Source organism: Tachypleus tridentatus, chromosome 13, assembly GCF_004210375.1.
Source record: "Tachypleus tridentatus isolate NWPU-2018 chromosome 13, ASM421037v1, whole genome shotgun sequence".
NCBI classification, from domain to species: domain Eukaryota; kingdom Metazoa; phylum Arthropoda; class Merostomata; order Xiphosura; family Limulidae; genus Tachypleus; species Tachypleus tridentatus.
In genome coordinates, this window is record NC_134837.1 from 226303245 (window position 1) to 226544455 (window position 241211).

Sequence of the window (241211 nt, forward strand, 5' to 3'; positions counted from 1 at the left end):
TGAACGATGACGAAATGTTTACTTAAGATTTAAGGTTTTTAAAATCTATGTAAATCATGAGAATAAAAAAATACAATGAAAGAACATAGCTATCTTGGACACGGGGAAATAGCGGTTATTTATATGATTTCATAAAATATTTCAGATTTTCAAGATACAAGTACACAAGCTTGGAAGTTTCCAAATTTAACTCATGCAAAAGTAAACTTTACAAACAACTTGGATTTTCGTGACATATTTCACAAAGTCTTTCTTTGAAATGGCTTGATATGTGTCTACAAATATTGGTAAGAAAATTTTGTGACTAAAAAGTGTATGGTTAAGTACAGTGGCAAATATTGACTCATCAATACCCATCGCCAACGCTTGGGCTACTCTTTTACCAACGAATAGTGGGATTGACCGCACATTATAACACCTACACGGCGGAAAAAGCGAGCATGTTTGATGCGACGGGAATTCGAACCCGCAACTCTCAGATTACAATCTGTGATTGTAATTTATACCGTTTACCAAATATTTTTCGTATTCTAATACATGAATACCATCCAATATAGAAAATATTCTAATACATAAACCAAAGATAAAGCTAATTTGCAATAGATACACTCTTTAACGCTGAACTTAACTGGTTAGCACGTGCAGAACAACTTTAGTTTTATAGATTTGCATACTTTTATACGTTGAAGAATATATGCAAAATAACAGTTTAATGAAAATATATACCTCTATATGGTTAATTTGTATGAAGACTAGTTTTCCAGTATTAGTTTTATAGATTTGCATACTTTTATACGTTGAAGAATATATGCAAAATAACAGTTTAATGAAAATATATACCTCTATATGGTTAATTTGTATGAAGACTAGTTTTCCAGTATTAGGCTATTAGAGAGCGCTCAAATTAGGAGGTTTCCACAAGCAGAATATTTCTCATCACAATCAGCTTCTCATCAACCTTGGTCACACCTGAGTTGCATTGGAGCTCTGAGCGTGTTTCTGTTTGTTTGTTTTGGAATTTCGCACAAAGTTACTCGAGGGCTATCTGTGCTAGCCGTCCCTAATTTAGCAGTGTAAGACTAGAGGGAAGGCAGCTAGTCATCACCACCCACCGCCAACTCTTGGGCTACTCTTTTACCAACAAATAGTGGGATTGACCGTCACATTATACACCCCCACGGCTGGGAGGGCGAGCATGTTTAGCGCGACGCGGGCGCGAACCCGCGACACTCGGATTACGAGTCGCACGCCTTACGCGCTAGGCCATGCCAGGCCTAAGCGTGTTTCTGGGGTTGCTCCTTCAAGTTACTAAGTTTACTTAAAAGGTAGTTAGTCTTTCATTGTGAGAGACAAGAAGGATAAGGAGAAACGAACAGCCTGTGGTATCTGACACAAATAAATGATATCCATTAGTATGTGCTATATAAATATTACTCAAGGCAAGCATTCGTAGTCCATAGTAATGTGTTAAAAAGGCAGCTTGTGAAAAATAAAAAATCCTAACAATCTTCAATAAAACTACTTCTCTGTAAAATAGTTAATTTCTGATTAACACATGAAGTAAATCTAACGAAAACATTGGGTACACTATGCTTTCCCTCAATATATTTCATATTAGTTATGCTGCAACACTATATAAAAATTGATGTCAGTAGACCACAAATAGTTTGTTGTCCCAGATATCAGAATGGTTTGATTTGTTTTGATATTTTGCGCAAAACTAAACCAGGGCTACTTGGGTAATCTGTTCCTAATTTAGCAGTGTAAGACTACAGAGAAGGCAGCCTGTCAACACCACCCATCGCCAACTCTTGGGATACTCTTTACGGACAAATAGTGGAATTGACTTTACATTATAATGCCTTCAAGACTGAAAATGCAAGCATATCTGTTGGGAGAGGAACTCAAATCCGCGACCCGCAGCTTGCGAGTCGAGTGCCCTAACCACCTGGCCACGTCACACCAATATCAAAGTATCCCGGACTCGAGGTTGTTTCAAAAAGATACAGGTTTTCCAATTATTCCAACTGCTCGGGTTTTTCAGCTAAATTTCCGAGATATAGAAGAACACAGAATAGCAGCTTATATATATATGTGCAAGCATTACATTGACTCCATGTAAATTTTAATTGCTGGTTTCCCTTAAATGATAATTTTGCCAAGAAAAACCACCACGTGTTATGAAAAAGTCGTTAAAGTTAACTAAGTAACGTAGATAAGGTATTAAGGTTTGAAACGTTATGGAACTGAAAAATGTTACTGAAAGTATAAACCTTTATGTTTGTTTGTGTGTATTTTTTTATAACAAAGCCACATTGTGCTATCTGCTAAGCCCACCGAGAGGAATCGAACCCCTGATTGTAGTGTTGTAAATCCAGAGACTTACCGCTGTACTAGCGGGGGGCGAAACCTTTATGTTAATCATTGTTGACGAAAGTATAATATTTCATATTTTTCTGAATGTTAACGCAGTATAAAACTTCATGTTTATAAATGTTAATAAAGTGTATAGCCTCTTGTGTCATTTATTCGTTACTTACTTGTGAATCTTCTCGAGTTGATTGACTTCGATACCCACTTGCGACTGCACACGCGAGGTTTTTAAATAAATCTAGTATAATTAATGTGTTGTTGTTCCGAACGATATTCCTTCATCCCCACGATAGAGCAAACTGTTACATGGAAGGCAACAATAAGGCTAAGAATAAACTTTTAGCCTGTGGCATCTAACACAAATAAGATTTATTATCAAAAACAATGTTATATTGATGTTGTTCAAATGCCTCAAAACAAACATTCAAAGTTTATGCTGATGTGTTAAAATTGCAGCTTGTAAAAAAATAAAAATCCTAACAATTTTTCATAAAACTATATTTGATGTATACAAATTATATAAATAGCGTAATTCAACATGTATACGTATATTACAAATACGAAATAATATAGTACAAATATATCCTCAGAAAATATTACATATATGAATATATCATATCTCAATAACCAAGCGAATCTGAGCCACTGCTTTCACTCGTTTTATGCCATTTTGTTACTGTCAATGACAGTATTATCTATGAACAAATAAACTCAGCTCTCTCTTTTTTAAAGTAAAGGAATACTTAACTATAGGAAGAAAATTTCATTCATCTGAGATTCAGGAAATAAATAATCACAAGTATTGTTCAACAGAAAAATGACTGTTCACCTGTAATTCGCATGACCTGACGACGACCGAAGAAGGTCGAAACGTTGTTCACTCCTCCACATAGAGCTTTCTCTATCCATACCAGCCGTTTATACATTATATTCCAACAGAGTAAACGGAATGCAACGGTTGGAAATTTATTTCAGCTTAAATGTCCAAAGAGTGTCAAAGAAAGTATTACTGACTAAAGAAGACATGACTTACAGACTTTTGATATCAGTATGTACAAGTGTACTTCTAAATACTGGTCAACAAAGTCAGGTGTAAAAGTCCAGAACACAGTTATCCTGACCATTTATTAGACAATATGCACTTATAACAATCACCTTTGTTGAAATTACAATTTGATACTGAAAAAAATTAAAAACAACTAATTCAAATTATGAAATGGATTTTATTCAGCTGTAATATTAGTTACTCAAAGTATTTTAAGTGTGAGATATGTTTAATAGGTACATATTACTTTTCACGATTTATAAATTATCCTTCCGTCTGTAACGGATTTACTACTATACATTTTTATTTTAATATCTATATTTCTTTCCGTTTAAGTCATGTAACGTATATCTTTAAATATGTTTACAAAAATCTCGTCTCTTTCTAAATTTTTTGAAGATTCTCGAGCCCAAGAATGAACGATGTGTGTATGTACAATAATAATGATTGCCAGTATTATTGTCAGTAGGCCAGGCATGGTCACGAGGGTTAAGGCGTTTGACTCGTAATCTGACGGTCACGGGTTCAAATCCCGGTCGCAACAAACATGCTCGCCTTTTCAGCCGTGGGGACGTTATAATATGATTGTCAATCCCACTATTCGTTGGTAAAAGAGTACCCCACGAATTGGGGGTGGGTGATGATGACTACCTGTCTTTTCTCTAGTCTTACACTGCTAAATTAGGGACGGCTAGCGCAGATAGCCCATGTGTAGCTTTGCGCGAAATTCAAACAAAAAACAAACATTACTGTCAGCTAAATTTTCGAGAATATCGCCTAATGCGTTTAAAAGTAGCGTAGCATAGATTAAGTTTCTATGGATATGGAGCTCAAACTATGTGGGACTTTTCAAAGGAGGTTTGGAGATTCAATAGAGGAGTGCGCAACTATGACTATCAGTGCATATTAGTTATATCTGAAATTACAAATTTAAAAATAGAATTTTTTAAACTCTCTGTGCTAGCCGTCCCTAATTTAGCAGTGTAAGACTAGAGGGAAGGCAGCTAGTCATCACCACCCACCGCCAACTCTTGGGCTGCTCTTTTACCAACGAATAATGGTATTCATTATTGGCGACGGGGATTCGAACCCGCAACCCTCGGATAATGAGTCGAACGCCTTAACCCACCTAGCCATGTCGGGCCTTCTACAAAACGATTCTACTATAACGGCAAATACTATAAATAAATTCAAACACTATGTTTTGAATGGAAATGTTTTTTACTGCACAACAATGGTTGTAGTAATGGTAAATTCGAATAAGTCATTCCCAAAACAATGTTAATCGAATTGTATGATCATTTTGTGGCTGCTCATTTGGGTGTATGAAAAACAATAGACAGAATATTCAAACATGGTTATTGACCTGGTATGAGAAAGGCTATTAAAATTATGTGTTGTAATGCCATGAACTTTTGTCAATAAATTACTTTTTGTTGTTGAACTCTGATTGTAGCGACATGTTCATTTTAGACCGTTACCATACAACTTGATGAAACCACAGATGTTGCAAATGTATCTTAGTTGCCGGTATTAGTACGATATTGTTAGGATATAAGTGTGAAAATTGTTTTTATTTTCCCAAGGTATGGAAGGAAGGGGAAGAGAGCAAGTCATATTCTCTTATACTAATGAGTTTAATTTCTTACAAACAATAGTTGTCGAGTAATTATGTTGGGATAAACACTGGTTTAACAGCTACATATACTGTAAACAAGAAAAAGTTCAAACCAAAGTAAATGTTCTTGATCCAAGAGAAGTATTTGCACATTGCATCATACACAGAGAAGCAAAAACCTCAAATAAATTACAAACAAATCGAGATAAATCAAATGTTACAAAACTCTGTGGCCTGGCATGGCCAAGCGCGTAAGGCGTGCGACTCGTAATCCGAGGGTCGCGGGTTCGCGCCCCCGTCGCGCTTAACATGATCGCCCTCCTAGCCGTAGGGGCTTATACTGTGACGGTCAATCCCACTATTCGTTGGTAAAAGAGTAGCCCAAGAGTTGGCAGTGGGTGGTGATGACTAGCTGCCTTCCCTCTAGTCTTACACTGCTAAATTAGGAATGGCTAGCGCAAATAACCCTCGTGTAGGTTTGCGCGAAATTTAAAAAATCAAATCAAACCTCTAAGCTAAATAAAATGATCTGGTGTTTGGCAGAATAAAATATTAAAAGATCCAATACGCAATAAACATGTAAAATTAAAGATATTTTTTATTTTTTGTACAGTGTATTGTGATTCAATTTTATAGTTTTAGGAAAAAATATTAAGATTCTAAAATTTCGTCGTGGAGAGCCCCAGATAACTATGGCGGAGCCCAAGGGCTTCACGGAGCACAGTTTGAAAAACCATAAGCTAGAGAATGAAACTTGTGTTGAAGTGTTCTGTCGTAGCACTGGTCACGTGGTGTTTTAAAATATCTTGAAAACCTGTCTTTATTTTTGATTATGGGATTATCAGTTGACAAGGATGAAAAATACGTTCTGAGTCTTGTTCTTATTTTAATACGTATATAGATGCTGATTTTCTCAATCAAGTTACATTTTATTTGTAGTTCAAATTTTCGTCTTTCAACGCTTAGAAAAAAGAGGAATCATCTCTTGCCTTAATAAATATATTTGTTTGAGTTGTAGTGGTTTGTCTTGTGTTTTAATATTATAATAGATGAATAAGTGTTATTTTTATTTTCTCTAAAACTTGTATGCAGTCAAATTTATTCAGATCAGAATTAATTGAAACTCTGCAGTGCATTTTCTGCTGAAAATTTATTAGAGTAGTTAATATTCTAAGGTGTACATTTAAAGCGTAACTAAGAATATTACACTTCGACCTTACTTTAACTGGCATGTTTCTGTTTCTATATTTAGTTGGTATAAATTGAATGGCTACTGTATGAGATCGGATAATTCAATCTCACCAAACGAAGACAGCAAAGGGAATAATGGTATATTACATTTTTTGGTCAAAGGGAAGTGTCTTGACAGAGCAGCGACACTCATACACACAAACAAGAAGTTAATATCTATAAACCTTTATAGGGTGATCATTTTTATATATTAGGTTTGCCTTAGATAGAGGAACACAAATTTATTTTCATGAGGGCACCAAACTATGAAATACAAAAAAAAAAATATTCACAAAAAATTAAAAAGTTCTTGAGTCTAGCTGTAAAATACAGCAGTTTTACGACTATAGCACTCTACTTTTAATACTATATTAAGTTTCATTATTTGCAAATATACTAAATAAAGATACAAATGTAAATATAAATAAATGTATAGAAATGGCCCAAAAGAGAGAATAATTTCAGTTTAAAACACTTGAATAACAAATAAAATATTATTGGTCAACAATGATGTGAAAATTTTCTTTTTATATCTAGAAAATAATAAAATAGCTTTATTTAGATATTTTGGAGAACATATATGGTGTATGTATTTTCATTCAGGTGTTTTGCATATAGTTAGTTTTTGTTCTTGTAAAACGATTGTAGAAAAACATAGACTTAATTAAATTGGGTTAATCCTCAAGTGAGAAAAGAGCTACATTTTATAATGTTTGTTTAGTTTCTAGACGTGTGCACGCTTTAAGAGTGAGAGAAAAATCTTATTATTTGGTCAGATAAGAGAAGCTCCAAAGTCGGCAGTTCTGAGTGTCGCGGATTCGAATTCCCGTCATAACCAAATATGCTCGCTCTTTCAGCCGTGGGGGCGTTATAATGTGACGGTCAATCCCACTATTCATTGGTAAAAGAGTAGCCCAAGAGTTGGCGGTGTGTGGTGATGACTAGTTGTTTTCTCTCTAGTCTTACACTGCTAAATTAGGGACGACTATCTCAGATAGCCCTCGTGTAGCTTCGTGCGAAATTCAAACCAAACCATTCTTTCCCTTTAGCATGCAGTTAATTCAAAATTAGGTAGAGCTGTGAGCGGAAATCCTGAAACAAATAATTTTCATTGATATCTGCTGTTACTAGCGTGCAACATTTTTAATATAGAAAAGCAGAATAAAATGTCTTCGATTTTTAAGTTTCTTAAACTTCTTTCCAGTTCAAATTGAAGTTTAACAATAATTTCGTAAATTGAGGTTTTATTCATTCTCTTTCTTGTCCTTTGTTCCATTTACTAAACAAATCTGCTGAACTGTGTAAAAAATAAAAATTTTCCGTAGTAGAATGTCCATCTTGTATTGCAACAATTTTATTTAAAAAATCCAAATTTGTACTACCTTACTTTGAACCGTTTTATTGCGATTCACTAATAATACATCTTGTCCAGAATTGGCTTCCTGGAAATTAGGCTATAAATGTCCTTATTATTTCAACATAAAGCCTTTGTTTGTTTGATATTAGAGTACAGCCAAATTGATCTATCCAACACTGGATTTTAGCGTTTTAATACTGTAAACGTGCTGCTGTTCCAGTGGGAGACAAAAACATGCAGCAAAACCTAATTATGCGAAGATCATTCTTCCCAAAATGTTTCCACACTTATCGCATGAATGTTTAAAACTTCCAAGCAGTTCTTAAATGGGTGCCAAGTATTTTATTAAATCCTTCGAGTTTCGATTTGTTTCTTAAAATAAACGAGCTAAAAAAGAAGTTTGTATTTCTAATGCTAATTTTATTAACCATGAATGTCGTTTTGCGTTTAACTCAATCAAAAATGTGTAGTTATAATAATATATATATATTTATATATCATTATTACACTTATTTTAACAGTTCACATTTCTTAGGCAGAAGGAACATATTTTAGCGGGAACGTGAAAATAAAATACTGTCATAAGATGCATAACTATTTACAAAGCAATGTTGTAAATGGAAAGTGTATTGGGAGCTGGAATTGTTGATAATTGTGAGAGACGTTAATTTAACTTATAACCTAAACTTAAAAGTGTAATTTAGATTGTTCGATAACTAACTGAATCTGATTTATCACAGAGTACAAGCTGATAAAAGTAGAGCTTTAATTTGAAAAGCTAATGAAAGTACGCTACTCAAACTTGACTAGTGTAGTAATAAATATTAATAATTTTACATATTTGCTGATACTATACTATACAACTCTGATGTGTTGTATACGTCGTGTGTAGTGAATATGACGTTTTTATAAGCTCAGGGTGTGTAAGAATTTGTTGAAAAGTAAATTGTAACCGTTTTATTATAACCGTATCTCGACGTGAGGTAAGTATAGCATAAAGACTACACGCATGCTTTCTTTTAGTTATTACTGCAACTAGTACTGAGTAGTGTTCGACTAAGGATTGTGTTAATTTTTAGAAGTTTGGTACTTAACTGCGCTTCTTTGATAGTTTAGTGAAAGATGCACATGGTTTAATTTTAATGCAAATGCATTTGAATAAACATATAATTTAAGGACAATGTAGAAACTTTTTTTTTATCAATCTAGGCCATTACATCCTTTAAATTAAACAAAAAAGAAAAAATCTCCAAAACAGCCATTATCCTCCAAATATTTGTCAAGCCTTCCATTAAATTAACTATATTCAAGGTAACCAAATCCAAGGGCCAAACAACCTGTATCACTATTAGAAAAATAAAGATTGTTATATGAAGATGACTCTTACCCTGTCAAAATTTGTTTTTGTATCCCCTATTCCTATCATTCTCTCCATTTATTAAGAAAAAAATATGATACATCAGCATCATTTCCTTTACAGTTTTAATCATTCTATTAGATCCTGTCTAACATTGATTTCAAAGAGAAAATTTCTGTTGTGAACCTGTCCTCTTGAAAATTTTCCTATCATTTGTATCATCATAGTGGCCCTCCTTTAAATCTTTTCCATTTCAGTGTCCTTTCTGAGGTGTTGAGCTGAGGTGAAGGAACAAAATAAATCAAGCTATAGTTTTCTACAGAAGCAAATTTTTCACTGGGATTTACATTAATTACTGTAATAAAACATATGTAAAACATGGGATGAGGGGATGATTTGGACCTTTATGGCTGCCCTTTTTACTGACTTTTGGAAAAAAGTAATTACTTAAACTCATCTTTTATCTTTTTGGTGTTCTCCAGTTACTGCCCCTCTTGAACTCCTTTTAAATGTTCTTCACTTCTGCAGATGGCAACTTGTTCCATAAGCTCGTCACCCTCTAAGAAAAATAAAATTGCTTATCCTAAGTCTAGCCTGTTTTGTTTTTTTTTCCAAATAGTAAATTGTATCCTTGTCTTATTATCATCAGATGCAGAACAGAAAGTCGGTTTTCTGTTATTGAAAAATCTTGCAATCAGAGCCAAGAACTTAACCTGATTAATCATTGTAATAACCTACAAGTATCAATGACGTTAGTGTAACAGCAAATAATCAACTAATAAAATGTTTTACTAATGACCGTTGAATTATCCATTTTGTGCACAGGTGTCAAAATTACTTGAAATGGGTATTTAAAAGCACAATAAAGTTACATTTAAGAACATTTTTTAAAAAATTTAAATTTTTGTAACATTTTAATTTTTATCTGAACCTTTGACTTTCTAAACAATAATTACACAATCTAAATTAAGATTTCGTGATATAACACATTGGCTGTTATTTTTTCTGACAATACAAACATGTTTTGATGAGATGCAACCTTTAAACATGTTCAGAACTGACCATGTGAAGAGCAAGGATGCTTTTGGAACAATATAGTAACCTTTAAACTTTGACCTTATGCCTATTCCAAAAAAAACAAAAAATATTTTACTGTTATAGATAACTTTTTAGTTTTTATTTAAACCTTTAAATTCAGGTGATTTACAGCATCATGTGTGACTGGAATTTCAACAATTGAGCTATAGGTGATTCCTGTGCAAGAACCTTTTGTAATAATTGTTCATTTATGTCATGAACAGTATCATTTTGAGATGCAAGAATTGCTCTTTTACACAATCATTAATAATTTTGAAAAGAATATTAGGGAACACCTTTTTCTTAACTTTTTTACATTTGTAATTAAGTTACCACATTTGGCAGGAATAGTGATGTAGTTTGATTTATTGGAAACTTTGTACACTAACTTAAGAAATTTCTGGATTGAATCATTTGTTTTATATCATCAGAGTTATTATGAACAGAGGAAATAGAAATAAACTTCATATTAATATGTAAATTATGCATTCAACATGAACATTGTTGGGCTAACAGCAGTATTGTGATATTTTGTTACTAAATGATGATGTATAGCATTGAGTATTACCAAAAGGAGCATGATACAAAGATAGAATTAAAAGTCAAAAATGAGATGTTATGGGAAACCTGGTAGGACAACTGCCCTTTCATGTTTCTTCTGGGGACTGTAAGAGCCACCATGCCAAGTTTGGTGATTGGCCAAATAGTATGCAAAGTGTTAGTGGACAGATAAAAGAGACAATTGAACTTTGATATGCAGAGATTATTACTATTTTTGGTTATTCCAACTGTTAAAGTAATTAATATTATGATTTATTATTATTATTTTTGGTTAATTCTAGGTTGTTCAGTTAATTGTTTGGTGTCATGACCAACCAAAATAATTTTATGATTATTTTTTATTATTCCACTGTTAAGTCTCAAGTTCGAATAATTGATTAATGAGCTTGATGATTAATTTGTAAACAAACTGCCCTAATTATCTAGCTGTACTTGTAAACTTCAATAAAATAATTTTTTTAAGATAAATAAATCTTAATCTATATCTATAAAAAGAGCCTTTCCATATCTGTAATCATTATATCAGCCTTCTGTAATAAGTCAGTATCCTCTTTGATAAAGAGATCAAAACTGTTTATCATACTCTAAGTGTTTTTTGTTGTTTTTTGTCAAATTAGGAAAAAATGAGATGTGTAAATGCTTATCCATTTAAAACTTTGTCATCAGCTTATCTTCATTTTAACATTCAGCTTGCCTTCAACTAAAAAAAATGAGTGAGATACTTTACGTAAACATGGAAGTTCTGATGATTTCCTTTTATTCATTGATGTAGAAAAATTTTACCATTTTGAAAATACTTGTGTTTTTTAATTTTATCTTTAAATTTTTGAATAGACTCATTTTTTAACACACTGGATTAAGCTTACAATATTGATAGAATTTATACAAATAATAATGCAATTTGTATTAAACATAATTAACATTGTACTGTACCATCATTTATGAATGAGTACTTATGACTACTGTAGTAAGTTTGTTACATATGAAATTAACTCCAGTTTTATATTTTTCTTTCAGTCTTACATGATGCTATAAATTAATCACAATTAAATAGCACTCAAGGTTCTTCATACTTTTTTAAATCTTCATTTTAATATTAACTGAGAAACTTTTCATTTTCATTAATTATTACGTAAACTAAATGTGCTATAAATCTTATAACCATGGCACTACTGAAATATTTATCAGTGACAAGTGACTTTGCATGGTGTGTGTGTGTTTGCTTGCCTGAAAGTAATTGAAATTCTTTACCCTTGAAGTGAGAAAAAGTCGCATGAAGCAGAATTATGTTTAATGGAAGGGAATATCTTTTTTCTGTATAAATATTAAAATTAAATAAGAGCAATATGTAAGAGATAACTGTAGCCAAACACAGTTTGACAGTTTTATTATTTTTTCAAGTGCAATCATAATCACTATTTTTATATTTTGAATTCATTTCCTGTTGAAAATATATGAAAAAATTTTTAAAATTACTACATTAATAGGATGCAAGTAGATTTGGTTTTATACATTCTTATGTGTTTTATACAGAAATATACTTGAAGAGAAACTCTGCTGGGTGTTATATTTTAAACCAACAGTTTCTTTTAACATGCTGAGATATTCTTGTGTTCATGGTTGTAGAAACATACATGTGAGTTACTATGTTCACCATTATAAAACCAGTGAAGAGCCTGGGTATGCCCTTCCTGACAATCACTCATGGAGGCAACCAGATATGATTTGAAGGATATATGGTCCTGCCCTTCTACATCCCATGCACTTCAGTACTGGCTACATGCTCAGTACTCCAGAAAAGTTTGCTTGGTGGTTTTTTATTCAGATGTGCCTCATCTGTATCTGTAATGTGCTAAAAATATGTAGGTCCAAGAAGTCTTGATAAAACTGAAATAGAAGCCCTTATAACCCAAGCACATTTGAAATTTGATTCTTTCTTCTTCAGGAGCAATCTGAGAATCCCTGAAGAAGAAAGGTCCACCTTTTGAAAGCACTTGGGTTATAAGAATAACTCTTTCAGTTTCATCTGTATCTGTGACATGTTCAACCAAACTAGCCATCAGGTCCCATAAATACATTGGCATATTTTGCTAATAAGTCATTTAATTGCTACCACTGTGGTAAATTTAGATTGTCTGTAAAGTTCTCACTTAACAATTTCAGATGTGCTAGTAACATTGTTTTCACATTTGTGCTTGGTGTAGTGAATGCACTCCTAAGAATATTGCCAGCATCAGTCTCTTCCTCTTTTTTTAACATGCTGATGGTCATTCCTAGCATGCAGTTGCATAACTGATTGTTCGTAATTTTTGTTTATAATTACATGTTTATAAAAACATTATAATCATGTTTATAATTACAGAATCAACTGAATTTCATCCACTCTTGGACAGATAGTTGCACAAGCTAATGCTACTTGGTTTCTGGACAGGAAATGACTTATTTCATGTGTGGATTCTATAATGTTCTGCATGTCACTGATGCACTAGATTTTGTCTGTAGTAAAGCAGTGAACAATGTTTATGTCATTTTAATAGGGGGGTACTGTAACCATCTCTTCCACATATACTTGTGCAGTCCGCTGTTCCTGGGCCAGATCTGGCTGACATCTGAGAACTCTCGCATGGAATATCATTTCATTGGTTTCATAGGAGAAACTGCATAAGAAGCTCCACAGTATGTCCCTTTCCAAGGATGCTAATGCTAGAATTCAGATTAGCAACAACTACCTTCATTCTGTAAACAAAGCGTCTTAGACATAGTTGTAGTTAAAACTCTCACATTCAATTTATCTACATATACCACAAAAAAATGTGCATTGGCTGGTCTGTAGAGCAACCGATATTCCACAGGCATATTAGTGTTCTGGCTGCTCCTTTATTAACTAGGAAATGTATATTTCCCACACTGTATTCTATCAGGCAAATACCAAAGCCCACCCAGCACAGAGAGCAAGGCTTATCACCATAGTTTTCTGGTGTAAATTGTTTATTGAACTTTCCCAAGGTAGAGGCCACACAAGATGTAGGGTCTTCTAATTTCCAAGAGCTATAGCAGTAGTATTCACTTCCTGCTGTAGGCTTTCTAGCACCTCTTGTGTTGTTGGTAAAAATTTATAATATTGTTTATCCTACTTCTTGGCAAGACATAGGTGATTCATTAAAAAAAAAAAAGCTGAATGTTCCATTAGCCAAACTGCCATTTCACTCATCCAGAATGATGTTCTAATGGAAGTGTCAGTGGCACAGGTTGTAACATACAAACCATGGGATGATAAGGATTCCAATGCTTATTCACTAGATACTGTAGTGGTTACAGTGCAATTCCTAGATGCATGGATGGTTGGTTGACCTTTATCTGTGTTGAACCTAGCACAGTGTGTGATTTTGGGAAAGATAATATATCCAAGGTGAAGTCATTGTAGCTACTGCTACAGGCTTTTTCCTCTCTTGAGACCAGTTTGAAATAACTGCTTTGTAGCACATCAGAACAGATATTGTTTTTTTAATGCAAAAGGTATATCTCACCCATGTGATGCTACATTGTTTCACTGGATAGCCCTTCCGCAACTCTGTCAGTAAGGATATTCTTGAGATCCACTATAGATATTGCATATGAGCTTTACTATGGAAAATCTGCCTGTCAAGTTTTTTGACACATTCATCTTATGGACTTGGAGATCATTGTGAAGGATTATTTGATTTTCCATCAGTTATATCATCTGGTGCAACATGGTAATGACTTGCTTGTAATCTCACAGTTAATCTCAACAAGTGTAAGAGCTGAACTATCTAAACTTGGAACCATATGTTACATATTCTGTTCCAGAGTCCAGTCACTCCAAGCACTCACCTTTGTGAACGTCTTCAGAAAACAGTTGAAATCCTTCTTTGCTGTACTTTTGAACCTAGGTAAAGTCATTTGCTTGTCCTCACTTTAAGGTAACTGTAATCATGGGCAGAATCTCTCTTTCACAACTTCCTGACATCACTTGACCTAGATGTTCTCAATATCACAGACATAGTTTTAAAGTTGTTCTCAGGGTGTATGACAAGTCTCCATCAGTAAGTGTGACACATCCTCCCCATGCAGCTGACTCCCTCTATACTGAATGTAAAATCATCACATCTCAATTTGGCACCTGAATGTAATGTATCTGTTTTTTCACTCATGACCTTTTCAGATACAAGTGTTATTTTTAGTGAAAATGCCTACAAAGATAGTACCTGTTGTAGAAATATTTATTGTTTGGTTTTTGTTCTCCAACAATTTCTGTAGATTTTGTTGCCTTGTATTTCTACAATATTATTTTACATGTACCAGTAATTTCCACTGTGTTTGTTGTGGAACAAGACATTGTTCATGCCAGACTAACTACTGGAATGACATCAGGTTTGTCAAAAGTGATTGAGGATATACCAGTTGAGGTTGCACCTTATGTTACTTTGAATTCATCACAAGAAGTTATTGTTCAGAGGGATTTGAAGAACATCCCTGAATCAGAGATTCTCGCGTGTTTCTGCACCCAGGGAGTTTCTGCAGGGAGCATATCTTCACTCGCAAAGATGGAATTATGGTGCCGACCAATGTCCTTATTCTGATGTTTACGTCACCATGTCTACCTGTCACCATCAAGGCAGGTTATCCAAATTGCAGAGTACAGCCATACATTCCAAACCCTCTCTGATTTTCCAGTGTCAACGGTTTGGTCACTCGAAGATGTCATGCCAGGGTTCCTTGAGGAATGCTCGTTGCAGTGCAAGGACAATTATGCTACAAAAAGTCCTTCACGACTTGTATTACTGTAGTTTTTCTTTTACCACTGTAGCCGAGATGTAAGCATTGGTTTTAATGCTATTTATGTTTTTTTTTAAACATTGTTTTGTTTTACCTTAATTTCTTGTGATAAATTTTACTAAATTTAATTGTAACTTTTTAACGGATGTTTGGAGCAGATAGCCTAGCTACTTTGTGCCATATAACACCAAACCAACCAACCAACCAACCTACAGCTGTACTCTTCTCCTCCTTCAGGATATGGTGTGTCTGGATGGGTTGGTCAAACAGGAGAAGTCACATCAAACACTGACTCAGTATCTCATTCATTTTGGTGTTTTTCCAATTGCATCTCCATATGTACCAGCCTTCTTCTCTTCATTTGAGGTACCTAGAGCTTTTACTTTCCCATGTCCTATTTTTTCCTTTATAACTGTATGAGAGGTCCTCTTTCTTTTGGAGATTTGAGCTTCCATGAAATCCCTTATCCTCTTTTGTTTTGCTCATGTATGATACCTACAATGGACTCTGCATGATTGCTGAACCCTCCCTTTGGATGTCTTGTTTTTCTTATGCAAAGTCTTCACTCAACAAAACCAGTATCACAGAGGGGTCATTCCATGCTAACTCATCCAGAAAAAAGAAAATTTCCCAGTTCATGCCATAAGTTCTCTTGAAAAAAATTTGAGCAAAAACTTAATTTTTGATTTATTCAGACATGCAAAATCCAAAAGTTGTACTGCATGGCTGAAAAAATCAAAATGAAGTTTTTGCTTTCATTTTTTCAAAGAAATCTATGGCATGAACTGGAAAGTCCCAGGTGAGTTAGGTATAGAGTGACTTAAAGGTTGTTCCTCACTTTCATACAGGTCTCCATTTATTTCCAGTTGCATCCTTGACAGAATTGTGGGTGTCTTAATTGATGAGTGATTTCAGGTTAGTAATCTTGTGACTACTTGGCCCATCATATTAATTGTTTTGACCCTTTGGTGGTACATTGAGCAGTGGGTTATTTTTTTATGATGAAGAATGTCATGTGGATGACCCTGTGTACTTTCTTTGCACATTTTCTTCATTATCTGGCCATTTTTTCTTCAGAATACAGATTTCCTCCTGTTATGCCATTTTATATAAACCTAATCATCTACGAATGTACAAGTTTTCTTTTCGAAATCCTACTGCGTAACAACATGTAGTACTTGCCAGGTATTCTTATATATAACTGTACCATGTGGATGTTTGGGTCAAATAGCTGTCACTGCATAAATGTGGTGCTCTGTATAGCTGGCAGAGGTTTTTCTTTGTGGTATATTATTTACCAAAAAAGGCTTATTCAGATCATACCTACACGTGGAATATCATGAGTAAAGCAGTATAAGGATACTTGCCCACTCTTGTGGTTCTAGTTAAAGAAAGTAGGGCTGGTCTATTTTTAAAAATGAGGTTTTGTGGTCATCCAGTGCATTGTCTTAACCTGATGTTGATGAGCTACTTAAAGTGTAAAGAGGTATGTAACTCGCATGGAAGTTCTTTACAAGAATGAAACAGGTACCATACAGTTCTGAATAATAGTACAGGGTTAACAAATGACAAATTTATTATAATAGTACAGGGTGGAAAAGGAGGGTTTTTTTTCATCCAGGCAGTTGACTATCAAAAAGCAAGGGAGAAAAAATGTGCAGACACTTTTTAAATTGAATTATCAATGATAATAAAATAAATGCATTATAATGTTAATTTTATAAACCATCTGAACCATCATAAGCTTATTATAGACTGGTAACTTGCCATTTTCCATCACATTCAATGGAAACACTTCTGCTTTAAGTTTCAAATAGGACAATTCTTGACAGGCTACAGAGTGCTATAATTAGATGAGCTATGACCAATGTGAGCAATACTTGCTGCTATTGGATTTGCCAGCTTATTGAGATGACCAAGATTTCTCTTGAGTAAGCGATACCGGTAGGTTTCCTTTCCTTGTCAGCCAAAATTTAATAATTGTACAGGGTGGAAAAGTACCTGAAAATAAATAATCATCCATGTATGATTATTTGAAACTCTGTAGTAGATGAAATTGTTTTAAATGTGAAATGAAATGGCTTAAAAGTAGTTTCTGAAAAATAAAGTATTTAATTTTAATTTTTCTACTAATTATCATAAAAAGTGCATTATTTAATGCAGTTATTTGCACTTGGACTCTGAAAAACACCGATAGCTTTACATAAAACACCAGCATTGAAAAGAACAAAATGGTCGGCGAGCAATGAAGCGTGTTTGGCAACTATTATGTTATAGTTGTAAAACGTCACGGAAACAGCCAAACGACCGAGAGGAACTTGAGTTCCAGGACCCGCTTATGTTGTTTCATTTTTTACTCAAAAACTAAAGAGTTTAAAAATATGGCAACCACACAGGAATTATACCTAACCAAAGTACAGTTTCTAAGGCAATTATTAAATTTGTTGAAAATTCACCTTTAACCCCTCCCCCATTTCTTCAGTTAGATTATGGGAGTTCTTGGAAGTGAGGGTGGTGGACCATGGAAGCTTTCTCATGAGTGTGACTAGTTCCACTTAATGGAGATTAGAACATTAGGGTAGATAAATAGTGTTGACTCCACCTCCTCTTATCGAATGGGCAAAAATTACCCTTCCAGTTGGTATTTCCACAATCCTACTGCTGCCTGGATGTCACTTCCTGGGTGGTTTGGTGTTAGATAGGTGCATGACCAGCCAACATAAGCCCTCATTCATATGGTTGGTAGGGATTTACTGCAGACCAGGTGAAAAATACCTGAAACTTGGTTTTGGACTAGAATTAACCCAATGCATATGCTATTTCCATTTTATCATTGCCTAGATGTTGGTCTGGTGCTGGTTGTTTGCAAGTGCAGTACACATGAGCATTGTGTAGGCCAGCTATCTGGGATTAAGATAAAGATGGTTGGAATCCTCCACCTATTATGTCCATGTTTCATACTTGCATTCTGGACTGTGCTCATTTTCTGTCAGACTTAGCTGTGGACATATTTATTGATTATGGGCAAAGAGTTTACCCTGGTACAGAAGGAATGTGGCCTCTCACAGGTGTGATCCTATGCTTTTCCGTGGTATAGGGTATCACACTCCTTGGGTCCCTCTTTGGGCACTTTCCAAAAGGTGCTTAGCTAGGTAACTTTTGCACCAGCTCTCCCACCATTTGATTGTGTGATTCTTGCTTATATATGAATGGATATAAAGTATTATATTGGGAATTAATATTTTCCAACAATGAAAATGTATTTCTGATAGATACTTACTTCCTTTCACAAGTTCTTTCTATTTGTGGTGCATCTTTTCTTACATAATTTCAAAGTGATGATTGAACAGTCAGTGTAGAGGGAGATAGCTGTATCAGGAGGATGTGTTGCACTCTTATTGGTGGAGGTTTATTGCCAACTCATTTGTATGCTGCAGTTCAGCAGTAGTATGTGGAAATGTGTGAGTTTAAGTCGGAGCCACAATGTTTGTATCAAGGGAAAAGTTGCACGTGTGAAGAGTAGCAAAAAATTGAGAAAAGAATATATCAGGCATATATTTTTAGTGTTGGAAAAATGTTAACATTCACAATCAGATGGTCTGGCTGAGAAAGCATTTCAAACTGACAAGTTTGTATGCTTTGAATGGACTGATTGGGACAATGACTTTTTTTTGACAGTAAATCCCATTTTGCAACAAACCAAGAGTCAAAAAGTAGTTCTCTAAACATTTATTGTTCTCACAAGACATTTTACTACTTAATCTAATATATTGTCCTTTAGTGTTGGAAAATATTTCAGTGCTCACAAGATGTAGAGTTCTAGTCGAGAGTCACTGTTTTTGATGCCTATGAATATAAAATGCAAGAAAGTGGAGAGAACAACATAAGGACACAAAACAGGTTACAACAATAGCTCAGTTGTGCTTCTCCTTAGGATTGGGTTGGACATGATAGTGCCTTGTGATAAATTAATTGTGTAGGAGTTTTAGCAGTTATGGAATGCATACATGCATGGAGAATGTTAGAAAAATGAAAATATATAAATACTTATTGTGAACTGAATAAACCATACGAAATCTGAAGTTACATAAAAAATGGTGATGAGGTAAAAGGATTTGGTATTTTCAACCCAGTTGATTCTGAGGGAGATGTTAGTCTCGTATCTGCCTGTGTATTAAGAATCACATGACAAAACATCACCCATTGCAGAGAGTTTGGTGTAAGGTCAAATGTTACAAATAGTTTTAGCATTTAATGGCTAAGAGTAAGTGAGAGGAAAGTTGTGCTAAACAATAATAAAAGCATCAAAACAAATCAGTAGGACAATTTACTAAGGGCAAAAACCACTAGCAAGTTTTGTTTTTCAAAGTAAAAGGTGAAACATTGAGAAAATTTTGTAAAAACATATTCTGTAAAATCCATTCAACAAACTGCTTTTGTGGCTTGATGTGAAACGAAAGGCATTGCATTGTGAACCTTATATTGCAAAGAAAGAATTGAAAAACAACTGATATTTTTGAAAAGGAACATATTTTCACAAATCTGCTCAAAAGATAATGTCAGTTGATTTTTAGTAAATTTTGTCATTTCCATACTGCATTTGACCAGCTACTTTCTGCATGGTGAGGCTGTAAGGGCTGCTGCATTGATCAGAGGTTACCATAGTTCACTGACATGCTGTAAACTTATTTGAGTTAAGCCAGTGAAATTCTTTTATTGATTGTAAAACAGAACATTTCAGTCAGTCCAAATTAACTTTTACTCTCCATTTTTGTAAACGAGAAATGAAGATAACTATTTGGTGAGTGATGTTTATAATCCTTATGTGTTTTTCAAATAGGGAGGACTATATTTCTGATTATTACTGTCATCAGTTTATTACAGCTATCCAAGGAACTAAAATATTTCCATTAGGATTTCTTAGCATTATTTTTGATTAATTCAGGATTGTTCAGCTCAATACATTAGTGTCATGACTGAAAGAACTAAACAACTATTTGAAGTTAGAGCTTTTGATTATTGTTACTATTCAAGTCTTGTGAGAGTAATTGAGTAGTTGAATAAAATCAATAAATGAATTAGAAAATTCCACTAACACCTGGCTCTAGTGAGTGGCCAGCACTTCACAGTTTATACGAGTGGATAGGAATGTTATTAATTTCAGTGGAAATACTGTTGATCAGATCATGGTTATTGTAAAGAATTCTGGAAAGCTTGTAAATCTTGATATTGGATTATATTCTTAGTGCATTATGATCTCTGTTATTCAAGTGTCAGATAATTTCAAAGAACCAGAACTTTGTGTGGAAATGTACAATTGTAGCTGATAATATTTATAGTTACAAAATTATAGTTTGCCAGTCAGCTCCTTCTGCAGTTCTTGGTACTTATTGGACATTACTGAACCTTGATATCATTCTCATCTGTAACATTTGGTTCATAGTTGCACCTTTTAGGTTAATATTGTTGTTTATATTATCAATATTGATGAAACTGTTGACATACAGCATGACTCTTTAAATTTAGCATTGTTTGGTAAGCTGTTTTTACAGGTTTAATCTTGGGTTTAATTTTGACACTAACAATTGCTATAGTTTTTACTAAATCATTAACCTTGAAGGCTGTGTTATTTTATTGGAAAAAATAGTGAAATGTTTTCTTGGATTGGCTTTCACAACAACTGCTTATGGAGATGCTTTAAAAATTAAGTTTTTAAAATATTTGTGTTGTTTTAAATCCCTGTGATTTAATTGACAAATACTCAATGCATATATTTTGAGATATCACAATCAGTTGTTAAAGCATTAATGTTTTTTTACTACTATTATTTTAAACAACTTTTGTATCATGACCATACAAATATCTTGTGTGAAAATTTGGTATTTTTTTATATACATATAATTTGATGATTCTAGTAGAGATTTTTTACACATTCTCACTCATTAATACTTCAGGATGTTGTCTTTGTATTTTAATTATAAAATGAATGATATCACTCAGTTTTTTTACAGTTCTATAAGACAACATATGTTGATCCATCTTGGGTGTTTCACACTCTTAAACTAAATTAACTTAAACAAAACAACTTAAAGTCAGTTTTATCTTTCATATAATTATCAAGTTTTTTCTTAAGCTCATTTAAATTTACTATCTCTACAACATCTGAAGGAAACCATTCCAAAAACCAACCACCATAGTAGAAAAATGAAACCATCTTTTCTGCAGATGACTCCTACTCTCCCAAGATTTATACTTGTGTTGTTTCCTAATCCTACATTCTCATTGTTAAATAAGAAAATCAGTGATCCATCAACACTATCAATTCCCTTTAGAATTGTAAACACCTCAAATCAGATTCCCCCAACTCCTCTTTTTTTAGGATGAGAACAGTACAAGAGTTTTCTACCTCTCCATCCCACCTACCATTTTACTAACCCTTCTCTGAATTTTTTCCAACAATTTGATGTATTTTTGTAGGTAGGAAGCTCAAGACTGAACACAATATTTCAAAATATGGCTTAACTTGTGACCTGTACAATGAAATTGTAATCTGTTTATACTAGATGTTTAAAAAAAAACCCAATGAAAGTGTAAAATTATGTAGTATTATACAACATGGACTTCACTGGTAGTAAGTGGTATAAAAATTTAGTTGTTTGAAGGTTAAGACTGTGAGGATTGCTACATAATGGTCTGAGTGTTATAGTTTGAATTAATTTGTTGTATTTCTATTGGTTAAAGATTTATTTTAATTGCATGAGCCTTTTAAAATGTTGAATTATTTTTACATTAAGTATCTACAATATTTAAGTATAATTGAGATAGTATTATGTTATTTTTACTTATCAGTACTACTGACATAAAGTGGTTTAATGCTTTCTGTAGGTTTCTTTAAACTGTATATTAATATTTCTGTTTCAGTCTCCAGTATTCATCAAAATTTATTGCTTTCAAAACCTTGCTTGAATATGAAATATAACAAATGTTATGAAAGAAAAAAAATCTGGTAGCATATCAATAATGAAAGAAAGTTTATATTGACCTTAGCTGTTTTTTGTCAAATTTCATTAAAAATAAATTCATAGAATTAAAACTCATAAAAGCTTTTACAAAAATCAAGATGTAAGCTTTGAAATGAGAGTGACTATGGATGTATGTTTGACAGTCTAGAAGAAATTATTAACAACATTTACGAGTTGTATTAACTGTCTAATCAAAATAAAGTAACTCCATTTACCATGTTTTTAGTATCTATGTATTCAACAATAACGAGTTATTATTTATAAGGGTGATCCTGTGATATATATGCTAATTATCTACAATTTAGGAGGTAATTTGTGTGGAAAGAAATGGCTGGTAAATCATTTATACCATCTCCTTCTATGAATATTAATAATGAAGATGAATTAAACCTATTTGTGCAAGATGTTTCATCTGAAGAAGATGGTAAGACTTATTTATGTGTTCATTGACTTATTACTTTGTTCATGAAAGTGTATGAAGGCTTAACAAAAGAAATATTTGCTCAAATATGAGAATTTATCTCTACCATGACTTTTTTGCAATTATTATGAGTAGGGCCAGATTAATAATTATTAACCTTAACTTAAATAATTTGATTATTTTGGGAGAATCAATATAATAACAAATTCAGTTGATCAGTTGTTAGAATAATCAAAAATGGTAATAATCTGGAACACTTTTTTGATTAGTGAAATATTTTCATGAGAGTTTAAATAACCATTTCATGACAGGCTAAGCATAGTATACACAAGTTCGTCTACATGTTTGCACACATTAAGTATTTGCTTTATAACCTTTGATACAGCATGTGCATCTTCACAACGTTTGATAGATTTTTAGTAAACATTGACTAAAATTTACTTGAATGAAGTAAATTGTCCAACTCTTAATTAAATACAGTATTAAAATCAGATTTTAATAAAATATTTTTACTAAAGATTTGTTTGTGAAAATAGACTGAGTGCAAAGTGATTTTATATAGTTTATTACTATTTTGAAATAAAAAAATTATTTAACTTATTTTTCTTGAAATGTAGAACAATAAATCTAGAAGTAAAACAAACAATTATCTCTTTTTTCCATGACCTTTGAACTTGGTTGCTGCTGGACATAAGTTGCTAAGCCTGTTAAAATTTTACATGTTGAGGATATCAAACAAAATTTTTTTAGGTTTTATATCTACACTTGAATAACCACAAAATCATAAATAACTACACTGATACCATAGAATTCCACTATAAATTATTAAGCTCAGTAATTAAGCCATATTTAGATTTTTTTTAAAAATATGAAACTTCAAGCTGATTAAAGACATAACCTTCCTTCTTGAAATCTTTGCCTAGAAGTAACCTTTTCACAAATTAAAATGGCTGAGAAAACCACTAGGGGGACATTCTAAGTTGTTGATTTGTTATTCACGTGCATATTGAAGTAAGTTTATATAAGGGACAGTTTCCAAAAATGGAAAGAGCTGAATGGGGCCACTGTGATTCAGTACATAGGCTGTATCTGAGCAAAATAAAAAGATACAAGGTTCTCATTCTATAATATGTCATGTTAATATTAGCAATTTCAGTTCCTACTTTATATAAAAGTATAAACTCAGTATTTTGACATTATAAGCATCTAATTTTAAACAATGCTGCATTAAATATAACGTTACACACTAAAATATATACTTAGATGTGTTATTTTAATATTTACTTTTAAATTAAGAAATTAACTTGTATGTAATATTAAAATGTGAATTATAATGTGCAGTTTCATTCCAAACTTATTGACATATTGATATTTTGAGTGAAAGTCAACAAAGCTGATGACTTTTCCTTTGACCCGTGAACTATCATGAAAGGGTTAGTCATAATTAGTTTTATTTTTGGAGTAATTAAAAACAGTAATAATTACAATCATTGATTTTGGTTATTCATTTTAATCATAATGTTGACTAATTGGTAAGTCATTGACATTAATCAGTATAATTTCTGCTTATAAGTAATAAATAAATTGTCCAACTCTTAATTAAATACAGTAATGCTGTTGCATCAGTGCTATTTGTTCCCTTAATCAGATGCTTTTCTCGCTCTTTGCAAGGAAAGATAATTTCAAACATCTTAACCTGCCCTTGAATGACAGTCTTTTATCTCAGGTATCATCATAGTAGCCCATCTCAGAATCTTTTCCTTTCTGATGTAAGGTGCCTAAAATTAAACATCATCTTCCAATAAAGGCCTCACAAGTGACCCATACAGTGAAATGATAGTCACTTTTAGACTGACATTTAACATTTATGTATGGATTACTAAAGAGACTGATTAAACATAAGACCAGTCTGTTCTGTATCTTTGGTATGTCCATGATGGTATTGTTTACCAATTTCAGAAACTTGACCCTTTGGGCTTGTTTCCACCCCTTGTGTTATTTGTCAAATGGTTGGAACTTTTGCTTCCATCTTGATGCTCTGGAGCTGCAATTCCACTATTGTAAGGATGCCTGGCTCATTTTGAAATGAAATTGGCCAACCATACTTGTCAGTTTCTTCAAGTGGCTGCTCAAGAGGGCTGGTTAATCAAATTGAAGAAGTTCTTTTTTTATCCTACTCAATATCTTGTCCATTTAGGTGTCTTTTTCAACATTCATCTGACTTAGGCTCTACTTACTACAACTTCATTTTATGGAATTGTCAGTTCACCATGACCTTTAAGCTTGTGAGGTTCTAATGCTTATGGAAGGGTGTAGTCTTCAGTGTTGTTACTGATTCTGTTGGTTGGGCATTTAGGTGAGCCCTTTAATGTGCTCGTCAAGATCAGTGGAACCTTGGTTGGGATCTCTTGATAGCTCCCATCACTGTTCCTCATACTCAAAGGGGTGATCTGCTTTGGTGTTTGTACAAAGCTCACAGGTCACCTGGCATCCTGCTTCCACCTCCTCATCTGGATTTACATTTGTTCATCTGTAACAATCTTGTTGGTAAATATCATAAATTTGATACATTTTGAAATTCAATAAATTCTAAATTAAAGTTTCTAGCTATATGAAATGGTAATACATAATTTATGTAACAAAATAAAGTGGAAACTCATCTGAGATAAATTATAATACAAACCATGATACATGATGATTTGCTGGATATTGATGTGGGAATAATTTGATCCCAGTGGAGTGGGGGTACAGAAGGCTTGTGGCATAATTAATAAAAACTTTCACATTTGGAAGGCAGCAGTAAACAAGAATAGTTGATCTTATGAGTGGAGGGAAGTATCCATCAGAAAGTACATTTTCAATACAGGGAAATCATAACTTTTGTAGTATGACCTGTCAAAGAACTTGTCTACTGTTTAATGAGGTAGATGCATTTTGTCCTTCATGACCTTATTATATGTTAGAAAAACCTTGTGGCTGTCACATAAAACAGAAGTAAATTATTTCTATGTCTTGAAGCTATTTCTGTTTGATCAGGAGCAAAGAGAATATGCTTTGAGATGTACAGTTGTGATACTTTTTCAGAGATTTAAATTCTGCTTTGAGGAGAACATTTGGTTCTTATAATAAAGTAAAATCTTACTTTGAAAATTTTAGCATTTGTATATTATTCTATTTGCTAATTTGTCCCACAGTGGCACAGCATGCTAGAAACTGGGTTCTGGTAGCCATGGTTGGCAGAGCACAGGTAGCCCATTGTTTGGCTTTCTGCTTATCTTCAGACAAACTTGCCAAGTGTGCAATGTGGCTCATTGTAGCTAATGTATTCACATTTCTTTCCATTATTCATGATAATTCCATTACTTTGGAGCTTATTAATGGCATTCAGTTGATGTTGCTCTAAAAAAAATTAAACTTGATTATTTTTGTTTTCATCATTGTCTTGTCTCTTTCATTCCATTTTTCACAAACAACTGCACTTTTTTTTTGCAGACGAGAAGATGAATCACAATTTTTCACATATCAGGTGACTGTGGGACATTAACTTTGACTATCACAACTAAAGCTACATAACGTTTTTTTTATAATCAAGATATTTTTAGAAACATGTTGCTGATCTTGTAATCTTTCTGAAATAGTCATTGTCCAGATAATTTGATAATTATTTATATATAAAATCTGTTATTTAAAATATTTGTACTTGGAGCTGCCTGTTGAAGGGACCACATTTATGAATATGTTTGTCATTCTACATTTCCTACATCTAAGAATTAATAATTTTCAACCACAGTTTATGAGCTTTCACTCTTAGTCTTTTGTTACATTGAGTATGTGTTTTTCTAAGAATGGAAAGTTTTCATAGATGTAGATGCTCAGTTGATACTGATAAACAATATAAACTAATAAACCATTTTTAATTTTTATGGTAATCTCTTGTAAAAACAGTATGTAAATAATAAACAATTTTTTAAAGAAGAATATGTTTCAACCTCTAATATAAGCAGGATAAGCAGTTTTTTTATATAATTCAACCAAACAAGTTAATAAAAAATTTAGAAGGTATTCAAAACTTGAAGATGTCAGTATTTAGCTCTTTTGCTATGGGTCACTGGTCAAAGGCTTTATCATTGCTTTTGTTGACTTGCATTTGAAATTTTATTGAACTACTATTTTATTAATTTATGTCAGTAAGTTTGGAATCAAATTGTAGATTATAATTCAAACTTTTATATTATACATGAGTTAATTTCTTAATTTAATAGTGAATATTAAAATAACACATCCAAATATAGATTTAAGTGAGTCATGGTATGTTCAATGCAGCACTGTTTAAAATTAGATGTTTGTGATATAAAACTACTAATTCTGTAGTTTTGTACAAATTAGGAGCTCATATTACTAATATTATCAAGCTAGAATATAAAATGAGAACCTCATATCTTTTTATTTTGCTGAGATATGGATTACTTACTGACTTCTAATTTTTGCTAAAACTCTACCAAATTTTGTGAACATACACACACTGTATCAAAAGTTATAGAGCAAATGCTTGAAGTGGGCATATGTGAAGATACACTTGTGTATCATTATTGTTTATCAGTAAATTGACCGATTTTGCATTAGTGCTTAGCATTATCATTTAGACTGAATCTAACTATTAAAAAAGAACCTGGTAACACTTTCATGGCTGAAAATCTTGAGAACAATCTGATGACTAAAATCTGTTTTAGTCAAAGTATTATTTTACAAACTCTTCCACATTCATTTTTATAATGTTCATCTTTATAGTTGAGTTATAGTTGAACAGAGGTTTCATAATTAGTCATAAAAATTAATTTTACACTAACTTTCTAAAGGTCCACTTGCAAGCTACTTACAAACTTAAATTGGAAAAAGTATTTTCTATCTATTCCTATCATTAGTTTTGAGTTTAAAATGAATTTTATCTGTTTGCTGAGTTAAAATTATTTTTTTATTTTACAGGTAGTTTATGTGTAATTAATATTTACTTAAGTATATTAATGTGCTTTTATGTGCATTTTAATATTTTGTATTAAAATTTAGTTTAATTCAAAATAAATTTTAACAGTTCACTTGATTCATGAAACAAGATTGTGAAGTTTTCATGAATAATTTTCTATTTTTTTATAAATATTCATCCCTACAGATTGTTTGGTATAAAATAATTTAAAGTTAATTGTAATGTGATGTGTTTTGATAAAAAATTATTTGTTTTCTCTTTTGCAGAAAGTGCCAAGAAACCTCAATTCTTTTCATGCCTAGGTCAAGTCAACCCTAATGACTTTGATTATTTTTGTCATCAAAGCAGACTTAAAGGAGGGGATCTTGTAAGGTGGGCACATTTCTTTGAATTTTATTATAATGAATATATAGAATTGCACATGAAGGTTGATACAAGGTTTGATTTATTGTCTTTTTCTGTTTTTACATATAAAATCAACCATCATAATATTGTTAAACTGAACAGATGTGCTTTGTTGAAACTTGGATAATCTTACTTTGGATACAAGCCAGTATTAAAGAAAGTTTAGGAAGAAAAGTGAAAGATAAAAGAAAGTGGGATTTTGTCTAACGAAATATTTACAATTAAATTTGAAGTTTTTTGCTGCATTTAAAATCTGAGAAATTTTAATGAAAACTGTAGAACAGACAATTGATGAGTCTGATAACCAGAATTAGGCAGATTGCAGATAATTGAGGAGATAAAAGAAAACTTTTTTTGCTTCTAGTTGTTCTTTCACTGGTTGTTAATCATGCTGCTATCTCCTTGCTGGTCAGATGAATTCTACCTTTTGTAAAAATTCTAGTTATAAGGAATATCATAGACATAATTCAACAAAAATATGTATGTTCTTATTTATCTGTTTACAAGTTTGTATGCTTTATAATTTTCTTTCATTAAATTTTGTGGACACAATGTTTCACTTTTTATGTGTACATAGGAGAACTAATTTCTTACTTGAGGATGAGGAATGTAATTTAACACTCCTACGAAAAGTGGGGCCTAATAGGCTCCAGAGCAACTTGAAAAGTTATTAATATTAGGCTAATAATTTTGTATTTAAATGAAATTGCCATTTAAATCCATTAATGAATGGATTAACGAGATTCCCACTGTCCCTATCTACTATCTAGCGAAACCACAGCCAGGGGAACGGGCTTGGAAAAATTAGGACTAGAAACGTCTTTTCGTAGGAGTGTTAAGATTAATAAAGTTTGAGAGATGACTTGAAAGAGTAATGAAGAAAACTTTATTACACCTTTAACACACTAAAAAATATTGTTTCAACCTGATGGTAATGGTTTTGACTTGCAACTGCAGGGTTGCAGGCTCAAATCCCTTTCAGTCATCGAGGCTAAAAGTGTGATAACCAATCTCACTATTAATAGGTAAAAGAGTAGTTCAATAATTGACAGTGGGTGGTGTTGATTAGTTACTTTTACTCTGGTCTATCACTGCTAAGTTAGGGATAGTGAGGACAGATAGCTCTTGAGTAGCTTTATATGAATTTCAAAACAAACCAAATAAATATTTAACATAGTTTTGTTATCAACAAGTACAAGTAATTTGTCTAGACACAAGAAAATATATAGTATGAAACAAATAAGTTACATAACTGAAGGTGCTTAAAAGTTTAGTATCTTGGCATCTATAGTGGTAGTTTAGAATAGGGTTGTGTTCATTTTTTTAAAATATATTTATTGTTGTCTGTACCCAGTTTGTTCTCTCTCACCTTTCCTTTTTCTTTCTCTCATTTCATAACACACTCTTCTATCTTTAGATCTTGTAGTTGTTTAACTAATTCTCCTAAATCATCATCTCTTAGTCTAAGTTACTCTCCTCTCTGTACCTACTTATCAAAATTAGCTGATATGGTCATGTAGCATGATTGTAATCTCTACAGTATTTTTGCTACCAATACAGTTTTGTAGATATAGGCCTATTTCCACTGTCTTGTCATTATAAGGTTTTATGTATGGTCCAGAGTCTTTACAGTAGGTGTCTGTGATTTGGTAGCAATAAACTTTGACAGTAAATAGAAAGCACACAATCTTCTTGTTTTAATATATTATATTCAAACAATTCCAGTACTTGAAAAAAATAAAATTGGTTACACTGTTGTTTGCCACAGTTGAAATTAGTGTGTAAAATAATTCTCTCTTTTTCTTTTTGTCAAAAATCTGTATGGGATTTTTCAGTTACTTTAAAATCCAATTGTCAAGAAGAATTAATTTTTCTTTCTTCTGTTATTACAATACAGTCAGTAATAAATGCACTTACACATTACCCTGTATGTTACCACTGTTGCATCCAGAGCTCTAAATATTTCTGTTTTACTGCTAAAGCCAACACAAGCTGGTACAATTATTCTTCATCTCTATTACAATATAAGTTATGAAACTTACTTCAAAATTACCATAATAGTTATTGATTACCACAGTTGTTTACAGAGTTTTAAATAATTGTCTCCTTTTCATAGAATCTACACAGGTGGGTTCAATTACTTTAGAACACCCTTTAATGAACACCCTTCTTTATCTCCACTTTTGCAATCAAATTGTGAAATTCTCACTTTATAAATTGCCCTTGAGACCTAAACTAACAATTACACAATCTAACTTCACTTTTACTTTCACCAACTTACATTCCACTTCTGTACCTACCTGCACATATGAATTTAGAAGCTTCAAGTAACATGTAAAAGTGTAGTACAACAATTAAAACTGCTTACACAATATGTGATGTGTATGAAATTCACAACAAAACTAGTCATGGCTGAGGCTTTTATAATAATTAACATTTAGCACTCTTATTATAGAAATTAAACAATCATTAAAAACTAAATAATTATTTTTAAACTGAATAGTCTTGTATATCCAACTGCTAATTTATATTTCTTTATGCATTGCAAAGGCTAGTTCCACCTGAAGTCCAGTCAATGAATAGCAGTGAATGGAATAAAGTGATACAAGCAAATTTAGACATTGATTACATACATGAATCAGCCAGAGCACATGCTTCAGTTACAGCTGTGGTAGGCTATGGAAAGAAATATAATTCTTCAGTTTATTATGGCTAAATAACTGTATGCATTTTGAACATTTTTGTTGATGAACTAATTGCTTTTAATCCTCCTTTAATTTTTTGGTTACCTGAGAATGTTTTCATGAACAAGTGTGAGTGGTTCAATCTTAGTAGCATTTAACTCAGTTGGAGTAATGAAATTGTCACAATAACAGATTAACAAGTCCCTCTTAAAGTAAAGATAAAACTGAAGTAGAAACCCTTATAACCCAAGTGTTTTCAAAAGGTGGACCTGAAGAAGAAAGTTTCACCTTTTGAAAGTGTCAGATTACAATGGTTTCTATTTCAGTTTCATCAAGACTTTTAGGACCTTTGTGTTTTTAGCACATCATGATTAAAGTTGAAGATTTCACCCACTACTTTTCAGTTGTCATTCCTAAGATTTAAATGTGAGTAGTATATCACACTTAGCAATGTTGTTATTCCCATAACATGTAATATTTGCCATTGCTGTGCTAGCAAAACATATTGATTCATGTTTAAGACTGCTTAGACTAGTTGAATATATAAAGATTCCTTGATCTGAAGTGTTTCCTCATTTGAACTATATTTTATGATTTTAGTGTTGTTTGTATACTGGTGTTTCACATGAAGTTGTACAGAAGTTTTTGTTTCTTTTACTGTAGTTATGAGTTATTTAACACATTTCAAAAGTTTTAACTTTTAAAATATTATCCCATTAAGGACAGTTATACATATAGATAATATAAGATAGTTTTAGAATATTGTCCTTAACTCTACAAAAATTTTGACTTATTAGCCCTTTGAAAATATTTTTTATATCTACCTGTGGATAATATTTTCTTTAAGCTACTAACAGGTTTGGCTAAATATAGTAGGACATGGTTCAGATGACTTTTGTTTCTTTTGCTGTAGTTATGTATTTGTTAGTATCTGTTTAAAGATTTTTTATAACTGTTTAGTTTCTATAAATTTTGTTCATATTGAAGACAATTATAGATATAAATAATATATGATCAAAGCAGAATGAGATTACATTGCTAACTAGAAATATCTGAATTCTTGGTTATGGTTGGAAAATAATTTTCCCATCAGCCTGTTGGTAATACTTTCTTGTAATTTACTCTTTTTTACAAGCTGCTAGAGCATCTAGCTAGATACTTTCATTGAAGGTTGGCAGACAATGTAACACATTATAAATGACAGCATTAGTGGTGTTGATTATCTCACTGTAGCTCTTTACTATATTCTGTTTGAATTGTATTTGGAAAGCTGTTCTTCCATAACACTGTTTTGTCTAATAATACATAACATTATTTCACAAATGAAGAGCCTGTAGATTAGAATTAAAACTAAGCTAAAGGTATTTCAGATAAGGCTGAACAAACTGGTAAAATTATTTTTGTAACAATAGATAACTACAAACCATTTACTTTTGTTTCAGGTTTCATTGCATAACCATAGAAGTTCTGAATTAACTTGCTCATTTACTCAAAACTTAATACATTCATGTTTTTGATTGAGATACTTGAAAAATAACATGGGACTACTCTAAAACTGTGAAAGTATCATCAGCATAGATTGTTACTCAGAGATTTGCATTAGTCTGGACAGTTCTGTAACTAAATCTTTTTTGTATAAGATGAAGTTAGTGAAACTGGGGACTATGATTAACCTCATGTCAAGTCCATTACCATAATTTTCTTAATATAATATGCATGATTTTCATTAAAAATTTTTCTAGAAGTTAGAATCCATATAATGTATGGTAAGAAATATAATAAATATTTTTAATTTACAGCTAGTCCGGACCATCTTTTCCAACATGCATTGTAAATGGTAATACAAACTGACTGAAAAGTAGTTAATACCTTTCAAACACAATCACTCTTTTTAAATATAATTACATTTTGCAAAGTTTTATAATAACTGTACTTTTGTATTTTGTAAGTTTGTAAATGCTTCTCTTTCACTTTTAAAAATATTAAAAGGTTTCAGGTTTTTCCATTATACTCTTGGAAAGAATCTATAACATTACCAGATATGATTTTGCAAATATGAGGAAACTATCTTTTATAAAAATTGAGAAGTCTTCAGTTTTTTAAAACTGGAATCCTGTGATATTGATATAGTTATATATGATTTTTGAAAATTTCAAAATGTATATATAAAATCTGAAAAAAAAAAAAATCATTCATGTGCAAAACGTGATAAAGCTTAGCAACCTACAGCAAGCAGCAACCAAGTACAAAGTTCATAATGAGAAGAGATAATTGTTTGGTATCTTTATTTATATTGTGTTCTGTATTTTAAGCAAAATAAGTTTAAGAATTTATTTGTATGTAGTAATAATATATAAACAAATATGTATTATAACTGAAATGTGGCTATATTTTATAAAATACCAGTCCACTAAAACAGGCGTCTTTGTAAAAGCTAGGTTTTTATTATTTGATACTGTAACATGATTGCACATGTACTATGTTACTGCAATATCTTTAATGTCAGCCAGGCATGGCTGAAAAGGTCTGTATAATGAATATGTATATAAATGTATAACATTATGAGATTCAAGCTATTTAGATAAAACATTTGTGTTTTTATGTTATTATTTGTGGTCATTCTAAAATGAAATAAATTTATATTCTTTGTCTGTATGGTGATTACAAGGTTAATCAAATTGATCAAACCCATACGGAGATTCAATAGTAAAAATATAAAGTTTATTCTTGAAAAAAACATTTGATAATTATCTGGAGGTTATAAGGATTTTACATGTGAGATTTAAAAATATTCTGATGCATAAAAGTATTTTTAATTATGAAATCAAAATTACTTTGTATGTTGGAGAGGCAACATTCTAAAAGAAAAAAGGGCATGAGAAAAACGATACTTAAAATATTATAAATAAATTCAAGAATTTGATAATTTGCATACAAAGGTCTTTTTACATTTATTAATAATCTGCAAAATTTCTTGAAGATATGCCAACTTACCAAGTTAAAAGTTATAGCATGAAGACTGTAATAAGCACAAAATGGTTAAGAGGTTGGTTCCTGGGATTAAGTCTGTACTGTCCAATCTGATGGCCCGAGTATAGCCATGTGGTTAAGGTGCTCAACTTGCAATCTGAGGGTCACAGGTTTGAATACCTCTTCCAACAACCATGCTCTCCTTTTCAACTAGGGTGGCATAAAAGTGATTATCAATCCCACTATTCGTTGGTAAAATAGCCCAACAGTTGGCAGTGAGTGGTGATGAGTTGCTGCCTTCCCTCTTGTCTCAACACTGTTAAATGGGATGGCTAGTGCAGATAGCCCTCATGTAGCTTTGTGAGAAATTTTCTAAACAAATCAGAGTAATCTGATTTGTGCAAGACCAGTTTACAGCTAACATTTTAAGAAAATAGGATGTAGCTCAAATAGGGAAATACTTTGGAAGAAGTAGTCTTAATTTTTTAAACTACATCATCCAAAATTGAAACTAAATCAGCATTTTTCACTGTTATTGCTACTTTCAAAAGTGTCCCAGTATCAATTTTTTGTATGTGTATATACTTGATTTTCTTAATTATTTGTGGAAAATGCTTTTTACTCCTTATCCCTGCAATCTCATGGTAATGTCCTTGAGGTTAATTTAGTACATAAGTATAACATCAGTGCAGTATTTCAAGTCATTGTTCTTACATGTATGCTTAAATATATGTATATATATTTTATACCAGATTACTAAAGAAAAACTTTGGGGTCTGCAAGCCTTCAACATTGTGTTGTGAGTTGTTTGGTATGGTTCTTCCAAATGCTGTTGCTTTGACTGTTCATTTGCAGGCTGTGTTTGCTATGGCAAAGTAAGTTAAAGCATAATATTTAGATCTCTCAGATATTCTGTTTTGTCATGATATAACTTCCCAGGTTGAGGAGTTAATGATAGTATATGTCAAATATCTTATGGCTGTGGAATTGTTTTATATGGTATTAAAAGTTTCATTCATGTTAAACTGTTTTTATTAAAAGTACAGGTAGGTGTAAACATGGAGTAGTATTCTCAAGATGGTTGGTTTGGGTATTAGCACTTTAATTAAAGTAAAGTACAGAACAACATTTCGACCTTCTTAGGTCATCTTCAGGTTAACAAAGAGAGAGTTTGCAACTAATTGTTGCCAGCCATGTGTCTTAGGGACAAGAGTGTATATGGGTATGGGAATGTAGGGACATTGCAGTTAGGTGTTAGGTTATTAATTAGTTTTGGAATAAAGCTTTTTTTTATATTCACTTAATTTTGGTTTCAGTTATTGTATTAATAGGGCTCTTTTGATTTTGCCTTTGTTTATGTTTGTTTCCCTACTTAGTATCTGGGTGTTTTTATGGTTGTGTTTATTTGATTTGCAGTGTTTAAAAACATATGAAGTTTTTTCTTTTTCTTTGAATATGGTTTTCATTTCTCTGCTTGTTTCTTTAGTATAGAAGTCATGGCAGTTGTTGCATTGTATTTTGTAAATAGTGTTGTTGTTGTGTTTGTTAGTGTAGTTTTTAGATAATATGGACTTTAGTTTTGTACCTGGTTTTTGAATAAATTTGGTGTTTACTGGAATGTTCTGTTTTGTTGTAAGTTTTTCTAGATGCTGGTTATTTTTGCTGATGTTCAGAATATATGGTATGCAGCAGTGTAAGGTTTTTTAGTTTGTTGTATCTTGGGATTTATTATTGTTTGTTGTTGATCTAGGTGTGTGTGTATAAATTTTTCAGCAGATTTTGGAGGAAATTTGTTGATGTTAATGAAGTGCTGTTTTATTTTATTGATTTGATCGTTAATTTTATCGGGTGAGCATAGTTCTGTGGTTGTGTTTATTTTTTTTTATATGTTGAGTTTTTGTTTTATCTTGTGTGCTGAGTCCCAGGGAATGTATAGTTCAGTATGGGTGATTTTCTGTGGATTTTTGTTTTGAATTGTGTATTAGTTCTTGTGATCTTGAGGTTGAGAAATGCTATTTGGTTAGTTTTTTTACTGTTCACAGGTGAGCTTTTTGTTGGGATGTATTGAGTTAATGTATTTGAAAAAATTAAGTGCGTGTTCTGTAGATATGAATCCAGCAATTGTATCGTCATCATGTTTTATTTTGGTAAAAGTGGTAATACCCATACTAGCCATTCTGAGATACACATCAAGGAACATTGTTGTTCACTCATCTTTAATCTTTTTTCTAATTATAAGGTATACTGTGTTTAAATATGTTTCACCTGAGTTCTCTAGTTGGATAGAAAATTGTTTTGTTGTGATAACAAATTGTGTTAGTATGTAATACTACTTTGTTAAAAGAAAATGAATTTATACTATATTTATTTTTTACCATTTGGGGAGGTTCTAGAATTATGACCTCTTTGTAGACAGGCATTCTGTAATGTGTATAAAAGCTGAGGTTTTTGAATGTGTAAATAGTTTTTCTGTTGACTAAGCAGAATGTAACGACTACTTCAAAGAAAATGTTAAATAAGGTAGAACCAAAGAATACAACAAGTGACTTCCAAGGAAGTGGATAACTCAAACAGCAGGGTACTAATGGCAACAGTTGAGTCTGAAGTTTTATCCTAAGCCAGTGAGGACTAACACCTTGCCCTAAAAAGTAAAAACTATAATTAGGGAAGAGGATCATCCAAACCAAAAAGTTATTGTAGTGAAGTTAAACACATATACCAGTATCTTTGACAAAATAATGAAGAAAGCTTGGAAGATGATGAAAGCTCTCAATTCTAAAAGTCACAGCTGTGTAATCACATCCTGATAAGAACAGCTGTTTTATTAAGAAAAATTACTGAATAAGCTGAAATGACAGCAACCCCTCTATGACTACATACCTGTGAATTTTTAGTAAAGTTTCAGTGAAATTATGTACTTTATTTTTGCACACTATTGAACACAAGGAAAGATATGCATGTTCACTACATATGTGTTTTTAGACACATACACATATATTGGGTAATTGAAATGTCCATTGTGAAGCAGATTATTTGAAATGGTAAGGGATAGAAAAATATATATCAGCAAAATGGAATGAGGTATGGACACTACCTGTGACAATATTACTGAGTGTTCAGGGTCATGTCCTTTGAAACTTTTATTAATCATAAACTACTTCAAAAATGTCAATTGCTGAAGTGTACACAATAACAAATAAAGCATTTTAAATAAAAAATAACCAAAACTGTTCCACAGCGACAGTTGTGGGTGTAGATGCAGATGATATAAAACATCCTAAAAGTATTATAAAATGATGGCTAATAAACAACAGTTGTGTTCAAGGTGCTACTGAAATGTGGATTCAAATATGATATCTGTATTGTTAGTGTTGTTTACTGCTCTTGTCTGTCTCTGCAGTGTCGGTATGGAAATGAGTCTGAAGGATGACACTTGTCTGGAAATTATTGTAATCTGAAGTACAGCCTGGCAGATCATGAGCATTACAATGACTTTTTCCATACAGTAGATGCTTATTAAACTGTTCTTCAGCTGAACACAGTGCCATAATTTAGATGATTTGTGTGCTACCTTGTGTAATGGATCTTAACATTTTATAAACTGTTGGACCCATTATTGACATGGTGACTTTCTCATGCAAAATTCTGGCCTTGCTTTTTTTCCAGTAGTAATTTGTGAAAAATTGTGTAATGGTAGAGGATAAAGCACTAACATGATCTTCTAAAGAAGTGTAGCTGTTCTCATTGTAATATTAATGCAGGGCAAGAAGCAAGGTGAATAAAGTATTACTGGGAAAAAACAGTCTTTATTGCAAGTAAGTCAAGCTTGATCATTGTATGTGATGAACTGAAAATATAAACTTTATCTTTTGTTGTACCAGTTAAAACAAAAAATATATCCATTATTTATTTCTTATAGTCATGCTCCATGCACAATACTGCTTCCTCATCAATGATAAAAAAAAAAGTGAAATTTTTCTTTGCAGCTTCAGTCAGATAAGCATAGTGAAAGAAAGCTATGCAAATCTAATTCGTAATTAGGTTTTTAAGATATGGTGAATTAGGTTTAACATATATAGACTGTTTATAAATGTGTTGATTATAATTTTTAGACGACAGATATTTTTCCTCCGACATTCTACTGAAGAAACAAGTCAGACTATTTACCAAGGTGAGTTTACCTGCTATGTACCAATTACAGCAGTACTACCCTCTGTGGGATGTATCAGGTATAAATTACACTTTCCATTTTAGCTTTTATTTTAATATATTTAATAAAGTTCCTGTGATAACCGGTATTTCACAACCTGTGTCTGACAGGATTTGTGCAGGTCATGCAAATCATAGAAAGCCATGGAATATAGTAAACAAGTTTTTTTAAGAACTGAAAATCCTGGAAAATCTTGTTTCTTTCATTAACAAGTTCTGGAATATATAGTTTGAAAATTTAACCTCATGACTTTCATGTTCCATGTTTTATTAAAAACAAGCCATTCTATTTTGTTTATCTTAGTTTCATAGTAAACAATTTCCAAAAAAATGTGACTTGTTAGATGGGAAATGTGTGTTGGGATTACGGTCAGAATGATCTTATTACCATGAAATAAACTCAAAACTCATTTTGCAGAAAGTTGAAATCATAAACTTGTTGATTGAATAATGAACATGGGCATTTCAAAATTTTCCTTTTTATATCTCTAGTGTAAATATTTCAAAAATAATGAACAATGTTTTTAGCCTAAGTTCTTCATCAGTTATTGTGTAACAGCCATTAATAGAAACAAAGAGAGAAGTCCAGATACAAATGGCAGTAATATAATAGATTGTGTGTCATAAACTTGATTTCCTTACACAAAATTGTTAAATAATTACCATTGAAGACATCCCATTAGTTTATATTTGATTAGGTTATTAGTTATTTATATTATGATCAATGTTGGCAAGGATATATGAGTGTCATTTTGGATCAAATAATTAAATATTATAAAGACGACAAATATAAAGAGACAAGCAGGTCTCTAAATAAACTATTATAATGTATATTCTTAATATTATTTTTCTGTTTGTGTAATTAATGTTCCTCTTTAGATCGAAAATGAATAAAATTCATGAAAAAAGCTTATTATACTTACCATGTTCTATAAGGATTGATAAACCTGAAAACACCATTGGTGACATATAAAATTATTTACGATGGCTGTTATTTCAACTGTAGTTTAACTTTTGGTGTCAGTTATCACACAAGGAATTTTAGAGACTGAATGACATGTTTAAATATAAAAGTTTTATAGATTCACAAGGTTTTCAGATCTTTGAAAAGTTCCGTGTTGGGTGGAACTGTAGCAGGAAACTGAGATGTGTAAAAAATAATGTAAAAATTTTTTGGAAAAAAAACCACAAGATATAGGACGTTGTTAATGCAGGCAATAATATGACAGTGGTCCCAGTTACGCTACAAATGTGAATCTTTTTTTGTTAACATGTTTGGCATTGTAACATGTCATAGTGTACATACAGTTACCAGTCAAGTAAAAGTTGACTTCTTGTTTAATAAATATTATATGGTTTTGATTACATATGAGAGGAATAAAGATGCAAGACTTCATCAGTTGTTATTAAACTAATGTTTAGAAAAGAGGACTGTAAATGATGAAGAGTTTGGTAATGCTTTTCTTAGTAATGTGTGGTGATTTAGAATTTCTTTTATCCTTTGTTAATATTGTTCCTTTGAAGGTGTATATAGTAATATTTACCATAATTCAGAATTTACTACACATATATTCACAAAATATGGCAAGCTTTAGTGCCAATATTTTGGGTCAGTTGTACACGCTAAAGTTCAAATATTTTTGAATTTTCTATGCATTTATTTATAAATTCTTTCCTAACTCTCAGTAGACAGTTTTTAGAGGTTATGCAAATAAAATATGGAAAGAAGGAAGAAGTATGTCAAATGTTTTTGTGGTAGAATTCTATACTTCATCTTTTACTTTGTCTATCCTATCGCTAACTGTAGCAAAATCATAATAATCAGTTCACAGTAAAATTAAAATTTGAAAAATGTGAAATAAAATTAATGGTAGTTTTCTTTTATCATTTATTTTACTTTAATATTGGTATTTGTAGCTTCACAGTCTAAATTGTATTTTTTTTTTCACTTCTGCTTTCTTTTATTATTTTACTGCCATACTTTGTACCCTCTGAGGCAGTCAAGGAAGTTACTTTGTCAGCAGAGGTACTATTGGAAATATATTTTCAGTTTAGGGAAATGCTAACTTCAGTTGTTTAAGAAACTTGTTTCAGATATGCAAGATAAAAAAAAAATTTGGTGATGGAGGATTCTGATGCAGTGCATTACCTGATCTAAATGGTTATTCTTGTTCAATAATGCTCTCTGTATGCAAAAACAAAACTTATGCTTTTCACACGTCTTTCATCTTCCTTTAGTTGAAATTTACTGATTCAAATGCATCGATTGTCAAATCATGATGTGACAGCCCTCCATCAATATGAATGAGACATACTTTCATTACACATGTGACTTTTTTTTCAATTCTACCAAATCATCACTTTTCGTTTGTCAGTCCTTTTTTTTTTCTTTTGATGCTCTGTGTGTGTATCATTGTATTCATGATTTTAATCATTTTAATTCCTGAAGTGGGATTTCTTTATTACTTATTTTCTAGTTATATTGAGAAATCTTTAATCCAATTTCACAATCTTTTTTTTTTTTCACTCTCTCATATTTTACATCAAACACTTGTTTGACTTGTATTTTTCTACAGTGAATGCTGAGGTTCATGTTCCAACTTTTTAGTATCATACCTTCTACTAGCACTATTTCACAGGCTACAGGCAAGGAAGACTCTTTGTTTAGTTTTTCAGAAATTATCTTTTGTGAGATTGTTCATTATATGGGTCTTCTTCACCTGAAGTTGTCCCACTAATCTTTCTGAACAAGCCAAACTGTTCAGGTGAATGAAGATTTTGATATCCTTTTTACTTATCTGAATTTTGCTGTGTCTTCCACTATCCCATCTACAGAATCAGCTAAGCCTGATACAGCATTTTTCAACATGATTTCTCAGGTATGTGATGTTTTATCCACCTGCTTTCCTAAGAGCCCTTATTACAACATTTAAGGATTACTTTTTTTTTCTTTGGTAAATTTCTCAAAGTAAGCAACATAGCATTTGGAATCATGGGGTGTAGTCAGTGCATGAACAAACTATCCTTTCTTGTTTGGTTGCAGATTTGTTGGAGCCATTACAAGATCCTGTTCCTCTTTCCTATCCTGGTCCTTATCTACCCTTACCTGTTTTGCCTGCTGGGGGTTTCTCATTTTACCATTTTATTTAACATAAATGTAAATGTACCAGCTCGTGGGTTCTGATCAGGTTGGAGCTCAAATTTATGCTCTTGTTATCTTTTGTCAATCTTTCACTACAAATTCTTGGGTCCTTTGGGTTCTATCAGAGTCTTGTTCACCAGTTTCTTTCATTCACCTTCTTTGTCTCCATGTCTTAGGATTCTACCACCAGCCAGTATCTATTTTCTGTCTCATCATTCCATTGCACCTATTCATCATCTTTCTCCAACTTTTATAACAAGCTATTTGTTATCCTCATGATAAACTGGAGACTGGTATCCTGAAATAGATTTCTTCTGCCTCAGTTTTTGTATCTGCCCTAGTTTACTTTGGAATCATTTCTCACTCTTAGGTGGGCTTTTCCTCCAGATTTATAGATGACCAAGATGAACATTGTAAATGTTATTTGCATATCCAAATATCTTCTTTCTTCCAACTTTCTTTTTGGTTTGATCTGTATGGGATGTTTCATGCACTGCCCATCAGACTTACTTTAGCTCTGTGTGTCTTATAAGGTGGTCAGAAAGAACATTTGTTTTCTGTGCATGCTCTTGGTTTGCACTTTCCTGGAAAACTGGATACTGTTAGCTCATTTTGAACAGGAGTCTGTTCTTAATACTCATTAGCTGCTTCTGGAGGAGGCTTGAGTGGTTTGGTTAATCAAGTTAGAGAAGTCCTTACTGTGACCTACCCAATATCATTTCAAGTAGGTACACTTCTCCTCTTTGACTTTATTCAATAGGGCTTTCAGTTCTCCATGCAATATTACAGCTCACACAGTTACACCCTTGTGCAAATTAATTGAAACAAATGGTCATTTTACAGTATTTTCAGCATGGAGGCCAATGTAGGCTTGGTGGACCTGCTGATTTTCTTTAATAGTCATTTTATCACAAAGACGGCATCAATAGCTGTGTTTTGCAGTATGGTCGATAAGAAGGACAAGGAGAGAATCAAAAAACAACTTCTTACCAACTAAGTGAAGAAAAAACAGTATCAGTGTAGTCTGAAATACAAGAACTGGATGCAAGAACAATAGAGGAAGGTGTTATTCAGTGACGAGACTCGTTTCTTCGTACAGGGTCAAAGAAGTCTGCATGTGTGCAGATCTTCAGATGAGAAATTTCGAGAATCTCACATCAATCAGTTCATAAAACATCCCTTGAAGGGATGGCATCAGAGGCTTACATATCGTAGAAGGTATGATGCGAGGACCACAGTACATCAAAGTTTTTCAGAGAAGAGTCGTTCCAGAATTGAAAAAGAGATTTCCAGATGGATCTGGCATTTTTCAGTAAGATCTGGCTTTGTGCCACACATCAAAACTTGTGAAGAATTTTATTACTACAATGCGAATAAAGGTGCTGGACTGGCCTGGAAACACTCTGGACTTGAATCCTATTGAAAATCTTGGGGCGATTTGTAAAGAAAGGTTCGGGGAAAAGACTGTACTGTGAAAGATAAGCTAATTGAGGCCATAATTGAGGTGTGATACCACGATCCAAAAATTAGTAAAGATTGCAGTCAACTCATGGACTTGATGCCAAAGCGGATTAATGATCTTCCGAAAAATAAAGGCAGTTATATCATGTATTAATTTTTGGATTTTCAGAAACAAAATGCAAAATATTATAATTTTCTGTCTTGTTTCAATTAATTTGCACAAGGGTGTATATTGCTTTTAGGGATGTGGCTAATAATTCATTTTTCCTTTCTTGTCATTGTGTTAGGCCTAAACTTAGGACATCTATTGGTAGGACCAGTAACTAGTTAACTTACCAAGTTTAGGATGAGGTATTTTGCTCTAAAATTGAGTACATATATAACTTGATTTATATAGTCTAATCTTATCAATGGAATGGTTTGTTTCATAAAATGAAAAAAGTAATTATCTGACTTAATTAAAAGAAAGAATAACTAAGAGAGGATTTTCATGTATTGGCTGCATGCCTAGATTTGTTCTTAGCAAAGAAAAGCTATTTATTTTAGTACATTAATGAGAGCCCTAATTTTCATGCCAAAAGATATATATGGCTACCAATGTGAAATGTGCACAACAGAAAGTGATTTTTGTAGAAAAATTAATTCTGCATTGATTATATGGCAAAATTTGGAATTATACACCCTTTTACCTAAAGTAAAAGCAACATAATGTAACATGTAATATGATTTTAGATCTAATTTATATAGTTTTACCAATAACAGCAATTTAATGCTTATTTTTTAATAACATAACAGCAAGCACACTTTGAATTTTAGGAGTCCTTTTACAGGCCCTAAATTAGGCTGTCTGGTCAATAGGTACCACATGGAAGCAACAAAGAAACAAAGTTATAACTAAGTCAAAAATGATAAATCTGGTAACACCAATCTATCCTTGACTTTATTAAGTTGAGGAGTTCAGACTTTGATCATGCAACAAAACCATAGCACTTTGGTGTGTTAATATAGTTGGTATCAAGTTTGTTCATTTGCATAGGTGCTATTTAACTTAATTTGTTTTTCATCCTGTGTATTATACTTGTACTTTTTTTTTTTAAGTGTCAGAGTAGGATGAACATAAAAACACTGATTGGTGTTGAGGTTGGTATTTTTATTAAAGTTTGCCTCATAATGTTTGCTGTTTGAAATATAAAATTTTTACTTTTGTCAGAAGACTTATTAATTGTTGAACTGTTCCTTTTCAATACCTGTAATGACTATATTGTTTAAGACACATTTATAGCAAGAAGTGACTTAATTTTGAACTTCTTTCATGCTTTTCTTTCTGTATGTGTTTGTCAGTTTGAAACTTCTTTTACCCACACAGTAATCCTATACTTTAATAGGGATTTCAAGAATATGCACCATCAATACTAGTAATTTATTTTTTTAACTATCCACTCTGATAAGATGTTTAAAGTACTAAAATGTAATTCTTGAACATATCTAAACTCATGATATATAACTTACTCTTTACCACTATGTAAAGTCTAGTTTCATTCCTTTGATTTGTCCTTTTCCATGTTTATCTCTAAGGGGAGGGATCCTCCAAAATGGGTACAACTCCATGACATGTGGTGAACTGAATGATAGATTAGGCTTAAAATTATATTTGTTTTTTGTATTATTCTTTTGTTTGTTGCTGAAACTTGTTATTTGACTCGGTTAATAAAAGTGATTTTGTATCTTTGCAAAATTATTTACACAGAAGTATGGAGCAATAATTCTTTTTCTTTATAAAATGTTTTTGAATTACATTTCTTGTCACACCAGTTGTGAAATGATCATGGCTGTAATAAAAATAACAGGAAAAGTCTTAACTATTTTGGAAATTTGGTGACATAAAAATATCCTTATTTATGTCACAATTCTTATTTAGACATTTGTGCACACATCCATACAAGTATATATGCCCAATTTGTAAATTTCAACTGACAGTTAAAATTTCTTCTGTTTGAATAAAATATTCTGTCTCAACTACAGTATTAACTCTTGGTTTCTTTCAGCTCTATTAACCTTACAGGTGTATTCTTTAAGAGAGACTTTTCTTAGTATGATACTGTGTTGCATACTTTAAGTATAAAATCATCTGGGAGGCTGTATGATTATGTAATTATGTAGTATTTGGTATTTTTCTTTTTATATTGCTGCTTATTTTTATTTTCTTGTTTCATTGTTATTCAAGATTTCTTGCTTTATTTTCTTCTTGTTACTAACACTGATTTTTGTTTTAAGTAATTAAATATTGTGCTGTTCCAACTGTTTTCTGTATTAAGTATCAATACTAAGATATTTATTGCAATTTTATTTTGACTTCTGGCATGGAACATTACTATTATGACTCACTAGACTTCATTGACTGTAGTTGACTGAAATGTTTCATAAGCACATGGATTAGAAGGTGTTCCTTCAGAATTTCTGTATTCATTCCTGTGTGTAGTTTACCATGAAAAATGTTTATTAGTATCAAAAATGTTTAGCAATTCATCTTTGTAGTGATTTGGTGTGAAGTTTGATTTTAATAAATTATTTCATTCAGTTCAAGTTGCTTATTTTTTTTTCCTGATTGACTAGAAAAGAATCTAGGTTCACAAGTGTTTTTCTTTAAGATTTTAACTGAATGTGGTCTAGTGAGTAGTGTTCTTGGATTGTTAATTTAAGGGTTAACAGTTCTCTGCTTCTTGCTGACAAAATTTGCTCTGCATTTTAGGGCCATGGATGTACTGTAGGAGTAATTGTTATTTCTGAACAAAGGCTGTTAGTGGGTGTTGTTGACTAATGGCTTTCCTTCTAGCTGTCCCCAATGGCTCAGCAGTAAGTTTGAAAGCTTATAACATTAAGAAAACTGTATTTATATGCCTTTGGTGGTCACAGTCCAAATACCCCATTATGTCATTTTATGCTTAAAACAGAACTAGGAAACAAGTTACCTTCTAATCTGTTGATTCAAAATTATAGATGGCTATGCACAGATTGCATTTTATGTAACTTTGATTTGCGTCTGATCTTGACAGCATCTTCAGCTTCCTGTTTTTGATACCCATTAGGGAATATTTCATGAATTTGAATACATTTTTATAGTTCTGTTTACATTTACATTACTTCCTCTTCAAATTCAGGACTCTGTTTGCTGCTCATAGTTATTCTGTAGACTCAATAAAATCCATAGCTGGTGAATTATTCTTTGTTAAATGCTTTTTTAGCACTTGGGTCTACATATTTTTGTATGGTAATCAAGATATTTCTGTTATGATCACCTTTCTTGTTAAAAATTACTTGTGTTTGGGGTTAAGAAGTAATTTGGTTAATAAACAAAGTTTCTCATACCTTAGAACATTCTGTACTTACACAGTTTGTTATAATCTATTTGTTTTCAGGTTTTTGGTTTCCTCTGTATTTGTTCCTATCATGCATGCATAATTTACACTCCTCTTCTCATTGGATGTTTATTGTGTATTTGTATGGATTCATCCAGGATATCCATTCTCAACAGATGCCTCATAGCTTCAACCAAAATGGGGAGTATCTACATTTACTTGGATTTTGTTTTATTGATGTTCCCATTACATTGTAATCAAGTTGTTGAGCACTATTCTTGGGACAGTTTTGATTTTTTTTAATTCTCCTTGAGTACCTACTTATTTGGTTTGTTTTTTTGACTCACTAAAATTTTTAAATATGGGATAATTTGGGGATAAAGCCTTAAGATTAAGACCACTAAGAAATTTTGACTGGAATGCTTCCCAAAGAGCCTTCCAGTACTGGAATGGTACAAAGTATTCCTCATAACTGCTTATACTACTACAAGTGCTCCTAGATAAACCCGTTACTTCTTAAACAGGTATTTTTTTCATACACACACAAAAGATAAAGGGGTAATTTTGTGCTGAAAATAATGTATTCCTTGTGCTTATCCTTAGTTCCAGTTTTTTATGTCAGGTTAATGAGCTGCATTTTTCTACCTTCAAATCCAGTTATTTGAATATTCCTGGTTTTGCATTCTACTTCAGTTGTGAATGACCTCATTGGTAGTGTGTCTTGGTTATTATCTTCTTTCCTTGTAACATCTTTCTTTTTCTTTGTATAATCATAACTCTCTGCAGCTACTACTATTTTTTCAGTTAGTCTTCTGGCTTTCAGTATTTTAGAATTAAGCATACTTGATATAATTAACTTTATGTGCGTATAGAATTAATGTGAATTTGAAATGGGTCTACATTTATAAAATACTTATATTAAATTACAAAAGGAAGCATTTTCCTTAGCTATTTCATGTGGCAAACAATTTGCATGCTATCATTCTTTACATAGACCTTTAATGCATTTTTAAATTTGGCTTCTAATACATTTACATTGCTGAACACTTTGTTAACTCTATTCATTCCTTTATAAGCTCATAATACTTAGTTTTGTTTATCAAAATTATATTCAGAGTAGTATGTTTAAAAATAAACAGCTTTCTATATGTATGGCCTTAAATGTTTAGTTGAACATATTTGTCATTTAGATTTTTATGATATGATGCTCAGAAAATAAGATATTTTGATAATGTTAACAGATGGAGTAAAATGTTTCATTCTTGTTCTGTTATGATTAAAAATTTACATATGAGTGTTAATATCTTATTTGTCTTAATTTCTTGAAGTAGAAGGTTGCATGTCAATTTTAATACTTGAGATGTTTTGCACTTCCAAGAGTGAAGTATGAACTATAAAGATTAAACCAATCTGTTGCATTACAGATTTATGATTTCTTTCTTACTATGTCAAATCACCTCTCAACTTCACTCAGAGAGAAATAACAACAAAAGAAAAAGAGCATGACAAACATTCCTAAATTTTCTCAACCAGAAAAGATGGAAAGTCAGATCTATCTGCAAACTAAATTTAATCTTTTAAACTAACTTATTCACAGATGTGCAAAATTTTAGAAACTCAAACCTCTAGAAGAGACTTTTCATTTGTATCAAATTTATATTACACAGTCTATTAAAGCTAGCAAACAACAATTATAGAGTGGAGATTAATTTTGAGTGTGTAAAAAAATAGATGTTGATTACCAACTCAGTTTCTTCCAAACTGAAAAACATTTATTTTTGTACTTTAAAAGGAAAATTTTGAGAACAGTAAAAGACAGTTGATTATAACTGTTAAATAGAAAATATTACGTAGTCAGTATGATAACACCAAGTAAATTATCTAATTTTTGTCTAATTGCATAGCATGCTAACGTAACTTGGAGCAGGTCAACTACAAGATAAAAACTGTTATGATACACATGGACCTGCATCTTTAATTTGATTAGCCAACTCGCATATTGTTGCCTCTAGTTGCCCTGAGAAATATCAGAAAGATATTTTGATTATTTAGATATAACAAACCATTTCATTTATATTGAGCGAAGAAGTTTTTTCAACAAAACAATACCATTGGTTGAGAAGCAAGACACAATGGGAAAATAATATAATTTTTTTTATTTATTAAAGGGGTTTTGAGTTCATATTATTTCTCCATAATGTAACCTAAATGAATTAAGAAATATTTTAAACATATACACACACATTTTTATTGTAGAATATAAACTTCTATTTAATATTCAGAATATTATTTGTAACCATAGTTTTGTGTTTACTGTAAGAATATAAAATGTATGTGCCCTGAAATGCTCATTAAATATGTTGCTGTTCACCACTTTTGTGGATGTGTTGTCCACCATTATTAGATTTAGTTTTTGTATTGCCATCATCTCTCCTATTCTGTCATGTTATTTTTTGCTGTGATTGCAAATTATGGCAAAGTTCTTTTCTTCAGTAATTATCACTTTTCTGATATAGGTGTTTATTGGTATTTGAAGAATTACCAACACTAGCCTTCATGCACTCTTTTATACATTCCTTTAAGCTACATGAGGCTGACTTTGCATCAACATCATGAATGAATGTATTTATAAACATTATTGGAACATCGAAGTTTATTAATTCAGTCTCTTATATTGAGAAAAATCTTAGTATTTATATCAAGACCATATACATTGAATTTAAATAATGATATTACCAATAATTATGGTTTTTTGCATAAAAAAGTAGAAAGGACGAAAAGTGTGTTGTTTGGAAATGATTTTCATCTTTTGGTAATTAACATTATTTTGAAATGCTTTTCAAATGGAATTTATACCCTTCATAACGTTAGTTTTGATGTGTCCAAATTGTCATTATATCAGTCTCTCATTTATGAGTAAACACAGTTATGTGGTAAGAAATAAAATCAGTAATAACTTGTAATCACACTATGCACAAACTTTAAAACACTGAAGTGATTGATTATGGAATATTACAAATTACAAAAGTGGAACAAATGACATGGGTCATTGCTTATATTTGTACACTGTATATTCTTACAGTATTTAAGACAACTTTCAAAATTGGACTCAATGTATGATATTTGCACTGTTTTACCTAATACATTTATATTACCAAAGTGAGTTTATTACTTTGTTTGATTTAAATACATTTGAAAATAAACTATTATTTGACCTGGAACTTCAGTTTTCATTCCATGAATATGTGGTTTTATCCTTAATCCATACTGCTATGACATAATAGTCCTTGAATTGAACAATTACATTCAGACTTTGTCATTTAATCTAGGGATACCTCAATGCTCTGTTGTTCAAGATACAAACCTACTATTAAGATGTATGTAATAGTTATTTAGCTTTATTAAAATATTCTTTGTTTATTGGTAATTATATTTCAAATTCCACATTGATCTAGTAGCTCTAAGTAGCGAGCAGTTTAAAGAGGCTTATGGATGTTTTTAGTTTTGTTAAAATACTTTACATTTAATTAAAATACTGTTACATTGCATTTTAAGAATTTATTTCTAGAAAAGTGATACCATTGTTGTGTTGCAGGAGTGAAGCTGTTAGAATTATAAATATAATTATAAAATAATTTGTACTTTATAATATAGGAAACCTGAAGAATTACACATGTTTTCACAACAGTGCCTTGAGGTGGCTAACCATAGATAAATACTTTACATGATTCTCATAAAAACATGAAGAAAAGAAGCCCACTTCTGGTTGGCAAACATTTGATAAAGTGCTTGTTAGTTTTTCAGTTTTAAAATATAGTTCAGTCAAGTATGATAGAAAATTAGACTATTTGTCTCAAGATTATGTAAATTAATAACTTAATAGTATTAACTAAATGTAAAGAGAAGAATAATTAATTTAATTATAAAATCTTTTTGTGATGTTTCATTGACTAAAATATTTTTATTAAGTCTTTTGGGAATACTTCAGTTTACATTATTAAATTTATATTAGGAACATCATCAAGCATGCTGCAGATCAGAAGAGAAATATGTATTTTTTTAGATTTTATTAAGACCGAAATTTGCAGGTAAGTTTCATCTGATTCAGAACTTTTAATTTCAGTCTTTGAAGCTAACTTTATAAGTGATGGAAAAACATATCAGAATGTAAACCCAATTGAAAGTATGTACTCCTAGTTTTTATATAATTTTTGTTCTGTGTATACTAAAACAACTATTGCTTGATTGCATATATTGGCCAATAGTTGTTGGTATATTTTAGTAGTCCAACAGTTAGTGCACTTACCTATAATGCTGAACAATCAGGTTTAAATATCCACAGTAAGAAGAGTACAGATAGCTCTTGTACTTCATAATATAGGAAACATGAAGGATTGTTGAATTTGACAACAAAAAAATGAATACATGTTAGTGCAAGTTACTTTAACACCAAATCATTGCAAATATACTAAAGTGAAGTCATGTTTAATAGAAAAGCAGAGAGTAGTTATAAAACCAGCTTTATAAGAGTTATTTTGTATTTGTTTAATACTTTCCTCTTGTTATTTTAATTGACTTCATTACTTCATATAATGTTTAACAGATGCAATTTTCTAAAATTTTGTATTGTTAGTTTTGCATCTTCAAAATTCTGCTAAAAAAACAAGAGATCTGTTATAACCTTCTGATAATTAATAATGTGTCAGTTATATTCATTCTCTCTCAGATATAGTTGACATACAGTTGTATTTTTTATGCATCCTAAAATAGCTTATGCACAGTGGTCAGTTTAAAAATGTTTATTTCTTTGTACCACTAACAGCCATTACCTCATTTGCAGTTGCCATGTAATTTTCTGCACATGCTGCAAATCTTGGAAGAACTTCAGTTTGTATAAGTGCTTATACATATTGTTCCAACCTGGGATATAATTTTCATAAAGTTGTAGCCCTCGACCAGTAGAATGCTCATGCTACTTTCATCCGAAGTTTCATGAGCACAAACATAATTATAAGCTTATTCTTTTCTTGATATTATCTATGTTTGATGTGGTTTTCTTCTATGCCTTTATAATTTTGCAGTTACTTTTATTGACTGTCTTTCTTTATTTAGTGTCATAATAATTTTGTCTTTATTGCACTTCTGTTCTATCTACCTAACTATAACTTTGTTTTCTCTTACCATCTTGTACCTTCTTTGTGCAAGTTTAAACAACATTTGTTTAAACTGAAGTAAAAAACAAAAAGTCTCGAGGCTTAGTCATTCCCCTGCAGGAAATCTCTATATTAGGGGCAAACAGAGGCACATGATGTGTTTGCAGAGTTGAGGTTCATTCCTTTATTTTTTTAGCTTATTTATTAGGACAAATCCCTGGCATGTGACAGATCTCAGATTTCATTCCATGACAAAATACTATGATTCTCATAAGTATATTATATTACCATGATCTCACAGAGCTCTGTTGAACTATAGTATGATAACGTGCTTACTGCTATCATACATCAGATGTTTTTTCCTCTCTACCTACTTCTTTTGAATTTCAAGTCCATTATCACTCTGTTTCATTGCCTTTTGTTGAGCCTGTTTCACCTGTGGATGATTTTGGCCAACTCTTCTACCTCATCCTTTGCTTATGGCTCTTCTCTCTTTGATGAAGAATGGGTGGCTTCTTCTCTTCTTTTTTCTATGTTTATAACTTAAATATGTGACTTTCTCTCTCCCTCTCGTATAGCATAATGACTCATGAGGTGCTTTACTTTGTGGGTTTTTCTTCTCTCTCATATCCATGTTGGTCATCTTCATCCTTATCTTTGTGACTTCATCACTATGACCTAATTAAATTTTTCTTGTTCGCTTTGGGTACTCTTCTTTCTCTCTGGTTTCTATAATATGCTTGTTTTCACAGTACTTTTATTTCTTTGCTGTTTCTCTGTCCTTCACCTATTCACTGTGGTTCTTCCTTGTGACCTTTATTGTTTTAATGAGCTCTCTCATTCTTATTTTTTTACACCTTTGGCTTCTCTTTTATGCTCTGCTGTCTCTACTATGTTATGGTTTCTTTGTTCTTAGGAACTTCTCAGTTTGGATATTTTCTGTTTTGGATGTCTGTTGCACCTCCTCCTTTCTCTTCTTAACCCAAGTCTTGACCTTTATTTTGTCACACCAATGTTTGAGGATGTTTCCAATTTCTTGACTTCTTTGGCTGTGGCTGCTCATCATCAGTCTCCCTTAGATTCCATTTTTTATCGATTCATTAGATGCTGCTGTTCATTTGATCATAGATGTCTCTTTTGGTTACCCATTCTTTTAGTCCTATGGGCTACTTTGTTTTTTCATCCTTATTTTATTACTCCTGTTTACTGTCCCTTCCATCCTAATGGGGAAAATGCTGCATTTCTCAGAAGTAACTGTTCCACAGGACCAGTTACAGGCTCTGGAACCTTTGGTGTCTGCTCTTTCTTTATAGTCTCCTTTCATTGGTTACCCTTAGGTGATGCATGTTCTTTCTTTATGTTTCTCCCTTCTTTTTGTACTTCAGTTCCTTGTTTCTCCTCATCCTCTCACCCACCCTCTTCCTTAGTTAGTCATCTCCTGTGCATCATCATGTTTTGGAGATATTTGATTTGAAGGCTCTTTACTCACCTTCTCTTCTTATGTGAGCAGTTTTGTGATTGGAAGGGATCTGGAATCTTTATTCATACATGTGCCTTGCCATTCATCTTTCTGTCTCTATATGTTATGGTAGCTTGATCACTCCAACACAACCTGAAATATTCTATTCAAATTTCTTGTTTACAGCAATGCTTTTCTTTTTGGTTGGAGACACCTCAGCTTTCTACCAGATCTGGTGTTTATTGATATTCTGGAGATGTCTGCAGATCTTTCAGCTTGTCATAATCTTCAGTCACATTTGACTCTTCTGTGATTGTTTTTTACATCATCTGCCAGGAATGAACCCACTTTTAAATCCAGTGCTTTATCTGTTTTTGTCATTGTTCAAACCATTTCAGTGATTGCTGGTTACCAAGCAGTATTATCCAAATCTTTAACTTCTTGTTTGACACAATTATATTTCTTTCAACTCTTTTCTCTTGTTGTGATCATCATTTGGACATTAATGCTTTTGACTCTTTCCTTCTTCTATGTCATAAAGATTTGTTGATTTTTTTTTCATTGACCATTCCTTTCTTCTAATTACTTGGACTGCCTGAGAAGGTTATCAACCATTTTGCTTCCATTTCTCTTCATACTATTTCCTCAATATGTAATCATTCCATTCCCAATCATCTTTTATGTCTTGTTAAAACTGTTACTATCCCAAAAACACTACCCCCTTTTGAGGACACTAACACTTTTTTTTTCTTCTTCATTTGGCTAACACCTTCCTCCAGAGATTTATCTTTTTCTGCTTTAATACTTGTGTTTATCAACCTTCGTGTCTAGCATATTTCTTTTCAGGTGTGCACGATAGACTACTATTATTTTTCTTGATGTAAACCTGTGGTAGAAATTTTGAAGGCTGATGTTTTGCCTTCTTACAGATTTATCTCCTATCATACACCACTGGGTGGTTCTGTGTGTGTCTCGTTTTTTCTCCTTTAATTACCATTTTTCAGTTTATCCAGAGGCTACAATTTGGTGAATTTTGCTTGTTGATTATTTTATCCAACTCATTTGTTGATTTAATTTGATCTCCACAATGACACTACTATTTGCATATCATTCTTTCTGTACAGCTTAAAAGAAAATAAGCAAAACATGTGAAAATAAATCAAAAATATCCTACTTGTCATGTGGAACTAGATATAAGGAATACTTGTCAAAAATCCACATTGAATTAGAGAGTACAGAAAATTAAATTCATCTGCTTGTGTTCAGTGTCCACTCTGGATATGAGGTTTTTCTGCAAGACTGCTTCAGTGGTGTATTTATGTGATTAGTATGGTGATTTCAGCACCTATTATAAAAAAAAACTTGCTGTGTTTTGTTATAGTACTTGTTGCAATATATCAGCAGGTGTAGGGACCAGTTTAAGATGACTGTGCCTAATAATACCCTGGTTTTCCCCTTGTATGTGTATTCTTCTATCCTTATTCTTTTAGTGGAGCATGGATGAACCATTATGGCTTCAGTCTCAAGCTACTTGGGATGTTAATTTGAAGATTTTCTTTTCCAAATGGTGTCTTTCCACTTTGTAAGAGACTACTTTGGCCCAGCTCTCGCTTGAGATGTATAACTGTGATTTTTCCATTACACTAACTTCCAAGCAGTTCCTGGTAGATATATATAGCTGAATGAAAATTGGATTTGTTGTAGGACACAGATGAAGGTGCCTTTTCTTTCCACCATAGGTGTAGTATTTACCTCGTGTAAGTATGTGACAAAGATGAAATGCCATAAAGCCTTAACCAACTACACATCTTAACATTTCATCCAACTTGTTGACATATTACCACCAGCAGTTGGTTATTTTCAAAGTCTTTGCTCTACTATATTGGTACAAAGGGAAAACAAATGTTAGGTAAAAAGTATCTCCTGCCTGAAAATGTAGCAGTCTCCCATTGTATACTGAGTCACTGTGCACACTTTATTCTCATGAAAATAAGACATTTTTGGCTTTTCCTTTGTGTCTTTATTTCAGAAAGGAGCTCATCTTTTAAATTAATCATTACTCTACCTTCCACTAAATGTCACTATGGTATGTAACATCTTTCATTACCTGAAAATGTGTATCAGATACTTATCTTTCATGCATCCTACCTGTCATCCTTCCTCCCCATTTCCAGTGAATTTTGTTTGTATCATCACGAATGAGCTTATGACCATTTTTATGTAAAAAAAATGTTATTTTCTATGAATTTTGAGTCTTTTTTGATCCACAGTTGCCTATTTTGTGCATTTTGAGAATCATTAAAGTTACCAGTAAGGTTTACTGGCTTGTTAATAAATTTATATTAATTATGAAAGAAGTTCTTAATATTGTTTCCTTGTATTTATGTATGGATTGTATTATGTACTTCATATTTTACAGTGAGGTACTGTTAAAGTCTGAATTATTAACTAGGTCTAAGGCATCCTGTTCTGTTTAGTTTTATTTTAAAAGCTTAACAAGGACATATTGGTGGTTTTTATTATTATTTTCAACAGTTTCTTGACAATGGAGATTTGTCAGGTTGAACGATTACACAATGTAATGCAAATTTTGTTCCTGGATAGTATGTGTTATTTCTTAATTACTTATGTTGTAAAAGTACAGAAAATGGTCATTATTCCCTTTAAACTTTGTTTTTGTGACCTGGATAATGACATTTAGAAATTAACCTACTTTTCTGTATAAAAATGGGCAAATTTGCACATTTTCATTTACATAAGGTCTCAATAAAACAGCATATGAAACAAGATTTATATGTATTTATACTAAAGTGATACAAAAATGTTTAGAAGTGAGTAGTTTTTCAAGATTTGTGACTGGAATGTAAATCACTTTCATGTATCAACCTTCAAATATGGTCTCCCATTATGTTTTTGTTATACGTTTCTTGATAACGGCGTTCAAAGTCCAGTATATCTTGGTGGAAGCGCTCGCCTCGCTCTTCTGAGTTATCTCCCATGTTCTTGAATTTATCAAGATGAGCGTCAAGGATATGGACTTTCAGGGACATCCTGTAGCCCATTTTCCCATAGTTTTTTATCAGAACCTCAACCAGTTCCACATAATTTTCAGCCTTGTGATTGCCCAAGAAGCCCAGAATCACTGCAACAAAGCTTTCTCAAGCTATTTTTCCTTTTTACTGAGCTTCTTGGGGAATTTTGTGCACTCCAGGATCTTCTTTATTTGTGGTCCAACGAAGACACGAGATTTGACCTTTGCCTCAGACACCTTAGGGAAAAAGTCTCGAAAGTACTTAAAGGCTGCACACTCCTTATCAAGAGCTGTGACAAATTGTTTCATAAAACCCAATTTTATGTGCAATGGTGGGAACAATACCTTCTGGAGGTTCACTAGTGGCTCACACTTGACATTGTGTCTCCTCACAGAGAACTCAGTCAGTTGTGGCCAGTGCTTCCTGTTATAGTGCACTGTGGTGTCCTTGCTGTCCCAAAGGTAAAGATGACAGGGAAACTTGGTAAAGCCTAATGTGTAAGAGGTTCATGCAAAATATATTTTATATGTAAAAGGTATAAAATTTGTATAATATAAAATTTTATTTTTCAAGCAAGCAAAAATTGTCCATCTGACCTTCTAGAGTTTCTTTTGTAGTGCTCGCAGGTAAAATGAGGTGTCCAGGGTTTGTCTTGATCCTCGACAGGCATGATGGAATGTGCCGTGTAGGCTTCACACATTTTAGCAAATGCTGTCACAGAGTACTTTTTGCTTTTCTCTTGATAAATTGGCCACATACATAGAATGCATCTGGAGAATGCTTGCAGCTTCTTGATGTCATTTCTGATAAAATCAGATAGGTTTATGTGTTCACTTAAGCAGCTAGAACCAAACTGAAGTGATGAGTGGTGAGCCCCCTGTATATATATTACTATAGGAAGTTCTAGAAACTTCCAGAAGGTTCTTGAAAATTCTTGCAAGTTTGAGGAAATTCTCTGTTAGCTACTCAGCACTGAATATACCTGGAATGTTCTGGAAAATGGGTAAATTTGAAAATTTCATTACAAGGTCACAAAAGCAAAGTTTGAAGAGAAAAATATATAGGTCTTTTTTATTTACTTTAGGCATAAGCAATTGGGAAATGACACTTTCTGCCTAGGAACAAGAAAAAGTAAAAATTTTGTTACATAGTGTTATCAGTTTTAATAGTTTATGATTAAAAATAAAGATGTATGTCATAATATGTCAACTACTCTATATTTTTCATTTTTAGTGAAAATGATTCCTTTACCTAATTCTAAATTAGAGCTAATCAGGCTGGCTGAGTAATGACAGTTGCAGTAGTGGGAATTATTCTGAAAAAAAGAGAGAGTTGAGAGAAGATATTAGAAATTTTAGGTATCTTAGTTCAAAATGCATTGTTTACATAGTGTTGGATTTCTACTTATAGATTTTTAAAATGTTTGGGAAAATACATCTTTTTATTGATAATTCTTTACATAGTTTAAACAAAAGATTTTGTTTTGTCAGTTGATTCAAATTTTTGACATGACTATTAGTTTTCTATCTTTTTAATGGAGACATCCTTGTGTGTTGAATTCCATAAATCTTTTAATAAAGGCATTGCACACATACACACACATTAATAATATGTTAGTGAAATGCTTCTGAACTGGTGTAAATTTAAAGAGCTGAACCATGTAAAAGACTAAATTGGAACCATATTGGAATTGTAGCTTAGGTTTCTACATAACATGAAGATAATGAACTTGTTGGAAAGTGTGTAATAACCAGTTATTAGAACAGTACTTGTGGTTTAAAACATTGATGAGAGGTTTATAAATTTGTCTTATATGGATGGTAGACATATTCTGGAAGTAAACCAATTCAGGCCCTTCAAATTGTTAGGGGCTTGGACAATCTAATTGTGGGTGTGACTGACTGGTGGAGTAGATAGGTAGAAATATGAATATGGAAATTAAAAGCAATAAATTTGTGCTTTGAAGGCCCATATCTTTCTTTGATAAAATTACTTTCTGTTTAAGGCTTTTTAAATTTTAAAAGATAAGCATATGGATTTTAGGGGTAAGCTTTATTTTATTTTTATTACTTAGATCTAGATTAGTTTAGCACATTTTATGCCACATAAGAAATTAAGTATAAATAAAATTAAACATTCTAGATTTTCGAGGAGCATTCACTTTGTCCAAAATTCATATGCTGCAAGAAGAGTTTGACTTTGAAACATAATTGCATGTAACCCACTGGTTGGGCACATGGCAGTGAAAGTGTTAAGGACCTTTGTATTCTTATACTTTTCTATATTGTTTATTGCTTCAGATGGTTGGAGCTGATATCTTGTGGTCAGTCTGTGCAGATCAGCATGAGAGCAAAGGAAATCAACATTTCTGACTATTTAGTTGCTATCCTGAAAGAATTTCATGGCTTGCTGTTGTTTATGGGACGACTTTCAGATCTTCCAGATTGTATTTTACAGAATGGAGTTTCTCATCATGGGAACATGGTAGGTTAAAAGTTTTAGATCTTCAAGTGACACTTACTTAATTTTAGTGTGTATGTTTTATTTTATTTATTTTTTGCTCAATAAGATACGTAACTACTGGTCTCTAAAAATATAGATAACTAATTTATGTTGTTGTAAGATTTTTACTTCCATGTGAATTCAATCTAACCATTAATGAGGTTTTCTGGTATGGGTTAGATGTTTGGAAACATCTGTATGTCTGAAGAAATTCAATTTTTCTTTTAAGCATTACAAATACAAAATCATATAAAGGGTTAAAAAAAAGGAAAAAAACTAGTAAAATTTTATCATTTACAGTAGTTGTTGCACATGACACCAACTGCAGTATTTATTGTTTAAAGATGTAGAAGATTGGAGATTTTAATTGCTGACTGAATATTTAGTTCAGACCATATGTGTGCATATAAAAATAGCAAAACTCATCAGTTGAGTTGGACTATGAGAGCCAAAAGATTCTGTGGAACATTATTTATGAATGCAGAATAATACCTCAAAGATTGTGGTATAGACAGTGAAAGCTGACAAAGCATTATTATCTAAGACCTAATTGTTATGATGAAAACTGTTTAAACTTCAGATGTTTTTATGTTTTCTGCTCAACAACACACTTTTGTTTACACTGCAGCTGCAGCAGAAATAACGTTTTTTCTCCCCAGCTAAGCTCTGTAATAAATCTTAATGTGGTTGCTTCAGACTTTATACCTTACTGTGATTCTTTCCACCTACATTGATGCATTTTATATTCCAGATCTTCTACTCATTTGTTGGAGAAAAGCCATTTGGATGATTATCTAGTCTTTTCTCCTTTTGCAGTGTGTGCTAGGAAATTTGCTTATCACTCAAGAGAAGGTGTGCTGTTTTGCCTTGTATTTCCTGTTTATCAGATAAGCATGCCATAGCTTTCCATTGTTTGGAGAAGACATGCTTGAATTCTCAGAGGTTAGTTTGTATATTCTTCATATTTGGGGTTCTAGACCTGAAGCCACAGTTCCTTGTAATCAAACTCAGTTTTTCTGAATTTTTCTGTTCTCTTAGAACAGTTATGCATTTTTTGTATTCTTTGTAATTGTTGTCTTGGGCTTGTCACAGATCTACTACTTAATTTTCAGAGGATCTTAGTCATTTATTGACTACTGCTTTGGTAAGGTTATCAGTTTTTGCTCCTTCCTTGGTTGGTTTGCTGCAATCTGTTTAAGAGAAATGCTTTGCTTGAGAGAGTTCGTCATTTTTCTTTGACCCTTAGAGATCTTATAGAGGCTATTTTTTTCAGATATTTGATTTTTCATGTATTCCAGATTCCATGGAATCTAGGGTAGGTGTGGCTTGTCTCCACTCTTCTCTTTTGACATTGCCTTTTTGCCTTTCCCAATCTTCTGCTGGATGGCTTCCTGCAGCTCCTTCTAGGGTTTCCATACTTTTTGTATTGGCTTAATTTTGTATCATTACACAAGAGAGATTCTGCACTTATCCATGAGTATCCTTCATTTGTGTGGAATTCAAACAACATCATTGGTGACTACCCAGCAAGGTCTGGTCCTATGGGGGATTGTCTCAGATAGCTTTTGTCAACATAGAGACATTTGCCACAGATCAATTAGTTGGTCATTCAAGTTCTTATGAGAGAATTGATTCTTCATTTTGTGTTTTTGCCTTCATTGTCTCTCAGACCAGTTGTCTTTCCATTCCCTAAGGATCATCTTTATATGGAATGAATACATCTGAAATTAGCAAATGTTTAAATGGGCTTCAGTTTATTCAAATTGATGTTGAAAAAAAGATTAAATAGTTTTGGATGAATTAATACATAAAAATGTAATTTACATTTTATATAGACAATATGAAGGGGGGGGAATAGTCCTTCTCAGCATCGGGGATCTGTATATCCAATGAAAATAATTTTGCTGTGGAGGGAAACGGGAGTTCCTCGAGCACACCCATTTTCACTGATCTGACAATGGATATTATACCTGATTAGTACATGTATATTTAAGTGTTAACTGGAGATTACGAAGCTTTTTCATACTTTTATTTATTTTCCTAAGCTATAGCCTTATTTTGTGTTTTGTACATCTAGAAAAGTAGCTATAGTTGTATGCTTTGTGTTGAAACTGCAGTAGATGGTTTTGGTAAGTTTAACAAACTTGTCAGTTGTTTGTCTACATTTTCTGCCTCCATTCCATATGGTGTTAATAATATTATTGACTTTTTTTTTTTTTAAGTAAGCATTTATCTGGTTTATGATTAATTTCTCCATCAACTACCAGGGGTGTTTAGCAAATTAATGGGTTTATTAGCTGCCTGGATTAGTTATTATCTTTCATGGGGATAACCTCAGTAACAGCTGATTTCCAAATAGATGGCTAATATCATGACTGTAATGATAAATTAAAATTGTTAGCGAGTAGTTATGATGTTGGATAGGTTTTTCAGAATTAATTTGTTAATTTCATCCTCTCCTAAGGATTTGTCCTTTAATTTTTTATGGTTAATTATGATTTCTGCTAAAGTTATAGGGTGGATACACAAACATTAGAACCATAAATTTGTGATATAAAAACTGTGAAGTTTAGTGAAAGAAAAGTGTTGATTATTAGAAATGATTTGTATCAAATGAGATGAGACTTGAGGTTACAAAGGTACTTTCAAAATACTGGACAAAAAGTTCAGATTGTTTGTTATCAGTAATTGCAGTTTTGTTGTTATATTGAATTTTATTTATGGTGTTTAGTTAGTTGTTTGTGATAGATTTAAATTTCCACCAGAATTTGGAAGGGACAGAGCACAGATAGCTCACTGTGTAGCTTTGTGTGTAATTACAAACAAACTAAAGAAAAACAAAAAAAAAACCTGCTTGTTGGGCTTTTTGTGACCTTTTTTGATACAATATATTTATTTTAGTTTATGTTCTAAGAAACATGTTTTGATTTATAAAAAAATCTAAAGTAATTGAATTTCCTTACATTTTGCTCTGTGTCCCTGTTCAAGATACATTAATTGTTTGTCTGATGAATAGGGCTAGATACACAACTATGATTAGCAAATCATGAGGTAGTATTCTGAAAGCGACTGATGGATTATTAGCAAAGGGTGTATTAAATATTATGGCATCAGAATTTGAATTTGGCCAAAACATATTTGTGCAGAACAGTTATGGGCTATTTATATAAATAGCCTTTAATAACATTTTCAGATAGTTTTCTCTTCACAACATAACTTGCAGAATATTATGCCATTATCTTCATAGTGAAACCAGTTACTATCCCTTTCCTGCTTACTCTTGTAATGAATTTTCCTGTTCTTCATTTTCATACTCACAGTCCCTTAGCCTTTTTGCTGTTACATTATTTTTCAGATCATCAGTATTTGGTTTGTATCATTTAAGACACTTTTTAACTTTTGGTAATTTTTATGTGATTTTGTTGAGTTTTATGCTATGTTCTTAATAGCAACTTTGAATATCTTTTGGCAACACTGGCCTGTCATGAGTAGATTCTTACATGTAAGTACAAAGTCCTTCTGTAAAAACAGTATGATGATATATGCAAAATATAGGAGATCCAAAAAAAGAACTTATTTCATTATTTATTTTGATTAGGAGAAGACACAGAGTTTAACCCATGACCACCTGAGCCATTTTGTAGCTATTTGCATGTTTTCATATGTTGTTAATTTGAGGATTTTGCTTATTAAAAAAATCAATATTCACAAACAACTATTTAACAGCTATTTTAGGATATTAAAGAACTGATTAGAAAAAGTTAGTGGGGCTGTAAATTGCTTGATTTTTCTATTTCTCCTAAAAATGCTAGACATTTTATTGACAAATAAAAAGCTTTGTTTTACATGTGTATTTTTAGTCTCAGCATAGTGGCTTGTAGAATGGCTCTGAGTTTTTTCAAGTACAAACATTCAGCTCATAGGTTTGTCACCTCTTGACTCAGAAGGTCAAACCCTTTCAAGTGCTGTATTTTCCGAAAGTCTCATAGATTAATTTACTTCAGTCCTGCCAAAATAAATTTCAGTTTGAGGGTATGCTGGTAAAAATCTTGATGAGTAATAAGACTGATTTGGGTATAAGAATGTCCCATGCTTGGTATTGCTGGCACACAAGAATATAGCTACTAAAAGGGGGAAAAGGGTTCATAGATTAATTTACTCTAATCCTGCCTAAAAGAATTTCAAGTGTCACATCTATTGAGGATTCTCTTTTCTTTCCTGAAATACAAAATGAAATGAGATATGTTGATATCTTTGGTTTCCTTTCAATTTGCTTAACATCTGCTACTTAATTCAGTGAATTTTTTGATAACCTTTCATGTTCAGATCCAAAAATTTAAGATGCCACTGTCATGATTGCTTCTCAGAATACACAAGTATTTTTCCATTATTTCTATTAAAAATGAAATTAAAACATTAATGTGCAATTTGAACCCTCAGATAAAGCTGAAGATAAGTATCAAAAGTTTGGAATTCTGATGAAGGGACTGACCCCACTATAGAGTACACCTAAAAATGAGCTATTGGGTTGACCCCTAAAAGTGCTTGTGGGCTCTTAAAATTGTGTATTTTGGGATCTTATCTTGCTTCCTGTAAGAAGGTTAAGCATGAGCCCTACTCTATAAATTTGTAATCATGCTTGCACATTGTTCCACATTCTCATTGTCAAGTAACCATATGTAATAAGCCTCCACAACTAAAGAGTGTAGAAGTCATGTGACGAAGTTGACAGTAGACATGGGACAAAATGGCAATATGAAAATTGTCTCATTATGTTTTTAAAAGAGATCATCAAAGGACACAGGCAGATATTATGAATACCTAAATCAAATGTTGAATTTTGAAAAGAGTTATTAGTAATGTTCAAACAATTTGAAAAATCTAGAAATGATGGTTTCAAATGTACAGTGAACAGAAGGAGGAGGATTTACAATTAAAGTTTATTATATTTTTATTTTTCAACTTCCACCAGAGTTTGATATTTTGTAAATTTTAACATTCCATCGTAGTTAGTGCTTAATATTAGTAAATTAACTGTAAGTATTTTAATGCTGGTAGAATGCAATATATGGAACTATAGAATTACAAATATTGTGCTTGGTTACCAAATTACAAATTCTGTGAGGCAGATGTCCCTGTGGATTTTGTTTAACATTGATTATTTCAAGTTACTAAGCATTTTTTCTTTAAAGACATGAATTTCGTAGAAGTTGCTGACAGTCAGCTTGATGACCATGGGATTTATATCTTATTAGATCAAAGTGAAGTTCACACATGTATGTAGTGAACATCAGTTAATGTTTTGCATATAGGGGGGTGAAAGTGTACACATCAATTTTAATTTACAGAATTTAATTATCAATTTATGTGTATAATCTTTGCATCCAAATTTAATAATTCAAATTTTGATATATTTAAAGTTATAATTTCTTAATTTGAAAGGAAATGTTTAAAAATTCTTAGTTTTTACTTCTTTTTATTATGAAGTACAACTGCACTCCAAATTGTTCAATTTAGATTTTCTTTTTACCTTTGTAAATTCTTCTGAGTTTCCCACCACATGACACACTTATACCATAGATATTGGCTAGCCATTATATAACTTTCTAGACTTCAAGTTTCTTGATTTATTAATATATTAAGAAAAAGTCAACCCAGTTATCAAGCTTCTCCTTTCTCATTGTGTCTTTAAACAATTCTCATTTTACCTGATACTTGCTATTAGATATAACTAAAAGGAAGAGCAGATTGTTCATTATAAATTTTTCAAGAGGTTAATTCATTTTGTTTCTATTAATTAGAAATTTTGGCCTTAGTTTCATTTTATATCACAAGTTTTTCTGCTCCATACAGGAAAGTGAATGTTTTAACTTATTTATTGTTTAATTAGAAAGCCAATAAAATTATAGTTGTTTGTAGGATATTTGTTTTTTTATGATCAAGCACCATAAATTAATTCTATCTATTTTTGTGATATTGTATATTAATATTAATCTACTTGAAATAATGCAATCTGTTTTAATTTCATTCATATAACATTCTGTATAGTTTGCAAGTAAAATGTAAGGGAAAATATTAAACTTTTGGAAGTTGGCAAAGATATTTATCTACCTTTAGTTTTATTATATTTCCTGTCTGATTTCTGTTTTTATATGTGATTGCTGCATTACAGGTAAGAATTTCTTCAAACAGAAACAGTAGAACCTCAACATTTAGGACATCCTTTTGACTGCATTCAAATGCACGTTGTAACACAGTGTTTCAATATCAAAAAGGATTCACACAGGGCTGGATTCCATATTTACTGTAATACATTTCTGGATTTTAATTTCCCCACCATTAAGTTTGTTGTATGCTGAACACAACTGTTTGAGAGATGCACATTGCTATAGCATAGACCATTGTCATTAAGAGGTCTCAGGGGGTAGATTAACTGTGCCCTTTTTTTCTCTATTAATGTTCACAAAGTTCAAAATGCATGCACTTTTCTTTAGAGTTTGAACTGCTAAACATTTCGCATTTTATGTGTTTATTTTATTGTCAACAACTGAATTGGAAATCTGCTGAAAATAAAGCAACAGATCACTGCTTGTGTCATTAGACTGTTTACATGACAACATAACATGATACTCTCAGAACCAATGAGCATGCATATAGAAACAAGCCAATTTGACACCAGCTCCAAGAATATGAGCTTATGTATCCTACAGTTTTTACAGTGAGAATTTCTGAGTAATAAGATTGCATTTTGAATCTGTGAAAATATTTATTACAGTATATGTTTTTTAGCCAATCCAATAAACACTACAAGTATTTGAATATTGGTCATTTTTCTCAGATGTTGGAATTTAGCAGTATACCATAGAGGTTTACAAAGATAACTGCCCACTTTATTGAGTGCCCATATAGAGAATGAGACTAAAGACATTGCTTTTAATCTGGAATATTAAGATGTCCTTTATTTTAAAATTTATTTTGGCTACAAATAGTAGAAAAATGAGAGAGACTGAAATAATCTGCCCTCAGTAGTGCAGTACCTGTTATTTTGAGGTTCTACTTGATGCATAAATTTAAAATTTTATGAATTTCTTGTGAAACTTAATATTTTACTTTTGGTTTAAAGTTAGTAATCAGTGAACACACTAACTTTGAGAGAGATAAAAATTATTAATATCTATCTTATCAAGGCAATTTAAGACTAAAAGTAATCTCAACAATATAGGATTTGTTATAAGGTTGAACATGCCTTAACTGCTGCTGTTTCATGCAAATTTAAAAAAAAATTTGTTAGTGATGAGAAATTTTCACTGTAAAGACTATTGTTGATTAAAATATCTATATTTTGCCATAACTTACATACAGATTTATGTTCTTTTTATGATTCACATGAAGTTCATTTTGTTCAAAAAACTTCATTTATTAACACTGATAATCTGCATTTTGGTTTTTTTCATTTTTGACATTCTACATTGTATATATTACTATCAAAATATTCAAGTTGTGTATTTGTTTGACTTCAGATATCATAATTTGCATTTGTAGTGTTCATCTGCTGTGTATCATTATTATCACATATATCTGGATGTGTGGTGGAGCTTTCTTCAGATCCTTCATCTTCTTTCATCATCTTCAGACTTTAAAAGTGAGTAATATTTAAAAATATACTTTGTATATTGCAATTGCTTAACCTGTGTTCCATTTTAAACTTCTGTAAGTAAACATGATTTTTTGGCTGCAGCCTTCTTTCTGAACTCTGACCTACCTATGATTTAATAAAATTAGAATTTTCTCTCCTATAATGAAAGTTTGAAGTTATTATTAGTACTACATCAAAACTATGTTGTTAGCATGAAGCTGTACTAGTGTGATTATAGAGTACTGATACAGAAGTTTGAGAGATAATACAAATTAGTGCATTTGAATTAATAAGTTATTGAAATTATATTCTCACTTAAACAATACAACATAAAATTAACTATTAAAACATGAAATTATGTGTTTGCAATGCTGCTAGTGGTAGGCATAATATTTATGATGTAAGATGCTATTGAAATACTTGTTCCCACAAAGACGATATTAAAGTTAATTTAAAGGAGGAATAGCAAGATTAGGTACCAAAATTTACTGTCAGAACTACTATTCAAGAAGTATCTTATGGAAGAACATAAAAAAAATAAATTTTTTTGACATCAGTTTTAGTTCAGTGGATTTAACAAAAAGGATATGGCAAATATTTATATTTTCTCCACAGAGGTAGCTGTTGTGTGTTAAAAGTATTGTTTATGTGAATAAGATGATTCTAAAATACTAGTTTGGAATGCTTGGTCATTTAACTATAAAGGCATTTTATTCAGATTTAGATTTTTTAAAATTTCTTTTATAATGCTGAATCTTACATATTCTGTAACTCAATTAATGAATAAATTTCATCTGTGATTATTTTTGGGGTCATAAAGATCACTCTGATTACCTAGTTACTGCACTTGCTTTGTTTTGTAACTGTTTGTTTTTGGAAAGTATTTTAATACTTTTTATTTTATCCATAAATATTTTAATCCTATTTATAAGTGCATTTTCCTCTGCTAATTTGAGATTGTTAGGTTTAAGAAGTTTGATGTAGCATTCGTTGTAACAGATCCAAGGAAATAAGTTACAGTTGTGAAATGTAATGATAATGGTCTTAAAGTTTTTCCATAGGTAAAATGAAATTTATTGTATGCATGAAATAACAAGTAACAAGAATAAAACAAAGTTGTATATATATTGAAACTCCTGGTAAATAGGCTAAAAGCACTTAACATCATATACACAGTACTTTAATTTCTTGTTTACCATGTTCACATATTTCTTGTCCTTTTATCCCATGTTTTTAACTCTTCTTTGTTATGTATTGCTTAGATGTTTTACATTTTTTGGAGTACTAAATAAAAAAGTTTCTGCTTACAAATAATTTCAACACTTAAAACTTTGAATTTAGCATTATGATAAGTAATGAGGAAAATCTGACATTTCTTGCTTTCTTCAGTGGTAAATTTCTTTTCAGAAGTAAGTAATAAAAAGTCAGAATATTCAAATAGAATCATAATTTGCTTAAAATTGGTTGTAATTGGTGTTCAAACACACTAAAATGACTGACTGTAATAATAATCTTAATTGAATAAAAATGTTTTTGTACACAGTTGTTACTTGTGGGTAAAAATGTATGTTTGCACATCTACTGTTTTATTTTTGTTGACTCTGTTCACCTCATATTGGTTTTTAGATACATATGATTATTTTTGTTCTGGTTTAGTATGAGATGTATGATTTAGGTAGTTTGTTGAGGATGAATTTTATATATAATTATTTTTAGAAGCAATAGTTTATTGTAGGTTTGTTTATGTAACAATTTATGAATCAACAGTGTAGTTCAGTAATTATGAACTGGTGATTGTTATATTACAACATCAGGGTACTAGAACCTTTAGAATTCTTTTCATTACTTTAATTGAGAATTAATGCATAATAATATCTAGCAGTGTGCAGGATGTGGAATGTTCTAGGCCTGTATTGAGGTATAAATACACATTAGACAGTTAGTTAGAGAGATTAGATTGCATAATTATTAATTTAGCCATAAAGAGCATATAGTAGCAATTTTTAAAGTGAAATTATTACAGAATTGTAATAACAAAATAGAAAATAAATTAATCTTGTCAATTGTATGGTCTTGGGTGAAAAAGTGACAATTTTTAAAGCTTTGGATACAACAATGGTAGTTAACTTGTATATTAGTGATTTTAAAGTGAAATTATTACAGATTGTATTGGAATAACAGAAGAGGTGAAATAATTCAATTTGATAATTTGTATTCTTAAGTACTTGAACCAATCTGTGTGAACTATGATGGAGGAAAAAAAGGACAATTATTTAAAGCTAAAGCTCTGGATCCAGCTGTATTAATCAACGGTATCACAAATATTTGTATACATTTGTTTGACTTGTTATATATTACTTTAAAATAAGTGGAGTATGGGCTGTTTGTTTAGTGATGAGATTTGTTGCCAACAAGTTACAGACACCTACTGTAGAGGATCTGGACCTTGTATAAAAACTGACCTTCACAAGCCAACCAGAATCTAGAGTAGTAAGCAGTAATTAAAGAAGATATGAAAATTAGCAGAATCTGGCTTATGTATACACAGCTGCAGTGGTGGCAAAAATATTCTAGAGGTCACAACCACACTATATAATTTCCACTGACTTTGATAAGTTGACAGAGAAGGGCGAGCAACTTGGGCTCAAAGATGGCAATCTATAAGAGTTTGTCCAAATAAAAACAATAACAAGAGGGAGAGAATGTAGGCAGGGAACAGAGGAAGAGTGACTGAAAGAAGAATGTTGAGTATTGAATACAAGATGAAAATAAGAGAGAAGGAAGGCTGGAAACAGGAAGAATAAGAGCACTAACTGATATTGTGAAGCTCACCCATCAGAAAGATAGAGAATCCAAAAGAGATAGTAGGATCAGGTCTAGCAAACTAAAGCTGTCCAAATTTGACAAATAGAAAAATCATATGGATGTTTTCCTGGTCCAAAGGCAACTGAGTAGTTTGTCTCAGCTCCCTTTTCAGGATGAGACCTATAAGTGTATGCAGGTGTAACATGGACTATTATAAGTTAAAAGTGTCATTGATCAATTGTTATGAACTTAACAAGAGGGTTTTAACCAAAGTTCACCAAAGCTAACACTGGAGAAACTGTTTCTCAGTTTGCGGCATGTTTCTGTTGATATTTCACAAGGTGGATTGAAATGGCTAATTATAAAGATAATTATTGTTTTGAAGGACTGGCAGATCTACACTTTGGTAACAACTCATGATCACATGCTCGAATGACTAGTGGCACTGTTGATCTCTTTGTTAACTTCAGTTTACCATCAATCATGCACTGTTTAATTTTGGCAATAGCACTTTCTTTTTGTGATAAATATAACAAGTTTTCGTAATACTGTTTATATTTGCAGCAGCATTCATGATGACAGTCACTCTTTTTCTTGTTTCTTGCCAACACCACTTTTGTAAGTAGTTTCAGTTGCTTTATCTTGAGATATCAGCTGTTCTTTGTTGGTGACAGAGTTTCACTCACAATATATCCCATTTTCTAACATGCATAGCATCTCTTTTCCCTTTTGTCTATTGACTTTTTATCACCTTTGGTGACATCCTGCATCTAATCAGCCATCCCTGGTTTACTTTTACTAGTTATTCTTGGAATTGCCAGTTGTATTCTTTCCAATAACTTCCATATACTCTTCTGCTAGCCTGATCATCTCACTCACTTCTTTCAGTGCTCTCTCTTTTAGACAGTGATGTTTTAATGGAGCATGTAATCATGAGCTGTTACCAAAGTGTAGATCTGCCAGTCCTTCAGAACCTTTAGGCCAGCACCCAGGAGAAATCCAAGCACAAGACAAAAGGGAAGACACTTGCATAGCAGAGGATCAGAAAGGAGCTCTGTACTAGATCTGTCAAAAGTATTCATAGTACAAACAGAATACCAGACTCAAGTGATAAAGTTGGCTTGTGAGTCAATTGTGGGAGGTCATCTAGGAGCAAATAATATGGAAGACAAAATCACCAGCAACTTCCATTATCCAGGGGTCATTCAAGATGCAATCACATTCTGCATGTCATGTGACATTCCAAAGTACAGTATCTGGAAGAAAGATAACCAAGATGCTACTAGATTAGATACCTCCATTAAGAAGAATAGCTATGGAATTGATCAGACCACCAGCATCTGTACCTGAATAAGGATACTGGAACATGCTTATAATAGGTGATTATGTGACACAATACTCAGAAGCTGTAGCACTGCTAAAGATAAGGATGGAGAGAGTAACAGAAACCCTCTTGGACATGTTCTGCAGAGTAGCCTTTCCAAAAGAAGTCTTCACTGACAGAGAGACCCAGTTTACTTCAGAACTGATACAGTACTAGACAGCCTTGTTCAACCAAAAGTGTAATGGACTTTGAGAGAATCTTAAACAGTACACTGAAAAAGATGTGTCAGGAGAAACCACATGACTAGGACAAGTACCTGCAGGCAGTATTACTTGCTTTATTAGAAGTCCCACAAGCAAATAATGATTTTCACCTTTTGAGTTACTATATGGATGAACAGTATGTAATTGACATTGAAAGAACTGTGCACAGAAGTAGAAGAGTCAGAAATGAGTAACATATGCCAGCATATGTTAGATTTTGGAAACCAAATAGAGGTGATCTTTCAACTTGCTTGAAAAAGTTTATATGCAATTCAAGGCAGTCATAAGCACTTCTATGACAAGAAGGCTAAGGATCAACATTTCAAGGTTGGACAGAAGGTTTTGGTTCTGCCATCTATAGACAACAACAAGCTCCTCATGCAGTGGAAAGAACATTTTTAAGTCCAGGAAAAGATCAACAAATTAAATTATAAGATAAGAGAGTGGGAAGACCAAAATCTACCACATCTCTGTTGGAGAGGTAATTTGAAAGAGAATAAGACCTAATGGGTGCAATTATTTAGTACAGGTGGACATTACAAGTATGGCTGCCATAGATGCAGAACCAGAAGACAGTGACTTTGTCATAGAGATGAAGAACTACTAAAACTAAGATTGCTGGGTGGAGATGAGACTTGCAAATATGTGAACAACAATGAAGAACTCACTATGTTACTGTGTCAGTACATAGATGTCTTCATAGATAGACCAGGCAGGACAGACTTTGTACAATATTGAGACCACAAGAAGGGATCATGTCAAGGTGAAAAAGCCCTACCAGATGCCCTATGTGATGAGAAACCTAATTTAGCAAGTAGTTAAGGTAATGTCAGAAGCCATATTTATTGAGCCTTTGAATTCAGCCTGTTGTTTACCTGTGGTAATCTTGAAGAAGAGTAATGACTGAAACTGCATTTGCATAGATATACAGATGCTAAACCTTGTGACAAGGTTTGACTCTGAACCCAGAGGCAACCATGGCAAAACTGTACAAGATCAAGTTCTTTACCAAAATCAGCCTTCCTAAAGATAATTAGAAGATCTTGATGGAGACAGAATCTAAACAGGAGACAACTTTTGTGACACCATACAGATCCTTCCAGTTAAAAAAGATGCTGCTTGGATTAGTCAACTCAGCAGTGACATTCAAATGCAAGATGAGGAAGTTGTTGCACAACACTATGTAATTGAGCACTGTGTGGATAACATTCTGACCCACACAGCTAGATGGGAATACAATCTGAAGAAACTCTGAGAGCTGTTTGGATGAGTGAGGAAAGTAGATCTGATCATCTAAGTGCTACATCAGTCATTCTATGCTGGACATTGTTGGACTCAAGGTGGGCAGTCAACAGATAGTTATGGAAGAGGAGAAGCTAACCCATATACAAGGTGCACTAAATTCAACAAAGTGAAATGACAGATCCTTCCTGAAATAAGATTACTATAGGAAATTCATCCCCAACCATGTTGGTGTCACTGCACCACTGACTTGCATTTACTAAGAAAGCCCAACTGCCAAGGCAAAGTGGGAACAGTCAGAGCAGATAGTATTTCAAAAGTTGAAGAACATATAAGGAAGTAAAGTAATCCTTAAAAGTACCAGATTTAAACAAATTTTTCTTTGTTCTTGCTAGTGCATCATACATTGGAATTGGAGCTGTACTTGTGCAAGAACAGTTAAACAGATTGTTTCCTGTAATGTAGGTTATTAAAAAACTGTTAATTAGTGAGGAGAACTGTTCTGTGATCTAATGAAAGTATTTTGCCATCTGGAAATTCTAGAATTACCTCTATGGGAAGGAGTTTATCAGTCTCTTGTATACATTTAGTGATGCGAAATTGGCAGTGCAAGGATTATGAGGTGGACATTATATCTCCAGAAGTTACTGTAATGTCCTTTTCTGAATTTTACTAAATTTACTTTTACCTTTTTACCAGATGTTTGGCACAGATAGCCTAGCTGCTTTGTGCCATAAAACACTAAATCAACCAATCTCCAGAAGTTCTGGTTTTGTATTGAGGCCATCAAGGGGGACTGTAAATGTTGTTGCAGAATGTATGATAAGACTGTGTATGAACTGAAAACAATTTTTACAGTACAAAAGAATATCGTAAATATTTTATTTCAAGATGGGTTTCAGTTTCAGTTTTAAAAGTGAGTTATGATTTAGAAAGCTTGTCTAGCACAAATGTTAAATGTAGCTATTTTTGGAAGTGATAGTTTATTGCAGCTTTGTTTATGTAACTGTTTATAAATCATACTTTGTAGTCCAATAGTTATGAGTTGGTAACTGTTATGTTATTGCTTCATCTTAAAAGAACCTTCTGAGTTTATTCATTGATAAATTAAATGTTATTGCATCATGATATCCAGTAGTGTGTGTGGAATGTTATAAAATGTTATAACTACAAATTAGATAGTAAAATAGATAAATAAATCTAGACTGCATGGTTATAAGTTTAGTCATAAAGAGCATGCAGTGGTGATTTTTAAAATGAAATTATCACAGATTGTATTGTAGTAACAGAATAAGAAGAATAATTTGTCATTTATGTTTTGAAGTAATTGAATTATTTAAGGCTCTGATACAACTGTAATAACAAACAGTGTAATGAATATTTGTGTGCGCGCTTGACCTGTAATATATTACTTTAAAACAAGTGGACTGTGTGATGGTTTTTATTGTTGAAATTGATTGCCAGCAAATTGCAGATACCTGCATTGAAGAATCTTGCCCATACATAATACCTGAAATTGATGTCAAATTTGTTTTATGTATTTCAGTAAAATAATACTTAAGCACTTGCAAGTCCTCCCCTTTCCCTTCTACTACAGAAAGAATAATGCTGTCTTCCTTTAGACTGAATTTAATAGAACATAAGAATTAATGATACATATGTTTTGAGTTGTTTGAAATTATTTAGATATCATGATAAACATTTTATTAGCAGAAGACTTAGGAGAAATACTGAACTATTTCATCAAATAGTTATTATAGGTATTATATTTCTATTAAAATAAAATTAAGTGATGCCTAACTAAGGAAAATTTTAGGTTTACAGGAAACAAATTTTTGTCTGACATGTCTACTGCAAGTTTTTATTATTGTTCTTGTAACTTGTTGAAAGTTGTCTGATAATGTTTGTTTTTTACAAGATTCAGTGCTAGATGTGCAGTTTTGTAAAGTACAACAGTTGGAATCTGAGAACATTTTTTCCCAAGGACTACTGCTACTGTTGTGGGACCTGTGCTATATTGGTGCTAGGAAGTTTGCTAAGGTGTGTGGAACTTCTTTTATTTCTAGAATAATATGATAAATGACTAATCATGCTACACATTAGTGACAATTTTAGCATTCAAATTCACAAAGGCATTAAGAAATCAATACTGAATATAAACTTTACATAAGCTAAGTAAAACATGTAAAAATATTCTTACATTATAGCAACAAAGCCAGTGAGATCAATGTAAACATTCACTGTTCAACTGTAAAAGCTTGTTACATTGGTCACTGTACTGTTAAAAATGTTATATATGAACTCAGTTTAACATACACTCCACAAAATATATTGGTAAAACTGGGCATCCTTTATATGACAGAAGGAAAAAACACTTAATAAAAACTAGGTTAGGACACAGAGATAAGGAATATTATCTGACACACCACCAAAATATCACAGGATTACATTTCATATTTTCTGTTGAAGATTAAATCTCATAGTGTTATTGACAAAGCTCTACTCATTGTATCACTTAATACTTTTAATGAGCTTTAGTGGCTCACACTGAACTTGTGACATCAAATTTACCATCGATGTTTCCATAAATTTTGATGTTTTATTTTTCCTTTTCACAAACTCTGATATGATTTATATTAAATAATAAATCTTTTGTCCACAAAATAATAAATGTTTCTTTATGAATATATGAAGTATTGACTGCCCTGAGTACAAAGTGATTTTCATTTTAAGATTAAAAACACTTTACTTTTTTATCTGAAAATTGTTAGAATTCATTTGATTAATCTCTGAAATTTTCCAAATAAATACTAAACTTTTTCTCAGTAAAGCTTTTTATGTAATCAGTTATTTTGTATAGTCATTCAGACAATGTTCTAACCACCATAAAAAAATTAGGAAAAAAATTTTAATTTTCATTTGCTCGATGCTTTGCCATACTAATATATATATATTTTGTAATGAATAATTTACATTGAATCCTGTACTGGTTGGAGGGTGGTAAATATATTAGAGAAGAAGGAGAGATTGAGTTTTATTTATTTTTTAATATTTCCATATAAAATTTTGAATTTTTGTCTCTTTACTAAGTGTTGATACTAAGTTTATTCATGTACATTGATAATAAAGTAGTTTTATTAAATTTTGAATATACGTTTAAAAGTCATGCACACGTTAACATAACTACAGTGAGAGGATTAAATTATAAATAAAAAAAAATTGTGTGGGCCACTTTAAAATGCTTTGTTTTCTGCAATATTTTAATTTGAATCTATTGCTAAAGTAATTTTTTTCTACTTATACGTCTGTAGTGACATCTTGTCTTTGAATTTGACTTATCAAGTTAATGTTTATTGCTTGAGAGTACTGTTATTTTACCAGTTTGATGTTTGAGTATATCTTGTAGAATAATGTAGAAATTTTCACAACTTTTCAGTGATTTAGTTTCTTTTCTTGTAAGGATGGCAACATCTCCTCTGTATGGGTTCCTGTACGTGGTGAGGGGACCTCTTATGGAAGGTTCTTTTCTTTCAAATCACCTCCTCTGAGATCTAAACATCCACCTATGTGTTTGCCATGTGTGACAACCTGTAAAGGGGAGGATAAGATCCTGTCAGTTGAGTGCTCCAACCATAACACACCACTTTGGCCTAGAATTCATATAGGCAGGGAGGCCTTGGGGTGGCCCCCCTAGGGTCAATCAGCTGGTTCACTTGGGTTATGGTCAACCAAGTACCAGTGTTGGATGTTCTCAATGGGTGTTGTGGACAACTATCTGATACTGGTGTTTGGGTATGGTTCTCACGAAATCCTGGCGTTGTTGCAGTGTCCTTGTTTGGTATTTTAGTGTGTGCCCTCTTAGGGCTCCATGGTGGGTGGGTTCAGTGGACACCAAATATTCTTTTTTTATTATGGATCCTCCAAATAAAAACTTAAATAAAATAGTGAAAACAGTCCATAGGTAAACGACCACGTCTTGGAGATTTTGAGCAGCAATCTTCAACATCTGTAACACCTGTACTTCATTTTCTTATGCTACATTCTCTTTTAGACAAACCTTTAGGGCAGATGTCTCCATTTTTCATTCAGAATGGACTAGAAAGACTTACTGGCTCTCCAAAGTCGGTAAAGAAGCTTTGCTTTGGTGACATTGGTGGAAACACCCACATCTCAACACATTGAACTCATCTTGCATTCAAAGACAATTGGGGGATATATCTATTGAAGTTGTGCCTCATGCTAATTTGAATTCGTCACAAGGAGTTATTGTTGAGAGGAATTTGAAGAATATACAAAGTAAATAATGTATGATATAAAAATTTGAATTATAAACTACAGTTTGATACCAAACTCAATGAGATAAATTCATAAAATAGTCTTTTGAATAGTCTGTGTGCAAAGTAATTCCACTAAAATAAACTAAGTACAAAGTTATCATTTAATGCAGAAAGATAATACTCTTGCTGAAATCTAGGCAGGAAAATCTCAGTGATAATGTTTGTATGAAAATTTTACATTTTTGTCTTGTGTTGTTAGACAACAGTGGCACTTGACAACACAGTGTGTCATATATGTTTAAAATTTTGTTGTTGGAATTCTCATAACTTTTTCTTTGTTTTACTAATTATAAATTTCTGAAAATTAAAAAAGGTGCAAGTTTAAAAATCACCAATGAACTGTTTTATTCCAAGGTTTAAATTAGATTTCAACTTACTATGACTTTTTTGCTTTTCTCTGTGTCATATAAAACTTGTATGACATATTATTTTCTCGTTTTTGTAGGTTGTTAAAAGCGTGATCTTGTCTCATTGCTATTTAATGTAGATGTGCATACAGTTTCTTCAGATTAACTAATTTTCAAGATTAATTGGAATTTATATGATTCCTAAGTTTTTTTTTAAAATGTTAGTCCTTATATTTTCAAAATAAGTATTTTTTACACCTCATAAAATAAACCTGTTCAATAATTTTTCTTTCCTTTTTGAAGATTTCTCAGGAAGACTACTTCAAGGTGTCTCCATTTTCTTGCACTTGTTGTCAGGAATTGTGGACCATGATAATACTCTTGTTGGAATCTAGACAGGAAAGTCTTGGTGAAGATGTATGTATGAAAACTTTACATTTCTTTAACATACAGAAAGCATATTTTTAAGGAAGTATTTCTAATAAAATAAAGATTTCATCTATAAATATACTGAGTATTTGTTTTGAATAGTGTGTGTGTGAAAAATATTCATGATTAAAAATACTTTTCCATATCTGAAATGTGTCACTCTTCGCTAATATAGCGGTATGTCTCCAGATTTACAATGCTAAAATCAGGGGTTCGATTCTCTGCATTGGGCTCAGCAGATAGCCTGATGTGGCTTTGCTATAAGAAAACACACTCAAATGTGTCAAACATCCTTTGTGTAATCCTTTGTGATATTTTATGTGTTATTTTCTCTAAACTAGCTCGAAACAGGAAAGGTGAATCTGACAACCTGGTAGCCACCAGAAAAAATAAAATTGAAATAAATATAAATTACCCTTTTTAAAAACTGACATTGAAAAATGCTAATACAGCTTTTAGCTTTTTCCACATGGGCTTATTCACATTAACCAAATTTGTAACCATTTTGTACTTTTTACAATTTCTGTATGATAACTTTTAATACAGTGCATGTATCTTCACAAAATTTGGCAGACTTTCAGTAAACATTGAAGACTTTTGTACACAAAAATATCAGATTTTTAAATGAGGTGTTTTCAATAAAGATTTGTCTCTAAATATAGTTTTTCTTTTTATTAGTCAGACTGCAAAGCAATGCTTGTATTAACATTAAAAATGCTTATCATCTGAAAAATTGCAAATTTCATTAGAATAATATCTAAAACCTCTTAAATAATTACAAAATGTTACTTTTCAGTAAGTTTCATCTGTTATTTTTTTTACCCTAATTCTATATACAAAGTTAGTTTGATTGACCTCATAACCATGAAAAAAAAATTTAAATTACCCCTTTTTTCTTTACAGAATTTCAAATTGTAACACAGTACTACATTTGTTTATACTAAATATCTTTAAATTGGTATCATTATAGATCTGTTTGTACTTAAATTTTAATGTTTTATGGCCTTTTGAACTGTGTTAAATTAATATTTCCACCACAAAATAAGAACACACCTACATATAGATTTTAATAAGTCACATGTATGTTGAATGCAGCTTTGTTTAAAATTTGATATTTGTTATGCCAAAATACTAAGTTTATAGTTTCATACAAGTTAGGAACTCAAATTACTAATATTAGCAAGCAAGAATATAAAATAAGATCGTCGTATCTTTCTGTTTTGCTGAGATATGGCTTGTGTACTATATCAAACACAGTATCCCTGTTTACCTGTTACTGTTTCTGGAAACAGTTCATTATATACACTTATTTCAATATACAGCATATGAATAATCAATCAGTAGCTTAGAATGTACCTCTGGTTGTTTTCTAAGCCATTTTAATTTGTATAAAGCTTATCATGTTCTTTTGAACAAAGATTTCAAGAAGGTAGGTTGTGTCTTTCATCTGCTCGAAGTTTCATATTTTTTAAACCTAAATATATCTTATTTATTAAGCTAAATAAATTATCATCAAATTCTGTGGTATCAGTAGAGTTATATTTTTTTTGGTTATTCAGCTGTATATATAAAACCTAAAAATTGGTGTTTGATATCCTCCACTTGTAAAATTTCAAAAGGCTTAGCAACCTGTGTCCAACAGCAACTAAGATCAAAGGTCATAGCAAGAAGTAATTGTTTGCTTTACTTCTTTATTTATTGTTCTATATTTCAAGAAAAATAAGTTTTTGTTTTTTTTCTAAATAGTAATAATCATTTAACATATAATCATTGAAATGACTGTATATTACAAAATATTAGTCCAGATTTTTTTTATCAAGTCTTAAGGTTTGTTAAGCAATGTTTTTCTCATGCCTTTTTTATTTTGCATTAGAAAATTTTCAGATTTCACATGCAAAATCCATATAATGTCCAAACTCTATATTTTACATTATTTTCACCAGCAAATCTCTGTGCGGGCTTAGTAGATTTGACCAATCTCGTAACCATCATATAAAATTAGGAAAGGAAATGAATATAAATTATGCCATTTTTATCTAGAGTGACTACAGTTTATAAAACAAAAATATAAATATTTAGACTAAATTGCTTAAATCTCTCTAACATTATACATTTACACAGATTTATTATTTTTATTCTATTGATCTTTCAGCTGTGCCTGGCTAATAATACAGAAGTTAACAGTGATGTGACACACATGCACTCATGACACTGTATCTAATAATATAAAACTGACCTTTAGTTTTTAAAAAGGCTGTGTTTTAGTTGACTTGTATTTTGTAAAATGTAGTCACCTTTCAATTATTATAAATTGTACATGTATATAGATTATTACTATTTCCAAACAAGTTCATAGACTTATTTTTTTTAAATCATTGAACAGTAAATAAAGTAATGGAAACAATTGTCTCTTCTAGTTTTGACCTTTGTTGTTGGTTCTGCTTGTTGTAGCTTGCTAAGCCTTATCAAATTTTACACGTGGAATATGTGAAAAGAAATAATTTATATATATATATGTATTTTTAGAGAAAATTAATACTGAGAGAGTTAAGTAAACAAATTCAAATAGAATGACTGTTTAAAAAATAGCAAATCCAAACCTCTGCAGATAGTTTTTGGAAGGTGACTGCTCTCCAAAGTAAAGAAGAAGAAGAAATAATTTTTTTCAATTTATTTTTCATATCATTCACTTTGGAGAGCAGTCACCTTCCAACAACTGTCTGCATGCAAGCAGTGAAGGGTGATGTGGGATGTTGTGGTCTAGCACTGGCATCTTGCTCTCCTAATTTTAAGTTCTCTATCTATTAAGTCTGTTGCTATTGCTTTATCTTATTTCTTTATGTTGGACTGGAAAATGGAGAATAAGACTGATAGACAGTGTATTCCACTGTATTGTGGGTCCTACCTTGCAGTCACCTCCAAAACCTATAGTAAATTATATATCCCACATTACAGTTTGTACCCTGGGATCCTTTCAATTAGTGCAACATTTTTTTATTTATTTTTATTTTGGTTTGTTTTTGGTTATAACAAACTAATATATATATATATATATTTGAATAACCAAAAGTCATAAATTATTTCATTGACAGAATAGAATTCAATTATAATTTATCAAGTGTAATAACTAAGCTGTATTTGTATTTGAAAAACAAAAAACAAAATCTAGTACAGGCTAAATACTCAACTTATCAGCATGAAGATTTGTTTCAAAAGAAAGAGAAGACACATAAGAGATCATTTCCAAAAATGGAAAAAGATGAGAAGGGTTCACTTTGTGCTATTCAGTACATAAACCATATGTCATTAAAATAAAAAAAAGGTTCTTCTTTTTATATTCTAGTTTGTCAGTATCAGTAATTTGCATTTTTAATTCATACAAAACTGTCCAGTCCAAAACTACTATTCATACTGCTAGGACTTATATTCATGTGTTCATACAGTTTTGTTGCTTAAGTATCAAATGTTATTCCAGGCTCATATTTTTTCCTGTGTTTTTCAAGAGTTTCAGCTCTTCTTTTTCCATGTCAAATCTATGTGGTGAGGGGACCTCCCAGGGAAGGTTTTGTTCTTTCAGTTTACCTTCTTTGGGATCTAAACATCTACCCATGTGTTTGCTGTGTGTGGCGACCCATGAAGGCGGAGGAGAAGATCCTGGTGGTTGAGGGGTCGAACTCTTAACACATTACTTTGGCCTTGAATTCCTGAAGATGGGCAGCCTTGAGGTGGCACCCACATGGTCAGTCAGCTGGACCACTTAGGCTAGGGTCAACCAAATACCAGTGTTATATATTCTCAACATGTGTTGTGGACAACTGTATCTGATTCTGATGTGTGGGTATATGGTTCACGAAACCCTGGCATTGTTGCAGTGTCCTTGTTTGGCATTGTAGTGTGTCCTCTCGTAGGGCTCCATGGTAGTTGGGGTTAGTGGGCACCGAAATATTCTTTTTTCTTTTTGTGAATTCCCCAAATAAAACCTTGAATATTATAATGAAAGAAACAGTTCATAGGTAAATGATCATGTCTTGAAGCTTCTGTGCAGCAGTCTTCAACATTTATAACACCTGTACCTCATTTTCTTAGAGTACATTCTTTTTCAGACAAACCTTCAGGGCAGATGTTTTCCTCTTTCTTTCAGAAGGGACTAGATGGACTTGCTGGCTTTTCGAGTCAGTAAAGAAGCTTTGCTTTAGTGACATATTGGTGGAAACATCCACATCTTAACGTAGTGAACTCTTCTTACTTTCAAAGGCAATTGAGGATATACTCATTGAGGTTATGCCCCATGCTACTTTGAATTTGTCACAAGGAGTTATTGTTGAGAGGGATTTGAAGAACATCCCTGAGTCAGAGATTCTTGCTGGTTTCTTCACCCAAGGAGTTTTTCCAGTGAGGTGTATCTCCACTTGCAAAGATGGAATTGTGATGCTGACCGATGTCCTCATTTTAACATTTACATCACTACTTCCACCTGCCACCATCAAGGCAGGTTATCTTATTTGCAAGGTATAGCCATACATTCCAAACCCTCTAGTTTCCAGTGTCAACAGTTCAGTCACTTGAAGACATCATATCGTGGTTCCTTGATGTGTACTCATTGTGGTGCCAAGGACCACGATGCCTATGAGTGTGAAATGGATCCTCATTGCGTTAATTGCAATGGTTCTCACCCATCCTGCTTTCGTTCTTGCCCTAAGTGGTTGGAAGAAAAAGAGGTGCAGCAATTGAAAACATTACTTACCCTGAGGCTTGAAAGTTGTTGTCTGCTACTTCATCTTGAATATATGCTGCTGCACTTCATTCCATTACTGCAGTGGGAGTGCAGACAGATCTTTCTGTACCTCTAAAAGAATGATTCTCAAACCATATGAAAAGTCTTTTGACCTCCATGGTTAAGAAAGTTAATGAAACAACGTCAACACCAATCTCTGTCTCTTCCATTCATTCCAGCAAACCACAAGATCCATTTCCTTTAGTTCCAGGCACAGGCATTTCCTTGGGTACATCTTCTTCTCCCACCCCAAGATGCAAAACAATCATTCGTTCATGTTTTCAGTCACTGGAACCCTCTTCCAACGACAAAGACCTGCCCAATTGACTGAAGGCAGGATCTATGGAGGTCGAAAGACCTCCCTTGAATAAAAAAAAAAGACGTCATAAATAGAAAGGCTCCTATTCACCTACACGTAAATTAAAATGGCCACCTTGATACAATAGAACTGTCAACATTTACATTCTAATCTGAATTACATCAAAGCACTGATTGCTTCCTACTGTCCTTTGTCTTTCCTTAGAGGAAATATTTCTGAAACTTACCAATACAGTCACCTTGTGGCAGTTTTTGTACAGAAATGACAGGCTGTGTGATGGACAAGTGCATGGAGGGGTGGCACTTTGGTTGATCAGCAAGTTTCCACCCTGTCTTTGCCACTCGATACACCCTTGGAGGGTGTAGCCATTCGTGCTTTCTTTGATTGTACCACCACTTTGTTTTCTTTATCTGTCTCCTGAAGAGACCTATGATCAGTCAGATTTTGATGCTCTCCTTGAAGAGTTGCCATCTCCCTTTTAATTGTGGGGGACTTGAATGGGCATAACCCCATCTGAAAAGGTATTGATATTGATTGGAGGTTGCTTTGTAGAGTGTATGCTCTCTGATCACATCCTTTCTCTCCTCAATACTGGTTCTTCTACTTATTTTCATGCACCTAGTACCCCATTTTTCATGGAGAGTTGACAATAACCCATGAGGCATTGATCATTTTCATGTAATTTTGACAGAGACTGGCCGTTATTGATGCCATCCTGCACGAATGCCCTGGTGGAAGCATGATTGGGGTAACTGATCCTCTTTCACTGCTCTCACAGAACTTTATCATGCCATCAGTAGAAGACTGTGTGGTAGCAGTAACTGACTATATTATATGGCAGCTGCTCAATGGATTCCTAACACCTCAACATATTTTTTCACGATATCCTTGTTTTTAGTGGAATCCTGCCTTCCACATAGCACGGAAGGCTCAAAAACGGGCCTGGGATTATTTTCATAGGCATCCCACACTTTTGATGAGCAACACTTTTCAGCAGGTTTGTGCACATGCTCAGTGGGTAAGACATCAAAGCTAGAAGGAATCTTGGATTAAATTCACAACCAGCATCTCTGATGGCCAGGAAGTAACTGATGTCTGGAGCATTGCTGATGCTTTCAATGAAAGCTTTTACCAGGTATCAAACACTTCTGCTTCATCCTTCACCTTCTTAGCCATCAGGACTAGGGTAGAACAGCCACCTATTTCCTTTTGGGCTGATTGTCTCTATGAGTATAATCTCCCCTTTACACTATTGGAATTCAAACTGGCCCTTTATTGATCTGACAGTACATTGGTCGGACCTAATGATATATACTATGAGATGCTACGCCATCTATCTCCTGCTTTTCATTCTGTTCTTCTCATTGTTTTTGACTGGATCTGGCAAGAGAATATTTTCCCTGATGCCTGGCACTAGGCTATTGTTATGCCTATCTTGAAGCCTTTAAAAGAATCCAAAGATTCCTTCAAGCTACCATCCAATTGCTTTGATGAGTTGTTTTTGTAATACCTCAGAAAGGATGGTTAATGCTCATCTTGTTTGGCTCCTTGAATCAAACAACCTCCTCTTGTCCACCCTATGTGGGTTCTGATGACAGCTCTCCACCTGATTCAACTTGAAATGTCAATTAGAGAAGCCTTTCTCAAATGACATCTTGTATCAGGATTCTTTGCCCTTGAGAAGGTTTATGAAACAACATGGAGGTATGGTATTTTGCTCCATTTTTATGGGTTACATGGTCATTTGCCAATTTTTATTAAAAATGTTTTAACGGACAGGCAATTCCAAGTTTGGATGGGTTTGACACTTTTCCCGCTTTTTTCTGCAGGAATTTGGAGTCCGTCAGGGCTGTATTTTGAGTATTCAACTCAGCATATGGTTTTAACTTCACTGAACAACTCTCTTCTACTGTTGCAAACAGGCTCTATGTCAACAACTTTGACCTTCCATGCCAGTTGACAAACGTGAGGTATGTTGAGTGGTAATTACAGACTGCTCTGAATCACTTACCTTAGTGAACCACAGCAAATGGTTTTAACTTCTCTCTCTCTCTCTGAAACTGTTTGTATGCACTTTTGCTGCCAACGGGATATTCACTCTGATCCTGAACTCTGTATTGGTGAAGTTGTGTTGCTTGTGGTCCCTGAGACAAATTTCTTGGGGCTTATATTTGACTGTAAGTTGACCTTTCTACCATACATGAAACAGGTACAGGTCAAGTGTACAAGAACACTGAACATCCTCCATGCCCTCTCTTCCACCACTCTGGGAGCAGATAGATGTTCTATGCTAAAAATATTTTGTGCTCTTATTTGATCAGTTTTGGCTTTGAAGTTACTGGACCCCATTCATCATGAGAGACATTGAGTCTGCACTGGGGCTTTCTGCACTTTTCAAGTCCAGAGCTTATACACAGAGACTCATGAACCTTCTCTACACCTCTGCCATTCAAAAATTCCTTTACAACTTGTTTTACTGTAGTTTCTTTCTTACTGCTGTAAACTGGAAATAAAATATGAATTTAATGCTATTTATGTTTTTAATTAAAAAGTTAAACTTTGTTTTGTTTTACCTTGATTCTTTTTTATAAATTTTAATAATTTTACATCAATTTTAACTTTTTCCAGATGTTTGGCGCAGATAAAGTAGTTGCTTTGCATCATAAAATGTCAAACTAACCAACCAACCATGTCAAATCCAGTCATTCTCATCTCACAGTTCCAAGTTGCAAGTACCATTGCTGTTGTGATTACTACAGCTGTTCTTCCTTCCAATTGAATGGCATCAGGTGAAGTTTATTTAGCTCAAGAAGTAATGGCTTGAGTTCAGAGAGAGCCAACTTTATGCAGTCTTCTGTTGTGCATGATGACTATTCTTGTACCACATGCTGGTGTGTTTAAATGTGATGATGAGAATTTGGACAGCTTGTTTCCTTCTCGTGCCTATGCCTCACAGTTTAATTTGGGTAGAGGTGCTTAGGCCTCCTCCCTTTGTCGACTTAATCTGGTATGTTATATTTTCTCATTGTCTCACATTTCATATGATTCATTACCTGCCCTTCTCATTGGTGAACCAGTGGGACACTATCTGATGTTTTCTCCTACCAGATATTGGGCTCACGTGAGTTGTTTTGATGACTGGTTACTTTTGGGAGTCAGGAAAAAGATGACTCCCACTTACTCTGGATGAACTACATTGGCGTATCTTCATTTTGCATTTCATTACTTAGACTCACAACAGGCAGACTCATTTGTTTCTTTGTGGAATTAGTACCCCAGTTTTTCTGAATTTGTTTTGGAAAATCCTGTTTTTCCATTCTGGCATGTCTCTCTTTGTTGGCCCTTTCCTTGCCAAAGTGGCTTCTCTGTTAAAACCTTTTAAGTCAGTGCTCCCTTTTATGTTTGGTACATTTGGTACAGTTTCTTTTCTGTGAGAATTTTGGGGCATTCCTGACTTTTTGGGATACCGGAGTTGAGTTTCATTTCACATGATACTAGCCGATTACCCATAACACCACTGCTTATTTGGGGTACCAGCAGTTGGTAAGTATGATATTACATGATGGCTATGAGCGATTTGCAACATTGTATGGTAATCTGTGTTCAATTTTTTTTTCTTGCGTGAAGAAAACAAAACATGGGAAGGACAAAAGACACTTCCTAAGTTACTGGTGAGCAAAGTGATAATTAATGATGACACTATTCATCACTTTGTAACTCTGTAATTCATGAAAAACAGTTAGATCCGCATGTGATGTATTCGTGACGTCATATCTGCACCCTGCATATTTGTAAACAAATAACACCACGTAAAACATTTTTTCAGGTTTTTCTCGATTTCTGGCCACAAATGACACTTTTGCTTCAACATTAGGTAGAGTCTTGAAACCCTGATAATACAGAACTGTGTCTGATGCTGTTCATTACCTTATAACTCTGTAAATGTCAAATCTGCATGACATCTTCACCTTTGTTTTGCTCACCTACATGCAACAAATTCAACTGCCTTATTTTTTGTGTTCATTTGATTGGAGAAAAATAAAGTTATCAGTGATGGAGAATAGAGGCAAAACAAAAAATTGTGACTCCTATTGTAAATCTACATGCACAGATGATAAAAAATTTCATGAAGTTGGGGGTTGCACATTGCATGATAAAAAAAGTTTTACCAATATCATATACATAAGCAAAAGTTTTATTTTTCTATTATTCTTGTGTCTTCCATTCACCAGTCCTTTCTGTTTTGTTTTGTTTGCTCAGCCTCACTCATTCTCCGTGTCCTGCCTCTCTTCCTGATTGAAACCTCAATGTCATCTGTTTTAACCTTTACCAACTTATTCCTTCTCTCACCACTCTTTACAGACCCTTTCCCTACATCATTTTTTCTGCAGACATTATCATTTGTATGTGTTTACATTTGATGTTTTACCTTATTTTGCAGTTCTTGTGTGGTCTTTTCGCCTCAAAAAGTTCAGCTACTCGAAAGGGTCATTCCATTTTCACATCCATCTTTATTTTTTCCATATCACATCTTTATAACCATTCTGACCCTGCTTGCCTCTTCAGCATAGTTAGGACTCTCCACTGTTACATAGTGCACACTGCTTCCTTCTGTGGTTCCCATTCCTGTTTCTATATTCCCTTGAATTTCTTCCAGGCTCATGTCCATTTACATGCTCCCCTTGTGAATTGGATTTTATGAATATTATTTGCCGAACATATTCGTCCCTTTCACCAAATGTTTGTTGCCTTTTTCATATCTTGTCACATCGAATCCACCACCTTACCGTGTTCCAGGCTGCTCATTTCCATCACCCATTGGGAGAGCGTTATTCATACTGGTATGTGGACCAATGCTCATTATCTTTACCACCTAGCCATTCCTGTTCTTTGGATTTTTGTCTTTCTCTTGTTGCCATTTTGCTCTTCCACAGTTTCTTTACAAGTGGGTAAGTTCTCCTTCTTTTTACTTTTTTTTGCAGGGGTTCTTTTTCACACAATTTAGCCTTCCACTTTGTGGTGATTGCTGCTTGACCAAGTATACTTATTCTTAACTCCACATTGTAACACTTGTGTGTCAAATCCACCCACCACTGAGATGAGATGTTTTGCTTATCGGTATGTCTTTTGGTATTTCACTTCATAAAGATGTTCGCCCTGGAAATACACTCCATGGAGTAACATGAGGAAAGTGGATGAGGATTGCTGCCCATGTTTGATGAATGCTGGATTAGCCATTTTTCATAATGAAGTGTAACAACTTCTGTCTCTTGTGCAGTATTTCTGCAATCTTTCAAATGTACTGTTTGAGTTAAACCATGTGTACTTACACATGTATATATTTTGAAATTCATTAGGTTTCAACAGTTAGTATAAGTGATTTTGGTATATACAGTTTCTAGAATATTATCATTTTGTATAAATGGAGTTTATTGCTAGGAATTCAAAACATCTGAATGATAAAAGAGACTTGTGACCCTTATTTTTCTAAATATTGTATGGTATTTCACAGTAAAAGTTTTGCCCAGAATTTCACATTATTCAGACAGTATTTTATTAAATAGTGCATAGAGGGTGCTTTAGAGTGTGAGAAGTTAGTGGTTGGCAAACTGACAACATATGAAGGGATAGATTAATTTTCATGATTACTTATATTACACTCATCACATTTTTAAATTATTTTACTGAAATATAGATAACTTAAGCATGTGTTGATGTTATTCCATGAATAACTTTGGCTCTAAACATGTGATGAAATGAGTCTAGATAGTTGTTTTTAGCTGTACTTGTGTTTTGAAAATTGAGGTGAGAGAATGTAAAAAGCCTGCACAAAGGAAATCTGTAACATCTTTGTAGGAAAGTTTAGGGAATGGAATGACAGAGCTGATAGCATGGTGTTTGAAACTGGTTAACCAGCCATTGGTTACTGCTGTGCCCTAAGGATAAGAGATTAGTTGGCAGATTTTGTTGTCCCTAACAAGCCAATGAATAGTGTAAGTTGTATTGTATTCTAAATGTAGTATTTCAAAAAGACTTCTGTTACAGTAATGCAGTTATAAATTTTGTAACAGTTCTGCAGATGTGTTTTATTTCCAGCTGCTTCCACTACTCTTGAGAGTGTCTTCTCAGGTTCTTTTCATACAGTACCTGAGAAACAGGTGATTTACTTGTAGAGGGCTCAACACTCAACTATTACACATCAGAGCATGTGTAGATGGAAAAAAAGTTGTTTTGATGTGATATAGAAGTCTGCCTAAAGTCCTACTGTGGAATGTACTTTGTTTCAGGCAGCATGATAACTGGCAATACAATTTTATGAAAGTTTTGATCTGTATGAAATAGAATAACAATAAACAAGGCGAGCTTCACCTCTCTCTGGGTTAATACAAACTATGCTTATGGATAACATATCAACAGTGTGTGTGTACATGTGCAGCACTCAGGCATTGTGTATGTATTATGATACAGTAGTATGTGTGAGATTTTCAATGCAAATCTATCCTTAATACAGGCTATGTGGTCAGCAAGCCAAGCTGGTTAGGATGAAAACATTGAATGTGATTGGCCAAGATTTCTGTTTAAAAGTTTTAACTTGACTGTTTGTTTATTTAAGATACTATATAACCATTTGTTTGGTTTGGGCTTATTTTTTTCTCTAATGTAATTAAACTTCCTGGGAAATAAGATGTCAAAAATTAGTTGAATAAAGATGCAAAATTGCCAAGTAAACAATAATTGTACTTTTTGTAAAGAAATAGGATGTAAAAACATCAAAATTCGTGTAATTGGGTCTTTGTACATGAGTATTGTTTTAATTGGATCTTTTTTTGTGTCTCCATATTAATTTTCCAAACAATCCTTACAACCTTCTGGACAACCTCTGATAATACAGGTCAAAAGGGTATTGACATGTTGATTTTAATGGTGAAATGTTAGAAGTGTATGACCTAATTGTAGAAAATTTTATTTGCTTAGACACACACACTTATAAATGAAAATATTTAAGAAATCAGTTCTGGCGTGGAAATAGTCACAAACTAAATTCACTTGTTTTTTTATAGTCACAGTTATTCAAAATAATTCTACACGTCCAAGGATAAATTACAAAAAAGTCCTCCCTCCTTCGGGTGAATGTTTTGTAATTGTATTTTGTTTTGTAACTTACCTTACGGGGACAGTTAATGTTCTTGTGTGAAAGAATACACAATTTTATGTCTTAAGTGGTTCTACAGTGAGTTGTAATTATTTAAAATTTTGTATACCTTATTTTTCATTTATAATTAAAGCACAAATTATATTCTGTCTTGTCTGACATTATTTTGTATTTGTACTACATGTGTTCTCATTATAGAGTATCTTGTGTGTAGTGCTGTATACATTTCTATTTGAATTTTGATTTTTCTGATTTTAACTGTTATACATCCATCAATTGTTACTTGAAATATTAATTTGACTTTTTTTTCTACTGCTGTTACTTGGGAATCTTCTGAATATATAATTAAAAATAAGTATATGCTTTCCTTCACATTTATTTAAAGCTGTTAGGAATTTAATTTGAAGGAAGAGAGTACAATATGGCGATCTGCTGACTTTTCTTATCTGGGATGTTCAGGAACAATTTTACACCTTTGTCTTGTACGAAAGTTTAATTTTGAACAAAGAATATCATTTTGATTTCACTGAGAGTTAAATGAATGGGATTACTGAGTAGGTAACCATGAATGAGGTCAGTGAAGGCCTGTTGTTCTTTACAAGATGTCTTCTTGGCTAACAGGGAGGTGATACTGTATTTATGTCAATAGCTCTGTAATACCACAAACCTTCAATTAATATATTTTTTGTGCTTGCTATTTTCAACTTGAACTGCACTTTATGCAACACACAAATGACCAGGTTGATTACTCTATGTTTCCAGCATAACTATCTTTAATTTAGAATTTCTCGCCAAAAGGATAGCAACTAATCAGCACTCTACTTTACATGGTTGTTTTTACAACAGAGTTGACTGATGCAGTTATAATGCACAATGAGTTGAAAGTAGAGAGCGTGTTAAGCAGTGTTTGGATCCTTAAAAGGGAGTGCTGAAATGCAACTTTTCAAACAACTTGTAACAAATATGAATTTCTGAGATGTTTTTTGTCACCCATTTTTAACATTCATTTGAAACAAGTTGACATACGTGACTGAACACAAATGAATAATTTGTCAATGATATTGAGTGTTTATTTAACACAGTAATATTACTATAATATATAGCATTTTTTTCTGGAATATACAATCCTTAAAAATATATTTTGTGCAGTTTAAAGGGGAAGAGTATGTTTGTAATTGTCAGGATTTTTTTCTGCTGTTTCAAAATAGGACGTCAGTGTCTTCTGAGTTGAAAATTTTTGTTTCTGCTGACAATTGAGAAAAAAAAGATGTAAAATAAAGCAAAATAAATCACAAAAATGGAGTTGTGGTTTGTTACTTTCATGTTAATTTATACACATATACCCATTTATTTGGACTCTCCAATATTACTATGAGCAATAGCTACACATACTACAAGCATGTGAAGAACCTTGCATCTGTTCTGATCATCAGTATGTGCTCTGAATCATCATCATCATTGATTAGTATCTGTTTTGAAAGTGATGGACTTCAGTTTATAAGTTTATATTATCTAGAGCTTGTGAATCTTGTATTTGTAGATGTCATATTTTATATTCAAGCCAGCATTGCATAGCTAGGCCCAGTTAGTGAACCAATACTGTCAGTGATAACATTACAGATTTTAATATCACTCATTTAGTCATTTGATGTTTGTTTATACCCAGAATTTGAAAGTGCATAAAACTTCTTCACATCTTTCTTTTGTATAATTTTCTTGTAATATTTGATGCTGTGAGACACATTCATATATTGTATATTGTGTGATACACATTTTATCCATATGTTGCATATTGTGTGACACTCTAAGTTAAAAGAATATCCATGTTTGGTAAGATCTTAAATACTCAATCTAAATACTGCCAAACAAAATCAATATGTAGTTCTGATACATACCATTTTACCACAACTTCATATCAGCTGTGGTTAATAGAGGACTTGCTGATTTACACAATCAAAATCATTTGAATAAACTCTACTCAATCAAACCTCTATATTTTTGAGTTTTAGTAAAAAAAAAGTTTTAAAATTTTATATTGAAACATATCTATGGGGCATGATAATAGGAAGTATATGATTAAAAATCAGGAAATAATATATTTGATTTTAACAAATGATATTATCTTTAAAATTATATTTGTTATATGTTTCTAGTTTTGCTTTTAAAATACAAACGTGAGTAATATCTAACTTAAAGATTTTACCAGAAAGAGGTTGTTTTATGTTATACTCCTCATGTCTGCTCTTTTTAAGATATGCATTTATATCACACTTGGATTTTTTGCAAATACTACTTCCTGGTTATGCTGAAGAGGAAGAAAACTACTGCCATATTTTGGACAGTTAAGTTTTCATTTTAATAAAATAAAACCATATGATATAAATATCAGGCACCATATTTGAAATATATACTTTAAAATAGGTACTATACATTGAGATGTCTTTCACCTTTCTTTCACTGGATATACAACCTACTCTTTGAACTAAGTATTTCAAATTTGTAATTATCTATCCATAAAAAACTTGTCGAGTTATAAACAGTCCAGTTTTTGTATGTTTTAGTGAATTTCAGTCTCTTGATAAATTTTGGAGACTGAAGTAGTTTTTTTTTAACTGCTACATGGACAGACCATTGCATGGAAGAATTAATCTCATAAAATGGAAAGAATGTCAAAATATTTTCTTGTCCTAATATTTTGGCTCAGTACATTAAATTGACCATTTAAAGTGGAAACTCTATTCCTGTTGAATGAAGTCTTCTCAGATCTGATGAGAAGGAACTTTTCATACCTCCTGTCTAGGAAGCTGTTGCATTTTCTTTCTACTTTAATACTAAATGGGAGATTAGACTCTAGGCACTCTGTTTTAATTAACAAAATGTGCTGCACTTGCATTTTAATCAGTCTCACCCATGATTGTAGGATAGAGATGTTTGATGCAATGCTGTTTTACTGGTCTCTCAGTTTTCCATATATATTGGTTTTTTTCACAAGTGCCACAAGAAATACTGTAGACTACATTTTTCCCATGCAATTCTTCAAAGGTTGCATGTGATGCAGTTATTCTTATGACAATGATAGCAAGGTTTAAAATGCTGAGCACATTAAGCATGATTTAAGCAAATGTCTAGGATTTTCTATTATGTTTACAAACAACTCCAAATTCATCATAGTATACTAAATGATATCATTAGCCTTAGGACTAATAAAGCTCCTCATGGAGACTTTGGAATTTGTTGATGGACTTCAGAAAGCACATAAAGAGGAGAAATACAACATTAACTTTGGTGTATTGTACAGAACCAGTAGTCCATATCCAAAACCATCACATCAGTGATGGCAGACATTTTCTGTAAAGTGTAGTCCTTAATCCATTTCTCAGTATCATAGATTTTGAAAAATATGCCCTTCAATAGCTCACCAGGCAGTTGTCCGTTTAAATTATTTTTACATTTAGTTTCCTTTTGTGCTAGATAGTAGTTTGTTTTTTAAACTTTTTTTAAAAATTAGTTTGTTGCTATACTACATAAGGCCATACACACAAGTTGAAGCTAATTTTAAGAAAACTTGATGTTTTCAAGTTTTGGTAAAAGTTGTCTTTCCTTTCTGATATATAATGTTCACATTAGAAAGGTTATTGAATTCTTAAAAATAAGTTTATATTGTAGTGTAAGGAATGCATGATTGCTATAATTCTTGACTCTGCATTTATGATTTTTGAAATGGAATGATTGATAACATTGTGGTGTAATGAATATGATCTATGTGCTTTTTTCATATTTCGTGTTTGGTTGATTTCAGTTCTTCTGGGTGTATTTGCATCGTATTTTTAAAGAACTGATAACTTTGAAATCAGTTGCAGCAGAGCCAAATGTGAAGGAAATGACAAGTGAGTTAACCTTTTTTGTATAGGTTTTCAAAATTTCAAATAAATATGCTGCAATTTAACAGTTTATAGTCCGAATAGAATGTTTAGATAGTGTGTATATTTTAATTATGAACTGATGGCTGGCAAGAACTCTGCAAACTAAACCTACTTGCTAACTCTTGTACCGACTGAGTAACTGTTTTAGTATTTATATGTATAAAATTTTCTTGACATTTTCTGAAGTAATATTAAATAATTTATTTTATAAGTCAGAAGTAATTAATTTAAAACTTTTTTGAAGCTTGTAAAACTGCAAATGAGAAGAAAAATTAACATAAACTAGTGTTGACATCTTTATTTTTTATAATATACACTGCTGGCCAAAATAAAGAAAAAATATGCATTTTGCATTGTTAGACTCAACCACTTATTTGAGTAGAGCTTTGAAAGATGGCAATAAGAAAAGGGAAAATAAAAATAGGGAAAATGTGAATACTGTGAAATTAGCCTAAATACTAGCTGGTCAAAAGTTTAAGACCATGCTGAAATGAAGCGTTAATCAGTAAATACGTAACGAAATTTAGTCATTTGTGTTCAAGCATTAGCGTTGCCAACATCTCCCACTGACATCTCCTGTGTTACATTGGGTAAAAACATGGCAAAGTCTAAAAAGTTGACAGAGTTTGAATGTGGCAGAATTGTTGAGCTGCAAAAACAAGGTCTCTCTCAATGTTTCATCGCTGGTGAGAATGGGCATAGTAAAACTGCTGTTGCAAATTTCTTAAAAGACCCTAAGGGGGATACAGAACAAGAATTTCAAATGGTCGGCTCAAGAAAATTTCACCATTGTTGAGCAGGAAGATTTGATGGGTTGTCGGGCAAGATGCCAGCTGATCATCGAACCAGATTGAGGCCCTAACAGACACAGAATGCAGCTCAAGAACAATAAGATGGCATCTACAAGAGAACATCTTCAAAGGCCATGTCTCCTTCCACGTTACGAAACAGCTCGGTTAAACTTTGCCGGGAAGCACCAAACATGGGATGTAGAAAAGTAGACGAAGGTTTTCTTCTCTGATGAGAAAGTACTCAACCTGGATGGTCCAGATGGCTTCCAACGTTACTGGAATGATAAGGATATCCCACCGGAGACATTTTCTACACGACACAATGGAGGAGGTTCCATCATGATCTGGGGTGCTTTCTCCTTCCATGGAACAATGGAGCTACAGGTTATATAGGGGCATCAAACAGCAGCTGGCTACATTGGCATGTTGGAGAGAGCATCCTTTTTGACTGAAGGCCTTTGCTTGTGTGGAAATGACTGGATCTTTCAGCAGGAGAGTGTTGCAATCCACAATGCTCACAGGACAATGGTCTTTTTCATGGCGAGTAACGCGATTCTTTTGAACCATTCAGCGTGTTCGCCTGAACTTAACCCAATTGAAAATGTTTGAGGGTGGATGGCAAGGGAAATCTATAGAAATGGACATCAATTCCAAACAGTGCGTGATCTTCGTGAAGCCATCTTCACCACTTGAAATAACATTCCAGCCAGCTTTCTGCAAACACTTATGTCGACCATGCCAAAGTAAATGTTTGAAGTTATTTGCAATGATGGCCGTGCAACTCATTACTAAGATGTCTTATTGGACATTTTCTACCCTGTTTAGGACTTCTTTTTGGTATGGTCTTTTGACCAAACTTTTGACCAGCTAGTATTTAGACTAATTTCATAGTGTTCACATTTTCCCAATTAAATGCAAAAAAGTTTTTAATTTTTAATTTCCTTTTTTTATTTTTATCTTTTGAAGATCTACTCAAATAAGTGGTTGAGTCTAACAACGCAAAATGCGTATTTTTTCTTTATGTTCATTGGCCTTAAGATTTTGAACAGCAGTGTATATATGTATGTGTATTTGTACGGTTCTCACCTACCAAAATTTATTCAGGTGCATATTTAATTTACATAGATGTTCTCTTTTAAGAACATTTACATTTATCCAAATTTTGTTATATGGATTAAAGTAAGTTTTTCAGAATTGAAGTACATTTAAATATATAGGGAAACAAATGTAGATGTGGAATCTTAAGACCAAGTTAGTATCTGAATTACAAACAACAATAAATCCCAAGATACAACAAACTACAAAACCTTATACTGCTGCATACAATATGTTCCAGACATCAGCGATAAAATAACCAACATTTGGCAAAAAACTTATAACAAAACACAACATTCCAACAAACACCAAATTTATTCAAAAACCAGGTACAAAACTGAAGTCCATACCATGAAAAATTACACTGACAAACACAACACCAACATAATTTATAAAATACAATGCAACAACTGCCACAACTTCTATATTGGAGAAACAAGCAGAAAAATGGAAACTAGATTCAAAGAACACAAAAAAACACCTTCACACATTTTTGAACACTGCAAGTCAAATAAAAACAACCATAGAAACACTCAGATATTAAGTAGGGAAACAAATGCAAAATCAAAAAAAGCCCCATTTATACAGCAATTAAAACCAATATAAAGGAAAACCTTTATACCTGTACTAATTAATAACTTAACATCCACCTGTAATGCCCCCTACAATCCTATTTCTACTCTTGTCCCTAAGAGATGTGTCCTACAACGGTCACATTCAAACTCTTCTTTCTTAACTTGAATATGACCAAAAAAGGTCAAAACATTGTTTTCTCCTTATCAATAAAAGTTTTGATACCCGTACCAGCTGTTCTGAGATACACAAAATGAAAATGTACATATTTGATAGCTTAGGGTGTTGAAGGCATCATACTGTATTGGGGATAGATCAAAGGTATGAGCTTCTTTGACAAAACTTCAGATAATATAAAGAGGTCAAAAGTCAAGCTGATGCTTATCTCCTCCATTTCATCTTACCCTCACCATAGAAAGGTGAGATGACCTAGAAGTTGGAGATTGGGATGAGTTGAAGTATCAGTTTTCATTAACTTAATTGTTAATGTAGTATTCTCCTGATTTTTTGGCTTAATACACTCACTATGGGCTTTGTCAGATTGGCTGAGTTTACGACCCCAAATTAAGTTTTAGAGTATCCATACTATAACATCTAATATATTTTTTTGCATGTTTTCAGTAAGCATTAAGAGTATCTTGTAAACAAAAAATTGGATATTTTAATTAAGTCTCCCTTAAAATTTCTTCATGAATTTGTGGAGTTAGTGTTGACTGCTTTGAGTACGAAGTGATTTTCATGTTAAGATTTAAAAAAAAAAATTCTTTGCATATGTAATATATAGTCCGTTGCAGACTTAGAAAATTTTTAAACATAGAATTAACAGTGTGTACATTATTAATAATGAATAATAATGTGAATTTAATTACATTAAGCTATTATTACATATTTTTGAATTTTCAGAAAGCTAAAGATATATAAAAGCACACATTGATGTAATCTAATAAATAACAGCATACAAGTTGAATGAAAAAACAGAAGTTGAGCAGTATGTAACAAGAATGAAATCAATAATATTAAAATAGGTATAAATCCAAAGAAGAATTTGTAGTATTTTGATCTAGAAGAAGAAGTTTTTATAGACAGCATATCTCTTTTCTTTTTTTATCAGAAGCTTAGGAAGTATTTCAGAGGATTTTAAAGTTACAAAGATAAATAATGTCTTTTATGCTTATATATAGCAGAGTTAGAAAGGTTTTTAATTTTTTTACCAGTTTTTATTAAAATATCTATGTAGTGAAATGTTAGTACTTTAAGGTGACGTTAGTTTCAATGTTATAATGGGCCTTGTAATCTTTGCACGTATATAGGTAGATGAGATGTGAACAATGGACAGCCATTACACAATCTTTTTAGTGGAAAAAATTTGAATCTGAAATTAGGTTTAAAATAAATTGTTATGAATTTGAGGATATTAACAGATTTTATTGTGTTTTAAACATCCTACACAACTGAATTAAATTTTGTGCTACTAGTATTTATAGTTTATGGTCATTTTATTATGAAAATGATTTATTTTCACCCAAGGTAGAGTTGAGTATTTAATCTGTGATGTAGAGGCCTAATATATTCTTTCATAATATTATAAGAGAAAAAAACCCATTTGAAAAGGCCTTCGCTCGAGCAACGTTTATCTATTTTCCACAATAACAATAAGGTCTTACGCAACCATTCACATATACATGTTAAGAATAAGCTTCTAAAACTATGAACTGATCCTTGCCTGAAGATGGTTTATGTTAAAACTGAAAGCAAGCATATGCATTATCATGAAGAATATTGAGATGTTAAAATGGTGGAAAGGTACAGTTTTGTATTATCACAATGTTCAAACTTTTCAATTACCCATAAAAAATTGGATTATGTGAATTATTTTTCTAGTTCTTAATAGTTATAACAGAAATTAAAAGGTGAAGGTGAAGAAAATGTTTCCTTACATGATGTAGTTACTGTAATTTCAGGTTTAATACTTTCAGGATTCAGTAGTTTTGACTTGAAGAAAGTTCAAAAGAACTTGTATAAAGAGAATTTTTGCTGTAAGACATCTTAGCTCACTAGATATTTTAGTAATTCTTAAACTAGATAAAGATAATGTAATTTTGAATAAAAAAGATTATGTAGAAAAGGTTTTAAGTATTTCAAATTATAACACCAAATTTAAGATATTAGAATAAGATCCAACAGTTACAAAAAAAGATCTGACATCTGTTATCATCTGAAATATAATTAGGCCAGTTGGTTCACATTATGGAATATTTTACGAGTTGCGTAAAATACATAAACTGTCCCATTAGATTGAATGTGATAATTATAGGTACCTTCACTTATAAGTTAGCAGATTTTTTAGTGGTATTTATTTTTAATCTCATGTAACTAACAAACTTAAGATAAAAAATAGTTTTCAATTTTCTAAAAATTTATCTTAACTGGTTTTTGATGAACCTGTTTACATTGCAAGTCTTGCCGCTGAGTTCTTTTATACAAATTTACTATTAAATGAAGTAATAGAAGTAAGTAGTAATTTAATTTTCCAAAATTGTTAGGTGTATAACTGAACCTATTTTTTTATAAAAGTATTAGAAGTTATCACTAAAGAGTCAGTTTTGTTTATTCATGGTTATTATTTTGAACGGTTTAATGGGGATGTCTGTGGGTTCAAATGTTTCACCATGTTTGACTGATTTGTTTTGTAGTTATTACAAAGAAATGTAATTAAAAACGTTTTAGAAAAGTTTAAACCTTTATACTATAGAAGATGTGTTGATGCTACTTTTGTAGTTTTTAAGAACAAACAGCTAATAGATTACCTTTATTATGTACCAATTTTGTTAATTTAGGTAGTTTTAATACTGTTATCATGAGCCAACTTTTATTGGGTAATATCTTCATTTTGATACCTTTTACATTTTCATTTAAAAAAACCTAATTTGATTCATCAGGCTTAAAACATAATTAAGTTTTTTCCTCATTCAATGAAGAAATAATAAACATAAAGGTTGTTTTACACAAAAATAGTTTTCTTGTGCAATTAATTAATAGAGTTATTAGGAATTATTTGCAAGCTTTTAACACTCCAAAAATTTACAAACAGGTTGAGAATAAAAAAAAAAAACGTTTATTGAATTCTACTATTTATTTTTACCCATTGTACAGAATTAAGTTTAGAATTGTTAATAATTGTTAAAATAAAGCTGTATTTTATTTAAGTAATTATTTTAAATTTAAAGACATGATTCATATAATGCACTGCTCCTTATATTGTGTATAATTTTACATGTCCAAGGTATAACTTTGACTGTGTGGGCTCTACAATATGTTGTCTAAGAGCATGTTCCGAAACACTGCATATAATCAATCATCAACCCTTTACTACTGTTTACAAGTGTCACTTCAATATCTTGAAGAGTGCAGATAGTAAAGAAATGCTCCACAAAAAAATGATGTTTATGGATACACAAAATGTGTCCCAAATTCAATTTGAATCATATATATAAAATTAAAATATGACAAATCTTATAGTAAGTTTAATATTCATATGATGTTAACTTTTTAAATTTTCCATTGTTTTCATGCTATAGAGGTCTTCCTACTAAAACTTGTTTACTTTTATAAATTAATCTAAACTTTTAAATTACATGTAATCTTATGCAACTGTAAAATATCAGAGGACATAATGACACAAGTAATGACAGAATAAATACTTAAAACATTATTTATTGTGAAATACTAAAAAATGAAGAACAAAGAATTTATATATCTATATATTCTTATTATGTTATTCATTTGTACAAAATATGTCAATAAAATAATTATTAAAAACACATTTTCCAAAGTACATAATTAAGCATTTACCAAAATATGATGGGCATTCAATTAGTTCTTTATAAATACCAAAAAAGGTTTATTTTTTGCTATTTTTAAATCATGCCATTTGTAGTAACCTAGTATTTTATTTTTAAACCTTTGAATATGTGATGTGAATGTATATTTTACTTTCTAGAAACCCTATCAGTATTTAACAGTCAAATTGTAATGTAAGATTTTTAGATGAGAAAGATGGTTATTTATGAAAGGTTTTAAAATACCCAGTTGAAAAGAAGCACCGTGGTTTTCTAGAATACTTCCAATATCATAGAATAGTACTAATTTCATCATACTCATAAATTTCAGTAATTAAACCATGAGATATCCTGCATTTAAAAGATTGATGCATTGTCTTGTTTCTCACACATTTTTGTGAAACTTATTTGAAGCATATTTTTCTTTTAGGTTTCAACATATTTTACTTAATACCTGATAGATTTCCCTGTGATAATTCAGTGAGCTTCTGTCTATGGTTAATGTCTAATGTTGTACCACTTTATCAGTTTAATGTCACAGGACACCCAAGATATGGAAATTTAGTAAGTGCTAAAACTGTTTTTGACTAGTTATTAAGTAGAAGTGGCAGATTTTAGATGAAAAGTACATTTAGATATTTTTTCTATGAATTTTACATTTCAAGAGGATATAATCAAATTTTGGAAGCATATTGCTTAACAATGTTTATTAGAAAAACAAAAAAATTTAACTTATGCTCTTGGTTAATACTTGTAATTTAGTAATATATCCATGTATTATTATGTCTTGAGGAAGTTTACATCGTGTTGAGTGCATTTATATATATATAAATTGTTTTTAGTTATGTTGTTAGATATTTAAAGCTAAGTAGTTAATCTATTATGTTAGTTTTGTTATTAATAGCCAGTCATGTTTGAAAGAAGCAACAAAAGTGTTGAATGGTAAGTTAGTAAACGACAATGTTAACATTTAATAAAGCAAAAATTTTGTGTTTATATTTTCAGTGGTATTTGCTTATTTAAACTTAGATGTTTCTGGAATATTAATGTCTAGGTTCAGAGCAACTACTATGATGCCAAGGAGCTAGTGAACCAAGCTCTACAAAATCAAGTAAGACAGCTGCCTAATTTAAGTGGAACTGGGAGAAAAGTGATTAATTGATTATAGCTGATTACCTATGAACATTGGTTATATTAGTGTCATGAAAGTAATGAACTAGAATTCTGAAATTATATGAATATCTGTTTGCACACAGTAGGTATTCTTCGTATGACTGCTGCCCCCTGCTAGTACAGCGGATTTACAACGCTAAAATCAAGGGTTTGATTCCCCTCGGTGGGCTGAGCAGATAGCCCTATGTGGCTTTGCTATAAGAGAAACACACACACTCGTATGACTGCTAGCCTTGAACTATTTTACATGTGAGATGTGAACTGCACTAGCATTACAACACTCCTTCATCATTAGAAAGGCAACACATTCTTCATAAGTGATAAATCTCAATGAGCATTTGACCTTGAAATCGATTTAGTTATTATCTTCGGCTATTTCATAAATGTATATATTCACTGAACTTTAACCGTTGTTTGATTTAGTGAGGTTTGTTGACAGCAATGCCTTATTTCGCCTCATTTCTTATGGTGGACATTTTACAATTGTTTAATGCCTTTATTATTGTATCTCTATATTCCTATGTTGGAAGTAAATTCCCCTTTTTCTGAATCTAACTATGAGAACAATGATTTTGTGTGACTTTTTACCTCTCCTGGCTTTGCAATTGGCCTTTTTTATGTGTGTAGAATGGTGTTCCTTCTTCAAATCTGTATGTTGATGTGATCTATCATGTTTGTTCTTTAATTTGTCATACCCTTATATCTTTTGATTCTTTCCATTGTACACTACATATCTAGTGTTAAGGATTATTTGCCTCCCCACCTTCCCTTTAGACATGTGTCCATGTGCATATTTCTGAGTCAGCTTAATTCACAATCTTAAATACCTTGTCCTTTTAGACTCCAGAATTCCTTTGCTGTGATTTATGACCATTATTTCCTATTCTTGTATTTTCAATCCTTAGAGTTCATTTTACTTATTTTAGAGCTAACTCCTTTTTCCAACAGTTCTGGAATGTACAGTTTTCTTATCTTTGCATTTTTCTAATACATTTCCATTGTTACTGATTCTTTATTCATCTACTCAGTGTGGATTCCTATACGTGGTGAGGGGAACTCCCAGAGAGAGTTCTAAACATCCACCCATGTGTTTGCCATGTGTGACGACCACCTGTAAAGGGGAAGAGAAGATCCTAGTGGTTAAATGCTTCACCCATAACACACAACTTTGGCCTAGAATTCACATAAGCAGGCAGCCTTGGGGTGCCCACTTCCCAGTGAATCAGCTAGTTGACTTGGGCTATGGTCAACCAAGTACCAGTGTTGTATGTTCTCAACAGGTGTTGTGGATGTTGTATCTGATGTTTCCATGGTTGGTGGAAACAGTGGGCATCAAAATATTCTTTCTTTATTATGGATCCCAAATAAACATTTAAATAAAATAGTAAAAAAACAGTTTATCGGTAAATGACCATGTTTGAAAATCCTGAGCAGCAATCTTCAACCACTGTAATACCTGTATCTCATTTTTTTATACTACATTCTCTTTCAGAGAAATTTTTTGGGCAAATGTTTCTCTTTTATTCATAAGTGACTTGCTGGCTCCCCTAAGTCAGTCAAAGAGCTTTGGTCTGGTGACATATTGCTGGAAACATCCACTCCTAAACCCAGTAAACTTCTATTGCATTCAAAGGCCATTGGGGATATAACCATTGATGCAGCTCCCCCTGCTACTTTGAATTCATCACAAGAAGTTATTGTTGAGAGGGATTTGAAGAACATTCCCAAGTCAGAGATCCTTGCTGGTTTCTCCACCCAAGGAATTCATGCAGTGAGGTGTATCTCCATCTATCACAAAGATAGCATTATGATGCTGACTAATGCCCTAATTTTGACATTTACATTACTGTATCCACCTCCCACTATCAAGGCAGGTTTTCTTAATTGCAAGGTCTCTGCCATATATTCCGAACCCTCTAAGATGTTTTCAGTGTCAGCAGTTCAATCACTTGAAGATATTATGTCGTGGTTCCTTAATGTGTACTTATTGTGGTGGCAAGGTCACAATGCCTGTGAATGTGAAACAGGCCCTCATTGCATTAATTGTAATGGCTTTCACCCATACTACTTTTGTTCTTGCTCTAAGCAGGTGGAAGAAAGAAAAGTGCAACGTCTTGAAATGTTTCTTACCATGAGGCTTGAAAGTTACTGTCCACCACTTGACCTTGGATGTATGCTGTTGCACTTCATTCCATTGCTACAGTGAGAATGCACACAGATCTCTCTGAAAGAGTTGTCCTCAAAGCATATGAAAAGTCTTTTAACCTCTATAGTTAAGAAAGTTAATGAATCAATGCCAACATCCATCTCTGTCCCTACCATTCATTCCAATAAACCCCCAGATCTGCTTCTTTTGGTTCTGGGTATGGACATTTTCTTGGGTACATTTTTTTTCTCTGGCTCTGAGATGCAAAAAGATCATTCGTTCACGCCTTCAGCTGCTGAAATCTATTTCCAATGACAAAGACCTGCCCAATTGACTTAGGGAAGGATCCATAGTGGTCAATAGACCTCTTCGAATAAGGAAAATAAAGAAAAAAGACATGGTCATAAACAGAAAGGCTCTCTACCCAATTTGCCTACATATAAATAAAAATGGCCATTTTAATACAGTTGAACTATCGAGGTTTACATTATTATCTGGATAACATTAAAACACTGATTTATTCTTACCATCCTGTGTGTCTTTCCTTCCAGTAAACATTTCTGAAACCTGCTGATACAGTCACCTTTCGGCAGTTTTCTTTGTTCAGAAATGACAGGATGTGTGATGGAAGAGTGCATGGAGGGGTGGCACTGTTGGTTGATCAGCATGTGCTCACCCTGTCTTTGCCATTTGATGCACCCTTTGAGGCCATAGCCATCAGTGTTTTTCTTGGGTCACACCATCACTGTTTGTTCTCTCTACCTGTCTCCTGGAAAGACTTATGATCAATCAGATCTTGATGCTCTCATTGAACAGTTGCCATCTTCCTTTTTAATCACGGTTAACTTTAATGGACATAATCCCCCTCTGGGGAGGTGCTGATATTGAATGGAAGAGATGCTCTGTAAAGTGTATGCTGTCTGATCACAACCTTTCTCTCTTCAATACTGGTTCTTATATTTATGCATATAGTCAGTTTTTTACTGCTCTTTGATTTCTCAGTTTTCTCCCCTTCACTATTCTCCCACTGGTTGACAGTAACCCATGAGACAGTGATAATTTTGAGAGAGACTGGTTGTGGTTGATACCACCAGACTTGTGTTACACAAGCAGGATCAAGCCAACTGACCCTCTTTCCCTGCTCTCGTGGAACTTAATCCTGCCATCCTCTGTAAGCCTTCATTAGACAACTGCATGGCTGCATTAACTTACTGTATTATCCAGGCAGCTGCATAATGTATTTCTAAAACCCTGAAACATTTTCCACGATATCCTTGTCCGTGGTGGAACCCTGTCTTTCCACATGGCACTGAAGGCTCAAAAATGGGCCTGGGATACCTTTCATAGGTTATCCCACATTCTCAAACTGCACTGCTTTTCAGTGAGCCCATGTACATGCTTGGCAGGTAAAACATCAAAGCCAGAAGAAATCTTGGATTAAATTCACAACCAGCATCTTTTCTACCACCAGTTCCAAGATTTGAAAGGTCAGTAGGTAGTATAATTCTGTCCCAATTTCGATTTTACTCTCTGATGGCAAGGAAATAACTGAAGCTTTGAGGATCACTAATACTCTCAGAGAAAACTTTTATCAGGTATTTAGTACTTCTGCTTTATCCTCCACCTTCTTAGCTATGAAGACTTGGGCAGAGTGATCACCTCTTTCCTTTTGGGCTGATTGTCTCTACTATTGTTAATAGCCCTTTTACACTAGTGGAACTCAGATTGGCTCTTCTTCAATCTGGCAGCACCTTGGTCAGACCTAATGATATAAACTATAAACTATGCTGCATCTTCGATCTCCTGCTTATCTTGCTGTTCTTCTAATTGTTTTTAACTGGATCTGGCAGGATAATGTTTTTCCTGATGCATGGCACCAGGCCATTATCTAACCTTTCTCTGAGCCTGGAAAGGATCCCAAGATTCCTTCAGACTACCTGAGAGAGGATTGTTAATGCTTGTCTTGTTTGGTTTCTTTAATCAAACAACCTCCCCTCACCCATCCAGTGTAGGTTCCTAAGACAGTGTTTCACCATGGACCATCTGATTCGACTTGAAATGTTGATCAGAGAAACCTTTCTCAAACGACATCTTGTATCAGTATTATTTGACCTTGAGAAGGCTTATGACACTATGTGGAGGTATGGCATTTTGCAAGGCCTGCACTAGGTGACCATTTGCCCATTTTTTATTAAAAGTATTTTAATGGGCTGCCAGTTTCAAATTCGTTTGGGGTTCACACTTTCTCGTTCTTTCCTACAGGAGATTTGAGTCCCTCAGGGCTGTGTTTTGAGTGTCACATTCAGCAACCAGTTTTAACTTCTCTCTCTTTAAAACTCTTTGTATGCACTTTTCCTGCCAGTGGGGTATTCACCCAATCCTGGACTACATGTTGGTGAAATTGTGCTTCTTGTGGTCCCTGAGATTTTATGTTTTTAGGTCTTATTTTTGACCGTAAGCTGACCTTTATTCCACACATCAAGCAGCTATGGGTCAAATGTACAAGAGCACTGAACATCTTCCATTTTCTTTCTTCCATCATCTGGGGTGCAGATCACTCTCGTGTTAAAGATATATCATGCTCTAATTTGATAGAAACTAGACAATAGTGACACTGTTTTTAGTTTTTTAAAGGCTATTGGCCTTTTTAGCACTATTTAAGTTTTTAAATCATAAATTAAACATTTTCTTTTTTTCACACGATTCCTTTTTACAAATTAAAGTAAAATTAGTTCGATACAAAATTAGAAAATGGCAGTGACGTCAAATAACTCAAAACCAGGACTAGAAAAACCACCTTCAGGTGACTAATGCTGATGTTTGAACTTACCTGTTAGTCATCCTGGTGAGTTATAATAATTAAAATTATGCTACAGAAAGTATTTTAAAACTTGTATTACTTTCTCTCTTACTGCTATAAACTAGGTATAAAAATTGGATTTAATGCTATATAAGTTTTTAATTCAAAAATTAAACTATGTTTTGTTTTAACTTGATTTCATTTTGTGAATTTTAATAATTTTACTTTTAATTTTTTTTACTGGTTGTTTGGTGCAGATAGCCTCATTGCTTTGTGCTATAAAATGCCAACCAATCTTTATTCATCTCCTCTTTAAAGCACTGTAGCATAATCTTTATAGTTTTTAATTTTTTCTAAATCTATTATTAGTATTTTCCAATAATTTTCCAAACTTGCATTCATGTTCTCCTATTTTTTTTTTGTTTCAACCTTCTAGGGCATGATGCTGTTTTCTCTGCTGTATGCCTTCCTTATCTTCATTATTGCCTCCATCCAGCACCTTTTTTTCTTTCTGAAGCTTTTGGAGGTGTTCCTAATACCTTGGAGACTCTAGATTAGGCTGCTCAGCACTAATTGCCACATTTCTTTTTGATTTCTTGTCTCTCTCAACCTCAAGAATCCACACTTTTTTTTTATCTTATTAACCCTCCAACTCTCTGTATTTCCTAATTTCTTCTCTTAGTTTTCTTCTTGCTGTTGAGTTGGTTGTCACACATCATGCTGGTGAGTTACTTCCCTTTGTATACAGTTAGCTTATACCCTGTGGCAGCATATCTGTTTCTGTGTTTAAGACTTCTGGACCCTACTTGCAGCTGATGTGCAAGTCATTCATGTTGTTATACACAATCTTTATTTCCATTTCTTGTCTGTTCCTCTGTTTCATTTTCCCATTCCTTTTCATACTCCTTCTGATCTTCAGCATCTGCTGCACTTAAAGGCTGTAGTATTGGACATTTTGGACAAGAAACCCATTAAGAGGGCCCTTTGTCCTTCTTTGAGGTTTAATTCTTGTCTTTTTGTTGAAAGATTGGAAACTAGCATATTTTCATTGGCCTTTCTTATCTTAACCACTTGTGGTGATTCCTTATTTCAAGATAGAGGGATTTCTTTCTTTCTTTTGGCCCATTTTATCCAGACTATGGATGCTTTAGGTTGGTGTTTTGGGAAAAATTTGTAACATTGTAAAATGATGTTAAATCACAACAACTGAACCACATGTGATTTATACATGGTTACATAAGCAAATCTGCAACAAACTGTTGCTTTTAAAAATAACTAAATTCAACACTGATGTTATACTGATGCCATCTAAACCATAATACTTGCATTATCTTAACCATTTGTGTGTATCTAACAAACATCCACTTCACATTATTAGTGGGCATTATTCTTTCCTCATTTAAGAACAAAGTTAGTTTTGAGTGCAGATACTTCTGGGGATCTACTACACATGGTGGGTGTATCACCCTCCTATTGATCATTTTAGTGCAGTTCACATTAAAATGTGTCTAAGGTGGGAGATAGCTGGTACTTAGTGGTATATATAAAATATCAAAAGTAGATTTGCAGGTAATAGTTTGGGATCTATTGGAAATACATTTTCAGGTAAGGAAAATGTTAATTTCTAATTATTGGCATTTTTCATTGTTCCAGCAGTCCAGTGATAAAAAAATTACAGTTAAATCAGTAAATATCATGAAAATATTCAACTAATCAATATTAGCATTTTTTATTACTCCACTGTGCAGAAATCAAAATATTTCCTTTATGATATTTTTTTAATTTTCTCAATTAATTCAAGTTTGTTCATCTTAAATGAAAACAGTCATATAGACAAAATAACTGTTGTTTATTGGCTATCTCATGAGACTAGTAGATTAGATTTTTTGTTATCTATATTGAAGTGATATTATAAACTTGAGTTGCTGATGCTGTTCTTGAAATCCTCTGATATCTTTGTCATACAGTATTATCCTGTAACAGTATGATGTCAAGTGAAGTGCATCCATCGCACAGAGCAAAATTGCACTGTTAAGTTAAAATTCTGCAAAATCAATTGTTTCATTCTTCAGTGCACTTTTTGAAAATATTTCATTGTTGATATGAGTTCAACAAAGTATTTTTGTTTATAATTCAGGTATTCTATTCCTTTATGTCATCTCTATACTGGTATTAAAGAGTATCTTTTGGTCTTAACAGAAATGCTTAGCATCCACAAATTTAATTATTGTAGCAGAAGTGAACCAATCACCTTCTTCATTACTAAAAACAATCTTGTGTCTGAAAAACTCAAATGGCAAATTATGAGAAAATGTCAGTTATATTTGAGAATGTGCTGAAATCCAGCTTAACATGCTAGTTCTTTGCTTCTTAACTCCATAGCAGGCCATAACAGCTCCCACAATTTTGGTTATTTTTGTTGTTGTTTAGTATTTTACACTCTTATTCTTGAATATATATAACTCGTATCTTTATATGATTCTTTGAACACTGTGTTTAACCTTATGAAATAGAATCATTATTTTTCACTGACCCATATAACTAGAGTCTATTTACTACAAGATTTATAAGATGTTCATGATTCAGGTTATGAAATATTTCAGGTCTTTCAAATTACACACTTTGCAGGTGGTAATTAGTATAAAGAATTGCAGTATAAATGGTACTTTTATAAAAAATAATTTGTGTAGCTTATATTATGGACTCTGTAGTCAATGAAGTCATGAAGTTACAAACAGTTTGTAATAATAGGTTGAATTTATTCAGTCTTGGTAAAGTTTTACATCTGTAGAAGCATAAGTTATATTTTAATTCAACAACAGTATATGGAACCCAAAGTGTAATGATTGTAATGTTAAGATGTGAAATTTGTAATCATTAATGTAAATGATACCATCTGACTGAAAGTAACATATTTAAAAAGCTTTCTTATTTTCTATTCCAAAGCCTGAATATATTAAAAATTTAAGATATTATCAAAAATGTGTATCAAGTAATAGTGTTGGAATTTGGAAGCTAGGAATATGATATTAAGTTGTTTGAATAAAAACAATACTACATAACTGTTTGGTGTATTGAACATCAACTAACTTATTTATTGAAAAAGAAATTATGAGCATCAGAGTAATGTGTCTGTAAACTATCATTTTTATGAACCATCGTAGTTCGTGCTGTTTTTACTGTGTGTTTAGTTTGTTGTTTGACAATTATTGTAAAATGTTTAATGAGAAATTTTCTTTTAACTGAAAATTATTTTTACAAAATATTTTCAGATTCAGCAAAAAAATGAGCTTGATCTTCGTGGAGTTTTGATCTGTTGTCTGCGTCTTTCTCGCTATTGGGAACCGAGTGTGGAATTATTGATACCTTTGACAGATTTCTTCTTGAAAAGACTTGTAAGGGGATTTATGCATTTAATATTTTTATATTTTAAATGCTTTGCATTATGATTTTTTATTTATTATTGTACTTATATTATCTCTGGTTCATCAGTTCAGTGTAACTTTTAGTTTTGTCTTATTTATATAAATATAACAGTGCTCTTTGTTGTATGCCCATTTAACTACTTTGCAGGATGTGGATGGATCTTCACCAGAATTGATATGAAGGTTTATTAGCTTCATGTGGGGGTACCACTGGCATAGCCAAGTTGGAGGACCCATGTGGCCATGCTTCCCATCCCATTTTGACATGTATTTTTATTTTTCGCCAGTTTTTCCTTGTAATTCCTTATTTCATTATATAATGTTTTGCAGTTTTATGTTCTTTATCTTTAACTTACATCTAGTTCATTCAAAATCCTGTTCATAGTATCCAAAATTTCAACTTCAGCAACACTTTCTCTTACCACTGCCATCAATGAGAATTCCTTCAGTTCTCTGAAATACTTGAAGTCAAACCTGCAAAGCACTATGAATAAACCAAAATTAAATGAACTGGTGCTGCTTTATGTCCACCATCATTTGACTCTTAATCATGATGAAGTTATAAATGAGTTTTTGCATGGGATTAAATGTCTTAGCTTCCTCTGAATTATGAATTAATTGCTAGCAAATGGTTGAACAATTATCTGTTTACAAGTTTTTAACTCATTGTAATATCTCAGTAACTAATTCTGTAAATTGTAAATACTTCTTGAATTCCATGATTATTACATTATTTTAAGGTAAAGTATGTTTCTACTGAACCTGAAAGTTGAAATTATTTCTTAAATAAATTTGCCGATTCACCTTACATGCATTTTTTAAGGTAAATGCTGTCTGTACCTACCTGCAGCTAGGAATTCAAGATCTCATATCTTACAACTTAAATTACTTATACTATAATGCTCATTTAACCAATATAAAGGAAATAATAAAGTTTAAATATTATACAAATAAGTAAAGATTATATGCAAATACAAATGTTTAGGCTTGGTCCCCTTTTCAAATTTCTGGATATGCCAGTTAGGGGTACATAAAAGTTTTCATTTTTGCATTTTGTGGTTTTTATGGACATTTTTGCATTTTCTACCACTAATTCACCTCCAGGTGATAGATCTTCACTAAATTTGGGATGCTGGTGTGTTGGGTCTATGCAAAGATACCTGCAAATGTGATGGGTATTATTAGGTATTGACTGGAGTCTGGTAATAATTTAATTTAGATATTTATTTTTATTTCTCTACTGGTTTCTTAAAATTTGTTGAATGTTTCCTTTTCTGAGCTGGGATCAAAGGATCCAAGTTTCAAGGTGAAATTTTGGTTTAGGGTGGGGCTTTTTGTTCAGTTAAGATATGTAGCTTCTGATGTTTGGTTCTTTGCTGCAATGGCATTAATTATACATGTGTTGGATGTTTTTTAAACATCAGGGTATCAGACTTCCAATTTTCTTCCAGTTTCTTTGTTGTAGAATTCTGAATATTTGTTGCACGTTATTTTATAAATTGATAGTAAAATCATGTGCTGAAACTAAACAATGAAATGCTTCTTGATATGATAACTACCAGATTCATGAATATTCAAAGTAACTCTATTACATAAATTTTATGTAAGTTTATAATATCTTATATGCATGTAATAAAAATGTGATACATGGATGGTTATGAATACATTATTTTACATAACATAAAACACAAAACGTTTGAAAATTATATTTATTGAACTGTTATACATCACAACTATTATTACACACTATACCATTTTGCTGCATCACCTGATTACTTATATGGTATATAAATCATTATGTTCAGCTTTTGAGAATAGAAATTGGCATAGCTTGAACTCAGTCATTTGTTATCTTCCTGTCAGATGCAATGTTATTTTCATTTGTTATTTTCCTGTCAGATGCAATGTTATTTTCATGGCAGGTAGGTCAGTTGTATCTAAGATGGTCTACTGTGTCCAATTTGTCATTTGCACATTGAAAAACTGTTCATCATCATCATATAATAGGTTGTAATTTGATACATTTGATATAAACATTTGATGTTCTTTATGTTATTTTGAAAGATAAAGTGATACTGATTTGTTAGTTAAGTATAAGCTTTTACATTTTGATTTAACGTTTAAGTCAATGTAATGTTATGAAAACAGATTGTTGGAAAAAACTGAACAATGAAAGAAAACAGTTTATTTTTTGGCATATAAAGTAAAGAAAATATTCTTAAATATGTTAATGTCTATTTTTCAGGTACAGAATTTCAGTTTCTTTTTTTTTTTACTTGAAATATACTTATTTCTTCTAAGCTGACTGTTATGGTATACATTTAAACATATTTTTTTCAATTATAATAGATACATCTGGATGCTCTTCAAGAATAATTAAGCTTAGCTTTGTCATTGTTACTCTGAAAATGGATCTTTCAGTGAAATAGAAACATCCATTTTAACATTTTCCAGTGACAAAATCAATTATCTATTGAGATGCAAATTACCAATCAGTTTTTAATTATCCAATTTTCAATGTGAGTTTGGTGAAAACCATTTTATTAATTCACTATTACATACAGTAGGCTAAATGGAAGGATAGTTTCTTTAGTAATCCTAGGAATGAACATTATTTTTAAATTTGATAAATGAGATACTTACTTTGCATCATTTAACTTTTCTTCAACTTTACATTTCTGAACTTCTTATATCTGAATAACCATGTGATGTTTGATGACTGTATGTAGACTAAATCCCATTTTCTGTTTCTTCTAGATTGAGAACTCCAATGTTGTTAAAATGCACAGAAATTTGTTGTGTAATTAAAACAAGTATAAAACTAAAAACCTATGATTCTGTAGAATGTGCTCTACCATTTTTATGAGACAAAAAAAAAGGAAATTTCATTTATATACTCAAGTAAATGTATGTTTGAATTTATATTTTGTTTAGTTGTTCCATTTAACATGCAAATAATGTTTTGGGTCAATGTGGAACTTATTGGCCCATTTTGTCTGTTCCAGCCTCCAAGCTAAAACAAAATGTTAAATAAGTAAATTAAAAAAAAATCTTAAAACCATCTCTTATCATTCATATATTTATCAAGCTTTCTCTTAAAATCACTCAAATTCAGTGCCTCTATGATATTCAAAGGTAATTCATTCCATAGGCGAACCACCCTGTTGGAAAAATATAAACTAACTTAACTGAATATCACTCCTACCCTGCCAAAATTTATACCTGTATCCCTAGTTCTGCTGTTCTTACTGTTAAGTATGAAAAAATATGATGCATTGGCAACATTAATTCCTTTTACAAACTTAAACACCTCAATCAGAATCCCTCCTAACTTTTTACCCAAGGAAAAACAGTTTGAGAGATATCAACCTCTCCTCATATGACAACCCATCCATCCCAGGCACCACTGTAGTAACCATCTTCTGAACCCTTTCCAACAGTTCAGTGTCTTTATTAAAGTAAGAAGCCTAAGACTGAATGCAATATTCCATATGTGGCCTAACCAGTGACCTATACAATGAAATTATAATGTCTTTAGATTTGTATTTAATATTTCTGTAGATACAATCTAAAATCCTATTTGCCCTTTTTCTTGCAACAGCACACTGCTTTGGATGGCTTTAGAGACTAATCAACTATTACACCAAGATCCTTTTCTTTTATGACACTATTAATATATTTCCCATTTAACTTATAATTGAACTTATGATAATCTGCATGTATTATTTTGAATTTATTACAATTAAAACCCATTTGCCATTTATTTACCCAACTTGCTAAATGATTTAAATTCTTTTGTAAATCAGCAGCATTTCTTCTCTCCATTTCTGCTGCTCGCTACTTTACAGAATGCTTCAAAACTCTGGTCCTTACCACAGTGTCTCACCCAGGGTTGTGTCTTCTTTCTTCAGTAAGTTACGCTCTGTTGGAATAAATAGTCTGTTATTTTTCCATTTGATCTTTGCATCCAGGCACAGATGTCTAAATTGGGTCTGTTGTCTCTACTGGGCAGTCCATCCCAACATGATTTATTACCATTCCCACGTGCAACCTTTCTTTGAGTTACTTGAGGAAGGTGGATATTCCATCTCCCAATTGGAAGTGTTATATTCTGTTTGCCAAACATCTTTTGAACCATTCTTCTATTCCCATTTATATGTTTATATGAATAGTTTGAAATCAGGTGACTGTGGGCTTTACAAAGGTTCATTGTGGATTGGTGCTGCTCACAAGATCCCCTCTACACTTTCTGTGTTCACTGCTGAGTTGTATGCCATTTCTTTTCTCCTGGATCACATAGAAGTTATGCAGTACAGCAGTTGTACTATTTTTATCAATTCTCTTAACTGTCTACTGATCCTGGAATTGCTTCATATTAGTTCTCACCATGTTCTTCTTGATATTGAAAACCGACTGGCCCATTTTCCTTTATCTTCAGTTTTATCCAGTTTTTTTTTATACCAGGCCAAGTGGGCATTCATGGGAACAAGCTTGTTGACACTGCAGCTAAGTCCATCTGCTCTAGTGCTATCACTTGAATATGAATTAAGGTTCTGTAATCAAGGATTGGTTCTGCACCAGTTGGCAATCAACTTGGAGAAAGCAATGTGATAACAAGCTTTTCCATATCAAACCTTCTGTTGCTATCTTGTTTCAGTAAAGATCAGAAGGAGAAAGCTGTCCTGACTAGTCCACAAATTGGTGCATCTCTCTCAAATGAAAAAAATGCAGAGTTAAAAAAACTGTCAACAACCCACATTTTACTGTCATGCTGTCACTACCATTTTAAACATGTTTTTACACAGGTTTATCCCTGACCCTGGACAGTGTCACTTTTGCTAATGATACTGTTCATCTTTCCTCTCTTTTCAAAATGTTAAGGGCCATGTTTTGTTTTAACTTGATTTCTTTTTACATGTTATAATAGTTTTATTTTATTTTATTTTTGCTGCTTGTTAGGTGCATATAGCCTAGTTGCTTTGTGCCAGTAAATGCCAAACAACCAACCAATCAATTGGCTGAACTTCTTTCTAACAATTATTTCTTTCTTCCTTCCTTCCAGTCACTCTTCTGTCCAATTTCCTAACTTACGCCCCAAGCTTATAGAGATTTTTTTTTTCACAAGCCTTTTATGTGACATCTTTCTGAAAATCTAGATATACCAAATCCATGCTCTTATCCTCATCTACATAAGCAGTAACTTTTTCAAAGAATGTCAAAAAATTTCCAAGGTTTTATTGCATACCTGTTTCTTGGAACAGTTACTTAATATTGCAGTTTTCTAGACAAATAAAAGTTATACATGTAGTGTGTATGTGTGTGCTGTATATTTGCCTTGGAAGTGAAAGATTTAATGCAGTCAATTACTTTGTTATTGGAAATTGTGGTAAAACATTAAGAGTATCTATTATGGTGTTCATCTTGTGTGATATCTTATTTCAAGTTCAATATATGCTGCATTAATATGCTAACTTACAGTTCATTAAAGAGTGTGGACAATGAAAAACATTATGATGGTTTTGAGCTATAACTACATATTTGTAAGAAATATGAATGATTTAAAAAAAAAAGAAAATTATTTTTGGAAACAGTTTAGTTGTTTGATCAATAAAGAATATAAATTGTGTAACTGAGAAAAACTGTATTATTTTTTACTTCTTTCTTTATTTGAAAAATCTTACTAAGCTTTGTATGTTGATTTGAAAAAAAAATGTATTTTAAATTTTGTGGTTTAACTCCATGAACTTGTCACTGTCCTTCATTTAAACTATACCAGTAAACAATGGTCTTATACACTAATACATTTTTATTTTAAAGCTTGAGCATATAATTAAGAGGTTTTACATCTTAGTAACTTAATTACAGACTATTTTATTCAACCTTTAATCTGCATATTCTATACTGGAATTTAATGATTTAAATTATTAAATAAAATTTAATAATTTAAAGTTTAATTTATTTATTTAAAAAACGTTTTGTACATGTAGGATGACACTTTTGAAGATAGCAGACATGGAATTCAAAGCTTCTCCTTTGAACAGTAAGTTTTTTCATTCTTCACATACTTCAACACACTGTTTTTTCTTAGATCTTAATGCCACAACAAATAAAGCCAAGTATTTCTTAATTTGAGTATTTTATAAAAACAATTTAACGATAAAAATTAAAAACAAGCTTTAACAAGCTTTTTATGAGTTTTTACTTTTTTGGGATTAAATAGCTTTTATTTTCAGATATTAAATATTTCAGTTTTACATCTTCATCTTAGAATTACTTCTGCTAGTGAAGAGTAGCTAAATTGGAAAGAAAATCTGAAGATTTACATGTAGACACAAAAAAAGGCCATGTTTTTGTAAATATCTAAATACTGTTGTATCAGTGACATAAATTTTAGTTAAACATTGATATTATTCTAAAAGAAAGTAACAAGGTGAATACCTGAGAAGAGCTAAAATACGCTTGAGGAAAAAGAAAATTAAATGAATACTTGAATGCTAGATTTGTAAATTCAAGTCTACATGTGTGTGCAGTTTTGGCATTAATTGCTGAAGCAATGGTGAAAAAAGGTGTAGAAGGCAACTATTGTAGGAATGTGATACCTTTATCATCTGAATTTGCCACACCAATATAAAGTCATCATTCTTTCTGGTAGTTGTAGTATGTTCTAGGTGTAACATACCACACGATAAACCTGCAAAAAGAATGTTGTGGTTGATTAAGGATATTCCAAATGAATATGTACTGCAAGACACTTTATGTTAGCAGAAGCTATTTGCAAGACTAGAAGGAGTACATGAACTGAAACTGTTAATAATAGACTGTTCCCATATCTTTATTCAATGGAATAAGAAAAGAAACTCAGTAACTTGAGCACTTTCAGAATGTGGAATATCTTTTGTGATAAAGTGGTTAGGTTAATGAGCTTTGTTGTTTTGTTATATTTACTGATGCTAGCTTTTCTCTGTTGATTCTTCATGCTTTGGAATATCGTGAGTTAATTTATGAGAATTGAGAAATTAAATAAAATTATATGGATATCAAAAAGAATATTAACGTAACACAGGACTGGAGAATGATTGTACTTGGGACATTAAAAATATATTCTTGCAGTAGGATGGCACATATTTCAACTGTATGTGTAGAATTCTGCCTGAAATCATTTGAATGTGATAGAACTGTAAACTGGCACAACATGTTTCAAAATAGTTGTTAGAAATGCTATAGTACTCTGGCAGCCTAATGTTTATCAGCTTTAATTGTTATCCATTTGCTTAATTTTCTATTTCTATATTGCCTAAATATCTGTTGCTTTTATTTCCATTTTATGTTGTGGATCTTTCTCAATTGTCTCATGAGGCATTCTGTGTGAAAAATGTTTTTTGCTATTTTTTTTTGTTGGTTTACAAACTTTTATCGTACTATTAAAATTGTTCATTTATTCTTATCAGCATATTTAGTTGTTTTTTTGTTACTTTAGTCACTGTAAGCTCATTATTTTGTTTATAGTTTTTAAAATTACTAACAATTTTCATGCTTCACATTTTGAACTTAGTAGTTTGGTTTCCTATTCTACTCAAGTTCATGGTGGCTTGAATTTGATTGCATAAAATAGACATGTTTTAGTGTAGTAACTTTGCCTCTTTTCAACTGAAAATTAATTAATCAGATGAAACATGGCTGTTCATGGTGACATTGAGTAAAACAATGTTCTGAGGCTCCAAATCATTTAAATATAATGTAACAAACTTTGTAATGAAATTTTAAGTTTTGCACTATTAGTAAAAATCATCTGTAAACTGCTTTGAAATAATGTTTTTCACAATCCTGTTACCTGTCAGTTGTCTTATCTCACATCATTAAACTTTGTCAGTCAAGGCTTTTCCTACGTCTGTATATTTGTACCATTAACAAAAAACAATATGGCTACACTACATGTACTTGTGATCAACACTGATGAATTAAGACAGTTTATTATGGTAAAACTGACAGATATTTTGAGATATCACAAAGAAAAACAAAAAAACTTGACCAGCAACAAAGAAATTCTTGTTGCTTGGTGTTTTATAATAGATTCAGAAGTACAAATTGACACAGATGCACAGACCATGATTTCATTCTCATTGTGCCAACAACAAATATCACAACATTTCATAGAATTCCATTAGAAATTTAATTAAATAATTTTATTATTAATTTATGGTTGAAAGTTGGTTGTAGGTGAAATAGCAGAACCTATTTTATGCAACTGCAGTAACTTCTTCCCAGCAAATATGCATGAGATTGTTTTCATGTCACAGAATTTTGATTATTCTAAATGTAGATGCTCCTGATTTAATGATTGATATTGACTTTTCAGTAGATGTAGACAAAATCATAAAGTATAGAGTAATTAGTTAAAGAAAATAACACTGCTTATAAAGACAATTATAATGATAGTAAATAAGCAGAGAATAGTACATAAGAAGAAGTAGAAAAATAAGTTATGTATCAGTGATACTAAGACAGGCTAACTTTTGCTGACTCTTTCTTCATTCTTCCTTCCACTTCATTGACCAATATGAGATAATTAATTACTTTCAGTACTGAGGAGTGAAACCCTATATTTCATAAATGCTGTTGAGTAGACTTCGAAGAATATATTCTGAAGAAAAGCTAGATCATCTTGCTAAAGGGCTTGCAATATTTGTGTCTGAAGTTGTACACTTGCAATAAGTGTAAAGTTTGACATGATGTTAAAGGCCATTTTTGTAATTATACATCAAATAAAGAAATAATAATGTTTACATGACTAATAATACAATTAATTGTATTCTTGAACAGTTAATTTAGTGACTCAACCAGGTCCATGTTGATGATAAATCTGGAATATGTAGCTAACTTACCAGAAATAAGCTAGAATTATTGCTGTGAATTAGGATTTTAATGCTCAGAATATGAAATGTCAGTAAATTTTTGACTTACAGGTTATTAAACTTTCCACTTTGTTTGAGCAGAATTTTACATTTTTTAACAAAAAATCTATTGCTTTTTTCTATGCTGTTTTCTGTTTTAAGGCATACAAAATGAATATAACACTATGAAACAATCAGAAGATAATACTGTTCCTTAAATTATTTGCAACTATAAAATAAAAAGGTTTTTAAATACAATGATTGCAGACAGTTTGGATGTAAAGACAATGGGACATCCATTGAAAAAAAATATCAAGAAAAATAGGGGAAAGAAAAATTCCATAGAACAAATACAAATAAGATTAAAAATGAAAAGAAATTTTCTGTTTCTTATAATTTGAATCTTGAAGATGGTTATTCAAATGATAATGTTGAAAATTTTAAACCATTGGCTGACAAGAATGCAAAATTTCTTTACATTTAATGAACATCTAAAATTGCATTATAGAACATACAAAGAATTATTTTATGAAAGATTCTAAAAGTGATGTAAAATATAAACATTTAAGATCTTTTTTTTTGTACAAAAATCAAGCTGCTGCAAAGAAAAATTTCAGTAAAATGTGACCACTATGAACTGTGTTGTGTCTGTATCCCAAGCTATTGTTCAAGGTCTTGCTAACTATTATAAAATGTGGGGTATCAAACTGGTTTTCAGGATTTTTGAACCTGCTTGTGGGTGAAATAGTGCAACCTGATTATTGGATTCTGCAAAGATATGATTTGAAAAGTATTGAAGACATAGTTGGTTGCCTTCCTTGTTTCATCTGAAAATATTAGTTGTATTTCTTAATGAACAAAAATGTATAGTGGATACAGCCACAGTTAATTTGCCAGCTTTTTCACAAAGGCATTCAATATAAAATGTTTGAATTGTAAAATGTATAATAATGGGATAATGAACAAATAAATCGTATGGTCAGACAGCATTCTCGGAAACTGCATCCAACGTCACTGAGTCATAGTTATATTAAGTAATAACTAGTCAGTGATACAGTAGGTACCAAGTGTAGTGTTAAACAAATAATGATTATAAAAAACCAGAACAAGAAAAGTTCTTGAAAAGAACTGTCAGATATACTGCCAGAATATTGTAAAATATTCTTTAAATGATCATTTAAAATTTTAACATGGTGCCTCAGTGCATTGTATTAAGAATACCTTTCATAAATCAAAAAATAATGAATACAGTCGCAAGAATGCTGATACTTGAATTGCAAGCTTTGTTTCCAATTCTTTTATCCCAGTATTGAGATATGAAGCATTGGTGAACCAATAACAACTGTTCTTGTCAATGTTTAAGGAATATGAAGCTCTTAGTGGTAGTCAGGTTGCCACACTAGAATAAGTAAGTCATGCTATATCTCCAATGCATCCATCATAAATTGTTGGAATAATACTCTCTGCTGTTATGGCCAGTGCTGTGATCGGTTTTTTATCTCATTTACATGCATGGAAGGCAATTTGGCAGTGTATTGAGAATGTTTGTTTACAATCTACATCAGCAAGGTTTGTTACCATAGGCTAATAATGGTATGAGCACTTCAGTAAACAATCTTAGATTCACTGAATGATGGAATGAGGTTATAATTAGCTGTTTAGACTTTTAGGATGGATATGTGATATGAGTACAGGTCTGTTGACAAAAAATATTTGACAGTCAAAGGATTAACAGCTCTTAATCAACATAGGCAATATAAAAGTTGTATGGCAATGTCAAAAAAAGACTTTTGACACTACTGTTGTTGTAATTTCTTTGTAATAACGAGTAACTCACGTGAAGTAAAAATGTATTTTCTAGACAGCAGGTATGGGTATTGAAACTTTAATTAAGTGATGTACCCAGTAACACTCAGTTGTAAGTCTATGTTAACCTGACAGTGACCTAAGAAGGTCAAAACATTGTTCTGCACTTTATTTTAATTAACCAATCCAAAGTATGAGTTGGTAGCAAGAAACAAGATGCATCTGTTACAAAACGATGAAAAAAATTTATTAGCACAGAAATGCTTTTGCTCACTTTTCTTACATGTATAACTGCAATAAGTTATTTAATTTATTCAGGGCTATTTTAGCAGGACATGTGAATAGATTTGTATTGGAATAAAGCTTGATCATGATAGTTATTGACTCTCAGCTTGTTAAATTCACGTATAAAAATCTGTAGATAGTCACAATATTATATATGTTTAAAGCTGCTTTTTCAGTGGTAAATAAGTTGAACAAATGAACAATGTAAAATTTAGTTACCTGTGCAATCTTCAGAAAGGAAGCAATATCTTAGGATATTTAAAACTCTTGATCGTTATCACAGCATTTCAACTTTGTTGCTTCTTTTATTCAAATGTCAATAGTGGTACATTATTGATTTTAAATCCAAGGACAAATTGTGTCAATTTCAAATATCTAGCAGACAAATCATTAAATCATAATAGAAACCTTGAAAAAAAAAAACTTGAAAAAGAGAACAGAAAGAAAAATAACAATAAGGGAGAGAGCTGTTATGAAAAAATGTGAAATTGATTTACTTCTAACAAACATTCTCTTAGTGAGTTCTTATTGGGCATTTAGCTGGTCTTGGATAATATATTAGGTTGTCCTGAAATAAATGTCAAAATTCTCAAGATGACACTTTGAAGTTGAATATAGAGTAACTTATCATTGGTGTTGTCACTTATAAGGTGTCTTAATTATATTCTGTTTCAACTTTACTCAGAGTAAGTCTTGCAACTCCTAAGGCAGTATGGACAAGAAAGACTTGTCTGATTTTCCTCTGTTTCTTCAAACGTGAATGAAAAGCAACTGAAACTACATGGAACATCAAATAGGCATTCGGCCATGGATCTGTTAATGAACGTACAGTTCAGCATTGGTTTCAAATGTTTTGACATGGAGATGAAAGTCTTGAAGACCCTGAAGGTTGTGGAAGGAAGCCATCCTTAGATGAAAACACATTAAGGGAACCAGTGAGACAGACCCTCGCACAGCAGTACACGAGCTTGTAGAAAAGCTAGGCACAAACAAGTCGAGAATTACTAACCACCTGAGTGTAATTAGAAAGGTGAAAAAGTTGGATAAGTGGGTTCCACATGAGCTGACTGAAGATCAACAAAATCAGCATTATGAGATCTGTCAAGGATGATGCTCCAAAAATTGAACAAATTGGAAATTGAAGTTCTGCCTCATCCACTTTATTCCCCAAGCCTTTCCTTTACAGATTTTCATTTTTTCAGGCACTTTTACAACGTTTTGAACAATAAACACTTTCAAAACCAGGCAGCTGTAGAAGAAGCTTTCAGGAAGCTCATTGACCATAGAAACTGTAACTTCTACAGCGAGGGCATAAACAGCATCATTACATGTTGGCAAAAATGTGAAGCAAATGGTGCTTACTTTGATTTAAGCATGTTTTACAATACTAGTTTATACTTTTATAAACTTCACAGTTCAAAAACATCATTTATTTCTGGACAATCTCATAATTTTTCATGTACAGAGGGACTGGAAATGCTAAGTTGAACATATTATCCTCAAATGATTGACTCACGAAAAACAAGAACAGACTTGTTTCTCCCTGCAAAGCAAATTATGCATTTCGATATCTGAGGGCTTGGAATATTGCAGATGGAAAACAAGAACTGATAATTATATATTCATTGAAAAGATTATACAATGCTTGTCACATTTGAAGTTGGATAGGCTTTTTATTCCAAGCATGGGGTAACTTATGGGTCAAATATATCTCTTGTTATTGTAACAAAAGTACCAAGTACGTTCAAGCAGATAGCAAAATAGTCATCACTTATATTGGAATGCTTGTAATAAAAATTTGAGAAAATATGACTTAAGTGAATTCAAAAATCTGACATCAAATAGGGCAGATATAAATTTTACAAAAAAAATGGGGAAAAGGAAGGAGCTGAGATTCCAAACTACCAGGAAATGAGGGAGAAATGTAATGAATTCTAAGTATAATAAAATAATTCTTAGTATACTCGATGCTGATTTAGGAATAAAACCATCATTTGTCTTACACCAATTCATAAAATTCTGTGTTAGATAGATTTTGAAATTATTCACAAATTAAAATTATAATATCTAGCTTGAAAACAGTCAGAAGAAATACGATTAACTTGCTACTGTAACTGAACAACTAATCAGTGGTTCTTAGCATCATTCTAATTGTATGGTTGCTGATAGAACAAGTACTGATGCTCAGTATTTCTGTTGGAGATGTCAGGACTAATTCTCATCACAATACAATGCAGCTTATTTTAATAAAATATAAAGCATAAACAGAAACATCTTTTTAAAAATGTAATAATATTTCTGCTTTTAAGATGTGACTCGCATTCACTGTTAAAATTGAATTTGAATTACTTTTTAATTCACCTTAATTGACACAAACTGTAAAACCAGGGTGTAGATACATTAAGGATACAAATTATGTTTCGCTTTGGTTTTCATGCAACTTTTTTCAAAAGATTTTTATGTTACATATAAATTGAAGGCATTAGTAATGCCTTGAATATTTATTATATTAGGCTGAATAATTTATCATTCAAGCCCAGCTTAATTGTGGATAAAAGCTTGTTACTTGTAGTTTTGTTTTTGTTTATTGATGTTTTTTTGTGTTTCACACTGTATTTATGTGTATGAACAGGAATGTTCGTCAATCCGAAGAAAATTTAATATTTATAAATTTATTTTCAAATGTACTTTGCCCCTGTAATGTAATTTCTTTTTACAACAGTACATAATTTAGAATAAATGCAGTTATTTTTAATGAATTTATAGCTAATATCACACTGTAAATTATCTTGAACCAAAGGTAATTTATTTGCATTTATTCCATGATACAATGAAATGTGATTCAAGTTTTGTATTGTTATTAACAGCAGTATTTTTGCACATTTAGCAAAACTGGGATGTCTTGGACTGAACAAATTAAGGAAAGGACAACTGAACCTAAAAATTGGTGAGAATTTTATGTCGAATGAATGTATAATTTACATTTTAGTCTCTTTGAAAAGAGTGTACATTCAAAATGTATTTATTTAAATTTTACTTATAATGTTATTGATATTTGTTAGAACAATTATTATTTTATCTGACATTTGCTGCTGGATAATGTATAACCAAAGAAAGAAAAACATGATCATTCTCATTATTACTTGAGTTATTTTGGATCAGTTTTCGAATTTATTGGTGATGAAATCTGTTTAACAAAGTAATGAAAATATTTCAACATACATACAGTTAGGCAGAAAGCCAGTTAAATTATGATAGTTTTAGGTCATTATCTTTTGTTGCATGTTAGTTTTATGTGTTCTACAAAATTAACGTTAGCTTTCATCGAGACCTTGAGAGCAAAAACGTACAAGACATGCAAGTATTGAATTTCTTGTTTTATTTGTATAACTTATTGCTATAAAAGTAACCAAAACATAGAAGCTAGAAGTCTGTTAGGTTATATAAGGAAAATAAAATGTAAAGTATTAGATAAAAAATACTTGATAATAGTTAGACATTTCATGCTCGTAGCATATTGAAATTTGATTGAGCATGCTGATGTTTTTTCGGCTTTGTTTACATAAAGCTTCCCTACTGATGCTGATATAAGTGGCAGTAATCCAATAAATCTAAGTGATCAGAATACTTGTATTGTAATAGCTTTATTTATAGGAATAAATAGTATGTAATTGTCTGTAACAATATTCCTTTCTGGTAACTGTAGGGATGCTGAAGTAGACTGAGCCTGTATGTTAGACTTGATAAAATTCGAAGATTTAGCAAAATATATTGATATTCATTTATAAGGTTTTACAGGTTGTGCAGATTAAATTTAAAAACTATTAGGTGAAAAAGAAAAGTTTAACATGAACGTCAGCTTTCACTCAGTTTAAAAGGTTCAACCATAAACAAAGAACTGTCACTACCTTTTTGGACGTCCAAAATTAATACATCAATCTTAAACTCACTAAGCTTAAATGCAGGCGTGCCTCAAGGATAGGTGCTTAGTCCAATACTCTACGATATATATGTTAATGATATACCATTTTTGCCTCTCAACTACACTCTTATCTCCCAGTATGCTGATGATATAGCTATCTGGAGCACCTCTAGTAACCCCTATACCGCAGCTTCTAGAGTTCAGTCAACACTAGATGCATTTTCTCAATGGTGTAAGAAATGGCACATCGTCTTAAACCCCACAAAAATGCAAGCAATTGCTTTTCACAGAAAAGTTAATAAGTATCGGAAAAAATTCATAAGCATGAAATTGAACCTCAATAATGTTGATATAATATTCACCAATTCTATTACCTTTCTAGGCCTCACCATGACTCAGAACTTATCGTAGGCACAGCACAACACTTTCAAAAAATCTACACCCAAGCAAGCAATAGAATTTTCTTTTTAAAACGTATTAGCGGCCCTAACAAAGGTTGCTATTCCGAACTCATTCTTGCTATATACAAAGTATTAATTAGACCACTGTTCGAATACGGTAATGCGGTTATGTATAACATGTCTGAAAAACAATGCTAAGTATTACAGAACCTCCAGAATCACACCATCAAAATTGCTTTCTGCCTACCCAAGTACACTCCTGCATTGTACCTAAAGCTCTTAACAGAGCTCTTACCAATCCAAGACAGATTCATGCAACTAGCTTATCACTACTACGTGAAAGCAAGAGACAGAAATCCCCAAACACAACAGGTATCTAAATTAGCAGACACACTTAAAGCCTGGACCAAATACATATCACCAATAAATTGGATTACTAATCACACTGAGTAGTACAATCAAATTTAAATGATTTTAATGTTTTATATTTCAGGTTGTGCACTGGGTGGATAGGTTTTTTCGGAGCCCGCCCAGTGAAAGTGGTTTTCTTTGGGCACTTTGGTGTCCCCCACATCTAAATTTTTGCCATTGGATTCATAGATCCCTGGCATCATGACCCTGAAAGGACCTTCCTCTCTTTCTCTCTCTCTTTCTTTCTCTTCTACACCACTTCCCCTTTATATCTGTCCTTCCTGTCACTCTCGTCCTTACTTCTCCTCTGTTCCTTTACCCCCCTTGTTAATTAAAATATATTTTTAGGGTGTTTTTTTTCCCTTCCCTCCCTCTCTTTTCTTCTTTAATTTTTTTTATTATTATTTTTTATATTTTGTGTGTGTGGTTTTTTTTTTCCACTACTTTTTCTTCCTCTTCTCCTTTCTCTTTATCTCTATGGTTCCTTCAGTATTGTGTGATGAGCTGCAGTTTGGATCTCTCTGCTCTACAACAAATGTTCTGACTTATGAAGTCTTTGTAACAAGATATAACTCATCCACACCAATATAGCCCAGCTATCCCTTCCTTCGCATTCCTAGTTTCTCAGTTCTTTTCAAAAATCCAAGTCCTGTTTAACCTTTAAATGCATATGGGTCTGAAGAGAAACAAATGTTTCTGAGCACCCATGGTTTGCCTTCAGGGTGTCCCCTCGAAGGTCTTTAAAAACCAATATGACTACGACGATGATTAGAATTAGATTCATTCAGATTAGGGCAAATTCACACAATGTTTTGGTAAAAGTACTTTAATCAAAAATAATTTGTGTGTGTGTGTTTACAAAATAATTGTAATGTTTACTAATAAAACTTGCCAAATTTTGTGAAGATATGCATACTACTTTAAAAGTTATACTACATATAGTTTATCATGGTTACATAGTGGCTGAAATGTTAGAATAACAGCCCTTATGCAGAGAGTTAGTAGAACAAGAAAAGTAAAGCACAACTCTGCACAGTTTGAGCCATGGGAGTATTTAAAACACATGCATGCATAGTAGAATAACAGTGCCAACTCTGTATACATTCAGTAAATTTAACCAACGTTGTAATTACTGTAGAAAGAATATGAAATCTAAATTATTCTTTTTTCTTTGCAGCAAACTGGAAATTGTAATGAGAAACCACAGTTGCTTATCTGAAATAGCTTAAGGCTCATAATGCTATACGTCAGTTTATACTTAGTTTTATTGTTTTAATGCCATCTGATCTCTGTCTGATTAATGATTTTGCAGCACAAGTTGTTGATCACTTGGTGAATGTACAGCTCATATTACCATATCAAATAATAGCTGCTTGTGAACCTAACTCGTGAAGAATTTTTTATTATGATTATAACATTTCATCAACTTATCTAACCTAATAAGTTTCTAATTCTTACATTTTAGTTTCTTTTATAATAATTAATAAAAATATATATAAGAAAAACAAAAAATAGATCACCTACCAGGAACCTCTTTGCTATTGGTTGCTGGTGAAATACAAGCCTATATTTTTTACACTAATGGTACTAGAACACTAAATAATTATCACTTACTTAAGTAATATGCACTTAAGAATAGAGGCTAATAACATGTACAAATCAATCATTGTCCTATAACTATTAATGTTTGTGACTTTATCTTCAGCATAAAAGCCTTTAAATCTTGCTTAAAACTTATTGATCTGAAGACTGCGAGAGATTTTCAAACTGAAATCAAAATATTATGTTGTGTCATTTGGTAGATTAAACCATTGAATATTTATTGGTTGTAAATAATATCATATAAAATCTCAGAAAAAATTATTGGCAATTTGTAAAGGATGAAATTTGACGAGTGGGTATGTCAGGTTGGTTTGATTTTTCAGTTTATGACTGTAAACATACAAAAGAAGTCTCTAAAATTTATTCTTTGCTATATCTATATTATAATCAGTAATTTATATTAAACTCTGTATTTTGAAGAGGGGAAGTAAATAAATTAGAGAACAGGAAGACCTAAAGAACAAATGTCATAATTCTCAAATTAGGGGAGACTAAGGATTGGCCTGGCATAGCCAGGTGGTTAAGGCACTCAACTTATAATCCGAGGGTTTCAGGTTCTAATTCCTGTCACACCAAATGTGCTTGCTGTTTTAGCTGTGGGGGCATTATAATGTGATGGTAAATCCCACTGTTTGTTGGTGAAAAAGTAGCCCAAGAGATGGTGGTGGGTCGTGATGACTAGCTGCCTTCCCTCTAGTCTTATACTGCTAAATTAGGTATAACTAACACAGATAGCCCTCATGTAGCTTTGTGTGAAATTCAAAAACCAAACTAGGTTAAGGATTTTTTTTAAGTATTTTCTTATAAATTGAGTACTTAAAATTCATATGACATTAAAATTTGATTCACTAGCTTTGTTTTGATGTCAAGTGTACTTGTATACAATGAAAATAAAATAGGACAATTAAATTTTTAATATAAATAAAAAGATGTGGCATGGACATTTCGACTTACCTAAAGTGAAAGGGTTAATTTAAAAAAAAAAAATCCAAACATTCCATATTGCCACAATTTATGTAATTGTATTCAGATGTATTTTAATGTCATCAGGCTGTAACATGTCACTAGATAAGAAGTTTAACAAGGTCATTTTTTTTAATGCTTTGGAATATCAAGGAATATGAGTGCAACAAGCTTCCAACTGTATCTGTGTCTGTTCAAACTACAACTACAAAGATCCATGACATTTGAGTCAGAAAGTGTATGGAAACAGATAAAAGGACGGTGGGTTTCACATTTCACAAGTATTAATATTGTGTTTTGTTTACTAATTATTCTGTGGCATTTGTATTTTAAACTTTCTTGATTGGGAAATTTTCTTTTAAAAGATTTTTGACTTGTCATTCTAAAATGTTTTACCAAGAGCATATTATTGTAAAATTCAACTTGAAGACTAAACATTTTTTAAATAAATGAGTTTGTATTACTTCACTGGAAAACGATTAGTTTATTTGTTTTAGTAAATGAAGATATTTGATATATATTGAATTTTGAACATCAGTTTTCAAAGTTATCATGCTACTATTGGAAATATCAACATTTGGTTATAGCCATAGTTTTTATGTGTTATATTGTTTTAAAAGAAATCTTCAGAACTTTGTTAATTGTCTTTCCTTCCTTGCATTAATAAATATGATGGTATTCCTACTGCACTATTTTTAAAACTATGCTCAGAATTATTATTCTCCCAACTAAACATGTAGCTAAACATTTGAATGATTACTGACTGGGCCTTTTCTTCATTTATTACATCATTTTGTGGTGTTGCTTGTTTTTAAATTATATTACAGCTCACAAAAATTTCCATCAAACTTTTATTTGTACTTTAGGAAAGGGTACATAAGTTCTGGAGTTCAGTTTTTCTCACCAATGGTCAAGCATTAAGATGGTTGCAATTGTTCTGGGCTCTGTTTCTTGTTAATAAATGTAGAATCATTTTGTTCTTTAGAATTTCTCACTTGAAAGTTGTTAATACATAACACTTTCCAAGTTTTTTGGAACTATTGCACATTTCTTAAACATTCCCTTATGTGTCATAACTTCTTGTGTTCAAGGTTTTGTTGCAAATTATAAAACTGATGTTCCTATGTTTGTGCTCTTTAGTCACTGTTTTCCTTCAGAAAATCCCACTTCTGATGTTCAGATTTAAATTTCTCTTAAATTTCTTTTATCTCATTCTCACTTTAACAGTAAGGCCTCTCTTGAGATATCTTTGTTGTAATTTCAGTGTTAATTATTGATTTTATCTGCACCACTTACTTTTTTTCATGAAGTTTTTCAAAGGGTTTCAATGGAATTTTGAATGTACTGTATGTCATATGACTTCAATTTCCTTCTTTTCAGAATTTAGTTTCTTTTGCAGAGTTATTTTTCCAATGCTTCTTGTAATGTGTTTTTCAATTAGTTGAAGTCTATACACTATGCTCTTCTCTTGTATACTTTGTGGGGTATATGAAACTTTGGTTTTAACTTTTTTCTAAACATAATGACATTGGTAGAATCTTTCTGGGGTAGTTTGTTTCCTCACCATCTGCTTCCTTTCTGTATTTACTAATTCTGTGTATTCCTTTAAAAGCAGTTTTAGATTCTTAACTTGGGAATGAAATGATACTCTTTCAGAGTCTTTGTCTCAAGTAGCTAAGTAAGGGGGCTTTTAGTTTGTCATGTGAGACGTGAGGGTATATTGCATATTTGGCCTGCCTTGTATAAAGTCTTTGGCAGGAAGTAGACAGAGTTATGGTTAATACCCTTGATCAGATGCTGCAATTTATATATTATAGTTTTGTCAAGCTTATGTTTGGTTCTGTTTTTAAGAAATTCTTAGGACATCACTTACACATCTTGTGCATTTGTACAGTTTATTGAATTTGTGATGACTTCATGTTCACTGCTTGGGATGTCACTGACTGATTCCTGAGATCATCAAATTTCAGTGAGATTATTCTTTCCATTATTATATGCTCATGTTTATACAAACTGAGCTCACCACAAACAAGCAGAGCCCCTAATTAAAGGGCATTTTCAAAATTACTTATAAACTTTTTGAAATGCATTCACATTCTTTTGTTTGCATCATGTTGCTGTTTCATGATAAAGAGGCTTTTTTTTTTTGCCTGTAACTGTGAAATTTTGGATACCTTTGAGATTTAGAAACAAGTAATTGCCTGTTACTACAAAAAAAAAACAACCTCAGAAGGTTCTCAGGTTTTAAGGTGTATTTCCTGTAGTTTCAATAGTTGAGTCATCAAGAAGAATACAAAATATAAGTTCATACAAATAATAATATTTAAAAATGCACCCACTTTCACAGTGTACGAAACACTGAATAAACAATACATATTTTATGCTTAAATTAAAAGGTTTAGGACTAACAAAAGAAATAAAGAAGACTAATTAAAAGAACTTTCTCTTGCTAATGAAATAACTTAATGAAACAGCCAATAACTGAATAGACTCTCAGAAATTGAGAGTAAATGTTAATGCCTCAGAAAACTAGGAATAATTGTTAAGTAAAACAAAATATACTGATCTATTACACAGAAGTCTAAAGTAAGAGCTAAGGAGCTCCCAAATAAAATATGTGATTCTTAGCTCTTAAGAGTTAACACAAACTTAAATATGCCAATTAATTAATCTCAATTCTTTACATACCCACAAGCCTGCATTGTGCATTAGTTACTTCACTTGATTAGTGTGTAAGCTAAGGGTATGTGACTACTCACTAGTCCTGTGATGGGGCAATAATAAGTTTATAGCACTGTAATGGCTGTACTCTAAAACAAACAAACATAGCTATTATGTAATTCATCAACTTACTAATTAAATGCTGCTTTAGTTATTCCTAGAAGAAAATTAGATTAGCAAGTTTGGCCTTTGTCTAAAATTGTACTTAGAGAAAATTAAACTGGTAACTCAAAAACATTATTTTAACTAGAAGGGTAGAAAATATATTGTATGTCTACATAATATGTACTCCCCCCCAATTTTTCTTTCCTGGTCAACCTGGATTTCTTTAGCTTTATTAAAAAAAAAAAAGCTAAAAGACAAACCAAATTTTACTTGTGTAGCATTAAAAAAGTTGACTAACTTGCTTTTCCCCAAAAAGATGTCTTGCTCAGCAATATATAGCTACATAATATCAAAGCAAATGAGTTAAAATCCACTCTTATGCTTCTTTAAAATGGAGTAACCTAACAAACCAGGATTAGTCAGAAAGCCAGTTAAATTGGTTGACACTACCAGTAACCTTATTCATTGTGAGATGGAGATATTTTTGGTTCTGTGGTATTTGTCTAGTGGGCTCTAATTCTGTAGAGATTTTATATTTGCCTTCTTCTGCACCAATTTTAGTCTGTTGGTGTTTCAGGCCTTATCTCCAGTAATGGTGGATTTACAAACTTGTAATGCTGGAATTCAGGGTTTGATTCCCTGTAGTAGATGCACCAGATAACCCAACATTGCTCTTATAAAACCAACTTACCAGACCAAATGTTGTTTTAACCAGCTGTAATCAACACAGTCGAGTAATAACTATAAAGTGTGAGAGGAGGTTTTATTAGAAATACATTTTCAATTTAATAAAATGTTAACATTTATTTGAGTTCTGCCAACGATTATTTACTTATGATATTTGTAAGGAAAAGATGTTAAATGTAATGGCTCATAGATGCCATCACATTACAGACAAGTATGGTTTGTATGGTGTTACCTGAAAAGGTTATGAAAGCCACTTGCACTCTAATTAAAGGCAGCCTGTTTTAATCTTCTAGTATATATAACCCTTTGTGATGAAGATATATGTATACAGAAGTATATATGTTTATCTGTGTATACTTGAATGAATGGTACATAAAATCATTTAAGTGCTGAATAACACAAGTGGATCAGTTTCACAAAGAACACAGTTATTAAGTAACATACAAATGAAAACAGACCCAGTGATATGAGGTTAATTGCAATGAAACTACAGTGCACCTGCTATTTTCATTGTTACTTGTAAGAGATTGTTTCAGTTTTTGACATTGAAATTAATATCAAATGATATTTACAATCAGTAATTTTGTTGTTATAATAAGTGTAAAATTGCTGTAGCTATAGTTCTGTTTGGTTATGGTGCTATATTTTTAATATTTTAGAAGCAGTTTTCTGAATGTTTTCTTAAAGTTGTTTCAGTACAAAGTGTAGTTAATCTGTATGAACATATAGGCTGTAAGTGTGATGCAGGAAATATAAAGTAATTTCCACAAGGTAGAACTTCGTTGTCACCTCCAGATAATACTAAAATGTTACCTGAAACAAATTATAAACAGTATGATGATGCAGACATTAGTAATTTCTGTTGCAGTTGAAGATTGTCAGATACTATCCCAAGTTTTTTTGTATATAGCAATTACTTTTGTAGTTCAACTTATTTATTTTCTACTAGATTTGGCCTTTGTTCACTTTGTAGTTGAGGGTTTGTGTTGACTGAAAGGGGTGAGAGAGAAAGCTACTGTCCACCTTGACTTGATTGTATATACATATTTATTGGTTTTTAAAGCATAAAATTAATTTGTTGGCTTGAGTGCATGCTTACAGTTATAGGGAAGGAAAAATTGTGGTACACTAACCTTGCATTTTCAACTTTGTTATTGAAATATAGAATTTTTTTAAAGATTGTCATGTATTCTAAGTATGATTAATTTTCATATAACATGTAGGCAGGAAGTTGCTTTAATTCTAACTTTCTTAATTCTTTCTTATTTTAAAATAATACCTGCTTTGTTTGTGGAAAGTATTGCTGCAAAGTACATGAACATTAACATCATTGTCCTCTAATATTATGTTGGTCGGTGGCATATGATTAAAATATCCCTTAGGTCTGAATGGGTATGATCAGTCATAAGAGTATTACTAGTCGCTCCAGGTAAATTTGACATTACCATTTAACTCTGTAACATAAGGTTTAAGCAGTAATAGAGACCATCCTATATTTGTGCATATTGAATGGATATTATTTACTCTATATTTTCACTATTTTGTCCAGTTTCTATTTCATTCTTATGAACTCAGTTGCTTATGGAACTCAGAATTGCATTATATTATATATATATTGTTCTAATCTACCACAGAGTGAATAGAATGGTTAAAAATTTTACCACCTCAGTAAGGTTTAAAGGTTTTGTTCTAGTACAGTGTAAAAGTCATTCCAATATGCTGCAGTAGAAAGTTTTGAATTACTTTGAAAAACTTCAGTGTTTAGTTACGATGTAGGTTTTACTAATCACCATCTTAAACTGAAACGTTAATTTTTGATCTCTTTCTAGATAGGTTGAACAGTGGTGACATCACTGCTTTCCATATTTTTTACTTTGCACAGAAAAGAAGACATAGAATTAGTGTTTGATTTAACTTTTATCCTGGGTAGATAGATGTTTTGACTTTTATGTGTTTGATGTTCAGGTTTAAGTTTGAAAACTGTCTTTAGAATTTCAAACATAAATGTTGAACAGAAGGATCTCATTATCATACTGCTTATTATTAAATTCATTAAAAGAGATTTTCATTCACTTTTATGCTGATAAATGTGGACTTCCCCAATGCATGAACTTTGAAATTTGAAATTTCTCTTTCTTTTTATTGAACAATAAGAATAAGATGCTGAAGGAGACAAGACTGGTAACTTCTCTGAATCATTTTAATTTGTTTTAAAGATCCTGTTGTTTTGACTTCCTCTATCAGTAGTTCAGGTGTCTCTTTATTTGGTGTTATCAGCTGAAAATGATAACATATTGAGTTATACTGGTTGCTTGTGAGAGGGATGCCTGGAAAAAAAAAGACTGCTGCAGCTAAACCTGGGCTTAGAACTAACTAAAGGATTATGAATGCAATAATAAAAAAATCAGTCCATCAAGCTACCAAGTGAGAGGACAGCCTAAAACCTAGCAAAAAGTTTATCCAATAATTTCTGCCTTGCAAAAATGTTTGGATTACGTGACCTTTTCACAGTGACCACCAAATATTGTCTTCAGATCAAGGTTATCATGAGTTAAAAGACTGTTATAGAGTTGTTTACCTTATTTTGTGAATGAATATTTTGTTATTGTTTTGTGTTTTTATTATAAGAGAGTTAAAAGCAAATAATCAATGGAAATTGTGTTTATAACTCAATTATTTTGTGCATATAGTGAGTATATGATTTAGTAATAACATATAAATAGTATGAGACAAGCAGGAAACAGCAGACCAGCAAAGACAAATGGAGAAGAGTGTAAAGTCATGCCCAAGGAAATGTTCAGCATGAAGTTAACTGCCATGGGAGTGAGAGGTCTAACATTTAATATGTTAGAGGAAAACTGACAGCTTTAAAAGAGACAAGAAATATATTTTTTCCCATCAAAGCAGTTGAACCAGCTTGAGTGCACTTTGTCAAAAGAACAGGCAATATCTGAAGTACAATGACCTCATGATTACTGGAAGAGCAGTATGTGCAACTGTGGTAATTTGCACCACAGTTAAAGGTGAATTATAAATAGAATACTAGTGTCAGTGATGTCGAGAAAACCCACTTGTAGAATACTAATTTAATAGAAATAAAGGAAGATAGTGGGGCTTGTCACCTGGAATTCTAAAGCAATTTAATAGGCCTGAGTGGAGTTTTAAGCAGAAGAGAGCCATAAATTGTTTATGATATTTCTGTGATCTTTATAGTGAAAATAATTTGTTATACATGCATTTAATCAATTCATACATGTATATTGAAAGTGGATACTAACCAGCCACAGTGACCTACTGTAGAAGAATACTAAGCTCAACACAGTATACTTATGTTTACTATTAAGAAGTGTAAGTTAAAGCCTTCAATTGATAATTGGCTAACATAACACAACTTTAACATTTGACAAGCATTAACAACCTCAGTGCTTTCTGTATCACATATATTGATGTTGGTGCACTGTCATCTTTTACATGTGTATACACACATGGGGAGGATGGCTGACAACAAAAAAGTACTTGAGAATATTAAGTTACTACTCTGGAAGTTTACTCTTTGTAATAATTTGTGGATTTTGCTTTATTTATATTTGTGTTACTCTTTGAACAAGTCTGCCTCAGTTCTTATTTTGTTCAAGTTAATAGTGTATAAAATTTTCTTTTTATATATATGGATGATTGTTTAATGTGTAATGTAAGTTTTGATTGTCTAAATGTTCAATGTACAATTTGTTTTCAAATTCTAACCCAACTTCTTTCTGGTTGTGGTTTCTTTGCATCTTTTTTATTTATCTCGTGTGGTTAGCAGTTCAGTTTACCCTATGTTTTTAAATGTTATGTTTTATTTTATGTTTCCTGCCTTTTTATATATACTCTACCCACTCCTTGTTTTTGTTTTAATTTTTGTAGTTTTTATCTTTATTGTGAGTTTTTTCTTTCAAAAGGTTTATTTCAAATTTGTAGTTCTATGTTTTGTACCTAGCTTAACAGTTTTATTGTGATGCTAATTTTTTGTAATTGTGTGTATAAAAAATTAATTTTTTGATAAAATTTTATATGTGCGTGTAAAAACAATAGATTTCATTTGTCAATTCTCCCTGAGGTCACACATGAAATTCATTCTGAGGTCCATCTGTAATAACAGTAGTATGAAAAAATGTATTTAATGTTTCATGAGATATTTGTATTGTATCCTACTTGTGTTTAACTACTTTACGTGTGTATTATGGAAGAGATATATTTTTGGGTTCCTATGATCTAATTTTGTGATTGTTTGGATGCAGAGTGTGTGTAAGTTGATTGTACTCTGCCGTTCTCAAACCAGAATCTTCTTTCCTGAAGAAGACAGACAAATGTAGTATGTTCCCCCAAAATAAATCCACTTCAGTATGCTTATAAATTGTTGTCTGTGAGTACACTGTGATATTAACATAATGTACTTAACTCTGCTGATCATGTGTGCTCCACATTCAGTTTATTTATAGTATCACTTTTACTTGCTTTAGTTTTAATTTGTTCTTCAGCTTCAACATCCATCAGTAATCTAACCATCTTGGTGATCAGCATTTATTCTTCAGTTTGCTTTCTTTGTCTGCTTTTATATCAGGTTTTGTTTTGTTTTTCATTCCACATGTGACAGATCTCTACACTTGTTCATCTGCAAACTAGATTTTCAGACTTTTAGCTGTTGTTTAGATCAGGTAACTGTGTACGTTGATACTAACACATATGATGTACTTTTTGGTTTTCCCATTGAGGTCTGTTGCTCTTTGCCCATTCAATGTGAATGAGGTTTCCCTTGATATTTTACCTGTTCTACTATTTCATCAGTTATTATAATGAATGTTGGTATTCAGAATGAGCATATGTCCTTGGGCATCATTTGTGTTTTAATGGTGTGTGTCTTCTGACAAGCTCAGAGCCTGTTCTTGTTGTGGTGGTAGAACATTTCAAGACTATAACAACAGGCCATTATATCCATTACTCAGAAATCACATTGCCCCAACATTCACAGATGAAATGGTACTTGTGTCATGACTATGTACCTCTAGATATTTCTTAAGATATGACAAGGTCATGATTCTTTGGTGGTCAGTGTATTTTTTGCCCTTTCCAGAAACATTTTATTTAATTTGTTTTTGAATTATTCAATAAGAAGAGTATATATATGTATATCTGGATGTGTATTGCTGTTTGGAAGTATGTTGTGTGAGTAACATCATTGTCAACTTGAATCAATTTTTAGTACACATGTTTAGGTTGAACCTATTAGTTTCATTTAGTATATATTTTGTTAGTAATATTTTTTAACAATAATTATTAGTAGGTGTTAATAAGATTTCATATTCCTGCTGTTTTACTTCAGAATAGACAGTTTTGTGAGGTTTAGAAGAAAATGTTGTGTTCAACTTGATTATAGCTTATGAATTTTATATGTTCTGGTAAACAAACAATTAGATATAATCCTGTTAGTTTTTAACAAACAGGTATGAATGGCCCAATCTTAATAGCAACTTTTGCTGATTGTTTTAACCATCTTGAAGTGGGATATTTGTTTAACTGAAAATGTAAAAAAGATCTTTCTCATAAGTGGTGAATGAGTCTTGTTTATTCTGCCACATTTGTGGGTTTGAACAAGTGTGAAACATCAGTTCATACTTCTGAGTGAATTAACTCCTTAGTGACTCCCATACTCTCTCTTTTAATCTTTCTTCACGTATACTGTATTATTGTTACATATCATAATTTATCTCCTATGAGTTTCCAAGTTATTATGTTACATACATTATGTGTTATGATTTCAAATATCTGGAAGCTTTCATTTTGATTTAAAAGTTATTTGAATTCTAATATGTATCAAATTTATGATACTTGTCAACAAGTTTGGTACACACAGTTTTCTTTCTTAACACAAATATACTTTAATACACAAATAACAATACAATTTGTAATAACACTTATTACAAGTGATGATTTAGGTACAAGTTTCACAAACAAACAATACCGAGTCTTATATCTGGTCTGGAACTGAATCTTTTTTCGATGTTTATGGAGATTAGATTAATTCTTTGTTGGTATACCTGTACATTTCTCTTGACAGCTAGCTTGCATGAAGCACCTGTAAGTTTTCAGCGATGACAATATATAATGTCCTCATAGAAATAGTAACATGAAATTAATTCACTGAAGTTGAATAGTGGGTAATGTTCAAAATCTATAATTGTTCCTAGTTAAATTCTGTAGTTTTCTGATTAATAAGCATTAATCACAATTTTCACTTCTGAGGCCTATAGCATGCTGACTGTAACTTACTAATAGTAATAACTGTCTCTCATTTCTTGTGATGGCTTACTATTATATATTCACACAAGTTTCTTGAACAATCAACAATGCTCAAAAACATGTAAACCACATATCATTGATTCTTGCTCTCGAGAATTTTCTACAAATTAGAGAACAGGCGGAACTTGTGCAACACCATCCAACAATATATGTCTCATGCATAAAAAACAACAATACCAAAACAAATGTAGGTAGTAAAATAAACATATAATGGTATTTTTGTTACAATTATATTCTTAAATTGTTAGAATAATTCCATGTGAACTGTGATTTATCAGGAGAGGCCAAGCCTCGTACATACCACTCCTGATTATTCTTTTAATAAATGTTAATGGGTTAAAATTTTGCAGAAAGAAATTGGCTCATGTTTCATATTACTTGTAAAGCAGTTGGTGAAGAATGAAAAATTTGAACTGAAAGCAAATACAGAAGACTTAATATGAAAGATAAATAATGAACTACATAGTGCCTCATAGATCAGCAGTCTCATTAATGCCAAAACTCAAGATTTCACAAATTCACTTTTTAGTTTCCACTCCTATAATTTTGATTTAAAAGGTTATTTCACTCTCAATGTGATTACATATTTAGAATCTTGGCAATAACTTAAGTGGAATGAGTTCTCTAATGGCAACAATACTATCTGTTACCAGATAAATTCTACATATATACTTATTTTTCGTGGGAAGTAAAAATCATTTATAGTAGTATTTGAACTTCTTTTGTAAGCTTTAGAAACTGCATTCAAAGTAGTATTTGAAGTTGTTTGTAAGCTTAATGTTATATTTTTGACAGCACATAGATTATTTTTTATTTATTATGAATGTTTGTGATGTTTGTATTGCATAAGTAGACAACTGAGATTTTTGTTAACTCGTTTTTGGCAAGCCCATTTTATTTTTTATTATATATGTGTGTATGTATAAAAATATAAATGTATTTGATAATTCTGTTAAATATGATGTTACTGGATTTAGGGTTTATACGAAGTTTTACCCAAAGAAACTACTAGGACTGACAGAAATTGGATTGCAAAACTGTTTTTCCTTATTTCTGACGTTAGCTTGTGCAGCAGACTTGGATGATGTGGTTTGTAGTATTTTTATGATTTAAAAATGTTTTCTGGTTTTAATTATAACAATATAAAATAAATTCATCAATTTTTTTACTAGCAAATAACCCATTTTATAATATTAACTTTAATCCATAGAGAAGAAATCTTAACTTCATGAGGAATGATAGTACTGCTGTGACAATAAAAACCACTTATCAGACATTTGGAATGTTTTTATTCTATTTTCAATGTATATATCTAAAGGATACAAATACATTCAAACTTAAATTTTTTCACAGTGGGGTCTTGTATTTAAGCAGCCTTGTAAACACATTAAAAGTAACTTGTAACCACGAAGGTATGTATACTATAGTTTTGAAAGTACATAATTTATGTTCACAAAATGTGTCAAGCTTTGAGTAAATTAAAGTTTTTATAGACAAAAACCAGAATTTTTAATTATGTGTTTTCACTAAAAGTTTGTGTTAAAATATATGGAGTCAGAATATTGATTCAGTGCAAAGTGATTTTCATGTTATTATAAGAATTACTTTTCTTCGTCTGAAAATTTTTAAATTTCCTAAACAGATATCAAAAGTCTTTTCAGAAAAACTTTGTTATTTTCTATATGCATTCAGTCAATTTGACTGATTTTGTAAGCACCACAAAAATAGAAAATCTAAATTATGCTTTCTTTTTTAGAATGACTGCAATTTGTAACAGAAGATCACAATTTTTTATTTTAAATAGCTTAAATTTTGTAATAGTATAGAATCATATGTACTTTTTTATTTATTAACATTTGAATCATATCTCTAAATATCCCACCATTCGAGTTGTAAATCACTTGGCAAACATGCTGCTCAGCATAGTTTGTTGTATTATGTGATGCTTGAGCTGCTGGTGAGCATACCTTGTGAAAATGTTTTCATTATATTACCTAATAAGTCTCTAATTTTACATTTTAGTAACTTTAATAATAATGAATAAAAAATACACATGAAAAACAAGAAATATAATACTTACCTGGGCTATTGTTTTTTTTTTTATGTTGTTGACTTAAGCCTATTTTTTGTACTAATAATGCTACTGCCCTAAACAATTTTTATTTAACCCTTTCGTGATGAGTCATGAGTCAAAGGCTATGTCATCATGTTTGTTGGCTTCCATTCAAAATTTTATTGAACTACTATTTTATGAATTTATGTCAGTAAATTTGAAATTAAATTGTAGATTGTAATTCAAACTTTAATATTATATATGAGTTAATTTTTAATTTAAAAGTATATATTAAAAGAACACACCTAAATAAAGATTTTAGTGAGTAATGTAGTATGGTGAATGCAGTACTGTTTAAAATTAGATGTTTGTGATGTCAAAATACTGAGCCTATCATTTTGTACAAATTAGGAATTGGAATTATGAATATTATCAAGCTAGAATATAAATTAAGAACTTTCATATCCTGCTGAGATATGGCTTATTTACTGAATGAAACAAAGTGGCCACATTCACCTATTTCCATTTTTTGGAAATAGTCCCTTATATACACTTACTTCATTATATTACTCTGAAAACATTCTAATTTTCTCATCGATTTTAGTTTTTGAAAAGGCTATCATTCTTTTGATCCACGATTTCATTGAGGTAGGTTGAGTCTTTAGTCTCTTCAAAGTTTCATATTTTTAAAATCTAAATACATCTTAGTGACTGAGCTTTATAAATTATAGTGTAATTCTGTGGTATCAGTGTAGTTATTTATGATTTTTTGGTTATTAAACTTTATATGTATAAAACAAAAAAATTTTTGATATACTTCGTGTGCAAAATTGTAAAAAGCTTACCAACCTATATACAGCAGCAACCAAGAACAAAGGTCGTAGCAAGAAAAGATAATTGTTTGCTTTATTTCCAGATTTATTATTCTATATTTTGAGAAAAATAAGTTCAGTAATTTATTTCGTAATAGTAATAATCTACATACGTACATATAATGTATGATAATTGAAATTTGACTGTATATAACAAAATACTAGCCAATAAAACACAGCCAAGACAGTGAAGACAAAAGATCAGTTTTATATTACTGGATACGTAACATGAATGCATGTGCACCACGTCAGTGCAAGGTACGTAATGTCAGCTAGGCTTAACTAGAAGGTCAATATAATAAAAAATAATAAATATATATGTAAATATATGCTGTAAGGAGACTTAAGCCACTTAGACTCAACACTTGTATATTTGTGTTACAGTGTATAGTTATTCTAGCATGAAAAAAAAGCATAATTTATATTTATTTCCTAATTTTTATGATGTTTAAGAGGTTGGTTAAGTGACAGACCCCACATAGTTAGTGTATAGAATATAACATAAAATGTAAAGTCTTACTGAAAGCAAACATTTGAAATGTGTTTAGGAGGTTTTAGAGATTACGCATATAATATTTGAGATTTTTGAGACGAAGAATGGTTTCTTAATCATAAAATAAATCACTTTGCACTCAGATTAGTAACAAAGCAGATTCTATTTTCACAAAGAAGTCTTTAGTAAAAAATATTTAATTAAAATACCTGATTTTTTTTTACACAAAGTACTTGTAATCTTTACTAAAAATCTACCAAATTTTGTGAAGATATACATGCTACATCAATAGTTATAATGTAAATACTTAACTTGTGCAAAAGTGTAGATGATCTTCTGTATGTTATACCAAGCCCATAGTGAAAGGGCTACTTGAATAATACACATAAGAAAACATAATAATAACATGTACGAATCAGAGAATGTTCTGTAACTGTCAATTTTTTTGGCTTTTTAACCATGCAGTAAGAGCTGTGAAAAATTCAGTTTTGTAAATATATTTCCCATGGGAATAAAATTTGAAGTGAAAATAAAATTCTCTTTAAGGAAAACAATGTAATATTGTACATTACTTGACAGATAAAAACATTAGCTTTCTGTTGGTTATAAATAATGTAGTATTAAATGTTAGAGAGAACTATTGGGAATTTATGAAAGAGAGGACGTTAACATTTGGGCATGGTAAGGAGGTCTGATTTTTCTATTTTATGGTTCCATAAATAATGTTGAAGGCTATATAAGGTTTACTATGTATTAATATAAGTAATGTATTTTTCCATATATTTCATTAGGGTGTTAAAAAATTAGAGAAGAGAGAAGACCTAAAAATTAAATATCTCATACTTGGGAAAAGTTTTCAACTGCTTACTGAAAATTAAGAACTTAAGACTTATGTTAAAATTCAGTTTATTAATGAAGTTGGATGCCAATATCACTTGTATGCAATTGAGAAAAAGTAATTAAAATTTTAAATTAGCTCTGTAAAAGGTTGCAACATGTGTTCTTCTACGTACATGTTGCAGAATTTTAAACAACGTGGATTAAAAACCAATTTACAATATAATATATGGTAATCTAAATATTCTTTAAAATTAAAAGTAACTAATGGGGGATTTATCAAAACTAAAATTATTTAAGCTCCAGATAACAATGATAAGAGTTTAATTGTGAGAGATTGTAAGAAATTAAGAAAGTAATTTTTTGTCAGTTCTACACAACAAGATAGAACTTTTACACTATTATTTAAACTGTTGTAATATAAAAAGACTGTTTAGTGTAGATATTACTATTTAGTTTTTTCTTGGAGTTAAAAACAGATGTTTATTTGAAGTTCTGTTTGAAACTCATTAATGTTAAGAATACATCCAGCAGATGATATAGTAGTAAACATATATATAGTATGAGGTGAGCAGGAAACTGAATACAGACAAAGACCATAAAAGAAGAGAGTAAATTCATGGCCATGGAAGTGATTGGCCTGACATTTAATGTGTTAGAGGAACTCTAATAGTTTTAAAGTGGACAAGAAGTGTAGTTTATTCCATCAAAGCAAGTTTTAAAGTAATTGAAGCAGTCTCAGTGCATATTGACAAAAGGAACAGGTGATATTTAAAGTACAAGTATCAGATGATTACTGGAAGAGCAGTATGTGACTGTGGTAATTTGCCCTACAGTTATAAGTTAATTATACACAGAATACTAGTGTAATAGAAATATATAAAGGTACCTGATTTGTCAACTGGAATTTAAAACAATTTAATAGGCCTAGGTGGACTTTTTGCAAAAAGAACCATATACATGATGTCTATAATTTAAAGCATTTGATATACATCCTTTAACATTACAACAGATATCATTGAGTGTCAGCACAGCAGTTGCAAATGGAGGAAAAATATCTTTTTTTAAACTTCTGTCACAAAATTCTTCTTTCCACCAGTAGTGGCCTTACTAGGTTTACCTGCAACATCTGGATACTGCTCCACAGACACCAGTTCCAGCAATACCAGTTTCCTTTCCATTATTCCAGAACTCCCAGAACTGTTGATGTCTTCAGACAGTAAATAATTCATTAAGTTAAATTAAATAAATATAAATAATCTTTAAGTCCTAAGTGAATGATTTATTGTTGAAGTGGCTTTAAAATATATTTAATTTTTAATCGATAAAATAGTGTGTGAGTAATGTACAGTATTTTCCAAAGTGCATTAAGTCCTCTTACAATCACCTCTGTCAAATACCATATGGCACCATAAACTTGAAACATCATCTCTTTTGGCCTGCAGTGCTGTTAAGTGTTAATGTTATTTTTTAGTTTAATTTATTTTCAAACAACAGTAGTGTAAAGTTATTTGGGCCAAAAAAATTGTGATTTTGGGGTTGGGTGGAAATTAGCTTAAAAACTCAGACTTTTGTCAATTCAGCAATGCTTTAGTCCCATGTGTTCTTAATTATCAAGGGATTATTCTATAACAAAATCTTAATTTAAAATGAAACATCTCTATCACGATAAAAGACCTTATCTCATCCCACCTCTATTCATGGATTGTATTATCATAGAGATGTGGTAGTTCCAAGGTAACTTATATAGACAGAACCAGATATCATATATTTGTGTGTTCATGAACGTGTGACAGCTTAAGGTAAAATGAGAAACGAATTATTATCTTCCTTTGCCCACACGTGCAGGCAGGCCTGTAATAATATATTCATTTCTTGTACTTCAGAGTCTTAACTATAGGCTGTAGTGACATGGAACTACTCTTAAAGGAAATCATTATTAAATACTGTTAAACTATTATGGTTCTTCTCTGGATTTAAATTTATCTTACACTTATTTACTCATCCTTTAGTTACTTTTAACTTGCAAGGATGCTTAAACTACAATACCTTATTATGTATGTTTTAATTCATCTTATTTTCTCACACATTAATTGATTTCTGTTGCACCTATATCATTTAGATCAACTTATTTAAAATGGAATAAAGGCACTCCAAAACTTAAAATAAATGTTTGTTTGTTATTTTTTTTGTTATCTCAGTGTTGTTGTTGCTCCTCATTATGTCATTGTTGTATATTTTAAGCAAACCAAAAGAAGGAACTTGTATTGTTTTAAGATGGATGATTGGTTTGGATGAGCATAATAGAAACAAATATGTCAAAGTTTTTATAGGAAGACTTTGAAAAAAAAAAACATTATAAAATATTTATATTTCTCTTATTTTTTAGTTATGTACATTATTCAAATCATTACATGTAAATATTATTTTTAAAGTTATCTTGTTTTGCAAACATACCTTGAAAAATGTCACATTTATCAGAAACATTTTGTATTTAAGAATTTATGTATTTTGTTTTTGATTTAAAAATTTTCAGAGCAAGAAGATTTGTGATATAACAGACTTTCTTCATGAAGAGAGAATTACTTTGAAGAAGCGTGAGATAGCTTGGCAGGCTTTATTTGCTTTAGCTCTTGTTTGTCAAGAACGTTCTTGTGACATGAGTGTTGTCTCTTCAAAACTAGCCAAGTATTTTTCTGATACTTGTCGGTTTGTACAATTTGTATACTGTTTGTTTTTTACACTATCTATAACATGAAATTGCAAAATTAATAACTTAATTTATAAAGAAAGTGATTTATTATAAAAAATAAAATGAAAATAATGAGCTTGAAGGAGAAGTCAAAATCTTGAAAATATTTAATAATCACTAAAAGCAAAAGTCTAATTAAGACATTACTTTTCCATTGATAATCTCATTTTCAAGAAATGCTAAAAAAAAAAGACTCCAAAATAAATAAGTTTAAATGGCATATATTATAGTGTACAACATTCAGGTGTTGGCAGTCTTTTACATGAGTGAAAGTTCTTTATTTGTAGATGAAAAAACCTGCTCTTTCTACTGGTTATAAACATGTTCATCTGCCATCTAAAGTTGATTAACAAACAATCATGACAGTTATAGATAAAAGGAAGTGGTTTCTCTGATGGGTGTGACAAACTTATTGCTATCTCAGCAAATTGAGAAAGTAGGATTTTCAAATTATAGATTCTTGATTGTAATTGTATATAGTTTGTGCTTCTAATTGTTTGGAAACTGTAGAAACCCATTATTGACACTATAAATTTCTGAAGCAGAAAAAAAATTGATAATTTTTAAATACTTTTGTTTTAAATTAAAACATTTTAACTATAATGTACAATTTCTTGTCAAGTTTATTCTTGTATATTGATAATAAAATTAAGTTTTGAATGTAACACTAAATGATCATGTCAAAGAACTAGATTCAGAAACAAATAATTAATTTCTATTCAAAGTATTGTTAGTTAAATATAATGTTCAAACTACATTGCATATAATAATTAGAATTCATTGTTTCATTACTTGGATACCCTTACTGTTAATGATATTTTTGGATCATGTAATCTGGCTTTAATACATTAAGAGCAATAACAACATTTGTTAAACATTGCATGAAAGCAAAAAATTAGTATTGCAATATAATGAAATCAACAGTTCAGTTTCCTTCTGTAGTTTTGTCATGTACATGAAATAAGACCTGTATCATACGGAGTAATTTTTACTTACAGAAAACAACAATGGTAATGAAGAGGGAAGGAATTTGGTTTTATTAAGATACATACTTTTATTGTAGCATTTAACTTTTGATCTTTGTCTATTTACCACCATCTGTGTTTGACAAAAAACATCATAACTATGAAAGTATTAGGAACATTACATAACTGTTTCAGAGTTAATTGTGTTGTTATTTTGTAAAGACAGTGAATTAAAGTTGCTACAATATGATATTTGCATAGAACTGTGTTCGATATTCTAGTGGCTCTACAGGGCCTAAATTCCTGCTAGTACCAGTTAACTTGACTTTCTACATTTCGGAGCATGTGTTCATTTGCCCGAGATCTGGAACCTGAAAATTTTGGACTTGGCTTCTTTGCATTTAAGATATGACTTCAATTAAGAATTTAAAATTTAAGTAAATAAAATGAAAAATTGGTTACAAGAATAGTTAAAAATTATGTATTTGACCCTACAAAGTTGGGTCTTTCCATGATCATAGATGAAATGCCATGTCATCATGTTTGTAAACTAATATTAAAAATTTTATTGAACTGCCATTTTAGAAATATATGTCGACATGTTTGGTATCAAATTGTAGATTATAATTCAAATTTTAGTATTATACATTAGTTAATATCTTATTTTAAAAGTAAATATTAAAAACAATTTCTAATTATCAATATTTCTGTCAAATGGTATGTTGACTGCAGCATTGATTCAAATTAAATGTTTATGATGTTCAAATACAAAGTGTTTAGTTTATTATGAATTAAAACCTTGAATTATCAGTTTTGACAAGCTAGAATGTAAAATAAGAACCTCCTATTTTTTCTGTTTACTGGGATATTGCTACATTTATTGAATAAAACAGTGGCTCCACCCACCTCTTTCCATTGTTGGAAACACTTGTTTATTTACACTTATTTATGTTTATGATGGGTGAATAACCAGTTGAAAGTTCAGAATGTCCTTCACATGGTTTTATAAGCCTAAATGTAATATTTACTTGGGAAACCCTTTCTTTCCATGGTATATTGCAAGTGGTAAGATAAAACATTATCAAGCTGAAAAATAATAATATTGTATTAAACTAAAATATAGCTTAATTACTAACCACAGTTGATTATAGTGAAATTATGTGGTGTGGATATATTAATTGATGATTTTTGTGTTATTTCAAAATGCATATATAAAATCTTAAAACTTGTATATTCTTCACGTGCAAACTTTGATAAGGCTTAGCAAATTATAACAAGCAGTAAAGGAGTGCAAAGGTCATAATAAGAAGAGATAGTTGTTTTTTATACTACTTTATTCACTGTTCTGTGTTTTAAGAAAAATAGCAAACTTAAGAACTTATTTCTAAATGGTGATAATGTATAAACAAACATATAATGTATTATAACAGAAATGTGACTGTATTTTACAAAATACTTGCCCACTAGAATACAGCCAAGATGGGTCAATTTTTAAAGTTATTTGATACAATAACATGAGTGTATGTGCATCACATCATTCAACTTTTGCAGACACTGTTGAAAGGTCAATAAAATGAAAGTAAAAAAATTTTATTTACATCTAATGTTATGATATTTAAATTTTTTATGCTAAGCATTTGTGGTTTGTGTTATAAATTGAAGTAATTTATTTTTATGGTAGTTACAAGGTTGGTCAAATTAACCAAACCCATACAGAGATACAATAGTGAAAATAGCAGATAAAATACAAAGTTTTTTCTTTAAAAAATATTTTAAAATTGTCTAAATTTTATATAGATTTTGCACATTAAATGTGAACATTTTTTGATACATAAAACTATTTTCAATCTTAAAATTAAAGTTACTTTGTATGTAAATTATTTTAATTCAAAACAAAAAATGCATAAGCAAATCAGTATTCAAAAAATACTTAAAATTTAATAAAAAAAGAAAATCTGGTATTTTTTGTGTACAAAAGCCTTATAATGTTTACTGATTATCTGCGAAATTTCTTGAAGATATGTTTACTGTATTAAAAGTTATAGTATAAAAACTATTACATGTACAAAATTGTTACAAGGTCAGTCCATAGGACCGTGCCTGTGGTGAAAAAGTTATGCAGTAGAACACTGTGGTTTTCATTTTTTAATAATAGATTTGACAGTCATGTCTTGAATATATAGATTCAACTCACTTTCTTTAAACTTTCTAAGGTCATTTTACTTAGTTTATACTGTTGAGAATTATTGAATTACTAATTTTTTTTTAGTTTCTTTATTATATTTTACATCCTATTTTGCTATAGAGAATATCAACAGTCTCAAGATGTGACACATCAGCGAAAGTTGATGAGTTTGTTAATATCTTACCAAGGTGGTCTTCAAGAAGTCTTTTCTCATAGCTCGGTTTTAGGTAACTCTGAGTACTTACTGTTGGGTAAGTTTTAATTATATTTTGATTTTATATAAAGTACTATATGTACTATATGAAGGTTTTTGCTAGGTACACGTGACAGTGTTCAAATTACAAGGAATTATTGTTTCCCTAATAAATATTTAATGACATGCACAAAATAAATTGATATCATTTTGTACTTTATGATTTTTTTGTCTCAGTTTTAAAATGTATTTTACAATATAACTCGTATGTATTCAGCATAAGCCATATCTTACTCTTAGTCATTCCCAACATGATATGCCTCACAGTAACACAATTATGTCAGCAGACTTACAACTCTAGAAACTGGATTTTGATACCCATGGTGGGCAGAGCACAGATAGTTCATTGTGCATTTTCATGCTTAATTACAAACAAACAAACTCAACATGATATAAAAGTAGAAATTTGATTTATTTTTTCTTTGTTTTTCAGGCTCAGGATTTGGTCAAATATTGATGAAGTGTTCCTCATCAGAACAAGGCCACATTTTAACTGTTATTGGAGACATTATTACTCAGTTAAGGTGTTTTAAAGGCTTTCATAAAACTTGTATGTTTTGAATACTCAAAAGTTTTGTTGAACAGAAAAGAAAGAAATACAAACTAAGTTGTAAAGTTTAATAGCGGGATATTGGTTATTTAAAAGGTGATTGTTAACCCGGGTGACCGAATTAATCAGTATAACTGATTACCTTTAAGCTTTAGATACATTAACTGACATTGTGTAAAATAACAGTTTAATCAAAATTATGATTAAATTGATTAATTTCCCAGAAACAATTGAAATTAGTGTTCCTGATTATTACTGTTTTTGATTATTTTAACTATCAAAGTAATAAAAATATTAACTGTTACTACTTCCATTAGCATGGTTACAGGTGACAGTATGCATACATTCTGCTTGTACACAGCTTATGAACAAATTGTTAATGCTCGCATTGTATATGTAAATAATAGTGTGGTTTTAACTTAATATATTGCTGTCTTACTACAAATTACAAATATAACCAGTGTTACTTATGGTGAGACTGCTTCAATAAAAAAAAGTTATAGTAAATGAATATTCTTCATTTGCTTCAAAAAATGTTTGCTGAATAGCTTGCTTATTTAACTCTTTGTCAGGAAATACAAGACATGGGGTAATAAAAATCTAACACTGTGTAATACTGTTAAATTATTAACCTATTTACATAATAACAGCTTCTGTTAAGCTTATGACCAGTTTTAACTAGATAGGAAGCATGAAAAGGGATTAAAAGGTTTTTTGGCTTTTGTCATGTGCCATTTAAATACTACCCAGTATTAAAGGTAAGCTTAAAGTGTTTGATTTATGGCATTCTCAGTTCCATCCAACCTATATTGTTAATTTCTCTATATTTATAATTTTAATGTGTGCTTTCTAAACTTCTGATTGTGTCAGTGACTTATTTGCTTAGAAGTTCACATTTTGTTTATACTTAAGAAGCTGTAGTTATTTATGATGTTTTGGTTATTTAACTGTATGTATATAAAACGTAAATAAATTTTTTTGATATTTTCCTTGTGTGAAATTTTAAAAGGCTCAGCAACCTATGTCCAGCAACAACCAAGTATAAAGGTTGTAGTGAGAAGAAATAAGTGTTTGCTTTACTCCTTGATTTATTGTTCTATATTTTAAGAAAGATAACTTTAATAATTCGTTTCTTAGTAATAGTAGTCTATATACATGTATATAATGTATAATACTTGAAATGTGATTGTATATTACAAAATACTAAAACACAGCCAAGACAGTGAAGATTAAAGATCAGTTTTTTATTACTGAATGCGTAACATGAGTGCATGTGCACCACATCAGTGCAAGGTATGTCATGTTAGCTAGGCATGACTGGAAGGTCAATATAATAAAAAATAATATATTTGTAAATATATACCATAATGAGACATAAGCCACTTAGACTCAACACTTGTATATTCGTGCAACAATATATAGTTATTCTAGCATGAAAAAAGCATAATTTGTATTTAATTCCTAATTTTTTATGATGGTCACAAGGTTGGTTAAGTGACAGATTCAACACAGTTAGTATATATAAAATAACATAAAATATAAATTCTTACTGAAAACAAACCTTAGAAATGTATTTAGGAGATTTTAAAGATTACACAAATAATATTTGAGATTTTTGGAACAAAGAATAGTTTTTTTAATCATAAAATTAAATTGCTTTGCACACAGACTAGTAATTTTTGCAAAGGAATTTTTATTGAAAATATTTCATTTAAAAAATCTGATTTTTGTTTACAAAATATTGGTAACTTTTACTAAACACCTACTAAATTTTGTAAAGGTATACATGCTGTATCAAAAGTTATAGTGCAAATACTTAACAAGTGCAAACTTATGTATGTTATACAAGCCCATAACGAAAGAGTTAACCATAACAAAATGTGACCTGCGTGCAGTGAAAAATTTTATGAAAGGTTTGTACATGATGGAGAAAAATAGACATCATTTTTATATGCAGTATACAGGAGTTACCACATAAATTGTAAATATTTCAACACAATAAAACCATCATAAGTTTCTGTTGTCAACTTTCACTAAGTGTGCAATCCAAGTGGTTTTATGAAGTGTAGGTATTTCTGTCATTTTTCCCTTGATTGCAGAAAATGCATATAAACTATATTATATCTTAGTTGAGCATTTAGACTTCTTTAATTACTTGTTGCCACTAACTTGCATGTCTTGATGCAGTTTTGTATTTCATTAATGAAAGTAAATTCAGGGTAAGTTGTTAGCACTCAAGATCCACCTACAAAAGTTGTAATATTTTCAAAACTAAACCCAAAACTTGAGCTCTTTTGGGTAGTTGCCTATTCTTTTACACTCAAAACCAATTCTTCTCGTGTTCCACTAGTTATTACCTATCACCCAAAACTAAAAAATCTACTCTGGATACTAAAGAAACACTTTTACCTCCTTCAATTTAATGATGGATTAAAATCTATTTTGGTGGAATTTCCTGTTGTTTTTTTCAGAAAAAATAAAATTTTGCATTCACACTAAGTTCACGCTAAAGTAAACTAAGTCAACACCACATGGAAGTCAACTTTGCAGTAGCAAACAATGTCAAACCTGTAAGTTCATGCATGAAACGGATAAATTTTCTGACAAAGGAAACCAAAAGCAGTTCAGAAATACTAATTCCATAAACTGCTCTATGAAAAATGTTATTCACTTAACTGAGTGTTGAAAATGCAATTTTCAATATGTAGGTCAAACCAAAACAATTATACGGGAATATTTTAACAACCATAAATCAATAATAAAAACAAAGAACTTCTGGTTGCAAAACACTTTAATATGCCTAGACAATCTCTTGAATACATTAAACTTATGGGTACAGACACCTTATATCTAACAGAAATGGAAATTAAAAAAGCTTATTAGATAGCATTGTTAAATACTGTAACACCAAATGGCATCATTTTAGATCCCAGGGTTGTTGACTTTTGAAAGTCTCTGGAAAAATTTACAAAACTAAATTCATTATTATTAAACTTGCTTTACATTATTTGTATTATTCCTCATTATAAATCTGTATATATATTGGTTTAATTTCCTATATATTCAGCTTCAGTATTATTTTCTCTATTTCCTACCACTTTTTGCCATTACTTAATTTTAATTGTCTTTCTATTGTTTATTTTGATTTTATCTTTATATAAATTAGTTAACAATTCTTATAACTATTACCAACTTTACACACCCCTCTGACACAAACAACTCTAGGTTATGATTGGCTAGTTTTTAAGGCCAACTCATATTGAACATTCATTTTACATGACATTGACATCCAAGCTTATATATTTCATCACACTCATTAAACATAGTCCTGTATTCTCCTGAAGAAGAATAGTCAACTTTTTAAAAGTGCTTAAGTTTTGGGTCTCATTTTGAAAATATTATCGAAAGTACTTATTTTTAACATCAGATCAGTACATTTAACAAAAATGCATCATTTATTTAAATTATTCAAGAAGTAAAGGACTAAATTTACAATCATTTTGTTACTTGCAGGTTTCAATAAAATAAAGTCATACTACCTGTATAACATACTGCTATTTTGACTGTTGTGTTTATGAAGCTTCAGGTTTTTTTCCTATTGTGTATAATGTAGAATTTGTTCATCAACTTAATTAGTTATTTAATCAAAAGTGTTTTATTGAAATAATTGAGCACTAATTTATATTAGTAAATTATTATTCATGATAATTTATGTAACTGATTGTTTTAATTAATCAAGTTAATGATCTGCTGAACAACGTATATTAGAAGTGTATTACATTATAATTGTTTTTCTTTCAGGAATGCTCACAAGCAAGTGAAACAAAGCACAGATTTCCTTGACATTCATGGATTGAATGTGAAAAAACAGCATCAGAGTAATTTTTGTTTGTATTTTATTAAAAACTGACTTGTGCTCTTTACCAATGTTTATTTGCTACAATAGTTTATTTTAGATGAGAAATTCAGTAATCCTTTTTAGCTACTAACCAAACTAGAAAAGGTTTATATTCATAATCATTCACTTGCATGCATTCTGTCATTATGTGTAAGGGTAATTTTAGCTGTATTATTTATTTCTTTTGCTTTATTGGTTGTTATCAATGTGTTAATCATAAAATTACAGACATTACACACCATCCTTTCTTAATGAAATAATGGTCTCACGAATAAGATATATTTTCAAACCACTGGAAGTTTAATGTTAGTGTATATTAGTTTGTAGGATCTCATAAATTTATAAATTTGCATAGTTGTTTTTCTGGAAATATAGAATTGCATTTTATGTATTATCATTTTTTATAAGATTTGAATTGAAGATTATTCAGTTCCAACACCAGTCAGACAGGCAGAGTATTTGGAAGATTTTGCCTTCAAGATTTGTAGATCACCAGTATATCAGAAATGCTGGTTTGGATGGCTAAGACAAATTGTGGGGTAGTTGCAGCCTTCTTCCCTCTCAGCCCTTCTTTAGCATTACTGATCTTGAAATTATTATGAGGGAAATGTGATTTTTAATCTGTGTGTCCAACATACTCATTAAACAAGCTTCAATCTCTTTTCTTGGAGTCATTTTGAAAATTTATTTGATATTGAGCATGTGGATTAAAACATGATGATTAATTTGTTTTTTTGTCATCAGTTTTTTCACATTATAAATTAAAATTAGAATGAAGTTTACTATGCTTCTTTATTAATATTATATTTTGTTATTATTTATGTGTTTTATTATATAATTTTGTAAAGTTTGAATGCTTTGGAATTCATTTTTGTGGTAGATGTTAACATTGAAGTTTTGTCAGGTGTATACATTTGTGTGTGTGTATATATTAATTCCATGATTATTCACATTTTTTCCCATGTTTCTGTCTATATAGCTCTGGCATCTTTCTTGTATGAAGAAATATTGCCATCTGTTCGAACTCTGTCAAATTTTCAGACACCTCTCCCTCAATTGGCAGATATTGCAGCCGGTCTCACAATTCTCATGTTAGAACTGTGAGTAATTTGCAACACAAATAGCATATTGTTTTTAGCATACAACATTCATTCTGTTCTGTAATATTTATCTTGTTGCTGATAGACTGCCTGTCCGTTTTTTAAGGTGTAGACATGTACATACATAAATTGAGAAAAGGGTTAGCTTTGTATATGATATAATTATTTTCCTTTATTTTCCAGACCTGCTAGTTCTAATGATAAAGCAAAAGAAGGTTTTTCTGATGTGTTTTCTCAGTTCAGTATCAGTGGGAAAACCAGTCCAGTGTAAGCCACAGATTTTTATTTCTAACAGTTTCTTATTCTGTTTGTTTTAAATTATTAAAAGGTAACTTTTTGTGCTTGAGGACTGTAGTTAGAAGTATTGTATGCATTTTTATGACAGCAAAAAAGCTGAAACTTAAAATAGTATTAAATTTCCATGAAAAACATTAATAGAAAGTTAGAAGTATGGATTCAACAATTAGCAACAGCCGTTCAATTTGATTTCTTTTTTTTTTGAAGTCTGTTTGATTGGCTTGTAACATGACCTATATATTAAGGTGAGAATAAAGCTGTTTTCTCAGTAGAAAGAAGAGAGAAACACACTGAATGTAAAAAGCTCAATATTTATTATGTCCATTAACTACTGTACCCAGCTATATGGTCATCTACCACATAGCTGGGTACATGACCATGAGAATATTCATAGTAGAACTGTAAACTTTACATTTTATAATGTCCCCAATACAATTTGAGCAAATGCAGAAGTTAATGTACTCTGTGAGACACAAAATATTAATATTTTGATTTTTTATATTTACTTCTGAGCAAAGAAATTAAATAATGAATAATACTAAAATTTGGATTAAAAACTGTAATTTGATTCCAAATTTATGGACATACATTCATAAAATAATTGTTTAATGACTAGTGCACCAAACATAATGGAACGGGTAATGACCCAAACTGTATGGAAAGGGTTAACCCTCTTTCTAATGGTCAATCAAAGTGCATTTAGTGAACAATACGTAAGTGATGTTTTGCAATTTCACATATTGCTGTAAGACAAATATTGATCAAATGATTTGTAAAAAGTCAGGGAATTTCTTTTTTACCCAAAGCAAGAAAAGCATGAAAACACTTGGTACATTTTCAATTTATATACAACTTTTACTTATTTTTATGCAAGTATTTTACACAACATTTCCACATTATCATATTTAGTTGCTTTGTTTTGTTTTCAACCATAAATAAATAATCTTTCAATTCATGTAGATTGATATATGTATACACAAGTAACATGTATCATTTCTAAAAATTAAATACATTGTTAGATTGTTAAATACTAAAACCTCTTTTACCATTATAAATTCATTACACCAAACATTCTCACCCTTTCCTGCTTTATTAATAAAAGTGTTAATATATCCATACCAGCTGTTCTGAGATACATTCTCACCCTCACCTGATTTATTAATAAAAGTGTTAATATATCCATACTAGCCATTGTGAGATACATTCTCACCCTTTTATCTGTAGAGACATTTTAATGTGATGGTCAATGCAATATTTTGGTAAAGAGTAGCCCCAGAGTTGACAGTAGGTGGTGTTGACTAGCTGTCTTTTCTTTAGTCTTTCACTGATTGATGAATTATAGACAGCTGGTAGAGATATCCCTTGTGTAGCTTTGAGTGAAATTCAAAATAAAACTGCTAAAACTTGTGTGCTTGAGGATGAATGCACCAATGATCAAAATGTTGTACTTGTTTTGCATATATTTTTTCTTACTGCAAAAACTGTAACTTGTAATGAAATAACACTTACAATTTGTAAGTAAACTAAATTGTTGGGTAAATAGTCATTAACTTTTATACTATATCCCGGATTTGATGAAAATAAGTAAGTATTTTTCTATAGACATTGTAAAGCTATCATGAAATGATAGAAGATACTGTAATGCTCAAGGATTCAAAGAGTTTTTCCTACATGTTATTGAAAAATACTATCCTGTGCTGAATTTCAATGTTTGTACCTTATACTATTCTAAGAACACATGTTATTATATGCTACAGACTACAGCTGTGTTTTTCTTGTGATTTATTAGTATGTCACCTAAGATAATTGTTAAACATACTCTATATTTCATTGTTGTTTTTCTCTTTAGTAATCATTATTGACAGAATCTCACTATAAACTGACACAGTTGTTATGCTCTTAAATAATTATGAAAGATACCCTTTTCTATACTTTTTGTTTGTCACTTAAATATTCATAGAAAATAATCTCTTAATTTAGAATTACTTGATTCCCTCACTCAAAATGCAGTAAAATACATTATCTTTCTGTTGTCTTTAATTCACTATATTCTTCTGTTTTTCAATCCAGTGATCTACTTTTCTTGTTTCCAACCACAGATTCTTTTGTTTGAGTTTTATAAATATTGCTTAGAAATACAGAATAATTTTTAAGAAAGCCCTATATATAAAATGATTTTATCTTGAAAACAGTTTTTCCTGGTGAACTCACAGACACATTGAGAATCAGAAATTTTGGGTTTGTAATGTTTGGAGATGATGCAGGACCATGGGTGTTTCAAAAAAAGTTGTTAAATATACTATCCATCATTGTGAATCAATATACCAAACCTACTCCTGAATTAATGATTTTTTTGGTTTTTATTATCCACACATTATCATATACATTGATGTGATTTTATTAAAATCATCAATCTCACATTGTTGAAATATGGAAAACTAAAATGAAAAGCAATTCAGGTAAAGGTATTATAATATGATTTTGTAATGTCTCATACTGTGTCCAAGTTTACTGAATTAAACTCAAGATCAACTTTAATATTTTTGAATATGTAGTTTTTAAAATATAATAATTTGAAATGAAAGTTTTCCTTATAGGCAACCTCTAAATGTGTGTTCTTTCTTTTTATTGAGATTTTTCTTTCAATGTTTTGCAGCTTTTGCTCACGCTACCTAAGTCACGTGTTGTGTGAACCAGAAATTTTAGACCACCTTGAAAAAGATATCCCTACTTATCAAAGTGATCTTATTAGGACATGGCTTCGTTGTGGTATCTTCATAGTACCTCCTGATAGCCAAATGCAAAAGTTATCAAGGTAATTGTTATATTTTTTCATGCCATGTAGAAAATATACAAAATTAAAAGAAAATTACATTTTGAGGAAAGGAAAACTTTTAAATTACTTGTTATTACAATCATCCAAGGAAATGACATGTCTCAGGAAAAGCACAAATGTAAGTTAGTTTTGAATTACATAAATTTTCAGAGACTGCTATGATTGGGTTTGGTTTTCATACAGATGAAAAAAAAATGTTGTTATACATACATAATATAAATTATAATACCGTGTTTCTCCAATAATAAGACCTACCCATAAAATAAGACCTAGTGTGATTTTTGGGGATAGTTTTAATATAAGCCCTACCCTTAAAATAAGCCCTAGTTAAGAGTGGCAGGAAGAGGAAAGAAATAAAAAAAAATTAATTTATTAATTAGTTTAATAGTTAGTTAATTAGTTTGTTTAAGTATTAATCAGTAAGTTTAATAGTTTAATAATAGTTTATTTTAAATGGTTAGTTTAATAGTTTTACTTTATAACTTCATTTTTTTAATATATCAAAATAAGACATCCCCCGAAAATAAGCTCTAGTGTCATATTTTGGAGTGAAAATTAATATAAGACCTGTCTTATTTTCGGAGAAACACGGTATTAGTTACAGGTGGGTGAGCCAGAAGTATTCAAGGTCAAGCCCAAACAGGAGCCACAAGAAACAGATATATGTATAAAAGCTACTACTCAGTTAAAATGGAACAGGAAAAATATGTATTTTCTTCAGGGCATATGCATTTTGGAATGAGATTGCAAATGTAGCATAATAACTGTAATTGTAGAATTCTTTTGTGATGTATAGTGAATGTAATAGGCAGAACTAGAAGTAGATCACACAGTAAATGGGGTGAATATGTATAAGATGTAAAAGTAAAGTTATCTAATTTTTTTAACATTAACATAATTCTCTATAATGATTATGAAGTTATTACTTTGGGAAATTAAGTACAGCCAGCACTGGAGTCTTAACCTTGTCAACATTATATAAACTTTTTCCCTATGACTGTTACATTCAAAATGTAATTAAACTATTGTTTTACATTTTAACTTCTTATTTGCAAAACAAAATGTTTAAAAAATTCTCAAACTTCATTTTTGACCACTGAATTCTTTGCTTCAGACTGTTCTAATTTCTAAAATAGGCTACTGCAATTTTCATCCAATTATAAATGCAAACAATACATAATTACAAGCAAGCATCTAAAATTAAAACCTTATACCTTCTTTATTTATTAAGATATCAATAAAGGATGGGTCCTCATAAAAGGTTTTTTTTTTGGGGGGTCTTACAGTGAATTTCAAACACCAATTTTATGTTATAAGGGTCTTATTAACTCTGTTGTGACAGGTCATGGGTCAAAGGTCATGCTATTGCATTTCTTGACTTGCCTTCAAAATTTTATTTAGCTATTATTTTATGAATTTATGTCAATAAGTTTAGAAGCAAATTGTAGATAATACTTCAAACTTTAATATTATATATGAGTTAATTTCATAATTTAAATGTAAATATTAAAAGAATGCACCTAAATGTAGATTTTAGTGAGTTACATGGTGTGATGAATTGCAGCACTATTTGAAATTATATGCTTGTGATGTCAAAATACTAAGTCTATAGTTTTGTACAAATTAGGAACTCAAATTAACAATACTAAAAAGATAGAATATAAAATAACAACATTGTATCTTTTTATTTTGCTGAGATATGGCTTATGTACTGAATCAAATACAGTGGCCCCATTTACCTCCTTTTTTTGGAAACAGTCCCTTATATACACTTACTTCAGTATATGACATGTGAATACTGAATCAACAGTTTAGAATGGTGCTTTTTACAGCCACTTTAATCTGTTAAAAAATACTTCATTCTTTTGGATCAAGATTTCAAGGAGGTAAGTTGTGTATTTAGTCTGTTCAAAATTTTGTATTTGTTTTAGACCTAAATACAATATGGTTACTAAGCTTGATAAATTAGTGGAATTTTATGGTAGTGATGTAGTAGTTGATGATTTTTGGCTTATCAACTCTGTGTATAAAGCCTAAAAAAATTTTTTTGTTTGATATCCTCCACATATAAAATTTTATAAGGCCTTAACAACATATCTACAACAGTAACCGAGTTCAAAGGTCATAATGAGAAGAGATAGTTGTCTGCTTTTCTTCTTTATTTAGTATTTTGTATTTTAAGGAAAATAAATTTAGAAACTTATTTCTAAATAGTAATAATCTGTATACATATATAATGTAAATAATTAGAATTTTGCTGTATGTTACAAAATACTTGTTCACTAAAATACAGTCAAGATAGGGTCACTTTATAAATACTCGTGGTCAATTTTGTATTCTTGGATATGGTAATGTGAGTACATGTGTGCTGTGTCAATGCATGTTATGTTATGTCAGCCAGGCACAACTGGAAAATCAATATAATATAAATTATAAGTGTGTGTGTGCATATAATGAGACTTAAGCTATTTATACCAAACATTTGTATATTTATGTTCTAATTTGTAGTCATTTTAGAATATGGTGGTTATATGATCAATCAAGTTAACAGACCCTTGCATAGTTAAAGTAGAGAAAATAATAGATAACATATAAATCTTAATGAAAATGAGTATTTGAAATGTATTTAGGAAGTTTTAGAGATTACACAAATAATGTTTGAGAGTTTTGAGACAAAAAATAGTTTTTTAATTATAACATGAAAATCACTTTACACTTGGAGTAGTAATGAACAGACTCAATACTTTTACAAACAAATCTTTATTAACATTTCTTATTTTTGTATGCAGAAAAGTTTCAATCTGTACTAAAAGTCTACAAAGTTTTGTAAAGATGCACATACTGTATCAAAAGTTATAGTATAAATACTTAACATTTGGAAATGTGTATACAAACTCATGTTTCTTATACCAAGCCCATTGTGAAATAATTATGGTTGAAACTAAGGAAGAAAGATGTGTATACATTCACAGCTGTAACAAGCATCGTGCACAGATGAGGTGTGAAATGTTGAAATCCACATTGTCTGTGTTATGCTATCTCTAGATTTTCAGTCACCAGTGTCATCAGAGCTAATATCACAATATATATGCACATTTGATGCCACACTTGCTGAGATTTTTCAGTATTATTGGTGACATATTTACTATCCTTGCATTATGAGCACATGTATATTGATTTTTGTATGTATCTCTCTTTTCAGTATGTATACTGAACAAATACTATGTTGTGCATGCATGTGCTCATTGTTAAATTGATTCTGTTTGCGTGCCTATGATTAATGTTTACCAGAAATCAATAAAATACTTATAATATGCACCCTATATTGGTAACCATTTTGCCCAAACCTTCATATTGTGTACAACATTCTTGTAGAGTTTTCTGAAAGCTTGCCAGATTTTTTAAAGATATGCAAAACATGTTGAAAGTTGTATTTTGGAATCTCTGATAATTACTTTAAGGCTACAGGTTAACAAGCTCCTAATAATAGTGTAAAAAGGCTTCTGAAATTCACAGATAAATCTTTAGTATAAATACTTTAATAAAATATCTGTTTTTTCTGTCCAATAAAGCATGCAATGTTCACTAAAAGCAGAAGCAGTATGTATAAGAAGTTTAGGAATGCTGAGCTTTCTCAAATAAGTAGTTTATCACAGGGCATTATTCTGACCAACTAAAAAATGCAATACAGTATTGGAGAGAGAGAAAAATCAAGAGGGGATAAGTTGAGTCACTGAGGAGAGTATTTATTTAGAAACATGAACTCAATTTTTCCAAATGTGCAACCCCCACATGTGACAGAATAGTCTAAATAAACAAAACAGTCATCACCTCTGACTAATAGCTTACCAAATTTCATGAAGATACACATAGTAGGTTCACAGGATTGGTCAAAAGCAGCTTTATTCATAGGGGGTTAAGTATAGACATTTAATGCATAGTAGTAGAATTTTTATTCCTCTTATATAATTCATACTATATTATTTGAATATATGTATGGCCTTAATTATAATCTTAACCTACAGACAAGGGTTACTTTCAATAATATTTAAACTGAAATTAGTTTAATGGTATACAATTAACCAAAACAGTGGAAGGATCACTTTGCAAAACTGGCAAGTGTGCTATACAACTGTTTGATGTTAAAGGAAAATATGACTGCAATATATAGTTTTAAGATGTTTAGTTGAGATATGAAAAAGTATAATAATATTCTTAAATGAATTCAATCGTTTGGTGCTTGTGTAAAAAAAAAAAGATTCATTCAGTGTTATGATAACTACCTTAAAATATCTGTATTCTCATAAATTATCCATTACTACAATACTTTATTTTATCAAGTTAAATAGACTTTATCCGCTCTGCTATCAACAGAAGCTTTGTAACTAATGCTGTTGACATGCCTCTTTGAAAAAATTTAAACACAGAGCAGAATAAAAAAAAAGCAACAGCAGACCTCTTAGCAGATTAGGCTTGGGTTATGTTATTCAACAAAGACTGTGATGCAAAAATGGGACAATTATTTAATTGTTTACTTACTTACCTTTTTTTAGGGAAAAATCAAAAACATTGTATGTACCATATTTAAAACAAAAACTTACTGACCTAATTTATCTTTACTCAAGTGTAGTTAATTAGAAGGCTTTTTGTCTATTTCAGTATTGTCATGAAATTACCAGAATTATCATGGATCATGCCTACACAGCAGTCAGATCTTACCAGCAACCATGACTATCTCATCATTCGATTTTTTCGTTCTCTCTCAGACCAATTTAATAAGGTTGAGACTGTTCAGGAGAAATTTTTGTTAAGACAGAAGATAAAGTATCTTCTCTCAGATTTTGTAGCTGGTTTGACTTCTGTATCTAAAGTTAGTGGATCTCAAGAAGCAGTTTCCCATATTTTCAGCTTAGCAGGACATTTATTTTGCTACTGTGCACCCACATTGTATGTCAAAGTAAGTAGTTTATCTTCTTATATTGTAGGAAGTTTAGAATTTAGTTGCTTCCTGTAAGTATAATTTTTGCATCCACTTTCTCAGAATTGTGACTTCATTGTATTCTTGGAAAGTATGAAGTTCTTATCATTCTCCAAATAGCATTTAACACTAAAACCAAACATTGTTATTAGGCAAAATAAAGTAAAAACTAAGCATTTTATTATGCATAAATAAAGAATATGAATTTGGGGATACAAGAGTCCTAAAATTTGTGCATTTTAATAAAAATTATTTCAGAATATAATTCTTAATAAGATCTTTCCTTCATTACATTTTTAGCAAAAATCTTAGTGCCTTATATTTCTGTTTGATGTAAAAGTTTTTTGGTACAGTATAACAAGTTTTGTTACCCAATTTTCATCCACTTTTTATGTATATAAAAATTTATTATACTAATGTATTCCGCGTGAAAAGCTATCTATATTTAACACAGTCTCAGTATTACATCAACATATGCATGAATAGATATTTAGAACTTGTGTACATAAATGTATGGGATTTGTAGTCTCTGTTAATTGTCAGGTTTAAGTAATTTCTGGAGCTGCATAAGTTGTCATTTGAAGCTACAGCTTGACTCTCCAAGCTGTTATACAAGTTTAAAATCTCAAAATATATACAGATATTTTATTTCATTCTTATTTAAACTTGTTAAATTATTTTATTTTTTAAATTCTACCTAATTTTAATTTTTTAGTCACAACCAGACTGTTTACTTCCAGTTGTGATTGACACACTCATCTTGCCTCGTGTTTTGTACTCTAAAGATACAACATTGACATCAACTGTCATGTTTGCTGTGAAGGAAAATCTACCTTTGGTAAACTATGTTATATGTAATTATTTAAATATGTAACATAATGGTAAACTGTGCTTTCCACTTGAGAACTTTTCATGATAATAACCATATTTGTACATGAACATGTTATAAACTCAGAGAATTATTGAAATTGTACCATTGATAGTTGCATTCAACATTAGCAGAAATATAAGTGAAAATACTGTTTATTTTTTATTTACATTACCATTATTATTAAACATTTTTTATGTATTCCTTCTTGCATGAATGTCTTCTTTAAAAGAAATAATGAAATATCAGTTACAAAAAACAGCCATCCTCTGATTAACCTCTGAAATGCTGCCTTTTTCCTTTTCCTATAGTAATTTTGTTTTATTGAATATCACATTTTGTATACTGGGCTCCAACTATATCATATTTGATTACTTTAAACCATTTTTACTTAAGATTTTAGAGGAAGATTTCATAGCTAATTTAAAGTACTTTTATGTTTCAAAAGGGAAAATATTGTATTATTTCTACAAGAAATTGTTTACCCACCATAAAAAGTAATTCCTGCTCACAAGGTATTCCATGTTTACTTATGTCAGTCATATCTCCCGAAGTATATTTTTAAAGTAAACATTGCTTTTAAAAGAGGGACAGATCATTGAACAATACGTTACATTTATCTATTATTCTAAAAAATATATCTCTGTAGGTAATTTAATATTCCAGTAATAAATATTCTGCAGTTGCCTTAACCCTATATGGACTACAAAGCAATTATTAGGTGACTAATGCACACCTTCATATCAGGTATAAAAATTAACTATAAATAATCCTTCTAATTCTATTATAACATTTTTTAACTGAAAAGTAGTATCGTATTATAACATTCGTTTTTTGTAATATACAAATAAAATAAAAAGTTTTGAATTTTATTTCTGCACAATTCTGAGAGAGAGGAGACTTACCTCTAAATAGTACACTTACTGATTTTTCTGACTTGAAGAGGTTTATATTTACTAATAAACTTTCATCCCTTGAGAATACAAGGAATTTATTGTCTCATGGGGATGTGATTAGATGGAACTTTTGTAGGAATGACCAAAGAAATCTAATAAGAAATGGATAAAACCTTGTAACAAACTTCAGACCTGAAAATATTTTTGTAGTTTCTTTATATATTCACTTCATTCCAAAAATTATTTTGTGTTTGGATATTTTCTTCTATGGCAAGACATCAAATAAACTTAGTTTAATAGAATATGGTAGGCAGTGACAATATATTACAATAACTGAAATTCCTGTTTATTGAATATTATTGTTATATTTATTGTATTCAAACAGAACACACTTGTTTTTTGTATTCCTTGATAGAGCACATTTATTCATTGAAAAGAAACTATATTTATTACATCTAAATTGTTTACATTTTGTTGTTTTTTTATGATATATATAAAACTAGTAATAAGTACATCACGTCAGAAGTACTGAGTACTGCAGTTAGCAAAATAGTTTCAAAATAAAAGCAATATGTTAATTAATATCACTTGAGATAAATGATTATATATATGAAATTGAACTTTCTGATGAAAAGCACCTTACATACAAATATTATAAATATTTTGAACTTAGTTTCACTTGGAAATTGTTACTTTAACATGTGTAGTAGACTTTTCATTGTGTCCAAGATACTCTCTATACTTATTGACTACTTAATCTCTGCTGCATGAAAGGTAGGACTGGGCATAAAAGGATATTGAGATTGTGCTCATTTTATATTTATTGTATATTCATATACTCTTAGCAACATTAAGATTTAAGTTATTCTTAATCATTATTTAGAATTTCAAAACAAGTATCTTTTTTTTCACATAAATCTTTGTGTAAAAATGTTATCTGTAGATGTTTTTAATCTTTTCAAAATGGATACTTAACTGTGTTGCACTTAGATTGGTGAATCTTGCCTCAAGGCAAAATTTTTGAAAATTTTGTTGCCATTCTTCACATTATTTTTTAAATACTTCAGAGTTGAAATTTATTCTGTTTTAAAAGTTTTATTTATTAAATTTTATATGTAAGAATTTTCTCAATAACAACTTTTAACTGCAAACTGACTGTAAATTTTCTGAAATTTTTCTGAACATAATACAGCCCTCATAACCCTCTAAGAGAAAAATGCTAATTTGAACCTTGTTACTTCAACACTTCAATTATAATCATTAATTGTGTTATCTAAGTGCCAATATTGCAGCTTTGAGAAGTCATACACCAATGATGCAAACACTGAATGATAACTCTTTCTCTGTTCTTTTCAAATATATTTATGGCTTTTATTTCAGAGTAAACTTTTGTAGAGATAGGAATAAAGTGATACAAACTTAGCTTATTGATAGGTTACCAGAAGAAAACCAATTTTAACCCTTGCAGAAAGCTTGTTTTATCATGCTGTACTCCATTTGAATTCTTTGGTGTAATGTGATACAAATTCACATATATTTGTTCATGGAATAAGATTAATTAAACATAGTTTAACAATTTAGGAACCATTTGTTTCAAGTTTTGTTTCTTGGCTAATTCCAGTGTTTGTTTGACTGTGTTCATGTTAGAACTTACAAAAATATAAGTCAAAATATATAAATGAATATAATATTGCTTATACTAGATGAAACTTAATGATTGACAATAGGAAAATCAGCTTGCTTATAACTTTAGTATGGTGAAAAGTTATAAAGAAAACTTTGTAGAAAAATGTAGAAGTATGTATAGGTAGACATAAAGTCGGTAATTGATACCCTTATAAAGGTAAGCATTCTAAGCTGTTTCTGCAATAGAAAAACATATTACTGTGAAATCTTTTCAAATGTTAAAACCTGTAAATTCATACAAATATTATATTTATAAAATAAAACTATAGCTACATAAGTTGTGTAATATGTGAAATGATAGTTCCAAGTTTCAACCTGTTGAATCTTATAGTTTTTATTTGGCAACACAATGAAACAAATAATATAACAGATACATTGCTGTGATGCATCTGCCATTATCTGTGTGAGTGTAGCTAGCTTTGCAATTGTTTATTGTCTTTGAGTGTGTAGTAAATCATCTCAAATGGATCATTTTCTTTCATCATATTCTGTGGTACATGGGAGACACAGAAGAATTTAGGTACAGTAGCTAAAATGCAAAAACGTTTTCCCACTATAGTAATATAATGAGACACTCAGATGTTTCATCAGAATCTTTCTTGGTGATCTTTATAATCCTTGAAATTCATGATGACTGCAGTAAGGTGATGTTATGAATCAATTTTTATTTTACTCGATCTTTCCCTTGATTACTTATACTGACTGTATATATTGCATTTTGTATTGTGGCAGTGACCTGATTATGTTATTATTGGATGGTGCTTTTCCTTTGTTCTTGCTTAGCTTTGGTAAGTAGAATATTATCTTTTTAATTGTGTGGGGAGTAATCTGTGATTAAAATCAAACAGTATAGATGTTTCTGTCACTGACATTTAAACCTCACTTGTTGAGTAGTTATCATCACTCGTGTCATATTTTTCTTCAGAAATAAAATTAGTGGATGAAATTGTTTAAAAGTTTACCAGAACATTCCTAACTTCATCTTCTATCATCATCAACATATGGTACAATGAAACATTTAAGATTAACAAATTGTCATATATTTTATGTGTAATTTTGTGTCTTTATCTTTTCACTTATAGTTTATTTTTAACATACCTTTCAAATTCTTCTTTTATTATCATTTATGTCCATACATCAACTGATAGCCACAGGGCTTTATGAAAGTACTTTAACAAACTCCCCACACAGATGCATTGCTGAAACAAGGTGGCGCTTATACACACCATCTTGCTTATAACCTTTTACAATCCAGATGACATGTTAAACTCAAAACTTATTTAACCTTTGAATTATGACTTTTGAAACACACATTACATAATTAACTAATATACAAAAGTAAGACCTAAAAACAATTTAGATTTCTCTTCAGCATATTTGTGTAAGAAACCATTCTAAGTGCTATAGCTAGTCAAACAGACAACGGTATGAATGCCAGTTACATGTATGCCATGAGGAAAAATGCATACCTGTTTCAAGTAACCATTGGCAGAGTATAGTGTAAACTGAGCTCTTTCTAATGACTATATATACTTGTATCAACTGTGTGTTGTAGATTTCAAGGCAGAGTACAGAAGGTGGGCATGACAACCATCAAAGGTTGGAAAAACTTAATTTTCTTTACCATTGAATTCAGCTGTGGAACTTTGGATATCACGTAACTAACATTTACTCTTATGTACATTGCCAATTTATGTTGCTAAGTGTGAACCACTGCTAATGTTAAGATTTTTCAAAACATGTTTACCATGTGACATAAAAACTGCAGCTTAAGTATTTTTATAAAGGTTTCTCTTGAAACAATGTAATTAAAACTTAGATAACATAAAAATCCAAATTACAAAGTACATTATAATATTAATTTCATTGGCATACATTGATAGTATAGTGGATTAATTAAATTTAAAATGTAATATAATACAATATGCAGAAAAGAATTTCAAAATGGCATCAGGGACCATAGAATTAATTGATTGTGCCATAGGTAGAATGATCTAGATCATTTATAAGTTTTACAATTTAATGTTCACTGAGAACATTGGTACAGATCTCCCAAGTTTTAATGTCTATAGTAGATAGCACTTCAAAATGGCTGATCAGTGTTTTTGTTGTTTTTTCTCATTAAGAATTAAATAATATGTTTGTTCTTGAAAACATATATATTTAAAATGTTTTTACAGTACGTTGCGACCCCATCCCTAGTGGCACAGTGGTAGGTATGCAGACTCACATTTCTAGAAACCAGGTTTCAATACCAGTGTGGGCAGAGCACAAACAGCCCATTTGTAGCTTTATGCTTAATACCAAACCAAACTTTACATCACTTAGAAATCAGTACACTGTAACATTGGCACACTCATTTATGCATATTTTATAATTGCACTTCATAATGACTGTTACAACAGAAAAATATTTTTGGTGACTTCAGCTGAATATTAATACTTCAAACTTGGTTTGTAATATAACTCACTGTATATTTAAATATTTTTTTGTACATGTGAATGAACAAAAGGCTGATTGTGGAGTAGTTACCATAAAATTGATTACTTCTTTGATGCAGTACTCCATACACCATAGACATTTGAGGGGCTTTTAATGATTATATATTGATTTTGTGTTAGACATTTATAATCACAAGAATGTTTTCTGCTAGAGGTTGTAAAATAAACATTGTATGTAGGTGTTGTGAACAGTATGAAAAGAGGTTTTATTCAAATAAATAGCACAAGATAACAAGGTGTTTGAAGCTTTTTCTGTGTTGAGACAACTGGACTTAAATATTTGTAAGTGCAAGATAGTCCCCCAGTGGCACAATGGTATGTATGTGGATTTATACTACTAGAAACACTAGGTTTCAATAGCAGTGGTGGGCAGAGCACAGATAATGCTTTGTGTAGCTTTGTGCATAATAACAAACAACAACTGCAGGGTATAAGGATGGTCAGAGGCAAAGTGAATGGATATATAGTTTGTTTCATGCATGGTAAATAATTCTTCATATATAATGTGGAATGACACAATTTATTTACTGGTTAGACCTTTCCATGTACTTAGTAGTAACAATTATAAATTTATGGCTTGTTTCTAATCTTCTAGACTTACCTGTGTATAGTTATCCTTCTTAATTGTAATATGTAGTTCTTTTTTTCATTTCAAGTTCATTCATGGGTTATATCAGTTAGGAATTTCTTCAGACCCTTATATACAACGAAAACTACGAGAACTTATCATCCAGTACCTTCCAAAATTTTCATTGGTATGTTTATTAACATTGGAATGCATACGGTTAATTATTTGATAAGATCAAACAGTTAATTTAGAACTATTTTTAATTAACAACATGTTTATTTTGTGTTATAGAATAAGAAACTTTAAACAGTTGTTTGTATGATTTTTAAATGGCCCTGAATCAAATGATATAATATGAAATTTATTTCATGTATGAAAGTGTGAAATGGTTATTAAAGTCAATAGTAAAAGCTTATATTCATGCCATTACATGCTATTAACATATAGTTTGATTATACAAAAATTTACCAAGTGAAATATCATGTATAATAAGTTTATTTTTCTCTGCTTTTACTTTTTATTTTTTGCCAAATGAGTCTGTTGCATCATAATTTGTGTTATACAACTGATATGCAAGCTAAGTCAAGAAGTTTGGGAGTAAAGTTTAGAAACAAATGACAATTACTCTTCACCTAATAATTAATACGTTATTTCAGTTTGTGTTTTGTTGTCAGAGAGCCATCAGTACCAACTGTGTGAGAATTGTTTCATGTGAAAATGTGTCCAGATATGTTTTTGAGGTCCTGTATTTAACCTTGTATAAATGAATTTATTCCAAGGCTATTGAACTTTTATTATTTTAGAAATATGCCTTTTTGAAGAAGGTATATCATGCATATTTTACTGGCTATGGTATTAATATAGGGATTAATTTTTAAGTTGTTTTTTGTTGTTGTTGCTGTTTTAATATTAAAATTTTATTTTTATGCTTTTCTGAAGCCATTTTAAATTTATCAAACTATGAGATGATTTAAGTCTATAGTATTTTAAACTGCAATTATTTATCTATTCCATTAGAGATTTTCAAGAATCAGAAGAAATTATTCCTTAAAATTGCAAAAAGGCTAAATAAAGAATGTAATGTTTAAAATGTAATAGGCCTAATACTTAAGTCTTATGACAAGTGCAAATGTACTCATATTTTTCTATCTTGTAAAAGGCATATACACCATAATAAGTGAACAATATCAGCATATTAATATATTTATAGAAACCATAAAGTTTAAATTCAAATAAAATACTTGTCTTACTTTTATAGCTTTAGTGCACTGTGCATTTAAAAATTTCTTCAATTTATAGACCTATTTGAAGCAATTTTCCATTTCTGGTATGTTTTTGTATGTAAAATGCTTTGAGTTAAATAATTTTGACTGTGGCAAAATACAATGTATTTATTAACTTTGTCACATGTTTGTTAAATATGTCATTACTATTTCAGTGATAAATTTATTAGAAAATAATAAAACTGCATGTTGAATCTTTCAATTAACCCTTTCATAATGGGTCACAAGTCAAAGGCCTTGTCATTACATTTATTGAGTTGCATTCAAAATTTTATTTTATGAATTTATGTCAATAAGATTGGAATAAAACTTTAAAAATATTAGGTATGAGTTAATTTCTTAATTTAAAAGTAAATATTAAAAGAAAACACCTGAATATTGATTTTAGTGAGTTACATGATATGTTGAATGCACCATTGTTTAACCTGTTCAGTGCTGTAGACAAGATAACTCATCCAAGCCGATCAGTGACACAGTGCCATGGACAAGTTATTGTTTCATGTTTTGTACATATTTCTTCATTTTGTGTATAAGTTTGGCATAGAGAAAAAATAGTATTTGTTGCTTATTTCCTTTGTTTTAAAAATTACTCAATTTTTCTGAAAAAACCTGGCACAGGAGCTGCCGTAGCAGCTGAAATACTTGGCAGTCAATGGGTTAAAAGTAGATGTTTGAGGTGTCAAAATACTAAAGCTATAGTTTTGTACACATCAGAAACTCAATTTACCAATATTATCAAGCTAGAATATAAGATAAGAACCTTGTATTTTTTTATTTTACTGAAATATGGCTTATGTACTGAATTAAACACGGTGATCCCCATTTACCTCTTTCCATTTTTGGAAACAGTTTCTTGTATACACTTACTTCAACATATGACATGTGAATAACCAGTTAAAAACTTAGAATGTCCCTGTAGTAGTTTTTCTCAGCCATTTTAATGTGTGAAAAGGCTACGGTGTTCTTTCAAACCAAGACTTCAAGAAGGTAGGACAAAAGAGAGTCTGCTCAAAGTTTCATTTTTTTGTGTGTAAATACATCCTAGTTACTATGCTTAATAAATTACAGTGGAATTTTATGGTATCAGTGTAGTTATTTATAATTTTTTGGTTATTCAACTGTATATATAAAACCTTAAAAAGGTTTTTATTTGATATCCACCATGTACAAAATTTTAAAAATCTTAGAAACCTATGTCCAGCAGCAGCCAAGTTCAAAGGTCATAGCAAAAATTATTGCTTGCATTTCTTCTTGATTTATTGTTCTATATTTTAAGAAAAATATACTGGAAAAAAATAACTGGAAGGTCAAAAAATAATAAATATATATGGTGTTATGAGACTTCAGCTACTTAGACTAAACATTTGTATTTGTGTGTTATAGTGCATAATCATTCCAGCATGAAAAAAGCTTAATTTACAATTATTTCCTTTTTTTTTGTGATGGCTATGAGGTTGTTCAAGTGACAGACCCCTCATAGTTAGGATATGGAAAATAACTTAAAATAAACTGCTCAAAATATTAAAGGAACAAGTACGTTTTTTTATATAATTTATCTTAGTGTTCCAAATGTGATAATATTTTTATTTTTTTAGGTAATTTGCCTTATTGCAGTTCCATCACTATTCATTTTTTAATTTGTGATTAATGGTAAAACATGGAGAAATAAAATAGTTAAAAATGACCAATATCACCAAAACTGATATCCCATATGAAGCAATACCATAAACAATTTACATGCATTTTTTCAAGAAATGTTTGAAACATTCAATATCTAGCATGACCTCCACAGGCTGTGACACACTCTTGACAACAATTTGACACATTTTGAATCTGTCTATTGATGTTATCTTGGGGTATGGCAGCCCACTCGTTTACCAGGGCTTGTGGAGTTCCTGTAAATTCTGGGGAGGGTGCTGGTGTTCACTAATACACCTCGACAACATATCCCAACAATGTTCAATCTGATTTAAATCTGGAGATTTGGCTACTCAAAAGTCTCTATTTTTCCTTGTCAAAGATGTCCATACACAGTATGGCAACGTGTGCTCATTCGTTAATTTGCATGAGAATGAACCCATCGCAACAGCACTGGCAAAAGGCCTCATAATGGGTTCCATAATTTCGTCTATATCTGTCGAGTATGAGTAAGTCTGTGAAGCCACCCAAACATATGCCTGACCAGATTATTACAGAACCTCCTCCATAAGCATAAACTTGCGCAATGTTACAGGCTGAAAATCACTCCTCTGCATCTCCACACTCTTGCTCGTCTATCATCACGTGACAGTGAACCTGCTCTCGTCTGTCTACAGCAAGGTGGCCCATTGATGAAGTTCTCAGTCCAGGTGCTCACGAGCAAACTTTAACCTGGCTGTACAGTGTTGCTCTGTCAGAATAATGCCTCTTGAAGGCCATCTGCCTCTAAGGCGTCCTACGTGCAGACAATTGCGAACTGTTTGGGTTGACACATGGGTTTCAGTGGAATGCTGAAAGTCATTTCGCAGTGACTGAGCTGTAGCTAACCTGTCCCACAGAGTGGTAGTCACGATGTAGCGGTTCTCTCTGGATGTCATCACTGCCTTGATCTGGCCTTTTGTCATGCTCCTGGGCGCATCATTAAAGCCAATTGATGATACTTGGTGACAAACTGACTCGCTATGCTACCTTCCTTTGGTTCTGGCCATCCTCCAGCATATGGACCACCCTGGCCACCTCATTCTCTGTCAGATAGGGCCTGACTGCTTGGGTGCACAAGATGAAGGTACACACTGACAAAACGAGCTGCAACAGATCCATGTTGGTGTCTGTTTTGAGAATTAATGAGGAATGCACAGTTTCACATAATAGCCTTACATCGGGTACTTTGAGTTGTATTCTCCTTGAGTGAGGTGAGTTGCTTCAAACTTTACTCACAAGCTTAAAAATACACTTGTAGACAACGGATATGTTTTTCATACATAAATTTAGTTGTGACAAAAATATACTGAAATATGTACTTGTTTCTTTAATATTTTTGAGCAGTATATAAAGTCTTACTGAAAACAAACGTTTGAAATGTGTATAGGAGGTATTAGAGATTTAGCAGATATTTGAGATTTTTGGGATGAAGAATAGTTTTTCCTTGTCATAACATTAAATCACTTTGCACTATAACTTTTGATACAGCATGTGTATATTCACAACATTTTGTATACTTTTAGTAAATATTACAAGTATTTTGAACACAAAAAATCAGATTTTTAATGAAATATTTTATTGAAGATTTGTTTGTGAAAATTTCAAATCCGTTTTGTTAAAAGTCTGAGCAAGTATGTAGATGAACTGGTGTATATTACATCAAGCTCTTCATGAAAGGGCTAAACATGCATATTTCAGTCCATTTCTGAAGTATGAATATGTTAGAAAGAATGTTCTTTTCCAGTAAAACTGAACTTGCCTTCAGATATCATGATAAAAAAAACTGTCAGTAAGGAATATTTGTTAAACATGAGCATAATGAAAAAGCTTTTTATGAGTATACCCTAAAGTATGATGGTATTATTAAGATCAGCATTTATTTAGTTATGATACAAAAAACACTTATTTTTATAAAATTCTAAATATCTTACAGAAAACTTCAACAACATCTTCAGTCACTCATCATCCCCTTCTGGTGAGTTCATTTTCACTTTACAAAATATTATTTGCATTTTATCAAATTATTTTCTGTTTGGATTTTTTAAAAAACAACTTATTTGTGTGAATAGTTGTTAAGTAGCAGTTTACTTTGTAGAACTTGTTAAACAAAATGTTTGTTTAATATTTTTGGAATATCTGTATGATATAACTGAGTAAAAAGTGATATAGAAGACTTCCACTCATGTACTGTACCCAACATGGAATGGCTTTATATATAATATTTTAAGTATGTATTGAAGTATTTGTTATCAATGTATATTAGTAAAATTGGCATTGAAACATAGATTGTAATCCAGATTTCAATATATATGTTTTAATTTCTTAATTTTAAAGAAAATATTAAAAAATACACTAAATATCTTTTTTGATGTGTGTGTGTCATTTAATACATCCTCATGTCTTATTGCTTACTTTATATTTTACTATGCCTACCATACAACATCCATAGTGGTTAAGGAATTAAGGACTCAAGTTTCAGACATTGGCAAGTAAAAATTTAAAATAGAGCCTCCCTCTTTTTTGTGTTGCTGAGATATCAATGTAGCAGGTCATCCCTTAAGTAATGTCCGATTTTAGGTTTAGAAAAAGAGTAAGGATTTCAAATGCTTTTAATCTTATTTAATCACTAATGTATGTTCCATTATTATTAATTACTTCCTGCCAATGATTTATAAGCTTCTGAATGCCACTTCTATAAAATTTTTAGAGTTTGGAGGAAAATAATGTAAAGAGAGTAGTTTTGACATCTTCATGTGTTCCAAGCTCTTTTACATCAAGATATTCCTGCAGATTTCAGAATAGATGATTGTCTGATGGGGCAAAGTCTGGAGAATAAGTAGGATGTGGAAGTTTTTCCCAGGTTACATCTTCAATCTTTACAAATGTGATCCTTGCTGTATGGGGTCTTGCATTATCCTGATGTTACACAACACTTTTATAATTGATCAAAGCAGGCCTCTTTTCTTTCAGTGCAACATTCAAGCACTCTAACTGTTGATAGTAGAAGTCTGATGTAATCATTACATTGAGTGGCAGCAACTCAAAGTGGATCCCAGAAAATGCTTAACGAGACTTTCATAGGATGGAGGTCCATTTTGGGCTGTGCTTTAGCCAGTTTACCTGCACTGAGCCATTGTCTGCATTACTTAACATTCTTATAAAATATCCATTTTTCATCTGCAGTCACAAACCTGTCCAAAAAAGGTGAGATATGTTCACAAGAGTGCAGAGAAATTCAAATGTCCACTCTTGCTCTAAGGTTGGCTTCTGTCAAATCATGGGGGGCTCATTTTCTAAGTTTTCACACCTTTCCAAGTTATTGCAGATGACAACAAACTGTTAAATGGGTTGAATTAAGCTTCTGTGCCAATTCTTTAACTGTTACAGCACAATCTTCATCAAGTGCAGCCAGAAACAAGTCATTATTAAACTCAACAGGACAATCTGAACATGATGCATCACTTAAGTTGTAGTCACGTGATTTGAACTTTTGAAACCATCTTCGACATTTTCAAGTTAGGAAATTGAGAGACTCCGCATCATTAACACCTTGAATGTTTTGTTAGTTTTTGCTGCACTATTCCCCTTTTTAAATTCATAAAGCGTTACATGCCTAATGTGTTCCTCAGACACATCCATCTTAAGGGTTTATTTGATTAATGATTTGAGAAAGTGGAGTTTGGTTAGTTTCTTTTATTTGTCTGAACATTTTTATACATGTATTACTGCATATTTTAGTCATTAAAGCTTTCTACAAAGACAGAAATGATGATGCACTTTCTGTTTTAAATTTTTGGACATTACTCATGGGATGGCCTGATAGTTAGGAAACCTACTGTGGTAGCTGTTTCCACAACTACATTCTATATTACAGTACTTCCGTTTTCTTACTTTTATTTATATCACATGCCATACAGTAGGTCTTTCACACCCTCCTTGTTGGAATTAAAGATTCCAACATGGCTCTCATGAAAATCAGCGTGTGTCATCTATCCAGCAATAGGAGAGCACAACCATTCAAAAGTAATGTCTGAATGTGCTGATGTGTGTGACTTCTCTCTGCATTACTACCAAACCATTATTTCTTGTTTGGCAGTGCTCGAGTTCAGGTGTTTTTCTTTTGTTTCAGTTCTGTTCAGAGGGGTTTGCTTTACTTTAACCTACACTTTACTTGCAGCAAATTTTCCATTTTATTTTGAAAGCATTTATTTATCTGTGTTTCACCACCATATCTTTTGCTTGTTCATTCAATATGAAGTATAAATTCCAAAGTTAACATTACCACTTTGGGTCCATCTTATGTTCTTTGTCTGATGCCACACTCAAAATCATAGGTACAAGTGACACATTGGGGGATTTGTCAACACTGATTCACAGAGGGATTGAGCATTATGTGGGGCAACCTTTGTCATCTCTCCTTGCCCCTCTTCTTCCTGAGCCTTTTAGTTCTGGCCATGTTGATGAGGATTTCATTCATTTGTTCCCTCACCCACCCACACCTTACTCTGGGGTTCATTGTGCTTTCCCACACCTTGCTTGAAAATTGTATTGGGCCTTTGATGCTGTTTTTAAGATTTTATTTCCCAGGTATGTGATGTTTTGCCTTTTGCTTCTATTTCAAGGTTTTTTGTCTTACATGATTCTGTTTCCCAACTTTATTTGGTTCTTTCCCCATCCTCTGATTATTGGTTCACACTGAGCATTTCACCTTCTAGTTTGTTGATGGCATTAATATGCATCAGCCTCCACAAGCTTCAGATCAGTCTACTATCTTTCATCATAGGGTGGAGTATCATTGCTTGGGACAACAAGAGTTGGGTTTGTTTGTTTTTTCTTTAAAAGACAAGTCTTGAATCTCCTATTCATTTAACAGGGGTTTATTCTCTCCTGTTGGTGTTTCCAAAAATAATGAGGACTGAAGGCCAGTCATTTACCTGTCCCATCTCAATTAATTCGTTCACACCCCATGATTCACTATGGAATCCATCCTTACTTTTCAGTGGACTTTTTCTCTGGGTTTTTGGATGATGAAGATGGACATCTTTGGGCTGGCTCTGGGATTATACATCATTTGTTGGATGGTACAGACTCTCCTTCTACATTTTCATGCCCTAAAATTGTGTTTTTCACTTCTACATGCACAGCTGGTTTTTTTCATTCATTCTGAACAAGGGTTGAACTGTCATACTCATTATCTCCTTCTCAAAGCTTCTTGGATGGACTGGTTGATGAAATTGGGAAAGTCCTACCATATTCTGCTCAGTGCATTGTTCATTTTGGTGTTTTCTTCAATGCCCGTCTCAGTTGAACACAACATTTTCCTCTTTGGCTTTGTTCTATGGAACTGGTTGTTTATAATGCTCTGGGGAGTGTAGTCTTTGATTGTTTATATGCCGTTCTTTCAATGGGCCCTTCACAACCAATGAAACCTTGTTTGAGATCCTTTGAATTTTCCCATCACCCTTCTTTTCCATGTAATTGATGATCTCCAGTGGTGGTTGGACAAGGTTCATTCTTCATTGGGTATCCTGCTTCTTCCTTCATGGCCATATATACACAGATATATCTCCTCAGAGCTGTGGTGCATAGGGGTCTGCCACCATTTGGCTTGAAGTCATTGATCTGTGAAGGAACATTATCTTCATTGATCAGTGATGTCAAGAAACCCACTTGTTGAGAAATTTATATGCAAAAACCGCTCGTTTGGGTTGAGAAAATATTTTACATAGAAGAGCGAACAACGTTTCGACCTTCTTCGGTCATCGTCAGGAACCTGACGATAAAAAATATAAAATATATAAAATGTATATATTTATATATTATATATATATTTATATATAAAATATAAATATATAAAATATGTAAAATATTTTCTCAACCCAAACGAGCCGTTTTTGCATATAAATTATCTTCATTGGGCTATGAATCATTTCCTTTCTCTTTTCAAGGATACAGTGACAATTCCATAGTCCATCAGTCATCATGGGGAAAACTGGTCAAAATCCCTGTTTTCTCACCTTGGATCTTCTCTTTTAAGCCTGTGATCATCACATTCTTTTGATGGTGTGTCCCATACCAGGTGCTTTAAACCTTGTGGTAGATTGTCTTTCCCAATCAGACAGGGTTTACCTGACAGAGTGGTCCTTTCATTCCCTTGTTTTCTGATGGGTTTGTAATTTGGGATACCCCTTATATTGATGCATTTTCCACCTCCCTCAGTCACCAGTTAGTTTCATTTTCATTCCCTTTTCCCCATCCTCAAGCTTTGACTACAGATGCCTTCAGCCAGGATTAGTTAAACAAGTTCCTTTACATTTATCCTTCTACCTGATTTCTTCATTGGGTAATCTACTCCATCCATACCACTTCCTGCAAAGTTTTTCCAATTGCTCTTTACTGACTCACTCAGTCATGGTTTATTTTTTTACTCCTGTTACAGTTGTTCCCTCTCATCCCTCTCCCCTTATTCCCTAACATTTTTTGTCAGTCACAATTGCCAGTTCTACATCTCATACTTCACACCTGGCTTTTGTCCTATCCCTGGTGAGGAGATCTGGTTTCTCATGTTTGGTGGCATTTCATTTATATTACTCATCTTTCATGCATGGCTTTGTATCAGCAAAAATATAAAATGTTTTTTCACACTTTGTCCCTCAATCAGGGGGTTCCAGCTTCCTATCTTGTGGTTGCTAGTGTTTCTGAGTTTCTTTCATGGCTTTTTGAGAAGGGTTCTTCAGTCTCCTTAAATTATGGGTATCTAGCAGCCTTACGTATCCAATACTTTCCATTTTCTTGCTACCACAGGGTCTTTTTTTTTCCCTATTCTTATTGATTTTATCAATTTTTTCCAGATACATATCAGCCACTTAGGCATCCAATACTTCGAGATTGGGACATTAATATTGTACTCCATTCCCTTAACTTTATCACTGTTTGAGCCTATTGCTTCATGTTCTTTATTTCACCTATCTCTCAAGGTCTATTTCCTTCTCCTCTTGGCCTGCAGGAGGTACATCAAATATATTTGCTATTGACATCACTTGTACCCTGTACCATCTAATATATCTTCTCCTTTATCTAAATTGTTCCTTCTTTCCCAAGACTTCAGCAGCACGTGAGGGTAATTTCTTTTTTGCTCATTTTCCGTCCTTGTATTTCTTTTCTTTACCCTTGTCCTGATCCAGGTAGACTTCTTTGTCTGGTTATTCCTTGGCAACCTCTAGGAATATTTCTCACTTTTACGTTACCTTTTGTGTTGATTTTTAATCCAGTTGGCTTATTTCTTTTTGTCTCTTTTCCAACTTGTGTTACTTCATTTTATTTCCCATCAAATCTGGCACTTCGTCATATCTTTTGCTTTTCACCTCAGTCAGCCTTTGGAGGAGATTCTGCAGTTGGGCATGTGAAACTACCCCTTAGAATTTCATCTCCTAGTATATCTGTAACATCATGGTTTCTGCATTCTCAGGGTATCACCTATCGTGTGCTCCTTCTATTGCTTCACATTCACACCTTTGAGATAAGGTGTTTCACAAGATTGTTTGTACCAAATAACCTTGTAATATTTCCTTCATAAATATGCATGTCCTAGATTATATCACGCATGGATGGCATGGATAAAGCAGAAGGGAACAGTTGCCCATCTCTGCCTTGTTTTAATTGTAGAATGGTATGGTCTGCTTTTCCACATAGTTTCATGGTCACCCCTTGCACTGTCTCAAGTGTAAAATCCCTTTCATCTCTCCAATATTCTTTTTCCTCCCTTTCTTCTATAAACTATGGGAGTCCTTACCACTTACTTGTTCCAAGCTGCTGGGGAGGTTGATCAGAGAGGCATCTTACTGGATGGGTTCCATACAAGTGGCTATAACCATTCAGTTCAGAGTAGGGTGCTAGTGTTTTGCCTGTATGAAGACATACCATCCTCTGAATTTAGTAACACATACATCACAGTGACATATCTCAGTGCAGTTCACCCATTTGATTGGGTGCCCCCATTCTACGTTCATGTAGATGTGGGTGCTGCATGAGCTGGTTTTGAATATTGAGTGAACCAGTCAAAATAAGTCCTCACACAGGTTTGGGATTGTTTATCTCCCTCCTTTGATTCTTTCCTCTATTTCATGGGGTCCCCTTATGGGACCGCAATACGTCTTCAAATTTACACTGGTAAAATCAGGTGTTCAATTCCCCTTGGTGGAAACAGCATATAGCCCAATGTGGCTTTACTATAAGAAAAATACACACTTTTTCATGGGCCATGGAAGATATATGTGTATTGTTTCCATCTTTGTCCTGGGAATTCCCTTGTTTTCTCTGGCAGTGATGATATTAATCTTTGTGTGTTTTGCACCAGTCTCTTGGTTGCACACAGTGGACTTCCTTTAGATACCAGATGACAGATTCCTGGATCCCTGGCTCACTGCCAGTACTGTGTTTTACCCTGGAGTCAGTGATTTCTTCATATCCCTGATTTTCAGACTTGAAATTAAGACAGTATTATCCTCATCCTATTCTTATATGGATGTCAGTACTCAGCAAGGAGGTTTTGGTTGATTGACTGATTGATTGATTTAGTGTTTTATGGCACAAAGCAGCTAGGCTATCTGCGCCAAACGTCCTGTAAAAAGGTAAAAATAAATTAAATGTAGTAAAATACAGAAAAGGAAATGAAGGTAAAACAAGACATCATTGAAAAACAGAAAAAGCATAAAACCAATGTTGACACCTAGTTTACAATGGTAAGAGAGAAAGCAGAGTAAAAGAAGTTGTAAAGGACTTTCTCTAGCAAAATGGTAATGATCATAACCCGCCAGGAAGACTAACAGGTAAGTTCAAGAACCACCGTCAGTCACCTGAAGTTGGCCTTTCCATTCCTGGTTCTGGGTTATGTGTCATAGCAGTCATTATCAAAATGTAAAATAATAGAAGTTTTAAAAGACATATAGCAAAATCGTAATAATGAGTAGCCAAATGTCCAGTAAAGAGGTTAAAGTAAAGTAAATGTAGTAAAATTTGTAAAAGGAAACAAAGGTAAAAACAAAACAGCAATTAAAACATAAAATGGCGTAAAACCGATGTTGACATCCAGTCTATAAAGTTGTAAAGAACTTCTGTAGCAGAATGGTAATGATCATAACCCACCAGAAAGACTAACAGGTAAGTACCAGAACCACCATCAGTCACCTGAAGGTGGTCTATCCAGTCCTGGTTCTGGGTTATGTGTCATTATGGCCAGTACCAAATGGTAAAGTAATAAAAGTTTAAAAGACTTGCAGCAAAATTGGAATAACAACTTGCCAGGATGACTAACAGGTAGTTCAAACAGCAGCGTTAGTTACCTGAAGTTGGCCTTTCCAGTCCTGGTGTCGAGTTATTTAATGTTCTGGCCATTTTTCAATGTCAAATTCAACTAGAGAGAATGAAACTGTGAAAAGGGAACCACAATTAAAAAGGAGTAATGAATAAATATCAAACACTTAAATGAGGTTAAAAAGATTAATGGCCATTAAAAAACTAAAAACTTTATCAAGGTGGACAGTGTCACCATCACCAATAACACTGTCCAGTGTTACAGACAAACCCTGGGACAGATAATGTTTAAAATAGTGCTGTCATTGAGATTTGTAACGATGGCAGGAAAGTAAAATGTGGCTTACAGTGATTTGAGTGTTACACAAACTACACATTGGTGCATCAGTTCCAGATAAAAGAAAACGATGAGTTAAAAAACGTGACCAATGCATAGTCTAGTTAGAACAACTTCTTCCTTCCAAACCTTATGGAAGCTAGATGGCCAAAGCCCAATATAGGGTTTTACTTGAAAAAGCTTGTTGTCGCATTGCTCACTTTAAGTGGACTGCCAGCTGGCACGAAGCCAAGCCTTGAATACAAGACCATAGTCCATATATGGAATAGGCAGAGTAGTGATAGTGCCAGAGCAGATAGATTTAGCTACCGTGTCTGCAAGCTCGTTCCCACGAATATCAACATGGCCTGGTATCCAGAAAAACTAGATAGAAGTAGCAGTTAATGAGAAATGGGCCAGTCGGTTTTGAATATCAGCAAGAACAGGGTGTGAGCCAACATTCCAGGGTCAGTATAGAACTAAGCGAGTCAGTATAAATAGTGCAGTTGGAGTACTGCTCAGCTTCAATATGATCCAGGGCAAGAGATATGGCATACAGTTCAGCAGTGAACACAGAAGCTGCAGAGGGGATTCTGCATGCAACCACAGCAAACCATAGCAGAGCCCACTGAATTACCTGATTTGGAATCATCTGTATAAATGGGAACGGAATGATTGTTTGAAAGATGTTCATTAAATAAATGACGGTACTTCCAATCTGGAGTATCTGCCCATTTCAGATGACTGAAAGAAAGGTCACATTTGGGGGTTGTAATAAGCCATGGTGGGATGGGCTGACCTGTGGAATCTGTAATGTTATCCAAGGACAGACCCAAGTCATCCAATTGCACCTGGATGCAAAAGCCAAACGGAGCAATGGCAGATCGTCTGTTCTGAAAATGTATGGTCCACTGAGGAAGGAAAACACATACCCAGGTGGGATGCTTTGGTAAGGAATGAAGTTTCGAAGAATATAGTAAAGATAGTTACAAACGGCGAAGGTGCAGAGAAGGTTCATGAGATTCAACGTATAAGCTTTGAACTGGAGAGGTGCGGAAAGCCCCAGTGCAGAGTCGAATTCCTTGGTGTTGAATGGGGTCTAGCATCTTTAAGGGCAAAGGTTTGGCAGAGCCATAGACCATTGATCCATAGTCGAGTTTTGATCGAATAAGAGCACGATAGACCTTTAACATAGAACATCGATCTGCTCCCCAACTGGTAGTAGAGAGGACATGGAGGATGTTCAGTGCTCTTGTGCATTTCACCTGTAGCTGCTTTAAGTGTGGTATAAAGGTCAGCTTACAGTCAAAGATAAGCCCCAAGAACTTGATCTCTGGGACCACTGGCAACGAAACTTCATTGATAGAAGTTCAGGATCAGGGTGAATACCCTGTTGGTGGCAAAAGTGCATGCAAATGGTTTTAGAGAGAGAGAAATTAAAGCCGTTTGCCATAGTCCACTTCAGTACACGATTGAGGGCAGTTTGTAGTTGCCGCTCAATATATCTCTTGTTCGACAACTGACATGAGATGTAAAAGTCGTTGACATACAGCCAACTTGCAATAGTGAGAGGGAGTTGTTCAGTGATGGCATTTATCTTCATACTGAAAAGTGTGACACTCAAAACACAGCCCTGAGGAATCCAAGTTCCTGTACAAAAGAACAGGAAAGTGTTGAACCCACACAAACTTGGAATCTCCTGTCCATTAAAAATTTTTTAATAAACATGGGTAAATGGCCACTTAACCCATATGTATGGAGGTCTCGCAAAATGCCATACCTCCATGTTGTCATAAGCCTTCTCATTGTCAAAGAATATTGATATAAGATGTTGGCATTTGAGAAAGGCTTTTCTGATTGATGTTTCAAGTCGAATTAGGTGGTCTGTGGTGGAGTTCTGTCATTGGAACCCACACTGGGTAGGCGAGAGGAGGTTGTTTGATTCAAGGAACCAAACAAAACGAGCATTAACCATCCTTTCTAAGGTCTTACAGAGAAAGCTCGTCAAAGCAATTGGATGGTAGTTTGAAAGAATCTTGAGATCTTTCCCTGGCTTAGAGAAGGTAAAATAATAGCCTGGCGCCAGGCATCAGGAAAAACATTCTCCTACCAGATCCGGTTAAAGACGATTAGAAGGACATCAAGAGAAGCAGGAGATATATGGTGCAGCATGTCGTAGTGTACATCATCAGGTCCAACAGATGTACTGCCAGACCGATGAAGGGCCATTTCCAGTTCCACCAGTGTAAAGAGACAGTCAGTTTGAAAGGAAAGAGGTGAAAGCTCTGCCCGAGTCTTGATAGCCAAGAAGGTGGAGGAATAAGCAGAAGTGCTGGATACCCAGCAAAAGCTTTCACCCAGATTATCAGCAATACTCCAGACATCAGCCACCTCCTGACCATCAGAGAGTAAGAATGAGAGGGGGACAGAATTGTAGTGCCTATTGACCTTTCAAATTCTGTCCCATATGACCTTGGAACTGATGGTAGAAGATATGCTAGTTGTGAACTTAATCCAAGGTTCCTTCTGGCTTTGACGTCTTACCCACTTAGCACGTGCACAGGCCCGTTGGAAAGTGACGTGGTTCAAAAGTGTGGGATATCTTTGAAAAGTATCCCAGGCCTGTTTTTGAGCCTTCCGTGCTAAGTGGCAAGCAGGATTTTTCCACGAACGAGGATATTGCGGAAAAAGTGTCAAGGTTTTAGGAATACCCTGAGCAGATGCTTGTATAATACAGCCAGTTATCGCTGCCACACAGTCGTCTGTTGATGGCTGATTCACGATGGCAGGGTCAAGTTCTGTGAGAGCATTGAAAGTGGATCTGTCTGCCTGATCCAGCTTTTACTGGGGCATGCGGGTAGGGTGGCATCAACCACCACCAGTCTCTCTCAAAAGTATAGGAAAATGATCACTGCCTAGTGGATAATTGTCAACCCTCCATGAAAAATGGGATAATAATGAAGAGGAGCAAACTGAGAGATCAATAGCGGTAAAGGACTGACTAGGTGCATGAAAATAAGTGGAAGAACCAGTATTGAAAAGAGAAAGATTGTGATCAGAAAGCATACACTCTACAGAGCGACCCCTCCCATCAATAACAGCACTTCCCCAGAGGGGATGATGTCCATTAAAGTTCCCCAGGAGTAGAAAGGGAGACGGCAACTGTTCAACGAGAGCATCAAGGTCTGATTGATCATATGTGTCTGCAGGGGACAGGTAGAGAGAACAAACAGTGATGGTATGACCCACGGAAACATGGGTGGCTACGGTCTCCAAGGGTGTGTTGAGTGACAAAGACAGGGTGGGCACATGCTGATCAACCCACCCATCCATGTTCTCGTCCATCACACAGCCTGTCATTTCTGTATAGAGAAAACTGCCGAATGGTGACTGTATCAGCAGGTTTTAGAAATGTTTCTTGTAACGAAAGACATACAGGATGGTAGGAAGCAATCAGTGTTTTGATATCATCCAGATTAGAACGTAAATCTTGACAATTCTATTGTATGAAGGTGGCCATTTTAATGACAGGTAGGCGAAGTGGCTAGAGAACCCTTCTGTTTATGACCTCGTCTTTTTTCCTTACTGTCCTTAGTCGGAGGAGGTCTATCGACCTCCATGGATCCTGCCCTGGGTCGATTGGGCAGGTCTTTGTTATTGGAAGGGGGATTCCAGTAACTGAGGACGCAAAGGAATGATTGTTTTGCCTCTTTGGGTGGGAGAAAAAGATGTATCAGAAGAAATGCCTGTATTTGAAACTGAAAGATGTGGATTTTGAGGTTTGTTGGAATGTATGGGAGGAACAGAGATGGGTGTGGAAGTCGATTCATCAACCTTTTTAACCATGGAGGTCAAAAGGCTTTTCATTTGAAAACGATTCTCTTGGAGGCACAGAGAGATCTGTATGCACTCCCACTGTAGTTGTGGAACAAAGTGCAGCAGCATATGTCCGAGATGGAGTGGCAGGCAGCAATTTCCGAGCCTCAGGATAATTAATGTTATGAGTTGTTTTCAAATGCTGCACCTCTTTTTCCTCCAACCATTTTGGGCAAGAATGAAAGTAGGAAGGGTGAGAACCATTGCAGTTGACACAATGTGGGTCCATGTCACATTCGTAGACATCGTGGTCCTTGCCACCCCAACGAGCACATTTCAGGGAACCACGACATGATGTCTTTGAGTGGCCGAACTTCTGACATTAGAAACATCGGAGAGGGTTTGGAATGTATGGTCGTAACCTGCCTTTATGGTGGCAGGTGCACATGATGGTGCAACTGTTAAAACGAGGGTATTTGTTGGCAGTGTAACTCCACATATGCGGAGTGGAGATGCACCTCACTGCAGAAACTCCTTAAGTGGAGAGACCAGTGAGAATCTCTAACTCGGGACATTCTTCAAATCCCTCTCAACAATAACTCCTTGTGATGAATTCAAGGTAGCATGAGAGTATATCCCCAATTGCCGTTGAATTCAAGAGTAGTTCAGTGTGGTGAATTGTGGATGTTTCAACTAATATGTCTTCAGATCGAAGCTTCTTTACTGACTTTGGAGAGCCAGCAAGACCCTCTAGTCCCTTCTGAATAAAAAAGGGGGACAATTGCCCTAAAGGTTTTTCTGAAAGAGAATGTAATATGAGAAAATGAGTTACGTGTGTTACAGATGTTGAAGATTGCTGCTCAGAGTCTTCAAGACATGGTTGCTTATTTATTGACTGTTTTTTCACTATTTTATTTAAATTTTTTTGAAGGAGGATCCACAGGGAAAAAGAAAAACTTCAGTACCCACTGACCCCACCCACCATGGAGCCCTATGAGGGGACGTACTACAATGTCATACAAGGACAATGCAGCAACGCCAGGGTTTCGTGAGCACAATACCCAAACACCAGCATCAGGCACAATGTCCACAACACCCGTTGAGAACTTTTAACACTAGTACTTGGTTGACTCTAGCCCAAGGGGGCCGCCCATCTACAGGAATTCAAGGTCAAAGTGGTGTGTTAGGGTTGGACCCCTCAACCACCAGGATCCTCTCCTCCCCTTCACAGGTCTCAATGCATGGCAAACAGATGGGTGGATATTTAGATCTCAGAGAAGGTAACCAGACAGAAGAGAACCTTCCCTGGGAGGTCCCCTCACCACGTACAGGAATCCACACCGAGAGGGGAGGTTTTGGATGCAGTATGCTTCACTGCACCTTAGCCATTCTGCACCATGTGATGCATCCTTTTTTACCCACTTTTTTTCTCTGGGATTGAGTTATTTATTTATCTGGTATGGAATACTTTCCTGAATTATCCTCTCTTGCTCAGATATGCTCCCTTTTTTCTTCATTATGTGTATTCATTTTTGTTAATGATGAAGAGATACCTGCTTCAGAAATGGTCCAGTTTTCCCTTCTCAGGTCTCTTTCTCTCATCTATGGTAGTATCCTCCCCATGTTTTCAGGAGGTGCATCTGTTCTTCCTTGCCACAGGTTTCTCCTTCTTTTCAGTGTGGGATTCTAGATAATCTTTTGAGTGGAGAGAATAACTGTATTGGAAGTCATAATTTTTTTTTTATGTGACAAAGGTATTTCCATTAAATACCTCCCTCCACTCACACTTTCCACAATCTTTCAGTGCTTACGTCTTCTGCCAAACTTTAATGTGATGGTTTGGTAGTGGTGCATGGAAGGTGTCATGTGTGTCACATGATGGTATCGCTGTCCTGTTGGTGGAGAGATGATCTATGTTGTTTTGTGTGAAAGACATGTTGGAATCTTTAATTCTAGTAAGGGGGGATGCAGAAGGCTGGTGGCATGCAATATAAAAAAATTGCATACAGAGGGCAGCACAAGATGTGAGGGAAATACATATCTAAAATGCATTTTTAGTATAGGAAAATTATAATTTTTAAAATATCTCATCTACTTCTCTTATAAACAACAGAAAGAGAATAATACAAATTACGAAAATCTGATGGTTGTTTATAATTGGCTTATAGGAGAAACTTATGATTTAACAGATGTTGTAATTTCTTGAGTGAGTCATTGCATTGAATAGAAATGCAATTTTTTAACCCACATATAGCTTAGTTAGGTAAATTGCAGTAGCTGTTTATGTAACAGCATAGTAATTTGATAAGTTTAAATGTATGTTATTCTCAAGATGGCTGGTAGAAGTGTTAAAACTTTAATTAGAATAAAGTATGGACAATGTTTTGATCTTCTTACCTCATCTTCAGATTAACAAGCTCTCTTTGTTAAAAAAAAAATTCTTCCCCTTCATCTGAGAGAATAAACGAAGCAAGGTTTAGCTAGTACAACATGTGCGTACAAATCAATTTCATAACTCTTGAGCACTAGAAATTGGAAATCTTTATTTCTTTCTACATATATTTTGTTTATTGTTCTAGAAAGTCACTACAATTTAAGCATTTATGATTAAATTGTCATCTCCCCAAAAGGGGCCAGATGTTGCATGGAAGGGTCACCTGGTTTATCTACTTATACCACTGATGTTTTTTCAGTCAGTCAGTAGAAACTAAAATGATGTTACACGAGGTGTGTGTAACATTACAGTTTGTACTGTTGTTACATTAGTAAAATATGTGTATGCTTTCGACCGTGAGAAGAATTATGCACCCTGTAGAATTCAACACAACTGCATATGAACCTCAAAATTGAAATAAAAATATGAGTTACTCTTATTGCTTCAACTATGATTTCTTACAATGTTAATAGGTACGTAACTCTCATAAAACTTCTTGCACAATCCTACGATTATTTAGTTTTAGAAAAATAAGACATTTAATTTTGATTTTGAACTCTTTATAATAAAACATTCATTACTTAATGTAGTTATTTGCACACAGATTCAGAATAGTTTACAGGCAAGGTGTTTTTTATTTTGAGTATGAAAATACTATTTATTATCTTATAATTTTCATTTTCATAATCTCTAAAACCTCTTAAATGAATATCAAATGTTTTTTTAAGGTAAATATTTATATTTTGTTTTCCTTTTTCTATACTCTGTCATTAACTTTATCTGTTATCATCAACATACAGCACAATAAAATGTTTAAAATTAACAAATGGAAATATGTACATACCTTTAAACTCTTCATAAAAATTCACTAGTAGAAGTTTCTTCAGGCTATAACTGAATAGTGCAAAATCTGCTCTTTTTTGTTGGTTATAAGCATGTCCTATGACTTCAAACTGTCACCTACTAACACCTTTGACTTTGCAAGTGGGTGTTGTTGACATTAAGCTTAGAAATATTAGAATGCAAAAATCGATAAAGTTTTGGAAATTTTCCAAATGCTAAAGAAAGACAAGATGTTGACAGTCTTTATTCTATTCTTAAAGTATTATTTATAAAAGCTTGTAATGTTTAGATTAGTAACCACAAGCAGATCATATGATAGCAAAATCTGCAGTTTTTAAATGCTTCTGTTTAAAATATAGGATTAAAACTTTGATAATAGTAATTTCATTAAAATAAATTCATATTAAAGTGGTTTAATTAAATTTTGAATGTTACTTAGTAATATGTGTAAAAGGGGGTTTAAAATGGAGTTGTTATTATCGGGTTACTCTTGAAATAGAACACTTTTCGGGGTGTTGTACATCTAGTAATATATAAATGTCCATAAGTACTTTCATACTTTGTATACCTATACTGTTAAATTCCAACCACCCCTGGAGGATAAGTAACATTCAAATTGTTACCAAGTTCAGTGGGTTGGCCCAGACCTTGTACACAGCAATATGATAAAAAAAATTTCACTCTTTTATTACTTTAGGCAATTCTCATTGCAATCAGTGTACAATAAACAAACCAGTATATCTTTTTCCATTGTGTTCTCAAAACTAGGATTACGATAAATGTTATGGGAAACTTCTGGTAATTGTTAAGGTTGATAAAATCACTTTGCATTTAAAGCAGTCAACACTTTCCATATAATCTGATAATTGTGTTTTTGTTTTCATAATGAATTACTCATCTTCTTTGTATCCGTTTCATGCTTTTAATAATTTGTTAGCTATTTCTAAACTTTTTAACTACTTTAATTTCACCTTATATGAACTTTAAGAACTACTAAGTTTATTTGCAGTTATGTCTCTATCTACTTTTCTTTCTTTTACCTGATTTACAAGAACTTTTGCCATTATTCTTGCCTTTTGATTTGGTAAGCCTATTACTTGTTAAGAAATCTTGAATACTTAGCTTAACTTATTTCATTAGTGCAAGTTTCTAATATTTTTATTCTGTGAATCATTTGACCTACATGTGTGACAGGGATGTGACTAAAGTATCACTAGTCGTGTACCATAATTTACAATGAATATTTTAATGCTAGAAATAAACAACCTTATAACGCCAAATCTGTTATTTTTCTTTAACCATTTTGCAACTGAGTTGTTTGATCCCTAAAACCACCAAAATAAATATCCTATTTTTTATTTTATCTGTTATTTTCTACACTGTAACTCAGTACATGATTAGTCAATTTGACTTATTTCAGAATTCTGAATTATTCATTTTTCTTTCTAGAATGACTGCAAATTGTGAAAGAAAATCATAATTGTTTATCCTAATTATCTTAAAGATTGTAACAATACACATATGTTTCTCCTTAAATGCTATTGTTTTATTGCAGTTTGAATCATGTCTAAGTAATAATTCTGTCACACAAGTTTAATTCATTCAGTGAATGTGTAACTCACATTCCCATGTTGAGTCAAGATTCACAGTAGAGTTATGTAACCAAAACAAACTGCAGGACATTGGGTGTAGTTGACATCAGTGATAGTTTAACAGTTTTCTGCTTTGTGTGGCTTGGAGTGTGGTAACCCAAACTATCACATATTTTCAATGAATGTGACCTACTGAACCCTTACTTTACTTACCAAATTTCAGGGCAATGTATTAAGAAATAAAAGCTGTAAAATCTCCAATTTTGATTGGATTTCTCTATATTTTTTTTGCTAAAAATATGAAAACTATTTGATGAAAAAATGTATTTAACTTTCATACATTTTTCTCAAATTGGGTGCAGTGTTAGATCTTTAAAACCCACAATTCCATGTCAAATTTGGTCTAAATGCAAGTCAGTGTTGAAATAATTCAACAAAACAGCACACTTTTAACCATAATGTCTGAGCATATTTACACAAAAAGTCACATGAGCTGTTGATCTGAAATATTTATTACTGCTTCACCTAAGAGTTAAAAAGGTTGACAATTTTTAGTTTTTTGTTATTTGTATTAAAAATAGCTGATATATAGCAGCAAAACTATAGAGTGAAAGCATTTACAGATACATATGTACTTGTTGGGCTAAACAAACTAGATTAACAACTTCTTGTTCAAGTTTTTAAAAAAATCATACAGGTGGATGGGTATTATTCATTTTTTATTACCAACCTTTAAGTATAAATTTACTAAGGTTTATGAAATTACTCTAATTAAAGAACATTTAGTAGCATGTGATATTAGCTTAAGCAATTAATGTAAAAAATTATGCTTGATATGGTTGTACCAAGTGCATGCAAGTGATGACAAGAAGCTGTTTATCTACTTCTCATAAAATGGAAATTATAAACAACATTTTAGAGTGGAAACCTACCACCATATATTTTAAAAGAATCTGTTGGTTTTGTAAACTACAGGTCTGTTCCAAATTATATACTTGCAATCCTAAAGCTAATGTTGGTTTCTATTAAGTGCCACTTTTAATTGCTGTGGTTTGTTGGTGTGCATTGACAAAAAAATCATATCTAAACAAAAAGACACCTTGGGTGTGGGGAAAAAAAATGCTGCAAACAAAGGATTGAGCATGCAACGTAAAGGAATGAAATCAAAAGTGGTAGCCAAACTGGTAGTTACAGCTATGAAAATGATTTGAGAAATGTACAGCAAATATTCATTCTTTAGTTACCTAGGCTACTTATTTCGTTTTACCCACTATTATGTCTTAAGTTAAACAAAAATCACAGTCTAACTAACTACTAAATGAATATTTACTACAAAATTCTTAAAGTAATAAGCTACCAATTTGGCTTCACTTTTTTTCACACCTGTGGTGTTTTTGTTTATATTATTTAGTGCATGGTCTGCTCATGAGTATACTTTCTTAAAAAATGTTTTTACTGTTTTTTTTCATGATTTTACATCACCTAACCTAATCAGTTTCTAAATTGTACATTTTAGTTACTGTTACAAGAATGATAAAGAAAACACGTGAAAAACAAGAAATATAGTCTTCCTGCCAACTGTTGATACTTAAGCCTACTTTTTTTATACTAATGGTGCAACTGCAATAATACTTTTTATTTAATGAAATATTGCACTTGAGGAGAAGACAGAATAAGAACACAAAAATGCAGACAATGTTTTGTAACTTTATTAATATTTTTTGTGGCTTTATAATTTTACAATAAGAGCTGTTAAAAATTCAGCTGAGCTCCTCAGTGTGTTTGTTGTAGAAATAAAGTTTGAAAAGGAAGTGAAACAGAGAACAGTGTAATATAATACATCATTTGATAGAATAAAACTTTAACTTTTTATTAGTTACAGTTAATACAGTATTGTATGTCAAAGAGAACTTTTAGCAGTTTTGAAAAGGAGAAGATGACAGGTTGGTGTGGCAAGATGGGTTTCATTTTGTAATTTATTACTCAGTTACCAAATAACTATGAAGGCTGTAGAAATTATGCTTTACTTGAAAAATAACAACAAATAATGAGAAAATGATGTTAAATTCCATACTTCTCTGAAGGGGGAGTAAATAAATTTGGGAAGAGGGAAGATCCAGAGAGTAAATGTCACAATTTTCGTACTATGGGATATTGATTTTTTGTATATATTTTATTATAAGGTTAAAAACTTTTAAAACACGTATAGTATTAAGATTTGAATTCTTAGCTACATTTTGATGCCAAGTTTATCTCTGTGCATTAATAATACAGTAGTTTGATTTAATGTAACTCTGACCAATCAACTCAAAAGGATTAATTAAACATGAAGCATTTCCTTTTGCATCTTCTTGGAAAGTGCTTTTCTAAAATACAAATTGGAACATTCCTGAAAAAGCTTTAAAGTGAAACATTGTGTCCAGTTAAAAACACATATGCTGTTATAATGTCATTTATTTGTAGTATCAAGAGGTCTTTTTTTACATAAATATGCACTACAGAAATTGAATAGTGAATTTATAGTGAAGTAAATCATGGCTCACAAGTTTGACCAACTCTTAGGAATTATTAGTGAGAGAGCTAGAATAAGAAGAGAAATGATTATAATGCAAACAACAAAATATTAGTAAAGAATGCAAAATATTTTGAGTACATTTAATTCATTAACCTCTTTGAGAATTATTTTTGTATGTTGCATGTAATTATATTTTAACAAATCAATTTTTTCTTTTTCTTATTTCATGCACAAATCAAATAAACATTTATTGCTTACAAATACTTATTGACATTTCTTGTTTGCTTGGGCTGCTTCACCATTACTTGCTTGTTTACATCACTCATAATGGTAGCTTGGGATAATCTTTGATAGTATCCAAGGTAGCAGTAGTGATATGATAGATTCTCATACAACATATGTTTGTTTTGGCTTGTTTTGAATTTCACTCAAAGCTACTCGAGAGTTATCTGTGCTAGCCATCTCTAATTTTGCAGTGTAAGTAAGACTAGAGGGAAGGCAGCTAGTCATCACTACCCACTGCCAACTCTTGGGCTACTCTTTTACCAATGAATAGTGGGATTGACTATCACATTATAACACCTTCACAGCTGAATGGGTGAGCATGTTTGATAAGACAGGGATACAAACCAGCAACCCTCAGGTTACGAGTGAAGTGCCTTAAAACTTGGCCATGCTGGGCCACATCATATATGTACACTAGCTTATTGAACTAACGTTAGAACTCACCTAGGGAGTCATTGGTTAAGCAAGTTAGTTTCATGTAGCTGGAACCATATAAATATGAATCCTACTGCAAAAATTATTTGTTCAAAAACAGACAAAATTCATTAGGCATTGGACTTTTGGAATTTTTTATTTTGTTATATTTTACACCTTTTTGATACAGTCAAACCTCTGTTATGTTTGATTTAATGTTAAGTATATGGATACTGTCAAATATTAATGTAATAGATTTGTCATTCTTTATAATATGTTTTTACTGTTCCATAAAAGTTAGTTTTAGTGGTTGTTAGCATATGAAAAATTAACTGGAGCAGCTTTTTTTGTGTCTTCCACGAGTAAAAAATCATAAAGATAGAAAATAGCATTAATACTCTTCTTTTGTCAAAGTTAAGGATGTATTATTGGTGATCTTCTTACTGACTGATGTTTGATTTGTGTTAGCACAACATATTCTAAGGTATGGTTGCCATTATATATAAACTGGATATTTGGCTTAATATTTTTTTATTCAATGAGAAAGGACAGTTTCTCATATACGTTTTTTATGTTGTGTTAGTTAATTTCAATTTATTTGTATAATTTAATATTTATGCAACTTTGTATATTTTTTAATTTTATTTTTCTTAATATTTGTATATTATTCAAACTCATTTTTTGTAAATTTAAACTGCAGAGTCTTGAGTAATTATCTTCCAATGTTAAATACATTTGGTATTTGAAGTTTTGGTATTTTATGTGTTTTCCTTAAATATTTTGAACATTACTTATACTTGAAAAGATACTTTTTTGAAATATTCCAGATTAAATTGTGGTAGAACTATTGCTTTAGAATTTAAGGAGGAAATGATTTGTACCTAGTGATATGAATATATGTTTATATTTGCTTTTGTACATAATTAGAAACTTAGTATTTTGTATTTTTGCATATGGATGTACTGTAACAATGGTTTATGTTTTCAGACAGGAATATTAGAGATCTGTGAAAACCAAAATTCTCAAGATTTTGTAACTTTCTTTGTAGAAGTAATTAGGGATAACTTTTTGTCAAAAAAAGGAACATCGGTTCCAGATCATTTACAACAGGTAAAAACTTTGATATTTTTCATTTTACCAAACAAAATTGTTCAGTGTTTTATAATAGCCACATTTTGTTAAGATTATTAAGCTTCTTTTACCCTATCCATGTCCTGTGTATCATGTATGATTTACAAAACATAATGCTAAAGCATCTGAGTATCATTGACTACATTTATTTGATATGCAGTGTATGCTCATGAATGTGGTAGTAGGGACTGTTTCAATGTATGAGATTAGAAGAAAGCTTCATATGAGCATGATGTGATTCTTAAGGTATATGTGAATGATGATAGATTAAGTTGTTTTCATTCAGGGGATTATGTAAACCTAGAATAGATACAACAAATTTTTGTATTAATTCTTTATATTTTCATTCAATAATACAAGAAGGATGTGCTTCACTCATACATATTTGGATAAATTGGCAAATAAGTGGATTAATTAAAAAAATCTAAACCAGGAAAAGCATTCAATAAACATTGGATAAATAGACTTTTACTGTACAATACATAATCTCATGTGAAGCATCAGTTTTGATAAAGTAAAACTGATTTTCATTTTAATTACATCATTCTTTATAGCATACTCATATAGTTTCTTTCATTGTTGTTGTTTCCAATAAAAGGTGCCCAGTAACATTTCAACAATTTGTTTATAGTATGTTGCTGTTTATGAGCCTCTTTGGATACACAACATGCCAGAAAGGTATTTAAAAACCAGCTTCAAAATTATCTGCTAAATAGGTTTTAGAGCAGACCTTTAAAATCAATTTCTCTTAAGTTTCCAATTTCTAGTATATACACTTGTGTTGCAGATGTTTTAACAAACATGCTCTTCTCTGTAGTGAGCAGCAGTATAAAAGATTAGTTTAAAAACTAGATAAATAACATTAACAACATTTTTACTGACACACTAGAAAAATTAAACAATTTAATGAAGTCTAAATGTTTAAAAATCTGCCACACATTTTAACATAGTCTGGAGTCATCCTCAGGGGCTACTGTGTGTTGTGAATCATTGTAAGTAATTAAATATGTTTACAAGTAATGCATGATTTTCTTGTATTTCAGTTGTTACATATTATAATTTATCTCAAACCAGTCTCCAATTTATTATGTTTCCTACATTATGTATTGTGATTTCAGATAGCTGGAAATTTAATCTGAACTTAGAAGTTAATAAAATGTCAATATTAAATTTATGATATTTGCCAACAAGATTGATAAACATAATTTTCTTTCTTAACACAAATATAATATAATATACAAATAATGGCTTATATACAGCAATTCTATAAACAATTTTCAATCTGGTGTGGAACTGAATCTTTTATCAACAGTCCAGGTTCACAATGAGTAAATTAATTCTGAGTTGATATTGTTACACTTCTCTTGACAGGAGAGCTAGCTAGCTTTATGCTTGGTTGGCCTCACACAGTTTATGAGCTCCTTTTTTTTTTCCAAGGATGATATCTAGTGTCCTCATAGAAATACTAACGTACAAGGTTAATTCACTGGAGTTTGTAACATTCTAAATTTATAAACATTCCTGCTCAAATATCTGTAGTTTCCAATAAATAAGCATTTGTCACAGTTATATTTTCCAAAGCTTATAGTGTACTGACTGTAGTGATCAAACATTCTGTTACTGTCTATTTGTACATTGATTTATAATCTTTAGGCAAAATTCGTTAAAATTCACTCGGCAAAAATATTTGAAGATATGCTGGTGCTTTCACAAAACATATGTTGTTGATTCTTACAATCAAGAATCTTCTACAAATGTACAGAACCAGCAAAACTTGTGCAACACATGTTTAACAGTGTACTTTATGTGCATTAAACTGAAAGGAATGTAAATATTAAAATAAATCTGTAACAGTATATGCATTACACCTCTCTTCTTATACAACTTCATTAATCATGACAGAATACAACACAATCATTATGAATAACCTTATGATAATAAAACAACACAGTAAACACATGAAAGTACTTAAACACAAATGATATCTCTTTGGTTTAAACAATCAGTAATTACACAACTGAGGTGTTCTTCAAAAGGTGAGATAGGTTTCAAAGGAATAATTAGGAATTTTCTGGTTAGGCTTTCCAATCCATTGACAGGTATGACAAATTTTACAAAATGAAGAAACATTTTGCCTAATTTTTGGCCAAAAGAAATATCTTATAATTTTGTCATATGTCTTGTTGACACCTAAATGATCTCCCATGGGAAGTTTATGGACAGCTTCCAATATTTCAGAATGATATGCATTGGAACAACAATATGATAAACAACAGCCAAGTTCTCTGAAAATGGCACATATGGTGGTCTCCATTTTCTCATGAGCACATCAGTTTTGAAAAAGTAACCATTTGGAATTTTCTCTATTTTATTTTTTGGGAGTGCATATTTAAATAGTGGAGTCACCAATGAATTGTCATTAGGACAGTTTTTCACAATATCCTTGACAGGTCCAAAAACATTTCTGAGAAAAGTCTATAATATTGTCCTCTAAACAAGTATCTTATCATTTGCTTTTGGCTTAATTTCTTTGTTTGAGTTTGAGTCACAGAACATATGGGGGGAACACAGCTAGATTCTCCTCAACAGCAAAATTGTCCTTAGACGAAACAGTGATCAGCTTGGTGACTGTCTTGGGTTCAACAACTTTTTCCCCAGCCAAATCATTTTCCCAACAATAATGATACTCCCTTAATTTGCATATTAGGTCTTACTCCAACCACACCTGGTCCTGAAACTAAGCCTGTTGCTAAATAAATGTTATGAAGAGGAACATTAACAAAGCCACCATCAACACTCTGAGGAATAATAGACTCATCAGTGGCAGAACTTGATTCTAATGTCAGTACACCTTATAACGACAATAATTGAGTCACCCAAGTATAATGTAGAATGTATATGGATATAGGATTAGCAGTGTTATTTCTCAAAGATACTGAACCAACAAACACAAAAGGTCTGAAATATTTCCTGACTACATAAGCCTTTTCTTTCATCAATGGCTAAATCAACAGCATCAGGTGATCTGGTTAAATTATGTCAATATGTGGATGTGAACATGCTGAGTGTTACCTTCTTTTTCCTTACACTCAAATTTTCTACACATTTAGAGAACATGCAGGACTTGTGCAACACACATTTAATAGTATATGTTACATGCATTAAACTGAAATAAATGTATATATATATTAAAATCAATCTATAACAATATATGTTACACTTCCCTTTTTAGAGAATTAAAAATTGCCATTAGACAATTTTTAACTAAAATATGTATACACACACACACATTGTATTCAATGCATTGTTTAAATAATTATACAACTTCAGTAATTTTAACAGCCTTTTTTCTCCATCTGATTTTGCCATGCCATTCTATTTCCTTACTGCAGAATCAGCTAGGTTTAATTCAACTTTTTTAGACATTTCTGTGATATGTTCTATTTGTTAATTTCTTCAATTTCATATTATCTCCTTCCTACGTTTTTACATGATATCCCCTTCTTTCAGTATTTGGGTTACCCCCTTCTTGAAATATTAAGGTTCATACAAACTATTTTATTATGCTGATGATTGATGGTGTTAACATGCCTCACCCTCTGTGGGCTTTGAATTAGTTTGCTTTGACCGACCATCAAGCTGAATGTCCATTTCTCAATTTTCAACAGCTGTAATTGATTTTGCCTGTGTGGAAAGTGAACCTTGATCTTCCTGTTCATATTTTTCATGCCAAAGTTTTCTGCCTTTGTCTGATCCTTTCTACTCTTTTATGGTACATGTCTGTTATCTTTCTTCTTTCCAAGGCAGTCCACTAAGATCCTAATGTGTTTCTCCCTGATTACCTCCACATTAGGATGTTTGTCTTCTTATGCTCAGTTTTTCTGTTGTTCAGATCTTGTGGAGAGGGACGTTGTTGTGTCCCATGTTCATTTACTGCCAACGTATCTTTGGAACTTGCATATGGCCTCTTTTCTACAGTGGTATGTTTTCCATAATATTCTCAAGACTTTGTAATTGCTTGTGGAATTGGTGAGACAACAAATGCCCCTTTCTTTGTTGGATCATTTGTCTCATTTAGAATGAAGAAGAGCCCCTGTTTCTACTTCCCTTCTCAGTCCTTACCTATTCCTACTTTCAGTAGTTCTTCCCCTTTCTTATTCAATGTAGATGGAAATGTTGTCAACCGTACTGGCGATTACCCAGTGGATTCTGGTCCAGTGGAGGCTTGTTTGACCAATTTTGTTCCCCTTTGGGTTATTCAGGTATTATCTGAGGGACTTGTCATCTATTTCATTTCCCCTTCTCTTTGTCTTGAGTAGTTGTATCCTTTCCATTGCCTCAGGATCCTACCATCAAACCTGTCACTCATCCTCCTCCAGACTGTTTGTGGTACCCAAGAAAACTTGGGAATAGTGGTTTGTGATCAATTCATCCTGCCTCAATCAGTTTTTGGTTTTACCTAAATTTACCATGGAGCCTTTTCTCACACTCCAGGTAGGCTTTTTTTCTCTGTGTGTGGATGACTAAGTTAGATGTCATGATTGCTTATCTGCATCTTTCAATATCTGATCTATTAAGATGCTTTCTTTGGTTTGTTCATCATGGGTAGTCTATCAATTTTGTGCCTTGAGGGTTTCTTTAGGGATAGTTTCTCCTTGATTACCTCCACATTAGCAGGTTTGTCTTCTTTATCTCTTTCCTTATGCACAAAGTATCCTTGTGGTTCAGATTACCTGGGAGGAATGCTATAAAACTATGTATTTAATTTGTTTTCTCCATTTTGACACTATTCTTACTAAGTTAAATTGACCAATCTTTTACACCACCACAAGAAAAAGTAAAATAAATCTAAATTACCCTCTTCTTTCTAGAATGACAGCAGATTGTAAAAGAGATTTAAAGTTATTTAGAATAAATATCTTCAGACATGTAACAGTTTAGAATACTATCCAGTCTGATTCTGTATGTTTGTATGGGTTTATTTGAAGGGATGTTATTGCTTTGGAGCAAACCATCAGCCCTGTATATTTTTTGTCAGGTGGATTACTGGCTTCTGTTACCTCATTTCAAACAGGAGTTTGCACCCATCACACTCATCCACTTCTCCTGGAAGCAGCTCAGGTGAGTTGGTTAATCAAATGTAAAAGTCATTCCTTATACCTATCCAGTATGTTGTCTTTTATTTCAACAGTCATTTCAGTCAGGCCCAACTTTCTCCTCTTTGTTCGATGGAGATTTCAGTTCTCCATGCCTTTATTACTCCCTCTCTTACTGCTCAGGAGGATCTATTGCTTTTGGGGATGTGGTCTTCTATGGAAGCCCTTATCACTTTGGGTTGAAAGAATATAAGATATCTTCAGTAAATCTTGTGTGGAATCCATAAGAGGATTCTATTTTTCTTCCTCTTTCTCTTGTAAACAGTCTGCAATGGTGGTTGGACAAGGCTCATGTCAGTGGGTGTTCCACTCTCTCCCCCTCATCCAGGTTTTTATAATTTCACAGATGCAGGGAGGTATGGATTGATAACCTGGAAGTTTCAGGTTTTTGTCTGTAGCCAAAAGATCTTAGCATATCAAAATTCTGGAGATTCTGGCCTTATGTTGTGGTTTGAATAATTTTCTTCATCATGCCATGAATGGTCTTGTCATGATCCATTCTAACAATTTTGTGGGGATGGCTTACATTAAACACTAAGGTGGAATCTGTTCTTGTTCTCAAATCTTGGACCTCCTTTTCATAAGCCCACACCTTCAGTATTTGTCTCTTTGCATGCTAAGTCCTGGGTGTTTTCATTCTTGTTGCAGATTGTCTTTCCCATCCCAACAAAGTTTATCCATTGAAGTGTTCTCTCAACATTTTTGTTTTCCAGTGGCTGTGCTTTAAGTGGAACTCACCTGGATGTGTTTTCCACATCTCTCAGTATCAAGTTACCTACGTTTTGGTCTCCAGTTCGTTATCTACTTGCTATGGCTGTCAATGCATTCAATTAAAATTTGACCAACAAATACCTATATGTTTATCTTCCCATTCATTTTCTTCCCAGGGTGAATTCAGTAGTTTACACCACTCCATGTCAAGTACTTTTAATTGCTTTTTACTAACCAGCACAACCATAGTTTTTGCAACTGCCCTTCTGCTACCTCTTCCTCCATCCCATCTACGTCAACTTCAGGCACACAAGCATTTCATCTACCTTTTTATATCTTCCATCATTTTTATCTGGTCCCTGGCAAGGAGATTGAGCAGGTCACTTTTTTGTTTAACTTGTTTCCTTTGCCCTTCAACTAGAGAATTTTATCAGTGCAAGTGGATCATTTTTCACTATTGGTTTTTGGGTCAGGAGTTCCCTCTGCTTGACCCATTGTTCTTCATGCAATGAAATTTCTGATTTGACTGTTTCATTAGGGGTTTTCTGTCTCCTTGATCACAGGTTATTGGGTTGCTTTATCCCACAAATTTGTTTTTCTAGGAACTGTAAAGTTTTTATCTCCTACTTTTTCCTTATTGTGTTCCTTTTTGATTTGTCATTCACTGTAAGGATCCCAGTCTGTGGCATGTGGTTCCTGACCAGTTATGCTACAGACAGTGAAATCTGTACTTTCAGGCTATGTTGACTGCATATTTACAATTTCCTCTTGCATTCAAAGGCAATAAGGATATTACCTATTGAGGGTACACCTTATGCTACTTTGAATTCATCATGAGGAGATACTGTTGAGAGGGATTTGAAGAACAACCTTGACTCGGAGATTCTCACTGGTTTCTCCACCCAAGGAGTTTCTGTAGTGAGGTGTATCTTCACTCATAAAGATGGAATTATGATGCTGACCAATGTCCTCATTCTAACACTTATGTCACCATGTTCACCTGCAACCATCAAGGCAGGTTATCTTAATTGCAGGGTACAACCATACATTCCAAACCCTTTCAGATGTTACCAGTATCAGCAGTTCAGTCACTCAAAGACATCATGTCGTAATTCTTTGACGTGTGCTCATTGCGATGGCAAGGACCACTACGGGTACGAGTGTGAAATGGACCCTCATGGCATCAATTACAAAGGCTCTCACTTGATGTACTTTTGTTCTTGCCCTAAATGGTTGGAAGAAAAAGAGGTGCACCATTTGAAAACGATTCACAACATTACTTACCCTGAGGCTCAAACATTGCTGTGCAGACAGATCTCTCTGTGTCTCCAAAAGAATCATTCTCAAACCAAATGAAAAATTTTTTGCTCTTCATGAATAAAAAAGTTGATGAATCAACGTCAACACCCATCTGTGTCCCTAATATACATTCCAGCAAACCCAAAAATCTACTTTCTTTGGTTACGGGTACAGGCATTTCCTCGAGTACATCTTCTTCTCCCACCACAAGATTCAAAATGATCATTGGTTCACATCCTCAGTCGCTGAAATCCTTTTCCAACAACAAAGACTTGCCCAATCAACCCAGGGCAAGATTCACAGAGGTTAACAGACCTTCCTCAAATAAAAACAATAAAGAAAAAAGAAGAGGTCCTAAACAGAAGTGCTCTCCACCTAATTCGCCTACACGTAAATAAAAGTGGCCACCTTGATACAATGGAACTGTCAAGATTTACGTTCTAATCTGGATGATATCAAAGCACTGATTGCTTTCTACCATTCTGTATGACTTTTCTTATAGGAAACATTTCTGAAACCTGCTGATACACTCATCTTTTCAGCAGTTTTCTTTGTACAGAAATGACAGGCTGTGTGATGGACGAGTGCGTGGTGAGGTGACAATATTGGTTGATCAAAATTAGCCCACCCTGTTTTTGCCACTTGACACACCCTTGGAGGATATAGCCATCCATATTTCTTTTTGTTGTACCATCACTGTTTGTTCTCTTTACCTGTTGCATGGGAGACCTATGATCAATCACTGTGTCCCTTTTTAATCCAAGGGGACTTTAATGATCATCAGCCCCTCTGGGGAAAGTGCTGATATTGATGGGATGGGTTGCTCCATAGAGCTTATGCTCTCTGATCACAACCTTTCTCTTTTCAATACTGGTTTTTATACTTATTTTCATGCATCTAGTCAGTTCTTTACTGCTATTGATCTCTCAATTTGCTTTCCTTCACTATTCTCCCTCTTTTCATGGAGGGTTGACAGCAACCCACGAGGAAATGATCATTTTCCTATAATTTTGAGAGAGACTGGCTGTGGTCTATGCCATCCGACCCTCATGCCCTGGTGGAAGCTGGATCAAGCAAACTGGTTCTCTTTCATTGCTCTTGCAGAACTTGATTCTGCCATGATCGGTAAGCGATCAATAGATGACTGTGTGGCAGCAGTAACTGACTATATTATACAGGCAGCTGCTCAATGTATTCCTAAAACCTTGACACGTTTCCATGATATTCTCATTCGTGGTGAAATCCTGCCTGCCACATGGCACGGAAGGCTCAAAAATGGGCGTGGGATACTTTTCATTAGGTATCCCACACACTTGCACTGCATTACTTTCCAGCAGGCCTCTGCACATGCTTGATGGGTAGGATGTCAAAGCCAGAAGGAATCTTGGATTAAGTTCACAACCAGCATATCTTCTACCACCAGTTTCAAAGTCATATAGGAGATGAAAAGAAAGGTCAGTGGCCAACATAATTTTGTCCCCCTCTTGATCTTGCTCTCTGATGGCCAGGAAGTACCTGATACCCAAAGCATCGCAAATACTCTAAGTGAAAGCTTTTGTCAGATGTCTAGCACTTCTGCTTCTTCCTCCACCTTATTAGCCATCAAGACTTGGGCAGAGAGGTCACCTCTTTCCTTTTGAGCTGATTGTGTCTATGACTGTAATCGTCCCTTTACACTGGTGGAACTCAAACTTGCCCTTCTTTGATCTGGCAGTACATTGATCAGACCTGATGATGTACACTATGAAATGGTCCACCATCTATCTCCTGCTTCTCTTGCTATTCTTTTGAGTATTTTTAACCAGATCTGGTAGGAGAATGTTTTTCCTTATGCCTAGTACCAGGCTATTGTCCTGCTTTTCTTTCAGCCTGGAAAGGATCCCAAGATTCCTTCAAACTACCATCCAATTTCTTTGATGAGCTGTCTCTGTAAGACCTTAGAGAGGATTGTTAATGCTTGTCTTGTTTGGTTCCTCAAATCAGACAACCTCCTCTTGCCCACCCAATGTGGGTTCCAGTGACAGCACTCCACCATGGACCACCTGATTTGACTTGAAACATAATCAGAGAAGCCTTTCTCAAACAACATCTTGTATCAGTATTCTTTGACATTGAGATGGCTTACATGGCCATTTGCCCATTTTTATTAAACATTTTTTTAATGGACAGGAGATTCCAAGTTCAAGTGGGTTCGACACTTTACTGTTCTTTTCTACATAGCTATGTTTTGAGTGTCACACTTTTCAGTATAAAAATTAATGCCATCACTGAACAACTCCCTCTTACTGTTGCAAACAGGCTTTATGTTGATAAATTTCATGTTTGTCGTTGAACATGGGGTATATTGAGCAACAGCTACATACTACCCTCAATTGTTTACTGAAGTGTACCACAGCAGTTGGCTTTAATTTTCCTCTCCCTCTAAAACCGTTTACATGCACCTTTGCTGCCAACGAGGTATTTACCCTGATCCTGAACTCCGTATCTGTCAAGTTGTGCTGTCTGTGGACTCTGCAACAAAGTTTATGGGGCTTATCTTTGACCATAAGCTGACCTTTATACCACACATCAAGTAGCTATGGATCAAATGAACATCCTACATGTCCTCTCTTCCACCACTTTGGGAAGTGGATCAACATTCTAATGTAAAGATACATCGTGCTTTTATTCGATTGAAACTTGAATATGAATCACTGCCTTAAAGATGCTAGACACCATTCATCATCAAGGACTTTGGCTCTGCACTAAGGCTTTCCACACTTCTTCATCTCAGAGCTTATACATTCCTTACCAAAGCATCCCACCTGGAGTTGTGTTTTCCTTCCTTGGTGGGCCATACTTTTTCAGAACAGACGATCTGCCTTTGCTCCTTTTGAACTTCGTATCCAGGCGCAGTTGGATGAATTGGGTCTGTCCTTGATAACATTGCTGTATCAACTGGTCAGCCCATCCCACCATATAACAGTCCCCAATTGTGACCTATCTTTAAGTCATCTGAGAAAAATAGACACTTCTAATTGGAAATACTGTCTGCTATTTGCTGAATGTCACATACAAACCATCCTTCCATTCCTATTTATACAGATGGTTTGAAATCAGGTGACTGTGTGGGCTCTGCCATGGTTTGTTGTAGTTTGGGGTTGCCTGCAGAATCCCTTCTACAACTTCTGTGTTCACTGCTGAACTGAATGCCATTTCTCTTGCCCTGGATCACATAGAAGCTACGCAGTACTCAAACTGCACTATTTATACTGAATTGCTCAGCTCTCTACTGGCCCTGGATTCACTTTACTTTAGTTCACACTCTGTTCTCTCTGATATTCAAAATCATTTGGCCCATTTCTCTTTAACATCTACTTCTATCCAGTTTTTCTGCATACCAGGCCACGTTGGTATTTGCAGGAACGAGCTCACCAATACTGCAACTAAATCTATCTGTTTTGGCACTATCACCGCTGTGCCTGTTCCATACATGGACAATAGTCTTGTATTTAAGGCTAGGATCCGTGCCAGTTATCAGTCAACTTGGAGGGAGCAACATGGATACAAGCTTTTCCAAATAAAACCCTCTATTGAACTTTAGCTGTCTTGCTAACTTAAGGATTGGAAAGAGGAAGTTGTTCTAACTAGACTATGCATTGGACAAAGTTTTTTAACTCATCATTTTCGATTATCTGGGACTGATGCACCAATATGTTATCTATGTGACACTCAGGTCACAATAAGCCACATTTTACTGTCTTGTCATCATTATGATTGTTAACGATGGCACCATTTTGAACATGTTCTATCCCAAGGTTTATCCATAACGTTAGACAGTGTTATTGGCGATGGTGACACTGTCCACCTGAGAAATGTTTTTAGTTTTTTAAAGGTCATTAATCTTTTTAATGCTATTTAAGTTTTTTAATTTAGATATTTTTAATGTGCTATCCTTTTGAGAATCAAAGTACATCTAGTTTGATTTGAAATTAGAATATGGCTGTAATGTGAAATAACTTGAAACCAGGACTAGAAAGGCCAACTTTAGGTGATTAACACTGTTAGTCATCCTGGCGAGTTATAATTAAAATTTTGCTACAGATGTTTTAAAACGTTTATTAATTTACTTTCTGAAAATGGCCATAATGTCAAATAACTTGGAACCAGGACTGGAAAGGCCAACTTCAAGTGACTAACAGTGGTTTTTGAACTAACCGGTTAGTCTTCCTGGCAAATTATGATAATTACAATTATGCTACAGAAAGTCCTTTACAACTTGTATTGTTATAGTTTTTTCTCTTACCACTGTAGACTAGATGTAAACATTGGTTTTAATGCTATTTATGTTTTTTTAAAACTTTGTTTTGTTTTACTTTAATTTCCTTTTATGAATTTTACTAATATTACTTTAATTATAACTTTTTACTAAATGTTTGGTGCAGATAACTTAGTTGCTTTGTGCAGTAAAAGACAAAACCAACCAACTTCTCTTCACATCAATTCTACTGTTTTTGAGAATCTGGGATTCTCACAGAGGTACTGATGTCAATGACATTTAATTCTGGAAGCATCTTTAATTTGTATTTGACTTGCTTTTCTTTCTTAATAAATTGTCATTATATAACTGTTCTTCATCTGCATTGCACAACATTTTTTCTCATCACATATATGCATCTCTTTCCTAGACTTGTCTTGAATTTACATCATACATAAAAATGTTAAATGCCCACAAAGGATTCAGCTATTTTGGTTCAGTTTATTTGCTATGTATGATCTATCGTACACCTCGGGACACATCTTTTTACTCTCACCCACAATAATGTACTCCATTGGATTGAGATTCTGATACATTGTAGTTCTGTTTCCTTTCCCATCTTTGTTTTCTTCTATTTAGATGCTCTCCTCTCATTTTCAGCCCATGTCTTCAATACATTTTCTATACTGGGCAGAGAGTACACCTGGTACAGAAGTAGTACAGTATCCCACATATGATTCACTAATGCAAGGATCTACTCTTTTAAGAGGTTATTTGGGTGCTTTTGAGAAATGCTTCTTTGTTTTTTTTCTCACACTAGGCTCTCCACTTATTTGGTATGCAATTCTAGCTATTTGTGTGAAAAGAGGTAATGTACTGTATCAAACATTGAAATTTTCTGATACTGAAAGTATATTTCCAATAGGTACATGCCCTTCTTCCTCACTGAAGCTGGTGCTTCCATTTTCTGAAAAACCTCAAAGCAGTAGTTCAATTTTATAGAAAGAATTACATGTGTCAGAAAAGTGTGATGCACTTCTAATGATGGAAAGATGTTATATTACGATTTACGTAACATACACAATTAAACCATTATATTGCAAGATATGTTGGAGCTCAAGGCTTTTATCATGGGAAAAAAAAATCTTTTTACATATAAAGGACAGTAGTAAATGAGAATAGCTGTTTAAGTAAATGGAGGAAGTATCTATCAGAAATATATTTTCAGTACAGAAAAAGTATAATTTTTATTCATTAGAAATAATGAATAAATAATAATGTTAGTTAGGATGGTGTGGCATGAGGTGTTTTTTTTTAGTATAACAAAATGATTGGAGGCAAAAAATAAGAGCTAAAATGTTGAATGGGCAATTTCAAGCAAAGATGAATGTAATACATATAAGTGAAGACTGAGAAATTAAAACTTGTATAATATTCAAATTTGATTTATTAACTATATTTTAATACTAAGTTTATTGATATAAATGATAATTGCTCAATTAAATGTTGAATGTTACTGTAAAACACTGTGATGTGTGCACTTTGACCCCTGCAGGATCAATAAATCTGCACTTCTTTGGATCATTGAAGCCAGTCTTTGATGCACTTCCTTAGAAATATCAGGATACTAGTCCCTTGATGCATGTGCTGTGCTACACCAGCATTACTCAACCCAAGGGGTTACAAACCAAAATTATGTTGTAAGAATCCTTGAAAGAGTCAGATTTTGAAAATAGATAATAGTTTATTTATTTATATCCTGAACAAGGTGTTTTTTTCACTAAAGCTATTTTATTGGTTTGCAACTGGTTTGTGAGCCAAAATAGAAGTTTAGAATCTCCATACTACATGTTTCAATGACAAAACTCCTAGCAAAGTTTATACTTCACTTACTAAAAATTGATGTCGTGACTGGTTCATTTCGCAAGGTAGACACAATCAGTTAGCAGTTGGATAACAAGCATATGACAATTGGAGAACCAACAAAGCTGTACTTCCTCTGTAGATAAGATCAAAGTTTGAAAAAAGAAATGCAGTGCTTATGACATTGCAAGATTTCCTTGATTCTGTTGTCAGTTATATCTGGCAGAAGCTGTTATTTACTAATCATCTCTTGCAGATTGTCTGCAATGTTGAAGAATAAAATACATTGTAGGAAAATTGCCTTGTGCATCACCTGTTGAAATTCATTTTGTTTTGACATGCCTAATATTTGTCAGCTGCTGGTCATAAACAGCAATTATACATCAAATGGGACATAGCAGTAAGAGTTGATTTCAACTGAAATACAGTTGTCACCTTAAAAATGCAGAGATGTGGAATATTCCCTCCTTTCAAAAATTGTGAAATTTTCATCAAATATGAAAACATTAAAAAAAAGTAGACAATGAAAAAACCTTTTATTCAATAAATAACTTGTAACCAATATAAAACCTCCCATCCAATCTATAAGAAGAGTAGAACAACAGCCATGGAACAGTTTGGTGAGAAAAAAGAAGAGAGAGTGAGACAAGCTGAGTTGGGTGAAAGGAGGAGATCAAGAATTGAGGTCCCTTTAAAAAAAAAAAAAAGGCAATTGAAGCAGGTGGAACAAAGTTTAGGAAAACTTGCTTGAAGCACAAGAAAGCAGATAATGTAGTAGGAATTAAGACAGCCTCAGTAAAGTATATGTTGAGGAACAGAACCTTATGACAGACTGTCAGAACTTTCAAACAAGAAAGACAAAACCTTTATTAAATTTTGTTATACTGCCAAAAAGATAAAAGTTCTAAGAAGTAACTTTTGTCTCTCTTAAGAGTGTGAGAGTAGTTGATTCCAGCACTTAGCATTAGATTGAATCTTGTCAGCATGAACATAACTTACTTGCATTTTATCATAAATTATATAATTTCATAATGAGATAAACAGTAAGATCTAACAATTAGAACTTTACTTCTGATCTTGTTAGTGTTAGAACGTCTTTTGTTGAATCAGGTAAACTTCTCAACACTTAATTTCATAGTTCTGTTATGTTATACATTATGTTAAAAGGAAACCGTTACAGATTTATTGATTATGTTACATTGCATAATATTTGTCTTACTCATGTTAATGTATGATATTTTTTTAATCATTTTCACATTTGTTGACTAGATAAACAACAATATAATCAGAAAGATCTTAAGTTTGGAAAAAATGCTGCCTAAAAAAGAATTGAACATGCAACTTAAAAAAGTGAAAAAATCAAAAGTGGCACCCAAACTGGTAGTTTCACCTATAGTACCAATAAGAATTTGTTAGCAAATATTCATTCATCAGTTAACCAAGGCACACTTTTTTGTTCAAAACCAATTTCATAGAATTTTCTTAAGAATGAACAAATTGTTTTAAATACTTGCAAAATTGTGACCATAGTTTTTAATTCAGTTTTGTACCTCTTGAATCTTGTATCTGTTCTGTATTAAGTTGATGCTCTGTATTGTTCATTTAATAATTTACATCCAGTATTGTACATAGACATTTAACCCTTTAAATCAGGCTGGTCAAAATTGAGCATTTTTGTTGAATAACTTTGGATGTGTGGCCCACATTTAGACTTTGAGATCAAATTTGATACCTAATTGTATGTTGTAACAATTGATCAGCGTACCAAACTTGAAAAAAAATATCCATAAAAGTATGTTTTTCTATCAAATAAAGTTTCTATTCTTTAGTACAAAGAAACAAAAACAGAGTAACAAATTCATCCAAAAGTGGAGATTTCTATCTCCTCTATTTCTTAATGGATTGCTTGAAATTTGGTATTTGAAGTAAGGGTATATCAGAGTACTTTCACTGAAAGTATTTGGGTAGGTTGGATTATCACAGTCCAAGCTACAGAAAATGGAAAATTGCTGAACTATCACTCTTGTTCATAACACACAATGTGTCCTGTAGCTTGTTACGGCCACACAACACACTGTGTGTCTCAATAATAAGTTAGTTTTTAAAACTAGTAATGTATAAAACTAATTACTTTTGTAGCATCAGTTATTTCATTTATTAGCATTAAATAAGTTTTACTTAAATTTTTAAAATTCCAAGTTCCAGTAATTATAAACTGATCATTTATAAAACCTCAAATCATAGCCAATAAGAAAGGTAGCAAGTTACAAATCGGCTTAATAACTGACAGTGTTAATGTTAGTAAAATTCATTTAAAAATACATATGGTGAATAGAACCATCTTGTTGTTGTTATTCAGTAAGAAATCTATGCAGTTAAAGCTGTCTTGATTGGTTTGCATACAGAATTTTTATGTATAATTCAAACATTACTGAATTTGTACATAGAAATAGGCTGTCATGTTTTTGTAAATTGTGTCATGGGCATGACTTGTGTTACTGTAGAAGCATACAGGCAACAACAACAATCAACATAGTAATGGTATTGTGAAGAACAAAGGTAACAAACTTTTCAGACACCACACTAGCTGTTCATAACTACACACACACAAAAGAGGTACTGGGAGAATTTTAGTGTAGTCATTCCCCATACCTTGCATGCCGAACACTATTTTTTGTAGACAAACTGGTGATATATAATGATTTTTATTTACATTTGAGGGCCAGATGCAGTTCCCACATGCTTGTCACCACCTACTGTGGAAAGAATCCTTCACTGAACACAGCTGAGAACATTTTTTAAGTGACTGTAAAGGGTATCACATACTTATATTTAATGTTCATATTGCAGTTGGTGTTTTTTGTGCAAGTGACTGTTGATAATTTGTAGTACCTTGTTTCTCTTTAATTCATATCTTAAAATTTTGGGGATAATTTCTTACAATCCAGCTTTCTCCATAACTTTTAACAAATCATTAAATACAACACAGCATACTTTATAATTCACTGAATATATGTTTTAATGAGTCTGTCTTATTCCATGATTTGTAGTGTCTCATAACTTAAGTACTTCTGGCCTAAAATGTGCATAAAAAGCCTTGTGTGTATATATATATATATTAGCTAATGGTGGAAACTAAAGAAATATTAGAGATAACTTTTAAATTATTAATTTTCATTTTCTAGGCTGTGTTGTTTCTGATGGAGCTTTTTACAAGAGCAGAAGATTTCATAAAAATCAGGTTTGAAATTGAACAGAAAATAATTCTGAAACATTATATTTATGCTGTTAATATCTGCAAAACTTGTGTAAAGGAAATACTTATGGATGATCTACTGTGTCACTTGGTTCAGTTCACTACTGAAAATATTGTTCTTGGACATTTCACTTCCATTCTTTTCCTTATTGTGGTATTTCACTACCTGTTCCAGCTATGTATAAGTGACTTATTATGACTTGACAACAATTTTGAGCCAGTGGCTGGGCTACAGGCTCATAATCCAGCAAATAAACTCCACTATTTTCATGGAATTGCTCACAACCTAATTCATTGTTTAAAAAGTAAAGATTTTTCATCATATTAAATAAAATGTTTTACAACACATAAGCCTTTTTTGTTATTTTGAAAGAGTGTTTCTCTAATAAGCTAATATTTTTTAATATTTTACTGACTGGAATGTTTGTGTAGTGAACTAATACTGATGAACTATTTTTATTTATAATCTTAAATAAGATATGTAAGGGAGATTATGATATAAAATTATCAGGTAGCAAAATACCCTAGTAACAAAAAGACCAGTGTCAAAATGTTTTGGAACAAAATATTCAGTATCGAACTGTCTGGCCACTGTGTCACTCAGCTACAGATCTCGTTGAGAAAATCTGAATAACAAAAGAATTTTCTGTGATTAGTTTAAGGATAAAACTATTGTTGATTTACATGTGATAATTATCTTGAAAGCTTATGTGATCTAGTTATATAACATATAATTATTTTTAGTAATTTTTAAAGATTACTGAATTAAAGTTTGCCTACTTTCTTTATATTTAATGAGAATTTTTGTAAAAAACTTTTGTACAGTTTCTAATTAACATTCACAAACATATAATCAAATTCAAGTATAACCAAGTTTCTGCAATATTTTGACACTTTAAGTAATAACAGGGAAGAATAGAATTATATAATATTATAAAGTATTCTGTAGTCTGTATTCACTGGCCCAAGTAATGGTTTCACTTGAAAAACTTCATATATCACAAATTATACTACTATTTTGGCCATTCATCTTTCAGCCAGGAACGTGATCTCACTCCCTTGTACCATCATAAATTTGAACCAAGTTTTGTGCAACCTTAAAAGAGCTTAACTTACTACAAACCCTTCATTTCAAGTAGTTTGTCATGCTTACTCAAGTCTGTAGCATTGCCCAGCATGAGTTCTATTAAGTTTTTCAGAATGGTTATGGCAGTATTCACCACTTTCTGTTGGTTCTTGTGGACCTATTGAGCCATTGGTCAAAACCAGTAACTGTGCCAAATTTTCTGCTTGGCAGAGTATGGGTGCTGGTAGTTCCAGGACACTTGCTATTCCATTCGTTGTAATCAGTAATATTTCTGCTTTTGCTGTCAGCATATTAGCGGTAGCTCATTCACCAGTGCCCCATCAGATTACAAGTGAAGCAATTGCTTACTCCTCCTCTAGGCAGAAGCATCAGTTGTATAGGCTGTAGCATTTAAACCATGGGATAACTTGGAAATCCCTGCTTGTTTACTGGAAACTAGTATGGTTGCATCAAATGACTGGAATTCAACATCGGTGAGGTGTCTGATTAAGTAAACTGTGGGCTTCTTCCTCTCAAAAGTTAGGCTCAGAGTTATCAATACATACATTGTCACAACTGAAACTGCATTGATTAATCTCAACAAAGTTATCCAGGAAGATGTCTTTTTCATTCTAGTAAAGTCATTGCAGGGTAACCATTACTGAGCAGGTGACACATATAATCCATAAGTGGTCAGATTCTTCCTGACATTTCTTTTTCAAGCTTTATATTTGATTTGATGAATTGGTTGATTTTCTACTAGGTCAAATTGATTGTGTAACTTGGTCACAACTGTATTTTGGAGCTGAACTGTTTAAGTTCAGTTTTAAGCATTGGACTACCTGCACTGAGTTCAGCATTTTTTAGTAGTTATTAATCTGAAATGCATCAAAAAATCATTCAAATCTTCTTAATCTTTGAACATCAGGATTAAGTCTGTTTTTAGTTTCACTCACAGAGACTTGTAATGCTGCCAAAGTCTCTCTTGCAGGTTATTGGCCTGTGCTTGCTGAAATGCCACTGGTGTCAAAGGTTTGTGAATGTAGATATACTTAGTAAGCCCAACAGGTAGTTATTTTCTGATCCATGGTGGCAGAGCAACGAGTTAATCTCAGCAGCTTACCTTATAGCTCTGCATAATGCATGATTGACTTAGAAGGATACCTGCTTTCTTGGAGAGTTTCACTATTGCCACATGGTTCATTGTATTTACCCATGGGTGACCACTGTCTCACCAGCAGTGTAACAGTCCTTCACCAAAACTGGAGCTGTGGTACTCTGGCTGATGATGGTCTGTATAGACCTCCCCTAGTTTCAAGCTTACTAGATGCCATTCTACCTCAATGACCCTTGGCCATTCAATGCTTCTCTTGTACAGTAGAAAGTCCATGTATTTACAATGTTAAAATTAGGGGTTTGATTCTCCTCTGTGGACTCAGCAGATAGCCTGATGTGGCTTTGCTATAAGTAAAACACAAACACATATTCTCAGTGGCAATGCTTGATCTGCCATTCTAGCTGCACCCAGTATCATTCTATCTTCTCAAGTTTATGGTTGCAGGAGGGTCAGTGTCATTTACAGTCTTGTCCTCTTAGACTCAACACCTCATTGAACAACCATTTTTGTCTAATTACAAACTCTACCTCTCAATTATGAATACATCTACTAGAGAAAATACCATTCCTTCAATTAAAAAAAAGGTACTGCTTTAAATTAATTTAAATTAAAGTGTTTTGGTAAGGCCAGTATGCACATTAGTGAAAACAGATAATTTCACAATAATATCCCATGGTCACAGCACCTAAAATTATCTCTTCCACCTATTGCAAATAAATGGTAAAATGTAATAAAACCAATTTCATAGAATTTTCTTAAGAATGAACAAATTGTTTTAAATACTTACAAAATTGTGACCATGGTTTTTAACTATAGTTTGTGCCTTTTGAATCCTGTATCTGCTCTCTATTAAGTTGATGCTCTGTATTGTTCATTTAATAATCCAGTATTGTACATAGATATTTAACCCTTTAAATCAGGCTGGTCAAAATTACAGACCTAAGTTTTTTTATCCTTTCCCTCTGTGGTATTTTCAGATTAACCAATTTCTGCAAAGAATTACATATGTTGACTTTATAACAAGAGTATCAGCATTATAAATTACAAAGCAAATTGGAAGTTGAATAAACTTACTGATTTTTAAGAAAGAAATAAAGATCCTGTACACAATATATAATGCAAAATAGGAAATCTTTATTTATATCAAAGCATCAAGTACAGTATACATACTTTATATTAGACTGGTGAATTGATTAACAAGCTTTTCTTCTCAAGATTTTTTCTATAAAAAAGAAATGTCAGATTTATTCTAACGCTATCTACATGACTTGACATTCTTATTCAACATAAGGGAAAGGCCTAACCTCTAGACATCATCTTGCTTTAACACTGAAGAACAGGATTATAAACATTCTGACACAACATGCAGTATTACAGCAGTATTTCCACTGTTGAGGCTAGTACTATTTCAAGAGAATTACAAAGGAAGAAATATAGTTGGGATGGAGTCGGTTTAACTTCTTTTTTTTTTTTCTTAAATATTCCATATATTCACACACAAACTACATAAATTCGACCTGAATGGTAAAATCTAATAAGACCAATATCATAGAATTTTCATAACTTATTTTAAATACTTGCAGAATTGTGACCATTGTGTTTGGGTCAGTTTTGGATCTCCTGTTGAATTGTGAGAACTCATCCATTTTGCCCCATCTAAAGGACTTTATGAAAGTTGTGCTGTCAGCTACTCATAAACCATTACAAACCTGTAATTATTAGTATGTATCTATTCTTTATTAAGTTGTTGTTCATTATTGTCAATGTAATAATTTAACTCCAGCACTATACATATTCATTTTACCTTTAAATTATAACTGGTTAAAAATCAGTTAATTTAATTAACCTTGAAGTTGTGTAATTGTGAAACTATACATATTATTATTCCAAATGTAGTAAGTGTTTCTTCAAGAAAGTTTGCAAGCTTTGAGACATGGATAACTTGTTTTTGTAATTTTACATACTTAATTAGTTGAATAAATGTAAGCTTAGAGATCATTTAAAACAAAAAAAAAACTTGAATGTATAGACTTTACAAAATTAAAAGTTTTAGTAATTTTTATATAATTTATTCTTATGTATAAGTGTATGTACATAATTATATGTATTTTCAAACTGTATGATTTTATTTTTTATTTTGTGCACTTTATTGGAAAATGAAATATAAGCTGCAGCGACCATAGAATAAAAACAAATATGTTATTCTATTCATATAATCTCTACAAAATTAAAAGTTTTAGGAAAATTTCAATTTATATAATATATTTATATATATGTATGATTAAGTGCATCTTCAAGAAATACTGGAAGCTTTCAGTAAAAATTACAAATCTTTTGTAGAAGGTCAATGAAGTTGTTTTAGTTTATTGACTTGTCTTGAAAACTTCTATTTTTGTAATATTTCTTTTTTGTGTTATTAATATTTTTTTAAATTGACAAAGACATTTTCAGAAATTTATGTCACTTATTTTAAAGGTCAGGTTTAAATATCTGTTGGTAGAAATAAATGTGTTATTAGTCCTTGCCCTAATTAAGTACAAATTGCTTGAATGAAGTTGATAATAACAATAATTAACTTTCCTATTCAGGTTTACATCATAGCAGTTGATGATATATGTCTGTCATATTCAGTTGGACTGGTCAGAGCTACATCAGCTCTGGATGTGACAGATAATAGTGTGTATGGTTGGCATGTTATTGCATAATCTTCTTTGCCTTTTATTCTTAAGTTTTTAGAATTATAGTTTGTGTAGAGTATAAAATAAAGCTTTAAATATATACTTTTTAGCCATTTTCAAAATTCCAGGTAAAACTTGTAACTTTACTTACATCTTTGATTGAAGAAAAGAACAATCTCTTCTGGTAAAATAATATTTTTAATACTTTTTATACCAGTTATTTTTTTATATTTTTACTCTCTAGAGTTTAAGGCTAAAAATTACATTTATGTTTAAATTGTTGGTGAATGTATAATTTCTCTACCCACAGTTCAGTAATTCTAGAAGTGACGAAAACTTTTGTGAGACATCATCTACCATGGGCAACAGGAAAAACCTTCAAAGTTCTTGAATTCCTGTTGAACCTTTCACCTACTTTAATAACAAACATAGTGTCAGTTTTGACTAAAACAGTGGAAGAGATTGAAGAAAAACGAGGAGTTGGGCAAGATAATTTACTACGGTATGTTTAACTTGTACTAAAATTTGTACTGTTTTAAAGCATTTCAGAGAGGCTACATTATATTGTATTTCATTGATTTGGTTGTATTCAGATGTGTTTAAAACCTTATGCTTAAGATAAAACAAATATTGTAATTTGTTATTAAAGATACTGCAATTTGTAGTACAGGAACTAAAAAAGTTAATTGTGCTTGATATTAATAGTTTTGAAATCTGGAATGATTTATGTTATAAAAAATCAATATAAACTTCAAAGTTACAAGCTTTTAACACTTAAAGTATATTTTTATTGAAAAGCATTTTAAACATATGTCCACTTCATTATTGTCCACATCTTCTGTAATAAAATGACAGCTACTTTCAGAAAAACACTATCTGTATGAAATAGATTATATTTACTTGTTTGTTTTAATTGTCACATCTTTCTGTAAATATATTTTTTGAGACCTTTATAATTTTATGACACTGAAAATATTTTTCTCCTCTGTTATTTTACATTCTTACATTCATTGTTTCTAAAAATTTAACTCAATTGTACTTTTTATTTCATTTCTTAGTGGCTTTAAGCACTTAAATTGAAAAGTGTATTGTGAAAACTACAGTGACATAAATATGATTTAGCTTTCTGTTCATGTGCTTGATGAAACTGACTGACCCGATATCTGTAAAGCTATATGTATGTTTTGCCATGTTACAAATTTAAATGTCGGTTCTGAAAGCCAGTACATAACACATTAACTGTAATGTATATGATTTAAAATATAGTCGCTAATTAATTTTGTAAAGGGGTCTCTAGTATATACAGTTACATTTAAAAGTTATTGACCCAGCATGTACTGACCTATGAAATAAATGACTACATGGTAGGTCATTGTTTGAAGGCTTGGATATTTTCAAAATCACAAGTAGAAATGCCAACATGATTAACAAAATGAAAGTCACCAGTTGTTCATACTTTGTTTTTTTTAAAACAACTTGTTTAGGTTTTTTCAACTTAGTATATACATGTTATTCCTTCTTGTATAACTAAACGTCTTCAGTATTGAGTTTGTTCTAGACTGTAGAAACTCTTCTATAATTATCAAACCTTTCCACAGACCACAGTTTGGGAACTTGTGATCTATATCCAAAATATTTCAAATGACGTATGTTAGAAAGAAAACTCGTTACTTATACCAATTTGTATAAGTATCTGTGTCATTCCTTTAGATGAGTTTACCCCAACACGGAATTACTAACTTCGTACAAGCATCTATGAGATAGCCAGTACCATATGTGAACTTTACCTAAGCATATATATCTGAAAGTATATGTTTATGATTTTAAAAAGGCATTGTACTTGCATACAAAACACCTGTATATAAATTTTAAAAAATGTATACATTTTTATGTTTTAGCTGCAGATATGTTTTTGTTAAAGGGTATTTCAGGATTTTATTTTTGTTTCTTTTTAATACAGGCAGAGAATTCACCATCTCTTTTCTAAATTACAAGAAAGTAGTTCCTCTCTAAAGAAGTCAGTGTGAATATAAAAGTTATGTAAGATTTTTTTTTTACTGTGAACATTTTTAGTGGTATAAAATGATAAATGAAATTGTACATGTATATATTTTAATTAAAAAAATTTATCTATCTTGCTTGATTTTCTTACCTTTTGTGTATGAATTATGGAACAGCTGTATAAATAGTTGTTTTTAGACTTTATTTATTTCCAAGCTATTTAGTTTTTTATCCTTTTCACAGTTATGTAAGATTTTGCAAGTTTGTTTTTTTTCTAGATCAAATTGGTGTTTAGTTTTAATAAGGTGGGATACAAAATCTACACACTGCCCTTCTGCTGTAAAAACAGCTCAGGAAAACGTTTTGTAACAACAAAGAATGAATACAAAATGTACAGCAACAGTGGTTTTTACCAATTAATATGTCAAGACTGCAACAGTGTATGTGCAGGTCAAACAGGACATCCCATAGACACAAGAATTAAAGAGCACTCTAGAAATTGGAAATTAAGGAAAAGCGATTCAACCTCCATATCCCACCTTCTTGAAATTAAATACCAATTTAATCCAGAAAAAAATTGCATATCTGTGCAAAAAATTAAAAACTAGATGTCCTGGAAATTTTAGAAATAAAGTCCAAAACAAATCCAGAAAAACTTTTAAATGACCAAACTAACTAAAGCTCATCCTCGCTTCTTACCCGTTTTGCCATTAGGTGAATGTAAAGGTCTCTTCCAATTCTACATTTAAACACATACAAATCTGTTACAAAAACTTTCAGTCTCTACTTGATGATTCTTTTGCCAGCAAAACGATGGTAGTGAATAAATGATGTATTTGTGAAAGCTACAGTTGTCTTGTTTTTTTCCTCAATTCTTCCCCTCGGAAGGTTTTGTTCTTTCAGTTTACCTCCTCTGAGATCTAAACATCCACCCATGTGTTTGCCATGCATGGCAACCCATGAAAGGGAGGAGAGGATCCTCAGGGGTTAAGAGGTCCAACCCTAACACACCACTTTGGCCTTGAATTCCTGTAGATGGGCAGCTTTGGGGTGGACCCCTAGGGTCAACCAAGTACCAATGTTGGATGTTCTCAGCAGGTGTTGTGGACATTGTATCTGATGCTGGTGTTTAGGTACAGTGCTCACGAAACCCTGGCGTTGCTGCAGTGTCCTTGTTTGACATTGTAGTGTGTCCCCTCCTAGGGATCTATGGTGGTTGGGATCAGTGGGCACCGAAATTTCCCTTCCTTTATTATGGATACTCCAATTACAAATCTTAATTTGGGAAAAGTTAAGAGTTCCTTGGCTATGTCTGGTGTTCAGATGGTGATGGGTATTCCCTTGATGATAATAGCAGGTGGTATCTTGGGTGTATTAATGGAGCCTGAAGGACTTGACTGTCGAGTTTCTTGATATGATGATAGGTTGGTCATTGGTAGGTTCGTCAGTTGTAGGTTTGAGCTTGGCATCATCGGTCTTGTTTGTCGAAGTTGTATACTTGGTTGGAGAATTGCTGGGAGTTTGGTACTCAGGGAGCAGCAGTTTTCAGCTTTTTGGAGGAGCTGGTATTGGTTGGCAGTGGATAGTGGGGTGCCTAAGGATATGATGATCATTGTCCTGGTCTTCATTCTGATGAACATTGATTAAAAATTGACTTCAAACTGCTATTAAGCAGATATGGTCAACTAACAGTCTCTGGTAGCCTTGTTATCAGTTATAAACAAAACACTGGAAATAAAATTCACTGATTAGATTAGTCCTGATAAGGACTATAAATAATGTCAGTGGAAAATGTGGCAGAAAAGTAGAGAGTAAGCATAACTAAATACAGCAAAATCTTCAACTCCAACTTTCACCAGTTTTTTTATACCTCATCAGTTTCACACTATTTCAGAATGTGCTGATCATGTGACTGCCCTACATCAGTCATATTGCACCATCTATGCTAATGCAAAGGGTTCCCTCTATTATTAGAGAAAATCCTCACTTATTCAATTAGCATTCTAGTGTATTTTAACTTGCATTCCATGTAACTACAAACTGTTGATTGTTTAATCACACATTGATATTAGTTCCAACTTCAGGTTTCCACTTGCTTGAGTTCCTTTGTTTCTACATATTTGTTTTTTGAAATATTTCTTTTTTTCTAATCCTAATCTGTTTGTATGAATTCAAAATTTAATATAGCAGATGATGAAGTTCCCAAAATAATACACAATAGTTCTGACACGGGTCTCCAGGTCAACGATACCTGCTGGGGAAGCACAAACCTTAGTTCGAGATGATTTTGTCTTAAATTCGAACAACAATTTCTTCTTTTCATTTCACTTTATGTTTTTTTGTTAGGGTATTTCTTTCATTGGCACTTTCCACCAATTACTGCACCTACATGTAATCTAATGGGTGTTGTATTGTTATCTTTCTCAGATCTGTGGTAAGTTTTTCAGCATATATATATTCCTCACCCTCAGTAGGTATGTATGTGTTAAGTGAGTTTATGTACACAGACCTAAGTTCCACACATTAATCTAGGTCTTTCGTATCTTTTGTTCTCAGTATTTGGTGTGTTACATTTTTATAATTTTTTTATCATGTAAGTTACTTTAGTTTAAATTTGCATTTAGAGTTTGATTATTACTTTTCTTCTTTTTGGTATATGTATAGGTTTTGCACAATCGTTTACTGTTTGGATAATTATAACTAAAGCTAATTTTGTGGGTGTGTTGATTTGTTATTTTTATTTACTTTCATACATTACTCATTTTCAAACATTAGTTATACATATTACACAGAAGAAACAAATTTGTGTAATATGTATGTCCAATGTTTTCTTATCGTTTTTTTTGTTGTTGTTGCTGTTGTGAAAAAACAAAACAAATTAATCTAAATAACTGTATACATTTAATATTGTGTTAATATGTTTTAAATTTCTCATACAGTCACTTAAAACATTTTAAACACTTGACTCTGTATCTTTAGGCCTATGTATAATATAACTTAAGCATAAGGTCTAATACATAAATGTTAACGTAAGGTTTAGCTCAAACACTGCTTGGTAAATGATGTATATGTTCAATGCTCAGTGGTTACGTTGATTTATTAGAAATGTTTGTTTAATTTTTCTTTACTTTTTGATAATTTCCGTGATGTAACAACAAAACAGTTTAAGTCAAAAGTTTAACATTATTGAATTGTAGCCGAAAGCAAAATAAAATTTACAAAGTAGTTTCAGTTAAGCCTTACTTTACATTTATTTATTGAGCCTAATGCTAAAGTTATACTACATATATGCTTAACGATACAGAGTCAGTGTTTAAAATGTTTTAAGTGGAGAATAAATATTAATTAAAGAATATTTTGGTGTTTTAACACATTTAATGTTCACTTGAGTTTGAAGTTAAGCACAAAGGTACATGTTCTACCAGCCACAGATATCAAAATCTAGTTTCAAGCACTTAAGTACACAAACATACTGCTATTCTCCTGGGGAGCTATTAATTTTGCCTTAAAACCCAATAAAAAATAAATATTTATTAATACCAAATATCTTTTATTCTTTATATGATCGACAGAGTTTAAAAAGTTATGTCAGACTGTTTATTTCTTCAGTGTTATTTCTAGAAACAAATTATAACAGTGAAAAACTCAAGAATATATTTGAATCTCTTTCTTAATGCACACACTTCTGTTTATTTTATGCTAAAATTTTATTCTTCTGCGTAATTTTTGTTACCTGAATATTCCTTTCTATCTACAGAAGTTTACCTTCCATCACCTGTTTACATCTTTTGTTGAACAGACGTCCAATTACCTATTTGCGCTTCTTCTTAAAATTCCGATAATGTTTACCTGCTGTTCTTTTTCCACCATTTGAATGATTGAAAGGGTTATATTTTGAACTGCCACAGCAGTCAAAAACACAAGTGAAAAAGACGGAACACAAACAAAAACCAGAAGTACAAAATTCCATAATAACTATAGAAAAGCCATTAATGGAAGCTCTAACAAGTATAATTAAAGAATTCAAGACAATACTCAAAATCAAATAAAAATTGCATAGAAATACTTATAAAAATACAAACACATCTCCCACTCATTTAATCAGTTACTGACTTAATGGCAAAATAAATTCATGGCAGCACACGTAAATATACTGGTCAAATTACCTCTAAAAAACACGAGATTGAAGCCAGGTATACCTGTAATTAATGAAACCTGTCCATATGCAAGCACATAGATTTAAAATAAAAGGCTACTCAATGGTTAGAAAAGATCAAACAAGTAATAATGACCTCAGTGAAGTGATTGTAAAGGAAGTACAAAACCTTCCTCGACTGAATGTATTATCACAGGTGTACAAACTGAAAATTCAATCAATGTAAAAGAAACAGGAATATACTGCTCAGTGAATAAAACACCTCTTGAGTTTTAGAAACAATTATAACTCCATTACAATAATAACCAGTGATCTTAACAGTAAGCAACTTATCTTTTACTGTAAATCAACAAATGCAAACAGCAGAATTCCATACAAGTACCTATCAGATATCAAACCATATCCAGACTAAAACAATCAATAACAACACAAATACCGCTACCTCACGCAGAAATAATAGAAATGATAAAATACAGAAGGAAGCTACTAAGACATTTCATAGAAAGCAGAGATTTTGTTTATTTTGAATTGCGTGCAAAGCTACACGAGGACTAGTTAAGAACTAGCCATTCTTAACTTAACAGTGTAAGACTAGAGGGGAGGCAGCTAGTCATTGTAATGTCCCCACGGTTGAAAGGTCAAGCATGTTTGGTGTAATGGGGATTTGAATCCACGACCTGTAAATTACAAGTTGAAAGCCATAACCACCTAGCCATGGTGGGTTAAAGCAGAGATCCCACACTAAAAACACAAATAAACAAATTAAGAAATGAAGTCTGACAACTGAAACAAGCCAGCTTGGACAAATTTTGTTTACAACTTAATGACAAAACTGGTAAAATAATTCTGGACACACCTGAAACGATTCACCATAACAAGAAGTCCAAGCAATAATTACCCGCCATTAAAAACACAAAATCAAATAGCATACATTAACTCTGAAAAGGCAAATGCATTTAAAGAACACCTCCAAAACACACTAGGAACCATATATGAACACACATTTCTACCAGGTCATCCCATAAATAATGTCCGAAAATTTAATACAGAAAGTGCATCGTCATTTCTTTGTAGAAGGCTTTAATGACTAAAATATGTAGTAGGACATACATAAAAATGTTCAGACAAATACAAAAACCTAACCCAACTCCATTCTTTCAGATCATTAATCAAATAAATCCTTATGAAGATGGATGTGTCTGAAGAGCACATTAGGCATATAGTGCTTTAGGAGTTTAGAAAAGACAATAGTGGAGCTAAAACTACACGAAACATTCAAGGATGTTTATGGTGCGGAGTCTCTCAATGAAATAAAATGTCGAAGATGGTTTCACAAGCTCAGATCAAGTGACTACAGCTTCAGTGATGTGCCACGTTTAGGTCGTCCTGTTGAGTTTAATGATGACTTACTGCTGGCTGCAGTTAATGTAGATTGTGTAACAGTTGAAGAACTATCACAGAAGCTTAATTCAACAGTTCACCGTCATCTGCAACACTTGGAAAGGTGTCAAAACTTGGAAAATGGGTCCTCCATTATTTGGGAGAAGCCAACTTTAGAACAAGAATGGACATTTGCATTTTTCTGTACTCTTGTGAACGTAACTCACCTTTTTTGGACAGGTTAGTGACGGAGATGAAAAATAGATATTTTATAAAAGTATTAAGCCCTACAGACAATAACTCAGTGCAGGTAAACTGGCTAAAACACAACCAAAAATGGACCTCCACTCTCGGAAAGTCTTGTTAAGCATTTGTTTGGTAGGATATTGTTGGTGTGATCTACTTTGAATTGCTGCCACTCAATGTAACGATTACATCAGACTTCTATTTTCAACTGTTGAAGAGCTTAAATGTTCCATTGAAAGAAAAGAGGCCTGCTTTGATCAATCGTAAAGGTATTGTGTTACACCAGGATAATGCACGGCTCCAGGCAGCAAGGATCACATCTGCAAAGAATGAAAAGCTAGACTAGTTCCACATCCTCCTTATTCTTCAGATCCTGGCCCTATCTGATTATCACCGATTCCGAAGTTTGCAGAATTATCTTGATTGAAAAGAGCTTAGAATACATCAAGATGCCAAACTGCCCTCTCTACATTGTATTCCTCTAAACCCCAAGAGATTTATAGAAGTGACATTCAGAAGCCTGTGAATCGTCGGCAGAAATTAATAATAATGGAACGTACATTATTGATTATTAAATAACATTAAAAGAGTTTGAAATCCTTTTTCTTTCTTTGAACATAAAATTGGACATTGCTTCAGGGATGACCTGATACAATAAAGTTAATAACTTCGTACAACTTAACTAAACAGTATACTCACCAAAATTCCCAGCCAACTCGCAGAATATGATAACAAAATTAGATGAAACAAAAAAACTATTACACATCAGCTCAATAAAACAATCACGGAAAAGGAAGTAAAACTGGCAATAAAAGCTACAAAACAAGACACCAAGAGAAGATAGCATAGTCCTCAAAAAAGGCACTCAGCCTCACACGACGGCACTCTAATTTATCACTCGGTTCTGTTTACATCTCGGTTTCTTGGAAGCAAGCAATAGTCCTTATGTTCCATAAAGAAGGAAAACCTGCAAACCAAACAACTATAACCCGATGATTCTGACAAGCTGTATAAGAAAACAATCTCGAAATGATAATTATCTATAGAATTACCTCTGGGAATTATTTGCTGGCCCTCCAACCTCCTAGAAAATAGACGTTGCAAAATAAATGTCAGGGGGACAATCATTATTGAATAACATAGAAGAATACACCTACAAATATCATATAAATTAAAAGTACCAAAAATTAAATCGGTAATAGTCACAAGACAAACAAAACATAAAAAAGATTCTCCAAAACTGTTCATGAGTGGAACACTTCTCCAGACTACAACTTCGGCCAAATTCTTAGATTTAACCTTCAAAACGAAGGTAACGTGGGTGAAGCATACAAGTAATAAATTAACAAAAATTTGGAAACTCATAAATTATGCAAGCCTCACTGGCAAAAACCAAGTAACCTCACCAGACAATATAATAAAAATATACAAAACATGTATACAACCTATCATCGAATATGCATAGCCAGCATAGTTAAACATAGCATCTAAGCACATAAATAAAATACAATCGATACAAAATTCAACAATTATTACATAAATAAAATACAATCAATACAAAACTCGGTAATTATTAAGCGTTCAATGTGTTAATTGACAACTAATGAAATGTGTTGTATGTATTTACCAAGCTGTTCGTTTAAATGTAATAGTTTGCAGCACTGAATATTAGCAACGTTATGCACAACGCAAGAATTTTAATGCGGATAACTGCATGGAATATTTCGTTTGTTTTGAATTTCGCGTAAAACTACTCGAGGGCTATCTGCACCAGCCGTCCCTAATCTAGCAGTGTAAGACTTGAGAAGAAAGGTAGCTAGTCATCACCGCCAATTCTTGAGATACTCTTACCAACGAATAATGGGATTGACCGTCACATTGTATCGCCCCAATGGCTGAAAGGGCGAGCATATTTGGTATCATTGGGATTCGAACTCGCGACCCTCAGTTTACGAGTCGTGCGCACTAACCACCTGACCTTGCCAAGCTGAAAGGGGTCGGAGCAAGAGCGGTGTACTCTGACCCTAATGTACCGTAATAAACATTCACCAATTAGCAAAACTTCAGTATAGACAGGAGAAAGAGGTTCAAATAAACCTGACCCTCCTTGGTCTATAAAAGACCTAAAGTTCAATAACGAGAAGAAAAAGAAGGAATAAACTTCAACAAAAACTTAATAATTAAGTAACTTTTGCATCAGCACAAATATTCTTGATTTTAAAATCATAATTGGGCTTTACGAATTCTTTGTTGGCAGTGTTTTGTCACTTAGTGATATGGACTGAAAAACAAAATCTATGACTAACATAAACAAATAGATGAGCTAAATTTTTGAGCTAGTACTGTATGAAAACACCGAAAATAATTTTTACGATCCAAAACATAAATGAATAATTAAAGAAAATATTTTAATATAAGTTAATATACAAACTTTTCTACACTTATTCATTGGTGGCAGCACTTCACTTTTTCTTTAAAGAAGGAAGAGTTATTTTACGTATATACAAGTATGTACATGGAATTTTTAGACTATGAATTTTGTTAAACAAGTTCTAGCCTCGAGTAATACACGACATACAAAATCTATGACTTATTTAATTTTATATCAAAATTAAGTGCCTTAAGGCTAACCTTAAATGACTATTTGTTTGCTGTAACTTGAGGTACGAATATTTCTTCCGTCAGTTGGTCAGAGAAATAAATTTTGTGAATGTCTGTGGTTTAAAAAAGATGAATAAATAAATAAAATAAAAAACTTTACCATGTCACTCGTTGTTAGCTGCCTTTTATTTAGTAAATTTTGTTTGAAAATGATAATATAAAAATAGTCAACCCATCTTTCAAAATAACATCAAAATCATCTATGACAAAATACTACACCAGCCATTAACTTACTGTCAAATGATAATAACTTACTAATCATAGATCTTCCGTATTTTTTAGCAGCCATCATATTTGAGTCAGGTAAAAATAAAAACAACCAGAAATATCTTTAGCCAAGCTGCAATCTTGCAGCCCACCAGCTTTATAAAGATAATTTTTATTTTTTCACAAATCCTACGAAGGAGTTTCACTGCTGTAATAACATTACATGTGCACCAGTAATACTCCATTACTTTCGTTAAGATGCAATGTGACTTTCAGAGTCACTTTTTCACTGTCGCTTATTTCTTTTACAAGAAGTATCTAAACATTCTCCTGCACAGAGTTAAATAAAGAATGGTGTTTAGGCGCTTTTACGTGGCCAGGTGGGTTAAAGCGTTTGACTCGTAATCGTTGCCAAAAGAGTAGCCCAATAGTTGGCGGTGGGTGATGATGACTAGCTGTCTTCCTTCTAGCCTTATACTGTTAAATTAGGGTCGGCTGGGGCTGAGAGCGCTCGAGTGGTTTTGCGTGTAATTAAACAAACAATGCGTTTGTACTGTAAATAAAACATTTACTTAATATTTTTAGATTACTAATTAAGGTTCATTTACATTAAAATTGTAAAGGTTACAAAAGGTAATATTTCTGATTCGTGCGATGGGAAGAAATTATCTAAAATCAAAATACAAAATTTATTCAAAAACCAAATTTTATACGTGAGCATTGCTTCTTATATGAACTGTAGAAGGCACTAGGAGATCAGTACGCTAGTTTGTTTTGCACAATTTTTTGATAAAATATTTACTTTAAAGAACGTAGAAGTAAAACTTAAAAGTTATTCATTCAGTGATATAAAGCTAAACTAGAATAAAGGTACAGCTAGCCTTAATTGTGAACTACTATAACCTACATACAATTAAGATATACTAATCAATTTTAAACTATTCACTAGGAGGTGAGCAGTTAGTCAGCAGCACCTGCCGCCACATGAGCTTAGAATCAAATAACAGGGCTGATTACACTATGTAACAAAATGTTTACTTTTTCTTGTTCCTGGGCAGAAAGTGTTATTTCCCAACTGCTTATGCCTAAAGTAAATGGAAAATACCTATTTTTCTCTTCAAACTTTGCTTTTGAGACCTGGACAATGAAATTTTCAAATTTACCCATTTTCCAGGGCATTACAGGTAGATTCAGTGCTGAGTAGCTGATAGAGAATTTTCACGAACTTACAAGAATTTTTAAGAACCTTTAATAAGTTTCTAGAACTTTTCATAGTAATTTCTATTCAGTGGCTCACCACTTCAGTTTAGTTCTAACTGCTTAAGTGAACACATAGACCTATTTGATTTTATCAGAGATAGCATCAAGAAGCTGCAAGCATTCTCCAGACACATTCTACTATGTATGTAACCAATTTATCAAGACAAGAGCGAAAAAGTACTCTGTGACAGCATCTGCTAAAATGGGTGACGCCTACAAGACATATTTCGGCATGCTTGTCAGGGATCAAGACAAACCCTGGGCACCTCATTTTATACCTGCGAGCACTGCAAAAAAAAAAAAAAAAAAAGGAAGATGTAGAAAGGAAGATGGACAATTTTTGCTTCTTTGAATAGTAGATTTTGGAACTTTTAAAATTTAAATATCTTTTGGTGCACCTCAGAGGAATACAACAACATCAAGACCTTGCTAGAAGCCTCGCAGTATGATGAGTATGGCTGGGATGTTATCGGAGACTTCAAAATGGTGACATTTGTGATGGGTCTCCAAGGAGGCTTTACCAAGTTTCCCTGTTATCTTTGCCTTTGGGACAGCAGGGACACTGCAGCGCACTATAACAGGAAGTACTGGCCACAACGGACTAAGTTCTCTATAGGAAGGCACAATGTCAACTGTGAGCCACTAGTGGACCCCCAGAAGATGTTGTTCCCACCATTGCACATAAAATTTGGTATTATGAAACAATTTGTAACAGCTCTTGATAAGGAGTCTGCAGCCTTCAAGTACCTTCGAGACTTCTTCCCTAAGCTGTCTGAGTCAAAGGTAAAAGCTGGTGTCTTCGTTGGACCACAAATAAAGAAGATCCTGGAGTGCACATAATTCACTAAGAAACTCAGTAGGAAGGAATAAAAAACTTGGGGCAGCTTTGGCTCAGTGGTTCGGGGCTTCTTAGGCAATCACAAGGCCGAAAATTATGTGGAACTGGTTGAGGCTCTTGTGAAGAACTACGGCAAAATGGGCTTCAGGATGTCCCTGAAAGTCCATATCCTTAACGCTCATCTTGATAAACTCAAGGAGAACATGGGAGCATACTCAGAGAAGCAAGACGAGCGCTTCCACCAAGATATACTGGACTTTGAACGCCACTACAAAGGAGCGTATAACGAAAACGTGATGGGAAACTATATTTAGGGGCTTATACGTGAAAGTGATTTACATTACAGTCGCAAATCTCGAAAAACTACTCACGTCTAAACATTTTTGTATAACTTTAGTATAAATACATATAAATCTTGATTCATATGTCTTATTCAGACCTTATGTAAATGAAAATGTGCAAATTTGCCCGTTTTTACACAGAAAATAAGTTAATTTCTAAATTTCATTATTCAGGTTACAAAAGCAAAGTTTGAAGGAAATAATGGCCATTTTCTGTACTTTTACAACATCAGTAATTAAGAAATAACACATACTATCCAGGAAAAATATTTGTGTTACATAGTGTTGTCACTCTCATAACGCACTCACAATTGAAAGTGTAAAGCGTGTTCAGTGAAATCGAGGTGCAAACATAAGATCTTTCTAAATATGCGTTTAAGCAACGCCAAGCCCTATTTCGCCCTTTATTTTCCCCGAATGAAACAAACAAAAGTTATTAAGTGTTTTTAGTACTCTGGGTTGAATATGCTCCTTACACCACTCTCAAACTTGTAACATACGTTTACATTTTTGTCTAATTATTTTAAGCATTATTTCATTAAAGGTTCGCCGAGCATTAACTCTTGAGTAAAAAAGTTACTGGAGAGAATGAGTGATGTTCGATATACTGGCAGTTAACGCTATTATGATATGAAATGTGAAATTCTTAGGGATTTTTGTCTGTGGTGCAATTCAATAGATAGCGCAAAAGTTTTGGCTATACTGATGGATACTGACATACACAACAATTATGGTTAGAAAGAAGATTGATCATGCATTGCTAAATAAGTTTTCCATGTCATCGATGTCTAAAGCCAGTAGTTTAATCACTAATAGAGTTTACTCAGAGATCTGATAGCAATCAATGTTGCAATTATTATACGTAAAAAATGTTGTTGATCCATGAACAGTAATTATTTGCTTAAATATAACGTAATTCTATATAGTAGCCAAAAACAACCCAAATTTCGTTGATGTGTGATTTAACATACACATTTAAAATAACATTTTCAATATTTCTATCTCTCCAGTAGCATAGTAGTATGTCAACGGACTTACTACGCTAAAAACTGGGTTTCGATACTTGTGGTTGGCAGTATACAGAGTCCTTTGTGTAGCTTTGTGCTTCACTGCAAACAATAAAGTTCTAACCATTTTATTAAAATTGGAAAAAGAATAACAAGCTTGCACAAGTATGTAGTCAACATGAAGAAAAATAAACTAGATATTAATATAAACACCTCAAATATTACATGAAAATCTAAAGTAACCAAATGTTGTAGGTTTGGAATTAGAATTTCCAATCTGAACAGCACTTGTCAGCTACACGGCAATATGAGACCTCTAGGAATTAGACATAGTCGTTACTAAGTATGAGTTAATGATTAAAGGGAAGAAAAGAAGGAAGTACCATCCGCCGCTACAAAGGATTTATTTGACATTTCTAATCAAATTACAGGATTATCTGTTACTTTTAAAACGTTTCCACACTTTAAAAGGTAAAATTTATTTAGTTGCATCACGTCTAAATCTTTGGGCTTTTCACTGCAGCTCAACATGCTAATCACTAGGCTATTCCCAACAGTTTTTTATATTTTATTTTATCAATATAATTCACATTTTTGATGTCCTAAAAGTATCTTTTTACTTTAATTGCATATATATGAAAATAAGTCACAATGTAAAATACTTAGAAATTATTTATTCAGAGAACTGGAACAAGAACAAACTTTTCTCATTCCACTTAGCATTTATTGCAGTAAAGACTACGTGATACTCTTAAGTTTTATGTTTTAGACCAGAACCTGTTTTAAATACTGTAAATCTAGAATTGCAATAAGCTTCCAATATTTATTAGATAATTCGCTCACCACTAAAATAAAATGACTTGGATATTTTACAACTATAACCTATAACTTTGGTTTATTTTGAATTTCGCATAAAGCTACACGAGGGCTATCTGCGTCAGTTGCCCCTAATTTATTAGTGAAAGACAAAGATAAATAGTCATCACCACCCACCGCCAGCTCTTGAGATACTCTTTTATTACTACGGCTAGAACGGAGATTTGACCCGAGATTTGCAGAATGAGAGTTGAGCTCTCTAACCAGTTGGTCGTACCAGGCCTTATCTTTAACTGTAGAACACGGGATAAAGTAAATGGAAAGGCTTATTAAAAACAACATAATTACTTGTTTGTTAACCGTGCTTTTAGCTCAAACTCAGACTTTTTCCCTCTTTAATTATGTATAGAGCTGTCGAGATTTACTATTTCATCAAACACTTTACACAATTCAGAAAATACCATCTCTGGAGCGGTTTCTGCTGATACAATTCTTACCTTGTTCCCAAAATAGTCAAGAATAGATGAAATTTGTTTTTGGAAACTTTCTATATTTTTTTCAATTGCTTCGTTTTCGTATGTTCTTCCACTTTCTTTCGCTTTTTTTCTTAATCTTGTTTTCATTGTTTCTTCAGAAACTTTGAAATAAATAATTATGGAACCTTCAAGAACTTCAGATTCGAACATCTTTGCTTGATTAATATCCCTTGGAAATCCGTCAAGGACAAATCCCTTGGTAAAAGAAAGTCGATATAACATAGTTTCTTTCAAAATATGATGCACAATTTCATGAGGTATACTTTGTCCTCCTGTGATTTTCTCTTCCAAATAGTGTGCTCTTGGTGATCCAAAGCACATTTCTTCTCTCAAGAGGTCACCAATACAAATGTGACTCAAGTTATACTTTCTGGCTAAAAGTGCACACTGGGTTCCTTTTCCTGATCCTGGACCACCGATGACAAAAATTACAAGATGGTGTTCCCTACCCAAAGGAGAAATATCAATTGGATCAGAAAACAATTCCTTTTGAATTTTTTTCACTTCAAAATTAATAATAAATTCGTCCAATACTTTCTCAACCTCAATAAATAAATCATCGGGATTTCCTTCAACTGATATTTTTACAGTTTTTTCTTGATAAAATTCAAGGAGCGGTTCTGTTTTCAAATGAAAGTATTGTATTCGTTTTTTTATTGTCTCTTCATCGTCATCCACTCTTCCACTTGTTTCACCGCGTTTCATCAATCTCTTCATCATTGTCTCGTCTGAAACTTCAAAGTATAGTACCATACTACACTCGGCAATAGTGGTTTCAAATAACTTTGCCTGGTCATTTTCACGAGGAAAACCATCCAATAAAAAACCTTTGCATGTTGACAGATTAATATGATCCTCCATAGTTTTTTCAAGAAGACTCAAAACAAGTTCTGATGACACCAATTCTCCATTTTTAATATTTGTTTCTATAATCTGACCTGCTGATGAGCCTGACTTTATTTCATGGCGTAATAAGTCTCCAGTAGATAAGTGAACAAAACCGTATTTTTCAGATATTTTAACACATTGTGTTCCTTTTCCAGAACCTGGGCCACCGATCACAAAAATGACTGGCGTTGTGAGCTCTCCAAAATGTCTAGAACCAAGATTCTCTTTTTCAACATAAGAATAAGATGAATTTTGTAAGTCAGTTTTGTTTTTCATTACACTCTTATCAATCTTGTGCTGAATTTCTTGGGAGCTGAGACTTTTAATGGCTGAAATCAAACTGCTAACGTTATCATAACGTTGAGTAGTACAGTTTATTCTTACGAATGTGCCTTTGTTTTCATAATATTCTATAACAGGAAAAATATGTTCTTCAAATCTTTGTAACTCAGCATCAACAGCTTGAAGAAGACCGGAATCAACATCAAGTTGAAGAATATTTCGTAAATATTCTTCTTCAAAATCTAAAAAGATAGCACCACAAATTATACTTTTTAGACATGTTTGTGACTCACATTCTAAAATATCACCCTTGTTCCGTGGAAAACCTGTAATAAGGACCACTCTGTTTTCCTTACAAGCAGCTAATCTGTTTTGAAGTTTATCTATAACAGAACAACAAGGAACCACGGTAATATTTGAAAAATCTTCCACGGTCATTTGAGGCTTAAGTATTGAATACGCTGAAACATGTATGATGGTATCTTGCTTGTCAGATATTTCCCGACAGAGATCTTCTGTTTCGGAACGAGCAACTCCTAAAACAAAAATCACTGAAAAATTCATTGCTTCTCTTGAACAGCATGTTTCTTTATGTAAGTAATAACTACAATTATTTACTTTATTAGCAGAAGAAATGACTGCTTTACCAAATGTTGCATCCTTCCCGGAAACCTTGTTCATTTGAGGAACGGAAATGCCTTGTTCAGAAACCTCATACGAATTAATTTGACTACATGAAGATAATGGTAACAACGTCCTTAGTTGGGGATGTAGGCTAGAAATAAATGAATTCCAATAGCACCTCTTTACCTCACCAGTTCTAACTTTTGACAAACATTGCTGCAAAAATTGTACATGATCATCAGGTCTGTGAAACATAAGTCCAACCATCATGCTCTCAAAAAGCTGCGGAATTTCTCGTTTAGATAAATATGATTTAACTTCTTCACATGAAGTCATATTTTAATTATTTGCATAAAATGGTAACGTATCTCTCTCTTCCGTTGTCACAGTGATAGAAGAATGTCAGGACTAATCGATCTTGCTCTCATACGCGTGCGCTGTTCCTTACCTGAAGTCTAGAGGGCGTTAAAAGTTCGAGACGCTGGTTTGAAACAATTTTTCGATAAAATTTTAAAGCTTAAATTCGGTGTTGCAAGGTTTAGCTACCAAGTCGGAAATCTCTTAAGTTTCAGTTGTGGTCGGTCTTATTAACATTCAAATTTTCAATACGGTAAGAGACCCTTATTACTTTTATTTTTTACACACTGTTAAGACGTGTGAAAGTAAGTCACAATGAAATACTCTTAGAAGTCATTCAGTGATGTCGAGAAAACTCACTTTGAAGAGTAAAAGATATATGTAGAAAGAGCTCGTTTGGGTTGCGAAAATTTTTTACGTAAAGTTCGCTCCTTTACGTAAAAAAAAGTTCTCAACCCAAATGAGCCGTTTCTACATATATATTTTTAGAAGTCATTCGTTTAAAGGACTAAAACTAAAGCAAAATTTGTAATTTTACTTCGTACTGACTGCACCAAAGATAATGTGATATTAAATTTTAGATTTTTGATATGAAGCTACTTCAAATACTGTTGAAATAAGTTTTCAATTTTTATGAAGCAATGAACTCGCAATTAAAATATAATAGGATTTTTATCGAATAATACAACTTTTGTAGCGACTTCAGATTCTGAAATTGGTGAGGCACAGTTGGGAAAGTGTCGAAGTATGTTTTAGATTAATCAAGTTACATATTTTGTAAAAAAATGCACAGTTAAAATAATCTGTTCTACAGTTACTTTAAAAAATGTAGAACATAGTATAAAGTAAAGGGAAAGGCTGTTAAAAGTAATAGAACTATTTGCTTGTTAACCCTTGCTAACACCAATTTTTAGGCGCGGCATAGCGGTTCATTAAAAGGTTCCGAGTTTTCAAGTACAAACTTTCACTTCAAACCTTTGCCATCTTTTGACTGATTTGAGCTATAATTATAATTCTTAACTCAGGAGGCCAAACCCTTCCGAATGATGTATTTTACTATTCCCAAAGTCTCATAGATTAATTTACTCTAATCATCCTAAAAAAAAGTTCAGTTTTGAGGGTAAGCTGGTAAAAATCCTGATGACTAATAAAATCGAATTGCATCACAAACTCATCCCAAGTTTGTATTGGTGGCGCAGAAAAATATAAAAAAATGAAAAATTCTTATGGATTAATTTAGTATAATCCTGCCTAAAAGAATATTAAGAGCCACGGCTATTGAGGGTTCCCTATTGTTGCATATAAAATTTAATGCTATCTAAGTACTGTAAATGCAAGTACTCTCTATTACAGTATAATACAATATTCAAAACTCACTAAACACTACGTACAATGGGCTAACTTCACTCTGTTCACCGTGTAGAATCGAACTCCACATACTAACTTAATAAGCGTGTATTTACCAATGATCCAACCCAGAACATAATTGAATTGAATTGAATTAAAACACAAACTTAAGAAATTGTAATCAAAATAAAATATCTAAACGTTAAACCATAAAATAAAATGCAATAACCTCAGAATCACAACTGAAAATCTTAACTGCCTCAACTAAAAGATGTCCACTCAGTAACACTTGCAAAAATAATGAATCCATCATGTTTTTAACCTGCTTTGGTATGGATCATACGTGAACTTTGTCTTTCTCCCAGTGAGAAGCCACGTTTGTAAATATCTCACTTTGTGAATAAATCAAATTTATTCTTTACCTGCTTTAAGAAAACACAGAACAGTCTGTATTTATATTTCAATGGTTTCTCATCAAATGTATTTATTTCCATCTCAAAATAACATATACATATACGATATAACTCTGTAGAACGGACGGCAACTACCTGTTGGGGAGACACAAGTGTAGAGGATGACATTTCGAAAGTCTTCCGGTCAGTGTGTGTGTAAGGTACTGTCGGTCTTTTATAGTGTCCTGGTGGATTGTGGAGATGGATTGTTTTGAATTTCGCGCAAAGCTACATGAGGGCTATCTGCACTAGCCGTCCCTAATTTTGCAGTGTAAGACTAGAGGGAAAACAGCTAATCATCACCACCCACCACCAACTCTTGGGCTATTCTTTTACCAATGAATGGGATTGGCCATAACATTATAACACCCCCACGACTGAAATGGCGAGCTTGTTTGGTGTGACGGGGATTCGAACCGCGACCCTCGGATTACGAGTCGAGTGCCTTAACCATCTGGCTATGCTGGGCCATGGAGAGCATGTTATACTTGGTTGGATTATTGCTGTTTCTGGTTGTTAAAATCCTGGCAACAATAGGAAAATTTGTGCAAAGCTACAAACTTCTCATATACATAGTAAAATGTGAGCATCTATAACAAGCAGTAACCATTGCTTCTAACCTTGAAGGTTGGTTGGTACGTTTGGTGTTTTCAGGCACAAAGCAACTAGGTTATTGCGCCAACATCTGGTTAAAGTTATAACTAAAAAAAATATTAAAATTCATAAAAAGAAATAAAGGTAAAACAAGTCAAAGTTTAATTTTTGAATTAAAATGGCGGGAAGACAAAACTATAGTAATACAAATTGTAAAGGACTTTCAGTAGCATAATTATAATTGTCATAACTTGCAAGGATGACTAACAGGTATTTCAAACAGCAGCGTTAGTCACATGAAGTTGGCCTTTCTAGTTATGGTTTCGAGCTATTTGACGTTATGGCCATTTTCTAATTTCAAATCGAACTAGATGTACTTTGATTCTTAAAAGGGAATCGCATTGAAAAAGGGTCTAAATTAAAAAACGTAAATAGCATTAAAAAGATGAATGACCTTTAAAAAACTAAAAACATTTCTTAGGTGGACAGTGTCACCATCGACAATAACACTGTCTAACTTTACAGATAAACCTTGGGACAGAACATGTTTAAAATGGTACTGTCGTTGAGAGTCATAAAGACGGCAAGACAGTAAAATGTAACTTATTGTGACCTGAGTATTATGCAGACAACATATTAGTACATCAGTCCCAGATAAAAGAAAATGATGAGTAAAAAACTCTGTCCAATGCATAGTCTAGTTAGAACAACTTCCTCTTTCCCATCCTTATAGAAGCAAGACAGCCAAAGTCCAACAAAGAGTTTTATTTGTAAAAGCTTGTTTTCACTCCAAGTCGACTGCCAACTGGCACAGAGCCGAGCCTTGAATACAGGACTATAGTTCATGTATGGAACAGGTATAGCAGTGATAGAGCAAGAGCAAATAGATTCAGCTGCAGTGTCAGCGAATTCGTTCCAGCAAATACCAATGCAGCCTAGTATCCAGAAAAAACTGAATAGAAGTAGATGTTAAAGAGAAATGGACCAGTCAGTTTTGAATATCTGCAAGAATAGAATGTGAACTAACATTAAGTTATTTCAGGGCCAATAGAGAACTAAGCAAGTCACTATAAATAGCACAGTTTGAGTTCTGCTTAGTTTGTATGTGATCCAGGGCAAGAAATGGCATACACTTCAGCAGAGAACACAGAAGCTGTAGAGGGGATTCTGTGCACAACCACTGAACCCCAACAAACCATGGCAGAGCCCACACAGTCACTTGATTTCAAATCATCTGTATAAATAGGAATAGAAGGATGGTTCGAAAGATGTTCAGCAAATGACAGACAGTATTTCCAATTGGGAGTGTCTGCTTTTCCAAATGACTTAAAAATAAGTCACATTTGGGGACTGTAAAAAGCCATGGTGGGATGGGCTGACCAGTAGATACAGCAATGGTATCCAAGGACAGACCCAATTCATCCAACTGTGCCTGGATACAAAGGCTAAAAGGAGCAATGACAGATTGTCTGTTCTGATAAAGCATGGCCCACCGAGGAAGGAAAACACAACCCCAGGTGGGATGCTTTGGTAAGGAACAAAGTTTCGAAGCATATAATAAAGGCAGTTGCAAACGCAGAGGTACAAAGAAGGTTTATGAGACTGTGCATAAGCTCTGAACTGGGGAAGTGCAGAGCCGAAATTCCTGATGATGAATGGGGTCAAATATCTTTAAGGCTGAGGGCCTGGCAGAACCATAGGCCAGTGGTCGATAGTCTAGTTTCAATTGAATAAGTGCATGGTATATCTTTAGCATAAAACATCAATCTGCTACCCAAGTGGAGAGAGAGAGGGTAACAGAGGATGTTCAATGCTCTTGTAATTTGACCTGTACCTGGTTGATGTGTGGTAAAAAAGGTCACCTTATAATCAAAGATAAGCCCCAAACACTTTGTCTCAGGTGGTGGCAAAAGTGCATGCAAACAGTTTTAGAGAAAGAGAAGTTAAAGCTGTTTTCTATGGTCAACTTCAGTAAACAATTGAGGTCATTCTTTAGCTGCTGCTCAATGTACTTCATGTTCGACGATTGACATGAGATGTGAAAGTTGTCGACATACAGCCTGTTTGCAACAGTAAGAGGGAGTTGTTCACTGATGGCACTAATATTTATACTGAAAAGAGTGACATTCAAAACACAGCCCTGAGAGACTCCAAGTTCCTGTAGAAAAGAGCGGGAAAGTGTCAAACCCACACGAACAAGGGATCGCCTGTCCCAATTAATAAAAATGGGCAAATGACCACGTAACCTATGTAAATCGGGGTCTCGCAAAATGTGATATCTCCATGTTGTATCATAAGCCTTCCTAATGTCATAGAATTTTGATAAAAGATGTCATTTGAGAAAGGCTTCTCTGACTGACATTTCAAGTCAAATTAGGTGATCCATGGTGGAGTGTTGTTATCGGAACCCACACTGGGTGGGCGAGAGGAGGTTGTTTGATTCAGGAAACCAAACAAGACGAGCATTAACCATCCTCTCGTAGGTCCTACAGATACAGCTTGTCAAAGCAATTGGATGGTAGTTTGAAGGAAACCTGGGATCCTTCCCAGGCTTAGTAAAAGGTAGGACAATAGCTTGGTGCCAGGCATCAGGAAGACATTCTCCTGCTAGATCCAGTTAAAAACAATCAGAAGAATAGCAAGAGAAGAGATAGATGGCGCAGCATTTCATAGTGTACATCATTGGGACCAACTGATGTACTGCCAGACTGATAAAGGGTCATAGTTTGAGTTCCACCAGTGTAAAGGAACATTTATAGTCATAAAGACAATCAGCTTGAGAAGAAAAAGGTGATTGCTCTGCCCGAATTTTGATAGCAACGAAGGTGAAGGATGGAGCAGAAGTGCTAAATACCTAGCAAAAGTTTTCAGCTAGAGTATCAGCTACTTCCTGGGCATCAGAGAGTAAGATCCAGAGGGGGTCAGAATTATATTGCCCACTGACCTTTCGAATCTCGTCCCATATGACTTTGAAACTGGTGGTAGAAAATATGCTGGTTGTGAACTTAGTCCAAGATTTCTTCTGGTTTTGACGTCTTTCCTACCGAGTATGTACACAGGCCTGCTGGAAAGTGATATGGTGGGAGAGTGTGGGATATCTACGAAAAGTATCCCAAGCCCGTTTTTGAGCCTTATGTGCCATGTGATAGGCGGGATTCTACCATTGATGAGGATATCGTAGAAAACGTGTCGAGGTTTTAGGAATACATTGAGCAGCTACCTGTATAATACAGTCAGTTACTGCTGTCACACAGTTGTCTATTGATGGCTTATATACGATGGCAGGATCACGTTCTATGAGAGAAGTGAAAGACAGTGAGTTTGCTTGATCCAGTTTCCATCAGATCATGAGGGTCGGGTGGCATCGACCACAGCCAGTCTCTCTCAAGATTATAGGAAATGATCACTGCCTCATGGATTATTGTTAACCCTCCATGAAAAGTGGGAGAATAGTGAAGGAGACCAAATTGAGAGATCAATAGCAGTAAAGGACAAACTAGGTGCATGAAAATAAGTATAAGAACCACTACTGAAAACAGAAAGCATACACTCTACAAAGCTACCCCTCCCATCAATGTCAGCACTTCCCCATAGAGAATGATGCCCATTAAAGTCCCCCAAGATGAGAAAGGGAAAGCATCAAGGTCTGACTGATCATATGTCTCTCCAGGCGACAGGTAGAGAGAACAAACAGTGATGGTATGACATTAGGAAACACAGATGGCTGTGGTCTCCAAGGGTGTGTCGAGTGGCAAAGACAGGGTAAGCACATGCTAATCAACCAACAGTGCCACCCCTCCATCACACAGCCTATCATTTCTATACAAATAAAACTGATGAAAGGTGACTGTATCAACAATTTCAGAAACGTTTCCTGTAAGGAAAGACATACAGGATGGTAGGAAGCAATCAGGGTGTTTTGATGCCGTCAAGATTAGAACGTAAACCTTGACGGTTTCATTGTATCAAGGTGACCATTTTTATTTATGTGTAGGCAAACTGGGTGGAAAGCCCTTTTGTTCATGACCACATATTCTTTATAGTCTTTATTCGAGAGAGGTCTGTTGACCTCCATGAATCCTGCCCTGGGTCGATTGAGCAGATCTTTGTTGTTGGAAGAGGATTTCAGGGACAAATGACGTGAACGAATGATTGTTTTGCATCTTGGGGCAGAACATGACCCGAGGAAATGTCCGTATGTCGAACCAGCAGAGATAGGTGTTGAAGTTGATTCATCAACGTTTTTAGCAATGGAGGTTAAGAAGTCTCTTCATTTGGTTTGAGGACAATTATTTTGGAGGCACAGAGAGATCCGTCTGCACTCCCACTGTAGTAGTGGAAAGAAGTGCAGCAGCAAACGTCCGAGATGAATTGGTAGACAGCCACCTTTGAGCCATTTAAGGCAAGAACAAAGGTAGGATGGATGAGAGCTATTGAAAATAATGCAATGAGGGTCCGTTTCTCAGGCATAGGCATAGTGGTTCTTGCCACTGCAACGAGCACACATCAAGGAACCATAATATGATGTGTTCGAGTGACCTAACCACTGACACTGAAAACATCTGAGAGGGTTTGGAATGTATGGCTGTACATTGCAATTAAGATAACCTGCCTTGCTGGACGTGGTGATGTAAATGTCTGAATGAGAACATTGGTTGGCATCATAATTCCATACTTGCAAGTGGAGATACACCTCACTGCAGAAACTCCTTGGGTGGAGAAACCAGCGAGAATCTCTGACTCAGGGATGTTCTCAAATCCCTCTCAACAATAACTCCTCATGATAAATTCAAAGTAGCATGAGACATAACCTCAGTAGGTGTATCCCCAATCACCTTTGAATGCAAGAGGAGTTCACTGTGTTAAGATGAGAATGTTTCCACCAATATGTCACCAGAGCAAAGTTTTTTACTGACTTTGAAGACCAAACAAGTCCCTCTAGTCTCTTCTGAATGAAAAAGGGAGACAACTGTCGTAAATGTTTGTCTGAAAGATAATGTGGTATAAGAAAATGAGGTACAACAGGTGTTACAGATGTTGAAGATTGCTGCTCAGAATCTTCAAGACGTGGTTCTTTACCTATGGACTTTTTTCACTATTTTATTTAAGTTTTTATTCGGAGAATACATAATAAAAAAAGAATATTTCGGTACCCACTGATCCACCCACCATGGAACCCTATAAGTGGATGCACTACAATGTCAATCAAGGACACTGCAACAATGCCAGTGTTTCGTGAGCATTATATCCAAACACCAGCATCAGATTCAATGTCTACAACACCTGTTGAGAACATTCAACACTGGTACTTGGTTGTCCCTAGCTCAAGTGGACCATCCAATTGACCCTAGGGGAGCCATACCAAGGCTGCTCATCTACAAGAGTTTAAGGCCAAGATGATGTGTAAGGGTTGGACCCCTCAACCACCAGGATCCTCTCCTCCCTTTCATGGCTCACCATGATTGGGAAACACTAAGTCGTCATTGTTAACATAGGAATGACTCCCTCTTCCTTTCTCATCTTAGAGACTGAAGTGTACTTTTCTGAACTGTTCTTTCAGAAGTGGCTTCATCTCCCCATGCTTGCTTTATATTGCGAATTGCCTGAACAGCACTATGACCAACCTTGAATTAATGCAGAAAAATTACTCTTAAATGCATTTTTTTCATCTTAAAAAACGGGATTTAGAATATTGATAATGAACACTATAAAAAAAAGGAATAACTAATGCTTATTCAAGTTTCCCATAATGTGCAAGTCATGACATAAAGCAACACCTCTTTGTTACAATGCACATGTTAAATTACAGAAGTGAAACTTGCCATTATTTTCCAAACAACCTAATATCATGTATATTGTAGCTTGTGTGTGTCATCTCAACATCATTAGATATGGGGAACAACTAGTTAAACTCCCACTCAATAAGCATTCACTTGCTATTCTGTTCTATCTATTCAACCAAACCATAAAATTGAAGAAAACATACTGAAATGAACACTTTCTCTAAACCTAGCTGTTGCAGTTGATTTGTAAAAGTGTAAAAAGTTTTACAAATGACTCAAAATTCAGAGTGGATATATAGTGCCAGGGTGATGCAGGAATAAATGAGAAGCTGACAAACTTGCAAGAGAATCCTCTGTATGGAACCTTGTAGAACTCTACTGGTAGGATATCAACATCATCTATAATAATAAGGCACAAATGGAAACCACAGGATTCAAAGGAATGAGAATGATGGAACACAAGGTACTATATGGTGTGGTTAGAAAAGGCAAAACTTGAAGAATGGATAGAATAGTATATAGCCACAAGGTACTGGTAATGTTAGTGAAGAAACTCTTCTCCCCTATATGAAAGCCTGCTTTCACACAATGCCAGTACATAAGAATACAATTCCTCAGAATGTTAACATTTTAAGAAACACCAGATACTCTTTAACGTTCCCAAGGAAAACTGGTGTGTTAACTAACTTCACATTGTGGATGGTCAATAATCAAGTATGGAGTGATCTGACTGTTTTCATAAATAGAACATTATCCAGATAATAGTTTCTTTAGAACTAAGCATTTATATTAATATCTAACCCTTAAGTGACTTGCTGTAAGTGACAACTGAGAAAATAATTTATAGAAAAATAAATCTTCTTTATAAGAGAACAAATGTAAGTGACAACTGAGAAAATAATTTATAGAAAAATAAATCTTCTTTATAAGAGAACAAATTTTGTAGAAATTATTTTATGTTATTGCTTTATTCTCTGTAATTTAATTAATATTTCAGTGTTTCTTCTATAATTGCTTCACTATGTATCTAAACTATGCTCATCTTAGGGAACAACTGCAAAAATTTTAATATTTTAAGCCCTCAAGCTTACTCATTCAGTCACT

General features: G+C 32.5%; 2 protein-coding genes across 10 annotated transcripts; one reads left to right on the top strand and one right to left on the bottom strand.

The window, feature by feature from the left end:
• Positions 1 to 8153: 8153 nt before the first annotated feature.
• LOC143239982 (protein MMS22-like) lies at positions 8154 to 221739 on the top strand. Of its 9 annotated transcripts, XM_076481706.1 has the most exons (35): positions 8383 to 8606; positions 22743 to 22861; positions 28106 to 28211; positions 34651 to 34773; positions 38011 to 38069; positions 50079 to 50154; positions 58011 to 58194; positions 65755 to 65854; positions 73401 to 73522; positions 76470 to 76583; positions 92641 to 92728; positions 99493 to 99626; positions 100117 to 100173; positions 108454 to 108576; positions 114594 to 114646; positions 122476 to 122535; positions 127041 to 127148; positions 137717 to 137828; positions 143531 to 143703; positions 147017 to 147147; positions 147583 to 147673; positions 151501 to 151577; positions 152577 to 152697; positions 152881 to 152964; positions 155651 to 155809; positions 160490 to 160787; positions 161524 to 161646; positions 167416 to 167514; positions 172224 to 172265; positions 192805 to 192927; positions 209400 to 209455; positions 213237 to 213374; positions 214642 to 214833; positions 216292 to 216371; positions 221650 to 221739. In XM_076481706.1, exons 2-34 carry the CDS (start codon positions 22765 to 22767, stop codon positions 216356 to 216358), a joined length of 3690 nt encoding a protein of 1229 aa, XP_076337821.1. In that variant the 5' UTR covers positions 8383 to 8606; positions 22743 to 22764; the 3' UTR covers positions 216359 to 216371; positions 221650 to 221739. The 9 variants fall into 9 exon arrangements, with proteins under 9 accessions (XP_076337820.1, XP_076337822.1, XP_076337821.1 ...); XM_076481705.1 differs by lacking the exons at positions 8383 to 8606; positions 221650 to 221739 and adding an exon at positions 8154 to 8277 and having other exon boundaries at positions 216292 to 216469; XM_076481707.1 differs by lacking the exons at positions 8383 to 8606; positions 221650 to 221739 and adding an exon at positions 8154 to 8277 and having other exon boundaries at positions 73407 to 73522; positions 216292 to 216469.
• A 7766-nt stretch (positions 221740 to 229505) lies between these two features.
• LOC143239983 (adenylate kinase isoenzyme 5-like) lies at positions 229506 to 231961 on the bottom strand. The gene has a single exon (XM_076481713.1). The coding sequence runs from the start codon at positions 231908 to 231910 to the stop codon at positions 229640 to 229642; it is 2271 nt and encodes a 756-aa protein (XP_076337828.1). The 5' UTR covers positions 231911 to 231961; the 3' UTR covers positions 229506 to 229639.
• Positions 231962 to 241211: the final 9250 nt, after the last annotated feature.

Bases quoted from the DNA above. Each gene is read 5' to 3' on its own strand.
- LOC143239982 (XM_076481705.1), top strand. From the start codon at position 22,765: ATGGCTGGTAAATCATTTATACCATCTCCTTCTATGAATATTAATAAT. The intron at 122,536-127,040 runs GTGAGAATTTTA...TGGAATATCAAG, and splicing joins ACAACTGAACCTAAAAATTG to GAATATGAGTGCAACAAGCT. The intron at 143,704-147,016 runs GTTTGTACAATT...ATTTTGCTATAG, and splicing joins TATTTTTCTGATACTTGTCG to AGAATATCAACAGTCTCAAG.
- LOC143239983 (XM_076481713.1), bottom strand. From the start codon at position 231,910: ATGACTTCATGTGAAGAAGTTAAATCATATTTATCTAAACGAGAAATT.